This window comes from Tamandua tetradactyla, chromosome 6 (genome assembly GCF_023851605.1).
Source record: "Tamandua tetradactyla isolate mTamTet1 chromosome 6, mTamTet1.pri, whole genome shotgun sequence".
Taxonomy (NCBI): domain Eukaryota; kingdom Metazoa; phylum Chordata; class Mammalia; order Pilosa; family Myrmecophagidae; genus Tamandua; species Tamandua tetradactyla.
In genome coordinates, this window is record NC_135332.1 from 137,885,667 (window position 1) to 138,174,024 (window position 288,358).

At 36.6% G+C, this 288,358-nt stretch overlaps 1 protein-coding gene, 1 non-coding gene and 3 pseudogenes across 4 annotated transcripts; 4 read left to right on the top strand and 1 right to left on the bottom strand.

Annotated features, from left to right (window-relative positions):
• Positions 1-35,712: 35,712 nt before the first annotated feature.
• VIRMA (vir like m6A methyltransferase associated) lies at positions 35,713-191,110 on the bottom strand. 3 transcript variants are annotated; one of them, XM_077167222.1, is made up of 24 exons: positions 190,880-191,110; positions 162,318-162,433; positions 157,629-157,715; positions 155,597-155,645; positions 154,075-154,243; positions 151,300-151,422; positions 150,474-150,740; positions 138,905-140,045; positions 134,829-135,320; positions 133,668-133,822; positions 125,985-126,067; positions 119,787-119,880; positions 119,100-119,644; positions 118,336-118,571; positions 117,619-117,871; positions 116,683-116,900; positions 93,679-93,811; positions 65,968-66,120; positions 65,326-65,486; positions 64,558-64,654; positions 58,972-59,138; positions 38,205-38,536; positions 37,198-37,341; positions 35,713-36,050 (listed from the first exon to the last, which is right to left on the bottom strand). In XM_077167222.1, the coding sequence occupies exons 1-24, from the start codon at positions 190,940-190,942 to the stop codon at positions 35,896-35,898; spliced, it is 5,433 nt and encodes a 1,810-aa protein (XP_077023337.1). In that variant the 5' UTR covers positions 190,943-191,110; the 3' UTR covers positions 35,713-35,895. The 3 variants fall into 3 exon arrangements, with proteins under 3 accessions (XP_077023337.1, XP_077023336.1, XP_077023338.1); XM_077167221.1 differs by having other exon boundaries at positions 150,468-150,740; positions 190,880-191,109; XM_077167223.1 differs by lacking the exon at positions 65,968-66,120 and having other exon boundaries at positions 150,468-150,740; positions 190,880-191,109.
• Positions 38,887-40,112, top strand: LOC143685730 (tripartite motif-containing protein 43 pseudogene; annotated as a pseudogene).
• Positions 191,111-204,610: 13,500 nt separating the features above from the next.
• On the top strand, positions 204,611-206,397 carry LOC143685731 (translationally-controlled tumor protein-like; annotated as a pseudogene).
• Positions 206,398-206,411: 14 nt separating this feature from the next.
• On the top strand, positions 206,412-213,224 carry LOC143688851 (double homeobox protein A-like; annotated as a pseudogene).
• Positions 213,225-248,227: 35,003 nt separating this feature from the next.
• Positions 248,228-248,361, top strand: LOC143689282 (small nucleolar RNA SNORA1). Its single transcript, XR_013178726.1, has one exon. It is a non-coding gene; the product is annotated as a small nucleolar RNA SNORA1 (small nucleolar RNA).
• The last annotated feature ends 39,997 nt before the right edge of the window (positions 248,362-288,358 follow it).

Genomic DNA, 288,358 nt, shown 5'->3' on the forward strand with positions numbered 1-288,358 from the left:
GTACAATTTGCTATACTATTAATGAAAATTTTGTACTTGGGTACATTAAAATTCATTGTTTTACATTGCACTTTGAACGTATTTTTTAGTCATGTATGATTTTTTAATGTCATACATTGGTCATTTTGGAAAATGTTGATTCACTGAGTTATGCAGATCTTCTAAATTTTTTAAACAAATATGCCTATATTATATTTATTTATTTATGTACAAATAATTGATGAGGCTTTATTTTGTTAAAAAAATATGAGCAATACAGAAACCCATATTATTACTTCCCTTTATAGAATAAACAATAAATGAGTATTATGAAGACTCCCTATTCTAGTTTGCTAGCTGCCAGAATGCAATATACCAGAAATGGAATGGCTTTTAAAAAGAGGAATTTAATGAGTTGTTAGTTTACAGTTCTAAGGCCGAGAAAATGTCCCAATTATAACAAGTCTATAAAAATGTCCAATCTAAGGCATCCAGGGAAAGATATCTTGATTCAAGAAGGTCGATGGAGTTCAGGGTTTCTTTCTCAAGTGGAAGGGCACATGGCAAACACAGTCAGGGTTTCTCTCTCATCTGGAAGGGCACATGGCGAACACAGTATCACCTGCTAGCTTCTTCTCCTGGCTTCCTGTTTCATGAAGCTCCCCAGGAGGCATTTTCCTTCTTCATCTCCAAAGGTAGCTGGCTAGTGGGTTTTCTGCTTTTCATGGCTATGTCATTCTTCTCTGACTCTCTCTACATCTCTTTCATTCTCCAAAATGTTTCCTCTTTTATAAGGCTCCAGAAACTTATCAAGAAGCCACCCAAATGGGTGGAGACATGTCATCACCTAATCCAGTTTAACAACCACTCTTGACTAAATCACATCATCCAGGAAGATGATCTGATTACAGTTTCAAACATACAGTATTGAATAGGGATTATTCTACCTTTATGAAATGGGATTTTGATTAAAACCTGGCTTTTCTAGGCGGCATACATCCCTTCAAACCAGCACATTCCACCCTCTTTCCCCTAAAAGAGACATGTTTTCCCCATGTACAGAATACATTAATTTCATAACAATATCAGAAATCGTTAAGCCACTTCAGTAGCAATACAAATGAGATACAAAGTCAGAAACAGTACAAATGCCTATCAAAGTTAGTTACAGGCATGGCTGTTCTAAGGCAAAGTTCTCTGGCTCTGGACCTTTGAAAACTTATAACAAGTTATTTGCTGCCAACATACAAAGGAGGACCAGTCATGGGATACATATATGCATTTCCATAGGGAGGAAAGAACAAAGGAGTCAGCGGACCCATACAATTTCGAAAACCCACAGAGTAAAGTCCATTAGATTTCAAAGTCTGAGAATCATTTATCCTCTGGGCTTCTGAAAGCAGCAGTCCCACCTTTTCCAAGGGCCTAAGCAGAGGCCTGCCTCTCTTTGAATGCAACCTTGGGGAACATTGGGGAGACCACCTTTTTCTAGGCTCTACCCTCTCCAAGCACTGGGGCTGCACCCAGACTCTCTGCCATCTCCAGGGCACATGCTCAACCCTTCCATGTGGTGGCAGCCAGGCTTTCCCCAAACCCCAAGGAATGTGCTTCATCCCCTCCAAGGCCTGAGGTGGCATGACTCTTCTACTGCAACCAGGTGGAAGGCCCATTCTCTGCCTTTGGGGCAAACTCACCCTCTCCACGGGCTTGGGTGGGTCTGTTGTCTTGGTCCAAGTTTTCTTGATTTCAGACCGTAGTCTCCATGGTTTTGCCTCTGAAGTTATTTTTCCTCCAATGTGTCCCTTTTCTGAGCCCCCCAGTCCAGACAAGCAGCAGCTCTGTTTATACAGGTCCCACAGCATTCTCAGTGGCTTTCTATGCAGTAGCCTTGGATCATGCCCATCAGATATGAGGAGTTTTCACAAATCCTTCCTGGATAACTCCATGTCCAATCCTGGCTTTCTCTGAGATGACTAACTGGTTCCACATCTGGTCAAATCCTCACATGGAGCACTATTCTCTGGGATCTCCATTTCTGGAGGCCCAGAATTTCCCAGGACATCAATTTCTGGTTTCTTTGTACTCAAGAGTTCAGATTTCAGCTTATCTCTCTCCTGTCACATTTCACTATAAGCTGTGAGGAGAAACCAGGCTGCATTTTCCACATTTAATTTGGAGATCTCTTCTGCTAAATATCCAAGTTTATGGCTTTTAAAATCTGCCTTCCAGCCAAAGCCACTTGTCAAATTTTGCCAGATTATCTGCCATTTAATGTATTTCCAGTTATATGCAGGATACTTGAGTATTGTTACATGAAAGAAAAAATGTGTGTTTTATTGTTTTTTATTTAGAAATTAGGTATGGTTTAAAGTGGTATGTATAGCTGCCAAGTTGACAAGGGGTGGACTGTCATAGTCAGGTTCATGTGTCAACTTGGCCAATTGGTGGTACCTGTTTGTCTGGTTGGGCAAGTGGTGGCCTGTCTGTTGTGATGAGGACATTTCATAGAATAAAATCATGATCATGTCAGTTGCATCCACAGCTGATTCCATTTGTAATCAGCCAAAAAAAAAAAAAAAAGATTTTTTTCTGCAATGAGTGATGCTTAATCTAATCACTGGAAGCCTTTTAACTCCAAAGGGGGCTGAATTTTAGCTGCTTCCCCCGTTTTTTATTTTTTGTTTGTTTGTTTGTTTGTTTTAACATGGGCAGGCAACGGGAATCGAACCCGGGTCCTCGGGCATGGCAGGCAAGCATTCTTACCTGCTGAGGCACCGTGGCCCACCCTGGAAGCCTTTTAAGGAGGATTCAGAAGAGAGTTTGTCTTCCTGCTTCAGCTGGTGAGCCTGTCCTATGGAGTTCATCCAGACCCTCCATCGGAATCATTGGCTTCACAGCCTGCCCTGCGGATTTTGGACTCTGCATTTCCATGATCATGTGAGACACTTTTATAAATTTTATATTTGCGAGTGTTCCCTGTTGATTCTGTTTCTCTAGAGAACCCTAACTAACACATCCCCTTTCTTCTCCTACCACCTAGCCCACCCCAATGTGGACCCTTTCCTTCAAAAAGCATAAATACATTTATTATTTTTTTATTTCAAAATTAAATTCAGTATTACAAAAGTAAAGGGCAACTGGATTTAGAATCTTCAGATTTGAGATATGTTAGGACCTTAGAGACCTTCTAGTTTTACCCTCTCATTTTACCTATAAGAAAACCGAGGCCCAATAAAGATTAGTAATTGCCTTGCCCCAGGTCAATCAACCAGTTAGAAACAAAGCTAAAATTTCAGGCTTCTTATTTGTGTCTTTTTTTTTTTTTTTTAATGAAGATACCGATCTATTTTAAAAACAAGAACTAAAGGCAAGTCAGGTTTCAGTTGCAGAGAACTGACTACTTCGATCTAGGCATTAAAATGCTTATAAAAATCATTAGGAGATCTAGAGAAACCTGTAGGTTGTGCTGTCAGAAACACCTCTCAGATCCACATAGTAGATCCAAGTTTCCAAGTAGCTGCTCCTCTTCCATTATCTGGAAGCCACTGGAAAATGCAACCAGGTACAGAACTATGGCCATTCTCCCCGCTCAGGAAACCACCACTACTGCTGTCATCTCGCCATGATCTTCCCCAGCAAAATAGATTCCCCATGAATAGTCAGAGGACACCCAGGATACTGCTGCAGAGTAACCAAATGCCCACCTGACCATGTTGCCAGTGGAAACACTCAAAGCACAGAATCCACTTCACTTCCCCTTTCACATTAGCTACAAAAGAGCCAGAGACAGTTATCCTTAACTTTACAGTTCCTGTAGAACAGAAGAGTACTGGGATAAGAGGTTGGAATGGAGGATGGATCCCAATTTATCAAATTTCCTCAGCAATTTAGTAAACAGATCAAATGATAAGAAACACGCTTGTGATCTATGTTATGACCATGTAAAGTAGACTAGCAGAGAATCAAAAAATGAAAACAAAAATGGAGAGAATTGTACAAAATAAAAGAGACAAATAGACAAAGAAAGAAGCTATATGTAGAAGCATAATGTCCTGGGGTGGCAGTAGTTCCTTGTAATGTTTTAGGATATATCATTTGAGATCTTCTAAATTTTAACACATTCATTTATAGCACCACCAATCTTATCAGAAGTTTTTAAGTTTAGCAAGGTTGTCAAACTCACAGATATTTCCCCAAATTTCTCATTTGCTTGAAAGCTTGAATTTTGTCACTGAGAACAAATATTGTCAGTTTTTCTGGAAGTATTGAACTCACCTTTTGTTTGGGGTAGAATGCCTGAAAATACCAGTGTCTAACTAACCAGAGTTTGTCAGTCTTTCTTTCAAGTAAAAATCATGTTCCATGAAAATAAGGGCCTAATTCAACCAGCAAGTCTGATGTACAAATGCTTATTCATGAAAACTTCATGGCATTTCAAAGTGCAACGGAAGTGCTTTTTGTGTATTTCACGTTCCATCAAACAGAACTACATGGAGTCTATGGACCACACTTTGAGAATAATTGACTAAAAGTTTCCTTTCTGGGAAAACCAACTGTTCAAGTTAAATGATACATATCCTGACAGCAAGACCTCAGTGAAATGGCCAGATCTCTATCTAGTCATCCCCAAGAGTGTATTTCCAGATCTTCCATCCATCATGTTAATGTTTATTCTTTTTTTATTATTATTTTAATTTATTTTATTTATTAAACATACCAACATACAAACACAAACATTCCTACCATATGATCATTCCATTTTACATATATAATCAGTAATTCACAATATCATCACATAGTTGTATATTCATCATCATGATCATTTCTTAGAACATTTGCATCAATTCAAAAAAAGAAATAAAAAGACAACAGAAAAGTATTCACACATACCATAACCCCTACCTGTCCCTTTCATTGATCACTAGCATTTCAATCTACTAAATCCATTTTAACATTTGTTTCCCTTATTATTGATTTATTTTTAATCCATATGTTTTACTCATCTGTCCATAAGGTAGATAAAAGAAGCATCAGACACAAGGTTCTCACAATCACATAGTCACATTGCGAAAGTTATATCATTATACAATCATCTTCAAGAAACATGGTTACTGGAACACAGCTCTACGTTTTCAGGCAGTTCCCTTCAGCCTCTCCATTACACCTTAACTAAAAAGGTGATATCTATTTAATGTGTAAGAATAACCTCCAGGATAACCTCATGACTCTGTTTAGAATTTCTTAGCCATTGACACTTTATTTTGTCTCATTTCTCTCTTTCTCCTTTCAGTTGAGAAGGCTTTCTCAATCCCTTGGTGCTGAGTCCCAGCTCGTTCTAGGATTTCTGTCCCACATTGCCAGGAAGGTCCACACCCCTGGGAGTCATGTCCATAGAGAGGGGGAGGGCAGTGAGTTTGCTTGTCGTGTTGGCTGAGAGAGAGAGGCCACATCTGAGCAACAAAAGAGGTTCTCTTGGGGGTGACTCTTAGGCCTAATTTTAAGTAGGCTTAGCCTATCCTTTGTGGGGTTAAGTTTCATATGAACAAACCCCAAGATTGAGGGCTCAGCCTATTACTTTGTTTGTCCCCACTGCTTGTGAGAATATCAAGAATTCTCCACTTGGGGAAGTTGAATTTTCCTCCTTTCTCACCATTCCCCCAAGGGAACTCTGCAAATACTTTTTTATTCACTATTCAAATCACTCTGGGATTTTTCAGGGTATCTCTCTGGACAAACCAACACAATTTCATGCCTTATCCAAGGTTCCATGTACTTATGGTGTTCAATTAGACTGTCCACATAAGTTATATTAGGAACTACACTAGTCAAAATACAAATTTTGTACCAAAAATAACCCCCACACTTTTTGCCTTAGTCTCATACATAAGTTAAAATTTTAAAATGTTAATTACCATCTATTTTCAACACCCTGCAGTACAGACATTTCTTTTAATATTTATTCTTTAAGGAAAACTTCTATGTGAAGACCAAGACAAACCAAATGATAAAGACTTGGAGGAAATAGAAACAAAACAAAGCAAAAGAAAGTTTTAAAATATTTCATAGAGGTGAGAGATTGCATTCTTGAAACTAGAATAGCTTAATGGCAAAGGGGAGCATTCAGAGAGCAAGAAAAAATGCAAACAAAAATATAATAGCTAAAATTAAAGGTTCAATGGAAGAGTTACAATATAAAAAAATAGTAAATACCTTTTAGGTGTGTAAAGTGTCTCATATGATGGAAAGTATCTAAAGGATAAATCTCTCAATAAGTAGAACCAAAAGACAAAGTAATAGTAAAGAATATATAAGAAATTATGGGGCCTACTATGTGACTAGTAAAAATTCCTTCAAAAGAAAGAAAACTGAAAGGAGTTACATAAAAATGTTCTCCAAAACCAAAGAATTCCACTTCCCAAACTAGAAGGGCCTACCTATAGATAGCACAATAAATGTCAAAAGGCCAAAGGCATTTGTTATGGATTAAATCGTGTCCCCAAAAAGATACATTGAAGTCTTAATCCCCAGTACCTCAGAATGTAAACCTATTTGGAAACAGAGTCATGACAGATGGAATTAGACAAATTAAAATGAGGTCACCTGGAGTAGGGTGGACCATTAATCCAATATAACTGGTGTCCTTATAAGAAGGAGTGAGGAGATGCAGATAGACACACAGAGAGAAAACAATCATGTGACAATGAAGGCAGAAATTGATTTATGTCACAAACCCGGGATTATCAAGGATTGCTGCTACTGCCAAAAGCCAGAAGAGAGGCATGGAACAAATTCTTCCCTAAGATTTCAGAGGGGGCATAGCCCTGCTGACACCTTGATTTCAGACCGCTTACATTCAGAAATGTGAGACCATAAATTTCTCATATTTTAAACCCTCAAGTTTGTGGTACTCTTTCATGGCAGCCCTAGTAAACTAAGACAGCATTCTCTCATGAAATTTCAGAATATCAGAAATGAACAGACAATTCTAAAGTCTTCCAGAGAGGATATGAAAAAGAGTGAGACCTGATGGAAATGAATTTCTCAACACCAGCTGATATTATTTTAATATTTATATAAATTTAAAATGTTAAACATATATTATAATGGTGACTTAAAACTACCATATAGAAAATGTGTAGTTCTAAGTCTTATATGAATTTAGGAATTTTTAACTTCTCATATTTGAGAACACTGATCTTTTGTTGCCTTTTTCAACAATTAGCTGATTTTGTGGGGGAAATCAAGCCTTAGAACACCTGAGCCATTAATTTTTTGAGTTCTTACAGAAGATAATGTTAATGTTACTGTCAACTTAGACATTTGAAAGTATTTATATGAGAATTTTTTGGTATTAGACCATTGAAGTTTGAGAATTGATATTTAGAATGGATATCATAATAAATGAAAGAAATAAAATTTGAAATGTAACTGGGAAATTCAATTAAACAAACATTTCAAAGCACTTTATATGGCGTATATCATACTTGATTCTGAACTAGACACTGTTCTTGTCCTCTAGGCAAGAAGAGAGGAGAATGAGGGAGATAGAGAAACATACACATAAGCATTTGAGATACAATATAAAATGAAACATACCATACAAGTAGTAAGAACAAATGTCTGTGAAAGATCAGAAGAAAGAACAACTAATTTTGTTCTATGTATTGTGGTGGTGGAATAATAAAAAGAAATAACGTATTGTAAACGTGAATTTTTCAAGATAGCTGTTATACAGAATTGTTCACTAATATTACCTGGTTGTTAATAATGCTAAATTATAAACAAGATTTTTTTTAGTGTTCCTACAAAGAAGTAATCAAACAAAATGCCAGAGCTAACCATATTGTTACTATGGTATTAATAGCAGCATTAAGTTTTCAGTTAAAAAATTATACATCGAAACTTTCTTCAGTAGAAGCAAATTATGATATTTTTAATTCGTTCTAAGCTTGCACTCCTCTGAACAAAATGTATTTTATAAGTCCTGGTTATCTAATCTCAAATTATTTAGTTTTTCAATTTAATCCAAGAATACTTTAAATTTAAACTATACATAAAAATTTTACTACAGATTGAAATTATATAAGGAATGTCTATTTAGATCATTTTTCAAAGAGATTTCATTATTGATTTATGTTTAGTTACTAATGGAGAAATGAAAATATTTTTTTATAAGGGCTTTTCTTTTATAAGGTACTATGAATCCCAAGGACAATGTTATGATGAAACTCTGATATCTCTTTTAAAAATGCATTATATGGGGGAAAAAATACACTAGATAGTCTTTTCACACACAAAAAAGGACTTCAGTAATTTTCTTATAAAACTCAAAGCTCGGTACAATGGTGGCTCAGTGGCAGAATTCTTGCCTGCCATGCTGGAGACCTGGGTTCAATTCCCAGAGCCGAGCCTGCCCATGAAAAAAAAAATTAAAACTATTATAAATAAAATAGTTTCCTATTTTTAATTGCTTTGTTTATCCTGGTAGATAGAAGTCTAGTGAAAATGGGTTGTGAAGGCAAATGTTTTGTTACTGTGTTAATGAAGGCCTGTTATGCTGCACCTGTCAGTTGTTTTAGACGGTCCCACACCTTTAGAAGGAATCTTCTAAAACACCTGACGCTCTCCCTTGAACATGCTTTCTGTGCCTTCAGCTATCCAGAAGATAGACAAACACTTGCTATGTCCATGCTCCGACGTCTTTTCCAGTATATTACATTTCATATTATAGAGCTATGTTTTGAAAAACTTTCCATTTGTGATATGTCTGTGTTTTTAGTTTGCTAATGCCACCAGAATTCAATATACCAGAAATGGATTGGCTTTTGCAAAGGGGATTTGTAGGTTACAAATTTACAGTTCTAAGGCTGTGAAAATGTCAAAAATAAGCCATTAACAAGATGATGCCTGGACTCTGAAGAAACATCATCTGGAACACTTCTGTCAATTGGGTAGGCACATGGCTGGTGTCTGCTTGTTCTTGCTTCTGGTGTGTTCTTTCAGTTTCTGATTCCAGTGGCTTTCTCTGTGTGTCCTGTGGCTCTTCTCTTAGCGTCTCCAGGGCATTTCTCTCTCTATGATTCTGTGGGTCCTCTCTTAGTTTCTCCAGAGCAAAAACGCTGGATTTCATCTCTTAGCTTCTCTCAGCTCTCCTCAGATTCTGGATCTTTCAGGTTCCATGGGTCCTTGCTTAACATCTCCCAGGGCATTTCTGTCTCCAAGCATCTGTGCTTACTCCAAAATGTCTCCCTCTTAAAGAACTCCAGTAAGTAGATTTAGACCCACCTTAAATGTATGGGGTCACATCTCTGAAGAAATGACCTAATCAAAAGGTCCCACCCACAATAGGTCTTGCCCCACAAGATTGAATTAAAAGAGCATGGCCTTTCTGGGATACATAACAGTTTAAAATCAGCACAGTTACTATATAAGTAATTACTTATTTATTTGTCTGCATTCCTCATTGGACTTGAACTCCAAAAAAGCAACAATTGTTTCTTCCTTGTTTTCCATAGTATTCCCATTGCTGAGCCCTGATCAAAGAGTAGATTCTCAATAAAAGGTGTTGAACAAATAATGGAAACCAATTATTGAGAGTTATGTTCCTATTTCAGAGATGGGAATGAAAGGCTTTTTAAAAATTTAAATTTTGAGTTATTTTACTACATTTTCTTGCTCTAACAGGTCTTGCTTGCCAAGCAACCTTTTCATAAATGCCTTCCTGTGTGTTTTTTTTACCACGTTTTACTTTACCAGTCTGCTATGACAAAAGCCATATAATTCAAACACTAGAATTTTATTGGCTTACAGTTTTGAGACAAGAAGTCCAAAATCAAGAAATAAGCAAGGCTTGCTTTTACATGGAGTCTGCAGCATTTTGCTGCTGGCTGTTGGTAAATCTTTGTGATTCCTTAGCTTGTATCTATGCCTCCTGTCCCGTGGTGATGTCCTATCTTTTCAATTTACTCTGACTTTTGGTTCCAGCTCCTTCCTGTGGCTTTCTCCAACTTCTAGCTTCCTGTGCCTTCCTTTTTTTTTCTTATTAATTAAAGAAAAAAAGAAATTAACACAACATTTAGAAATCATTCCATTCTACATATGCAATCAGTAATTCTTAACATCATCACATAGATGCATGATCATCATTTCTTAGTACATTTGAATTGATTTAGGAAAAGAACTAGAAACACAACAGAAAAAGATATAGAATGTTAATATATAGAAAAAAATAATAATAATAGTAAAAAAAAAGAAAAAAAAAGACAAACAAACAAACAGACAGACAAAAAAAAAACCTATAGCTCAGATGCAGCTTCATTCAGTGTTTTAACATGATTACTTTACAATTAGGTATTATTGTGCTGTCCATTTTTGAGTTTTTGTATCTAGTCCTGTTGCACAGTCTGTATCCCTTCAGCTCCAATTACCCATTATCTTACCCTGTTTCTAAATCCTGCTGGACTCTGTTACCAATGACATATTCCAAGTTTATTCTCGAATGTCCGTTCACATCAGTGGGACCATACAGTATTTGTCCTTAAGTTTTTGGCTAGACTCACTCAGCATAATGTTCTGTAGGTCCATCCATGTTATTACATGCTTCATAAGTTTATTCTGTCTTAAAGCTGCATAATATTCCATCGTATGTATATACCATAGTTTGTTTAGCCACTCGTCTGTTGATGGATATTTTGGCTGTTTCCATCTCTTTGCAATTGTAAATAACGCTGCTATAAACATTGGTGTGCAAATGTCCATTTGTGTCTTTGCCCTTAAGTCCTTTGAGTAGATACCTAGCAATGGTATTGCTGGGTCGTATGGCAATTCTATATTCAGCTTTTTGAGGAACCGCCAAACTGCTTTCCACAGTGGTTGCACCATTTGGCATTCCCACCAACAGTGGATAACTGTGCCTCTTTCTCCGCATCCTCTCCAGCACTTGTCATTTTCTGTTTTGTTGATAATGGCCATTCTGGTGGGTGTGAGATGATATCTCATTGTGGTTTTGATTTGCATTTTCTAATGGCCAGGGACATTGAGCATCTCTTCATGTGCCTTTTGGCCATTTGTTTTTCCTCTTCTGAGAGGTGTCTATTCAAGTCTTTTTCCCATTTTGTAATTGGGTTGACTGTCTTTTTGTTGTTGAGTTGGACAATCTCTTTATAAATTCTGGATACTAGACCTTTATCTGATATGTCGTTTCCAAATATTGTCTCCCATTGTGTAGGCTGTCTTTCTACTTTCTTGATGAAGTTCTTTGATGCTCAAAAGTGTTTAATTTTGAGGAGTTCCCATTTATTTATTTCCTTCTTCAGTGCTCTTGTTTTAGGTTTAAGGTCCATAAAACTGCCTCCAATTGTAAGTTTCATAAGACATCTCCATACATTTTCCTCTAACTGTTTTATGGTCTTAGACCTAATGTTTAGATCTTTGATCCATTTTGAGTTAACTTTTGTATAGGGTGTGAGATACGGGTCTTCTTTCATTCTTTTGCATATGGATATCCAGTTCTCTAGGCACCATTTATTGAAGAGACTGTTCTGTCCCAGGTGAGTTGGCTTGACTGCCTTATCGAAGATCAAATGTCCATAGATGAGAGGGTCTATATCTGAGCACTCTATTCGATTCCATTGGTCGATATATCTATCTTTATGCCAATACCATGCTGTTTTGACCACTGTGGCTTCATAATATGCCTTAAAGTCAGGCAGCGCGAGACCTCCAGCTTCGTTTTTTTTCCTCAAGATACTTTTAGCAATTCGGGGCACCGTGCCCTTCCCGATAAATTTGCTTATTGGTTTTTCTATTTCTGAAAAATAAGTTGTTGGGATTTTGATTGGTATTGCATTGAATCTGTAAATCAATTTAGGTAGGATTGACATCTTAACTATATTTAGTCTTCCAATCCATGAACACGGTATGCCCTTCCATCTATTTAGGTCTTCTGTGATTTCTTTTAACAGTTTTTTTGTAGTTTTCTTTATATAGTTTTTTTGTCTCTTTAGTTAAATTTATTCCTAGGTATTTTATTCTTTTAGTGGCAATTGTAAATAGGATTCGTTTCTTGATTTCCCCCTCAGCTTGTTCATTGCTCATGTATAGAAATGCTACAGATTTTTGAATGTTGATCTTGTAACCTGCTACTTTGTTGTACTCATTTATTAGCTCTGGTAGTTTTGTTGTGGATTTTTCCGGGTTTTCGACGTATAGTATCATATTGTCTGCAAACAGTGATAGTTTTACTTCTTCCTTTCCAATTTTGATGCCTTGTATTTCTTTTTCTTTTCTAATTGCTCTGGCTAGAACCTCCAACACGATGTTGAATAATAGTGGTGATAGTGGACATCCTTGTCTTGTTCCTGATTAGGGGGAAAGTTTTCAATTTTTCCCCATTGAGGATGATATTAGCTGTGGGTTTTTCATATATTCCCTCTATCATTTTAAGGAAGTTCCCTTGTATTCCTATCTTTTGAAATGTTTTCAACAGGAAAGGATGTTGAATCTTGTCAAATGCCTTCTCTGCATCAATTGAGATGATCATGTGATTTTTCTGCTTTGATTTATTGATATGGTGTATTACATTAATTGATTTTCTTATGTTGAACCATCCTTGCATACCTGGGATGAATCCTACTTGGTCGTGATGTATAATTCTTTTAATGTGTTGTTGGATACGATTTGCTAGAATTTTATTGAGGATTTTTGCATCTATATTCATTAGAGAGATTGGTCTGTAATTTTCTTTTTTTGTAATATCTTTGCCTGGTTTTGGTATGAGGGTGATGTTGGCTTCATAGAATGAATTAGGCAGCTTTCCCTCCACTTCGATTTTTTTGAAGAGTTTGAGGAGAGTTGGTACTAATTCTTTCTGGAATGTTTGGTAGAATTCACATGTGAAGCCGTCTGGTCCTGGACTTTTCTTTTTAGGAAGCTTTTGAATGACTGATTCAATTTCTTTACTTGTGGTTGATTTGTTGAGGTCATCTATTTCTTCTTGAGTCAAAGTTGGTTGTTCATGTCTTTCCAGGAACCCGTCCATTTCATCTAAATTGTTGTATTTATTAGTGTAAAGTTGTTCATAGTATCCTGTTATTACCTCCTTTATTTCTGTGGGGTCAGTGGTTATGTCTCCTCTTCCATTTCTGATCTTATTTATTTGCATCCTCTCTCTTCTTCTTTTTGTCAATCTTGCTAGGGGCCCATCAATCTTATTGATTTTCTCATAGAACCAACTTCTGGTCTTATTGATTTTCTCTATTGTTTTCAATTTCATTTATTTCTGCTCTAATCTTTGTTATTTCTTTCCTTTTGCTTGCTTTGGGGTTAGTTTGCTGTTCTTTCTCCAATTCTTCCAAGTGGACAGTTAATTCCTGAATTTTTGCCTTTTCTTCTTTTCTGATATAGGCATTTAGGGCAATAAATTTCCCTCTTAGCACTGCCTTTGCTGCGTCCCATAAGTTTTGATATGTTGTGTTTTCGTTTTCATTCGCCTCGAGGTATTTACTAATTTATTCTTGCAATTTCTTCTTTGACCCACTTGTTGTTTAAGAGTGTGTTGTTGAGCCTCCACGTATTTGTGAATTTTCTGGCACTCCACCTATTATTGATTTCCAACTTCATTCCTTTATGATCCGAGAAAGTGTTGTGTATGATTTCAATCTTTTTAAATTTGTTAAGACTTGCTTTGTGACCCAGCATATGGTCTGTCTTTGAGAATGATCTATGAGCACTTGAGAAAAAGGTGTATCCTGCTGTTGTGGGATGTAATGTCCTATAAATGTCTGTTAAGTCTAGCTCGTTTATAGTAATATTCAGATTCTCTATTTCTTTATTTAACCTCTGTCTAGATGTTCTGTCCATTGATGAGAGTGGTGAATTGAAGTCTCCAACTATTATGGTATATGTGTCTGTTTCCCTTTTCAGTGTTTGCAGTGTATTCCTCACGTATTTTGGGGCATTCTGGTTCGGTGCGTAAATATTTATGATTGTTATGTCTTCTTGTTTAATTGTTCCTTTTATTAGTAGATAGTGTCCTTCTTTGTCTCTTTTAACTGTTTTACATTTGAAGTCTAATTTGTTGGATATTAGTATAGCCACTCCTGCTCTTTTCTGGTTGTTATTTGCATGAAATATCTTTTCCCAACCTTTCACTTTCAACCTATGTTTATCTTTGGGTCTAAGATGTGTTTCCTGTAGACAGCATATAGAAGGATCCTGTTTTTTAATCCATTCTGCCAGTCTATGTCTTTTGATTGGGGAATTCAGTCCATTAACATTTAGTGTTATTACTGTTTGGATAATATTTTCCTCTACCATTTTGCCTTTTGTGTTATGTACATCATATCTGATTTTCCTTATTTCTATACTTTTCTCCATACCTCTCTCTTCTGTCTTTTCGTATCTGACTCTAGTGCTCCCTTTAGTATTTCTTGCAGAGCTTGTCTCTTGGTCACAAATTCTCTCAGTGACTTTTTGTCTGAGAATATTTTAATTTCTCCCTCATTTTTCAAGGACAATTTTGCTGGATATAGAAGTCTTGGTGGGCAATTTTTCTCTTTTAGTAATTTAAATATATCATCCCACTGTCTTCTAACTCCATGGTTTCTGCTGAGAAATCTACACATAGTCTTATTGGGTTTCCCTTGTATGTGGATTGTTTTTCTCTTGCTGCTTTCAAGATCCTCTCTTTCTTTTTGACCTCTGACATTCTAACTAGTAAGTGTCTTGGAGAACGCCTATTTGGGTCTATTCTCTTTGGGGTGTGCTGCACTTCTTGGATCTGTAATTTTAGGTCTTTCATAAGAGTTGGGAAATTTTCAGTGATAATTTCTTCCATTAGTTTTTCTCCTCCTTTTCCCTTCTCTTCTCCTTCTGGGACACCCACAACACATATATTTGTGCGCTTCATATTGTCCTTGAGTTCCCTGATCCCCTGTTCAAATTTTTCCGTTCTTTTCCCTATAGTTTCTGTTTCTTTTTGGACTTCAGATGTTCCCTCCTCCAAATCACTAATTCTTTTTTCTGTCCTTTTAAATCTATCATTGTAGGTATCCATTGTCTTTTCCATGTTTTCTACTGTGTCCTTCACTTCCATAAGTTCTATGATTTGTTTTTTCAGTTTTTCTATTTCTTCTTTTTGTACCGCCCATGTCTTCTTCATGTCCTCCCTCAGTTTATCGATTTCGTTTTTGAAGAGGTTTTCCATTTCTGTTCGTATATTCAGCATTAGTTGTCTCAGCTCCTGTATCTCATTTGAACTATTGGTTTGTTCCTTTGACTGGGCCATATTTTCAATTTTCTGTGTGTGATCTGTTATCTTCTGCTGGCGTCTGGGCATTTAATCAGATTTCCCTGGGTGTTGGACCCAACAGGTTGAAAGATTTTTCTGTGAAATCTCTGAGTTCTATTTTTATCATCCTGCCCAGTAGGTGGCGCTTGTGGCACTCGTCTGTCTGCGGGTCCCACCAGTAAAAGGTGCTGTGGGTCCTTTAACTTTGGAAAACTCTCGCCGTGGGGGAGGTTCGCCAGCTGAAGCGGCTTGGAAGAGTGCCAATCCAAATCTCCCAGCTGGGCCCGGGGATCCGAACGTGGGGAGGGTTGCCAGCTGCCGCAGCCCGGGAGAGCGCCCGGCCGAATCTCCTAGCTGGCCCGGGGCGCCAAGCGTGGTGGGAGGGCACCAGCCGCCGTGGCCTGGGGGAGTGCACCGTTCCCCGCCGGACCGGGAAGCCACGTGTTTGGAAGGGATCCCAGTCACTGTTCTCTGAGGCCTGGGGATCTCCGATCCGATTCTCCCAGCTGGTCCGGGGGGCCACATGTAGGGGGGGCGCCAGCCGCCGCGGCTTGAGGGGACCACCTGTCCAGTTCTCCCGGCCTGCCCAGGAAGGAGTTAGGGAGGGACTCCGGCCAACCTGCCACCCCGGCCTGGGGAAGCTGCGCCCCTCGGTGATCTCACCAGAGCAGGTTCTCCCAGCCAGTCAGCCATTCCAGAATGGGGTACGCTGTCTTCTTGATCTCTGTCGTGGCTCCAGGAGCTGTTCTGTATCGTTTCTACTCCCCTAGTAGCTGTTCTGGAGGAGGAACTAAGACCCGTGCTTCTTACTAAGCTGTCATCTTCTCCAGAAGTCCTGTGCCTTCCTTTTTTATGACCTCCAGAAATATGAATTAAGATCCACCCACATTCAGTTTGGCCACACCTAAACTAAAAGTAGCAGTTTCAAGAGATGCTATTTATAATGGGTTCACACCACAAGAATGTGAATTAAGATTAAGAATATGTCTATATTGGGGAGCTCAATCTACCACACGCAGGTAGATAATGGCTTTATTAGGGCAATGCATTTGGTCCATTTGAGCTATGTTCTCCATTTAAAAATATTAAATTGGCATTTTGAATTATCTAGTTTAGTTATTTATGAGATTTTTATAGTGTGAGTGAGCAACCCTAAGGCTTCTAAACTTTGCTGCACTGACAAGATTGTGTTTCTATTTATAGAAGGCTCCAGACTGGGAATGTGTTATATTTGCCAAGATTATGCCGTATATTGAAGGATTTTGGTGACCAGCATATGTCTCACTTTTTGCCACCTAAAGTTTGCCAAAGGCTTTTTGCAACTCCTTCAATATTTATCTAAAAAGGTAATACCAGCTTTGCATTTCGTTGTCCAATTAAGAATTGCAATTGTAAAAATATAGAGTTTCTGACCTGGATTTTCTTTATCCATCTGAAATGTATAGCCAATGGTGTCATAGAGTAAATTAAAACTCCACATGTATACTTTTTATGTTTTATTCCACATGCAAAATTTGGAACCAAATTAGAGTCTTCTGTGTGTGGTCATGCTGCAGGTACATGCAAAATGATCTAATTGACTTCAGCTTCACTGGAGAAATGGGCAGTATGATGATTCTCTGGAACCAGTGGAATAAAATGCAAGAAAGTGAATATGACCACATTTCCTGCACAAATGTTGATAAATAAATTTAATATTCTATGTCTTATCAGAAAACAACTCATTATTTAAATCCACATTTCTTAAGTTATTTGCCCATAAGCAGGGTCCCATTAATTTTTTAAACAGGTATTTCTTTTTTTTACTGAAGTAAGTTATATATTCACATACAATTAAATCATCCACATTGTACAATCACTGGTTCACAGTGTCATCATATAATGTGCATCTGTAATCACAATTGATTTTTAAATATTTTCATTACTCCAAAAAAATAAAAATAAGAATAAAAGTAAAAAAGAATACCCAAAACATCCCATAGCCCCCATGTTCACTTATTTTTTGTCTTTTTTTATTATTCATGTGTCCATCCATTGGGTAAAGGGAATGTCAGTCACAAGGTTATCACAGTCACATGGTCACGCCTTCAAAACTCTAGAGTTATTTAGTCATCTTCAAGAATCAAGGCTATTGGATTACAGTTCAACAGTTTCAAGTATTTCCCTCTAGTTACTATAATAACCCCAAAACTAAAAAGGAATATCTGTATACTACATAAGAATAATCTCCAGAGTGACTCTATTTGAAATCTCTGAGCCACTGAAACTTCGTTTCATTTATCTTCCCCCTTTTGGTCAAGAAGGCTTTCTCAATATCACAATGCCAGGGCCAGGCTCATCCCCATGGGTCATGTCCTACATAGCCAGGGAGATTTACACCCCTGGGACTCATGTACCATGTAGGAGAAGGGCAGTGAATTCTCCTGTGGAGTTGGCTTAGGGAGAGATTGGCCGCATCTGAGCAACAAAAGAGGTTCTGTGGGGGTGACTCTTAGGTATAAGAGCTGTAAGTCAATAATAAGAAGCAAACAATCCAAATAAAAATAGGCAAAAAGACGTAAACAGATATTTCACTCTTTAGTAAAGAAATATGGATGGTAAATAAGCACATGAAAGTAAGTTCAATATTATTAGTCATTAGGGAAATGCATATTAAAACAACAATGAGATACAAGTACACACTGATAAAAATGGCTAAAAATATCTGCCAATACCAAGTTATCACAAAGGTGTGGAATAACTGTAACTCATACATTATTGACTGGAATGCAAAATGGCAAGAATCACTTTGAATAATGATTTAGCAATTTCTTATAAAGATAAAATACACTAAAATATGACCCAGGAGTTCACTCTTAAGCATTTATCAAAGAGAAATGAAGATATATGTCCACACAAAAACATATACACAAATACTTATCATTACTTTATTCATAATACAATTTTGATGCTTTCATAATTCATAATAAATATTCCAAATTCTGAAATTTGGAAACAACCCAAATGTTCCATACCAGGAATGGAATATTATTTATAGAAACAAATTACTGATAACTACAACATAGGTGAACCAAAAACATTATGTGAAGAAGGAAGCCAGACTTAGAAGTTACATATTGTATATTCATATTTATATTAACATTCTGGGAAGGGTAAAATTATAGGGACAGGAAAGAGTTCAGTGGTTGCCTCAGGTGGGGTGAAGTAATTAAATACAACTGGCCAGAAGACAACTTCTGGGGGTCATGGAAATATCTATATCTCAATTATGGTATTTTCTTCAGTATAAATATATGTAAAAAAAAATACCCATAGAACTGAACATTTAAAAAGGGCGAATTTTACTGAATACAAATTATAGCTTAGTAAACCGGAGTTAAAAGGAAAAAACAAAGCAATAATGTGAAGGATGCAAACTAGAGGAAGATCTGGAATCCTGGGAAAATTTCTTAAAAGATGGAAGAAACTTGATGTTGATATACATCAGAGCCAGTGTAGGTAGGAAAACTGAAAGTACAGGGATAAAAAAGGGAAAGATATTTGAAAGGGTGGTTCTAAAGATGTTTTACTTAGAAAGAGCTTATTCAGAAGTCAAATTTCTAAACTAAAATTGCATACATTTAAATGATCTTAGCATTAAAAAAAAATTCCAGAACATTTTCTGAAAAGAATAATCATGAAAGAAATACTAGAATTTTGAATTCAATTTGTGGTGTCTCTATTAGCTATTGTCTCCATCCCATTCCATATCCATCTTCCATTTCAATCACTGGAGAAGCAATATTATAAAATGTTAAAGAGAAAAAATTAAATAGTCCACTCATAGGCTATCATCCTAACAAAATTGTATTCATTTTTTTTTTTTTGGTATTCCCTTCCTATTTTTAATACCTGCAACCCTTACACTGCCTTTTAAAAGATATTAGTAAAAGAGATTAAGTAATTCACAATTCAACCATTAAGTAGCTCATTTTCTTTTTTTAGGCTTTATAAAAAAATTTAGACAACAATTTGATAGGTTGTAGTTTTGGAGTGGAGAAAGCCATTCCATATGCCTTAGATTAGACTTTACTTGGGGATTAGTTTGAACTTTTCCAGAAAACAATCTGCAAAGGATAGTGAGAAATCCATGACATCTTATATGATTAAGTACAAGACCTGTTGTGTAGGCTTATTCCACGAAACGAGAGTGACTATGCACTTTAAAACAGTATAATATGTCATCTGGCAGAAATATGTAATACCACTATAAAGTATTCTTATTTAAAAAATGAATACTAAATCTGATCAATCTTCTAGCTCTAACTACCAATTTATAGGAAATACAGAGAATGAGAAACTTCTTAAATGACACCATGGGGACTACAATCAGCAAAACATGGACTCTGAGTAACTCAGGACAAAAAAACCTGATCTCTTCTACAAACCTGATCTCTTATAATACAAAAAGAGAAATGGAAATGAAACATAGTTACCATATGGTACAGCCATTCCACTGCCAGGCATACAACCAAGAAAGGATGTATGAACCCTAGAAAAGCCATGTTTTAATTCTAATCACATTTTGTGAAAGCAGCTATTTCTTCTAATCCGTATTCAGTACTGTAGGTTTGAGACTATAATTAGATCATCTCCCTGAAGACATGATTTAATCAAGAGTGGTTTTTAAACTGGATTAGGTGACGACATGTCTCCACCCATTTAGGTGGGTCTTGATTAGTTTCTGGAGTCCTTTAAAGAAGGAAACATTTTGGAGAATGAAGGAGAGTCAGAGAGAGCAGAGAATGCTGCAGTTGCATGAAGTAGAGAGTCCACCAGCCAGCACTTTGGAGATGAAGAAGGAAAACGCCTCCCGGGGAGCTTCATGAAACTGGAAGCCAGGAGAGAAAGCTAGCAGATGACGCTGTGCTTGCCATGTGCCTTTCCAACCAAGAGAGAAACCATGACTGTGTCACCATGTGCCTTCACACTTGAAAGAGAAACCCTGAACTTCATCGGCCTTCTTGAACCAAGGTATATTTTTCCCTGGATGCCTTTGATTGGACATTTCTATAGACTTGTTTGATTGGGACATTTTCTTGGCCTTACAACTGTAGACTAGCAACTTATTGAATTCCCCTTTTTGAAAGCCATTTTGTTTCTGGGATATTGCATTCCAGCAGCTAACACACTAGAACAATACCCAAAAGAATTAAAAGCTGAAATTCAAACAAATATTTGCACACCCATGTTCATAATAGTTTTATTCACAATAGCCAAAAAAATAGAAGCAACCCAAGTGTTCCTCAAAACAAAATATGATATGTACATACAATGGAATATTATCAGTTGTAAAAGAGGAATGAAATTCTGTTACAAACAAGCAACAACATGGATGACCTTGAAGATACCACATTGAATGGAATAAGCCAGACACAAAAGGACAAATAGTGTATGATCTGGAATAATTTATATTAAATAATTAGAATGAGCAAATTTATAGATTCAAAAACTAGAATACAAGTTTCCAGGGGCCTGACTGGGGGTAAGGAATAGGGAATTAATGCTTAATTAGTACAGAATTTTGTTTGGGAAAATGGAAAAGTTTTGGTAATGGATGGTTGTGATGGCAGCACAACACTGTGAATGTAATTAATACCACTGAATTTATATTTGAATGTGATTAAAAGGAGAAATTTCAAGTTCTATACATGTTAATAGAACAAATTTAAAAAACAAACCAACCATAGGACTATACAACACCAACAATAAACCCTAATAAAACTACGGGGTACAGTTAAGAGTACAAATTTATTAATATTTCAATTATAACAAAGTCACCACACTAATGCAAAAACTTAATAAGAGGGAAAACTTTTCTGAGACAGATAGTATATGGAAACTGTATTTTCTGCATGACTTTTCTGTAAACCTACAGTTTCTCTAATAAAATAAATAAATGTTAAAAAGGAATGAAGTACCAACACACGCTTCAGCATGGATTTACCTTGAAAGCGTTATGCTGAGTAAATGCTGAGTAAATGAAGTTAGACACAAAAGATCATATATTGTATGATTCCAATTATATGAAATATCTGGAATAGGGAAAACCATAGAGACAGAAAATAGGTTAATGTTGCCAGGGGTTGCGGGGGGAGAATGGAATAAGGAGTGGCTACCCATAAATATGAGGTTTTTTAGGGGGCAAAAAAAAAAAAGATGTTCTGGGATTAAATAGTGGTGATGGCTGCACAATTCGGTGATTAGCTAAAACCATTTAATTGTACACTTTAGATGAGTGAATTGTATACTACATGAACTATGTAATTCTTATATAATGAATTAGATTTCAGTATACAAGTGGGGGTATGAACAAACTAAAATTTTAAAACAGATTTTCACATCAATTCCCAGGATTACAGAAAGCATCAACAATGCATTGAAAACTAGTTACCACTTTATCTATCAGCAGCAAGTAACTAAAATGACAAACTACAAATTCCATTTTATCTGTTTTCTTCAGATATAATCCAAGAATCAGACTATATGCTTTTGTAGGAAAACAAAATTACTCATTAGTGTCCTCTGCATTACCAGGGACCTCATATTCAATTAATATTTGTTGCAATAACAGAGAAGAACTTTTTAGCTATTTTGAAATGTTTTACTTAAAGAAAAGTTTAAAAAACGTACATCAAGTTTATATATACCCTTCATCCAGTTGTCTTTAATATTAACAACTGACATAACCATAGTACAATGATCAGAGCCAGGAAATTAACATTGGTACAATACGGTTGACTAAATTGTAGGCTTTATTCAAAATTCACCAGTTTTTCACCTAATGCCCTTTTTCTGTTTCAGGACCCAGTCCAGAATCCCACAATGCATTTAGTTATTATGTCTCTTTTGTTTCTTCCAATCTGTTACAGTTCCTCAGTTCTCCTTTGCTTTCATAACCTTGACACTTTTGATATATACCGGTTTATCATTTCATAGAATATCTGTCAATTTATGTTTCTCAGATTATTTCTCATGATTAGATTAAGCTAATGCTTTTCAGCAAGAATACCACAGAAGTGATGCCATCTCCATCTCAGTATATCGTATCAAGGGGGACATGAGGTTGTAATGTCTTATAATGGGTAATGTTAACCTTGATCATTTAGTCAAAGTGGTTCTTCTGGGTTTCTCCTTTGTAAAGCTATATATTTCTTCTGTAATTAATCAGTATCGTGGGGGGGATAATTTTAGGTGATGCTAATATCCTGTTTATCCTCAAACTTCTACCCATCCACTGATGGATTTTAACATCCACCAGTGGATCTTGACTACAAGTATTATTGTGATTTTTACCTGATGGTGATTTTGCATTTCCCTCATTACTTCTACATTTATTAAATGAAATTTTCTGTAAGAAACAGCTGTCCAATCCCCTCATTTATTTACTCAATTATTTCTTTATATGAGGATGGATTTGGGGGATATTTATTATATTCTTGAGTTATAATCCCAAACTATCATTATTTATTTTGTTGTTCAAATTGTTCCTGCTTTGGCCATTGGGAGCTCCTTCCAGTTGGCTCTTGTGTCCTTTTTTTTGTTTACCCACCCCATTAAAAAAATCCTTTCCTTATTTTTTGGCTCCACAAGATGGTCTTATATTTTTCCTACCCAGCCCTGGAATAAACCTCTTTTCCAAAGTCTTATTGAACAATATTTAGAAACCAAGATCTGGGTAGTAGGTATGCTCATTGTTACTGGATATCGTTTTTTTTTTTTTTTTTTTTTTTTTTACATGGGCAGGCACCGGGAATCGAACCCGGGTCCTCTGGCATGGCAGGCAAGCGTCTTTGCCTGCTGAGCCACATGGCCCGCCCTGGATATCATTGTATTTAATTTTTAAAAGGGTCGTATTTACAAATGCTCACACCTATGTGATTCGATTAAGTTTGTGGGCATGTTTTTCTGGGGTACATAGCTCCAAACCCACACGCAGAGTATTTGTACAGTTCTTTTTCGTCTTTAGCCTTATATATAGTATCTAGTCAAAATAATGTTTTACTGTTAGCTACTTTTTTCTTCCCTATCCCCTTCAGTGTGATTATCTTATTCATTTGTAAAATCATTAGGTTCATCTGTTACTGTTTATACTCCATTTTAGATTTTCCATCACAACTTTGTTAATTTTAAGTATTTATTTCTGTATGTGAAATATTACTAGGGTTCCAATCATCAAAGTTATACTAAAAGTACATTCCAAGAAGTGTAGTGCTCTCCTTGTCTCTATTAACCAAGTCCCATCACCTCCTTTCTTTCCATCACTTTGCCACTCATCTGATAGAGTAACCAATGTCTTTAACTCTGAATTTATCTTTCCTGTATTTCTTTTGCACAAATGAACAGATACATGCATGTTATATATCTCTAGAGGTTTTTATATTAGTGTTTCCATATGATGTAGTATACATACTATGTTACTAGGTTTCTCTAGAGAAACAGAACCAACAGGAAAGATCTGTAAGTATGAGATTTATAAAGGTATCTCACACAACGATAGGAATGAAAAAAGTCCAAATACATAGGGCAAGCTATGAAGCTTGTGGCTCCAATGAAAGATGTGAATAAACTCCACAGGAGAGGCTCGCTAGCTGAAGAAGCAGTGAAAGACTCTCTTCTCCCTTAGAAGCCTTCAATTGATTGGATTATCTCATTGTGGGAGATGTGCCTTAGTTGATCACAGATGTAATCAGCCACAGATGCAATCAAATGACTGATGACTTAATACACTAGTCCTCCGGTTCATCAACCAGTCATGAAATATCCTTGCAGCAACAATTAGGCCAGTGCTTGCCTGACCAGGCAACTGGGCATCATCACCTGGCCAAGTTGACTCCAGAATCTAACCATCACACACACCAGTAAAAAATAAAAAATAAAAAGCACCTATACTGGTCTGCAATAATTTTTAAATAGTGCTTCAGAACAGAACATACTTCCTGAATACGAGAACCTCCACATATATATATGTTTATGAGGTTATATGATCTGCATTGCAGTATTTGTTTTGTATGTGAATTTAATGGATTCTAACATAAATTTCTTAAATTATGCTATATTTAAGAATGCAGTGACTTCAGCAATTGTTAAAATATATCTTTTGAAAGTTCCTGGCATAAATTAACAAGCTGATATTTGATTCAATATCTTTTTTTTTTTTTAACATGGGCAGGCACTGGGAATTGAACCTGGGTCTCTGGTGTGGCAGGCAAGAACTCTGCCAGTAAACCACTGTGGCCCGCCCTGATTCAATATCTTTTAATGTAGTAAAAACAAGGAAAAGATACATAGGACATGGATCTTTTATGCAGAAATATTTCTATGATAAATAGTGATAAATAGTAAAATATTCCAATTTGAATATTTTCATCATGTAGCCTGACTTTTCCTAAGTCATTAACTATGAAATTCCATGAAGAATTTGAAAGTACTAGATTTTAATAGACTCATATCATACTTTGATATACTAAACTGCTATAATGGATTGGACTTTATTTTAGGAAAAATAATGTTTCAAATAAAGATGTTATTAGCTATATAATTGCATAAGTTCCTGTGCTCATGTTTTAAAAGTGATGGCTAATTTTCTACAATAAAAATAAAAGGCGGGCCATGGTGGCTCAGCAGGTAAGAATGCTTGCCTGCCAAGCCCAAGGACCTGGGTTCGTTTCCCGGTGCCTGCCCATGTGAAAAAAAAAAAATAAAAGGCAAACAGCAAAATTATGACTGATGAGTATAATCTGAAAGAAATGCAGGTCCATTTAGAACATAACAAATAATTTTTACTTTCTCTGAAATAGTAAATACTGCACTTCAGAGGAATTATTTACATTTACTGGAAAGTGTATGTGAATAGGGAGAAGTCAACTTCACATTTTTTGTTCTTACTAGTAAATATTATCACCATGAATAACTTATTTACTTATTTGATTGTTTCATGATATAAAATGAAGATGGGCTGGAAAGATATATCTCATTTTAATCAAAAAGTAAAATGCAACTATTTCTCAATACTAATTACTTAATTTATTGTGCATGTTCCTAAGTAACTTATAACATTTTTGCATTGTAGTACAGTCTACCAGCAATGTAAAGTCTACCAGCAATGTAAAATATGTTCATTTAATCACAACTTTTGATAACCTACTATGTGCCAGTCACTGTAGGTGCTGGTGACATAGTGGATAAAACAGATAAAGATCCCTGTCTTTATGGACTTTGCATTCCAATGGGGAGATAGTCAATAAAGAAGATAAATAAATAAAATATATGGCATGCTAGATAATAAAATGTGGTAAAGAGAATAAAGCAGGAATGGAAGGTGCTAAAATTTTAGATAGGGTAGCCTGGTGTTGGGGATTGAATCATGCACTCCACAAAGACATGTTGAATACTTGGAATGAACCTATTTGTAAATAGGACCTTTAAAGATGCCATTAATTAAGGTATGAATAAATGAGGTGGTCCTTAATCCAATATGGCTGACATTCTTATAAGCAAAGGAAATTGACATGTGTATTAGTTTGCTAATGATGCCTAAAAGCAATATACTTGAACTGGAAGGGCTTTTAAAATGGGGAATTTAGTAAATTACAAGTTTGCAGTTCTAAGGCCATAAATATGTCCTAACTAAGGCATCCAGAGAAAGATACCTTGGCTCAAGAAAGGCTGATCTGGGAAGACATGTGCCTGGCATCTGCTTGTCCTTGTTCCCAGTTCATTGCTTCCAGCTTCTGATGCCAGTGGTTTCCTAAGTATCAGTGGGCCTTCACTTAATTCCTCAGGTACACAACTCTGGTTTCTGGCTTGCTTGGCATCTCATGGGAAGGTACATGGCAACATATGCTGGGCTCTGCTTGTCTAGGCATCTGTTCTCTCTGTCGGCACTCCAAGCATCTCCAAACATCCATGTCTCTGTCAACTCTGAAACAACTGTTCTCCAAGCATATGCATGTGCTGAGATTTCTCAAAAATGTTCCCCCTTTTAAAGTACTCCAGTAAACTAATCAAGATCCATCTTGAATTGGTAGGGTCACATCTTCATCAAATCAAAAGTTCACACCCACAATTGGGAGCGCCACATTGGTATGGAGATAATTTAATCAAATTTCCCACCCTGCAATATTGAATGAGGATTAAAAGAAATGACTTCCTGGAGAAGATTGGATTAGGTTTAAAACATGGCTTTTTGGGGTACATGATACTGGCACAACATGGAAGAAGAAGCCAGAGAAGAGAAAGATTACATGTGACAGAAGCAGGGATGTATCTACAAGCCATAGAACCCCAAGAATTGCCAGCAAGCCAACCCTATAATGCTACAGTCTATGGGAGAAAGCATGACCTACCAACGCTTTGATTTTGGACTCAGTCTACAAAACTGTGTGTGCTGGTTTGAAAGGATGTATGTACCCTAGAAAAGCCATGTTTTAATCCTAATTCCATTTTGTAAAGGCAGCCGTTTCTTCAAATCCCTATTCAGTACTGTAGGTTTGAGACTATAATTAGATCACCCCCCCTGGAAATGTGATTTAATCAAGATTTGTTGTTAAACTGGATTAGGTGGATATGTCTCCACCCATTTGGGGGGGTCTTGATTAGTTTACTGGAATCCTATAAAAGGGGAAAAATTTTTGGAGAGAGATTCCGAGAACAGAATGACATAGCCACGAGAAGCAGAGAGCCCACCAGCCAGTGACCTTTGGAGATGAAGAAGGAAAACGTCTCCCAGGGAGCTTCATGAAACGGGAAGCCAGGAGAGAAAGCCAGCAGATGATGCTGTGTTCACTATGTTCCCTTCCAGCTGGGAGAGAAGTCCTGATTATGTTCGCCCTGTGCCTTTCCACTTAAGAGAGAAACCCTGACCATGTTCGTCATGTACCTTCTCGCTTGAGAGAGAAACCCTGAACTTCATCGGCCTTCTCGAACAAAGTATCTTTCTCTGGATGCCTTTGATTGGACATTTCTATAGACTTGTTTTAATTGGGACATTTTCTCGGCCTTAGAACTGTAAACTAGTAACTTATTAAATTCCCCTTTTAAAAAGCCATTCCATTTCTGGTATATTCCATTCCAGCAGCTAGCAAACTAGAACACTGAGATAATCATAAATTCCTTTTTTTAAAGCCAATCCATCCTGTGGTATTTGTCATAGTAGTCCTGCTAAACTAAGATACCAGGGAAGATCTCCCTGAACAAAGGCCCTATGGCAATAATGTACTTAACACATTGTAGGAACTATGAAGAGGTGGTGGCTGAAGCATAGTGAGTTAGGAATGCAGTAGACGGTGTCAAAAAGATAATAGGGATGGGAGAAATCATGTAGAAACTTGTAGGCCACAAAGCCACAAAATTTCTGGCTTTGCCTGGGGTAGGAGGACATTGACGGGTTTTGAACAGAGTTATGAGGCTAGTACATAAATCAGTGATGAGACAATGGTGACCTGCACTAGGATGGCTGCAGCAGAGATAGTAAGCAAAACTTGAATACTGGATATGTTTTAGAAATAAAAGCCACATCAGAGATAGGATGTTAGAAAACAGAAGAGCAGGTAAAGATGATGTTTTAGTTTGCAATATACCAGAAATGGGTTGGCTTTTATAAATGGGGTTTATTAAGTTACAAGTTTACAGTTCTAAGGTCATAAAACTATCGAAACTGAGGCATCTAGAGAATGATACCTTGACTGAAGAAAGGCTAATGTCTGTCACATGGGAAGGCACGTAGTTGGCATCAGCCGGTTCTTGTTCCGGGTTCCATTGCTTCCAGCTTCTGATTTAGTGCCTTCCTCTCTTAAGCGACAGTGGGTCCACCCCTAGCTGCTTGGGGCAAAACTCTGGTTTCACAGGTTAGCTTAGCATTTGCCAGGGCCGGAGATTTCTTCTCTTTAGGTTCTGGCTATTTTTGTGAGTTCTTGCTTAGCACCCAGGCTATTTGTCTCAATCTCCAAATGTCTGCACCTATGTCACTTCTGAGCTTTCTCCAAAATGCTTCCCATTTTAAAGGAGTCAAGTAAACTAATCAAGACCCCACATTGAATGGGTGGAGTCACATTTCCATCTAATCAAAAGGTCACACCCACAATCGTGTTTGTCACATCTCCATGGAAACAATCTAATCAAAATCGTCTACCCTAGGATAGGCCATGGTGGCTCAGCAGGCAGAGTTCTCGCCTGCCATGCCGGAGACCTGGGTTCAATTCCCGGTGTCTGCCCATGCAAAAAAAAAAAAAATTCCACCCTATAATATTGGATCAAGATTACAGAACATGGCTGCCCCCACAAGACTGGATCAGGATTGAAAGAACATGGCTTTTCTGGGGTGCACAACAGTTTCAAAGTAGAACAGATGACTCTAAGGTTTGATAGATAAACTGCAAACACAGAGTTGCCATTTACAGAGGGGAAAAAAAGACAGCCAGAGGTGCAGTTTTGATGTGGGGATATTAAGAACTTAGGTTGCATTATGTCAAGTTTGAGTTGTAACAAATTTAGTAGAGTTGTTGATAACCAAATCTGGAAGTCACAGGAGAGATTTCAGTTGGAAATTGAAAGAAATCGGTATATAGATGCTATCTAAAGCCATGAGATGATGAGATCACCAAGTAAGCAAATGTAGTTAGAAAAAAAGTTTGGAAGCAAATATATCGGTAAGCTTAAATTCTTTAATCACTAAATAAATACCTAAGTTTATCACCACTATTTATAAGGGCTGTATTACATTACATTACATTACATTATATTATATAAGGGCTGTATTACATTACATTACATTACATTACATTATATTATATTATATTATATTATATTATATTTGGAGGTAAACATTTATGACTCTAAATTTTAAATAACTTACCAACAGCAGTACTTTTGGAGGGGGAGGGAAAGAGGAAGAGTTCAGATACTTCCTTTTACTTAGCATGATTATCTTTCTCTTTACAGCTGTCTGTTCATTGTTTTTCAGTTCATTTTTCTCTGAGCCACTATACTTAATCAATTTTGGATTGCCAATTTTTTACTTTAAGTCTAGAAAAAATATCTGTACGCATTTCTCTTCTAGTTCATACTCTCTTCTCTACCACATCCATTCTTAGTTCTATGTTATATCTCAGCATATATGAGAAAATAGAGGTTCATTGAAGATTTAATTTGTTCATATCACAAAGTAAGTTAATGAATGACAAAGTCAGGATTAGCACCTAGTATTTCTCATTTCTGATCTTCCTACCTTTTTATCCAAATGACTTTTGGAGATAAAGTTATTCAATAGCTTTTTTTTCTTTCCAAAATAGCTTTTAAAGTTTCAACATGCCCAAGGAGAGTTTTGGATATTTGTTTTACATGATTTTGGCTTACAGGCAACTTCTTTTAGATTTTTTATTTAAACTTAAAGAGAACAATGGTTTCAGAGGTACCTAAGTTGTTCAAGAAGGGCCAAATGAAATTTTTGTCAGAGTAAGTAGCAATTGTACCATTCTAGGATTACCAGAACATCTAAAGGCATCATTCCTAGAGTAGACAACTCAAAGCACCTGCAGACTTAGGGGGTCCGTTAGCTTTAGCTCAAAGCATCACCAGAAATTATACTTCAAGGACACTAAGGCAGCATGAAACAATGCTCATAGTTAAGAACTTCTTAGATATGAAAGTAACAGACATAAGAACATAGAGCACAACAATCAGAAATGTGATTTCCAAAGCAGTTTATAGTTGAAAGTATGGAAGCATTAAAAACGTAACTAGATCCTGCAAATACAGTCTAGAGCCACAAACCCAAAGGCAAGTTTTATAAACAGTTGGGGAGGTACTTTGGTACACAGAGCTCTCAGTGAATAATCTCTTTCTGTTCCCTACAAACTTGAAAAAGTAACCATTGCTTATACTTTCTCACTTCTCAAACATGCCAAAAAAAACCACTATGAATTCTGCTTACCTTCTCTCCAAATTTCCACTTCATTAAAATTGCCATCACAAAGATTATAAAATTCTCCAAAAATGCCAGATCTAAGCAGCACTTCATCTTCACTCTTTACAGTGTCCTTAAAGCATGTGGCAATTTTTGCCACTTCCAAGCCTCAAGTCTCTTCAGTTCTGCCCTTGTGAAATACTCATCACTTTTTCTTCATTCTGCTCCCAAGGACCTGCCTGTCTCCTCCCACTAGAAAGTTCTTTTACAGCAGTACAGTAACTGCTTTATTCGATTTTATTTCATCATGGACTGAAATAATTCTAGAAGTATTATGGTATTTTAAAATATCTTTTCTATTTGACCTTTCCATTTCCATTATCACTGTTATGAGGGCCATTACTTTTTATTTAGGCCACTAGATCCAAACATGGCTGATTATAAGAATTTGCTAAGCACTATGTTTTTTCTTTTTTTTTTTCACACGCGCAAGCTGCAGGAATCAAACTCAGGTCTCCAGCATGGCAGGCAAGAATTCTGCCACTGAGCCACCACTGCACCGCATCGCTAAGCTTTTTTAAAACAGATTTGTAGGGCCCCCAAAATGTGCATTTTTTTTGTGTTCTTTATTAATGAACTGGTAACAATAACTTATGTAACGTGATTTATAAAGCCTCATCCATCATTAAAATACCTTCTGATGTTGTATTCAAAATTTTGTTTCTTTCTTCATTCCTATTTCCAAAGAACTTGCATCTCTCCTTGTCATATTTAACTCCACCTTTCTCTTAAATACCTTAAGACACCTTCATTTATTGCTTCTCTCTGAATTTTTTTTCCCCTTTATTCTCTCTACTTCCCCTCTCTCTGTGCACAGGCATCAATTTACCATTATTCTTAGAAAAGGGAAAGAGTGCATCTTCTTTGGTATCCAAGTAGAACATTGCAAAACCTTATTCTTCCCCCAAGAAGTTTCCTCCTGTTTTATTGACACTTAACATGAGTGTACAATCATTGATATGTCTGGTTATGCCCAACAAATGTTAATTGGGCACTTACTATGTACCAACCATTGTATTTGGTGCCTGGAGTGATTCTGATTCCTTAATGGAATAAATACTCAATAAATACATGATAATAGAAAGAATGGTAAAATGAAATAAACTGTTTGACTCCTTTTCGTATGAATAAAAATTTTCAATAAATCTCCAGGCATATTTGATAAACAAACCTTCTAAGCTGTATCTTGGAGGCTGAATAGGTATTTTAAAGGGTGGAGAAGGGAAAGAAGACATTCTGAGAAACTAACAGAGTATGACCAAGGTCATGGGAAGGCTTGTTCTGGGAATCTTGAGTGCTTTGGACTGGCTAGACCTGAGTGACCAGAAATGGGACCTAGGAAACTGATTGAGGAAAGCTCATGGAGATGCCAAGGAGTCTGGACTTTACCCTTTTTGCAATGATAGATTCTTCAAAGTTGTTAAGTGTGGTTTGGGGTAACATGATAATATCTATGATTCAGAGCAGTAAACCTGAAAATAATTTGGACAATGGAAGGAAGAGGGGAAAATCTACAGACAAGGAGACTCAACATGGAGAAACCAAGTACCTAAATGTGGATAATGGCAGTAAGAATTAAGAAAAGGGGATAAATTTAAGACATTCGGAGGTAAAATATCAAGAAATGGAAAAGAGGGGGATTACAGAGAGGTCTTTTGATATCCTGTAGGATAAAGACTGAGATGGTATAATTTAGCAATGCCTAGCGTGGACAATGATAGTGATTTAATGTACAAATATAAGAATGTTTTTGCATGAGGGAGAACAAATGTTATGTCAGCATTGCAAGGTGTTAAAAAAGGGATGGTATACAGGAAAAAATACAATCAATGCATACTAGAGTCTATAGTTAATAACATTATGGTATGCTTCCATTGAATTAACAAAGGCAATATTCCAAAACTAAATGTCAAGCGGGGAATATTGGGAGGTGTTATGGGATTCTTTGTGAAACGAAAGGAAATGTCCTCATACAGATTGTGGTGGTGAAGGCACGGTTATGTGACTATACCAGAAACCATTGATTTTTTACTTAGGTTGGATTGTGTGATGTGTAAATAAGTGTTTAAAATGAACACAGAGATATGAGTGCTGGAGAAAATGTGGAGAGAGAAAATGTACCTATTCATTGTTCATATGGAAACAAAGTGGTGCAGCCCCTCTGGAAGGCAGTGTGGTGACTCCACAGGAGGATAGGGGTGGGGATGCCCTATAATCCTGCAACCCTGTTGCTAGGTGGATACTTGGAGGAACTGAGAGCAGGGACACAAATGGACATTTGCACACTAGCTTTTATGGCATCAGTGTTTATGATCTGCAATGGATGGAGGCAGCCTAAGGGTACATCAACTGAGGAATGGTAGAGGGAACTGTAGTGCATACATACAATGGATTACTGAGCACCTTCAAGAAGGGAATTGTGAGGCAGGCCCCACTAGGTGAATGAACCTTAAGGACAGTATGTTGAATGAAATGGCAGAAACAAAAACACAAATATTATCATGCCTCACTCATATGGACAAACTAATATACAAAGTCAGAGAACTGAAATCAAGAGCATAGGTTAACAGGTTAGGCCTATTGTAAAGGTTACTAGATTGTTAATTGTTACAACAGTCACATCTATTCCAGAGTTTTAACTGTTATTTTCTCAATTCTGACATGCTGAATTTTGTGTACAACCTGTTCTTTCCCTGGAACTTCGCTTATTTGTGTGACACCTGAGACTCAGTGTTAGAGCCCTGAAGCTATGAAAGTCAGGATTACCTCAGACAGCAACTTAAAAAAGTTGAAAATGTGATCAGACTTCAAGTAGAGATATGAATGAAATTGATCTGGATAAGACTAATGTAAAACGGAATACAGGGTGATGAATGATACCGCCCATATTCAAAAACTTCAACTTCTGTGTGAGACCAATGGAAGGGATGTTTATTTAGTGCAAAATTTATATTTTGGGTAACACATTATCTAATTTAACTTGTATGGTCAATTTACTTGCATGGAATTTTGAATAGGGAATGAGATCTTGTCGATTTGTACAGGTCAGTGTGATGCTCTGATACATCCCAGAGAATAAAATGGGCAGAGAATAAAATATTATTTGCAAAGTCACCTAGAGGGGCTGGAGAGAAGGAGGAAATATTAAACTTCCCCACCTGGGGTATTCCTGATATTCTCAGAAGCACTTGTGAGAATACTTGTGATAAGCTCACAAGCACCAAGCCCTTGATCTTGGGCTCTGCTCCTATGAAACGTGTGTCTGCAAAGGAGAAGCTAAGCCAACTATTATGCCTAAGAGTCAACCCCCGGAGAACTTCTTTTTGTCCACATCCTCTCTCTTTAAGTCAACTTGCAGGTGAACTCACTGCCCTGCCCTCTATGTGAGACATGACTCCCAGAGGTGTAAATCTCTCTTGCAATGTGGGACACAACTTCTTGGGATGAGCTGGGACCAGGCATCATCGGATTGAGAAAGCCTTCTTGACCAAAAGGGTGAAGAGAAAAATGAGACAAAATAAAGGTTCAGTGCCTGAGAGATTTCAGATTTGAGAGTTTTTCTGCAAGTTATTCTTATGCATTATATAAATATACTGTTTTAGTTTATGGTGTATTGGTGTGGCTAGAGGGAAGTACCTAAAACTGTATTCCAGCAACCTTGATTCTTGAAGACAATTGTGTAACTATATAACTTTTACAATGTGACCATGTGATTGTTAAAACCTTGTGGCTGGGGTGTATTGGTGGTTTAGTGGTAGAATGCTCACCTCCCATGCAGGAGAACTGGGTTGATTCCCGGACCATGCACCCAAAAAGAAAAAAACCCTATGACTGACAATCCCTTTATCCAGGCTATGGACAGATGAGTAAAAAATAAGGACAAAAAAAAATAAATGGGTTGGGGGGAGGGTTAAGGGGTAAAGTAAAATGAGTAGATTGCAATACTAGTAATCAATAAGAGGGAAAGATAAAGGGTATGGGATGTATGGGTTTTTCCTTTTTCTCTTTCATTTTCTGGAGTGATACAAATGTTCTAAAAATGATCATGGTGATGAATGTACACCTATGTGATGATATTGTGAGCCACTGGTTATATGCTTTGGATGGACTGCACGGTACATGAAGATATCTCAATAAAAATATATATTTTTAAAATATGCGATTTGTTATAGGAGCTACAGAAAATGGGACAGAGTAACAGAAGGGTACCTGAACATAATCTATGTAGGCTATTGAAGTTAGTATTAAAGCAAACAAGATTACTATGGATTTAGGATGTTAAAATTTAGCCCATGCTACCAACAAAGTAAGTATCAGAGAAACTGCAAACTTATAGGAACAGAAAATATAGTACAGTTTACCAGGGGTGAAGGGAAGAGGTAACGGGGAGTTAATGCAAAATGAGTGTCAAGTTTATCTTTAGGGTGAAAGGAAAGTTCTAATAATGGTTGGTGGTGAGGATACTGCCACACTGTGAATGTGATTAATTTCACTGCTTGGGAGGGGTTAAGATGGTAGGATTTAAGATGGTAATAAGTTGTATATGTGTTTACACACACACACACACACACACACACACATACACAAAGTGAGCAAGAAACTAAAGAGATAATGACAATTAAATGCAATACATGATACCAGATAGGTTCTAAGAATGGAGGTGAAAGGCTCAAAAGGACATTAATGGGACATAAGAAAATTTGGAAAGGAGAATGTAAGCTTTATATCAATATCAAATTTCTTGAACTGATAAATGTACTAAAGGTGATTAGATATGTGGCATATCCTTGTTATTAGGAAATATACATGGAAGTATTATGTGTTCATATAATATATGTAACCTGCTCTAAACAATTCAGAAGATAGACAGATAGATAGATGATAGAATGATACGGCAAAGATGCAAAATGTTAAAATTAGTGGATCTGGGTGTCCAGGCCACTGAGAATATGTTGGAGTTTTCTGTATGGGGTTTGCATAGTATTACAACTGTCATAAGTTTGAAATTATTTTGAAATAAAAAGTTAAAAAAAAAAAAAAGGAATCAAGGTGGCACAGAAAATGAGACTGGTTGACTCTGATTCCAAGGTTTGAGAAGCTGTCTATAATTACTTGTGGCTGTTTAAGAATGAAATGAAATAAAATAAAATAAATTATTCTTTCAATTTATTATCCAAATGATTACTAAGCTGTTAAACTTATTAACTTCTTTAGACCTAACTGCTTAATAAACAGAAGTTTTAGGCATATCATTTGACCTAGGTGTGCTGTAGAAAAATTAGTGAGACCCTAAAAAGTGCCATGAGCCAAAAAAGTTCTGTGGTACAGGCAAGAAATGTACTGAATTAAAAGTTATTTAGTTTTTCACTTTCTATCTAAGAAACTTCCTAAATAAGGATCTTATATAGGAAGGGGAAAAAATATATACAGACATACATAAAAAAGTTTTGGATTTTTATTGAAATCTCTTATTAGGTATCAAACAAAATCTGCTTTCTTCAGATAAAAATATTCTCTCAGATGTCTCCAGATAACTGCTAAGTCTAAATTGGTCCTTTTATGTCTTATTTTTACTGTCCTCATGAAATGTTCATATACATTTAAGATGTTCCCAAAATAACTTTTATCGTGTAAAGGACCGTACATGACGACCTCTACCACTGCCTCCACTAACAAACTTTCCTCTTGAGCCTCCACTGCCACTATTCGCACTTGCCCAGGAAGGTCCGAGTCCCCCACGACCTCTGGAAGCACGGTCACGAGGACTAGGGCGATAGCCTATAAAAAGAAAAACACAGGTTTTAGTTTCAACCTTCTTTCCCACTACATAATACTAAATAATAACAATGAGCTCTTCACTCTCTTAAAATCATACGTAAACTCTGTGAATGTGCTGACAGACCCTGAATTGTAGATCTTAAATAGGTAAGTTGTATGCTATGTGAGAATTATATCTCAACAAAACTTGTTTAAAAACAAATAAAAACAAAAAATCATGTGTATTGGAACCTGTTCTAGTCTGCCAAAGCTGCCAGAATGCAACACACCAGAGATGGACTGGCTTTTAATAAAAGGGGGTTTATTTAGTTAAAAACATATAGTTCTTCAGAGGAAAGGCAGCTAACTTTCATCTGAGGTTCTCTCTTACATGGGAAGGCACAGGGTGATCTATGCTGGCCTTCTCTCCAGGCTTCTGGGTTCCAACAGCTTTCCCTGGGGTGATTCCTTTCTGAATCTCCAAAGGCCTGGCTGAGCTGTGAGCGCTGAGATGAGGTGTACTGAGCTGCTTGGGCTGTGCTGCATTGACAGCTGTCATTTAACCATCCGGCCAATTAAATCAAACATCATTCAATGCAGTAGACACTCCCCCTAGCCAACCACAGATGTAATCAGATGAGCTTCACATGCCATTGGCTCATGTCTGTCACAGCAACAGAACTAGGCACCTTCACCTGGCCAAGTTGATACCTGAACCTAACTACCACAGGACCCAAAAGTTACCTCTAACCAGCAGAATTCTGGACTTCATGTAGCACTATTTTAGAAAAATAAGGTTGCGTGGTTTTATACACTAGTCAATACTGTAAACAAAAAAATAATATGCTGTCTAAAAATACCTCTGTTTTTATAATATCTGGATCAAAAAGGTACCTTATGGATTGGCTTTGATTATTATAATATGAAAATAGAGCACATTACCATAAAACTCTTTAGATTATACATATAGGTCAATATTTATAGTTTGGTTATTTTTACAGAATATGTACACTGGGCATTCATTCATAGATATAAAATTCAGTTTAGAGTTATAAGTCTACATTCTAAAATATTGTCTCCCAGAATGAGAGTATACAACATTCAACAATTTGAAAAGGAGGAATTTGTCTTCTTTCTCTCAACAAGATCAAGAAGGGAGGATGCATACCTGTGGAACTAAGTGGTCGTAATGGTGGAAGAGGGCCCCTGTTAAAATTGCTCTGGCCTCCACGACTTTCATTGTAGGTTCCTCGAGGAGTATTCTGAGCACTCCAACTGGAGCCTCTTGTTCCCTCCCGACGACTGTAGTTTCCTAAACACAAACAACACAATCAAAATCTACTTTTTTCACAATTTCACTTGGATTAAGGAAGAGCTGACAGGCTTTTCTTAATCCCCAAAAGTAATGCAAGAGAAACTATAAAATACTAAATGGAATATACTACAGAGTTGCAGCATCACTTAACTATGATTAAAAGACGAGGCCTGTAGACAGATTGCCAGAGTTCAAATATTGGTTCTGCTGCTTATATTTATGTCCTGGCAAGCTGACTCTTAGTTTTCTCTTAGGTAAGGTGGGAACATGTGGGGGAAACTGCTTTTAATAGTTCCTGACAAACCTAGGTAAGTGTTGTCATTAATATAAATTCCTACTCTCTTTCACTGCCACCCTCCTAAAATGGCAGGTATTAAAATAAATCATCAATCTGCTAGCGAAGTATAATTTTTATAAGTTACACCATTCTACATCTTTAAACAATTTAAAGCAGATTAAAAATAACATTAAAAAGCAAATAGATAAAGAATCAATGGTGAGCTACACAAAACAATCTTAAGAAAACTGTTGATAAGTATAATTACTATGAAAATAATGTGTGGCTATAATACAGAAAGGATAAACACAATTCTCAATATAAAAAAGAAAATTACCGACCAAGACTTTCTTTTAGATTCATCGATCATAGTACAAATAATAAAGGTTAACTAAAAACAAAATTTTTCTATATAACAGAGTGCTCAGCAAATAGTACTGTTGGTCTACAATTACCTTAAAGTACTTTTCTGTTACTACTTTATTATCTGAATCATTGTCTTCCAAGGAACAGAAACTATACAGGAGAATGCTCAATTACAGTCAATATTCTGGCCCATCAGAAAACATAAATAAGTAGTTACCTTTTGAAGCAGGTGGTGTGAAAAACCTGTTCTGACTGTGAAAAGCACCACGTCCTCCTCGATTGCCTGAAAACCCACCACGAGAAGAAATCTTCTGTGATACTTTGAGTGGCCGTTTTGGTGGGGGTATTCCATCTTGAGGAACGACTTCTTTACTTTCAGCAGCAACAAAGTCATCCACATGCATAGATGGTGGTCTACTTGTATTCTGTTTTCTCTGACGAAATATATCATGGGGCCGTATACCTTGTCCAAATCCTCCCCTTCCCCTTCCTCTTGGTGGTGGCACAACATGGGCTCGTTTGGCAGGTTCAATGTATTCAGATTTTCCACTTTGAGGACAAAAACAGAGGCAATGTGATCAAGATGGCAACATATCCCCAAGAAAAGTCTCTCCTCAAAAACAACTAATAAAAGGACAAATCCCACTTTCTTAAATCTCTGGAGGATGACAGACTGCAGGAGGGCTCCACAAATGCTGATTGAACAAAAAGGAAAAAAAGCACCAAAAAAGAAGGTAGGAGATCTTCTCCAGAACACACAGAGTGCATTTGAAACTCAGCAGCTGTGGAAACTTCTGAAAGTTACTCCTACAACCTTTTGAAGAACCAATCCCTCAACTGACTTCCATAGTAGTACTTCTACAACAAGAACAGGTGAAATCGACATATCCCTTTGGAAAATGGACTGAGACATCCCACAAGCCTTCCAGCAAGAACTAACCTGCCTCATCTGCCTGAACTACCTTGTAGACTTAGTCATTATAGGCTGTGGGCTTTTGTAGGCCCTGTCTCTGTTTCCTGGGAAGCAGCAGAAACTCCTGCCAAGTGTCCCACATGTAGGGAAGAAACCTCTCAGCAGACAGATTTCAAAACCAATCTTCTTCTGAAGAACATGGTGTCCTATGTTAGACAAACAAGTCTCTGCCAATTTCTGAGCTCAGAGGAACATCTGTGTGGGACACACAAGGAGACCCAGAAGATCTTCTGTGAAGAGGACAAGAACCTGCTGTGTTGACCTTGCCCTAAGTCTCAGGAACATGAGACTCACAAACACTCTTCTATAGAAGGAGTGGCAGAGGACTACTGGGAGAAGCTCCTAAAGCAAATGAGCATATTAGGGGAAAAGAGCCAAGAAAATCAGAGAAATTTAAATGAAAGTGGTATAATCAGTATGTGGAATGATTATGTAAGTCTAAGGAGAATGATTTTCAAAGCTGCATATAGGAAGTTGCATCCAGCTCTCCCCGAGGAAGAAAAACAATCAGACTGAAAAAAGGAAGGCAAAAAGATTTTACAGAAACTCAAGAAAAATGAAACCACAATGGCTCAAAAGAGGAATAAGTAAGAGTAATGTATGAAGAGCTGATGGAAATGTGCCATAAACCAGATGTGGATTTGGGAGACATATTGACAAGAAGTGAGTCAGTGCAGTTGCACATGCCCCAGCCTGTGAACCGAGAGCTCATCACTGGACTGACAGACAATTTCAACTGTGGAAATTTCCTTCAATAATGAAATATGCAACACAATAACATGCTATTTGATGATCTGAGAAAATTGACAGCGACAGATGGTCATAAAGATGTAACTTTCAATTCTCAAAGATCTAACAATTTTGCTTCATGGGGGACCCAGACTTTCAGGTCTGGTATACATTACTGGGAGCTGGATGTGGATGATTCTTGCAATTGGGCTCCAGGAGTCTGTAAGGATTACCAGATAAGGAAGAATGGCACTTGAACTGAATCTGAGGAAATATTTTTTCTTTTATGTGTTAAGAAGGATAATCATTAACAGTTTCTTCACCACTGCCCCAATATTTAGTCAGTATATTCAGAAACCTCTGGGCCGTGTTGGAGTGTTCCTTGATTTTAACACTGGAAGTGCAAGTTGTTTTTTTTTTTAACCACCAAAATGTTTTTATTTTTGTCACTGGCAACATGCACACACTGCAACTGCATCATTATTTTGACTTCCTTAAATATTACACAAGCATACATTAAAAATATGTTTAAATTTCAGAAATGTAATACAAACATAATCCCTTTTCAATATATTTTTTACTGCTTTGTTTTATACATAAATAACCTAATCTACAAAATCATAAATAAAACTGTCAATTCTTAAGGCCTAAAAGTCCATACAAATTTTGCTCAAATTAAGAGTCTGACAAAAATGTTTTCTTTATATGATTTAATAAGTAACATGCAGTGTTTATTATCAATCAAATGACATATTATTGTCACAGGTTATTGTCTTTAAACCAGTTATTTTAAAGACCTTCTAATGCGCTTGATGAGGCTGTCATGTGCTTAAAAAGTTAAAATAGTCAAAAGACTAGATTTTTTTGAAAACAACAGAGAAAGTTATTATTTAAATATTACTAAGCTTTACTGAAACCACTCCAGCATGTTTGAACAAAAAAAAAAAGTTACTAAAGAGTGAATCATTTGACTGTCAATTTAAAAAAGTCTAAAATTTAAGAAATAAAATCAGATTAAATTCATATTAATCTTGTGAAAAATTTCCTATTGAGATTGTTACAGGAAGAGAATCAACACTATCCTAACTTTTATTCAAGATTTACTAGCTAAGCACTCAAATTACTTTTATGTAATGAATCAAAAAGGAATTTTGCATGGTTGGCTATGTTTCACATCATAAATTATTTTTTTAGGCCTTAATATACAGAGAGACTAAAACTCAGAAAGTAAAACATTCTCATTAGATTTAAATGAGTCAAACTACAAATAATTCTAAGCTAAATATTGTCATTATTTTTAAAATCTAAGTTTCTAAAAATTTTATTTTTAAGTATAAAAATGATCAGGTTCACATTAACTACTGCCAGCCAAATTGTTTATAAAACTAAATATTCTTCATTAAAGAGCTCATAAGAAATGCTTTCCATGCTCTTATTTTAAAAAAACAAATTCTAATATTCATAATGAACCTAAATAAAAATTCACAAATGGAGGCTGAAATTCAGTCAACTTTCAGCCCAATACAAATTAAATTCAAAGTTATTATGCACAAACTCAAAATTAAAGTTTATAATCAAAATGCCAAATCATAACTACTATATCGCTAGTGGTGGGTTCCACTAGACTTTGAATCAAGCACAGTAGATGTGCACATTCGACAGACATACTGCTCAGAAAATTAAAGCTATCAGAGCTATAAATAAGGAATATATAAATATGAACACAGCAATGCCAAAGCATTAGGGCCTTAAAAAATAAAAAAGATGTGAAATAAACATATTTGATAGTTCTCTCTTAAGTCACTTTCCATTGATTTATAAAGATATGGTTTATAATTCTTTTAAAAAGGAAAATGTTTCTACACTGCTGCATGCAGTAATTTAATTCTACATTCTTGACTGTAATGCAATCTTCAAATCCTCTTGCAGAGCTTGTCATATCTCATCAGAATTTCTTTAGAAGTATTGTCATATTTTGAAAATATTGTCATATTTTCAGCAGCCTGTAGTGCTTCAGTGGCCTTATGAAGTTCCTTAATAACCGATGATAAAGCTTCTGGGTTAATGTGTTGTTCATAAAGCCATAGGCAAATAGAATTTCCATCTCTAAGCCAGTATTCAAAATTCTTGAAATCTCAAGCAGAATGCCCATGGTGTCTCGAAGTTTTTTGAATGTTGCCCAAACATCCTCACACGGAGCTACCCCACTTGCTCCTTCAATTACCCTCTCAAGGTTTTCTTCTTCACTAACTACACATAATCAGGGTTAAGACAGGAACCTGATTGTATGTCTGGGAGCTCCTTAAATGATGGAGTCCTTCTCTATTGAAGTATATCAATAAAACTTTGTATTTAAGCTTGTTATACTTTAATGCAGTAAAATTTTATTGTTATTAAATGAAAAAAAAAAAAAAAGTAGGAGATCTGAGATTGGGACCTGCCAGCCTGGATCCCTTCCCCTGTACATGGTCCCATGCAGTTTAAGAGTCACACAATGGCAATACCACCCAGGCACTTCCTGCCATGGACGAGTACTACAGAATCACTCACAGCAGTGAGTCAGAACTCCAAATACATTCAGGTACAATATCCCAACGTTTGCAGAGAGCCAGGTGGAACTGAAGCAGCTAATGACCACTGTGTATACAAAAGGGACCCGGCAAACAAAAGAGGACTGAAGTGGAATTGTTGACAAGAGGTGCACAAACCCAACCCAGTCTTTAATTGGAAGCACCTACACATACATGAAAAATAGGCATTAAAAGTTGACCTCATCTGGCTTCCTGAGGTAGGATACCCTAACACGAAAACAAAAGAGACCTGCAGCAGAACTGCTGCAGGTGAAACAACTGCACATAAAAGGGCATTCTTAAAAGTTGCACCACATGTCCAGAGCCAAGAAAATCTCAATAGTTAAACACTATAAAGGTTCAGTGTAAGCTGAACCAAACATCAAAGAAGAATCTTAATGCACAGGCATTCTACAATAAAACCCTAGGAAAGAGGGAGAAATTGACTTTCAGGGTTAAAACTTCAAAATAACCAGATGCCCAGATATTAGTAAAAAATTACAAGCCATACTAAGAAACAGGAAGATATGGTTCCATCAAGGGAACAAATTAAAATTTTAAAGGAGACATAGACTTTGGAACAACTAATCAAAAAAGTGCAAACAAATTTTCTAAGTAAATTCAAGGTGATGAATGGAAACATGGTGTCATGGTCAGGTTCAGTGTCAACTTGGCCAAGTGGAGGTACCTGTTTGTCTGGTTGGGCCTGTCTGTTGCTATGAGGACATTTCATAGAATTAAATCATGAGCACGTCGGCTGCATCCACAGCTGATTCCATTTGTAATCAGCCAAGGGGGCAATGAGTGAGGCTTAATCTAATCACTGGAAGCCTTTTTTTTTTTTTTTTTTTTTTAAGAAAGGGAAACATTTTCTTATTTTATTATATTTTGTTTGTTTGTTTGTTTTTTACATGGGCTGGGGCCGGGAATCGAACCGAGGTCCTCCGGCATGGCAGGCAAGCACTCTTGCCCGCTGAGCCACCGCGGCCCGCCCCACTGGAAGCCTTTTAAGGAGGATTCAGAAGAGACAGGCTCTCTTCCTGCTTCAGCCAGCGAGCCTCTCCTGTGGACTTCATCCAGACCCTCCATCGGAACTGTCAGCTTCACAGCCTGCCCTACAGATTTTGGACTCTACATTCCCACGGTTACATGAGACATTTTTATGAATTGTATATTTACAAATATTTCCTATTGATTCTGTTTTCTAGAGAACCCTAACTAACACACGTTGATAGAAAGAAAATAAATTTGGATATAGAACTAAAGGATATTAAGAAAACAGTATGTGAGCAAAACAAAGAATTAGAAAGTTTTGAAAGCAACATAACAGAAATTATGAGGATGAAAAGCACAGTAATGGAGACTAAAGATACACGAGAAGCACATAACAGCAGATTTAAACAGTATAAAGAAAGATTCAGCAAACCGGAATACAGGACAATCAGAATTAAACAATCAGATAACAAGTAGAAAAAAGAATAGAAAAAAATTGAACAATGTCTCAAGAGCTTGAGCGACAGCATGAAGTGTACAAACATAGCCATTATGGGAGTCTCAAAAGGAGAAAAATGAAAAGAGGTAGAAAGAATATTTGAGGGAATATAGTTGAAAACATCCCAAACCTTACAAAAGACATGAACATACATGTCCAAGAAAGTACAAAATACTCCAAATAGGATAAATCCAAATAGACTATTCCAAAACACATGCTAATTGGAATGTCAAATGCCAAAGAAAAGAATTTTGAAAGCAGCAAGAGAAAAGCTATACAAGGGATCCTCCATAGGACTAAGGGCCAATTTCTCATCAGAAACGATGGTGGCAAGAAAGTAGTGGTATGATATATTTAATGTACTGAAACAGAAAAACTGCCAGCTGAAAATTCTTTATTCAGCAAAACTGTTCTTGAAAACTGAGGAAGTGTTTAAAACATTCACAGATAAACAGAAACTGAGAGTTAGTCACCAAAAGATCTACTCCATAAGAATTGCTAAAGGGAGTTCTTCAGATTGACAGAAAAGAGGAAAAAGTGGCTTGAAGCAGTATAAAGAAGTGAAGGTCTTCTGTAAAGGTAACTAAATGGATAATTGTAAAACCTAATAGTACTGTATCTTCAACATATAATTCTACTCTTTAATTACTATGAATTAGAATACAATCAAATAAAAAACATTCATTTTTCCTGATACTGGATACACAAAATATAAAGAGGTAAGGTTGAACAAAAACAACATAAAGAGGGGAAATGAAGGGATACAAGTGCAGAGAATGTGTATGCTACTGAAGTAAAGCTGGTATCTAGTCAAATGAGTAGGTTATAGACTCAGGTTGTATAATACAAACCTCAGGGAAACCAAAAATATATTTAAAACACATAAGAAACAAAAATGAGAAAGGAATCAATCAGATATATCACAAAAGATCAGCTATACACAAAAGAGGCTGTATTAAAGGAAAAGACTATATATATATATATAAAACAAAGGACAAAATGGCTTAAGTCCTGCCTTTACAGTAATAACACTCTGTTAATTGATTAAACTCCCTAGTCAAAGGACACACTTGAAGAAGCGATAAAAAAGCACAATCCAACTACATGCTGTTCATAAGAGACTACCTTAGACCCAAAGACACAAATAAGTTGAAAATGGAAGGATGAAAAAAGATAATCCATGTAAACAATAATAGTAAAGATCTGGGATAGCTATATTAATATTGTACAAAACAGACTTACAAAAGCTGTTACTTATTATACGGTGTATTTAATATATATAATAAAAAGGTCAATCCACCAAGAAGAAATAATAATTATAAATATTTAAGCACCTAATAACCGCTGTGCCCCAAAATACATAACGCAGGACTTTCTGGAAGATGGCGGCTTAGTAAGACGCGCGGATCTTAGTTTCTTCTCCAGGACACCTACTAGGGGAGTAGAAACGATACAGAAAGTGCCCAAAGCCACAACAGAGATAAAAAAGACAGCGTACCCCATCCTGGAACGGCTGGCTGGCTGAGAGAAGCAGCTCGGGTGAGATCGCCGAGGCGCGCGGGCCTTACCGGGCGGGGTGGCAAGCGGCCGGAGTTACTCCCTTCCCCCTTCCCGGGCCGGCTGGGAGAATTGGAGAGGTGGTCCCCTGAAACCAAGGCGACTGGCGCCCACACCACGCGCAGCCCCCCGGACCAACTGAGAGAATTGGATCGGAAACCCCCAGGCCGCGGAGAACGGTGACCCTGTGACTCCCGGGGAACGTGCACTCTCTCGGGCAGGCCGCTGCCGCTGGCGCCCTCCCGCCACGCTTGTTGCCCAGGGCCGACTAGGAAATTCGGACGGGCTCTTTCCCTGGCTGCGGCGACCAGCAACCCTCCCTGCGTTCGGACACCCTCCCTGCGTTCGGACCCAGGGCCGGCTCAAGCCGCTTCGGCTAGCGAACCCCCAGGACGGCGAGAGTTTTCCAAAGTTTACGGTCCCACAGCACCTTTTACTGGTGGGACCTGCAGACAAACGTGTGCCACGAGCGCCACCTACTGGGCAGGATAAGAAAAACAGAACCCAGAGATTTCACAGAAAAATATTACAACCTTGCTGGGTCCAACACCAAGAGAAATCTGAATAAATGCCCAGACGCCAGCAGCAGAAGATAACTGTCCACGCTCAAAAGATTGAGAATATGGCTCAGTCAAAGGAACAAACCAATAGCTCAAATGAGACACAAGAGCTGAGACAACTAATGCTGAATATACGAACAGAAATGGAAAACCTCTTCAAAAATGAAATCGATAAATTGAGGGAGGACATGAAGAGGACATGGGCTGAACATAAAGAAGAAATAGAAAAACTGAAAAAACAAATCGCAGAACTTATGGAAGTGAAGGATAAAGTAGCAAACATAGAAAAAATAATGGATAGCTACAATGATAGATTTAAAGAGACAGAAGATAGAATTAGTGATTTGGAGGATGGAACATCTGAATTCCAAAAAGAAACAGAAACTATAGGGAAAAGAATGGAAAAATTTGAACAGGGTATCAGGGAGCTCAAGGACAATATGAACCGCACAAATATACGTGTTGTGGGTGTCCCAGAAGGAGAAGAGAAGGGAAAAGGAGGAGAAAAACTAATGGAAGAAATTATCACTGAAAATTTCCCAACTCTTATGAAAGACCTAAAATTACAGATCCAAGAAGTGCAGCGCACCCCAAAGAGATTAGACCCAAATAGGCGTTCTCCAAGACACTTACTAGTCAGAATGTCAGAGGTCAAAGAGAAAGAGAAGATCTTGAAAGCAGCAAGAGAAAAACAATCCATTACATACAAGGGAAACGCAATAAGACTTTGTGTACATTTCTCAGCAGAAACCATGGAAGCTAGAAGACAGTGGGATGATATATTTAAAATACTAAAAGAGAAAAACTGCCAACCAAGACTCCTATATCCAGCAAAATTATCCTTCAAAAATGAGGGAGAAATTAAAACATTCTCAGACAAAAAGTCACTGAAAGAATTTGTGACCAAGAGACCAGCTCTGCAAGAAATACTAAAGGGAGCACTAGAGTCAGATACAAAAAGACAGAAGAGAGAGATATGGAAAAGAGTGTAGAAAGAAGGAAAATCAGATATGATATATATAATACAAAAGGCAAAATGTTAGAGGAAAATATTATCCAAACAGTAATACCAATCAAAATCCCAACAACTTATTTTTCAGAAATAGAAAAACCAATAAGCAAATTTATCTGGAAGGGCAGGGTGCCCCGAATTGCTAAAAACATCTTGAGGAAAAAAAACGAAGCTGGAGGTCTCGCGCTGCCTGACTTTAAGGCATATTATGAAGCCACAGTGGTCAAAACAGCATGGTATTGACATAAAGATAGATATATCGACCAATGGAATCGAATAGAGTGCTCAGATATAGACCCTCTCATCTATGGACATTTGATCTTTGATAAGGCAGTCAAGCCAACTCACCTGGGACAGAGCAGTCTCTTCAATAAATGGTGCCTAGAGAACTGGATATCCATATGCAAAAGAATGAAAGAAGACCCATCTCTCACACCCTATACAAAAGTTAACTCAAATGGATCAAAGATCTAAACATTAGGTCTAAGACCATAAAACAGTTAGAGGAAAATGTTGGGAGATATCTTATGGATCTTACAACTGGAGGCGGTTTTATGGACCTTAAACCTAAAGCAAGAGCACTGAAGAAGGAAATAAATAAGTGGGAACTCCTCAAAATTAAACACTTTTGTGCATCAAAGAACTTCATCAAGAAAGTAGAAAGACAGCCTTCACAATGGGAGACAATATTTGGAAATGATATATCAGATAAAGGTCTAGTATCCAGAATTTATAAAGAGATTGTTCATCTCAACAACAAAAAGACAGCCAACCCAATTACAAAATGGGAAAAAGACTTGAACAGACACCTCTCAGAAGAGGAAATACGGATGGCCAAGAGGCACATGAAGAGATGCTCAATGTCCCTGGCCATTAGAGAAATGCAAATCAAAACCACAATGAGATATCATCTCACACCCACCAGAATGGCCATTATCAACAAAACAGAAAATGACAAGTGCTGGAGAGGATGCGGAGAAAGAGGCACACTTATCCACTGTTGGTGGGAATGTCAAAGGGTGCAACCACTGTGGAAGGCAGTTTGGCGGTTCCTCAAAAAGCTGAATATAGAATTGCCATACGACCCAGCAATACCATTGCTAGGTATCTACTCAAAGGACTTAAGGGCAAAGACACAAACGGACATTTGCACACCAATGTTTATAGCAGCGTTATTCACAATTGCAAAGAGATGGAAACAGCCAAAATCTCCATCAACAGAAGAGTGGCTAAACAAACTGTGGTATATACATACGATGGAATATTATGCAGCTTTAAGACAAGATAAACTTATGAACCATGTAATAACATGGATGGACCTAGAGAATATTATGCTGAGTGAATCCAGCCAAAAACTAAAGGACAAATACTGTATGGTCCCACTGATGTGAACGGACATTCGAGAATAAACTTGAAATATGTCATTGGTAACAGAGTTCAGCAGGAGTTAGAAACAGGGTAAGACAATGGGTAATTGAAGCTGAAGGGATACAGACTGTGCAACAGGACTAGATACAAAAACTCAAAAATGGACAGCACAATAATACCTAATTGTAAAGTAATCATGTTAAAACACTGAATGAAGCTGCATCTGAGCTATAGGTTTTTGTTTTGTTTTGTTTTGTTTTGTTTTGATTTTACTATTATTACTTTTATTTTTTTCTCTATATTAACATTCTATATCTTTTTCGGTTATGTTGCTAGTTCTTCTAAACCAATGCAAATGTACTAAGAAATGATGATCATGCATCTATGTGATGATGTTAAGAATTAATGATTGCATGTGTAGAATGGTATGATCTCTAAATGTTGGGTTAATTTCTTTTTTTCCGTTAATTAAAAAAAAAAAAAAAAAGAGAAAGGATAATTGGAGATGAAGGGATACAGACCGTACAACGGGACTCGATATAAAAACTCAGAAATGGACAGCACAATACTACCCAATTGTAATGCAATTATGTTAAAACACTGAATGAAGCTGCATGTGAGGTATAGGTTTTTTGTTTTTGTTTTTTTTGTTTTTTTTTCTTTCTATTATTGTTTTAATTCTTATTCTGTTGTCTTTTTATTTCTTTTTCTAAATCGATGCAAATGTACTAAGAAATGATGAATATGCAACTATGTGATGTTATTAAGAATTACTGATTGTACATGTAGATTGGAATGATTTCTAATTGTTTTGTTAATTCTTTTTTTAATTAATAAAAAAAAAAATACATAACGCAAACAGTGACAAAACTGAAGGAAGAAATAGACACCTTCACAATAATAGTTGGAGACTTTCATTAGTAGACACAACATCTAGGCAGAAGACCAATAAGGAAATAGAGAATTTGAACGATGTAGTAAATGGACTAGACCTAACAGACATATACAGAATACTCCACCCCAAACAGCAGGATACACATTTTTCTCAGCTGAGAATGCACAACAATTCTTGTGCACATCAATCATTCTCTAGGATAGACCAAATATTGAGTCACTAAACAAATCTCAATAAATTTTAAAAGACTGAAATCATGCAAAAACACCTTCTCGAAAACCCAGAAAAATCCACAACAAAATTACTAGAGCTAATAAATGAGTACAGCAAAGTAGCAGGCTACAAGATCAACATTCAAAAATCTGTAGCTTTTCTATACACTAGTAATGAACAAGCTGAGGTAGAAATCAAGAAACGAATCCCATTTACAATCGCAACTAAAAGAATAAAATACCTAGGAATAAATTTAACCAAAGAGACAAAAAACCTATATAAAGAAAACTACAAAAAACTGTTAAAAGAAATCACAGAAGACCTAAATAGATGGAAGGGCGTACCGTGTTCATGGATTGGAAGACTAAATATAGTTAAGATGTCAATCCTACCTAAATTGATTTACAGATTCAATGCAATACCAATCAAAATCCCAACAACATATTTTTCAGAAATAGAAAAACCAATAAGCAAATTTATCTGGAAGGGCAGGGTACCCCGAATTGCTAAAAACATCTTGAGGAAAAAAAACGAAGCTGGAGGTCTCGCACTGCCTGACTTTAAGGCATATTATGAAGCCACAGTGGTCAAAACAGCATGGTATTGGCATAAAGATAGATATATCGACCAATGGAATCGAATAGAGTGCTCAGATATAGACCCTCTCATCTATGGACATTTGATCTTTGATAAGGCAGTCAAGCCAACTCACCTGGGACAGAACAGTCTCTTCAATAAATGGTGCCTAGAGAACTGGATATCCATATGCAAAAGAATGAAAGAAGACCCATCTCTCACACCCTATACAAAAGTTAACTCAAAATGGATCAAAGATCTAAACATTAGGTCTAAGACCATAAAACAGTTAGAGGAAAATGTTGGGAGATATCTTATGGATCTTACAACTGGAGGTGGTTTTATGGACCTTAAACCTAAAGCAAGAACACTGAAGAAGGAAATAAATAAGTGGGAGCTTCTCAAAATTAAACACTTTTGTGCATCAGAGAACTTCATCAAGAAAGTAGAAAGACAGCCTACACAATGGGAGACAATATTTGGAAATGACATATCAGATAAGGGTCTAGTATCCAGAATTTATAAAGAGATTATTCAACTCAACAACAAAAAGACAGACAACCCAATTACAAAATGGGAAAAAGACTTAAACAGACACCTACCAGAAGAAGAAATACGGATGGCCAAGAGGCACATGAAGAGATGCTCAATGTCCCTGGCCATTAGAGAAATGCAAATCAAAACCACAATGAGATATCATCTCACACCCACCAGAATGGCCATTATCAACAAAACAGAAAACGACAAGTGCTGGAGAGGATGCGGAGAAAGAGGCACACTTATTCACTGTTGGTGGGAATGTCAAAGGGTGCAACCACTGTGGAAGGCAGTTTGGCGGTTCCTCAAAAAGCTGAATATAGAATTGCCATACGACCCAGCAATACCATTGCTAGGTATCTACTCAAAGGACTTAAGGGCAAAGACACAAACGGACATTTGCACACCAATGTTTATAGCAGCGTTATTTACAATTGCAAAGAGATGGAAACAGCCAAAATCTCCATCAACAGAAGAGTGGCTAAACAAACTGTGGTATATACATACGATGGAATATTATGCAGCTTTAAGACAAGATAAACTTGTGAACCATGTAATAACATGGATGGACCTAGAGAATATTATGCTGAGTGAATCCAGCCAAAAACTAAAGGACAAATACTGTATGGTCCCACTGTTGTGAACGGACATTCGAGAATAAACTTGAAATATGTCATTGGTAACAGAGTTCAGCAGGAGTTAGAAACAGGGTAAGACAATGGGTAATTGAAGCTGAAGGGATACAGATTGTGCAACAGGACTAGATACAAAAACTCAAAAATGGACAGCACAATAATACCTAATTGTAAAGTAATCATGTTAAAATACTGAATGAAGCTGCATCTGAGCTATAGGGTTTTTTTTTGTTTTTGTTTGCTTGTTGGTTTGTTTGTTGTTGTTGTTTTTTACTATTACTACTACTTTTATTTCTTTTCTTTATATTAACATTTTATATCTTTTTCTGTTGTGTTGCTAGTTCCTCTAAACTGATGCAAATGTACTAAGAAACAATGATCATGCATCTATGTGATGATGTTAAGAATTACTGAGTACATATGTAGAATGGTATGATTTCTAAATGTTGTGTTAATTTCTTTTTTTTCTTTCCGTTAATAAAAAAAAAAAAAAAAAAAAAAACACCTTCTCTCACCACAATGGAATGAAGTTGTAAATCAATAAAAGGCAGAGAATTTGGAAAATTCACATATATGGAAGTTAAATAACACACTCTTAAATAATTGATGGGTCAAAGGAGAAACCACAAAGGAAATCAGTATATATCTTCAGCTGAATGAAAATGAGACCACACCATATCAGTACTTATTGGATGCAGAGAAGGCAATGCTCAGAGGGAAATTCATAGCCCTAAATGCTTACAATTAAAAAAGAAGAAAGAGCACAAATAAAAAAATCTAACTGTATAGTTAGAGGAATCAAAACAGCAAACTAAACCCAAAGCAAACAGAATAAAAGAAATAATCAAGATTAGAGGAGAAATAAATGAAATAGAGAATAAAAAAAACAACAGAGAGAATTAGCAAAATCTAAAGTTGGTTCTCTGAAATGACTAATAAAACTGACAAACCTTAGGCAGACTGCCAAAGAAAAAAGATAGAGAGGACACAAATAATAAATATCAGAAAAAAAGGGGGCACATTACTACTGACCTACCAAAAATAAAAAGGATCATAAGAGGATGTAATGAGAAATTACATGCCAACAAATTATACGATCTAGATGAAATGGACAAATTCCTAGAAACATATGAACAACCTACACTGACGTGAGAAGAAACAGAAATTCTGAATAGACCAATTACAAGAGACTGATTGAATCAATCATCAAAATCCTCCCAACAGATATGCCTTCCAAGGATGAATCCAGACCTGGCACTGTGGAATCAACAATTCCATCTTGACCAAAAGGGGGAAAAGAAGTGTAATTAATAAAGTATCAGTGGCAGAGAAAGTTCAAATAGAGTCGAGAGGCTACTCTGGAGGTTGCTCTTATACAAACTTCAAGTAGACCTTGCTACCTATCATAACCCGCCAAACCCCAACCAGGACCATTCCTGCCAGCCCTAAAGAACACCTAGGGCAATATTTAAGATTCCACAAGGGTTCTAGACACTAAGAGTAACTTTCCAGAAACATATAACCTTCAGATAGGTCCCTGGTCCAGATAAGTCCTGAAACCTAGCCCAGCCTCTCCAGAACATCAGATAGTTCCATTTCCCTGCTCCATATTAGTGACAGACCCTTCCAATATCAAAAATTTAGAATTGCCATAGCCCAAACAACCCCAAAGAGAAGTAGGAAAAGATCAAAGTTGGTGGTATTAAACATAGAAGATAGGACTTAAGAAATGAATATGAGTGCTGAATCATTAAATTGATAGCTCTTTTAGTCTCCAGTATTTTGGAGTAGCTAGAAGTAAAAACCTGAAATTGTGAAATTGTAACCCATGTCAAAGTCTGAAATATGTTCTACAACTAATTGTGGTGCTGTGTTTGGAAATTTATAGCTTTTTTGTATCTATGTCATTGTTCACAAAAAAAGAAGGAAAAAAAAAGTCGACTGTGATGATAAAAAAGTATTTAAGCCCTCTAGCCCCCTATATTCTGGAGCAGCTAGAAGGAAAAATAGAGAGGATCGTACAGTAGCCCACGACAAACTGAAATCTGTCCTGTAATTACTTGTTGAAGAGTGCTTTGAAAACTACTGCTTTTTCATTTCTTTGCTTTGTATATATGGTATACTATACAAAAAAAAAAAAAGTTAAACAAAAAACCTCCCAACAAAGAAAAGCCTAGGTACAGATGGCTTTAGAGACAAGTGAATTCTACCAAACATTTCAATATCAATTAACACAGATCTGAATTTCTTCAAAAAATTGAAGAGGAGGAAACACTCCCTATGAAGCCAACATCACCCTAAAACCAAAATGAAATAAAGATACCATAAGAAAAGAAAACGACAAACCAACCCATTTTTGGTACTGTGCATCCAGTCAGCTTTAGCAAACCAGAACACTACCCAAAGCAATTTACAGATTTAACACAATCCCAATCAAAATTCCAACAGTCCTCTTCATAGAAATGGTAAAATTAATCATAACTCATATGGAAGGGTAAGGAACCCCAAATAACCAAAATCATCCTGAAAAAGAAGAGTGAAGTTAGAGGACTCACATTTCCTGATTTCAAAGCTTACTACAAAGCTACAGTAATCAAAACAGTGTGGTAATGACACAGGAACAAAGACCACTGGAATAGTATTGAGAGCACAGAAATAAGCCAATAAACTACAGTCAAACGAGTTTTGACAAGGAAGACAAGTTCACTACACTGGGAAACAACAATCTCTTCAACAAATGGTGCTGGGAAAGGAAAACTGAATATCCTTATGGAAAAGAATGAAAGTAGATCCCTATCTCAAACCATATATAAAAATTAACTAAACATGGAATAAAAACCACAATATAAGAACTAAAACTATAAAACTTTCAGAAGAAGACACAGGGAAATATCTTTAGGACCTTGTACTTGGCAACACATTCCTGGACTTCACATACAAAGTTCAAGCAACAGAAGAAAAAAATAACAGATCTATAAATCTTCGGAGGATGTTTATAGCTATGATACCAACTAAAATCAAAGTTCCAGATAAAACTAAATTTAAAACTAGATCTTCAAATCACCTTATAAGTAAGAAAAGATTAAATGAAGATTTTCAGACGATGACACATATTCAATTACAGGGCCTCCAGTCAGCAGAAAGCTTTTTTTACACTTTAAAACAAATAAAAATTACTTTTAAATAAAAAAAAAAAAGGAAAGAAAAGAAAATTACACAACACTATACTTTATAAATATAGATACAAAATCCTCAACAAAATACTGGTAAATAAGAATCCAATAGTACATTAAAAAATTATACACCATGATCAAGTGGGAGTTATCCTAGGAATGCAAGGGTGGTTCAACATAAGAAAATCAATTATGTAATACACCTCCTTAACAGAACAAAGGGAAAAAAAGCACATGATCATCTCAATCGACTCAGAAAAGGCAGATGACAAAATCCAGCATGCTTTCTTGATAGAAACACTTAGGGAAGTAAGAAAGAAGGAAGCTTCAAGTTGATAAAGGGAATATATGAAAAACCTACTGTTGCATCACACTCAATGGTGAAAGACTGAAAGTTTTTCCTATAAGATCTTGAACAAGTCAAGGATGCTTACCGTCACACTGTCACTCAACATGGTACTGGAAGTTCTAACCAGAGCAATCAGCCAATTAAAACAAATAAAAGTCATTCAAATTGGAAAGGAAGAAGCAAAACTCTCCCTATCTGCAGACAACATAATCCTATATATAGAAGTCCCAAGAAATACACAACAAAGATCCTAGAGCTGATAAACAAATTCAGCAAAGTTGCAGAATAACAAGATTGACATGCAAAAATCAGTACTATTTTTATATACTAGTAATGAACAATATGAGGAGGAAATTAAGAAAAAAAAATCCCATTTACAATAGCAACCAAAATATCAAATACCCAGGTACAAATTTAACCAAGGATGTAAAGAACATATACACAGAAAACTATAAAACACTGCTAAAAGAAATCAAAGACCTCCTCAGTAAATGGAATGCAATTCCATCCTTAAAGTTGGAAGACTAAATATTATCAAGATATCAATTCTACCCAAAATGATATGCAGATTCAATGAATCTAAATCAAAACCCCAACAGCCTTTTTTGCAGAAATGGAAGAGCCAATCATCAAATTTGCTGGAAGGTAAAGGATCCTGAATGGCCAAAACCACCTTGAAAAAGAACAAAATTGGTAGACTGACACTTCCTGATGTTAAAAACTTATTACAAAGCTATGGTGATCAAAACAACATGGTACTGGTACAAGACTAGTGCAACTGATTGAGAATTAAGAAATAGACCCTCACATCTATGCCCAATTGATTTTTTCCTTTTTTTGGTCAATTAATTTTTGACAAGGGTGCCAAGTCTATTCAATAGAGAAAAAAAATGATATCTTCAAGAAGTGGTGGTGGGTGAACTGGATGTCCATATGTAAAGAAATGAGGGGCGGTTCCTATCTCGTACCATATACAAAAATTAACACAAAATGGATTAAAAACTCAAATATATGAACCAGGACTATAAACGTCTGTGCTGGTTTGAAAGGATTTATGTACCCTAGAAAAGCCAAGTTTTAATCCTAATCAACCTTGTGGGAGCAACTGTTTCTTTTAATTCCTATTCAGTAATGTAGGTTGGAAACTTGATTAGGTTATCTCCATGGAGATGCAACTCACCCAATTAGAGGGAGATGTGACTCCACCCACTCCAAGAGGGTCTTGATTAGTTTACTTCACAAGAGGAAGCATTTTGGAGAAAGCTTCAGAACGATGGGAGAGCAACAGAGCAGAGTCAGGAGAATGACGAGAGCCAGAACCCATGTAATCAGATACCTTTGGAGATGAAGAAGTAAACCCCCCAGGAGAGCTTCATGAAATAAGAAGACTAGAGGGAAAGCTAGCAGACATCGCCATGTTTGTCATGTGCCTTTCCAGTTGAGAAAGAAATCCTGAACTTCATTGGTCTTCCTGAAACTGGATGTCTTAGATCAGACATTTCTATACACTTGCTTTAATTTGAACATTTCCATAGCCTAAGAACATGTAAACAAGCAACTTATTAAATTCCCCTTTTCAAAAGTTGTTCCATTTCTGGTATTTTGCATTTCGGCAGCTAGCAAACTAGAACTATGCCCTAGAAAAAAATGTACAGAAACATCTTCAGGACCTTCTGTTAGGCAATGGTTTCTCAGCCTTTATATCAAAAACATAAGCATCTACCTAGCTGTGCATATGTGGAGTTTAGAGGTATATCTTTTGCTTTTTGTTCCCTTTGTGCCTTGTTTAGTGAGTGAGGGTGAAGAATGGAGCTGGTTCCTGGTTCCAGTACATGTTTAATTTCAAAGCTGAAAACTCGGCAGCATAGCCCTTGGTCCTGCACTCCCCATGGTCAATCTAAATGCAAAAATTGGCCTGGTTACCATCTCATCAGTTCAAATCTATTTTTTTTCCATTTCATTCATTTTTCTGATGAAGGGAGCCTGTAAAACTTCCTACTCTGCAATTTTGCATCTTCAGTACTAAATTGTGTCTGAATATAAAGATAACTTCTTGATTCAAGACTTTTCTAACATTAGATTTCCAAATTAACCATAGTAAGCACGGAATTAATTATCATCCAAATACAGTGCATTTATTTAATATAGGATAGAATTATTTATTTTAATAACACCAGTGTTATGCATTCTTATAAAAGGTACATGAAAATAACTTGTTTTCATGTATACATTGTACATCATATATGCTATGATTGTCTGCATTTTATATCAGTACATATTGTACACTGCAGCATATACTGTATATGTTTTTTTACTGTATACTGTTTATAATTTAGGTTTCCATTTCAAATTATTCACTATTGTTGTATTCACTTATTGCATTAAAGTAAACATATTTCATAAAATAAATTACTTTTGCTGATTTTTCCTGAAAAAAAAAAAAATGTAATGGAGAGGCTGGAGGGAACTGCCTGAAAATTTACAGCTGTGTTCCAGTAGCCATGTTTCTTGAGGATGATTGAATAATGATACAGCTGTCACAATATGACTGTGTGATTGTGAAAACCTTGTGTCTGATGCTCCTTTTATCTACCTTGTCAACAAAGGAGTAGAACATATGGAATAAAAATAAATAATAGGGGGAACAAATGCTAAAATAAATTTAGTTTGAAATGTTAGTGATCAATGAAAGCGAGGGGTCAGGGATATGGTAGGAATAATCTTTTTTTTTTCTTTCCTGTATTCGTTTTATTTCTTTTTCTATTGTCTTTTTATTTCTTTTTCTGAATTAATGCAAATGTTCTAAGAAATGATGAATATGCAACTAAGTGATGATATTGTGAATTACTGATTATATAAGTTGATGTTTTATTTGGTTTCTTAATTTTTTAATTAATAAATTAAAAAAAACATAAGCATCAAAGAAATAAATGGCACCACATCAAAATTAAAAATGTTTGTGCACCAATGAACTTCATTAGGAAAGTAAAAAAAAGAACAACAACCTACAGAATAGGAGCAAATATTTGGAAACCACGATATCTGATAAGGGCTTTATTTTCAGAATCTATAAGGAAATCCTACAACTTAAGAATAAAAAACAAATCCAATTAAAAAATGGTCAAAAAGCTTGACTATATATTTCTCCAAAGAATACATACAAAAAGCACAGGACAAGATGCTCAATTTCATTAGCTATCAGGGAGATGCAAATCAAAACCATAATGAGATGCCACTTTACATCCACTAGAATGTCTACTATTAAAAAAAACAAAATTACAAGTTTGGAGAGGATGTGGAGAAACAGGAGCACACATTCACTGTTGGAAGAAATGTAAAATGGTGCAGCCACTGAAGAAAACAGTTTGGTGATTCTTAAGTATAGAATCACCATATGACCCAAAAATCTCATTTCCAGGTTTTGAATGTTCCATACATTCAAAACAGCTGAATGCAATGACTTGGACAGATATTTGCACACAGATGTGCACTGTAGCAGTAGTCACAACTGCCAAAAGATGGAAGCAGTCCCAAGTGTCCATCAGTGGATGAATGGATAAGCAAAATTTAGTATATACATACAATGGAATATTATGTGAAAAGGAACAGGTTCTGATGAATGTGACAACATGGATAACCCTTGCAGACCTCATGTTCAGTGAAATAAGCCAGACACAAAAGAACAAATATTGTATGATCTCATCAATATGTAACAATTAGAATAAGCAAATTAATTGAGTCAGAAACTAGAATACTGGTTGCCAGGGTTTGAGGAGGGTTAAGGAAAGGGATTAATTGCAGTGAGGGAAAAGTTGTGGTGATGGATGATAGTGACAGCTGTACAATATTGTGAATATAATTAAAGGGGGAAATTCTAGGTTGTACGTATGTTACTAAAAAAAAATTTTTTTTTTAAACAAAACACCCCATGAAAAAATTTATTTCCAGTGACAATATGACACTCAGCTCTTGCAATATTAAAAACTGCATCCCAATTTTTTTCTTATTCCAATAACTCTGCAAATATCTATAGAACTTTCTGGAAAAATATAATAACCTGGTTAAGAACGATACTCATCTTTTACTGATATAACTAAAAACTTAAAATAATCCAGTTCACTTCTAATTGAAACCTTCCAAATTCTCATTTAAAATATAAAAAGACAAAAATTTACAAAACAGATCCTCGCTATATTATCATTAAAAAAAATCCAAACAATATTCGAGTATCAATTTATGTAAACTTTCTTTTGTGTTTATTTAATGGCCACGTGTGTATTAAAATACATTAAAATAAGTGAGCTTGCATGATCACACTTAAGATCCTCAGTAGACTAAAACTTACCTTGAAGTTATAAAGGTCTCATGCTTGTGCTTCCCAAGTTTAAATCCTTTGGTAGTTTTGGTTCTTCCTGGAGATGATGGTTCTGACAAAAACGAGCGCTCTAATTCTGCATGCAAGTCAAAGTCACTGCAGCACTTTTCAGAAAGCTCAATTAAATCAACCTTTACCTATAGTCATAAAAAATAAACCAAATGAAAAATACATTTTAATCTAACTACTAATATAACATTTGACTATATAAATTCTTATGAACTATATTGACTTATAATATTATAGAATAAATAAATTATAGGTGTGTTTCCCCTCAGCTTTTCAAAAAACATCATCACTGCTAGTTTAAAAACAAACAAACACGCATTAAAAGCTCAGTTAATTTTTTTTAAGGGGTGGCAATTTTTCTCAAAGAAGGGCTATTAGTCTTGCAGACCCCTGCTGCATAACAGGGTATGCACGACTTATCTATATAAATTAAACTATATTAAAACTGTAATCTCTCCAGACATTTTTCAAAAAAATCTGAAAATAACATACTCTGCAAGACTGTCTTATTAACTTTCTGTTATAAAAGGGTTCTTTACTACAGATTCCAAACATTACATTGCATTTAATGAGGTTCCAATGTAAAGGAAATAAAAATTGAATACTCAGATTTAATTCAAATTTACCAAACATAAGAGAGCTAAACTTTCTCTAACTATATAAGGTCACTGTTAGGTCGGGGGAATGGGGAAGGGCACTGCAACTGGAGCTGTGGAGGCTGTGTCACCCCTCCCAACCTGACTTCCGGAACTAATGAATTGCCCCTTCTGGACATCACCTGACCTCCATCCTTAAAAGCTGCCCATGCCGAAGCCCACGTGCGCACTCACCTCCCTCCATCTTGGGTTTGTAAGTTCTGCCCGGGGGTGCAGAAATCACCCCCCACCCCCCACTTTAAATTTCCTGATCTACCTTTCTTCTTTCTCACCCTTTCGCCTCCTAAACCTTTCATCTGGTGCCGGAAACCCAGGAGAGAAGCACACGTGCCGCCTGCCTGGCCAGAGGCGCCCTGGCTTCCTCTCTCCTCCTTTCTCCACATAGCCAGCGACAAGGGATCCTTCGGCCCAACGCTGCATCCACCACAAATTGGGTAAGTCCCTTCCCTACTAGCCCTGCTGCGGGGTCTCACCGTTCCGAGAGAGCCTGTCCATAAATTACTCTCCAAAACCGTGAATTCACGTCAGGTTCTCTTCCGAGGGCTGAGGTGAACAGGGACGCCTGCAAGCCTCATAACCTTTTACTGGGACTTGAAAAGCTGTGGGGATGCCCCGCTTCGCATTTCCCTCCCAAATTCAGTTCCAGGACCTGAAAGGGCCTCAAACTAGGGTGAGACGTCCCCTGGGGAGACGAGCCCCCGCTCATAAGACTCCGAGGACTCTCTCAGAGAGTTGGGACACCAACACCCCCTGGGCCAGTCCTTTCTCCTTTGAGACCCGTCAGTATGGGCAATAGGTCCTCTCTCATGGGCCTGAGGATGGGACTTTGGATTTTAATATCCTTATGAACCTCTGCAACTTTTGCCAGAGGAACGACAAATGGGCCGAAATTCCTTATGTCCAAGCTTTTTTCCTTCTGCACTCCTGCCCCTCCCTTTGTATCCTCCTCTCCCTCCAGTGGCGCTCCAGTCGCCATCTTGTCTTTACCTCCCCACTTCTACTTCTGCGACACCTCAGTTGCCGTCTTTTCCTTCTCTTCCTCCTTCTGTTCCAGTGACGTCCCAGCTGCCATCTTGCCCTCCTCTCTCCCATTCCATGCAGGCAGCACTCCTGCCGCCATCTTGCCTTTCTCTTCCTCCTTCTCCACTGGTGGTGCTCCAGCCGCCATCTTACCCCCCACTCCCCCCCCCACCCCGTTCCAGTAGCATTCCAGCCGCCGTCTTATCCTCCCCTTCCATCTCCATCCAGTCCCCCACTGTTATCAACAGCCTTGCCCTCCTCACCTATAAGCTCTCATACCCACTCAAAGAACTCTTTACTGTCCACTACGGGGAGTTGTGGGACCTGAGGGGTTAGTTCGAATACACACCCCTTTCTCCCTAGCTGACCTCTCTAATATTGAGAAACGGCTAGGTTCATTCTCCAATGATCCAACTACCTATACTAAAGAATTCCAGTGTCTAGCTAATGCTTATCACCTCACCTGGCATGACATTCATGTAATCTGCTCTTTTTCCTTCACTACAGATGAAATGGACCGCATTTTCAGTGCAGTCAGGGCTCACGCTAACCAGGTGCATATAACCGACCACACCATGCTGGTAGGGGCCGAGGCAGTGCCAGAACAAGAGCCAGAATGGGAATATCAGGTTGACACTCCAGCGGGAAGAAACGGGAGGACTTAGACAGGACAAAATGCTTACATGCCTCATAGTAGGCATGCAGAAAGTTTCACATAAAGTAGTAAACTTCCATAAGCTAAGGGAAATTACCCAGGGTCCTGATGAAAACCTGGCCGCTTTTCTACACCGGCTCACAGAAGCCCTCTCCCAATATACCCACCTAGACCCCAACTCGGAGGCTGGTAAAACTGTTTTAGCCACACACTTTATATCCCAATCGGCTCCAGATATTAGGAGTAAACTTAAAATATTGAGGACGGTCCTCAGGCCCTTATCCGTGACCTGGTAAACACAGCCTTTAAAATTTTTAATACTCATGATGAACTGGAGAGGGCAGAAAAGGAATCCTGGGACCGCCGAAAGGCGAATTTTACAAACCCAATCCCTGATTGCGGCTCTGCAGTCCACTTCAATGGAGAAGAAGCTGGCTACGACTAATTCACCACCAGTAAAGTGCTTCAAATGTGGCCTCGACGGACACTGGTCCCACCAGTGTCCCAATCCTCGACCACCCAAGGGACCACGCTCTCTCTGTGGTACAAAGGGACATTGGAAAAGTGACTGCCCCTCAGCGCCTGGCTGTGGAGGGGCCGTCCTTCCAATCCCTAAGCCACCGCTGGCAGTCCTGGGCCTGGCCACTGATGATTGACAATGCCCAGCCTCAGTGACCCCAATCACCCTCGTCAAGCCCAGGGTAACAATCAATGTAGTGGGTAAGTCCACCTCCTTTTTAGTGGACACAGAGGCTACCTTTTCTGTCCTCCCCTCTAACTCAGGTCAACTCCTTCCTTCCCAGGTCACAGTTACAGGCATAGACGGCTGTCCTTCATGCCCCTTAACTACTGGATTGCTTACATGTTTAATAGAAGGGTACCCCATTCCCCATTATACATTCTTTCTTAGTAATGCCTTCTTGCCCCAACCCACTAATGGGGCTAGATCTTCTTGCCAAATTAGGAGCCTCACTACACTGGATAAAAAACCCTCAAACAAAACTTCACAGCAAGTGCCAAACTATCGTCACTATCCGCAACACCACCCTTGCCCCTAAAGGACAATATTTCTGGTGTAATGAACTCTTACCAAGTGCCTTAACTCCACTGCCCCAGGACCATGCTTCCTGGTAACTACTGTTCCTCAATTAACCCTCTATGGGGAGTCCAAACTAACTTGGCTACTGCCCTCTCCTCGCTCAAAAAGGGTTGCCTTTCTTCCTATCCTAGTAGGCATCAGCCTAACCGCTTCAGTCGCAGCCTCAGCCACAGCAGGAGGGGCGCTGGGACATAGTATTTTAACCTCTCAAAACTTCGAGACTCAACTACAGGTAGCCCTGGAATTGACATCAGAATCCCTTTCCTCTCTACAATGCCAACTCACCTCACTAGCCCAGGTAACTCTTCAAAATCAACGGGCCTCAGACCTGCTGACAGCCGAAAAAGAAGGAACGTGTATATTCCTCCAAGAGGAATGCTGCTATTACGTCAACAAGTCAGGTCTGGTGGAACAAAATATCCAAATCTTAAACTAAAGGAGGAACTCTACCACAGAAAGCAAGGAACCAACTCTGCCTTAAACTGGTTTTCTTCTCCTCTGGTGACATGGCTCCTTCCGCTACTAGTACCAGTTATCCTAATCTGTCTCTTTTTCCTCCTAGCTCCCTGCCTCCTCAACTTCCTTCAGGGACGCATGAAGGAACTATCCCGGGTAGCAGTCAACCAGATGCTCCTGCATCATTATCATCACCTGCCCTCCTCACCAGATTCCTACAGCCAGCCTCCCCACTCCCCTGGCCATGACGGTTCCAGCCTATAACCCCATGCCACCCCATTACAGCAGGAGTAGCCAGAAAGATCTCGGCGCCCTATTATCACAAAAAGGCTGGAATGTTAGGTCGGGGGAACAGAGAAGGGCACTGTAACTGGAGCTGTGGAGGCTGTCACCCCTCCCAACCTGACTTCAGGAACTAATGAACTGCCCCCTCCGGACATCACCTGAACTCCATCCTTAAAAGCTGCCTGTGCCAAAGCCCACATGCGCACTCACCTCCCTCCCTCTTGGGTTTGGTGAGTTCTGCCCAGGGGGGCGCAGAAATACCACCCCCCCAATTTAAATTTCCTGGTGTACCTTTCTTCTTTCTCACCCTTTCGCCTCCTAAAACTTTCAGTCACAATCTTTGTCTCAAAAGAATTGTGATTCAATTTAAAGTTATGAAACAAAGAACAACCAACACAAATATTCTAGACTTGGTTACCCAATATGGTACCCATTACCCCTGTGGGCCTATTTAAATTTACATCAATTAAAATTGAAAACTAATAAATTCACTTCCATAGTTATATTAGCTGCATTTCAAGGTCTCAGCATGAGGGTAGAAACTATTGCATTGGACAGGGAGGATTATTAACATTTTCATCACTGCAGAAAGTTCTAGAAAAATCATTGAATAATTTACACTAAAAATTATTTAATGCAATTTTAATCAAATATGTGATTTTTTAAAAAGGAAAAGCAGCCCTAATATATCTCATCACATAAATGATTCACATAAAAGTGAATCATTCTCCAGTTTTATTTCATGTGATAAACACTAGTAATTTTTTAGACCAGAAAAAACCCAAAGATGCTTTCTTTGATCAAGAAAAGCACCAATACATGGCATAACAAGTGGTTAAAATCATCCTCCCTACTACATCTCCAAGAAGCATACAAGACTGCATTAAAGTCTAAATCCTTAACTATATACTCTCAACTATTCAGCATTACATTTAAGAAGAGCAATTCCGATCCATACTATTTAATTATTTAAACATATTGTTTACAAATTCCCAAACTGAAAGCAGATACCCAAATGAAATTCCTTTTACCAAAATGCAGGAGTGAAATTTTATTTTGTGGCATACTTTTCTCTATTCTATATTGTACCAATAAGAAAATACAAAGGGCTTTAGAGTACTTAAGCAAAATTGTAATTGCCCCCCAAAAAGTCTCATTCTCAAATATACAGGTAGAAAGTAGCAAAACAATAGGTATTAAAAAAAACTGAGAATCCTAGATACCATTATGTAGGCAACTCCATAAAAATAATGCAGTACAAAGGAACTTTCAACAACCATATTATGTTCAACCTAATTTAGTGCTATTAATCTCTAAAGAAACTATAGTCAACAATAACATTTTTCCTAAATATATAATAATTAAATTATGTGTACCAAATCCAGATCTGTATCAATCTCTTCAGCCTGGAATGGAGTGAACCACATAGATTTCAACTGGTCATCCATGACATCAGCTAGCACATATGCAGTTCTAAAATAGGAAGAGTGTTCAGTGATAAACATTAATTCCCAAATCAAATATTAAGTTTATCTAAGTAAAATCTATTGAAGGTACAATTAAAGATGTTACTCTCTGAACTGTTTGGTAGAGAAAAAAAAAAAGAAAATAGCACTTAACAAGATTCCTTTGAAAAGGTAGCCAAGAATTTAAGTATTCATTAATGTGGAAACAAATAATGCTGACAAATTTTGAACTTTTAGTAATATTAAAAAAAAAAGAAAGAAAAAGTGTCCTGGTTTTATTTTTAAAAAGGCAAGTGTACTGCACTGTACTAGCTGTCACAGAAAGTGCCCATATTTAACTTTTCTAAATTTATAGAGTAATTCCAACCTATTAAATAAACACTATAACCACAGTGCTCCAGAGATCTAGAGATACATATCATATCCTTTAGAACAGGGATTGGGAAACAATTGCTTTTTTATGTATAGTCCATGAACTAAGAATGGTTTGTGTATTTTAAGAGTTATTTGAAAACAAACAAAAAATCCAAAGAATAATATGGAACAGAGGTCATATGTGCTCATAAAGTCTAGAATTTTTACTCTCTAGTCCTTTACAGAAAAGAAGTCTGCTGAACCTCTTCTAGATCCTACTACATAAAACATATCAAAACAACTGCAAAACACTGCTTGCTTTACCTATTATTAAACAGATTCTGGAGAGATTCTGGAGCTGAAAGTACTGGTTCTACATCCTGGTCACTGAGAGGTAAAGGATCACCTGATGATTCCAGCATCTGTTTAAGTCCAACTACACTGTCCAACAAAGAATCCAGATTGTCATCATCTTTTGAATGTTCCTAGATAAAAAACAAAAGCAGAATGAGAAGGTGATGGTAAAACCTGAACATTTATGCCCATAATCTACTGACTCTTTAATAGAAAAGGCTATATTATTTCATTATTAAGAAATTTAGAATACCATTTAGAAATTTTTCAACTTAACATTAAGCAAATTAAAATAAAACAAATATCAAAAATCTTATTGTTCTATTTCTAAACAATGGCAGCAGGGGCACTGTGCATCCAAAGAATAGACAAATAAAAAAGTACTGCCTTCATTTACTCTTTAAGATTCATAACCATATGGAGAAATTAACCCCAAATTATTAAATGCAAAACATTATTTGAAAGGGTATAAATATCCAACTGAGGATTCACTACTTGAAAAGGGACTACAAAAAATGTGTACTAGTAAAAATGAGGAGAAAATATGTCTCAGGAATGCACTCTTTTTCATTTGTTTCTGTTTTTTTTTCTTAAATTTCTTTTTTTTTTTACCAAAACAAGCTTCTCTAGTTCAAGGAACAAATTTTCTGGACTTTCTTCTTTGCTTTGTAGAAGCTGTTTTAACTCTGCAGCATTAATACTCATCGTCCGTGATGGATTAGCTCCCTCTACTTCCATGAGACCACTATCATCTCCACAACATCCCTGTAAATGTCATACACAAGTTAAATTTGAGAGCAGAGAAATTTGCAAATAAGCTTCCAAACTTATTCAGATATTTAAGCCATTTGCTGCAATTTTCCCCTCAATGTTTTGGTTTTACATCAGTACAAATGGCTAGGTTTAAGAATCCTTAAGAAGGATTTGACTCCTCAAAACTGAATAAGTCTTCACTGAATGACTGACAAAATAGGCAGACACATGTATTTAACTTATTTGCACCAAGATTTCACAACAAGCTATCCAATGGAAAAATAAAATGGAACCTGCAGGACATGTAAACAATGACCGATGATCAAAATACCTGCTATAATAAAGAACTGATGGAAGCTAAAATTATCTTTCTGGAGATATAGCAAACAACTAAAGAAAACAATAACTCATATTTAAGACTACATTGTATCACACAGTAAGTTAATGTTTTTTGTTTTAAAAAGTATGCTACATACTAAAATAAATTCTGGAATAAAAATAGTTCAATACTAGAAAATCCATCCAAAAACAAATCTTGATATATGACAATAAAACCATATTCTGACATATGGAAGAATATTTATGGTAGAAAGTCATAAATCTACCTAATAGTAGTTTCAAATCTTTAGAAAATACTCCTGTTTTAAATGGCTCAAAATGAATATGGTCTCACTTGAAACTGTACCCACCGAAGCAAATGCAAGGTTTAGTATTTTAAATGAGGATTATAACAATTAGAAAAATTGTTTGACACACAGCTTTTGTTTTATAACTGGTTTAAAGGTCAATATAAGCTGAAGGAAAATAATTCTTAAGAGATATTCCCTCAAACTAATAAACAGAGTTCCTGAAGTACATTTGTTCCTTGCAGAAAACACTGGACTGAGAATCTAACCTACATTGTGTTAAGGAAAGGGGCATACAGTTTTAATGAGAAATTCAATAAATGTTCAATAAATGTCTACAAAGTTTCTTTTCTTTTTTTTTTTTTCCCCTCCTACAAAGGCTTTATTTGCTCTGGAAGAGTGGGTAAATTAGTGGACAGTCTAGCCTGTGCTTTATCAAAAAAAGTTAAAAATAGTCAGATGGGATGGGAACTGACAGTGAAGAGTTCTCTTTAAAGGAACTGTACCCTGAACGTAAATATCACTTATAAATTAACATTAAATATGTTTTATAGAAATAAGTATACTGACCAAGTTACAAACTATCAAGACATCTGGCTTCTTTCTCCCTTCTAGTTATTTAACCTATTACCCAAAATTATAGCACCTTCTTTAAGAGATCAGAAGTTCTGAAAGTAGAGTTGAATCAGAAATATTAAAATTATTATTTTAATCATCAGAAAAAACAGAGCAAAATCATAAAGTTAAATGCAGAGAGGGAGCTGGCAGGTGTTGATAAAATCTGCTATAAAACAGATGAAAATTTTCATCTGTTCATACTATCTTTCTTTTACATTATTATCCAAAACACAAACAGGTAGGTCAGAAGCAAAATTTTGAAGAAAATAAAATGCTTTTAAAATTCTAAGCCACTGCTGTTTATTAAAAGCAGTCTCAGAAAATCTAGGATCAAATCTAGCAGTCTGAAAATTTTTGCATGTGTACCTAACTTGTGAAAAGAAACAGAGAATTTTTAAGAAGATCTTATTGAACTATAATGTACAAAGTTCTTTAGGTCTCTGATTTAAATTAGTTCAGATTCAGAGAGTGGGGTCATAAATAGTAAACAGATGTATAAATGATCTACGAAACAGAAACTCAATTAACAAACTGTGAACAGTACAGAAGGAAAAGTAATCCCAAAGGCTTCACAATGTATACTAGAAGGTAAGACAAAGTCAAAAGCAGGTAGTGCCATAGGAAAAAAGAATCTGAAACTTGTCCTATGCATGCTTTAGGTTATGGGTATCTATATTTATTGCTTGATTTACAAATTGTTTAAAAGTTTGTCAATTAGTTATGCTTCAATAAAGGCTACTGGAAAATAAGTCTTAGCTATGTGGTTTACTAAACTTTTTGAGATTTAAGGAAAATTTTTTCAGTTTTTCATATTGCTTCTATGTGATTTTTTTCATAATGCTTTATATTTCATATGCCTCTTCTTTGATAAAAGTGTATATTAATCTGAATACATTATCATTTGACAATTAAAAAAATGACTTTACAAACTGGGATGAATCAAAACCAGGTACTGATTGAACAGATTACAGTTCGACTGAAAAGAAAAGAGCCCAATAAGTAAAGAGAAGCACAATTAAGAAAAGGAGAAGTAAAAGCAGATCAGATTCATGGAGCAGTTTAGTACAAAATGTTTTCTAAGGGAGGAAGTGTTGCATGGTAGCTTTTTGGCTAGAAAGTAACTGGTACTGAGTGTCATGCTAAGAAGTTTGGAATTTATCCAAAGATACTAAAAGTTATTGTAGGGTAGAAGGACATGATCTGATGACTGCTGTGGAAGGTATGAACTCAAGTAGAACGATTCAGAATGTATCAAAAACATAAATGTTTGGAAGGAAACTGAAAGGAAGGCTGCTATAATATTCCCAAAGAATATCTACCAAAGACTTAAGAATTATATTGGAAGCAACCAGAAAGAAATTCAAGAGTAAAAAAACACAATAGCTGAAATGTAAAATTCACTAAAGAGGCTCAACAGATCTGAGCTGACAGAACCGGTAAACTTGAAGAAAGGTCAAATGAGACTTTAGAGAATAGAAAGTAAAAAGAATGAAGAAACATGAAAGGAGGTTCAGAGCTCTGTGGGACCACATCAAGAGTACCATACACATTATGAGAGTACCAGAAGGAGATGAAAGTAAAAAAGGGCAGAATATCTGAAAAAAACAATAGCTGAAACTTGCCACATTTCATGAAAACATTACTTGATACATCCTAGAGTCTCAGCAAATTCCAAGTAGGGTAAACTCAAGAGGTTCACAGTTAGACATTTCATAGTCAAACTGTCAAATGATAAAGAAAAGGAGAAAATTTTGAAAATATTAATAACAGTGATTTAACATGTACAAATAACCCTCAAAAAAGATTTAAAATTAACTTCTAATATTTATTCACCGTTGGTGGGAATTTATAATGGTGCAGTAGCTGTGGAAGACAGTTTAGCAATTCCTCAGAAAACTAAATTTTGAGTTGTCTTATGAACCACCAATACCAATACGTGGTGCATATCCAGAAGAGCTGAGGGCAGTGACATGAACAGACATTTGCACACCAATATGATATTAGCACTATTCACAACTGCCAAGAGATGGAAACAATCCAGTGGCACATCAACAGACAAATGGATAAACAAAATGTGGTATAGACATACAATGGACTATTATGCAGCATTAAGACAACATGATGTCCCAAAACATACGACAATGTGGATGAACTTTGAGGACATAATGCTAAGTGAAATAAATCAGGCACAAAAGGACAGATATTGTATGATTTCGTTATTATGACTCTGGTAAAGGTAATCTCAGAGGTTACATTGTAGAATATAGCACACCTAGAGATACACAGAAGCTAGACATGAGGAAAGGCTGCCCAAAGAGGTTGAATCTAAATGCAAGGGAATTGATAGAAGTGATGAAAACTAATTAGTAAGTTTATAAGTAACACTGCCATATTGAAGGTGAATAAGACTGAAAGGGGACGTATAATATGACTAAATTTATGATTATAAATAAGTTTTCACATGAATTATTTCAAAGGTTCTATAGAGGACAAGGAGAGAATCCTAATCCCATTTTGTAAAGGCAGCCGTTTCTTTTAATCCCTATTCAGCACTGTAAATTTGAATCTGTAATTAGATCACCCCCCAGGAGATGTGACTCAATCAAGACCCATTCGGGTGGGTCTTGATTAGTTTACTGGACTCCTATAAAAAAGAACGACAAGTGAGAAAGCCAAGAGATTTCTGAGAGACCAGAGAATGACACAGCCACGAGAAGCAGAGAGTCTACAAGCCAGCGACCTTTGGAGTTGAAGAAGGAAAATGCCTCCAGGGGAGCTTCATGAAACAGGAGGCCAGGAGAAGAAGCTAGCAGATGGTACTGTGTTCGCCATGTGCCCTTCCAGATGAGAGAGGAATCCTGACCATGTTCACCATGTGTCTTTCCAGCTGAGAGAGAAGCGCTGACTGTATTTGCCATGTGCCTGCTCACTTGAGAGAGAAACCCCGAACTTCATCAGCTTCTTGAACCAAGATATCTTTCCCCGGATGTCTTAGATTGGACATTTCTATAGACTTGTTTTAATTGGGACATTTTCTTGGCCTTAGAATTATAAACTAGCAATTTATTAAACTCCCCTTTTTAAAAGCCATTCTGTTCCTGTTATACTGCATTCTAGCAGCTAGCAAACTTGAACAGTTTGCTAAACCCCAATCAACATAACACCCGTTGTTTCTTAAGAGCACCTGGGGCTCGAACTGACACTCTATAAAGGTTTCATGTACTAGGTTTGCCTTCCTGGAACATAAAATTCCCAGAGGTTTTCTAGGTTAGACAAATCCTGAAACCCAGAGGGACCAGCCTCTCCAGGATTATCAATTGATTGCATCCCCCTGTCCTTCAGTGTGGCCACTCCTTCTCAGCATGAAAGAGCCAGAATGGGCATTGCCCAAAGATCCCTATAGAGTGAGGGAAGGAGTAAAGAAGAGAGAAGAGGTATAATACAGAAATAGGAATTAAGAAATAAGTATGGCTGCTGAATCACTATATTAATATTCCTTCTAACCTCCAGTGTTTTGGACCAAGTAAAAGTAAAAATCTAAAATGATAGAATAGTAGCCCATGACAAACTCTAGGATCTGTTCTGTAGCTGCTTGCTGAAGTATGCTTTGAAAAAGTATTGATTTTTTTCCTTCTTTCCTTTGTATGTATGTTATATATAACATACATACAAACATTTATATATAATTAAAAAGTTAAAAAAAACAACAAAATACTGAATTTAAAATATAAACAAAAGTAGGCATATATATATATTCCAAGAATTTAGCAAAAGTTATTTGGCTCTCAATGAACTTAGTGTTCACCTTAATTAGTATTTCTATGGGACTGATTTTTCCACTTTTCATTATCTATGAATGACGATATTTACATTAGCAAGCTCATGCAAGATTAAAATTAAAAAATGTCAAAAAGTTGGTAGCCTCTATATAAATAAAGCCTGCTGTAAAAAAAAAAAAAAGAAAAGAAATGATGGAGGCCAGAGGCAGTAGGAAAAAGTATCAACCACAACCAAGAATTCTATATCTACCAACATCATCCCTGAAAAACAAAGGAAAAGGTAAGAGATTCACAGACAGACAAAAGCAGACATCTCTAGAACTATATGGGTACTTATGTGGCACCTAAGACTCAGAGTTGGAGTTCTGCAGCTAAGAAAGTCAGCATTGCTCCATAAAGCAATTGTTTAAGAAGCTGGAAAAGAAAACAGACTTCAATTAGAGATAAGAACAAATGAAGTTGTGGAGTATGCAACTAGGCAAATGAACCTTGAGGACAGTATGCTGAATGAAATAAGCCAGAAGCAAAAAGACAAATATTATAATACCTCGCTAACACAGAGTAACTACAATGTGCAAATTTGGAGAACTGAATGCAAAAGCATAGCTTATCAGGTGAAGGCCTATTGTAAAGGTCCTAGATTGTGAGCTCATACATCAGCCACATCTATTCTGGAGTTGTAGCTGTTATTTCTAAATTCTGAGATGCTGAGCTTTTTGGGTATAATCTGGTCTTGCCCTGGAACTTCAGGTATTTGTGTAACATCTGAGATCCAGAGCTACAGTTCTCCAGCTATGAAAGTCAGCATTACACCATACAGCCACTGTTAAAAACACTGAACAAATGAGTAGACTTCAAGTGGAGATATGAATGAAGCTGATCTGGGTAGGACTAACGTAAACCAGATTAAAGGGTAAAGGATGATACTGCCTGTATTTTAAAACTTCAACATTTGTGTGGGACCAAAGGAAGAAATGTTTATTTGGTGCAAAATTTATATTTTCAGTAGCACACTATTTATCTTGTATGGTCAGGCTAATCAAACACCATAACTTCCCCTGTATAGGGAGTGAGATTTTGTTGATTTGTAACAGGTTGAAGTTATGCCCTGATACATCCCAGAGTAATATTTGTCTTTTTGCTTCTGGCTTATTTCATTCAGCGACAAGTATTTGCCAAGTTGCTTTGAGGGACTGGGGTAAAAGGAGGAAATATTAAACTTCTCCACCTGGGGAAGGCCTGATGTTCTTGCAAGCATTGAGGACGGTCAATTTGGTGGGCCAGGCACTCAGTCTTGGGGCTTGCCCTTATGAAATTTATTCCTGCAAAGGAGAAGATAAGCCTACTTATGATTATGCTGAATCACTTCCAGAAAACCTCTTCTGTTGCTCAGATGTATTGAAAGGCATGCAACACTGAATGAAACTGAGGGACATCATGATGCAAAATAAGCAAGAAACAAAAGAGCAAATATTGTATGGTCTCGTTTAGAAAATACTTATAAGAAAATTCGGTCCAAGATTGTAAGCTCTTAGAGCTGTCACATTCAGACTGGAGCAGTTACTGTTAATTCTAGATTTTGAGAGACTGTGTCATATAGGTATAACCCGGTATTTCCCTGGAACTTTGGGTGCCAGGGAAATGTGACACCTAAGACTCAGAGTAGGAGTTCTGAAAGTCAGCATTGTCACATACAACTGTCAAAGAAATTGAAAAAGAGATCAGGCTTCAATTATAGATAAGAATGAAGCCAATCAGGCTGGGAGCAGTTAAATCAGAATACAGGGTAAGGAACACATTGTCTGTATTGTAAAACTTCACTTACACCATGAGACCAAAGAAAGAGAGGTTTGTTTTGTCCAGAACCTAAATATTATGTAGCAAATAATCTAACGCAACCTGTCTGAAGAGATCATGTAAACAATCCAAACACAGGGAACTCAGAAAAGGAATGAGGGCTTGTAATTCTGGACAGCTTAATGTAATGCCAGGACACATCCCAGAGAATGTTGAGCAGATAATTAAAAAGTACTGGACTGGGGGCAAGATGGTGGCATAGTGAGGTGTGGAATTTAGCTCATTCTCCAGAGCAGCTAGTAAATTGCCAGGAACTGTATGGAACAACTGCTGGAGGTATCAGTGACTGGATACAGAGCATACACCAGTCTAGAACAGATGGAACAGCTGGGATCCCACACAGAACTGTAAGTCTCCCAAGTCACAGAGGCCAGTACCCCTTCCCCATGCGCATGGCAGGCTGGTTCCCCAAGGGGAAAGGAAAAAGACTATACTAGGAGCAAGGACTTCGCAATCAAGCTCTACTTGTGGAATTAAGAACTTCTGACTACTGAAAACGGGACCCAAGCACAGATATACCTGGGATAAGCACTAAAGGAACCAAGACTTTTCACCCCTGCAGAAAGGGGGCAGGGCTGACAAAAAAACAAACAAACAAACAAAAAACCACAGAGACTTTTTGAGTTGGACAGCATAAAATACTGGAAAGGGCTGGACCTCAAGAAAAGTGGGCACAGACAGCCTGGGTATACATAGAGCCATATACAAATTAAGCTCAACTGGCAAAACTGGGGAGCAGGAGTCCTGCTCTGAAAAGGCTTTTTGCTTTTTTTTTTTTTTTTTTTTTTTTTTTTTTTTACTGCTCAATAGCTCATTAGATAGAACTGAGAACACTCTCAGGCTGTGGCACTGCCCAAAGCAAGGCAGAACTAAGGAATGACTGACAGACACAGAAGCTAGTTAGGTGAAAGGGATTAATTTGCTAAAGGGTATATTTCCCGATGAAAAAGGAGGAGGTGGAGCCTCACTCAAGTGGGGGAGTATTCCCCCAAAAGAATAGATCCAAACAGACATACTACAAAACACTGACTAAGCAGACAGGCAAATGTCAAAGACGAAAAGGGAATTTTGAAAGCAGAGAAGAGCAATCCATTACATACAAGGGAAGTTCAGTAAGAAGATGTGGATTTCTCAGTAGAAACCATGGAGGCAAGAAGGCAGTGATATGATATAATTAAGATTCTGAAAGAGAGAAACTGCCAACCAAGTATTCTATAACCAGCAAAAATGCCCTTCAAAAATGAGGGGGAGATTAAATATTTTTAGACAGTCACCGAGAGACTTTGTGACTAAGAGACCGACTATAAAAGAAATACTAAAGGTAGCACTACAGGCAGATGGGAAAAGACAGAAGAATGTAGAAATGAAAACTATCAGTAAAGTTTACTCTAAAAAAGATTAGATATGACATATAAAATCCAAAAGACAAAACGGTAGAAAAAAGTAATGCCTTTATTGTAATAATGTTAAATGTTAATGGATTAAACTCTTGAATCAAAAGACATAGATTGGGAGAATGGATTTAAAAAACAAGACCCATCTATATGCTGCTTACAGGAGACTCATTTTAGACCCAAGGACAAACAATAGGTTGAAAGTAAAAGGGTGGGAAGAGATATTCCAGGCAAGCAACAGCCAAAAAAAGGTAGGGGTAGCTATACTAACATCTGACAAATTAGACTTCAAATGCAAAACAACTAAGAGAGAAAAAGGATACTGTATTAGTAAAAGGAATAATTCAACAAAAACACATAACAATAATAAATATTTATACACTAAACCAGAGTTCCCCAAAATATATGAGACAAAAAACCACTGAAGGGAGAAGTAGACACCTCTACAATAATGGCTGGAGACTTATAAATGGATAGAACATCTAGACAGAGGATCAATAAAGAAACAGAGGTTTTTTTCTTTTATTTTTTTTTTTTTGCATGGGCAGGCACCGGAAATCAAACCCGGGTCTCCAGCATGGCAGGCGAGAACTCTGCCTGCTGAGCCACCGTGGCCTGCCCAAAACAGAGGTTTTGAATAATATAATAAATGAACTATACTTAACAGACATTTACTGAACATTACATCCCATAACAGCAGGATATGTATTTTTCTCAAGTGCTCATGGATCATTCTTAAGGATAGACCATATGCTAGGTTACAAAGCAAGACTCAATAAATTTTAAAAGATTGAAATTATACACAGTCCTTTCTCAGATCATAATGGAATAAAGTTGGAAATCAATAACAGGCAGAGGGCAGAAGGTTAAACAGAGCAGGAGGTTAAACAGCACACTTTTTTTTTTTTAAACATAACAACATACAAAAATGAACATTCTTACCGTATGATCATTCCATTCTTGGGATACAATCAATAACTCACAGTATCATCACATAGTTGTATATTCATCACCATGATCATTTCTTAGAACATTTGCATCAATTCAGAAAAAGAAATAAAAAGAAAAAAAAACTCATATATACCATACCCCTTACCCCTCCTTCTCATTGATTGCTAGTATTTCCATCTACCCAATATATTTTGGCCTTTGTTTCCCCTATCTTTTTTCTATACCCCTTACCCCTTCCTCACATTGATTGCTATAATTTCCATCTACCCAATATATTTTAGCCTTTGTTTCCCCTTTTTTTTCTATACTCCTTACCACTCCCTTTCACTGATCACTAGCATTTCAATCTACTACGTTTATTTGAACATTTGTTCCCCCTATTATTTATTTATTTTTAAACTCTATGTTTTACTCATCTGTCCATATCGTAGATAAAAGGAGCATCATACACAAGTAAACAGCACACTCTCAAACAATTAGTGGGTCAAGGAAGAAATTACAAGACAAATCAGTACTATCTTGAGGCAAATGAAAATGAAAGCAAAACATATCAAAATTTATGGGATGCAGTAAAGGCAATGCTGAGGGGGACATTTATTGCCTTAAATTCCTATATTAAAAAAGAAGAGCAAAAATCAAGGAATTAACTGTTCACCTGGAAGAATTAGAGAAAGAACAGCAAACTAACCCCAAAGAAAAATAAATAAATAAATAAAATAATGAAGACAAGAGTAGAAATAAATGAATCTAGGAATATACAAACAATAAAAAAAAAATCAACAAAATCAGAAGTTGTTTTTTTAAGAAAATCAATGAAATCATGGACTCTTAGCTAGGCTGACAAAAAAAAAATCAGAAATGGAAGAGGAGACAAAACCACTGCCCCTCAGAAAATAAAGTAGGTAATGAGAAGATACCATGAGCAACCATATGCTAATAAACTAGACAACATAGATGAAATGGACAGAGAGCTAGAAAGGCAAGAACAACCAACAATGACCTAAGAAGAAACAGATGAAATTTAAAAAAAAATCATAAGTAAAGAGACTGAATCAGTCATCAAGAACCTTCCAAAAGGAAAAATCTAGGACCAGATAGCTTCACATGTGAATTCTGCCAAGCATTCAAGAAAGTAGTACTAATGCTACTTCAATTCTTCAAAAAAATTGAAGAGTTCAGAAAGCTACCTAACTCATTCTATGAAGCCAACATCATTCTAATACCAAAGTGAGACAAAAACATAAGAAAATAAAATTACAGATCAATCTCTTTAACGAATATGGATGCAAAAATTCTCAACAAAATAATTGCAAATCGTATCAAGATGCACATTAAAAGAATAATATACCATGACCAAGTGGGACTTATTCCAGGTATGCAAAGCTGGTTCAACACAAGAAAATCAATTAATGTAATACACCATATAAATAAGTCAAAGCAGAAAAGCACGTGATCATCTCAATTGATACAGAAAAGACACTTAACAAAATTTAACATCCTTTCTTGATAAAAACACTCCACAGAATAGAAATAGACGGGAACTGCCTCAAAATGATAAGGAATCATATGAAAAACACAAAGCTAAAAATCACCCTGAAGGAGGAAAGACTAAAAGCTTTCCCTCTAAGATCAGGAACAGGACAAGGATGCCCATTCCATTGTCATTTAACACTGTGCTGCCAAGTACTAACCAGAGCAATTAGACAAGAAAAAGAAATAAAAGTATACAAATTGGAAAAGAAGAACTAGAACCCTCACTGTTTGCAGATGATATGATACTATATGTCGAAAATCTAGAAAAATCCACAGCAAAGTGGCAAGATACAAGATCAACGTCCCCAAATCAGTAGTGTTTCTATTCACTAGTGATGAACAATCTGAGGAGGAAATCATGAAAAAAATTCCATTTATAATAGGAACCAAGAGAATCAAATATTAAGGAATAAATTTAAATAAGGACACAAAAGACCTATACACAGAAAACTGCAAGAAATTGGCAAAAGAAATAATGGAAGAAATAATTAAATGGAAGGGCGTGTTCATAGATTGGAAGATTAAATACAGTTAAGATGTCAATTCTACCCCAAATGATTTATACATTCAATGCAGTACCAATTAAAATTCCAACAACTGAGTGTGTAGAAATAGAAAAACCAATAACCAAATTTATTTGGAAGGGCTGGGGGCCCGAAATAGCTAAAAACATCTTGACAAAGAAAAATGAAGTGGGAGGTCTCATGCTACCTAACTTTAAGCATATTATGAAGCTACAGTAGTCAAAACAGCATGGTATTGGCATAAAGATAGATATAATGACCAATGGAATAGAACTGAGTGTGCAGAAATAGACCTTCTTATCTATGGACAATTGATCTTTGATAATGTGGTGAAGCCAATGCAAATGGAACAGAATAGCCTCTTCAATAAATGGTGTTTGGAGAACTGGATATCCATTTGCTAAAGAAGGAAAAAGGACTTGTATCTCACACTCTATACAAAAGTTAACTCAAAATGGATTAAAAACCTAAACATAAATGCTAAGATCATGAAACTTTTAGAAGAGAATGGAGGGAAACATAAGTATTGTTATAGAAGGTGGTTTTCCTAGATGTTACAGTCAAAGCATGCGCAATGAAAAAATAAATAGGTAAATGGGAACTTTTCAAAATTAAACACTTTTGTGCATCAAAGAACTTTGTCAGGAAAGTACAGAGGTAGCCTATGAAACAGGAGACAATATTTGGAAACCACGTATCAGATAGGGGTTTAGTATTAAGAGTATATAAAAGATTCTACAACTCAATGACAAAAAAGACAAACAACCCAATTTAAAAATGGGCAAAAGACACGAGCAGACACTTCTCAGAAGAGGAAATACAATTGGCTAAAGGCACATGAAAAGATGCTCAGCTTCACTGGCAATTAGGAAAATGCAAATCAGAACCACAATGAGATATTATCTGACAAGCACTAGAATGGCCATTATAAAAAAAAAATTAAAAAAAAAAAAAAACACAAGAAGTAGTGCTGGAGAGGATGTAGAGAAAAAGGTATACCTATCCACTGTTGGTGGGAACGCAAAATGGTACAACCACTCCGGAAGGTAGTTTGGCATTTCCTCAGGTAACTAAGTGTGGAACTGCCACATGGGATCCAGCAATCCCATTACTAGGTATATATTCAGAGGAGCATATACCTAGGCAAGGATACAAACGGACATCTGCACACCAATGTTTATTTACAATCGCCAAGAGACAGAAATAGCCCAAATGACCATCAATGGATGAGTGGCTAAACAAGCTGAGGTATGTACATATGATAGAATATTACACAGCTGGAAGACAGAATAAGGTCATAAAGCATGTAACAACATGAATGAACCCTGAGGACATTATGGTGAGTGAAATTAGCCAGAAATAAAAGAACAAATACTTATGGTCTTAATAACATGAACTAACATTAAGGATTGAACTTTGGGTGTTAAAGTTAAGAACACAGGTTATCAGAAGATAGAAATAGGGTAGAGATTGGGCACTGGTGCTGAAGGAATACGAACTATGCAACAGGACTAATTACAAAAATTCAGAAATGGATAGCACAATAGTAACTGATAATAGCACAATAATATGAGTATACTGAATGAAGCTGAATGTGAGTATGGTTGAGGGAGGAGGTCTAGGGGCACGTATGAAACAAGAAGGAAGGATAGAGGATAGACTGAGATGGACAGTGTAACTTAGGAATTTCTAGAGTGAACAATGATGGTGATTAAGTGTACAAATAAAAAAATGTTTCTGCATGAGGGAAAACAAATGAATGTCAACATTGCAAGGTGTTGCAAATGGGATGGTTGCTGGTATGAAAAGATTATGTACCCTAGAAAAAGCCATGTTTTTATCCTGATTCATCTTGCGGAGGTAGCCATTTCTTCTAATTTATATTCAGCATTGTAGGTTGGAAACTTGATTAGAGTATCTCCATGGAGATGTGACACTCCCAGCTGTAGTTATTAATTTCTGATTAGAGGGAGATGTGACTCCACCCATTCCAGGTGGGTCTTGATTAGTTTACTGGAATCGTTTAAAAGAGGAAACATTTGGAAAAAGCTTCAGTGCCACAATAACCACAAGAGCCCATGCAGCCAGAGACCTTTGGAGATGAAGAAGGAATATGCCCCTGGGGGACCTTCATGAAACAAGAAGCCTGGAGAGAAAGCTAGCAGATGTCATCATGTTCGCCATGTGCATTTTCAGTTGACAGAGAAACTCTGAACATTATTGGCCTTCTTGAACCAAGGTATCATTCCCTGGATACCTCAGATTGGACATTTATAGAGACTTGCTTTAATTTGGACATTTTCATAGCCTTAGTACATGTAAACTTGCAACTTAATAAATTTCCAACTTTAAAAGCCATTCCGTTCTGTTATGTCACATTCCGGCAGCTTATAAACTGGAACACATTCCAAGTGCACTTTAGAGCAATCTGCGCCCTCTTTGTGGGTCCTGGCCCTGCTGGGTAACCCTCTTACCAGAATTTTACCCCACAAGCAAAAGCAGCATGAGACAACAGAAGGAATGCATAAAACTACAGAGGTGGACAGCCTGGGACAAATACCTGCTGGCTTTAAACCTGCTAGAGGGAGAAGTAGAGGGGACAACCAAGCTCCTATAAACAGAGGAACTTCAAAACAACTAGCAAGCAAAAGCCCAGGACAAGATAGAGGCTTGAAAAGAGAGAGAAAACCCTGTACACTGCATCCACTATGGGAAAACTTTCTGATAGTGTAAGTAAATCTCCATCTTATCACCAACTGGTAACAATACCAAGAAACAGACATCCCAGAGTTAAAATTTTTAAATATTAAAATATACAGTGTGCAAGAAGAGTACAAGACAAAGAAACAGGAAATGGCTCATCCAAAGGAAGAGGATAATGATGCATAAAACACCAATGAAGAGAATGTGGACACACCAAACAAAGCCTTTAAAGTTAAAAATTCTCAAGAAGATGAAGAAAAGTACAGAGAAAGAGTTTAAGGATATCAGGAAAACAGTGAATACACAATTTGAGAAACTTAATGTGCTGGTTTGAAATGATGTATGTACCCTAGAAAAGCCATGTTTTAATTCTAACCTCATTTTGTAAAGACAACCATCTCTTCTAATCCCTATTCAGCGCTGCATGCTTGAAACTGTAATTAGATCATCTCCCTGGAGATATGATTTAATCAAGAGTGGTTGTTAAGCTGAATTAGGTGGGTCTTGATTAGTGTCCGAAGTCCTATAAAAGAGGAAACATTTTGGAGAATGAGAACGATTTTGAGAGAGCAGAGAATGCTGCAGCACCACAACAAAAATAGAGAGTCCACCAGCCAGCGACCTTTGGAAACGAAGAAGGAAAACACCTCCCGTGGAGCTTCATGAAACTGGAAGCCAGGAGAGAAAGCTAGCACATGATGGTGTGTTCGCCACTGTGCCCTTTCAGTTGGGAGAGAAGCCCTGACTATGTTCGCTATGTGCCTTCTCACTTGAGAGAGAAACCTTGAACTTCATCAGCCTTATTGAACCAAGGTATCTTTCTCTGGATGCCTTTGACTGGACATTTCTATAGACTTGTTTTAATGGGGACATTGTCTTGGCCTTAGAACTGTAAACTAGCAACTTATTAATTTCCCCTTTTAAAAAGCCATTCTGTTCCTGTATATTGCATTCCAGCAGCTAGCAAACTAGAACACTTAGTAAAGTGATAGAAATTTTAAAAAGAAACCAAACAGAACTACTGAAATGAAAAATGCCCACGAGAGTTTCACGAGCAGACTGGAGATGCAAGAAGAAAGAATCAGTGAACTTGAAGACAACACACTTGAGATGTCATGCTGAGAAGCAGGGGGAAAAAAAAAAAAGCCTAAGACAGCTATGGGACACCATCAAGTGCACCAATATATGTATTATGGGAGTTTCAGAAGAAGAGAGAAAAGAGCAGGAGGAATAGTCAAAGATAAACAACAGAGAACTTCCCAAACTTAGCAAAAATGTGAATTGCACATCCAAGAAGCCCAAGAGAAAACCAAACAGGATAAATATGAAGAAAAATATACCCCATCATATACTAATTACACTATCAAATGCAAAGGACAAGGATAGAGTTCTGAAAGCTGCAAGAGAAAAGCAATGTGTTACCTTCAAGTGAGTCCTACTTAGATTGAGTGCCTATTATTCATCAGTAACCACAAAGGCAAAAAGGCAATGGGCTGAAAAACTTAAATATCCTAGAGGAAAACACCTACCAGTCAAAAATTTTATATCCAGTGAGACTCTCTTTCAAAATTGAGGCAGAGATTAAAATATTCTCAGATAAACAAAAGCTGAGGGATAGGCCTACCCTACAAACAATGTGAAAGGGAATTATTTAGAATGAAAGACAAGGACACCAAACAGTGGTTCAAAATAGCAAAAAGAAATAAAAATCTGTGGTAAGAGTAGCCATTTTGGTAATTATAAATGCCAATATTATTGCATTGTATTGTTTGGTAGTTCATTTCACTTCTTACTTCCTATGTTGCCGAAATGCAAATGCATAAAAAGTAAAGATGAATCTAGCTGTTTTGGAATACAACGTACAAACATTAAAGGGGCAACAAGTTAAAAAAAAATTGGTTGGGGGCAGAGTGGTATAGGAAAAATGTATGCATGTGCTTCTGAAGTTAAGTTGGTATCAAATCAAATATGACTATATATTATTAACCCCATTTTTTAACCCCATAGTAACAACAAGGAAAACAAATGAAAAATCTCCCCAGATAAAAATCAGCTGCATTTCTATATATCAGCAATGAAAAATCTGAAAAGGAAATTAAGATAATAATTCACATTAGCATCAAAAAGAATAAAATAGGGCCACGGTGGCTCAGCAGGCAAGAACACTTGCCTGCCGTGCCCAAGGACCCGGGTTTGATTCCCGGTGCTTGCCCATGAAAAAAAAAAAAAGAATAAAATACTGGCCCTTATTAAAATGATAGATTGAGAAGCTTCAGGGATCTGTAACCTCCTCAGGAGCTTGGAACAACCACCAAGACCTGGTAGAAACATCTTTTTCAAAACATTAGAAAACAGTTAAAGGACAGCAGTACCAGGGTACATAACTAACCAAGAAAAAGGCTTCTTAAAAGCAATAGGATTTTGTGGTGTCCAGACTAGTCCATCCCTTAACCTTCGCCAGCTCAGCACAGAGACAGCCAAAGCTTCCTGTGCAGATTCTGCTCCTGGTTCCAGAGGCAGCAGAGTAATCCTCACGCACATACTGGAGCATGTACACCTAGCCCAATCTGTCTGGTGGTGGCCTGAGGGATTCACCATCCCAGAACTTGCTGGAGAACAGTTAAGTGGATCCTTGAGGCAATATTTGCTACCTGTAGGACATAGAGAACAGTGTCCAGACTGTGAGAAACTTGTTTACTAGGGAAGAGGGGACATTCAGAACCATGTAAATGGGAGGAATTCCTTAGGCCAAATATATACATGTGCAAGACAAGACACATGCACAGAAAGGCCCAAGCAGGCCCCTGCACTTTGACATGGAACTGTTCTCTAAATCCACTGTATGGGTAACCTCTGAAGGACACCCCTTACAGGTCAATCTACAAAAACTGGGGAAGGTGTTTTCTTGATTTCCTTCTTTTATTTTTAATTCTGTTCACCCTTAGCATTCAAGAAAGCCCTGTCATTAACACTAGCTAGTTACAAACTTAAGGAACAGATGTCTCAGAGTCTAATAATACATTACCATATCAAAATGCTAAGGTTTCAACAAAAGATTACAAACTATACAAAAAAAAACATAAGTAACAGCACAGGCAAAGGAGAAAATTAAAGCAATAGAAACCATAAATGATAGGGACCAGAAATGGGACATACCAGATAAGACTTTAAAATAAAATGGTACTATTCTCAAAGAACCAAGATGAAAACATTGACAAAGAACTTAAGTACATCAGGAGAATGAGAGATGAATGCTAAGAGAGTATCAACAGAAAGACAATTATGAAAAGGAACCAAACTGAGTTGAAGTCCATCCACTGTTTTAGAAATTAAAAATTCCCTAGAGGGGTTCAACAGCAGATTGAAGGTGACAGAAGAGTGAAGGTGACAGAAGAGTCAGTGAACGCAAATATAAGATTCTTGAAATCAACCAGTCTCAGGAGAAAAAGGAGGAAAGAATGAAAAGTGAACAGAACCTGAAGAATCTGTAGGTCACCACCAAGCATACTAATACATGCATTGTGGGAATTCCATAAGAAGAAAGAGAGAAAGAAACAGAGAGTATATTCCAAGAAATAATGGCTAAAAACTTTATAAATTATACATAATCCATACACATTCAAGACACTCATCAAACTCTAAACAGGATGAACCCAAATAGCACTGTGCCATATGATAATCAAACTGTGAAATACCAAAGATAAAGAGAGAATTCTGAAAGGCCCAAGAGAGAAGCAATGTGTCACATACAAGAGAGCCTCAATAAGACTAATTGCCAATTTCTCATGGGAAACTACAGAGGAAATAAAGCAGTGGGATGACATATTTAAAGTGCTGAAACCAAAAAACTGCCAACCAATAATTCTATACCAAACAAAATTATCTTTCAAAAATGAGGGAACGATTAAGACATTCCTAGATAAATAAAAGCTGAGGGACTTCCTACTAGCCTCACAAGAAATGCTAAAGAGTTCTGCTGGTTGAAAGCAAAGGACACTAGAAGCTAGATCAAAGCTACATGAAGAAATAAGGCTCACTGTTAAGAGTAAAATACAAGTTATGGTGCAATTTTTCATAGCAGAGAAGGTAGGGTTAAACAAACCAGTATGATTGCTGTATCATTATATAGATATTTCTGTTTAGTTTCCAGAATCTTAGAGCAGCTAAAAGTAAAAACCTGAAATTGTGGAACTGTAACCTATACCAAACTCTGAAATCTGTTCAACAACTAACTGAAGCGATGTGGTTTGAAATTTATTGTTTTCTATATATGTTATTTTTTTGCAGAAAAGGAAAAAAAACTCGATTATGATGATAAAAGAATATTTAATCCTTCAAGCCTCCAATGTTCTGAGGAGCGAGAAAGAAAAATCTGAGATGATGGTATGTTAGCCCATGACAAACTCTGGGATCTGCCCTGTAACTACTTGTTGAAGAGTGTTTTGAAAACTACTGCTTTTTTCTTTCTTTGCTTTATATATATGTTATATTATACAAAAAGAGTGAAAAAAAACAAGGGTAAATATAAATGCCAGCCCTACTGTCTTTTTGGTTCTTAATTCCACTTTTTATTTCCTACAGGTTCTAAATGTCAAATACAAAAAATGAAATGATAAATCAACAGTTTCCTAATTATAATGTGTCTATGTGTCTGTGTGTGTGTGTGTGTGTGTGTATGTAATTTGACAAGAACTACGTGAAGGTGAAGGCAGAGGAATATAGGAACATATATATATGTTAACATATGCTATATGAAGTAGTGAGGTTTAGGTGTCAATTTGGTCAGGTGATGGTGTCCAGTTGTTCTGTTGCTGTGGACTTAATCATCAGCATGTAAAATTCACCTATATCAGCGGTCAGCTATGGGAGTTGCCTTCCACAATGAGTGATGTTTACTTTAATTAGCTGGAGGCTTAAGAGAGAGGCCAGCAGAGAATTTAGCAGTTCAGACAAAGTTTGGAGATGCAGAAAGGAATAGCCTGGGGAAAGCCATTTGAACCCAGAAGAAAGGAGGGAAGGACAGCAGATGTTACTGTGTACCTTCCGATGTGACAGACAAAGCTAGAGAAAAGTCAGCTGCCTTTATTCCGAAAAACTCTAAATTTTTCCATTTCTGATGTATTGCATCTAGCAGCATTAGTAAACGAAAACACTACTGAAGTTAAGTTGGTATTAAAACAATTGAGATTCTTATAAATTTAGGATGTTAAATTTAAGCCCCATGGCAACTAAAAAGCAAATATTGGAAAATACTGTGAGCTCAGTGTGTATAGGTTGTGGTGGGGGTGTGAGTAGGGGAAAGGGAGTTAATGCATAATTGGTATAGGGTTTTGGTTTGGGGAAATGACAAAGTTTTAGTAATGGAAGGTGCTAAGGGTAGCCAACAGTAATATTAGTAATCCTACCGAATGGAACGCTTGGGAGTGGTTGAGATGAAAATGTTCATGCTGTATATATGTTCCCACAATTCAAACACATAGAAAACAGAATAAGGAACTAAAAACAATGACAATTAAATACGACACTTGATCCTGGACAGGCTCTATCAAAGGAGAAAAGGCAGAAAAGGACATTTTTGACATGTAAGAAAAAAATTGCCATATAGACTAAAAGCTTTATATCATTGTTAATTTTGCTGAACTTGGTAATCACATTTAAGGTGGGTACATATGTGAATATCCTTGTTCTTGGGAAATATACATGGCAGTTTATAGTGTTCAAGCAGCATGAGGTATACAATCTACACTCAAATGTTCAGAAAATGGATTGACAGACACGGAAAGATAGAAAGATGGACAGATAGATAAATGGATAGAGAGGTAAAATGATATGGCAAAAGTAGCAAATATTAAAATTGGTAGATCTGGGTATCTGGAAGAGTAGGAGTATGTTGGAATTGTCTGTAGGGATTTGTCTGGTTTATTTTTGTAACTGTCCCATAAGTTTGAAAATAATTAATAGTTTACAAACAAATAAACAAGGAGAGGACAGCCAAGATGGCAGCTTAGCGAGCAGTGTGGATTTAGTTTGTCCTCCAGAACAGCAAGTAAATAGCTAGGAACATTACAGAATAACTGCTGGGGCCACGTCAGTGACTGGACACACAGTGTACACCAGTCTGGACCAGCTGGAAAGGCTGCAAGCCCACCCAGAATGGTGAACTCCCCAAGCCGTGGCAGCTGGCACCCCTACCCCACAGGCTGCTTCCCAGAGGGGAAAGGAAAGATATTTACTTGCAGCAGAGGCTGAGTACAAGCAAGCACAAAGGGTGGAATTAATTTTAAAATTCTGACTACTAAAAATAGGTCACAGATCAGCTGAATCTCAAGTAAAAGCAGAGGTCTCTGCTTTTTGCCCCAGGACAGAGGGGGCAGGGCTGAGAGAAAAACAAACAAAAAACAAAACAGGTTTTTTTGGATCTGAAAAGGTCTGGGCCCTGCAGGAAAGGAGGGGGCACATAGGGCCTGGAGATACACAGAACAACATACCAACTTAAGCTCCTGATTGGCAAACCCAAGGAACTGGTCCTGCTCTGAAAGGATTTTTCTTTTTCTCTTCTGTGGCTGTGTTTCTATGGATTAATTACTCTTTGGATACAGCTGCAAGGCTTATTGGGCTGCACTGCCCCAGGCATAGGCAGAAACAGGCTTGTTTGAGAGCTTCTGTGGAGCCTGTGCCTTACCCAGGAGAGAGGTAGGGCCCAGCTCAGGTGGAATCCCTGCCTCAAGGAATTCAACCCCAGGGTCTGGAAAAGCAAAGCAATTAAAGTCAACCTACAACCTCCCCTCCGTCTCCACCACGCCCCAAGAAGAGAGAGTATGCTGAAGTTAAAGGTACTGCATCACCTTATGGTGGTGGAGCCTGCAGCAGAAAAGCGCCACATACTGGGCAGGATAGGAAAATGCAGAGTCCAGAGACTTCACAATAATCTACTGGGTCTCACCTTCAGGGAAAACAGACATAGATGACTCTTACCTCCTGAGAGGTGAGCAGTTAGGTCTGGGAAAATCTGACTGGGGTCTATAATACCTAAGTAGATGCTCCTAAGGGGTGGGAGAAAGGCACCATACAAGCAGGGAAAGAAAGAAAAAAACAAGAACTGAAAAATTCTGATCTACTAAACAAAACCTAAGCTAGAGGACTAAAATAAGCTGAACTGAATGTCACAGAACAGACAGACAACAAAGTCACCCAGCAAGAAAATCCTAGAGAAAAAAAAAGTGAAAACAATCTCCAGAATAAACTAATTAAGGTACTTGAATGACTAGACACCAGCAAAAAAATGACGAATCATACTAGGAAAATTGAAGAAACGGTGCAGTCAAAGGAACAAACCAACAATTCAAATGAGATACAGGAGATGAAACAATTAATTCAGAATGTTCGAACAGATGTGGAAAACCTAATCAAATATCAAATCAATGAACTGAGGGAGGATATAAAGAAGGCAAGCAATAAACAAAAAGAAGAAATCAAAAGTCTGAAAAAACAAATCACAGAACTTATGGGAATGAAAGGCACAGGAAAAGAGATGAAAATGACAACAGAAATCTACAATGTCAGATTTCAAGGGGCAGAAGGTAGTGAACTGGAGGACAGGAGAGCTGAAATCCGAGAAGCAAAAGAAAATATAGGGAAAAGAATGGAAAAACATGAGCAGGTACTTAGGGAATTCAATGACAACATGAAGTGCACGAATATACATGTTGTGGGTGTCCCAGAAGGAGAAGAGAAGGGACAAGGAGGAGAAAAACTAATGGAGGAAATCATCACTGAAAATTACCCAACTCTTACGAAAGACTTAAAATTACAGAAGTGCAGTGTACCCCAAACACATGTACTCCAAGACACTTACTACTCAGAATGTACTCCAAGACACTTACTGATCAGAATGTCAGATGTCAAAGAGAAACAGAGAATCCTGAAAACAGCAAAAGAAAAACAATCCATCACATACAAGGGAAGCCCAATAAGACTATACGTAGATTTCTCAGCAGAAACTATGGAAGTGAGAAGACAGTGGGATGATATACATAAGATATTAAAACAGAAAAACTGCCAACCAAGAATTCTACATGCAGCAAAACTGTCCTTCAAAAATGAGGGGGGAAATTAAAACATTTGCAGAAAAAAATTCACTGAGAGAATTTGTGACCAAGAGACCAACTCTGCAAGAAATACTAAAGGGAGCACTGGAGACAGAAAAGAAAAGATAGGAGAGAGAGGTATGGAGAAGAGTATAGAAATGAAGACTGCCAGTAAAGGTAAAAAGAAAAAAATTGGATGGGACATATAAAATCCAAAAGGCAAAATGGTAGAAGAAAGTACTGCCCATACAGTAGTAACAATAAATGTTAATGGATTAAACACCCCAATCAAAAGACACAGACTGGTAGAATGGATTAAAAAACAGGACCCATCTATATGCTGAATACAGGAAACAAATCTTACACCCATGGAAAAACATAGACTGAAAGTGAAAGGTTGGGAAAAGTTATTCCATGCACATAACAATCAGAAAAGAGCAGGAATAGCTATACTAATATCCAAAAAATTGGACTTCAAATGTAAAATTTAAAACAGACAAAGAAGGACACTATGTATTAATAAAAGGAACAATTCAACAAGAAGACATAACAATCATAAATATTTATGCACTGAGCCAGAATGCTGAAAAACACATGAGGCAAACACTGAAAAGAGAAATAGAAACATCTACCATAATAGTTGAAGACTTCAATTCTCCACTCTCATCAATGGACAGAACATCTAGACAGAGGATCAATAAAGAAAGAGAGAATTTGAATAATACAATAAACAAGCTAGACTTAACAGACATATATAGAACATAACACCCTACAACAGCAGGATACACCTTTTTCTCAAGTGCTCATGGATCATTCTCAAGGATAGACCATATGCTGGGCCACAAAGCAACTCTCAATAAATTTAAACAGATTGAAATCATACAAAACACTTTTTCTCAGATCATAAAGGAATGAAGCTGGAAATCAATAATAGGCAGAGTGCCAGAAAATTCACAAATAAATGGAGGCTCAACAACACACTCTTAAACAACCAGTGGTAAAGGAAAAAATTACAAGAGAAATCAGTAAATATCTCGAGGAAAATGAAAATGAAAACACATCATATCAAAATTTATGGGCTGCAGCAAAGGGGGTGCTAAGAGGGAAATTTATTGCCCTAAATGCCTATATCAAAAAAGAAGAAAGGGCAAAAATCGAGGATTACCTGTCCACTTAGAAGAATTAGAGAAAGAACAGCAAATTAACCCCACAGCAAGCAAAAGGAAAGAAATAATGAAGATTAGAACAGAAATAAATGAAATTGAGAACATGAAAACAATCAAGAAAATCAATAAAACCAAAAGTTGGTTCTATGAGAAAATCAGTAAGAGACCCTTAGTGAGGTTGACAAAAAGAGAGAGGATGCAAATAAATAAAATCAGAAATGAAAGAGGAGACATAGCTACTGACACCACAGAAATAAAGGAAGTAATGAGAGGATACTATGAACGATTTTATGTTAATTAATTAGACAATGTAGATGAAATGGACAACTTCCTAGAAAGGCATGAATAACCAACATTGACTCAACAAGAAATAGACAACCTCAACAAACCAATCACAAGTAATGAAACTGAAATCACTCACATTAAGAACCCAAAAAGAAAAGTCCAGGACTAGATGGCTTCACATGTGAATTCTACCAAACATTCAAGAAAGAATTAATACCAATCCTGCTCAAACTCTTCAATAAAATTGAAGAGGAGGGAGAGCTACCTAACTCGTTCTACAAAGCCAACATCACCCTCAGACCAAAGCCATACAAAGATATTACAAAAAAAGAGAACTACAGATCAATCTCTCTTACGAATTTAGATGCAAAAATCCTCAACAAAATTCTAGCAAATCGAATCCAGCAGCACATTAAAAAAATTACACACCATGACCAAATAGGATTCATCCCAGGTATGCAAGGATGGTTCAACATAAGAAAATCAATCAATGTAAAATACCATATCAACAAATCAAAGCAGAAAAACCACATGGTCATTTCAATTGATGCAGAAAATGCATTTGACAAAATTCAACATCCTTTCTTTTTGAAAACACACAAAGGATAGGAATAGAAGGGAACTTCTTCAACATAATACAGGGACTATATGAAAAACCCACAGCTAATATCATCCTCAACAGGAAAAAAACTAAAAACTTTCCTCCTAAATTCAGGAACAAGACAAGGATGTCCACTATCACCATTGTTATTCAACATTGTGTTGGAAGTTCTAGCCAGAGCAATTAGACAAGAAAAAGAAATACAAGGCATCAAAATTGGAAAGGAAGAAGTAAAACTCTCACTGTTTGCAGATGATATGATACTAATATGTCAAAAACCCTGAAAAATCCACAGCAAAACTACTAGAGCTAATAAATGAGTACAGTAAAGCGGCAGGTTACAAGATTAACACTCAAAAATCTGTAGTGTTTCTATACACTAGTAATGAATAATCTGAGGGGGAAATCAAGAAAAAAATTCCACTTACACTTGCAACCAAAAGAATAAAATATTTAGGAATAAACTTAACTAAGGATACAAAAGATCTATACAAAGAAAAGTACAAGAAATTGTCAAAAGATATCACAGAAGATCTAAATAAATGGAAGGGCATACTGTGTCATGGACTGCAAGACTAAATATAATTAAGATGTCAATTCTATATAAATTCATTTACAGATTCAATGCAACACCAATTAAAATCCCAAAAACTTACTTTTAAGAAACAGAAAAACCAATAACCAAACTTACTTGCAGGGGCAGAGTGCCCCGGATAGCCAAAAATATGTGGGAAAGAAAAATGAAGTTGGAGGCCCCACGCTACCTGAATTTAAGGCATATTGTGAAATTACAGTGGTCAAAACAGCATGGTACTGGCATAAAGACAGATATACTGACCAATGGAATAGAACAGTGTTCAGATATACGCCATCTCATCTATGGACAATTGATCTTTGATAACTCAGTCAAGCCAACTCACATGGGACAAAACAGTCTGTTCAATAAATGGTGCCTAAAGTACTGGATATCCACATTCAAAAGAATGAAAGAAGAGCCATTATCTCACACCCTATACAAAAATTAACTCAAAATGGATTAAAGACCCAATATTAGATCTAAGATCATAAAACTGTTAGAAGAAAATGTAGGGAAATTTGTTATCAATCTTATAATAGGAGTTAGTTTCCTAGACATTACACCCAAAGCACAAACATTGAAGAAATAAGTAAATAAATGGGAACTCCTCAAAATTAAACACTTTTGTGCATCAAAGATCTTCATCAAGAAAGTAAAAAGACAGCCTACACAATGGGAGGCAATATTTGGAAATGGTATATCAGATAAAGGTCTAGTATCCAGAATATATAAAGAGATTGTTCAACTCAACAACAATAAGACAGACAACTTTACAAAATGGGCAAAAGACATGAACAGACACTTCTCAGAAGACCAAATACAAATGGCCAAAAGTCGTGTGAAAAGATGCTGAACTTCCCTGCCTATTAGGAAATGCAAATCAAAACCACAATGAGATATCATCTTACACCGACCAGAATGGCCATTATCAATGGAACAGAAAATGACAAGTGCTGGAGAGGATATGGAGAAAGAGGCACACTTAACCACTGTTGGTGGGAATGTCAAATGGTACAACCACTGTGGAAGACAGTGTGGTGGTTCCTTAGGAATCTAAGTACAGAACTGTCATATGATCCAGCAATACCATTGCTAGGAATCTACTCAGGATATAAGGGCCAGAACACAAACGGACATTTGCACACCAATGTTTATAGCAGCATAATTTACAACTGCCTAGAGATGGAAACAGCCAAAATGTCCACTAAAAAACAAGTGGTTTAGCAAGCTGTAGTATATACATACGATGGAATATTATGCAGCTGTAAGACAGAATAAAGTCATGAAGCATGTATCAACATGGATGGACCTTAATGACATTACGCTGAATGAGATGAGCCAGAAACAAAAGGACAAATACTGTATGGTCTCAGTGATATGAACTGACATTAGCAAATGAACTTGGAGAATTTCAGTTGGTAACAGAGACCATCATGAGACAGAAATAGGGTAGATATTGGGTACTCAGAGCTGAAGGGATACAGAATCTGGAACAGGACTGATGGTAAAAATTCAGAAATGGATAGCACAATACTACCTAACTATAATACAATAATGTTAGAACACTGAATGAAGCTGAATGTGAGAATAATAGAGGGAGGCGGCCTGGGAGCACAAATGAAATCAGAAGGAAGAATAGATAAGAAAGATTGAGATGGTATAATCTAGGAATGCCTAGAATGTATAACAATAGTGACTAAATGTACAAATTTAAAAATGTTTCTGCATGAGGAAGAACAAAGGAATGTCAATAATGTAGGGTGTTGAAAACAGACGGTAAATAATATTTTAAAGCTTTAACCTATGTGTGAGACAAGCAAAAAATATTTATTTGGCACAAAATGTATATTTTGACTAGTGTATTTCCTAATATAACTTATGTGGACAGCTTAGTTGAACACCATAGTACCTGGAACCTTGGGTAGGGCATGAGGTTTCGTAGCTTTGTGCAGAGTGATGCCCAGTTATTCCCAGAGCGATTTGAACAGTGAACAGGGAAGTATTTGCAGAGTCCCCTATAGGGAATGGTGAGAAAGGGGGAGAATTCAACTTCCCCAAGTGGAGATTTCTTGATATTCTCACAGGCAGTGGGGAAAGCCAAAGTAATAGGCCAAGCCTCCAATCTTGGGATTTCTTCATATGAAATTTAATCCTGCAAAGGATAAGCTAAGCCTACTTAAAATTAGGTCTCACGTCACCCCCAAGAGAACTTCTTCTGTTGCTCAGATGTGCTACAAGCACTATTTTAAAGGCATGCCTATTAATGGCCTGTGGCATTGTGTCAAGAATATACCATGATTTTGGGAAACTCTAATGAGATAAATTCTTAAATAAATTTTAAGAATAAGGTTTTGGAGTTTGAGAAATACTCTGTGGTTGATAGCTATGATGGAACGAAAATACTCCAGCACAATAAAGTCAACAATCACCTCCAAACCACACCATCCAAAGACAATCAGTAAATGCTCAATTAAGTGATAATAATTAAAACCATAATTAAGAGACATAAAAAAACATCTATTCTGAGCAGGGTAACTCAATGCCAAGAATTATTTGAAGAATGACAACACTATAGGCAATATCTTTCTCCATTAACTTGCAAACTCAGAGGGTATTCACAAATTAATGATGTCTAATAAATTAAACATCTCTCAAGCATCTATCTTTTTAATAAACCAAAAAGCTGTATTCTTCCATTAGTGTTAGGATAAGGACACAGAAAAAAAAACAAAACAGATCATTATTCTACATTCTATGATATTACTGAACAAAAAGGGATTTTTTCACTTGTGATAAAAGTTTTAAATTTAAGAAATACTACATGTGTGTGTAAATAAATATATATATTTATTTACCCATACACACTTACCATTGTGTCAGAGTTTAGAATTTGTCTCATAAACTCCAGAAATGAAGAAGCAAGTTCTCCTGTGTCCTTACTAAATGTGCTGACCACTCGTTTCAGTAAACAATGCAGAGCACTATTGTTTTTCTTTAAAGAACTGTAAATGAAGAAAATAGAGAAAAGATACCATCTTAAAATATCACAGTATAAAGCTAGTATGAGAAATGAACTTAGTACAGATGGAGTAAAATTTAGCCTACCACCCAAAAAGGAAGTTAAAAAGTACTTTCGTGAGCCTATGTATATAAACCCACTACTAAGAAATATTAATTACTTCTTTTAAAGCCAAGCTTCATGCTCTTAAAAAATTTAACTCCAAATAAAATTATAAAATTTAGCATAAGAAACCTGTACATTCCCTACATTGAAACTTTTTATAATCTAAGACTTCTATAACATGAATAGGTTACGGTTGTTTCAGATGCCTGCCTAAAAAGCCTAATCTGTATAAATACAAAGAATAGTTACATTTATTTGATATTGTAATTTGACAGAAAGATATCAAGGATAAAGAGCAAGGCTCAAATGAACAGTAAAATTTGGGGTTTTGCCCATCATATGGTCTCTGTCACAATTTCTCCACTCTGTCGTACCAGTAAATCAGCCATAAACCGAAGGAAAACGGATGTACCATTGTTCGAATAAAATTTAATTTACAGAAACTGCTGGCAGGCTGGATTGGGCCTGTGAACATTTGCAGGCCCCTGACAGAGACTATAGTAGAACAAACAATCATGATATATATCTAGAACTATGACATTAATTAGACCTGCTAAGAGTATTCTGGCATTTATAATTGTTAGTTGACCAAAAGGCCAACTCAAATCTCAAATCTCAAGGGCAAACTACTCAGATATTCTAGTTATGTCCTTTAAGCTGTAACACAAAAATTAACCAAAAAAAAAATGGGAATAGGCATGATATATCACACCAAACATGCTATGTTTATATTGTGAAAATGTGGTTAGATTCTGAGATGCCATCATAGAAGACTTTGGTAAAGCAATACAAAAGAGGAAAACTATGAGATCCCTGCTCTTGAGATATTTATATCATAAACAAATGGACAAGAGACAACAAAAAGGAGCAAAATTAAATATAAAGATAATATGGTTAACGGGTAAAGCATGAATTCAAAATCTGACTATACCAATTTATTAGTCTCTAAATATAACCTTGTTTCTTGACTTATCAAAAATTGGGGTCCACTACATACCTACTGGAAAGTCTAAAACAAACAAAACTAAAAAACTGGCAATATAAACTGCTGGTCAGAATAGGAGCAAATAGAATTCTAATACATTGTTGGTAGGAATGCAAAATTGTATAGCCATTTTGGAAAACAGTATGACAGTCTCTTGTGAGGTTAAACATACACCTAACATATGATCCAGAAAACCCACTCCTAGGTATCTACCTAGGTTCAAACAAAAACTTGTATGCAGATGTTTACAGCAGGTTTATTCATACTTGCCAAAAATTAGAAAACCATAGTGCTGAATTACTACTCACCAAAAAAAAAGGAACAAACTGTTGATTAATGCAACAATGTGGACGAATTGTAATGCACTTCAGTAAGTGAAAGAAATCAGATATAAAAAAACTAAATATTGTACGATTTATTTTATACGAATGTGAAAAAACCACAACATGGAGAAAAAAGGATCACTGGTTCCTAGGGATCAGGGGGATGACCTGTCTATAAAAAGATACTACAAATAATAATAATAAAACATAAAAAGATAATATAAGAAATCTAGGAGGTGATGGAACAATTCTTTATGAAACTATGGTGAGAAACACATAACTTTATGCACTTGTCAAAAAACACAGAACTATGCAGCTCAAAACATGAATTTTACTGGATATAATTTTTTCATAAATACTGGGAAGGATAAAGTACAGACTCTGAAAAATGAATTTAACTGTTTTACAAATGAATTACATAATCACATTGAAGGAAAAAGGGAAGAAAAGCATTGACTAAGTAACTGCAAAAGTGTTTGACTCAATCTAGTAACAGTAAAGGCAGAAACAATTGTACACAATGTGCTTTAGTTGGTAAATTTAATTCTGACAGTGGTGTGGGTTAAGAAGTAGAGACTTAGACTTCCGGGTAAAGATGGCGGCTTAACAATGTGCGCGTTTTAGTTCGCCCTCCAGAACAACCACTAAATAACCAGAAACAGTACAGAACAGCTCCTATGTCCATGTCAGTGCCCACATGACACAGTACATAGTACACAGCATACCCCAGTCTGGACCAGATGGACCGGCTGAGAGCACCCGCCAGAACCAGGAGTTCCCAAAGCAGCGGCGGCCAACACCCCTCCCCCACAGGCCGCTTCCCAGAGGGGAAAGGAAAGGACTTTACCAGCAGCAGGGACTGGGCACAATCAAACACCAATTGTGAAACTAAATAACAAATTCTGACTACTAAAAATAGGCCCCCAGCTTAGGTGAACCTGACAGAAGCAGAGATTGCTCATTTTTGCCCCGGCGCCAAGGGGGCAGGACTGAAAGAAAAAGGGTAAAAAAAAAAAAGAAGGAAACAGAGGTTTTTGTAGCTGTGTATCTACAAAGGCTTGACTGCCTCTGGATACGATGGCAGGACTTTTCAGGCTACAACTGCCCCAGGCATAGGCAGAAGAGAGCTCTTTTGGGGGCTTATCTGGAGCTCGTGCCTTCCCCAGGGAAGGGGTGAAGCCCCACCCACGTGGAATCCCTCCATCAAGGAATTCAGACACCAGGGCTTGGTAGTTTCAAGCCATTAAAACCAGCCTACAACCTCTGCTTTGTCTCCACCATGCCCCCAGCAGGGAGAGTTTGCCAAAGTTAAAGGTACAGCATCATCTTATGCTGGTGGGACCTGCAGTCAGAAAAGCACCACACACAGGGCAGGATAAGAAAAACAGAGTCCAAAGACATCACAGGAAAGTCTTTCAACCTGCTGGGTCTCGCCCTCAGGGAAAACCGACGCAGGTGACTCTTTCCTCCTGACAGGAGGCCAGGTTGGTCTGGGAAAATCTGGCTAGGGTCTATAATATCTAAGTAGATTCTCCTAAGTGTGGGGGGTGGGGAAAGGTAAAACACAAACAGGGCAAGAAACAACAAAACAAGAACTGAAAAATTCTCCTCTGTTAAACAAATCTTAAGCTAAAGGTCCAGATAAAGCTGAACGGAATGTCAAAGAACAGACAGACAACAAATTCATCCAGCAAGAAAACCCTAGATAAAAGAAGTGAAAGCAATCTCCAGAATAAACTAATTAAGGAAATTAAATGCCTAGATGCCAGCGAAAACTAACAAATCACACTAGGAAAATTGAAGATATGGCCCAGTCAAAGGAACAAACCAACAATTCAAATGACATACAGGAGCTGAAACAATTAATTCAGACTGGACGAACAGACATGGAAAACCTCATCAAAAACCAAATCAATGAATTGAGGGAGGATATAAAGAAGGCAAGGAAAGAACAAAAAGAAGAAACTGAAAGTCTGAAAAAACAAATCACAGAACTTATGGGAATGAAAGACACATTAGAAGAGATGAAAAAAAACAATGGAACCTACAATGGTAGATTTCGAGAGACAGAACGTAGGATATCTAAACTGGAGGACGGAACATCTGAAATCCGAAAAGAAACAGAAACGATAGGAAAAAAAATGGAAAAATATGAGCAGGGACTCAGGGAATTGAAAGACAATATGAAGCGCACGATACATGTTGTGGGTGTCCCAGAAGGAGAAGAGAAGGGAAAAGGAGGAGAAAAACTAATGGAGGAAGTTATCACTGAAAATTTCCCAACTCTTATGAAAGACTTAAAATTACAGATCCAAGAAGTACAGCGTACCCCAAACAGAATAGATCCAAATAGACATACTCCAAGACATTTAATAATCAGAATGTCAGAGGTCAAAGAGAAAGAGAGGATCTTGAAAGCAGCAAGAGAAAAGCAATCAATCACATACAAGGGAAGCCCAATAAGACTATGCGCAGATCTTTCAGCAGAAACCATGGAGGCGAGAAGACAGTGGGATAAGATATTTAAATTATTAAAAAAGAAAAACTGCCAACCAAGAATTCTATATTCAGCAAAACTGTTCTTCAAAAATGAGGGCGAAATTAAAACATTTTGAGACAAAAAATCACTGAGAGAATTTGTGACCAAGAGACCAGCTCTGCAAGAAATACTAAAGGGAACACGAGAGACAGATACGAAGACAGAAGAGAGAGGTGTGGAGAAGAGTGTAGAAAGGAAGACTATGAGTAAAGGAAAAAAGAAGGAAAACTAGATATGACATATAAAATGCAGGAGGCAGCCCCATAACTCGTAGAGTACTTGGGCCACGTGTAATGCACCAAGAATTGAACCGAGGCCTCCAGCATGGCAGGTGTCTTCCGGAGAAGATGGCGGTTTAGTAAGACGCACGGATCTTAGTTCCTACTCGAGAACAGCTACTAGGGGAGCAAAAACGATACAGAACAGCTCCCGGAGCCACGACAGATATCAAAAAGACAGGGTACCCCATCCTGGAATGGCTGACTGGCTGAGAGAACCCGCTCCGGTGAGATCGCCGAGGGGCACGGGCTTCCCCGGGCGGGGCGGAAAGTGGCCGGAGTCCCTCCCTTCCTCCTTCCCGGGCCAGCTGGCAGAATTGGGCAGGCGGTCCCCGCAAGCCACGGCAGCTGGCGCCCCCACCACGCACGGCCCCCCAGACCAACTGAGAGAATTGGATCGGAAATCCCCAGGCCACGGAGAACGGTGACCTGGGGGGTGCCATCCAAACACGTGACTCCCTGGACCGGCTGGGAACGGTGCACTGTCCCGGGCCGCAGCGGCTGGCGCCCTCCCGCCATGCTTGGCGCCCTGGGCCGACTAGGAAATTTGGACGGGCGCTCTCAAAGGCTGCGGCGGCCGGCAACCCTCCCCGCGTGCGGACCCCTGGGCCGGATGGCACTCTTCAAAGCCGCTTCAGCTGGTGAAGCTTCCCCACGGTGAGAGTTTTCCAAAGTTAAAGGACCCACAGCACCTTTTACTGGTGGGACGTGGAGACAAACATGTGCCACGAGTGCCATCTACTGGGCAGGATAAGAAAAACAGAACCCAGAGAAATCTGACTAAATGCCCAGACGCCAGCAGAAGATAACGGATCACGCTCAAAAAATTGAAAATATGGCCCAGTCAAAGGAACAAACCAATAGTTCAAATGAGATACAGGAGCTGAGACAACTAATGCTGAATATACGAACAGAAATGGAAAACCTCTTCAAAAACGAAATCGATAAATTGAGGGAGGACATGAAGAAGACATGGGCTGAACAAAAAGAAGAAATAGAAAAACTGAAAAAACAAATCACAGAACTTATTGAAGTGAAGGATAAAGTACAAAAGATGGAAAAAACAATGGATACCCACAATGATAGATTTAAAGAGACAGAAGATAGAATTAGTGATTTGGAGGATGGAACATCTGAATTCCAAAAAGAAACAGAAACTATCAGGAAAAGAATGGAAAAATTTGAACAGGGTATCAGGGAACTCAAGGACAATGTGATTCGCACAAATATACGTCTTGTGAGTGTCCCAAAAGGAGAAGAGAAGGGAAAAGTAGGAGAAAAACTAATGTAAGAAATTATCACTGAAAATTTCCCAACTCTTATGAAAGACCTAAAATTACAGATCCAAGAAGTGCAGCGCACCCCAAAGAGATTAGACCCAAATAGGCGTTCTCCAAGACACTTACTAGTTAGAATATCAGAGGTCAAAGAGAAAGAGAGGATCTTGAAAGCAGCAAGAGAAAAAGAATCCATCACATACAAGGGAAGCCCAATAAGACTATGTGTAGATTTCTCAGCAGAAACCATGGAAGCTAGAAGAAAGTGGGATGATATATTTAAATTACTAAAAGAGAAAAACTGAAACCAAGACTCCTATATCCAGCAAAATTGTCCTTCAAAAATGAGGGAGAAATTAAAACATTCTCAGACAAAAAGTCACTGAGAGAATTTGTGACCAAGAGACCAGCTCTGCAAGAAATACTAAAGGGAGCACTAGAGTCAGATATGAAAAGACAGAAGAGAGAGGTATGGAGAAGAGTGTAGAAAGAAGGAAAGTCAGATATGATACATATAATACAAAAGGCAAAATGTTAGAGGAAAATATTATCCAAACAGTAATAACATTAAATGTTAATGGACTGAATTTCTCAATCAAAAGACAAAGACTGGCAGAATGGATTAAAAAACAGGATCCTTCCATACGCTGTCTACAGGAAACACATCTTAGACTCAAAGATAAACATAGGTTGAAAGTGAAAGGTTGGGAAAAGATATTTCATGCAAATAACAACCAGAAAAGAGCAGGAGTGGCTATATTAATATCCAACAAATTAGACTTCAAATGTGAAACAGTTAAAAGAGACAAAGAAGGACACTATATACTAATAAAAGGAAGAATTAAACAAGAAGACACAACAATCATAAATATTTACGCACCGAACCAGAATGCCCCAAAATACGTGAGGCATACACTGCAAACACTGAAAAGGGAAATAGACACATACACCATAATAGTTGGAGACTTCAATTCACCACTCTCATCAATGGACAGAACATCTAGACAGAGGATCAATAAAGAAATAGAGAATCTGAATATTACTATGAATGAGCTAGACTTAACAAACATTTATAGGACATTACATCCCACAACAGCAGGATACACCTTTTTCTCAAGTGCTCATGGATCATTCTCAAAGATAGACCATATGCTGGGTCACAAAGCAAGTCTTAACAAATTTAAAAAGATTGAAATCATACACAACACTTTCTCGGATCATAAAGGAATGAAGTTGGAAATCAATAATGGGTGGAGTGCCAGAAACTTCACAAATACGTGGAGGCTGAACAACACACTCTTAAAAAACGAGTGGGTCAAAGAAGAAACTGCAAGAGAAATTAGTAAATGCCTCGAGGCGAATGAAAACGAAAACACAACATATCAAAACTTATGGGAGACAGCAAAGGCAGTGCTAAGAGGGAAATTTATTGCCCTAAATACCGATATCAGAAAAGAAGAAAAGGCAAAAATGCAGGAATTAACTGTCCACTTGGAAGAACTGGAGAAAGAACAGCAAACTAACCCCAAAGCAAGCAAAAGGAAAGAAATAACAAAGATTAGAGCAGAAATAAATGAAATTGAAAACATGAAAACAATAGAGAAAATCAATAAGACCAGAAGTTGGTTCTATGAGAAAATCAATAAGATTGATGGGCCCTTAGCAAGATTGACAAAAAGAAGAAGAGAGAGGATGCAAATGAATAAGATCAGAAATGGAAGAGGAGACATAACTACTGACCTCACAGAAATAAAGGAGGTAATAACAGGATACTATGAACAACTTTACGCTAATAAATACAACAATTTAGATGAAATGGACGGGTTCCTGGAAAGACATGAACAACCAACTTTGACTCAAGAAGAAATAGATGACCTCAACAAACCAATCACAAGTAAAGAAATTGAATCAGTCATTCAAAAGCTTCCTAAAAAGAAAAGTCCCGGACCAGACGGCTTCACATGTGAATTCTATCAAACATTCCAGAAAGAATTAGTACCAACTCTCTTCAAACTCTTCACAAAAATCGAAGTGGAGGGAAAACTACCTAATTTATTCTATGAAGCCAACATCATCCTCATACCAAAACCAGGCAAAGATATTACAAGAAAAGAAAACTACAGGCCAATCTCTCTAATGAATATAGATGCAAAAATCCTCAATAAAATTCTAGCAAATCGTATCCAACAACACATTGAAAGAATTATACAGGGGCGGGCCGCGGTGGCTCAGCGGGCAAGAGTGCTTGCCTGCCGTGCCGGAGGACCCCGGTTCGATTCCCGGCCCCAGCCCATGTAAAAAACAAACAAACAAACAAAATATAATAAAACAAGAAAATGTTTAAAAATGTTTCCCTTTCTTCCTCACTTCCTTCCTTCCATCCTTCCTTCTTTCTCTGTCTTTCCTTCCCTTCCTCCCTCTCTTTTTAAAAAAAAAAAAAAAAAAAGAATTATACATCATGACCAAGTAGGATTCATCCCAGGTATGCAAGGATGGTTCAACATAAGAAAATCAATTAATGTAATACACCATATCAACAAATCAAAGCAGAAAAATCACATGATTATCTCAATTGATGCAGAGAAGGCATTTGACAAGATTCAACATCCTTTCCTGATGAAAACACTTCAAAAGATAGGAATACAAGGGAACTTCCTTAAAATGATAGAGGTAATATATGAAAAACCCACAGCTAATATCATCCTCAATGGGGAAAAATTGAAAACTTTCCCCCTAAGATCAGGAACAAGACAAGGATGTCCACTATCACCACTATTATTCAACATCGTGTTGGAGGTTCTAGCCAGAGCAATTAGACAAGAAAAAGAAATACAAGGCATCAAAATTGGAAAGGAAGAAGTAAAACTATCACTGTTTGCAGACGATATGATACTATACGTCGAAAACCCGGAAAAATCCAGAACAAAACTACTAGAGCTAATAAATGAGTACAGCAAAGTAGCAGGTTACAAGATCAACATTCAAAAATCTGTAGCATTTCTATACACTAGTAATAAACAAGCTGAGGGGGAAATCAAGAAACGAATCCCATTTACAATTGCCACTAAAAGAATAAAATACCTAGAAATAAATGTAACTAAAGAGACAAAAAACCTATATAAAGAAAACTACAAAAAACTGTTAAAAGAAATCACAGAAGACCTAAATAGATGGAAGGGCATACCATGTTCACGGATTGGAAGACTAAATATAGTTAAGATGTCAATCCTACCTAAATTGATTTACAGATTCAATGCAATACCAATCAAAATCCCAACAACGTATTTTTCAGAAATAGAAAAAACAATAAGCAAATTTATCTGGAAGGGCAGGGTGCCCCGAATTGCTAAAAACATCTTGAGGAAAAAAAACGAAGCTGGAGGTCTCGCGCTGCCTGACTTTAAGGCATATTATGAAGCCACAGTGGTCAAAACAGCATGGTATTGGCATAAAGATAGATATATTGACCAATGGAATCGAATAGAGTGCTCAGATATAGACCCTTTCATCTATGGACATTTGATCTTCGATAAGGTAGTCAAGCCAACTCACCTGGGACAGAACAGTCTCTTCAATAAATGGTGCCTAGAGAACTGGATATCCATATGCAAAAGAATGAAAGAAGACCCATATCTCACACCTTGTACAAAAGTTAACTCAAAATGCATCAAAGATCTAAACACTAGGTCTAAGACCATAAAACAGTTAGAGGAAAATGTAGGGAGATATCTTATGAAATTTACAATTAGAGGCGGTTTTATGGACCTTAAACCTAAAGCAAGAGCACTGAAGAAGGAAATAAATAAATGGGAGTTCCTCAAAATTAAACACTTTTGTGCATCACAGAACTTCATCAAGAAAGTAGAAAGACAGCCTACACAATGGGAGACAATATTTGGAAATGACATATCAGATAAAGGTCTAGTATCCAGAATTTATAAAGAGATTGTTCAGCTCAACAACAACAAAAAGACAGCCAACGCAATTACAAAATGGGAAAAAGACTTGAACAGACACCTATCAGAAGAGGAAATACAAATGCCCAAAAGGCACATGAAGAGATGCTCAATGTCCCTGGCCATTAGAGAAATGCAAATCAAAACCACAATGAGATATCATCTCACACCCACCAGAATGGCCATTATCAACAAAACAGAAAATGACAAGTGCTGGAGAGGATGCGGAGAAAGAGGTACACTTATCCACTGTTGGTGGGAATCTCAAATGGTGCAACCACTGTGGAAGGCAGTTTGGCGGTTCGTCAAAAAGCTGAATATAGAATTGCCATATGACTATCTACTCAAAGGACTTAAGGGCAAAGACACAAACGGACATTTGCACACCAATGTTTACAGCAGCGTTATTTATAATTGCAAAGAGATGGAAACAGCCAAAATGTCCATCAATAGACGTGTGGCTAAATAAACTGTGGTATATACATACGATGGAATATTATGCAGCTTTAAGACAGGATAAACTTATGAAGCATGTAATAACATGGATGGACCTAGAGAATATTATGCTGAGTGAGTCTAGCCAAAAACTAAAGGACAAATACTGTATGGTCCCACTGATGTGAACGGATATTCGAGAATAAACTTGGAATATGTCATTGGTAACAGAGTCCAGCAGGAGTTAGAAACAGGGTAAGATAATGGGTAATTGGAGCTGAAGGGATACAGACTGTGCAACAGGACTAGATACAAAAACTCAAAAATGGACAGCACAATAATACCTAATTGTAAAGTAATCATGTTAAAACACTGACTGAAGCTGCAGCTGAGGTATAGGTTTTTTTTTTTTTTTTTTTACTATTATTACTACTTTTATTTTTTTTCTCTATATTAACATTCTATATCTTTTTCTGTAGTGTTGCTCGTTCTTCTAAACCGATGCAAATGTACTAAGAAACGATGATCATGCATCTATGTGATGATGTTAAGAATTACTGATTGCATATGTAGAATGGTATGATTTCTAAATGTTGCATTAATTTCTTTTTTTCCGTTAATTAATAAAAAAAAATGCAGGAAGCAAAATAGTAGAAGAAAGTACTACCCACGCAGTAATAACACTAAATGTTAATGGATTAAACTCCCAATCAAAAGACATAGTCTGGTAGAATGGATTAAAAAACAGGACCCATCTATACGCTGTCTCTACTCAAAGGTCACGAGGCCAAGGACACAAATGGACATTTACATACCAATGTTTATAGCAGCATTATTAATAATTACCAAGAGATGGAAACAGCCAAAATGTCCATCAACAGACAGTTGACTAAATAAACTGTGACATTTAAATAAGATGGAATATTATGCAGCTGTAAGACAAAATAAAATCATGAAGTATGTAACATGAATGGACCTTAAGGACATTATGCTGCGTGTGATTAGCCAGAAACAAAAGGACAAATACTGTATGGTCTCACTGATATGAACTGACATTAGTGAATAAACTTGGAATATTTTCTTGGTAACAGAGGCCATCAGGAGATAGAAATAGGGTAAGATAGTGGGTAATTGGAGCTGAAGGGGTACAGATTGTGCAACAGGACTGAATATAAAAACTCAGAAATGGACAGCACAATATTACCTAACTGTAATACAATTATGTTAAAACACTGAATGAAGCTGCATATGAGAATGATAGAGGGAGGAGGGCTGGGGCATAAATGAAATCACAAAGAAAGATAGACGATAAAGATTGAGATGGTACAATCTAGGAATGCCTAGAGTGTATAATGATAGTGACTAAATGTACAAATTTAAAAATGTTTTTGCATGAGGAAGAACAAAAGAATGTTATTACTGCAGTGTGCTGAAAACAGATGGTAATTAATAATTTAAAATTTCAACTAATGTGTGAGACTAAAGCAAAAAATGTTTATTTGGTACAAATCTATACTTTGACTAGTGCATCTCCTAATATAACTTATGTAGATAGTTGATTGAACACCTTAAGTACATGGAACTTTGTATAGGACATGAGAGTTTGTTGGTTTGTCCAGGTGATGCCCTGATGAATCCCAGAGTGATTTGATCAGTGAGCGGAAAAGTATTTGCAAAGTCCCCTTTGGGGAATGGTGAGAACAGGGGAAAACTCAACTTCCCCAAGTTGAATTCTTGATATTCTCACAAGCAGTGTGGACAACCAAAGCTATAGACTGAGCCCCCAGTCTTGGGGTTTGTTCATATGAAACTTAACCCCACAGGGGATAGGTCAAGCCTACTTAAAATTAAGCCTAAGAGTCACCCCCAAGAGAACCTCTTTTGTTGCTCAGATGTGGCCTCTCTCTCCAGCCAACACAGCAAGCAGACTCACCACCCTCCCCCCGTCTACGTGGGACATGACTACCAGGGGTGTGGATCTTCCTGGCAGCGTGGGACAGAAATCCCAGAATGAGCTGAGATTCAGCATCAAGGGATTGAGAAAAACTCTAGAATGAGCTGAGACCCAGCATCAAGGGATTGAGAAAACCTTCTCCACCAAAAGGGGGAAGAGTGAAATGAGACAAAGTGTCAATGGCTGAGAGATTCAAAACAGAGTCAAGAGGTTATCCTGGAGGTTATTCTTATGCATTAAGTAGATATCACCTTGTTGTTCAAGATGTAGTGGAGAGGCTGGAGGGAACTGCCTGAAAATGTAGAGCTGTGTTCCAGTAGCCATGTTTCTTGATGATGATTGAACAATGATATAGCTTTCACAATTAGACTCTGTGAATGTGAAAACCTTGTGTCTGATGCTCCTTTTATCTACCATATCAACAGAAGAGTAGAACATATGGAATAAAAATAAATAATAGGGGGAACAAATGTTAAAATAAATTTAGTTTGAAAGGCTAGTGGTAAATGAAAGCGAGGGGTAAGGGGTATGGTATATATAATCTTTTTTTTCTCTCTTCATTTTATTTCTTTTTCTGTTGTCTTTTTATTTTTTTCTGAATTGCTGCAAATGTTCTAAGAAATTATGAATATGCAACTATGTGATGTATTGAGAATTACTGAATATATATGTAGAACAGAATTATATGTTGATGTTTTTGTTCTTAATTTTTTTAAATTAATAAATAAATTTAAATAAATAAATAAATAAATTTAAATAAATAAATAAACAAATAAAGTGTCAGTGGCTGAGAGATTTCAAAGATAATCAAGAGGTTATCCTGGAGGTTATTCTCACACATTATATAGACATCCCTTCATAAATTAAAGAGTATTAGACTAGAGGGAAGTGCCTGAAACTGCAGAACTGTGTTCCAGTAGCCATGTTTCTTGAAGATGACTGTATAATGATACTGTTTGCAATGTGACTGTGAAATCTGATGCTCTTTTATCTATGGTATGGACAGATGAATAAAACATATGGATTAAAAATAAATAAATAATAGTGGGACCAAATGTTAAAATTAAAAAATATATATATTGGATAGATGGAAATACTAGTGGTCAATGAGAGGGAGGTGTGAGAGGTACGGTATATACGAGTTTCTTACGTTTTTCTTTTTATTTCTTTATCTGAAGTTTTAATGTTCTAAAAAATATCATGGTGATGAATATACATCTATGTGATGATATTGTGAGCCAATGATTGTACACCATGTATCGAATGTTTGTGTGTAAGAACGCATGTGCTTGCACATTGTTATATCAATAAAAATTAAAAAAAAAATAAACAAGAAAGAGCAAAAATTGCGGATTTAAAGCACACCTGGAGAAACCTGAAAGGAACAACAAACTAACCCCAAAGCAAATTGAAGAAGAGAAATAACAGATTAAAGCAGAAATAAATGAATGGGAGAAGAAAAGAATAATAGAAAGAATGAATAAAACCAAAAGTTGGTTCTTTGACAAGATCAGTAAAATTGATGGGCCACTAACAAGGGTGACAAAGAAAAAAAGAGAGAGGATACAAATAAACAAAATAAGAAATGAGATGGGATCCACTATCATAGACCCCGAAGAAATAAAATCATAAGAGGATACTATGAATTACTATATGCCAACAAACTAGACAACTTAGATGAAGTGGACAAATTCCTGGATACACACAAACAAGCTATACTGATTCAGGAAGAAACAGAAGATCTCAACAAACCAATCACAAGTAAGGAGAGTCAATCAGGCATCAAAAATCTTCCTATGATGAAAGCCCAGGGCCAGATGGCTTCACAGGGGAATTTTTATCAAACATTCCAAAAAGAACTAACACCAATCCTGCTCAAACTTTTCCAAAAAATTGAGGAAAAAGGAACTCTACCTAACTCATTTTATGAAGCTAATATCATTTTAATACCAAAACCCGGTAAAGATGTTATAAGGAAAGAAATCTACAATCTCCCCAATGAACAGAGATGTAAAAATTCTCAGTTAAAATATTAGCAAATCGAATCCAACAATATATTAAAAGAATTATACACCATGAACAAGTGTGGTCTATTCCAGGAATGCAAGAATAGCTCAACACAAGAAAAACAATTAATGTAATACAGTACATTAACAGATCGAAAGGGAAAAACCACATGAACATCCCAATTGATGTTGACAAAGCATTCGACAAAATTCAGCATCCTTTTCTAATAAAAGTACTTCAAAAGACAGGAATCAAAGGTAAGTACCTCAATATGATAAAGGGAGTATATGAAAAACTGACAGCAAGCATCATACTCAATGGAGAGAGACTGAAAGCTTTTCCTCTAAGATCAGAAAGAAGACAAGGATAACAACTGTCACCACTATTATTCAACATTGTGTTAGAAGTTCTAGCTAAAGCAATCGGCAGGACAGAGAAATAAAAGACATCCAAACTGGAATGGAAGAAGTAAAACTCTCATTCTTTGCAGATGATATGATACTATACTTGGAAGATCCTGAGATATCTACAGCAAAGTTACTTGAGCTAATAAACTCAGCAAAGTGGCGGGATATAAAATTAATGTGCAAAAATCAGTAACATTTCTATACACAAGCAATGACCTAGCTGAAGTCAGTTAAGGAAAAAATTCCATTCAAAATAGCAACTAAAAGAATCAAGTACTTAGGAATGAAGAACTTACTAGTTAGTACTTAACTAGGGACATAAAGGACTTGTACACAGAAAACTACATAACACTGCTAAAAGAAATCAAAGGAGAACTAAATAGGTGGAAAGACATTCCCTGCTAATGGACAGGAAGGCCAAATATAGTTAAGATGTTAATTCTCCCCAAATTGATCTACAGATTCAACATAATACCAATCAAAATTTCAACAACCTACTTTGAAGATCTGGAAAAGCTAACTAGCAAATCCATCCGGAAGGGAAAGAGACCTCGAATAGCTAAAAGCATCCTAAAAAAGAAGAACAAAGTGGGAGGTCTAATACTCCATGACTTTAAAACCTTTTATAAAGCCACCGGCACAAAGACAGAAGCACAGACCAATGGAATAAAATCAAGAGTGCAGAAATTGACCACCAAATCTATGGTCAACTAATTTTTGACAAAGCCCCCAAATCCTCTGAACTGGGACAAAATAGTATTTTCAATAATTGGACATGGAAGAACTGGATATCAATAGCCAAAAGAATGAAAGAGGACTCCTGTCTTACACTCTACACAAAAATTAACTAAAAGTGGATCAAACACTTAATTATACGAACCAGCACCATTAAGCTTCTAGAGGAAAATGTAGGGAAACATCTTCAAGACCTAGTAATAGAAGGTTGGCTTCCGAAACTACACCCAAAGCACAAGCAACGAGAGAAAACAGATAAATAGGAATCCCTCAAAATCAAATACTTCTGGACCGCAAAAGACTTTGTTAAAAAGGTGAAGAGGTAGCAAACTGAATGGAAAAAAAATATTTGGAAATCACACATCAGACAAAGGTTTGAGTTCCTGTACATACAAAGAAATCATACAACTCAATTATAAAAGAACAAACAACCCTATTATAATATGGGCTAAAGATATGAATGGACATTTTTCTGAAAGCAAATACATATGGCTCAAAAGCACATGAAGTGATTCTTATTTTCATTGGCTTTAAGGGAAATGCACATCAAGACTACAATGAGATACCACCTCACACCTATAAGAATGGCTACTATTAAACAAACAGGAATCTATAAATGTTGGAGAGGATGTGGAGAAACTGGGACACTGTGCGCTCAGCCACTGTGGAGGACTGTTTGGCGGTTTCTTAGGAAACTAAATATTGAATTGCCCTGTGACCCAGCAATAGCACTACTCCAGATATACCCAGAAGAGCTGAAAGCAATGACACAAGCAGACATTTGCACACTGATGTTCATAGCAGCATTATTCACAATCGCCAAAAGATGGAAACAAACCAAATGCCCCTCAATAGAAGACTGGATCAACAATATGTGGTACATATATACAATGGAATATTATGCAGCAGTAAGACAAAATAACATCCTGAAGCACATGACAAGATGGATGAGCCCTGAGGACATAATGCTGAGTGAAATTAGCCAGACCCAAAAGGACAGATACCATATGATTTCACTTTTTGACCAGCATAAAGGTATAATCAGAGGCTTATCATACAGAATGTGGGGGACTTAGAGATACACAGAAGCTAGAGATGCGTGAACTGTTAGCTAATGAGGTTGAACTCCAATGTAAGGGAACAGATCGGAGTAAAGGTGGTTCTCAAGTGGGTCTAGAAGGAATATTACCATATTGAAGATGGCAACAAGACTGAAAGGGGATGTATAGACCTACATGTCTCACTGATTAATACGAGAAATATGAAATAGTTCTTGCAAGAATTACTTCAAATATATGATTCTTGTACAAAGACATTGCATGGTATGAACTATATTCAAAAGGAAACCCATCAGCACTACCACAGCAACAGCAGAAGTAATTAACGGGGGGAGGGACAAGAGTTAAGAGGACGTTTAGATTTTCTGTTTGGCGAGGGTGTATTTATTGGTTTTCTGTCTCTTGAGAACAATGAAATCTTCTAAAATTGAGAATGTTGATGGACTGTGGACTTCAGGCCTTCTACATGATGCCCGATGAAAGCAGGTGGCTAAAGGATGCACTGAGGGAGAAACAGATTGGCAAAAAATGGTGTATACTTATAAATGAAGGTTGTGCTGCTACAAAAAGGAACAAAGTAGTAAGGCATGCAATGATGCGAATGAACAGGTGGGACATTTGGTGAGACAAAAAAAGCCAGGAACAAAAGAACAACAATGGTATGGCAGCCTTTAGAAAATGCTTATAAGAAAACAGGGGCCTAGACTGCAAGCTTTTAGAGCAGACACATTAAGTCTGGAGTCGTGATCATTATTTCCGGATTGTGAGAGGCTGTTTTATACATATAACCTGATATTTAGAGACAAGAATGAAGCTGAACAGGTTGGGGTTAAAGTAATTCAGAACATAGGCATAACTAAGACAGTGTTTTAGAACCACGCATACACACTGAGACCAATGGAAGAAAGATTTATTTTGGTCTGGAACTAAAATTTTCTGCAGTGTATAATTTAATTCAACCTATTTGTATAGCTCATTTGAACAACTGAAACACAGGCAGTTCAGAATGAGAAAGAGGTCCTTTAATCCTGTACAGATTATTGTAATGCGTGGATATATCCTTGAGTATATTAAGTAATCAAAAAGTATTGGCAAAGTCCCCTGAAGGAGGGGAGAAAGACTATGGAACTATTAAACCTTACCATCAGGGAATCCCCTGATACTGTGTCAAACTTTAGGGACACCCAAATCAATAGGCCATGCCCACAATTATGAGGCTTGCTCTTGTGAAGCTTATGTAGGTAGCACAGAAGCTTAGCCTACCTATAGGCATGCCTAAGAGTTACTTCTGGAGGAACTCTTTTGTTGCTCAGATGTGGCCTCACTCTCTCTAAGCCCAACTCTGCTTAGTGAAATGGTTCACTTCTGCAAGTGAAACCATTGCCCTCCCCATTACATGGGACATGACATCCTCGGGTGAAAGTTTCCCTGGTGACGTGGGAGAGGATTCCCAAGGATGAAGCCAGGCCTGGCACGATGGGATCAATAATTTCATCCTGACCAAAAAGGGGAAAAGAAGTATACTTAATAAAGTATCAGTGGCAGAGAGAGTTCAAATAGAGTCGAAAGGCTACTCTGGAGGTTGCTCTTATGCAAGCTTCAGGTAGTCCTTGTACCTATCATAACCTGCCAACCCCCAACCAGGACCATCCCAGTCAATCCTAAAGAACACCTAGGGCAATATATAAGATTTCACAAGGGTTCCATGCACTAGAGCAACTTTCCAGAAACCTACAACCTACCTCCAGATGGGTCCCTGATCCAGATAAGTCCTGAAACCTAGCCCAGCCTCTCCAGAACATTAGATAGTTCCATCTCCCTACCCCATATTAGTGACAGACCCTTCCAATATGAAAAATTTAGCATTCATAGCCCATAGCCTAAAGAGAGGGATGGAAAGATCAAAGGTGATGGTGCAGTTACACAGAGAAGACAGGATTTAACGAATGAGTATGATTACTGAATCATTAAATTGATATCTCTTTTAGTCTCCGGTATTTTAGAGCAGCTAGATGTACAAACCTAAACCTGTGAAATTGTAACCCATGCCAAACTCTGAAATCTGTTCTACAACTAACTGTGGTGCTGTGCTTTGAAATTTATAGCTTTTTTGTATATATGTTATTGCTCACAAAAAAAAGAAGGAAAAAAAAGTCAATTATGATGATAAAATATTTGAGCCCTCTAGCCTCCTATATTCTGGAGCAGCTAGAAGGAAAAATATGATAGGATCGTATGGTAGCCCACAACAAACTCTGGGATCTGTCTTGTAACTACTTGTTGAAGAGTGCTTTGAAAACTACTGGTTTTTTATTTCTTTGCTTTGTATACACGTTATACTATACATTTAAAAAAGTTAAAAATATAAAAAAGGGATCTTTATGGTGGTGGCCATATTCTATATCATGACTGTATCAATTCCAGTATCCTGGTTATGACACTGTACAAGAGTTTTTTTTTTAATTAATTAACGAAAAAAAAAGAAATTAACCCAACGTTTAGAAATCATACCATTCTACATATGCTATCAGTAATTCTTAACATCATCACATAGATGCATGATCATCGTTTCTTAGTACATTTGCATCGGTTTAGAAGAACTAGCGACACACCAGACAAAGATATAGAATGTTACTATAGAGAAAAGAAATAAAAGTAATAATAGTAAAAAACAAAACAAAACAAAAACAAAAACAAAAACAAACAAACAAACAAAACCTATAGCTCAGATGCAGCTTCATTCAGTGTTTTAACATGATTACTTTACAATTAGGTATTATTGTGCTGTCCATTTTTTTTTTTTTACATGGGCTGTCCATTTTTGAGTGTACAAGAGTTTTGCAAAATGTTACCAACAAGAAACTGAGTAAAAGGTACCTAGGATTTCTCTTTATTCTTTCTTACAGATGCTTCTGACTCTATAATTATCTCAAAATAAAATATTTAATTAAAAATGAAAAAATAATTAATTAGAAACTAATTATTTGAGTACTAAGGTTAAACAAGTAAACATATCGCTAATGAGAACCGGGTTTTTCATTGCTAGAAAATAAAATTACAAAAAAGAAAGGGGAAAAGGCTAGAATTAATTTTGTAATATTGTATTTGAGTCAAGGGGATCAATATAGACTCATTTAAATATATAGAGATGCAAATAAGTAGATACAGAAATAAATGTAAGTGTGTGTGTGTGTATATGCACAAGTCATAACCTATATGTATATTTCCTAGCTCTATCTAATAAGAGAGACCAAAACTAGTGGCACACTAACAACAATGAACACACCAACCACACAGATCTATTTCTAAATATCATTCTCCAATAAAAGGAACAAGACTCCCTGAACAACAATTTGATTTCAAGATGGGACAGAGAAAACATAAGCTAAGCCTGGAGCACCTTGTGGCACCCAAAATAAGGAAGTGTTTTAAAAGAAAAAAAGAAGAGGCACAGAAGCCACCCTGAAAGACCTCCAGTGGCCAAGGTGGAACAAACTGAGGAAGAAAATAAATAACAATAGTACTGGATTATCACCCAAAGTAAAAAAAATTAATGTCAACAAGCCCATTCTGATATAAATATTTAAATAAATAAATTCGAGAAAATGGAAAATTTTTCCTTGTAGAATTATACTTAAAATATAAAAGGAGAGAGGGAAATAAGAAATCACTATTAGAAAACAATAGTAATAACTGCTATATACAAGATCCACTGATGGGTACTGAAATTAGTATGTAAAAGTTTTAAGCAGAAATAAGATATCTGCATAGTCTCAAAGTATCTCTTCCAAAATATTTAGTAATTAGAAAATGAAAAATAATAAGTTCGCAGTGCAGAATTCTGGGACACAGCTAGAATTACTTAGTAAAGTAATCGAAGTATTTACTGATATGATACACTGAGAAGGAATGCCACTTCTTTGGTTTCCTTCCTAGCAAAGCATAATGATCTAATCATGAGAAAACATCAGATGTTCATCAGCCACAGTCTGGGGACGTACAACATATGAAGATACCATTTGTAACAAGTATACCAAAAAGTAGGGGGTAGGAGTTTACAGGAATGTACTTTACATATACTATTAAAGTTAGCATCAAATCAAAAGTGATTGTTAGAGACAGGATGTTAAATTAAGCCCTTGGTAACTGCAAAGAAAATATCAGTATAACAAGAACATGCAAAGTCATAGTCAGAAACTAAAATACAAGTTACCAGGGACTGGGCGGGGGTGGGGAACGGGGAATTAATGCTTAACACGGTTTCTGTTTGGGGTGATAGAAAAGTTTTGTTAATGGATGGTGGTGATGGTGGTACAACATTGTTATTAAACCACTGAATTGTATATATGAAATTGGTTAAAATAGGAAATTTTAGGTTGCATATAAAAAACAACAAAATACACTACAGAACTGTATAATACACAGTCAATCCTAATTTAAACTATGGACATAATTAATAGCAGAATTATAATATTATTGCTCTAAGAAGGAAGAGATATTTTTCATTGAATCTCCAGCTCATAGAACACTGCCTTGTCCAGAAAAGACATTCAATAAGTATTTGTGAACTAAATGAATCTATTGCTCTTTCTCATTTATTCAGAGTGCCTACAATGTACCAGGCTTCTAGGTAACAGTAGAGTGCAGTCAAGAAGACACAGTCCCTGTCCTCATGAAGAACTTATTCCGGTGAGAGAGAAAACCAAATAAGCAATATATGCATATAATACAATATCAAACAGTGAAAAATATAAAGTGGGTAAGGAGTGGGGGGACACACATGCCAGGATATTTCAGACAGAGTGATCAGGATATATGCTTATATAGATACCTCAGTGAAGCAAGGAAATAAGCCATGGAAAGATCTGGGAGAAAATACATTTTAGGTCAAAAAAAGAAAAACGCTGGAGGTAGAAACAAGCTTGACATGAGTATAAAAAAGTAAGGATAAACAAGCTATGAAATAAGTCAAAGAAATAAGCAAGGGGCAGATTGTACAGAGCCTTATAGACAATCAAAGAGTGTTTGGATCTTATTGAGGTGCAACAGGAAGCCATTAGAAGAACTTAAGCAAGAGAATGACATATCTATTTTAAGTTTTAAAAGATCACTCTGGCTGCTGAGGGAATGGATATTAGGGGAGCCATTGCTGAAGCAAGGAGACTAGTTAGAAGCCTATTACGATGGGCCAGGCAAGAAATGATAGTGCCCTAGACATGAGAAGTAGCTGTGGAGATGGAGAAAAGTGATTAAGATTCAGGATATATTTTGGAGGTATAATCTACAGGATTTATTGAATTGGATGTAGGGGGTGATGAAATAAGACGATTTGAGAATCTTGGGTTTTGAGCCAGTATATATGGGTGGAAGGCATAACATTTACTGAGATAAGTAAGAAGAAATATGTTTAAGCAAGAATAGCAAGAGCTCTGCTTTAGATCTGTTCACTTTGAGATGACCATTAAACACACAAGAAGAGATATCAAGGAAAAATGAGAATAGGTTAAAATCACTTAGGAACAACTATGTTACGATATTGTGAGCCACTGATTGCACACTATGTATGGAATATATGTATGTGAAGATTTGTCAGTAAAAATATTTAAAAAAAAGAATTTAAAGGAATTATTAAAAAAAACAATCACTTAGGAAAATATTACAGATTAAAAAAAAAAGGACCGGGCAGTGCAATGGTGGCTCAGTGGCAGAATTCTCACCTGCCATGCCGGAGACCTGGGTTTGATTCCTAGAGCCTGCCCATGTCAAAAAAAACAAAAAGAGGATCATAAACATGGGTCTGTCTGAGCCAACAAAACACATACAATGCTATGAGAGAGGTATGAAAAGAGTATTTGTGGGAGCAACTAGCCAAGCCAGCTCAGCTACAAGTACAAGTAGAGATATCAAGGAAAGCTTTTTGGCTTTCTGGAAGTGGTAGTATATAAGTGAGTTTTAAAGGATATGGAGTAAATACCCAGGATAATCAAGAAGTAAAATTTAAAGACTTTGGTGAAAGATTGGGAAGAAGGGAAGGGATACTTGAAAGTCCAGCAGGTACCACCAACTGAAAGAGGAAATACAAGAGAGGGACAGGGTTGTCAAGACACAGAGATGGAGAAGACAGGAGACAGTAACAAACACCGAAATGGAACATAATCAACTTTCAACCAATGTTGAAAGAATCAATGAGAAAGAGGCTCAACTATATGTTTCCTCCTTTCTCATAATTCCATGTATTTCTACAAATTCCCAAGGAAATCTATATACTAGTCGGCTACGTTCTCTCTTCCTTTTCCTAGTGAAGGAAAAGACCAGGGCATGGACAGAGAGACTAGGGCATAAAGTACACTTGAGAAACTGAGCAGACAGGTTTCTATAATTTCAAATTACTTCTGTTTCCTCAGTCATTCCTCTAGAGAATAAAATACAAAGAATCAATACATTTAGTTTTAGGGTCTATAAAATCACATAATATCACCATTAAGAGACTATAAGTGCATATATCGATGCAATAAATATCTTAGGTTGTGAACTACCTTGGGACAATAAGGTTTCCTTCATAAATACTGCACTATGCCCACATTAATTTGTCTATCTATTCAATTAACATTTTCAATCCAAAAAATTCTACTACTATGACATTTCACCACTAATGAATCTTCTCCATAAATGTAAATTTTCTCCACATGAAATCATATCTTCAATAGTCTACAATAAATTAATTAATTAATTTGTGGCAAGGGGGCAGACTGAAAAATTAAACCTTAGAGTATATTAAATTAGATGAAAAATTACCTTTTCAAATGAAATAATCCATAATCATGCTCTGCAAGAAACATCATTGTTCTGACACATGTTAGTAAACAGTTGTAATTGCTCTCAGGGTTAGCTAGTGTAGCCAATAGACAGTCACAGATTGAGGCCATCAACTCTTTGTTTGGTAGAGAATTGGAGAGTTGTTCCAGTTCAGAAACAGAACCTTCAGAAGAGCCTGGCAAAATAAGTGCAATGTCCTGTTGGTAAGAGAGGATGGAAAAATGTTTACATGATTACCATCATCAGTTAGCATTTTTATTTCAGAAATACACAACAATTACACTTGTAATTATCTCCTTAAAGTTTCCTTTTTACCTTCCCACACCAAATATAGACTCAAACACATCAAAAACAAAAAGGATTTGGTTTGCCCTTTTATAAAATATAATGTAATGAAACATACCTAAAGGAATAAATATTTTACTTTATAATATTTTTACTCTCACAGTAAAAATATTTTTGAAAAAATACTTTGAAAAAATATTACTTCTGTATATACTTCTGAAACACTAACTATAGTTTCTACTTTCAAATGGTTAACTACAAAAAGTGAAGTATTTTTGTACTATAATATTTTTAATCACAATATTATCCAATCATTGGTATCTTTCTAAAAAATTTAAGAAACCATTCAGAAAACTAAATTTTAATCAAAGTATCTAGATTGGAGTCTAGAATATGACAAAAGACCACAGATGAGGTTCACGTATCAGCGAACCTAGGATCCGAGTGTTATTCAGTGCAGTTGTGCAACCATGATGATGTGGATTATATAAAGAGTAGTGTCTATATATAAAGGAGTACCAAAAGAATGCTCTTGAGGTTTAAGGACTTAAAATACCTTCATTTAAAAATTATTTTCTATTAGGTCCTCTTTTTGCATAAACACAGACTTTATAAAATAACCATAAATACCTGATCACAGAGTGATTGCAAAATGGACGTGATATATTCAACACACTGTTGGCGAACAACACTGTCTCCAGGAGACCGCACCAAAGCCAACAAGTCCTGGAATATCTCTGCATATCTTTCATCACCTTTAATAGTTCCATTAATTAGATGCAAAATGGCTAATTTACAAGCTTTGTGCGAAGCCAGAGCATCAAGAAGAGCAAGCAACCTGGTGGTTTGGCTAGTATACTGTTTTTCTTTATCTTCTGAAGTGCTGAAATAAAATCAAAATATTTGTAAACAAAGTTCTTGATTTTAATGCATTATTGAACTAATACTTATTTCTCAGCATATAATCCTAAAAAAATTTTGTATAAAAGTTTCAGAAATTCAGGTTTTCGGTAATATAGTTTCTTAAATCAGAGTATTTCTTTACAGTTCACCTTTTCAAAGACCCAAAATCATGAACTTCAAAGTATTTTACACACGAAATAACGACATAACGTAGATTAAAAATCATCTACATACATATTATATATGTAATATGTTTATACATGTGAGTGTACATGTGCATGAATATTTATATATATATATATATGTGTGTGTGTGTGTGTGTTTGTGTATATATAGAGAGATATATGGCATTCTAAACCCTGGTTTCCAAGTTCTAAGAGAAAAAAATATATCCCGTGACAAGAATAACTTGGGTGGAATTTTTTTAATGTAAAATGATAATACCTTTGTAAGTCTTCTACAATCAAATCCAACACAGTTCTCATAATCAGAAGTGCAGTTGGTGAGGCAAGGTCACACAATTGAACACAAATACGCCGTAACATATGTTGAATGGGCTGGCAGGTTGTGCCAGAGAAAGAGCGAACTATTTCTTGGAGCAATTTTGCTTGAACATGAAGATGCATGCTCCACAATTTTCGGGTGTTGAGTGCCACTGATATATCATGTGGCTCAATAACCTGTTAAAAAAGTATAACGTGTATATACGTAGATTTTTATATTTATTTATAGTCACAAAAATTGTTCAAGAAGAACTGTTATAGAACATCTTTACTGCATGCTTAAAATATTTCGTTTTCTATTATACAATTAAACAATAAACCTAATAAAATCTTTTTGTTGTCTGGTTAACAGTCAGTAGTGCAGAGTCCAATGATAAAGCAATCTAGTTAATAAATTCTAACACCTGATAAGAGGTAGGGGTGGGGAGGAGGTGGAGTGGGGATTCAAAATAACAGAAAAAAGAAAGTACAAGTATACATAACAGCATAGTAAAACTCACTTCAACAAAAATTTGTTTTTAAAATGTTGCCCCTATATTTTCTCAATGACCAACTTGTTTCAATTTTTATCTCACCCTCTTCCAGTTATTTCTCACATCATTCTGGGCGGAGGGGAGATGAGGTTTTCTTTTTTAAAAAAATCACTGAATTTTAAAAAGTTTTTCTGCAGTCAATTATAAGATGCATGTTATATGGAAGTGATACCTGAGTTGTTTGCATGGGCAATGGAAGAGGCAGCAGCTCTGAAAGGAGTATGAGTCCAGAAAAAAATCCTTCAGGAACTTTCAAGATTGAAGAAAGAACTTCTTTTAACATTAAAGACCAAGTATTATTGGCCAGAGTCTCTTCTGAGATTGTGAGTTTCTCATTAACTCCTTGTGTAAAAGTCAGTAAGATATCAATGATATCATTCTGAATTTTCTGTTCATCGCTATCCAAACGACCTGAGAGGGGGATAGAGCAGAGGAGCATGTGTAAAGTAACAAGAGCTGAAGGAACACGCATGTCTTTAAACTCAAAGGATCCACCTCTCAGGAGTTCTGTTAACATGGTTTTAAGAAGAGTGAGTGTGCAGCGAGCCATTGAAATAGTAGTAACTCTGTGAAGAGTGGTCCCCATGTTGACATGGAGTCTCCAAGGCTGAGTTAGAATACTGTTCAATTTTTGCAGAACCCGAATAAAGGTGTCCATTCCTTCAGCAGAAAAAAGCTGAATAACAGCAAGATTCCATTTCAGGTCTTTCTGCTGACCTTTATGTAGCAAAAAGGAAGAAAAAAAAAGATAAAATATTATATGCTAAAGAATCAGATACAATATTTGTATATATAATATACATGCTATTTATACTAGGTTTAAAGAACAGTTGTTTTTTAAATATAGCACCCATATTACCTTCAACAGGTGGTGGTGGGCATGCCACATTACAGAGAACACGTAATGCAGTGGTAAGGCCAACACCTTCTGGGGTCATCAAGTTATCAATATTCTATAAAAATAAACAGAAAGTTTAACTTCTTGGTATCTACATATCAAGAGAAAATTCAAGACAAGGCATTAGTTAAAAATATGAGCTTCAAATTAAATATAATATTTTAAATTTATAAAATAAATTAAAAACATTAGTAAGGCCCTAGCTAAAGAAGCTTAAAAAGGTTATTTGATCTTTGGCACATGTTGTAACATGCTTTTGTATTATGTAAATAGTAAGTGTAAAGTACAAATATATTTTTAAAATATTGACTAAAACAAAGGTAACAGAACAGAAACGTATAAGACTCTCTGTATTAAGAGTTTAAAATAGCTCCTTTCTGTATACTCTTTTCATACATGCTCTCTCCCAAATATGAAACAAAGCTTCAATTTTAGTAAAGCGTGTGAGTCTAAACCACTTTCAAAACTGACGAATCAACCGTGAGTGTTTTAGAATTACAGTATCCTTTTCTAAAAATGCAGATACCAATGAAGTCCAGTTATGTTGCCTGACTGAGGCATGGTTAGAGGGAAACAGAAAATACAGTAGCCTAGGTCCTTAGTACCTGTCCAGGGTGTGTTTCCTAGCAACAAAGTTATGTTTACTTTGCTTACTTTTTAGAGCTTTCACTGAGTAACAAAAATATGGTAAAGAACATAAAAGGTTAGAAGACACAACTGAACAAGGTTACAATTTCAGCTTCTAAATCTCAGAGGAAAAACTTAAAAATAAGAAAATTCCTCTCTTACATGCTTCCCACCTCAGATTATCTTTTTTTTTTTTTACATATTCACCATCACGATCATTTCTTAGAACATTTGTGTCTATTTCCCTTTTCAGTGTTTGCAGTGTATTCCTCATGTATTTTGGGGCATTCTGGTTCGGTGCATAAATATTTATGATTGTTATGTCTTCTTGTTTAATTGTTCCTTTTATTAGTATATAGTGTCCATCTTTATCTCTTTTAACTGTTTTACATTTGAAGTCTAACTTGTTGGATATTAGTATAGCCACTCCTGCTATTTTCTGGTTGTTATTTGCATGAAATATCTTTTCCCAACCTTTCACTTTCAACTTATGTTTATCTTTGGGTCTAAGATGTGTTTCCTGTAGACAGCATATAGAAGGATCCTGTTTTTTAATCCATTCTGCCAATCTATGTCTTTTGATTGGGGAATTCAGTCCATTAACATTTAGTGTTATTACTGTTTGGATAATATTTTCCTCTGCCATTTTGCCTTTTGTATTATATATATCATATCTGATTTTCCTTCTTTCTACACTCTTCTCCATACCTCTCTCTTTTGTCTTTTTGTATCTGACTCTAGTGCTCCCTTTAGTATTTCTTGCAGAGCTGGTCTCTTGGTCACAAATTCTCTCAGTGACTTTTTGTCTGAGAATGTTTTAATTTCTCCCTCATTTTTGAAGGACAATTTTGCTGGATATAGGAGTCTTGGTTGGCAGTTTTTCTCTTTTAGTAATTTAAATATATCATCCCACTGTCTTCTAGCCTCCATGGTTTCTGCTGAGAAATCTACACATAGTCTTATTGGGTTTCCCTTGTATGTGATGGATTGTTTTTCTCTTGCTGCTTTCAAGATCCTCTCTTTCTCTTTGACCTCTGACATTCTAACTAGTAAATGTCTTGGAGAACGCCTATTTGGGTCTAATCTCTTTGGGGTGCGCTGCACTTCTTGGATCTGTAATTTTAGGTCTTTCATAAGAGTTGGGAAATTTTCAGTGAAAATTTCTTCCATTAGTTTTTCTCCTCCTTTTCCCTTCTCTTCTCCTTCTGGGACACCCACAACACGTATATTTGTGCGGTTCATATTGTCCTTGAGTTCCCTGATACCCTGTTCAAATTTTTCCATTCTTTTCCCGATAGTTTCTGTTTGTTTTTGGAATTCAGATGTTCCATCCTCCAAATCACTGATTCTATCTTCTGTCTCTTTGAATCTATCATTGTAGGTATCCATTGTTTTTTCTATCTTTTCTACTTTGTCCTTCACTTCCATAAGTGCTGTGATTTGTTTTTTCAGTTTTTCTATTTCTTCTTTATGTTCAGCCCATGTCTTCTTCATGTCCTCCCTCAATTTATCGATTTCGTTTTTGAAGAGGTTTTCCATTTCTGTTCGTATATTTAGCATTAGTTGTCTCAGCTCCTGTATCTCATTTGAACTATTGGTTTGTTCCTTTGACTGGGCCATATTTTCAATTATGTGAGCGTGATCCGTTATCTTCTGTTGGCGTCTGCGCATTTAGACAGATTTCCCTGGGTATCGGATCCAAAAGTTTGGAAGATTTTCCTGTGAAATCTCTGGGTTCTGTTTTTCTTATCCTGCCCAGTAGGTGGCGCTCGTGGCACACGTTTGTCTGCGGGTCCCACCAGTAAAAGGTGCTGTGGGACCTTAAACTTTGGAAAACTCTCGCCGTCCGGGGGGTTCGCTAGCCGAAGCGGCTTGAGCCGGCCCGGGGTCCGAACGCAGGGAGGGTTGCTGGTCGCCGCAGCCCGGGAAAGAGCCCGTTCGAATTTCCTAGTCGGCCCTGGGCGACAAGCGTGGCAGGAGGGCGCCAGCGGCAGCGGCCCGCCCGAGAGAGTGCACGTTCCCCGGGAGTCACGGGATTGGAAGGGGCCTCCCCCACCCGTCACCGTTCTCCGCGGCCTGGGGGTTTCTGATCCAATTCTCTCAGTTGGTCCGGGGGGCCACGCGTGGTGTGGGCGCCAGCCGCCTTGGTTTCAGGGGACCGCCTCTCCAATTCTCCCAGCCGGCCTGGGAAGGGGGAAGGGAGTAACTCCGGCCGCTTGCCGCCCGGCCTGGTGAAGCCCGCGCGCCTCGGCGATCTCACCCGAGCTGCTTCTCTCAGCCAGCCAGCTGTTCCAGGATGGGGTACGCTGTCTTTTTTATCTCTGTTGTGGCTTTGGCCGCTTTCTGTATCGTTTCTACTCCCCTAGTCGCTGTCCTGGAGAAGAAACTAAGATCCGCGCGTCTTACTAAGCCGCCATCTTCCAGGAAGTCCATTTCTTAGAACATTTGCATTAATTCAGAAAAAGAAATAAAAAGACAACAGAAAACAAATTCATACATACCATACTCCTAACCCCTCCCTTTCACTGATCACTAGCATTTCAATCTAAATTTATTTTAACATTTGTTCCCCGTATTTATTCAGTATTATTCCATGTTTTACTTGTATGTTGATAAGGTAGATAAAGGGAGATCAGACACAAGGTTTTCACAATCACACATCACATTGTGAAAGCCGTATCATACAATCATCTTCAATGGACATGGCTACTGGAACACAGCTCTACATTTTCAGGTAGTTCCCTCCAGCCTCTCCATTACATCTTGAATAACAAGGTGGTATCTATGTAGTACGTAAGAAAAACCTCCAGGATAACCTCTCAACTCTATTTGGAATCTCTCAGCTATTGACACTTTATTCTGTCTCTTTTTCACTCTTCCCCCTTTTGGTCGAGAAGGTTTTCTCAATCTCTTGAAGCTGAGTTCTAGCTCATTCTAGAATTTCTGTCACACGGTGCCAAAAAGGTCCACACCCCTGGGAGTCATGTCCCACGCAGACAGGGGGAAAGTGGTGAGTTTATTTGTTGTGTTGGCTGGAAAGGTCACATCTGAGCAACAAAAGAGGTTCTCTTGGGGTGACTATTAGGCCTAATTTTAAGTAGGCTTGACATTCTTTGTTGGGTTAAGTTTCATATGAACAAACCCCAAGACTGGGGGCTCAGCTTATTGTTTTGGTTGTCCCCACTGCTTGTGAGAATATCAAGAATTCAACTTGGGGAAGTCGAATTTTCCCCCCTTCTCATCTTGCAAATAGTTTTTTATTCACTGTTCAAATAACTCTGGGATTTATGGGGCATGGAGTATCTTTTACTCCAATTTGTTCTTTGCTGCCTTTCATTAATTCTACTACAAATCACATATGGCAGCAAGGAGTCAAAGTGAAGTTTTGGTCTCAGATCAACTACTTTTAGTACATACGGGAATGAGAGCCACTTATACTAATTATAATTAGTGGTATAAGGATTTACATAAAGATCAAAACTCTCAATTACAGCATCTAATTCAAATTTCTAAACTAAATTTCTTACTGGTAAATACACTTACTCAATACATCTAATGTTTATTGGACATCTTGTATACGCAGCTGACCACACACAAGTACTCAGAATACACAACCAACTAAATTTACAGAACGCTACTTGTATTTCTGCTAAATAACAAATTACATAAAACGAAAAGTTCTAGACATCATTTGAGGCACAGTTCAAGGAACACAGGACAACTGGATGGCAAAATAGGAAGTAAAGGTACTTTTAGGAGAGATGGATAAAGAGAGAAGATGAGGTCAGACAAATCAGTGAAGAAAAACCCGAAGAAATGAAATCCAAAAAATATTCTGTTGCTGACTCAGAATAGCAATTACACAACAGATATAAATCTTTATTATTTAAAAAAAATTTTTTTTTGGTATGCTGTATGGAGGGGTCACATTTCATTATTTCTCCATGTGAATATCCCATTATTGCAGCACCATTTGTTGAAATTTTGTTTGTATAAATTATTTTAATAACACACAATGCAAACCCAAAACTAAGAGGGATTTATACCACTTACATACACACCCACAGAACATTTACTAAATGAAGCCCACATGGGTTACTAACTTAAAACAGCTTAGGTATTAAGAGTACCTATAGCCATTCTTCTTAGGTTATACACTGGAACACCTAAGTAGCAAAAAAATAGAAATTTCCAAACTAATTAACAATGCAATAATGCTTAACCCTTTATGAAGTATTTCAAGTGTAGCATGGAGCATTTCAAATGAAAAACGAACAGAGGGTGCACAAGTAGATCAGTGGTAGAATTCTAGCCTGCCATGCACATGAAAAAAAAGTTATGAACAAATTCCCTAGGATATACATATCACATATCTCCCTCTATATGTGTATATCTATAGATATAGAAATACATATATGTAGAGAGACACATAAAACTGTTGGAGAAGCCATAAAATATCACTAACATGGCTGCCGTGGCTGATGCAAGGCAACACAAAATAGCTGACCTGAAATCTGCCCTCCGCCCTAGCAACAACGGTGACCAGTCCCAGAAATCTGCCCTCCGCCCTAGCAACAACGGTGACCAATCCCAGAAATCTGCCCTCTGCCCTAGCAACAACGGTGACCAATCCCAGCTACCCCACATAAAACAAACAGAAAATAGAACTAGCCCCATCACAATTACTGGAACTGGCTGTAGCACCTGAACTCAATTTTGAGGGAAATTCTTTTTCACTAACTAATGTTTAACTTGGAAAATTTTAGCTATGTTATATTACCATAGGATTTAACTTTCAAAACACTTTTATAAAATGTCATCAACTATGGTAGGTAATATTAATCCCATTTGAGGGGAAATATAGGACAGAATCTGATAGTACAGAAGCAATATGGTTCACAGTTATGTATATATGTGTTCCTATACAAATACAGATCATACATCCATCCATTTATATCCATATACCAATCTATACCCACAAAATCTAGTAAATCAATCAAATACAATTTCTGCAAAATCTAGGTGATGGTTAGGTTCATGTGTCAACTTGACCAGATATTGGTGCCCAGTTGTCTGGTCAAATAAGCAATGGCCTAACCAGCTACTCTGAGGACGTTTTGTGGACTTATTATCTATGGCTCATTACATCTACAATCAACTAAGGGGAGTGCTTTCCACAATGAGACATTTAATCCAATCAGCTGAAGGCTTCAGAAGAAGCGATGACTTCAGCAGTCAGATGAGAGAATTTTCATCTCTATTTCAGCCAGTCAGCCTCTCCTGGGGAATTCACTGAAAACCTTTATTGGAGTTGCCAGTTTGCAGCCTGCCCTACGGAATTTTGAATTGTACCTCTCCACAGTTGTGTGAGACACTTTTATAAAATCTCAAATTTGCAGAAATATCCTGTTAGTTCTGTTTCCCTAGAGAACCCTGACTAATATAATCTATATAAATGATTTAATGCACTATTACTATATAGTATCATACAATCTCATAAAATCAATACATTAATTAAGTTTGATTACTTACCTGTTTCACATATTCAATTAGGTTTGGGATGCAGTTAATTTCAAATCTAAGATTTTTCAGAGGTTCAAGCCACTTGCCAAGTTCTTAGAAAACAAAACAAAAAAAACAGTAATTGGAAACTTAATATTTAAAAATAAAAGCATTTGTAGTGCAGCAAGTAAAGATATTTTTTCCCAAATAAAACATTATCAGGTTTGTATTGATTTCAATAGTCTAAATTTTACACAGGGACAAATGTACCTAATTCTTTTCACAAGCATTAAAATGAAACAGAAATGTAGTCTTACAATACTGGTTCAGAAATAAGAAGTGATGACTTCATTATCTGATTTCTGAAAACGTAAATGTTTAAAAGCTTAAACAGTTTCATCTAATTAAAGAAGGTAACAATTTTTTGGTAATAATTTTTGGTAACAATCTTCCAAATTATTAAAAGAAAATTTATAAAACTGAACTGCTTATAAACTAATATAACAGACTATTTATTCAACTACCCCTAGCCCTGTCTCACACCTCCAAAAGAGCATGCACAAAATGTAACAATTACTAGCAGAATCAAGTCCAGTGAAGGAAATCTGCTGAGTATCTTTTCCCCTTAATATGAACTTTAAATTCTGTTGATTTCCTAATATGCTTTCATAAAATTGATATTATTATCATTCCCAAATAATTATATCAAACATTATATATAAACATAAATGAGAAAATACATCATTTACTAAAATTGAATTCAAAACTTTCCTAGAAGCTATGTGATAACACATATACTTTATCAGTAAACAAATTTTCAGAAAACCATTCTAATATGTTTAGTAATATACAAGTTCCAGAACACTTTATAAGAGTGAATAAAGGAAACAGAAGATAGTAGGCATACCTCTCTCCTTGGTTATATAAGCAACCATATGAATTACAGCTGTACATGAGTATTTTTTCCTATGCCTTTTCAAATGAATTTTAAATGCTTTTTCATTTAAATAGAGCATACAGCCCAAATGAAAATAAAACAAATACCTGTGTACTCATCATCCAGAATAAGTAGAACAGCATTAATAGTACCTCTGAAGAATTGTGTGCCCTTCTTTTATAAAGGCATACCTCCAGAAAAATCTATTTTCAGTATGGAAAGTCACTAAACTTTTACTGTCGGTTAACTCACATAAAATATAGGATTACAAAGAAAAGACAATGAATCAAGAAGATAGAATGATTATGAACATATACGCATCTAACGACAAAGTGACAAAATAAAGGAAACATGAACAGATTTGAAGAGAGAAGCAGATGGTTTGACATTAATAGCAAGAGAGTTTAATATAGTACTATCAACAATGGATAGAACAACTAGACAGCAGATGAATAAAGAAACAGAGGATCTGAATAATACTATAAATGAACTAGACTTTTTAGACATACATAGAATACTCCATCCAACATCAGCAGAGAACACATTCTTTTCAAGTGCACACAGATTATCCTCTAGGATAGACTATATGTTAGGTCACAAAACAAATGTCAATAAACTTAAAAAGAATGAAATCATGCAAACTAACCTCTCTAACCACAATGGAATGAAGCTAGAAACGAATGACAAAGGGAAAACTGGAAAATTCACAAATACATGGAAATTAAACCACAGACACTTCAACAATCAATGAAATCACAAGTGAAATAAGAAAATATCTTCAGACGAAACAAAAACATGACATACCAAAACTTAAGGAATGCAGCAAAGGCAGTGCTGAGAGGGAAATTTTTAACGCTAGATGCTAATATTTAAAAAAGTCAAGAAAGATCTCAAATAATTAATCTAACCTCACAAATGGAGGAAATAAAAAAGAAGAGTAAAGCAAATCACAAGTGAGCAAAAGGAAGGGAGTAATAAGACCAGAGATAAATGAAAATTAAGAAAAATAACAGTGACTCAAGAACACCAAAAGCTGGTTCTTTGAAAAGATCAATAAAATTGACAAACCTTTAGCTAGACTGACAAAGAAAAGAATAAAAAAAGGATGCAAATAACATCAGAAACTAAAGGGTGGACATTATTACCAAACCTACAAAAATAAGAAGGATTTTAAGAGGGTATTATGAACAATTGTATGTCAACAAATTAGACAGCCTAGAAGAATGTGCAAATTCCTAGAAACAGACAAACTACCAACACTAACTCAGGAAGAAATAGAAGACCTCCACAGACCAATAACAAATTAAAAGACTAACAAACATCCTGCAACAAAGAAAAGTTTAAAACCAGATGGCTTCGCTGGTGAATTTACCAAAAATTCAAAGAAGAATTAAAACCAATCTTTCTCAAACTTTTCAAAAAATATTAAAGAGGAGGGAATAATTCCTAACTCATCCTAAGAAGTCAGCATTAACCAGAGCCAGATAAAGATAACAGGACAGAAAATTATAGACTAATATTCCTTAAGAATATAGATGGAGAAATCCTTAACAAAATACTACTAAACCTCAAAGAAAACAGAAGCACATATAAAAGGATTATATACCTTGATCAAGTGGGATTTATCCTAAGTTTGTAAGAGTGACTCAACACAAGCAAATCAATGTAATACAGCACCTTAATAAAAGGAAAGTAAAAAAGCACACAATCATCTCAACTGATGTATAAAAGGCATTTGGTAAATTCAGCACCCTTCTTTATAAAAACAGTCAGAAAAAAATAGCAATAAAAAGAACTTCAGGGGGTGCAAGGCAGTTTAGTGGCAAAATTCTCACCTGCCATATGGGAGAGCTGGGTTTGATTCCCAGCCCGTGCACTTCCACTTCCCTGCCCAAAATTTCAATAAATGGTGCTGCAACAATGGGAAAGTCACATGGAAAAAGAATGAAATGTGACCTCCACCATATAGCATATAAAAAATATAAATAAATAATTAAAACTTCCTCAAGAAGATAAAGGGCACATATGAAAATTCAAAACCTTATTATCATACTCAATGATGTTTCTAAAAACTGATGAAATCTTGAGGTCAGGAACAAGACAAGGATGCACACTATCACCATGGCTACTCAACAATGTATTGGAAGTGCTAGCTGGAACAAGTACGCAAGAAAAACAAATAAAAACCATCCAAACTAGAAAGGAAGAAGTAAAACTATCCCTATTTGTGGATGACATCATCTAATATACAGAAATTCCAAGAGAATCTACAAGAAAGCTGAGGCTACAAATGAATTCAGCAAAGTGGTGGGGTACAAGATCAATACACAAAAATCAGTAGTGTTTCTATAAGCTAGAAATGAACAACCCAAAAAGAATTTCAAGAAAACAATTTCATAAGAAATAAATAATAGGGGGAACAAAGGTTGAAATAAATTGAGTACGTTGAAATACTAATGGTCAATGAGAGGGAAAGGTAAGGGGTATGGCATGTATGAGTTCTTTCTTTTGCTGGAGAGATGCAAATGTTAAAAAAAATTATCATGGTGATGAATACACAACTATGTGATGATATTGTGAGCCACTGATTGTAACTATGTCAAGAATGTTTGCATGGTTGTTGTTCACAATAAAAATATTAAAAAAAAAAAAGAAAAGAATAGAAAATTCCATTTTAAATAACAACTAAAAGAATAAAATATCTAGAAATAAATCTAACCAAGGACCTGTAAAGCACTTGTATGCAAAAAAATTAGATGATTATTTAAAGAACATTAAGACCTAAAAAAACAGAAAGATAGTCTGTACTCATGGATCATAAGACTTAACTATCATTAAGATGTCAAAACCACCTAAAGCGACTTATAGATTTAAAGCAATCCCAATCAAGATTCCAACAGCCTTCTTCACAGATATGGAAACGCTAATCATCAAATTCTTGGGCAAGAAACCAGAATATCTGAATACTCCATTAGACTCCAAATGTTCTAAGAAATGTTCTAAGAAATGATCGTGATGAATATACAACTACGTGATAAAAAAAAAAGGAATGTTCATATTGGTGTTGACTGGTTTTTTTAATAAAAATTAAAAAAAAGAAACCAGAATAGCCAAAAAACATCTTGAAAAAGAAGAGCAAAGTTGGAGGACCTTGCCTCCCTATTTCAAAACTTGTTACAAAGCTACAGTAATCAAAACATGTGGTACTAGCACAAAGACATACAGAGAAAACGTGAGTGCAGAAATAAACACACACATATATGGCCATTCAATTTCAGACAAGGGAGCCAACTTTACTCAAAAGGGAAAGAGGAGACTTGTATTAGGCAATGGATTTACACCAAAAGTACAAGCAGCCAAAAATAACAATAATAATAAACTGGACTTTATTAATTTAAAAACTTTGTGCATAAAGGAAATTATCAAGAAAAAGAAAAACAGGAGACTGAACAAATAATAGGGGGTAAAAAGGTTAAAATAAATTAGATAGATGGAAATACTAGTGGTCAGAGAGAGGGAAAAGTAAGTTGTATGGTATGTATGAGTTTTTTCTTTTTATTTCTTTTTATGGAGTGATGCAAATGTTCTGAAAAAGGATCATGTGATGAGTGCACAACTATGTGAATATACTGTGCACCATTGATTATACCAATAAAAATATCAAAAAAAAAAACCACAAAAAAACTCAAGGTGGACACGTAAGGTGCATCTAAATTACCTGTTTGCAAAGACAGCACCTAGAAACAGACAGGCAGCCTCTCCCAGATGTGATGCAAATGTTTGAAATAATAAAACTAAACTACAAATCAGAAAAAAAGAACATATTTGGAAACCATGTATCTGCAGAGGGTTTAATACCTAAAGAACATGTACAACTCAACAAAAAGACCAAAAAAAAAGGGAGGAAGTAACCTAAGTGTCCATCAACAGATGAATGAACAAAATGTGGTATATACATACAATGGAATATTATTCAGATATAAAAAGGAAATATGTTTTGATACATGTTGCAACACAGAAGAACCCTGAAGACACCATTGAGTGAAATAAGCCAGACACAAAAGAACTAATATAGTGATATCACTTATATGAAATAATTAGAATAGACAAATTCATGGTGAGAAACTAAAATACAGGTTACCAGAGACAGGGAGTGGAGGTGCAGAATGGAGAGTTAACCCTTAATTGATACATAGTTGCTGTTTAAGGTGATAATAGTTGCTGTTTAAGGTGTTGGTAATGGATGGTGGTGATAGTAGCACATCATCATGAATGTAATTAATACCACTGAATTGTATACTTCAAAGGGCAAATGAGAAATTGTAGATTATATATATATATATCACCAAAAAAAATTTTTTATTAAACCCTATAACTGTACAACATGAAGAATGAATCCTAATATAACTAACTATGGACTATAGTCAATAGTATAACTATAATAACACATTATTTCATCAAATGTAACAAAAAAATACTAATGCAAAGTATTAGTAATAGGGAAAACTGTGGTGTGAGGTGGCAGTACAAGGGAGCTCATATTTTCTGCATGATTTTTTGTAAACCTACAACAGCTCCAATAAAAAATGAGGAAAAAACAAAGAAAGAAAAAAACAATTAAAAATTGGGTAAAGGACTTGAATAGACATTCCTCCACAGAAAATATACAAATGGCCCAAAGGACATGAAAAAAAGCTTAACATCATTAACCAATAGGGAAATGCAAATTGAAATAACAATGAGAAAGCTCCTCACCACTTACTAGAATGGCTATTATTTAAAAATGCAAAATAACAAGTGCTGGCAAGAATGTGGAGAATTAGGAGCCCTAATGGTTGGAATGTGAAATGGTGCAGTTGTTAGAGAAAACAGCTTGGTGGTTCCCAAAAAAATTAAACATAGAACTACCCTTTGACCCAGCAATTCCACTTCTAGGTATATACCCAAAAGAAATGAAAATCCAAATGACTCAAAGAGATACTTATATGCCCATGTTCATAACAGTATTATTTACAATAGTCAAAAGACAGACACAACCCAAGTGTCCATCAACAGATAAATGGATAAACAATATGTGGTATACACATACCATGGAATATAATTCAGCCATAAAATCCAATGAAATCTTGATACATGCTACTAGATAGATGAAGCTTGAAGATAACATGTTGAGTGAAATAAATCAGATACAAAGGAACAGATAGTATATGATTCCACTTAAGTGAAATAGCCACAATAGACAAATTCACAGAGAAAGAAAGTAGAGTAGAGGTTACAGGGGTACGGGTAGGGAATGGGGAGTTAACACTTAATTAGTATACAATTTCTGTCTGGGGTGATGCAAAAGTTCTAGTAATGGATAGTAGGGAGGGTATATACAGCAACACTGACTGTGATTAATCCCACTTTATGGCATGTTTGGGAGTGGCTGAAATGGAAAAGTTTATGTTTTATATATGGTTCTACAATTTAACAACAAAAAAAGATCAACTAAGGAGATAATTACAACTAAATGTAATAAATAATCCTGGATCATGGGCCTTGCAATAAAGGAAGAAAAAGACCCAAATGGACATTACTGGTACATATAAAAATTCTGGAAAATAGCCTATAACTTTTATATCAGGTTAAAATTTTTGAATTTGAGAACTACATGTAAGGTGGTTACATAAATTGGACATCCTTGTTCCTAGGAAATGTACACTGAAGTACTAAAAGTAATCAAGGAGCTGTGATGATAAAAAAGTATATTTATTCCTTTCTAGTCTCCTATATTCTGGAGCAGCTAGAAGGAAAAATCTGAGATGATGGTATGGTAGTCTATGACAAACTCTGGGATCTGTCCTATTACTACTTATTGAAGAGTGCTTTGAAAACTATTGCATTTTTCTTTCCTTGTTTTGTATGTATGTTACATTATACAATTTAAAAAGTTAAAAAAAAATAAAAGTAATCCAGGAGGATGATATATGAAATCTACTTCTAAACTCTCTACTTAGAAAAGAAAGATGGATGGATGGATGGATGGTTAGAATGATAACGCAAATGTGGAAAAATGTTAAAAGTTGTTGGATCTGGATATCTGGGTGGGAGGTATGTTGAAGTTCTGTGTATGGGTTTTGAATTATTTTTGCAACTGTCCTGTTAAGTTCAAAATTATGTCAAAATAAAAGTAAAAAAAAAAAAAGAAAAGAAGAGGACACGTGCTATTTTAAAGTATTTTGCAGTATTTACTCAATGTTATCAAATCTTCTACTTAACAAAGTCAAAAAGCCAAGAAGCAAAATAAACAAAAAATTATGATTAGATACTTGAACTTTTCAAGATTGTCCATACACGATTTATAATAACTTCATGCAAGATATATTTATATACTTAAAAAAAGGCACAAATGCATTAATTAACCACAAATGAATTTGTAAAATGTATACAGAACATAGTGTTGGATTTAGAAATATATATATATAGCAAAACACACACAAACTCATAAAACCATACCCAACTTCTCGGTTTTTCTTCAAATCACCTCTTCCATTTTTATTAGAAATTTCAACCAACCACCAATTTCTGACTTCCAGAAGAAGGTACTTTCAACAATTTCCTAAAAATCTTTTAAGAATGCGACATACACTTACCTTCATAAAAAGTAATTTAGGAAATAAAAGAGCATTACTAGGTACATTATCAAAACATGAAATGTACTAAATACTGATATTCAAGAAAGACTTTTTTCCTTCACATACCACAAAAGCTTCAAATAATTTCAGGTATCATACCTTGCAACTTAGCATTATTTTCATCTGCTTTACAAAGCTTCAACAGAGATGCGGCATGTTGTTCCAGCATTTGGACATCACTGGAAGACTGAACCACCACCAAAATAAGTATGCATGCATAATTATAAGCTACTGACTTCTTAGATTTGGAATCGCTGAAATGAAACAAAGTTTTTAAATTTAGGTACAATAACAACTTTAAACATTTTTTTCCTCTTGATTTTAAAGAGATGAAGGAATTTACAATAAAATACGTCTGAACTTACTGAAGACAAGAAATCAGATTTTAGAGTTCCTTTCCAATTCATTTGAAAACTTAAAAATGCAAATAAAGAAAAATACACATATTACAACAGAAACTGAAATACTATTAAAAATTAGTAGTTTGAAAATTTAAAAATGCAAATAAAGAAAAACACACACATTACAATAGAAAGTGAAATACTATTAAAAATATAAGAACAATGAAATATTAATGAGTATACTTTACTAGCTATAAAAGATTAAGTAATATATTTCACTACAGATTTAAAAATATATACAGTAAGGCAATAGAAACCACTGTTATTTGCCTTTCATTAATTCTGAAGAGAGACTTATCACTCAAGGAGTCCTATCATATCTGTGAAGGCAGTTACCTGGATGCGACTATGTGTGACACGAGCCAGGACGGGAACATGTCTCTTTTCCCATACCCTAAAACCTTCTACCCTATTGGCAAGCTCTTCAAAACCATTATCTTTCTCAATCCTCCCCCACCCCCTACTCCCCTCACTCCTGCTCACAGCAATTCTGAAACCAAAGCACCATGAATAATCTAAAAAGATAAGGCAGAAGACTGCAAGACATCCCCCTCACTTCTCCTAAGGTATATATTTCTGTGCGCAGAATAGAATTGTCACTGAACAAATTAGCAGGTGCACCCTCTGTCAATACCAGGAAGAACAAGAAGCAGCAGCTAAAAGATCCAAGTCACTGCTTTACAACCACACCTTATATTTTAGAGATTATTTGCATTCTAATTCCTAATTAACAAGTTATTTATTATGTAAACAAAATAAGGATAGTTTTTACTTTCAAACAACACCTTCTTTTAAGAAACCAGCCCATTACTGATCTAATTTTCCAGTATCACAAAAAAGTTAAGGAATAGAAAATTACCCTAAGGCTTCTTTGGAATAATACTCCATGAGAGTAATAAGACTTTGGAGATTTTTCTCAAGACTGAAAACATGGCCAACAGCTGATCTTCCCACAGGATTAAAAGTAATCAAGTAAAGATTATGAAGGGTTCCCAAGAGATCTGAATGGTCAGTTTCTTCACTAGCTGTACAACGCTGAAAATGGGTAAACAGTTCTGTGATACACTGTAATGTTTGTGTTGAGTCCTGTAGCCACAAGGCAAATGCATCATCAATAACACCGTCAGACTGGAGACCTTCCTCTTCATCTTGATCATAAAGGTGACACAGAGCTCTGATCAACAAATTTGTAGCTTCATACTCTGACATAAAAAAAAGAAGACCCTTTTGGGATTGTGCAACAAACTTTAAAACATCCTTTGTGGCTTGCAGTACACCGGGATGGGCACTTGTTACTGGAATTGACAGAAGCAAGGTAACCAACTCCAAGAAGTGATGACTATGGAGATACCTGTAGAAAAGTTAATTGATATACATCAAATCAGGCCAAAGCATTTTTATTCAATATTCACTAGAGGATAAAAGTTTTAATAGTCATAGTTCTTATCCTTAGTAATATAACGCTTTAACTGAAAACATAATGTGAGTAGCAAGTTTTCTTTCTATTGGGCTAAATAAAAGTGGAAGTTTTATCAGGCTTCCTCCTAGACAGCACTGAACAGATGTCCAATAAATAAATGTCAATAAATTTTCTCTTTCCAGAGTCAACCTTGACTTTAATACTGCTTGTTTCCTAGTTACTTCGAACTCAATCTATCCAAAATGTAATTATTTTCCTTCCAAAATCCATTCTTCCTCTTATTTTACCAGTTTCTATCCATAAAACCACAATTTCAATTTTACACTAGCTAGAAACATCAAAACACCTTTAACTCCCCCACTCTTTCTTACCTACTAGATCCAGGTATTAAGTTATACTCCTTCACAAATTCTGTTGATATTAGTACAATATTTGGTTTTCCATTCCATGTACACACCACTACATTAGGCCAACTATATAACATCCAGTTCCTAGAATCTTCAGACTAACTTAATTTCAATTTCTTCTACACTGTAATACATCTTGCAACATTTAAGCTTAGAACACAACTTTGATCATAACAGATATGCTATTCCAAAATATATTTAAAAGTAAAATCCGAATTCCTTAGCCCAACGTTCACAGTCACCTTTTCCTCTAATGTGATATTCAAAAGTATCTACTCCAGCTATGGAGGAAAAAATAACACTTATTAAACACTTAATTACTTGATTCCCTCCAGTGATCATTTGAAAGCATGTATTTTTTCCTTACCTCCCTACTCCCAGTCATCCTACTTTATTAAGAAAAATGAGATGAAAAGAAAGAAGTACTTCATTTTCTTTTTTTACTGTCTTCCATTCTACAAACGTGTCTACATTTGCACCTTCATCAGGTTTTCTTCCCCCTGCTCAAAGCCAAACTCGACATTGTACTCATGACCTCATCTTCTTCCAGACCTTGCTCCAGCACTTATCTTATTCCTCTATTTAGTCTCCCTTGACTTCTTAAACAGTCATTCTTCCCAACCCACATGCATGCTCAGGCCTCTCGCAATCTTAAAAAATAAAAACCCTTCATTCTTGACACAAGCATCTCTTAGTTGCTGCTTCATCTTTACTTTTTCTTTTAGGCAAGTTTCTTAAAACAGTGACCTACAGTTTTCACATCTTCATTTTCCAGTGACTCGTCATTCATACATCTACCCCCACTACTACAGTAAACTGCTCTTCCCAAAGTCCCTACGCAATCCAAAATCCAACAGATATCTTCTTAACTGCATCTGATATAACAAACCACTGACTGAGTCCCAAAAATATTTTCTTCCTTGGATTAAATGGTATTATCTCTCCTGGTTCTCCTTGTGCCTTTCTATTCCTTGTAAGTAACCTGCCTAAACTTCTCCTATTCTGCCCACCACTTACACCTCACTGCTCCCACGATTCCATTACTAAACCAATGATCATCTACTATAATATAATCTGTGCAGGTTGCCACTATCCGACTTCATATGCTCACTTGGAGTCTTTCTACCTTTCTTTGTCAGGGTTTTTTGGAAACCCATTAAAAGCTGGTCACACCACAAGCAGGAACAACTCAGAAGTATGGAGTTAAAGCCCCTGATGGACAATCTTCAGCCAAAGAGGGGAGGAATTGGTGGACAAACTTCAGTTTGAGGTCTTTCAGTGGGACATTTTACCCAGTATTTCAGAAGGTCTCCAGTGGGATGAAACCCAATTATGTAAAGCAATAATAAATTTAATAACACTTTTTTTATTGGCTTTCTTTCCTCCCTACTTTACTCTGCTCACCCATTTCTGCTTTCTAAGATAGCTTCTCAACTAAAAGACCTATACCCAAGACTTTGACTCAAGTTATGGTTCTGGGGGACTCGAACTAAGACATGGTCTGATAGCCTCAGCTAAAAATATTTATGGATAGGTGTAGATTTAAGTGTAGATGAGGATTCTTTTCTATTGTACTAGGTCCCAAATCATTGCAAAAAGTGATCACAGAAATACAGAAAAATGTGATTTTTTTTCATTTTTAAATTAGTTACAAAATTTATACTGAAAATGCCAAAAGAAAGTTTCAAAAAACAAAACAAAAAACTGACTATGTGTACTAGTGCTAATAATGATAACAGAAAACTGGAAAAACAGATGACAGAAACAAGTGAATTTTAACCTCAAAAATTTCTTTAAACAGAACAGTAAAATTAAGTTAGGAAAATAAGTTTCAACTATAATATATCAGAGTAATAAGGTACAAAGGGGTTCACATAGAAAAGCTCTCCTCTTTCCCATGCCATCTCCTTATACCATCTTCCCAGAAGTAACTCAGCAGTTTCTCATCTATTCTTGCTCAGAGACATGCTCATACAAGCATTGCTGATTACTAGTATTTTTAACTTAGGTTCCTATTACTGCTTTAAGTACTAACACAATATATCTCACTCCCAGTGCCATGCTTCTCAGTTTTATTGCCAAATATCAACTTTTAAATAACAAAGATCTTTATGTAGGCATGTATTAATTACAGACAGACAAAAGAAAATCAGGGGCCACGGTGGTTCAGCAGGCAGAGTTCTCGCCTGCATGTCAGAGACCCGGGTTCATTTCCCGGTGCCTGCCCAGGGGAAAAAAAATAGCAAATCAGTTAAATAAAATTGCCTCCAATGATATGTGAAATATATTTTCTAAAAAAACAAATCTTATAAAGAATACCTACAATTCAACAACAAAAAGACAAACAACCCAATTTAAAAAGGCACAAAGACCTGAACAGACATTTCCCCAAGGAAGATATACGCATGTCCAAAAAAAAGCACATGAAATGATGCTCAAAATCATCAGCAATCACGGAAATGCAAATCAAAGCCACAATGAGATACTACTTCATAACCATGAGGATGGCTATTATTAAAAAAAATGAAAAGTAACAAATGTTGGTGATAATGTAGAGAACTGGAACTCTTGTGTTGCTAGTGGGAATGTAAAATGATGCAGTCACTGTAGAAAGCAGTTTGGCAACTTGTCAAACAGATCCTATACATCAATGTTCATAGCAGCATTACTCACAATACCCAAAAAGGGGATATTGTGTCCATCAAGAGACAAATGGATTAAAAAAAAGTGGTATATATACAATAGATTACTTTTTCAGCCATAAAAAGGAATGAAGTTCTGATACATACTACAAAATGGATGAACTACAGGATAAATATTGCATGATTTCACTTATATGAAATATCTACAATAAGCAACTTCAAGAAGACAGGAGGTTAGACGTTATTAGGGGTTAGGGATAGGATAAATGGTGGAGTTATTGCTTAAAGGTAGAGTTTCTCTTTTGGATGATGAAAAAAATTTAGAATGGAAGGTGGTTATGGTAGCTCAATACTGTAAAAATAATGCCTCTCAATTGTACACATAAAATTTTATGACATATCATACATAAAAATATATTATATAACCACAATAGAATAAATAAATTTTTAAAAACCCACGTCTTACCTGAAGAGAACAGGGTATGGATCATCCCTTTCTGGAGGTCCAGTAATTCGTGCCATTGTTGGGAAAGACTTAACAGGAGGCTGGACCATTGTATGAGGTGCAGTTTCCATTAAATGAAAAACTTCTTCTAGGAGATTAATAAGTTTTTCTATTTCCCCTTCACTTATATTTGAGGATTCCAAAAGTTCCATATCCATGGAAGTCTCTACCTCATTTTCATATTCTGGATTTGCTCTCTCTAGTCCGGCATCTGTGTCATGATCAGGTTCACTATGATTAGGAACAGATGAAGTCTTCTCTGCTAAATGGTCACCAAGTCTTTTAATCTCTGATAAGATTTCATAGAAATGGCATTTCTGAAGAATGGCTGAACCAGCAGTGACAACTCTTACAGTCTGATCTAACAATATGAGCTCCAGAAGTTTCTGATAGCCACTTTTTTCATTTTGCCTACCTCTTAAAAAAGCTTCCATTCCTTCCGTCATACTGATGACACTGTCCAAAGCTTTAAAAGCATTTAACTTAAGAGAAGATGACACATGATCAGCAAACAGGAGCTCAAATAATCCATTGATCACCCCTGCTTGTAGCAGTCCCATGACTCCTTGTGCCCCACATTCTGCTAGAGAGGACACTAATTTGGTCCCAGCTTTGAGCTGTCGGACATTTAAGGCAATGGGTTGGCGAAGGGCTACTTGTAAATTTAAAGCTTGCATGGTCCAGTCTGCCAATTGGCCAAGGGAGTCTTGTTTCGTGTTTTTCAACTGTAAATAACTTAATCCCTTTATTATTAAACTTGGAATTTCTTCTAAAGCTGTTACCCATTTTGCACCTCTATCTTCCAGATACAAATCTAACAGTTCAGTTAACTTCACTGAAGCTTCTACTGCCCCTGAATTTTCTTTATCTGGACCTTGATCCTTCATTCTACTGATTTCAATTTCAAAAGTAGTCTTATACGGACAGCTGAAGTATAAAAGTGGTACAAGTTCCCTGTCATATGGATCATATGTCATAGGAGGAACCGACGCTAAATCTTCAGCTGTGTATTCAACATCAAAGTTTGGATACTTAAATGTTTCACGTTCCAAGTCAGCAATTCCATCTTCATCACTGGAAATTTGTTCATATCCATCATCCCCTGAAAATTAGTTTGAATGATGTTTAAGTATTACATAACTGTTGTTTAATATATAAATTCTGGTTGATTAAAAAAAAACAGTTTATTTACTAGTACAGCAAACATTCAGAATTATGATTTTCTAATAAAATTAACTTTTGTCCCAACAACTTATCAACAATTACCAACATTTTAGGATTTCTAATAGGATAGGGACAAATTTCTTAAACATATACTTTTACTATATCTGTTCAGCTTTAAAACTAACTCTACTGCATTTATCTTTTCCTCACAGAAATAACACTAAAAATGTCTCAATGTAACCAAAATATCTTTCCCAAGAGAGAAGTAATAAAATTTGTTATCACAAGCTTACTTTTAAGATGAGTAAACAAAAACTGAGGGGCAAAAATTATCAAACTTAAATAATAATTAATAGCATTTTTACAGCACCAAATTAGACATTTCCAGCAAAAGCACTGTAAATATTTTCTGTAAGATTAATTTCATATTCCTGAAATTTTACTTTTCTGAATTTACCTGTCAGTTTCCTACATCTGTGTCACATTTTTATGGAACATTTGTTCATTTGAAATACTCAAGTTCCCAAAATAAAGCCTTTTTATCATGATATGTGCAGCTTTTTCCTCTAGATTAAATAAAATAGAAGAACAGAAAATTTCTGTTTTTATGCTCTAATGCTGCTATCATCTGACTGCAGTAAAATGGTGATGAACAATAATGTCCTAGACAAAGAGATGTTTCCAAAGCCTTCCTCCAGGATTAGCCCTCTTCTGACAATCTTTGGGGTAAAAACAATTTAGCCTTAACAATAGTACACTTACATTTGAAAAGATAAGGGCCTCTAAGGGCCTGACTTTTAGATAAGTCAAAAGTCTTCTATAAAAACAATCAGAGAGAACCTTCTCCACCGAAGGGGGAAGAGTGAAATGAGACTAAGTATCAATGGCTGAGAGATTCCAAACAGAGTTGAGAGGTTATCCTGGAGTTTATTCTTATGCATCAAGTAGATATCACCTTGTTGTACAAGATGTAGTGGAGAGGCTGGAGGGAACTGCCTGAAAATGTGGAGCTGTGTTCCAGTAGCCATGTTTCTTGATGATGATTGAACAATGATATAGCTTTCACAATGAGACTCTGTGAAATGTGAAAACCTTGTGTCTGATGCTCCTTTTAGCTACTATATCAACAGAAGAGTAGAACATATGGAATAAAAATAAATAATAGGGGGAACAAATGTTAAAATAAATTTAGTTTGAAAGGCTAGTGGTAAATGAAAGCGAGGGGTAAGGGGTATGGTATGTATAATCTTTTTTTCTCTATTATCGTTTTATTTCTTTTTCTAAATAGATGCAAATGTTCTAAGAAATGATGAATATGCAACTATGTGATGATATTAAGAATTACTGATTGTATATGTAGAATGGAATGATATCTTAATGTTTTGTTCGTTAATTTTTTTAATTAATAAAAAAGTTTAAAAAAAAAATAAAGCATGGCTATTTTTGCATAAAAAAAACAAAACAATCAAATCAACCAGATTCATTCTCTCCCTTTCCCTACAAAAATGTCCTCTAATAAAAACAGTCTGCCTGAAAACGAGGAACAGGATTCCCAGGATGAGCCGGAACCAGGCTTCAAAGGACTGAGAAAGACAGAATTCTAGACCGAAAGGGGGAAGAGAGAAATGAGACAAAATAAAGTTTCAGTGGTTGAGAGATTTCAAACAGTGTCAGAAGTTATTCTGGAGGTTGTTCTTATGCATTATACAGATATTCCTTTTCAGTTTACATGGTGTAACAGAGTGGTTGGAGAGAAGTACCTGAAACTGTTGGACTGTGTACCAGTAGCCTTGATTTTTGAAGACAACTGTATAAAGACATAACATTTTCAATGTGACTGTGTGATTGTGAAAATCTTGTGTCTGATGCTCCTTTGATCCTAGGTATGGACAGACGATAAAAAAACTATGGATAAAAAAATAAATAAACAATAGCAGGGATAATGCATAAAATAAATTGGGTAGATGAAAATACTATATGAGGAAGGGGTAAGGGATATGGTATGTTTGAATTTTTCTTTTTATTTCTTTTTCTAGAGTGATGCAAATATTTTTAAAAATGATTATGGTGGGACTTCCTGGAAGATGGCGGCTTAGTAAGACGCGCGGATCTTAGTTTCTTCTCCAGGACAGCGACTAGGGGAGTAGAAACGATACAGAAAGCGCCCAAAGCCACAACAGAGATAAAAAAGACAGCGTACCCCATCCTGGAATGGCTGGCTGGCTGAGAGAAGAGCTCGGGTGAGATGGCCGAGGCGCGCGGGCTTCACCAGGCGGGGCGGCAAGCGGCCGGAGTTACTCCCTTCCCCCTTCCCAGGCCGGCTGGGAAAATTGGAGAGGCGGTCCCCTGAAACCAAGGCGGCTGGCGCCCACACCACGCGCGGCCCCCCGGACCAACTGAGAGAATTGGATCGGAAACCCCCAGGCCGCGGAGAACGGTGACGGGTGGGGGAGGACCCTTCCAATCCCATGACTCCCGGGGAACGTGCACTCTCTCGGGCGGGCCGCTGCCGCTGGCGCCCTCCCGCCACGCTTGTCGCCCAGGGCCGACTAGGAAATTCGGACGGGCTCTTTCCCGGGCTGCGGCGACCAGCAACCCTCCCTGCGTTCGGACCCCGGGCCGGCTCAAGCCGCTTCGGCTAGCGAACACCTGGACGGCGAGAGTTTTCCAAAGTTTAAGGTCCCACAGCACCTTTTACTGGTGGGACCCGCAGACAAACGTGTGCCACGAGCGCCACCTACTGGGCAGGATAAGAAAAACAGAACCCAGAGATTTCACAGGAAAATCTTCCAAACTTTTGGATCCAATACCCAGGGAAATCTGTCTAAATGCGCAGACGCCAACAGAAGATAACGGATCACGCTCAAATAATTGAAAATATGGCCCAGTCAAAGGAACAAACCAGTAGTTCAAATGAGATACAGGAGCTGAGACAACTAATGCTAAATATACGAACAGAAATGGAAAACCTCTTCAAAAACGAAATCGATAAATTGAGGGAGGACATGAAGAAGACATGGGCTGAACATAAAGAAGAAATAGAAAAACTGAAAAAACAAATCACAGAACTTATGGAAGTGAAGGACAAAGTAGAAAAGACAGAAAAAACAATGGATACCTACAATGATAGATTCAAAGAGGCAGAAGATAGAATTAGTGATTTGGAGGATGGAACATCTGAATTCCAAAAACAAACAGAAACTATCGGGAAAAGAATGGAAAAATTTGAACAGGGTATCAGGGAACTCAAGGACAATATGAACCGCACAAATATACGTGTTGTGGGTGTCCCAGAAGGAGAAGAGAAGGGAAAAGGAGGAGAAAAACTAATGGAAGAAATTTTCACTGAAAATTTCCCAACTCTTATGAAAGACCTAAAATTACAGATCCAAGAAGTGCAGCGTACCCCAAAGAGATTAGCCCCAAATAGGCGTTCTCCAAGACACTTACTAGTTAGAATGTCAGAGGTCAAAGAGAAAGAGAGGATCTTGAAAGCAGCAAGAGAAAAACAATCCATCACATACAAGGGAAACCCAATACGACTATGTGTAGATTTCTCAGCAGAAACCATGGAGGCTAGAAGACAGTGGGATGATATATTTAAATTACTAAAAGAGAAAAACTGCCAACCAAGACTCCTATATCCAGCAAAATTATCCTTCAAAAATGAGGGAGAAATTAAAACATTCTCAGACAAAAAGTCACTGAGAGAATTTGTGACCAAGAGACCAGCTCTGCAAGAAATACTAAAGGGAGCACTAGAGTCAGAACCGAGAAGACAGAAGAGAGAGGTATGGAGAAGAGTGTAGAAAGAAGGAAATTCAGATATGATATATATAATACAAAAGGCAAAATGGCAGAGGAAAATATTATCCAAACAGTAATAACACTAAATGTTAATGGACTGAATTCCCCAATCAAAAGACATAGATTGGCAGAATGGATTAAAAAACAGGATCCTTCTATATGCTGTCTACAGGAAACACATCTTAGACCCAAAGATAAACATAGGTTGAAAGTGAAAGGTTGGGAAAAGATATTTCATGCAAATAACAACCAGAAAATAGCAGGAGTGGCTATACTAATATCCAACAAGTTAGACTTCAAATGTAAAACAGTTAAAAGAGATAAAGAAGGACACTATATACTAATAAAAGGAACAATTAAACAAGAAGACATAACAATCATAAATATTTATGCACCGAACCAGAATGCCCCAAAATACGTGAGGAATACACTGCAAACACTGAAAAGGGAAATAGACACAAATACCATAATAGTTGGAGACTTCAATTCACCATTCTCATCAATGGACAGAACATCTAGACAGAGGATCAATAAAGAAATAGAGAATCTGAATATTACTATAAAGGAGCTAGACTTAACAGACATTTATAGGACATTACATCCCACAACAGCAGGATACACCTTTTTCTCAAGTGCTCATGGATCATTCTCAAAGATAGACCATATGCTGGGTCACAAAGCAAGTCTTAACAAATTTAAAAAGATTGAAATCATACACAACACTTTCTCGGATCATAAAGGAATGAAGTTGGAAATCAATAATAGGCGGAATGCCAGAAAATTCACAAATACCTGGAGGCTCAACAACACACTCTTAAACAACGAGTGGGTCAAAGAGGAAATTGCAAGAGAAATTAGTAAATACCTCAAGGCAAATGAAAATGAAAACACAACATATCAAAACTTATGGGATGCAGCAAAGGCAGTGCTAAGAGGGAAATTTATTGCACTAAATGCCTATATCAGAAAAGAAGAAAAGGCAAAAATGCAGGAATTAACTGTCCACTTGGAAGAACTGGAGAAAGAACAGCAAACTAATCCCAAAGCAAGCAAAAGGAAAGAAATAACAAAGATCAGAGCAGAAATAAATGAAACTGAAAATATGAAAACAGTAGAGAAAATCAATAAGACCAGAAGTTGGTTCTATGAGAAAATCAATAAGATTGATGGGCCCCTATCAAGATTGACAAAAAGAAGAAGAGAGAGGATGCAAATAAATAAGATCAGAAATGGAAGAGGAGACATAACTACTGACCTCACAGAAATAAAGGAGGTAATAACAGGATACTATGAACAACTTTACGCTAATAAATACAACAATTTAGATGAAATGGACGGGTTCCTGGAAAGACATGAACAACCAACTTTGACTCAAGAAGACATAGATGACCTCAACAAACCAAACACAAGTAAAGAAATTGAATTAGTCATTCAAAAGCTTCCTAAAAAGAAAAGTCCAGGACCAGATGGCTTCACATGTGAATTCTACCAAACGTTCCAGAAAGAATTAGTACCAATTCTCCTCAAACTCTTCAAAAAAATCGAACTGGAGGGAAAACTGCCTAATTCATTCTATGAAGCCAACATCACCCTCATACCAAAACCAGGCAAAGATATTACAAAAAAAGAAAACTACAGACCTATCTCTCTAATGAATACAGATGCAAAAATCCTCAATAAAATTCTAGCAAATCGTATCCAACAACACATTAAAAGAATTATACATCATGACCAAGTAGGATTCATCCCAGGTATGCAAGGATGGTTCAACATAAGAAAATCAATTAATGTAATACACCATATCAACAAATCAAAGCAGAAAAATCACATGATTATCTCAATTGATGCAGAGAAGGCATTCGACAAGATTCAACATCCTTTCCTGTTGAAAACACTTCAAAAGATAGGAATACAAGGGAACTTCCTTAAAATGATAGAGGGAATATATGAAAAACCCACAGCTAATATCATCCTCAATGGGGAAAAATTGAAAACTTTCCCCCTAAGATCAGGAACAAGACAAGGATGTCCACTATCACCACTATTATTCAACATCGTGTTGGAGGTTCTAGCCAGAGCAATTAGACAAGAAAAAGAAATACAAGGCATCAAAATTGGAAAGGAAGAAGTAAAACTATCACTGTTTGCAGACGATATGATACTATACATCGAAAACCCGGAAAAATCCACACCAAAACTACTAGAGCTAATAAATGAGTACAGCAAAGTAGCAGGTTACAAGATCAACATTCAAAAATCTGTAGCATTTCTATACACTAGTAATGAACAAGCTGAGGGGGAAATCAAGAAACGAATCCTATTTACAATTGCAACTAAAAGAATAAAATACCTAGGAATAAATTTAACTAAAGAGACAAAAAACCTATATAAAGAAAACTACAAAAAACTGCTAAAAGAAATCACAGAAGACCTAAATAGATGGAAGGGCATACTGTGTTCATGGATTGGAAGACTAAATATAGTTAAGATGTCAATCCTACCTAAATTGATTTACAGGTTCAATGCAATGCCAATCAAAATCCCAACAACTTATTTTTCAGAAATAGAAAAACCAATAAGCAAATTTATCTGGAAGGGCAGGGTGCCCCGAATTGCTAAAAGCATCTTGAGGAAAAAAAACGAAGCTGGAGGTCTCGCGCTGCCTGACTTTAAGGCATATTATGAAGCCACAGTGGTCAAAACAGCATGGTATTGGCATAAAGATAGATATATCGACCAATGGAATCGAATAGAGTGCTCAGATATAGACCCTCTCATCTATGGACATTTGATCTTTGATAAGGCAGTCAAGCCAACTCACCTGGGACAGAACAGTCTCTTCAATAAATGGTGCCTAGAGAACTGGATATCCATATGCAAAAGAATGAAAGAAGACCCATCTCTCACACCCTATACAAAAGTTAACTCAAATGGATCAAAGATCTAAACATTAGGTCTAAGACCATAAAACAGTTAGAGGAAAATGTTGGGAGATATCTTATGGATCTTACAACTGGAGGCGGTTTTATGGACCTTAAACCTAAAGCAAGAGCACTGAAGAAGGAAATAAATAAATGGGAACTCCTCAAAATTAAACACTTTTGTGCATCAAAGAACTTCATCAAGAAAGTAGAAAGACAGCCTTCACAATGGGAGACAATATTTGGAAATGATATATCAGATAAAGGTCTAGTATCCAGAATTTATAAAGAGATTGTTCAACTCAACAACAAAAAGACAGCCAACCCAATTACAAAATGGGAAGAAGACTTGAACAGACACCTATCAGAAGAGGAAATACAAATGGCCAAAAGGCACATGAAGAGATGCTCAACGTCCCTGGCCATTAGAGAAATGCAAATCAAAACCACAATGAGATATCATCTCACACCCACCAGAATCGCCATTATCAACAAAACAGAAAATGACAAGTGCTGGAGAGGATGCGGAGAAAGAGGCACACTTATCCACTGTTGCTGGGAATGTCAAATGGTGCAACCACTGTGGAAGGCAGTTTGGCGGTTCCTGAAAAAGCTGAATATAGAATTGCCATACGACCCAGCAATACCATTGCTGGGAATCTACTCAAAGGACTTAAGGGCAAAGACACAAACGGACATTTGCACACCAATGTTTATAGCAGCGTTATTTACAATTGCAAAGAGATGGAAACAGCCGAAATCTCCATCAACAGAAGAGTGGCTAAACAAACTGTGGTATATATATATACGATGGAATACTATGCAGCTTTAAGACAGGATAAACTTATGAAGCATGTATTAACATGGATGGACCTAGAGAACATTATGCTGAGTGAGTCTAGCCAAAAACTAAAGGACAAATACTGTATGGTCCCACTGATGTGAACAGACATTCGAGAATAAATTTGGAATATGTCCTTGATAACAGAGTCCAGCAGGAGGTAGAAACAGGGTAAGATAATGGCCAATTGGAGTTGAAGGGATACAGACGGTGTAACAGGACTAGATACAAAAACTCAAAAATGGACAGCACAATAATACCTAATTGTAAAGTAATCATGTTAAAACACTGAATGATGCTGCCTCTGAGCTATAGGTTTTTGTTTTGTTTTGTTTTGATTTTACTATTATTACTTTTATTTTTTTCTCTATATTAACATTCTATATCTTTTTTGGTTATGTTGCTAGTTCTTCTAAACCAATGCATATGTACTAAGAAATGATGATCATGCATCTATGTGATGATGTTAAGAATTAATGATTGCATATGTAGAATGGTATGCTCTCTAAATGTTCGGTTAATTTCTTTTTTCCGTTAATTAAAAAAAAAAAAAAAAAGAGAAGGGATAATTGGAGCTGAAGGGATACAGACTGTACAACGGGACTGGATATAAAAACTCAGAAATGGACAGCACAATACTACCCAATTGTAATGCAATTATGTTAAAACATTGAATGAAGCTGCATGTGAGGTATAGGTTTTTTGTTTTTTGTTTTTTTTTGTTTTTTTTTCTTTCTATATTGTTTTAATTCTTATTCTGTTGTCTTTTTATTTCTTTTTCTAAATCGATGCAAATGTACTAAGAAATGATGAATATGCAACTATGTGATGTTATTAAGAATTACTGATTGTACATGTAGATTGGAATGATTTCTAATTGTTTTGTTAATTCTTTTTTTAATTAATAAAAAAAAATGATTATGGTGATACTCAACTATGTGATGATACTGTAAGCCACTGATTATACACCATGTATGGAATGTATATGTGTGAAGATTTTTTAATAAAAATATTAAAATATTTAAAAAAATGACCCTCACTCTCACTATTGTAGCAAAAGCCAAAACAGATTACCTGTCATTTTATCTGAATGCATTAACATTACATGCCACTACTTTCACAAATTAAGAGTCAATTAGATTGAGCATCTCACTTTTTTCTTTCAAGAGGAAAAATAAAGCCTACCAAAGGACTGCCTCATATCGTCACACAACCATATGTAAAACCATATTTAAAAATAATGTAGCATTCTGGCTTATCATAACCTGCCAAACCCCAACCAAACCATTCTAGCCAATCCTAAAGAGCACCTAAGGCAATATATAAGATTCTCTAAAAGTTCCATGCATGAGGGTAACTTTCCAGAAACCTACAACCTCCAGATAGATCCCTGGACCAGAAAAGTCCTGAAACCTAGAGGACCAGCCTCTCCAGAAAATCAGCTAGTTCCGTCTCCCTAGCCCATATTACTGACAGCCCCGTCCAACATGAAGTTGGAAATGGCATGGCCCAAATACCCTTTAAGAGTGGGAGAAAGATCAAAGATGAGGGTAGAGTTATACACAGAAGGTAAGGTTAAACAAATGAGTATGATTGCTGAATCATTATACTGATATTTCTTTTAGTCTCCAGTATCTTAGAACAGCTAGAAGGAAAAACCTAAAATTGTGGAATTGTACCCATACCAAACACTGAAATCTGTTCTACAACTAATTATTGTGCTGTGCTTTGAAATTTATTGCTTTTTTGTACATGTGTCACTTTTCACAAAAAAGAAAAGAAGGAAGTCAATTGTGATGATAAAAAAATACATATTCCTTCTAGCCTCCATGTTCTGGAACAACCAGAAGGAAAAATCTGAGATGAAATGGTAGCCCAGGATGAACTCTGAGATTTGTCCTGTAACTACTTCTTGAAGAGCGCTTTGAAAAGTACGGCTTTTCTCTTTCTTTGCTTTGTATATATGTTATATCATACAATAAAAAAAGTTAAAAAAAAAATTTTTTTTAAAAAGGGGACCAATTTGGAAAAAGAACTGCCAATAGAACCGAAAGAGCCAACAGAACGGACAGAGCCATTGAAGAAGCCTGGAAAAAAGCTAGCAGATGTCACCATGTGCCTTTCCAGCTGAAAGAGAAATCCTAAACATCATCAGCCTTCTTGAACCAAGGTATCTTTCCTGGATGCCTTAATTTGGACATTCTCACAGCTTAGAACTGTAAATTTGCAACTTAATAAATTCTCCGTTTTAAAAGCCAAAAAATAAATAAAATAAAAATAATGTAGCATTTGCTAAAATAGTTAGGCAGCAGATATCTTTAGGGTTTCCATCCAGGTTACACCAATACTCCTTACTCTGAAAACAGCCCTGAAATCCCTAAACACCATGTATTTTCTGTATGATCTTGCTTCCCTGGTCAAAACTGATGGTATCAAAGGACAACTCATAGCAAGTCAAACAGAATCCCTCTCCCAGGAAATTGGAAAAGGACTGAGATCCAGTCAGGCAATTTAGGTTGCTTGATTAAACACAGGAGGTTAAAACTGTGGGATGAATAGAGAAACAACAGTTAGCTGACAGAGAGCTAATAAAATAGATACACAAAGCAAAGAGATAAGAGAAGGAAAGTTTCCAGTTTTCATCATGTCTTGAGGCCCAGTTATATTCTGATTCTTCAGTTTGTTTCTTAAAATGCATTTATCTTTGGTATAAATTTTCTTTCATTGCTCAAAGCTATATCAAGTTATTATCTAGTACTTAAAACCAAAAGTCCTAGCAAATATAACCCACCTTCACCTTCTTCATCCTCTTCACCTTCTTCCTCTTCATCTTCCTCTTCCTCCTCAGGAATACTGTCTACTGTCTGACGATCATCCTCATCCTCATCCTCTTCTTCCTCTACATCCACATCATCTTCATCATCTTCTCCTTCTTCTTGCTGTTCCTCTTCTACTTCTCCTTCATCAGAATATTGACCTTCCTGGGGAACAGAATTCCGATCAGGAGAAATGGGCTCAAAGTAATCCTCTCTGTGAGGAGCATCCTCTTCCTTGTCACCAGACACTGAAAAATTGAGATTTAAGGCACACATTACTTTAATGGTTTAAATAAAATGATACAGCAGCAGAACTGGATACTACAACTATTTAATGACATTTTGAATGACTTAGCTCATAACTATTGTTTAAAAAAACTGTGAGATTTCCTTTCAGAAAAAAATAAGAGTATACACTATGCTACTTTGTACTAATAAGATACACTATTTTATGTTTCAGTACCAATAACTAATGCTTTTCCTTTTAGAATTAAATAACTATAGAGATACTTGCCTCTTCCAAAACATGCTGCTTTTAGTTACTCGTACTCTTCTATACATACCACTATGGCAGACTTAACATTTTATTTTCCAAAGCAATGCTGACAAAGCTGCAAATGAATATACTGCTGTTGTTTTTTAAATAAGGTCATTTGTCAACAGAAAAACATAAGGGAAATATGGCACAGAATGAAAAAAAGAAGCATTCATTAAGACTTGATTACCACATGCAATTTTTTCCTATAACCAAAGAAGGTACTATTACTACAAATTAAGTGAGAAAACTAGTGCTAATTTTATTTATACCTGTCACAGGCATGGGATCATCTTCATCATCATCAGGTGGAGGCGGACCTGGAGGAGTTCTTGGTCCCCTTGGTTGTGGTCTTGGAGGACTTCCATTAAACTGATCTTCTTTCTCCCCATCAGCTAGAGTTTTATTACAGACAGAAAGAGGACTTTCAAATTACTAAAATACAGTGAGATGAAACCATGACAAAAAAGCTCTTCATCATATGAGTTTTTTATCTTCTGAATTTATTGATAATAAAGATAAGCAACCTTTTCTTTCAATTAATTTTGTTAATTAATCTATATGTGTGTGCCAGTCTAAAAGGATTTATGTACCCTAGAAAAGCTATGTTTTAATCCTAATCCCATTTTGTAAAGGTAGCTGTTTCTTCTAATCCCTATTCAGTACTACATGTTTGAAACTTTAATTAGATTACCTCCCTGAAGATGTTACTCAATCAAGATGGCTGTTAAACTGGACTAGGTGGGTCCTGATTACTTTATTGGAATCCTACAATAGAGGGAACATTTTGAAGAAAGTGGGAGAAACTGAGAGAGAAGAGAACGCCACAGCTCCACAAAGCAGAGAGTCTACCAGCCAGCGACTTTTGGAGATGAAGAAGGAAAACGCCTCCCAGGGAGGTGGAGAGGAAGCTAGCAGATGATGCCGTGTTCACACGTGCCCTTCCAGCAGAGAGAGAAATCCTGACTGTGTTTGTGATGTGCCTTTCCAGATGAGAGAGAAACTATGACCATGTTCACCATGTGCCTTTCCACTTGGGAGAGAAACCCTGAACTTCATCGGCCTTCTTGAACCAAGGTATCTTTCCCTGGATGCCATAGTTTGGAGATTTCTATAGAATTGTTTTAACTGGGACATTTTCTTGGCCTTAGAACTGTAAACTAGCAATTTATTAAATTCCCCCTTTTAAAAAGCCATTCCATTCCTGGTATATGGCATTCCAGCAGCTAGCAAACTAGACCGTGTAAAGTTAGAATTTCTGAAATCCTGCATATCAAAATACAAACACATACACTTTTGGGCATTATATCAGAGAAATGAAGGCTTATTTTCATGCAGGAAGATTTACATGAATGTTCATAGCAGATTTATTCATAATAGCCCAAAATTGGGAACTACCTAAATGTCTTTTAGTGGATGAAAGGTTAAATAAGCTGTGATACCTCCATACTACAGAATACTACACAGCAATAAAAAGGGACAAGCTATTTATACATGCAATTCCTTGCATGAATCTCAAGGAAACTGTGACCAATGAAAAAAACCAATCTCAAAGAGATACATACCAGCATGGTTCTGCTTATGTAACATCATAACACAATGTTGCAGGAGGTTAGGGAAGGGAAGGATGTATATACAAAGAAGCAACATGAGGGAGTCTTGTGGTGACAATACAGTCTTGACTGCAATGGTGGTTATATGAAGTCGCATGTGACATATTGTATGGAACTACACATACACACATAACCAAGTGTAACTGATTAAATCTAAACAGCTCTACAGATTGTACCAATGCCAATTTTCTGGTTTTCATACTATACTATAGTTGTGAATGATATTAACACTCGGCATTGGGAGAGGCTGAGGAAAGGATGGACAAGTCTTTCCTGTACATTTCTTTACCACCTCCTGTGAATCTATAATTATTTCACAATAAAAAGTTAAAAAAAGTGGTTCAGTGGTAGAATGCTTGCCTTCCATGTGCGAGACCTGGGTTTGATTCCCAGACCATACACCATCACACCCTCCCCCACAAAAAAGAGTGAAAAAAATATATAAACGCAAATAAAATGTATGAGCTTTCAATGCCAATTATAAACAAATCAGTAAACTGAACAAAATTTTAAAGTAACCTCTATTTCTGCCAGGCATTTATATTTGTGTTGAATGAAAATACAAGTAAAACATATCCCTTCTTGCAAGGAGCTCAATCTGGTAAAAAAAAAAAGACAAGCCCATAAAAATAAAGGAATACAAGAGAAAGAAAAGTAAAAGACTAACTGTGCTTAGCAGGTAAAATGTAAGAAAAGAGAAGAAAATACAGTGTACAACTAACTATCCTCAAAGACATCACCCTATTTTATCAGGATTAAGAAAAGTGCAGATCATTTTGTCCATGCTCATAAAATGCTAACTGTTAAGCAAAATATTTTTCTCTAGTGACTTCAATTATAATTTCAATATGTGTTTCTGAATCTCTTTCCTTACTGTGATTAATACTAGAATGAGAAGAGACCCTACGAACAATGTACAGATCTGCCTGTCTCACAGGTAAGTCACTGAAGTTTACTGAAGTTTCTATTTTTGTCTCCAATTAATGAGCAAAAAGTTCTCAAAAATGGGAGAAATTTGCATTATTTAAGATTTATATATCTGAACAGATCTGAAATGCACTGCTGATAAAAAGTTCCATTAACATGAAAAATACAGGAATAAATACCAAACTTACGCCCATTCTTCAATTCTTTTAGAGATCATTCTATTAGTAAACCATGAAGTAACATTGGAATGTATTTTATCTTTAATGTTTTTTAAATGGGAGGGAGGACCTCAGACCAATTTAAAAAGCACTCTAAGAAAGCAGAGGAAGAAAATAAAATGGTAACCATTTCAACATAAAAACAAACTCTAATGGAAAAGAATAAGAGACTGAGAGATAACTTGTCAAGTCTTAAACGAGGTTCAAAAGAGAGAAAAGATTTTTGAATTAGCTTTTCTACTATCACACGAACAAGTTTCACTGGTAAAGGCAAATTTAAAATTCTCACCATGTTTTGGATTCCTTTTCAGACTCGGCTGTGGCTGGGGAGGAGGTGGAGGTGGCGGTGGCGGTGGTGGAGAATCTCTGTCATGACTTATCACTCTATCAACTGACCCATATATTGCCAAAGTCAGACAGTTGTACCAACCTCTTAGCACCAAACCATCAGTATTCACCTGATTTTGAGGAGGAAAAAACTTTCAAATAACTGTTTTGGTTAAAATTAAATCAAATTAGTCTAGGATTCAACTAAAGTCATTAAAAATATGTTGAAAATGCACAGGTCAATATTGATAGAAATTTACTAAGAGGCACAGCAGAGCTAGTATAACTCTGGGTCTCCCAGTCCTATACTTTATCAACCCTTTACAAAAATCATTAACTAAATTTCAAACCGAGAGAGAGATGCAAATTAAATTAACTGGTGCATAACAGCCAACTAAGAAATTAAACCCCAAAAGATACAGAGTTATGGTAGTCTATAAAAGCACAAATCTTGCCCAGTTCTAAAAATTACAAAATCCATAAAAATGTATAGCATTCTTCATTTATGCCTAACTCACACATGCATGTATATTTTATGTACCTACGGTGTAAGGGTAATCAGGGATATTAAATTGTTTTTGCAAATAAACTTCCTCCTAAAAAGCTCAAAGACTTTACCAATGCCATTAGACCTCAGTACATTTTTATGAAATAAAAACAACTTTATTCTTTTCAAAACATATCTAAATTATTTGCTAAACTGTCAAAATAACTATGAAAGGTAGAACAAATCCTTTCATTCCCTTTTAACAAATAAAATCAATGTCAGTACAAAAAGCTAGACTGGAAACCAAAGCTGCTGACTTTTGAGTTCTTTCCACTCTATCATGTTAGGTAAAGATAAAGTCGTAAGTGTTACTAGGGTCCCTTCTAGTAGCACGATCAGGAAGAAATTATTATCCTCTCTGCTAGACCGCAAAGGGAAAATAAGGACCAGAAGAAATGCTCAAAGACTAAACCCAGGGGAAGACAGAGCCCACTGGAAAGAAGATAAGCAGATAAGGAAGATAATTTTTAGTCTAAACAACATATAAAGGATTAAATATCCTGCTCCCCTTGAAAACAAAAGTCAGGCTGACTAATCTCATACTAGATCACACAGTAGATAATTACTACTTTTACATTTCACATCTTTACAATTAGATGCTTCTAAAATGGTATATGATACGCCAAGATAAAAAGGCATACTTTAGATACAAAAGGAAGAAATATGAAATATCTTTTTTTTACAGCTTAATTAAGTTACAGTGATATCTCATAACAATTTATCTGCCTGTTATCTTCTGTACTTGTCAACCTAATTGAAAGGTGGGGAAAAAAAACATATGCTGGCCTCTTCTAGATCCAAATATAAGAAATTATAATCTCCTATAACACTAAAACTAAAAAAACTGTCTTTTGTCCTCACTGGTTTATTTAGCTCACATTAAATGGAAGTAAAAACAAATAGTAGTGACAAGTTGAAAACTGACTTCTATAATTACCTTTGAGTTGGGTCTAAAGATGATGGAAGTATTCTCATCATATTCCAGGCTGCCAAAAGAGTAGGAATAAATAGAGAGACTCAAACACTCACAAAATAGTTCATAACAGTCTGTCTGGATTCAAATATTTTAAAATAGTCAAATGCTAGAATGTTTGTTGTTTTAATAAACTACAAAGTTTGAGTTTAATTTACTCCCCCCAAAAATGTTACCATGTAAAATAAACCCCACCGAAGCTCTGATTTAATTGGTTTAGGGTAAGTCTACACATCAGTTTTTTTTTTCTTTTTTTTAAAGCACCCCAGGTCACCACCATTAGCCATTAGGGAAATGCAAATTAAAACTACAATAAGATGCCATCTCAATTTACAAGAAAGCTATTATTTTTTTAAAAACTGAAATAAACAAGTGCTGACAAGAATACTGAGAAACAGGAAACCTTATTGTCAGGAATGTAATATGGTGCAGTGCAGCTGCTGCAGAAAACAGTTTGGTGGTTCTTCAAAAAATTAAACATAGAACTACCATAAGACCCAGCAATGCCACTTCTAGGTATATACCCAAAAGAACTGAAAACCAAATGACTCAGACAGATTATTATATGTCATTGTTCTTAACAGTATTATTCACAATAGCCAAAAGATAGACGCAACCCAAGTGTCCATCAACAGATAAATGGATAAAGAAAATGTGGTACACACACACCATGGAATATAATTCAACCATAAAAACCAAGGAAGAGCTAATACATGCTACGAAATGGATGAAGCTTGAAAAATATCATGTTGAGTGAAATACAACACAAAGGGACAGACAGTATATTACTTTACTTATAAAAAATAGCCAGAAGAGATAAATTAAGAGACAAAATGCAGAGTAGAGATTACCAGGGTTTTGTATTTTTTTGCAACTGTCCTGTAAGTTTGAAATTATTTAAAAAAAGAAAAACGCACTCCTATTAATTCTAATGTACATCCAGGGTAGAGAACCACGGTATAGTAATCTTCACAAAATGTACACTAAGATTAAAATTAAAGAAAGATGCCTATTCTTATCAAGTAGATCTTAAAACAAGAAAAAGTTCTAAAATACTAAAAATTAGCTGTTTCAGGTTATCTAGTCACTTCCATCATTTAAAAAAGCTAAATGGTTAGTATAATTTAATAATAAATGAAAGAAGGATCAAAAAAAAATTGAGTGAAGTTTAAGAAACTGTTAATTCCTGATGGAAATGGAAATTTTTTCATTTTTAAGCTGTCTTTAAAATATTTTAGTTATAAATAAGATCTAAAAAACCCATTTAATTGTCAGTTTGTTTGCAGACATCACACACCATATAGTTCTAGTAATATCTAGGATTATTAAATTCAAAAGGGGTGTCTTTTAATTCTCACGTTACAAAACATGTAGGAACGGGATTTTAAATTCTGTAGTATTGTGATGTAAAAGATACAGACAAAATATTCCATGTCAATGTTTTCACAGAGATTTTTAAAGCAGAACCAAAAAATTTAACAAATGAGTATGACTGTTGAATCATTATATTGATATTTCTTTTAGCCGCCAATGTTTTGGAGCAACTAGAAGGAAAAATTGAAAATTGTTGAACAGTAACCTATACCAAACTCTGAACTCTGTTCTACAAATACTTGTTACAATGTACTTTGATATTTATTGTTTTCTGATGTATGTTATATTTGATAATAAAAACTGTTAAAAAATTAGAATCAAAAAGTAATCTTTCCAAATTAAAGTTTAAGAGAAAGTCATATGGTATGTAAAATAAATTCATAGATGAGCCAGTAAAAAGCAAATGAGACATGGATATATTTCAAAGATTAAAAAATTTTATTTTTTAAATAAGCTCATCAACTCTTTAGGACTTTGACATTTCTTTAACAATGCTAACTGATAAATAAAATCCAATTCTTAGGTCTGCCATCAGATATATCCTTTTGTTTCACTTAAAGAATTAAAAGGTTTTGATTACTAACTCGCAAGTTTTTAGTGAAATTACCTAGTAAGTACATACCTTCCCAACCTATCGAAAACAGGGGCACTTGGTTTGCTTACATTATTGAAGAACAAGTCTAACTGAAATGTGTGCGGAGATGTCTCCCTATAAATGAAACAAAATGAAATGTTAACCACTGCAACGATCAGTTCCTTAATTAAAACAAAATAAGTACAAGTTTAAGAGCAATTCTATAATTAGGAAATAACATTCCTAAGATTAACTAACAAAAGTATACAGTTTATAATATGCTCTGTAATTCTATTTATTTACAATTCTTAAGCAGCTGCCTATTCACTTGAGTTTTATTGAAAATTGTAATCATCACCCATTTTAGCCCTGCTTTTTGGACCTTTCTAAAATACCTCAATATAGAAATTTTTTTTTTTTTTGCATGGCCAGGCACCAGGAAACAAACCCTAAACATTTCAATTTTTTAATTCATTTTAAAGTAAATATTAAGTATTATGATATCAAATTTTATAATCCTTTTATCATTATTTCCTTTCATCAGCAAAAAGAATTAGGAGTTAACTATACTTCAATTTTATACTGTAATTACAATTTGATTTCAACTTACTCCACATTAGAACAAGAATATAATTATAATACATCAGCAATTTAACATTAGATCCCTAAGTTCTGATTTAATGCCTAAACTGTCATTTGGATAGCAGCATATTACATAAATGGTTTGAATTCTTTTTTTTGGTAGAATAGTCAAGACTAAAGCCTATGACACCCAAGTCAATAGGCCAAGCCCTTGATCTTAAAGGCTTGCTCTTGTGAAGTTTATTTATGTAATGGAGAAGCTAGGACCACCTATAGATAGGCCTAAGAGTTACTTCCAACTTTTTTGTTGCTCAGATGTGGCCTTTCCTCTCTCTAAGTCCAGCTCTGCAAGGAAATTCACCACCCTCCTCGCTACCTGGGACATGACACTCAGGGGTGAAAGTCTCCTTGGCACCATGGGATTGACGATGGCTTCCTGACCAAAAGGGTCAGGAAAAGAATTGTAATAAATAAGGTATCAGTGGCTGAGAGACTTCAAATAGTGTAGAGAGGCTACTCTTATTCAAATAGATAGTGCTATTTATCATGGTTTGCCAAACCCCAATCAAAACCATTCCTGCCAAGCCTAAAGAAGACCCAGGGCTTTATATGAAATTCTACAAAGGTTATATGCACTATGATTACTTTCCAGAAAACTATAACTTTCAGATGGGTTCCTAGGCCAGATAAGTTCTGAAACTCACAGGGGCCAGCCTCTCTAGAACATCAACCAGTTTCATCCCCCTATCCCATACTATCAACATATCTTTCCAACATGAAATAGTTAGAATGGGCATAGCCCAAATACCCCTAAAGATTGGGGAAAAGCTCAAAGGAGAATGTGGAGATAACAGAGAAATAGAATTTAACAAATAAGTATGACTTGAATCATTTTATTGGTATTTCTTTTAATCTCCAGTGTCTTGGAGCAGCTAGAAAGAAAGACCTAAAATCGTGGAACTGTAACCTATACCAAACTCTGAAATCTGTTCTATAAGCTTTGAAATGTACTGCTTTTTTGTATATATGTTATTTTTCACAAGAAAAAAAGGACTAAAGCCTGTTAATTTGCATTTGACTGAAATCTTGCTACACTAGAGGTAAAAAATACTATATAATAAGTACTCCTTGGCTGAAATTCCTTAGGCTCAACAAAAACCTTGATTTTAAGCTCCACAAGCTTATTTATTTACATAAAAGTCACATGTTAAAAAGTGTAATGCCCAGAGTATAACCAAAAAGATTCCCTAATACAATGCTGGTAGAAGTAGAAACAGTTGCTCATTCTCAAAAGGCACTGTGGCAATAAAATGTCAAGAGATAAAATGTTCACACTTTTTGATCTAGAAGTACTTTCTCTAAGAAGCGTTTCTACAGAAACTCTCAGAGATGCAAACATTTTTCTCAGGAGGATGTTCATCATACTATTTCCTTTAATTTGAAAAATTAAAAATCATCTTGGTCCCCATATAGGGAACTAGTCAAATAAACTGCAGTACATTCATAAGACCACACAATCATCAGAAGTCAGAAGTCATATTTTCAAGTAATATTTAAAGATGTGAAAATGCTCCTGACATGTTAAGTAAAATACAGAAATATGCAAAACCATATACAGTGAGTAGGTTCAGAACAGCATTTTACATTTACCTTACCCAAATTCAACCATGTATGCTAACAACTTTAGTTTCTTCCTTCTACTCTTCCTGTTCAAACCAGACCCTGGCCTCCAATATCTCAAGGAAAAGAAAAAGGGTTGAAATGTAAATTCTTTACTTTTGATCTCCCAAAGACTCAGATTCTTGTCACTGAAAAATTATTCAAAGAATCAAAAATATTTGACTGTACTAGATTTTTATCTTACTTTTATCTTGTTGACTTTAAAACCTAAGTTCATATTAAATATATTTGCAAAATATTACCAAAATAAATATACAAACACACACTACACTGTAAAACACACTGCATTAAAAGCTGTTAGGATTCTCTCAGGGTGGAGGGATTACAGGGATTTTCATTTTTCCTATACATTTCTGAATTTTATAATAAGAATAACACTGTTGTAAAGTCATGTGGTACACACCATCATTTGATCTCTAACATTATTTTCAATATTGAGATTCCAGGCTTCCTGGCATTCTGTACTAGTGTTTTAATTTTTTATTTTATTGTTCTGTAACATAGCCACATATAAAGCTGTTTCTGACACTTTCATATTTGGAGTTATTCAAACATAAACAGCTAGTCATTCCAGCTCAGAAAAAGGAAGAAAGATTAAGAAGGTGGGAGAATGTAATGAATATTTCTACCCATTGGAACTAATGGCAGAAATTCATTTAGCCTGCAGTGGGTAGCCAGCCTTCTAGATGGCCCCCCAATGATCCCTGCTTCCTGGTATTTACACCTTTGTGTAGTCTCCTTCAACATTGTTCCAGAGTTGGTCTGTGTAACCAGTAGAATAGGGTAAAGTGATAGAATGCCAGTTCTGATGTTAAGTTATAAAACTAACTGTGGCTTCTGCCTTGGACATGCCTTTTCACTCCTGGACCACTTACAGTGGGGAAAGCCATGTCATCGATGTGAGCAGTCACCCAGAGAAGATCTACAGGCAAGTAAATGAAGCTTCCTGTCAACAGCCACCTGAGAGAGCTTTCTGTTGAGTCCTTCAGTTCCAATAAAATCTTCTGAGACTGCAGTCTTGCCTATAGTTTGACTACAGCTTCATGAAAGAACCAGAGGCAGCTAAGCTGCTCCTAGATTTCTGACCCTCAGAGACTATGTGAGATAATAAATGTTTACTACTCCAAACTGCTAAATTTGCTGTGATTTGTTATATAGCAATGGATACCTAATAGAACTTCCTTGACCAAAAGACAGAGAATTCGAGAAACTGCTGGATACACTATTATTACCCTATATTTTCGATTCTCCACACATCTCCCTACATTGGAAATGTAGGAAGATATGTATAGGAAAACAAGAGTTTTTATTTTCTTAAACATGGGGGGAAAAACTATGAAGTTGATTATAATAATCCCTAATTATAAACATTATTCTAATTTATTTTCTTTTTGTTTTTCAAAGACATCTTGGTAAATATTTTATATCTATTTCTACAACTAAGCAACAATTTTTCACAATTTTGAAGAAATGAACCCTTAACTTTGAATCTATACCATAACATACAAGTCAAGTGCCCAGCTTAACTACTTTATGTAACAGAAATTGAGTCATCCACAGCACACATATAAAGAACTGTGGTGTTGGGCGGGCCACGGTGGCTCAGCAGGCAAGAATGCTTGCCTGCCATGTCAGAGGACCCAGGTTCGAGTCCCGGTGCCTGCCCATGTGAAAAAAAAAAAAAAAAAAGAACTGTGGTATTGATATGTAAGACTAACAATTACACAACAAGCTAAAAATTCATGTAATATATAATATATTCAGTTTACATGACCAAAATCTGGCTTATATTTCCAACCCATGTAATTAATATTAGAAAAAGTGGATGATGGTTACCCATACTAAAACAAAGATTAAATTCTTCTGTTTTATGTCGATTGATAAATTTATCAAAACTCCATGTCAGAGACTGTCTTATATTTTGTTTACTTCCCACAGAGCCTAAGAAAAAGAAAATATCAAATAATTACTTGCTAGTTTTAACTAATGGCTAAAGTGAAACTATAAATTTTTTAAAAGACATGTATCAGGCTAAGAAGATGAAACTTAAATCATGAAAAATGATATTATATAATTTAAAAAGTATTTCTAAATATTAAGGCTTATTCTCATTTATTTTCAGAGGAAAAGTCAGGCTAAAAATATTTTGTCTACTAAATAGCACCACTCTAGAATATTTTGGAAAGTGTAAGCCTATTTCCACCAACCTAAGAAAAAAAAAAAGGATGAAGAAAGAAAAAAATCATACCTAGTACTTAGGTCAAATAATTACTCTTTCCAAGTTTACGGCTCATGATGATATATTTACTAAAAATGCTGCTAAGAAAATGCAGAATTGCTCACAATGCTGCATAACCATACTGGATACAGTTTTATTTTCTTACTTGCAAAATACACCTTAAATTATTTCATTTAAGAATATGTTTTTAGAACAAATTTTTGTCAAAAAACACCTTTAGAAGAAAGTTAACTTACCCATACGCTCTACTGTCAGGCAGGCTGCTATGGGCTCTTACTCCTGGGGGTATGACTCGGACTTCATTGATATAAACCACACATGGAAAACGAACCACATCTATATGAGAACTTTGCTTTAAAAAAAGGGGGGTGGGGGTGGGGAGGAGAGGAGATACTTTAAGCAAAACACTTTGTTTCTCTTTTTTGCAATTTACTCATATTCATTATTTTATCATTCAGAATGCCACAAATAATCTTAAAATAAACTGTCATTAAAAGTGCTATTATTCACCACATTGTATAAATGATTTTCTTTAAAATAACTGATAATAAAACTATACCAATGAATATGTCATTGGTAACAGAGACCATCAGGAGTTAGAAACAGGGTAAGATAATGGGTAATTGGGTAATTGGAGCTGAAGGGATACAGACTGTACAACAGGACTAGATACAAAAACTCAAAAATGGACAGTACAATACTACCTAATTGTAATGTAATTATGTTAAAACACTGAATGAAGCTGCATCTCAGCTATAGTTTTTTGTTTGTTTGTTTATATATATTTTTTGTATTTTTTATTTTTATTTTTTCTCTATATTATCATTTTATTTCTTTTTCTGTTGTCTTGCTATTTCTTTTTCTAAATCGATGAAAATGTACTAAGAAATGATGATCATACATCTATGTGATGATATTAAGAATTACTGATTGCATATGTAGAATGGAATGATTTCTAAATGTTAATTTTTTTTAATTAATAAAAAAATAAATTTAAAAAAAGGCAAACATTTTACAGAGGAATAATACACTAAGACATGTTCAGTCAAAATAATAGGCTAATGTAGACAAGTTGATCAGATTTTTACTAGTAGACAACTAGTTAAAGTTAGTGAGGAAAGGTATACAGGGGATAGTAAAGAAGGTGGAATGAGAAACAGTAAAATTCAGAACGTTTAGTACTGTCTAAGACACCTAGGGAAACCCCTGAGAATGGGATATAAACTGGGAAGAGGAAAGTCCAGAAAAACAAACTATTTACTCTGAAATTTAACCTTGGGCAGCAAAAAGTGTAGAAAATCATAAAGATATGAACTCCTTGAAGGCTTAATTTGCTCTTCTTTATCTCTGACCCCACCTTCAAGATCTATCCTGAAAGCTGTTTTAAGACTATCCTAACAAAGAAAGATTAATTTGTGGCATCTCACACATGAGCAAATAAAGAATGCATTAAGTAGCATCGATTGCTTGCACATTCTTTTACATTTCTGTGCAGATAAAAATCATCTCTTAAGTTGCAAAAGCAATCTTCCAAAATAAAAGTATAGCCACTGCTCCCTCTCCTGCATTACCACAGTACTATTCAAACCTCTATAATAGTTCTGTCTGGTCACCTATTTGCCTTCCTGCTAGTTTATAAACATCTAGCAGGAAGAACAAACCCTTTCTCATATTTGTGTGCATTTCCCTAACACCTATCCCAGTACAGGCATGCCAGAAGAAAAGGATGGGGACAAGGAGGTTTAAAACTAGGGTCAATATTCTATGAGTGATAATTCTACTTGACCAGAAAGAAAGCTAAAAGGACCACACCCACAGTGTTTCTTCCTATCCAAAAAAAAAAAAAACAACTATACCTAGTTAAGTCTCTCTCCATTTGTATGAGTGACTATATAATACTTTCTGTAGTGTATTTATCTTTTGCTGATATTTTGAAGTTTTGCTTAGGCCAACACAGGCCCACAATTTCTTATCTGAAACCTATGATATCAGATGTCTTTCAGAATTTCTAGATTTAGAAAAGGAATATGATACAAATATCACATATTATTTAAAATCCTCAGTGGTTTCTGGGGCAGCATCCTTTAATCAAAACATTCATATTTCCAAAGTCATATGGATGATATTCACACTAAATAATGATTTTAACTAGTATCATGTCAGTTCAGATTAAGTTGTGTGACCAAAGGAATTCAGGACAGATTTTTCTGCGATTTTCAAATTTCTGAATTATTGATAAGAAATTGTGGATCTCTAATAAAATTAGCTTAATTCACTAAACTTACATACCAACTAATAGTAAGGAGTTGAGTGAAGCCATTTAGGTATGGAATAACTGAGGAAACTTCCCTGAGACTCTTTTTATTTAATCCTCAAACTAAGAGCTTATCTTAATAAAATAAATAGATAGCATAAATTGTACTTAGTATATATCTATCACTATATATATCATTTGATACATGATTTTAAAAGTAGCTCCTGTGAACAATAATTTTAAAAAGAATTTTTCACATTTTTGGTTGATTTTTTTTTTTTTGCATAGGCAGGCACCAGGAAACAAACCTGGGTCTCCAGAATGGTAGGCTAGAATCCTGCCACTGAGCCACTGTCACACTGCCCCATTTTTGGTTGATTTTACATCAACATTTCCTATCAGGTCAGTCAATCGTCATTATATACCATTCAAGAGTAGAATGATTCACATATTATTTCTATCTAAAGAAACTAAGTCTCTCTTGAAACTGCAAAGAACATTATAATTAACATAGCAAAAGTAAAACATGTTTGAGTTGCTCTTTTTTTAAAATGTGAAAAAATGACTTCTCAAGTTTACACTTTAAACTCAGAGATTACAGTTAAATATATAGGTATAGAAATCTTAAAATCATATATTCACTGCTCAAATAAAGTTTAAACAACAACATAAAAGAAACAGGATGAATGTAAAATATGTCTGAATGCTAATTATCCTCCGATATCCATTTCCCTTTTCTTCTAAAGAAGTTTTAGCTGGGCACATGTGAGCTAAAGACTGTATTTCTGGAGTCAAGATGGCGGCTTAGCAATGTGCGCATTTTAGTTCGTCCTCCAGAACAACTACTAAATAACCAGAAACAGTACAGAACAGCTCCTGCAGCCACGTCAGTGACCGGACACACAGCATACCCCAGTCTGGACCAGCTGGACCGGATGCAAGCCTCCCCAAAACCATGAGTTCCCCAAGCTGCGGTGGCCAGCGCCCAGCACCCCTTCCACACAGGCGGCTTCCCAGAGGGAAAGGAAAGAGACTCTAAACCTGGTCAAGCAGAGTTTGCTCATTGGATTCACGGAAAAAGAGGAAAGGGGGAGGAAACAGAGGTTTTAGTGGCTGTGTTTCTACAGAGACTTGGCAGCCACTGGATTCAGTGGCGGGACTTCGCAGGCTGCAACTGCCCCAAGCACAGGCAGAAACAGACTGCTTTCAGGGCTGTCTTCCACCTGTGCCTTCCCCAGGGGAGGGGTGAAGCCCAACTCAGATGGAATCCCTCTCTCAAGGAATTCAGACCCCAGGGCTTGGCAATTTGAAGCCATTAAAACCAGCCTACAACCTTTCCTCCGTGTCCACCACGCGCCCAGCAGGGAGAGTCTTCCAAAGTTAACAGTGCTGCAATATCTTTTGCTTGTGCGACCCATATGTAGACATGCCACATACTTGGGCAGGATAAGAAATTCAGAGCCCAGAGACTTCACAGGAAAGTCTTTTAACCTTCTGGGTCTCAACCTCAGGGAAAACTGATGCAGGTGACTCCTTCCCCCTGAGAGGAGGCCAGTTTAGTCCGAGAAACCCCAGCTGGAGTCTATAATACCTACATAGACCCTCCTAAGGGTGGGGAGGGAAAAGGCACCATACAAGGAGGGCAAGAAACAAGAAAACAAGAACTGAAAAATTATCCTCTGTTAAACAAAACCTAAGCTAGAGATCCGGAAAAAGCTGAAATGATGGTCAAAGAACAGATAGACAACAAATTCATCTAGCAAGAATCCCTAGGTAAGAGAAGTGAAAACAATCTCCAGAATAAACTAATTAAGGTAATTAAATGTCTAGATGCCGCAAAAAATGACAAATCAAACCAGGAAAATTGAAGATATGGCTCAGTCAAAGGAACAAACCAATAGTTCAAATGAGATACAAGAGCTGAAACAACTAATTCAGAATGTACGAACAGACACGGAAAACCTCATCAAAAACCAAATCAATGAACTGAGGGAGGATATGAAGAAGGCAAGGAAAGAACAAAAAGAAAAAATGGAAAGACTGAAAAAACAAATCACGGAACTTATGGGGATGAAGTTACAGTAGAAGAGATGAAAAAAACAATGGAAACCTACAATGGTAGATTTCAAGAATAAAGGTTAGGAATAGTGAACTGGAGGACAGAACACCTGAAATCCGACAAGATACACAAACTATAGGGAAAAAAAATGGAAAAATATGAGCAGGGACTCAGGGAACTGAATGATAATGTGAAGCACACAAATACATGTGTTGTGGGTGTCCCAGAAGGAGAAGAGAAGGGAAAAGGAGGAGAAAAACTAATGGAAGAAATTATCACTGAAAATTTCCCAACTCTTATGAAAGACCTAAAATTACAGATCCAAGAAGTACAGCACACCCCAAAGAGAATAGATCCAAATAGACGTTCTCCAAGACACTTACTAGTCAGAATGTCAGAGATCAAAGAGAAAGAGAGGATCTTGAAAGCAGCAAGAGAAAAACAATCCATCACATACAAAGAAAACCCAATAAGACTATGTGTAGATTTCTCAGCAGAAACCATGGAGGCGAGAAGACAGTGGGATGATATATTTAAACTACAAAAGAGAAAAACTGCCAACCAAGAATTCTATACCCAGCAAAACTGTTCTTCAAAAAATGAGGGAGAAATTAAAATATTTTCAGACAAAAAATCACTGAGAGAATTTGTGACTAAGAGACCAGCTCTGCAAGAAATACTAAAGGGAGCACTAGAGTCAGATACAAAAAGACAGAAGAGAGGTGTGCAGAAGAGTGTAGAAAGAAGGAAAATTAGATATGACATATAAAATACAAAAGGCAAAATGGTAGAGGAAAGTACTACCCAAACAGTAATAACACTAAATGTTAATGGATTGAATTCCCCAATCAAAAGAAATAGACTGGCAGAATGGGTTAAAAAACAGGATCCTTCTATATGCTGTCTACAGGAAACACATCTTAGACACAAATATAAACACAGGTTGAAAGTGAAAGGTTGAGAAGAGATATTTCATGCAAATAACAACCAGAAAAGAGCAGGAGTAGCTATACGAATATCCAACAAATTATACTTCAAATGTAAAACAGTTAAAAGAGACAAAGAAGGATACTATGTACTAATAAAAGAAACAATTCAACCTGAAGACATAACAATCATAAATATTTATGCACCAAACCAGAATGCCCCAAAATACATCAGGCAAACACTGCAAACACTGAAAAGGGAAATAGATACATCTACCATAATAGTTGGAGATTTCAATTTCCACTCTCATCAATGGACAGAATATCTAAACAGAGTATCAATAAAGAAACAGAGAATTTGAATATGATAATAAATGAGCTAGACTTAACAGACATTTATAGGACATTACACCCCACAACAGCAGGATACAACTTTTCTCAAGTGCTCATGGATCATTCTCAAAGATAGACCATATGCTGGGTCACAAAGCAAGTCTCAACAAATTTAAAAAGACAGAAATCATACAAAACACTTTCTCAGATCATAAGGGAATGAAGTTGGAAATCAATAATAGGCAGAGCGCCAGAAAATTCACAGATATGTGGAGGCTCAACAACACACTCTTAAACAACCAGTGGTAAAGGAAGAAATTACAAGAGAAATCAGTAAATATCTCGAGGAAAATGAAAATGAAAACACACTATATCAAAACTTATGGGATGCAGCAAAGGCAGTGTTAAAAGGGAAATTTATTGTGCTAAATGCCTATATCAAAAAAGAAGAAAGAGCAAAAATCAAGGAATTAACTGTCCACTTGGAAGAACTGGAGAAAGAACAGCAAACTAACCCCAAAGCAAGCAAAAGGAAAGAAATAACAAAGATTAGAGCAGAAATAAATGAAATTGAGAAAATGAAAACAATTGAGAAAATGAATAAAACCAGAAGTTGGTTCTATGAGAAAATCAATAAGATTGATGGGCCCTTAGCTATATTGACAAAAAGAAGAGAGAGGATGCAAATAAATAAGATCAGAAATGGAAGAGGAGACATAACCACTGACCCCACAGAAATAAAGGAGGTAATAACAGGATACTATGAACAACTTTATGCCAATAAATACAACAATGTAGATGAAACGGACAACTTCCTAGAAAGGCATGAACAACCAACTTTGACTCGAGAAGAAATAGATGACCTCAACAAACCAATCACAAGTAAAGAAATTGAATCAGTCATTAAAAAACTTCCCAAAAAGAAAAGTCCAGGACCAGACGGCTTCACATGTGAATTCTACCACACATTCCAGAAAGAATTAGTACCAACTCTCCTCAAACTCTTCGAAAAAATTGAAGAGGAGGAAAAGCTACCTAATTCATTCTATGAAGCCAACATCACCCTCATACCAAAACCAGGCAAAGATATTACAAAAAAAGAAAACTATACACCAATCTCTCTAATGAATATAGATGCAAAAATCCTCAACAAAATTCTAGCAAATCGAATCCAGCAACACATTAAAAGAATTATACATCATGACCAAGTAGGATACATCCCAGGTATGCAAGGATGGTTCAACATAAGAAAACCAATTAATGTAATACACCATATCAACAAATCAAAGCAGAAAAATCACATGATCATCTCAATTGATGCAGAGAAGGCATTTGACAAGATTCAACATCCTTTCCTGTTGAAAACACTTCAAAGGATAGGAATACAAGGGAATTTCCTTAAAATGATAAAGGCAATATATGAAAAACCCACAGCTAATATCGTCCTCAATAGGGAAAAACTGAAAACTTTCCCCCTAAGATCAGGAACAAGACAAGGATGTCCACTATCACCACTGTTCTTCAACATTGTGTTGGAAGTTCTAGCCAGAGCAATTAGACAAGAAAAAGAAATACAAGGCATCAGAATTGGAAAGGAAGAAGTAAAACTATCACTGTCTGCAGATGATATGATACTATATATCGAAAACCCTGAAGAATCCACAGGAACACTACTAGAGCTAATAAACGAGTACAGCAAAGTGGCAGGTTACAAGATGAACACTCAAAAATCTGTAGTGTTTCTATACACTAGTAATGAACAATCTGAGGGGGAAATCAAGAAATGAATGTCAAATGGTGCAACCACTGTGAAAGGCAGTTTGGCGGTTCCTCAAAAAGCTGAATATAGAATTGCTATATGACCCAGCAATACCATTGCTAGGTATCTACTCAGAGGACATAAGGGCAAAGACACAAACGGACATTTGCACACCAATGTTTATAGCAGCATTATTTACAATTGCAAGGAGATGGAAACAGCCAAAATGTCCATCAACAGATGAGTGGTTAAACAAACTGTGGTATATACATCCGATGGAATATTATGCAGCTTTAAGACAGAATAAACTTGTGAAGTATGTAACAACATGGATGGACCTTGAGAACATTATGCTGAGTGAGATTAGCCAAAAACTAAAGGACAAATACTGTATGGTCTCATTGACATGAATTGACATTAGTGAATAAACTTGGAATATTTTGTTCGTAACAGAGACCATCAGGAGATAGAAATAGGGTAAGATAGTGGGTAATTGGAGCTGAAGGGATACAGACTGTGCAACAGGACTGGATACAAAAACTCAGAAATGGACAGCACAATACTACCTAACTGTACTATAATTATGTTAAAACACTGAATGAAGCTACATGTGAGAATGATAGAGGGAGGAGGGTCAGGGACATAAATGAAATCAGAAAGAAAGATAGATGTTAAAGATTGAGATGGTATAATCTAGGAATGCCTAGAGTGTATAATAATAGTGAAATGTACAAGGTACAATTTTAAAAATGTTTTTGCATGACGAAGAACAAAGGAATGTCCTTATTGCAGGGTACTGAAAATAGATGGTAATTAATATTTTAAAATGTCACCTTATGTGTGAGACTAAAGCAAAAAATGTTTGTTACAAAATTTATATTTTGACTAGTGCATTTCCTAATATAACTTATGTAGATAGTTTGGTTGAACGCCATAAGTACTTAGAATCTCAGGTAGGACATGAGATTTTGCTGGTTTGTCCAGAGTGATGCCCTGATGAATCCCAGAGTGATTCGATCAGTGAGTGGAAAAGTATCTGCAAAGCCCCCTTCAGGGAGTGGTGAGAATGGGGAGAAATTCAACTTCCCCAAGTTGAATTCCTGATATTCTCACAAGCAGTGTGGACAACCAAAGCTATAGGCAGAGCCCCCAGTCTTGGGGTTTGTTCATATGAAACTTAACCCCGCAAAGGATAGGTCAAGTCTACTTAAAACTTAGGCCTAAGAGTCACCCCCAAGAGAGCCTCTTTTGTTGCTCAGATCTGGCCCCTCTCTCCAGCCAACACAACGAGCAGTCTCACCCCCCTACCCCTCTCTACATGGGATATGATTCCCAGGGGTGTGGACCTTCCTGGCAATGTGGTACAGAGATCTTGGAATGAGCGGAGACTCAGCATCAAGGGATTGAGAAAAACCCTAGAATGAGCTGAGACTTAGCATCAAGGGTTTGAGAAAACCTTCTACACCAAAAAGGGGAAGAGGGAAATGAGACAAAGTGTCAATGGCTGAGAGATTCCAAACAGAGTCGAGAGGTTATCCTGGAGGTTACTCTTATGCATCAAGTAGATATCATCTTGTTATTATGATATGAAATATCATAATAACAAAAGGCTGGAGGGAACTGCCTGAAAATGTAGAGCTGTGTTCCAGTAGCCATATTTCTTGAGGATGATTGAATAATGATACAGCTGTCACAATGTGACTGTGTGATTGTGAAAACCTTGTGTCTGATGCTCCTTTTATCTACCTTGTCAACAAAGGAGTAAAACATATGGAATAAAAATAAATAATAGGGGGAACAAATGTTAAAATAAATTTAGTTTAAATGCTAGTGATCAGTGACAGCGAGGGGTAAGGGGTATGGTATGTATAACTTTTTTTTCTCTGTTATCGTTTTATTTCTTTTTCTGTTATCTTTTTGTTTCTTTTTCTAAATCGATGCAAATGTTCTAAGAAATGATGAATAGGCAACTAAGTTATGATATTGTGAATTACTGATTATGTATGTTGTTTTATTTTGTTTATTTTTTTAATTAGTAAATAAATTAAAAATAAAATAAAATAAAGACTGTATTTCCCAGACTTCCTGAAAGCCACTGTGACTATGTTATTACAAAACTCTGACTAATGGCCTGTGAATGGAAATGATGTAGGCAATTCTGGGTTATCCCCTTAAAGGCAGATTCAGACTAAAGACTTCTTTCAATATTTCTTGCAACAGCTGCCCTTCTACAAGATAGATATCATGGTGAGCTGCTTGGACAAAGCAGATGATACCCTAAGGATGAGAGAGGAACAGAACAGAAATGTAGGTTACTGACATCATGGAGCTACCATATTAGCTCTAGATTACTGTGCCATTATGAAAGGACCCTATCCCAGGCACATCGGAGCTGATCTACACCCCATGCATGGGTACCTGCCCTTGTTTTAGCTAAGAAATATTGACAAACCAACTATCAAAGCAATGCCCTAATACAAACCCAGGCAACAATGGAGGGCAGTTTTGTGGTCCCACAGTAGGCTAAGTATAGGCTTGCCATACAATTCTATGAATCCATTATTAGGTATATACTTGGAAAAATGGAGAGCAGAAACACAAAAGGACATTTAGACACTAGTGTTTACGGCAGTGTTTATACATGACTTCCAAAGGACAGAGGTGGCCTAAGGGTACATCCTTGATGGATGGAAGGGCAAACTGTGGTGTATACTGACAAGGGAATACTGAGTGGCTACAAGAACAAAATTGTGAGGCACACAAATAGGTGAATGAACTTTTAGGACAATATGCTGAGTGAAATAAGCCAGAAACAAAAAGACAAATATTGTAATGACTCACTAATATGAACTATAATGCGCAAACTCTGAGAACTGAATTCGAGGTGGGGAGGTAGGGTCTTATTGTAAAGGTTACTAGACTGTAAACTCTCGCAGCAGTCACATCTATTCCTGAGTTGAAACGGTTATTTCTAAAATTCTGATATGCTAAGCTCTTTGTATATAATCTGGTTGTCGAAGCTTCCAGTATCTGTGTGACACATGAAACTCAAAGCTAGAGTTCTCTAAGTGATGATATTGTGAATTACTGATTATGGATGTTGCTTTATTTTGTTTCTTTATATTTTTAATTAATAAATTAAAAAAAAAAAAAGCTCGAGTTCTGCACCTACAAAAGTCAGCATCACCCATACAGCAACTGTTAATAAAGCTAAAAACGAGATCAGACTTCAACTAGAGATATAAATGAAGCTGATCTAGTTAGGACTAACGTAAATGAGACTCAAGGGTAAAGGGTGATACTGACTGTTTTAAAACTCCAACTTCTGGATGAGACCAAAGGAAGGGATGTTTATTTGGTGCAAAATTTATATTTTCTGTAGCACACCATCTAATTTAACTTGTATGGTCAGTTTATTTGTACACCATAATTACATGGAACCTTGAATAAGAAGTGAAATCTGTTGCTTTGTACAGTTTAGTGTGATGCTCCAATATACATCAGAGTAATTTGGGCAGAAGGTAAGAAAGGATTTGCATATGGTCTCTCTCTCTAAGCCAACTCCACAGGTGAACCCACTACCCTCCCTCCTACTGGGGCATGACTCCCAGGGGTGTAAATCTCCCTGGCAACGTGGGACATAACTTCCAGGAATGAGCTTAGTCCTGGCAACATGGGTATGAGAAAACCTTCTTGACCAAAAGGGGGAAAAGAAATGAAACAAAATAAAGCTTCAGTGACTGAGAGATTTCAAATAGAGTTGAGATGTCATTCTGGAGACTAATCTTGTGCAATATATAGATATCCCTTTTCAGTTTTTGATGTATTATAGTAGTAGGGGAATACCTGAAACTGCTGAACTGTAATCCAATACCCTTGATTCTTTTTTTTTTAGCCTTGATTCTTGATGACTGAATAACTATAGCGCATTTCATGTCTGTGTGATTGTGAAAACTTTGTGATTGACACTCCCTTATCCAGTGTAAGGATAGATAAATAAGAAAAAAAAAGACATAATGAATAAATAAACAATAGGGGTGGATGAGACGTTTTGGGTATTCCTTTTACTGTTATTTTTATAATTATTTTCTTTTAAAAATTGTAGAGCTTTTATTTGGAACAATGGAAATGCACTGATAATGGATGGTGATGATGGAAGCACAACATGGTGAACATAATCAACAGTACTGAAATATATATCTGAATGTGGTTAAACGGGAATGATGAGAGCCAAGAGAGCCAACAGAACCTACACAGCCAGAGACCTTTAGAGATCAGAAGAAAAACACCCCCAGGGAAGCCTTACGAAATGAAGAGAAAAAGCTAGCAGATGTCACCATGTTCCCTCCCAGCTGAGAGAGAAACCCCAAACTTCACTGGCCCTTTCTTTGGAGTTAAGTGACCCAGATGGAGGTGGCTGAAGAAGAACTGCCACCACGAATTAGTCATCTCAAAGATAACTATGCTGTGGCTGGTTAGTTAAGAGAGGCCATCTAAAAGTATCTTTTCTGACCAGTTGGCCCCTTAAACACAGAATGAAAAGCCTAGATGTTCACCTCCACTGGGTGGAGCTTTGCCTCCATGTCCAGAGAAAGTGTGGTTTGCTGAGATGGCCCTGTCACAGGGAAGGGCTACCTGTTTACCCAGCAGTGTGGACTCAGCCTCCCAGTGATGAACATTTTCAAAGTGCTGAGAGTGAAAATGTGTGGCACCCAGTAAGTTTAAGTTAGCCCTGGAAAAAAGAACTATAAATGCATGCAAGAAAATCTTCTGTCTATATTTCTGATGATTTGAACACAGACTGCAGCAAGAAAAGTTACTGCCAAGTAGGCTTCACGTAAAACGATGTAACTTCTTTAAAAAGGAAAACACAATGGAATGAAAGGGTAGTACAGTGGTAGAATTCTTGACTGCCATGTGGGAGACCCAGATCCCATTCCTGCCCAAGCGCTTCCTAAAACAAAGAAGGAAAGAAACAAAAACGAAACAAACGAACATAAATTCAACAAATGGTGTTGCAATAATGCGATACTCACATGGAAAAAGAATGAAATGTGACCCCCACTATACCCAAAAAAAAACCAACAACAACAACAAAAAACATGTACTAGGGTTCCTAGAACGTTTCTATTACTGACTGAGAAATCTTACCTATAATTATATACAAACATGAGAGGATATTTTTCTCCCAATGATTAAAGAATACTACATCCATTACACCTTGTTAGTCTGTTTCACAGACTTATTGATGCCAATATATTTCACTTGCCTTTCATAAGGATTGGAAAACACTCCTCTTTCCATAATTGCCAAGCAAATCTGTGATAAAATTGTTATTCAACTTCTGGTGTCCTGATTCCCAAGACAATGTAGCCACCTAATCATTTGAGTCCTCCAGGATATTTCTTTAAAAAAATACTGGTCACTCTAAATAGCAACACAATTTTTATTATCATTTTCCTTAAATCTTTTGGTGGCAAATAATTTTACAATGTAAAACTGATGTATTACATTTCAACAATATCAGACATGTAGTTACTGTGGCAATTAATGTTAGATAATCATTATTAAACTCCCTAAGGATGCCAGTTTGATTCCTGTATCATAAATGCAGGAATGTTTAATTACTATCTTTAATTTCTACAAAGGGGTTCTTTTGTCATCCATGTGGCAGAAATGGAATAAGGTGGCTGGAATGAGAGGCACATGTTAACAACAACAACAAAAAGCAGACTGAGTGTCGGGGATACTGAGACGCACAGAGACATACTGAAATAATTAAGTGAACAGTAGATATGAAAGGGCAAACATCTTTCCCTGGAATCCTCTAAGAGTCAACCAATACATAGTTTACCTTCTGTGTGCAAACGATATATGGAATTACTAATTTCCATGGGCCACACGCACATACATAAGGAAGGGAAGGACTTCTCTACTGTTTGTGTAATCCATATAAATAAAATTTATATGGATTACACATTTATGCAAAGAGTGGCCACACTTTTCTGGGAAAAGAAGTAGCTGAACTATACTGATGTTCTAGCAATAGTATCTTATGTCATAGTGACAGTTTCTATTTTGAAAACCTGGTTAAAAATAAGGAAGAGTAAAATCAGAAATATATAATATATATAAATATATAAAAGGTGAAGTAAGTTAACTAAAATTGCCATAAAAAGGTTTTACAGACCTTACACCCAAAGCAAGAGCACTGAAGAAAGAAAGAAATGGGAACTCCTCAAAATTAAACACTTTAGCACATTAAAGAACTTCTTCAACAAAGTAGAAAGACAGCCTACACAATGGAAGACAATCTTTGGAAACGACATATCAGATAAAGGTCTAGTATCCAGAATTTATAAAGAGATTGTTCAACTCAACAACAAAAAGACAGCCAATCCAATTACAAAATGGGAAAAAGACTTGAACAGACACTTCTCAGAAGAGGAAATACAAATGGTCAAAAGGCACATGAAGAGATGCTCAACTTCCCTTGCCATTAGAGAAATGCAAATCAAAACCACAATGAGATCTCATCTCATACCCACCAGAAAGCCATTATCAATAAATCAGAAAATGACAAGTGCTGAAAAGGATGTGGAGAAAGAGGCACACTTATCCACTGCTGGTGGGAATGTCAAATGGTGCAACTGCTGTGGAAGATAGTTTGGCAGTTCCTCAAAAAGCTGAATATGGAATTGCCATATAATACCATTGCTAGGTATCTATCCAAAAGATATAAGGGCAAGAACACAAATGGACATTTGCACACCAATGTTTATAGCAGCATCATTTACAATTGGGAAGAGATGGAAACAGCCAAAATGTCCATCAACAGACGAGTGGCTAAACAAACTGTAGTATATACATACAATGGAATATTATACAGCTGTAAGATAGAATAAAGTTATGAAGTATGTAACAACATGGATGGACCTTGAGGACATTATGCTGAGTGAGATTAGCCAAAAACAAAAGGACAAATACTTTATGGTCTCACTGATATGAACTGACATTAGTGAATAAACTTGGAATATTTTGTTGGTAACAGAGACCATCAGGAGATAGAAATAGGGTAAGATAGTGGGTAATTGGAGCTGAAGGGATACAGATTGTGCAACAGGACTGAATATAAAAACTCAGAAATGGACAGCACAATACTACCTAACTGTAATACAATTATGTTAAAACACTGAATGAAGCTGCATATGAGAATGATAGAGGGAGAAGGGCTGGCGGCATAAATGAAATCAGAAAGAAAGATAGATGATAAAGACTGAGATGGTATAATCTAGGAATGGCTAAAGGGTATAATAATAGTGACTAAATGTACAAATTTTAAAAATGTTTTTGAATGAGGAAGAACAAAGGAATGTCATTACTGCAGGGTGCTGAAAATAGATGGTAATTAATATTTTAAAATGTCACCTTATGTGTGAGACTAAAGCAAAAAATGTTTATTTGGTAAAAAATTTACATTTTGACTAGTGCATTTCCTAATATAACTTCTGTAGATAGCTTGATTGCACACCATAAGTACTTGGAATCTTGGGTAGGACATGAGATTTTGTTGGTTTGTCCAGAGTGATGCCCCGATGAATCCCAGATTGATTCGATCAATGAGTGGAAAAGTATTTGCAAAGTCCCCTTTGGAGAATGGTGAAAATGGGGAGAAATTCAACCTCCCCAAGTTGAATGGTGAAAATGGGGAGAAATTCAACCTCCCCAAGTTGAATTCTTGATATTCTCACAAGTAGTGTGGACAACCAAAGCTATAGGCTGAGCACTCAGTCTTGGGGTTTGTTCATATGAAACTTAACCCCACAAACGATAGGTCAAGCCTACTTAAAATTTAAGTCTAAGAATCACCCCCAAGAGAGGGGTTGCTCAGATGTGGCCTCTTTTGTGGCCTCTCTCTCCAGCCAACACAACAAGCAAACTCACCACCCTCCCTCTGTCTACGTGGGACATAACTCCCAGGGGTGTGGACCTTCCTGGCAACGTGGGACAGAAACCCTAGAATGAACTGAGACCTGGCATCAAGGGACTGAGAAAGGCTTCTCGACCAAAAGGGGGAAGAGTGAAATGAGACAAAGTGTCAATGGCTGAGAGATCCCAAATAGAGTCGAGAGGTTATCCTGGAGGTTATTCTTACACATTAAGTAGATATCACCTTGTCATCCAAGATGTAATGGAGAGGCTGGAGGGAACTGCCTGAAAATGTAGAGCTGTGTTTCAGTAGCCATGTTTCTTGATGATGACTGTATAATGATATAGCTTTCACAGTGTTATTGTGTGATTGTGAAAACCTTGTGTCTGATGCTCCTTTTATCTACCTTGTCAACAAACAGGTAGAACATATGGGATAAAAATAAATAATGGGGGAACAAATGTTAAAATAAATTTAGTTTGAAATGCTAGTGATAAATGAAAGCGAGGGGTAAGGGGTATGGTATGTATTATCTTTTTTTTTCTGTTTTCATTTTATTTCTTTTTCTGAATTGATGCAAATGTTCTAAGAAATGATGAATATGCAACTATGTGATGATATTGTGAATTACTGATGATATATGTAGAACAGAATGATATGTTAATGTTTTTGTTTGTTGTTAATTTTTTTTAATTAATAAATTTTTTTTAAATTGCCATAAAAACATAATAGCCCCCGGTGCCTGCCCATGTAAAAATAAAAAAAAAACATAATAGGGGCGGGCCGCGGTGGCTCAGCGGGCAAAGTGCTTGCCTGCCATGCCGGAGGACCTCGGTTCGATTCCCGGCCCCAGCCCATGTAAAAAACAAACAAACAAACAAAATACAATAAAACAAGAAAATGTTTAAAGATGTTTCCCTTTCTTCCTTCCTTCCTTCCTTCTCTCTGTCTTTCCTTCCCTTCCTCCCTCTTTCTTAAAAAAAAAAAAAAAAAAAAAACATAATAGTCCTGTGTATCCAATCTGGCTCTCAAGCAGGAAGGTTAAATATATGCCTCTCAAACCATACAACAAGAAATGCTATGGTCAAGAATCTGTGAATTAACTATATTGTGGTGCTTGCTTGGTTAAGAAAAAGTATTAAGAGAACTGAGCATGGAAAATATATTCAATAGTACATGAAGACCAAGTAAAGCATTAAACACTTAATTTTTAATCATTCATTCTAGAAAAGTGAGGCTGTCCTTTACATTAGGCATGGTGCTGGGCATAAAGTAGTAAGCAAAGATGAAAAACTGACACCCTACCCTTAAGTGACAAGTTAATAGGCTCCATAACAATGTAAATATAACTTGATGAATAAAAAGAGAAAATCCAAAAGTAGGATCTTAAGAGCCAAAGAGGACTATGGGTGCTTGAGAGGGTGGTTATAACACTGAATGGGACAGAAAAGGTAGAAAGAGGAACTGTATCTCCTGAGACTGATGTATCTGGGTTCAGACAGCTGATATTCTAGCACTGGTGAGACACCCTGTGGTAGATGATAACAGGCAGTTAGATAAAAAGAAAACCAGATCTCTGGAAAAAGGTCAAAGACAGAGAAAATGTCATGAATTATTTAATGAAGGCAAAGATAAAGTAAACCTGTTTTTTTGTTTAAAGGGTAGGAAATGAATGAGGAAGGAACATATTGGGATGTGCTATACCCTCCCCATTTTCAATTGAATTCAGTTCTGTTCTTTTCACAGCAGTAAGAAAATTACCACTTTCCTAACTTTTTACGGATGCATATGAGAGAGAAAAAAGGTATATGGCCTTGGAACCTGGTATGTATCTTCTGGGTTGTTGTGTTTTGTTTTGTTTTTTTTGGGGGGGGGGATGCATGTTTCAGAAATTGAGTCCAGGTCTCCCGCATGGAAGGCGAGCATTCTACCAATGAATCACCTGTGCACCCTGTCCTCTGGGTTTTATTATCCATTGTTCTTCCCCTGGACTTAGGTAAATGGCTTTGGAAAGCCTTAATTCACCAGAACATGTAACCTCCATTCTCTGTAGGAGTGGAATACACAGCTCCGAAGTCTTATAACATTTATCTTTAAGCATATTATTAATGTATTCATTTTCTTTACTTACAAATATAAATGAGTAACAATCATGAAACTTAAGAATTATTTCGTGATGGGTCAAGCAATTTAAGGATTGACTTCACTTGAGGAATCTATGATGCCCATCCCTCAAATCAAGACCTCAGAACCTCTGCATCAAAAGACCACTCAATTGGGAAAGAATAATCTCTTCACTAAATGGTGCTGGGAAACTGGATCTCTATTTCCAAATAAAGGAAAATATATTTTTTTAAATACAATTATTTTTTAAATTAAAAATTTTTAAAAATTAAAAAATAACAATAAGTAAATAAATAAGGAGTGATAAGGGGCATGGGATTTTTGCTGTGTTCTTTTTATTTTTATTCTTATTTTTACTATTTTGGAGAAATGAAAATGTTCAAAACTTGATTATGATGCTGAATGCACAACTACATTATGATACTGTGAACCACTAATTGTATATTTTGGATGATTATATGGTATGTAAATATATCTCAATAAAATTGCACTAAAAAGGGGGAATGATACATTACTTATATAGTAACAGGATAAAAAATTTTAAGCTCCATGAAACTGCACTACACAAATCATAAACCCTAGGTTAAACCATGGACTATAGTTAACAGCACAATTATAAAATGTGTTTTAACCAATTGTAACACATGTACCAAACCAATGCAAGGTGTTAATTATAGGGTTGTACTTGGGAATCCTGTATGTTATGCATGATTTTTCTATAAACCCACAATTTCTCTAATAAAATTTTTTTAAAAAGTATTTTCAAATTCCCTTTGAGGGACTGAAGAAAAATGAGAAAATCTACAACTGCCCCATCTGGGGAAGACCTGATATTGTTGCAAGCATTGGAGACTACCAATTTAATCGACCAAGCCCTCAATCTTGGGGCTTGACCTTATGAAACGTATTCCTCCAAAGGAGCCTATGTATAATTATGCCTAAGAGTCTCCCCCAGAGAACCTCCTCTGTTGCTCACATGTGGCCTCTCTCTCTAAGCCAACTCTGCAAATAATCTCGCTACCTTCCCAACATGATTCCTAGGGATGGAAAGCTCCCTGCCAACATGGGACATTACTCCCAGGGATAAGCCTGGACCTGGTATCCTGGTATTGAGAAAGACTTCTTGACCAAAAGGGGGAAGAAAAATGAAACAAAATAAAGTTTCAGTGGCAGAGAGATTTCAAATAGAGGTCATTCTGGAGGTTATTCTTATGTATTATACAGATATTCCTTTTAGTGTTTGGTGTTTTAAGAGTAACTAGAGGGAAATACCTGAAACTGATGAACTGTAATCCAGTAGCCTTGATTGTTGAAGATGACTGAGTAACTATATAGCCTTTATGGTGCGACTGTGTGATTGTTAGAAACTTGTGACTGACACTCCCTTAGCCAACATATGGACAGATGAGTAAGAAAATAAAGACAAAAAATAAATAAGTAATGGGGGGGATAGGGGGTATGGGATGTTTTGGGTGTTTTTACTATTATTTTTTATCTTATTTGTACTGTATTTGGAGTAATAAAAACATTCAAAAATCAGTGGTGATCCTGATGATAGACTGGTTTAAGAAGTGATAAACTGTGTGCCAAAATTCATTATCAAATCATTTTAGCAACTAAAGATTATTTTTAGATGTATACTCCGATATTTGTTTTGGTTTCTCACAGCATATTCCTAATTTATGCCCATTTAAATCATGAACTATGAATTTAAGTAAACTCTTTTCAGTAACTTCTTTAAAAAAAAAATCAATGGTGATGATGAACACAGAATCACATGATGATACTGTGAACCACTGATAGTATACTTTGGATGATTATATGGTATGTAAATATATCTCAATAAACTGCATTTTTTTAAAAAGGAACGAAGTTGTGAGACATGCAACTAGGTAAATGAGCCATGAAGACATTAGGTTGAATGAAAAAAGCCAAAAACGAAAAGACAAATATTAAGTCTTCACTAATCTGGACTACTATAATGTGCAAACTCTGAGAGTTGAACGTGAGAGCATAGGTTATCAGGGGATAGAACCTGGGCAGAGACTGGGCAATGGATGATTAAGGAGTACAGAACGTTCAATAAGGATTATTCTAAAGGTTCCTACATTGCAAACTCTTACAGCAATCACATCTGTTCCTGAGAGTTTTAACTGTTATTTCTAAATTCTGCGATGTTGACTCTTTGTGTATAATCTGGTCATCCCCTGGAAGTTCTAGTATCTGTGTGACACCTGAGTCTCAGAGCTAGAGTTCTGCAGCTCTTAAAGTCAGCATTATCCCGTACAGAAACTGGGAAAGAAGCTGAAAAAGAGTTCAGACTTCAATTAGAGACATGAATGAAGCTGATCTGGGTAGGACTAAGGTAAATTAGAATACAGGGTAAAAGATGATACTAACTGTATTTTAAATTTTTAACTTCTGTGTGAGACTGAAGATAGAGACATTTATTTGGTACAAAATTTATATTTTCTGCAGCAACATTACCTCAATTAACTTGTATGGTCAGTTTATTTGAACACCATAATTACGTGGAACTTTGAACAGGGAATGAGATCTTATTATTTTTACAAGTTAATGTAATACACTGAGACATCCCAGAATAATTTGGGCAGAAAATAAAAAAGTATTTGCAAAGTCCCCTTGGGGGGAATGTAGAAATATTAAACTTCCCTACTTGGGGAATCCCTGATATTCTCATAAGCATTCAGGACTTCAATTTAATAAAACAAGTCCTCAATCTTAGGACTTGGCCTTACTCCTGGAAAAGGAGAAGCTAAGCCTACCTATAATTATGCCTAAGAGTCTCTCTCTCTCTCTCTCTCTCTCTCTCTCTCTCTCTCTCTCTCACACACACACACACACACACACACACACACACCAAGAACCTCTTCTGTTGCTCAGATGTGGCTTTTCTCTCTAGGCCAACTCCACACATGAGCTTACTGCCCTACCTCACTATGTGGGACATGACTCCCAAAGATCATTTCCCTGACAACATGCAATATGACTTCTGGGCATCATCTTGGCCCTGGCATCATGGAATTGAGAAAGACTGCTTGACCAAAGGGATGAAAAGAATCAAAATAAAGTTTCAGTAGGTGAAAGATTTCAAACAGAGTTGGGAGGTTATTCTTAAGAATTATATTGGTATTCCTTTTTAGTTACTAGTGTATTAGAATAGCTAGAGGGAAATACTTGAAACTGTTGAATTGTAATCTAGTAGCACTGATTCTTCAAGTTCACTATATAACCATATAGTTTTATGGTGCGAATGTGTGATTGTGAAAATCTTGTGACTGACACTCCCCTTAGCCAGTGAACGGGCAGATGAATAAGAAAATAAAGACTAAAATAAATAATAGGGGATAATAGGGCTATGGGATGTTTGGGGTGTTCTTTTTTATTTTTATTTTTGGAGTAATGAAAATGTTCTAAAATTGACTGCGATAATGAATGCACAACTGTATGATGATACTGTGAGCCACTGATTGTATACTTCGGATTATCATATAGTATGTGATATGTCTCAAGAAAATTGATTTAAAAAAACAATAATGCATATTAAGAAGACACTAGAAGGGCATAAAGAAGAACTTGAAATACATAGTTTAACAACAGGCATTACGGAAATAAAAGATACTGTAGGTAAAAAAAAGAATTTCAAAATATACTGGAAAAAAGGGGGAAAGAAGTGTAATTAATAAAGTATCAGTGGCAGAGAGAGTTCAAATAGAGTCGAGAGGCTACTCTGGAGGTTGCCCTTATGCAAGCTTCAGGTAGTCCTTGCTACCTATCATAATCCTGCCAACACCCAATCAGGACCATTCCAGCCAATCCTGAAGAACACCTAGGGCAATATATATAAGATTCCACAACGGTTCCATGCACTAGAATAACTTTCCAGAAACCTACTACCTCCAGATGGGTCCCTGGTCCAGGTAAGTCCTGTAACCTAGCCCAGCTTCTCCAGAACATCAGATAGTTTCATCTACCTACCCCATATTAGTGACAGACCTTTCTAATATCAAAAATTTAGAATTGCCATAGCCCAAACAACCCCAAAGAGAGGTATGGAAAGATCAAAGGTGATGGCAGAATTACATATAGAAGATAGAACTTAACAAATGAATATGAATGCTGAATCATTAAATTGATATCTCTTTTTAGTCTCCTGTATTTTAGAGCAGCTAGAAGTAAAAACTTAAAATTATGAAACTGTAACCCATGTCAAAGTCTGAAATATGTTCTACAACTAATTGTGGTGTTGTACTTTGAAAATTATAGCGTTTTTGTATATATGTTATTATTCACAAGAAAAGAAGGAAAAAATAAGTCAATTGTGATAAAACAGTATTTAAGCCATCTAGCCTCCTATATTCTGGAGCAGCCAGAAGGAAAAATATGATAGGATCGCATGGTAACCCATGACAAACTCTGGGATCTATCCTGTAACCACTTTTTGAAGAGTGCTTTGAAAACTACTGCTTTTTTATTTCTTTGCTTTGCTTTGTATATATGTTATACTATACAACAAAAAAAGTTTATTTTATATAAATATATATATACTGGAAACAGACAACAGCAGGTTTAAAGAGGCAGAAGAATAAATCTGCCAGCTAGAAAACAGAGCAACTGATTCAAACAGAGGAAAAATTTAAGCAAGGTCTCAGGGAAATAACTGACAACACAAAATGCACAAACATATGCATCATGAGTGTCCAGAAAGAGAGGCAAAGGGACATGACCAGGAAGAATATTCGAAGAAATAATGGCTAAAAATTTCCCAACCCTTATAAAAGATATAAATATGCAAATCCAAGAAGCCCAATGTATTCCAAACAGAATAAATCCAAACATAGTCCAAGACACATACTAATCAGACTGTATAATGTCAAAGAGAAGGAAAAAATTTTGAACGCAGCAAGAGAAAAGCAAATCACCACACACAAGGGAAGCTAAATAATACTAAGCACTGATCAGACCGCATGGAAGCAAGAAAGCAGTGTTACGACATATTTAAGATACTGAAGGAAAGTTGGAGGAAAAACATGGGAATGTATAACACAGTGATTCTTGTAATGGATAATGACTGTGATTAACTGCACAAATATTAAAAAGTTCTTTCATGAACTAGAACAAATGTATGACACTATTACAAGGAGTTAATAATTGAGGGGTATACGGCAAAAATGTATCTACTGCAAACTATGGACTATAGTTAACGGTAGTATTTTAATATTCTTTCATCAACAGTAACAAATGTACCATACCAATACTATGGGTCAATAATGGGGGTGGGAAAAAGGGTATGGGAGGATTGGGGTTTCTTTTTTTTTCATTTCTTTTGTGAGGTATGAAAATGTTCTAAAATCGATCATGGGGTTGTGTGCACAACTATGTGATGATACTGTGAACCACTGATTGTATATTTCAGATGGTTTCTATGGTGTGCGAATATATCTCAATAAAACTGCAGAAAACTTTTCTTTTTTATTTTTATTTCTTTTTCTGGAGTAACATCACACACAATGACGAAGGACTAAATACTTTTCCCCTAAGATCAGGAACAAGACAGAGATGCGCACGTTCTTCATTTCTATTCAACAAAGTAGTTGAAGTTCTAGGCAGTAAAGCAAGAAAATAAATAAAGGTAGACAGTTTACAAAAGAAGTTAAACTATCTTTATTCACAGACGACATATACAGAAAACCATAAAAGGTTCTGCAAAAAATATTAGCACCAATAAATGAATTCATCAAAATTGCAAGATACACGATCAACATACAAAAATCAGTTGTACAAACATATAATAGCAATGAACAATCTGAAAAGGAAATTAAGAAAACAATTCCATGTACAATAATATCAAAAAGAATAAAATACTTGGAATAAATTTAATTAAGAAGGCACAAGACCTGTATATTGAAAACTATTGCTGAAAGAAATTAAAGAACATCTGATTAAGTGGAAAGATATCCTTATTCATGGGATTAGGAGACTTAATACTGTTATGATGACAATGCTATACAAATCAGTCTCAGAGTCAGTGCAATCCCTATCAAAATCCCAGTGTTGCTTTTGGAGAAACAGGGGGGGAAAAGTCTATCCTAAAATTTATACGTAATTTCAAGGGACTCAGATTATGAAAAACAATCTCAAAAAAAGAAGAACAAACTTGGAAGACTCATGCTTGCTTCCCAATTTCAAAATTCTCTACAAAGCTACAGTAATCAAAACAGTATGGTACTGGAATAAGGACAGATATGTAGACCAATAGAATAGAACTGAGAGCCCAGATATAATCTTACAGAAGTGACCTTATATCTATGGTCAAATGATTTTTGACAAGGATGCCAAGTACATTCAATGGAGAAAGAACAGTCTCTTCAACAAATAGTGCTAGGAAAACAGGTTATCTACATGCAAAAGAATGATCTTTACATTATACCATATTAATTAAAAATGTATCAAAGATCTAAATCTAAAAGGTAAATTATAAAACCCTTAGAAGAAAACATAGGGGCAAATCTTCAGGACCTTGGACTTGGTAATGGTTTTGTAAATATAATATCAAAAGCACAGGCAACAAAAGAAAAAATAGATAAACTGGATTTCATTAAAATTAAAAAGTTATGTAGCCCAAAGGATACTATTAAGAGAGAAAAAAAGACTACCCACAGAATGAGAGAAAATATCTGATAAGGGTTTAAAATCTAGAATATATAAAGAAGTCCTACAATGAATTACAAACAGATGCAAATACCCAATTTAAAAATGGGCAAAGGACTTGAGTAGATATTTCTCTAAAGAAGATAAACAAATGGCTAGTAAGCATATTAAATGGTATTCACAATCACTTGTCATTAGAGAAATCCAAATTGAAACCACAAGATACCTCTTCTCACACCACTAGGTGTGGCTTAATAATAATTATTATTTTTGAAACGGAAAATAACAAGTGTTGGCAAGGACGTGGAGAAACTGGAACCCTCATTTATCATTGTTAGGAGTATAAAATAGAGTAGCTGCTGTGGAAAACAGTTTGGCAGTTCCTCAAAAAGTTAAACATGCAATTACTATATGACCTGCAATTCAACTCCTAGGTATATACCCAGAAAAACTGAAAGCAGAGATGTGAAGACTTGCACACCAACGTTCCAAGTAGCATTATTCACAACTACCAAAATGGAAGCAACCCAAGCGTCCATCCACACATGAATAGATAAACAAAATGTGGCATATACATACAATGGGTTATTACTCAGCTATAGAAAGGAACAAAGTTCTGATATATGCAACAATATGGATGAACTGGAAACATCACGCTAAGTGAAATAAGTCAGACACAAAAGGGCAAATATTGTATGATTCCACTTACATGAAATATCTAGAATAGACAAATTCACAGACATAGGAAGTAGATTAAAGGTTGCCAGCAGGTATAGGGGAGATGGGGAGTTATTGCTTAATGGCATACAGTTTTTATTGGAGCAATGAAAAAATGTGGAAATAGCTAGTGGTAATATAGCTCAATATTGTGAATGTAATTAATGTCCCTGAAATGTGCACTTAAAAATAGTTAAAATGGCAAACTTTTATGTAATATATTGCTACGCCATAGACTCACACAGGATGCTATGAAAATTCAAAGGAAGGGCATCTTTACCTAACCTGGATTGTAACACAAACATTTATGGGGTGGGAAGAAGGAAGGAGTCCCAAAAGAAAGAGTCTGAGATAAGGAAAACAAGAATCTATGGAAGAGAGGAAGAAAGAAGAGCATTCCAGGCAAAGGGAGAAGAATACATAAGAAACACAAACAAGTAAGAACTTGGAAAGTTCAAGAAATTGCAAACATAATTCACCATGGCTACAGAGAAAAATAGGACAGGGTTGGGGAAAGGCACTAGGGCAGAGTAGCTAAACACAAATAAAAAAGTTACAAAAAATAAACTTTTTCTTCAATGGCTAGAAGACAACTTCAAATCTATATCTTCATTCAGGACCTATCTCCTGAGTTATAGACCAGTACACCCCAATTGCCTACTAGGCATCTCCATTTGGTTGTCCCTTGGGCACCATGAACTCAACAAGCTCACAAGTGAACTGTTCTACATCAGTGATGGCACTACCACTCCCACAATGGCCAAGACAGAGAACCAGAAGAACTATCCTTGGCTTCTCATTCTATCTCACCTAAATCATCCTCCATTCAGACACCAAGTCCTACTGATCAAACCTGTATATTTCCCTCCATTCCTGCTATAACCCCTATAGTTCTAGACTCTTTATTCTCTAATCTGGATTATAGCAAAGGATTCTGACTGGTTTTCTGCTTCTTTCTTGCCCTTCCAACCAGTTCTGCTTTTTGCAATGTGGTCTTAAAACATCGATGTATAACTCTTCTATTTCTTACTGCCCTTAGGCCAAACTTCTTAAGAGTTTTAAAACCCACTCTGATTTGACTCCTCTTATTACTCCAAATTTCCATCTCCCAAATACCCCTGCATTCTGATCTTCACACCCTCCCTCATACTGTTCTTACTGCTTGGAACTCTCCCAGATCCCTCTGCCCCCACTCCCTTTAGATTTAAACTCTCTTGAAAACTGAACTAGATCCCTCAAATCTAGATAGGTGTCTCTTCCAGAGTGTACCCAAAGCTCTTTATCAAATTGAAATGAAATTGCCTCTTACCTGTCCCTTCAGAGTTTTAAGAATGCAAGAACCAAGTCTCTGTTTACTGTTACATTCACAGGGCCTAGCATGTTCACATAATGAAGGAAGGAAAGAAGGAATTTCAATAGGTGCTTAATAAAAGGTGACCAAATTCTATTTTCAAGGAGTTAAAAATATTACAATGAAGTACAGGAGTAGTAAGCCTAGAAAGACTGCTTAATAAGGGGAAAATTTACTATTAGCGAAACAAAGTAATGTGAAGAATAAACTGGTCAGACTTCAGGACTCTGACTTGAGCCACATTTACCTATGGAAGAAGTCATTATACATTTAAAGGTCATAGAGTAGCTGACTCCCCCTCTTTCCTTTTTTATCTCTGCAACTATTTTATTTTCTCTCCCTTAGCTATCTCATCTATTCTTACCACTTTTATATCACTTCTATTCAGGTGAGTTCCAAATTGTTTTCTTAAAGAAACTCTAAAATGAAGTAGAACTTTCTAGCATCAACCACTACCCTAAGAATATATTTTAATCCAGCAATTCTACTCTAGAAAGCAATATTTAAAAAATGAAGATCTATTGAATACTTTAGCTTCAAGAATATCTCATCACTGTTTGTAAGATATCAGATATCTAAATGTATGAGAATTTAGTAACTAAATAATAGTGTTACTTAAAGAAATACAATGCAGCTAATAAAAACAGACAGAATCCTAGGAAGGGAAACAGATGATAGGAGGAAGAAAGACATACTTTTTACTGTATACCCTTTTGGAATCTTTTGCATTTGTACCTTATACATGTATTATCTAGTTAAAAAATAACTTCTTTAAACAAAGCTTACGTTAAAAAATGTTTTATAGGTGTATTTCTTGATTTATAAAGATGCATAACACATTGTTAGGTGAAACAAAGAAGCTACAAAACAATATATAAAGTATCAGTATATTAACATGGAAGTATATTTTTAAGCATATACATATCCATTAGAATTTGGAAAGCATTAATATAAAGAAAGTTGTTCACTGGAGTTGGGACTATGTTATTTGGTATGCTACCTTAACACATCTTACTCAGTGCCTCTACCCACACCTATCTTACTGTTGGGTACACCCCTCTCCCATCCCTTCCCCACATATAAATCCCTCCCTACTGCTCCTTCAATATTCAGTTCAAATGTGATTTCTACTAGGCCTTCCCCAATCATCCCTGGAAGATACTGACTCTCTGCCCTATGCTCTCATGGTCCTCAATGTTTTTCCAAGAATAAATGAAAGAATAATAAGCTCAAGTATATGGTAAAGGACTGAACACCAATTTTTCCTACACTAGAATATTATAAATTAATTCTTTTTTCTTTCATTTTTAACTGTCCTCTATTTCTGTACACATAACAAGTTCGTTCTTATCCAACTACTGTCTCCACTGTCAATTTTCTAAAGTCTATGCAGGACTAGTCAGAGAAATATAAATACTGTTTTAACAAACAGACCTAACTGACCCACATGAAATTGGAGGTTACAAATTAATTCATTATCAGTAAGATATGCTAATCCAAGGCACTAGAACTTTTGACATTTACAGACTCATAAACCATTCCTTTAAAAAATTAGATTTAGGTTGCCAACTTTTTATATTGCCAAATAAGGTATTATACCTACTGCCTATTAGCATCGTTATTTCATAAAGGAAAGAACATTTTAAAAGACACTTTTCATTCAAACATTTATTCAGCATCTACATTTTGTTAGATACTGTTCTAGGTACTACAGACAGCTGAGAACAAGAAAGACAATCCTCATGGAGCTTGATATGCTCACACATTCTTCTATAGATAAAAACAGAAGGAAAAAAATAATCTCTGAATAAAGAAGAGTTCTCTAAATTGAGTAAGTTTAGATTAAGGAGGAAAAATTTTAGGTGTTTTTATGTTTATTGTTTCGCCGTGATCTTCTTATTATTTGTGGCCGGCTCTAGGGAATCTTTAGATAACTAGCTATACTCAATTTACATATTGCAAAACCAGGATACACGTGAGGGATGCTCCAGCTGTTTGATACAAAGCCACTGCTCAACAACACCCTACCCCGGCCCCTCAAAACAACAATACATCTATGTTTTCTGAAGATAGTTTGACTTCAGTTCTCCCAGTTCTCCCCTCTTCGTAGGTATTGTTCACACAAAGGACATTCTGTATAAGCTTTGTACTAACGTGAGAAAGAGGTAAGTATTAAAGTTTCAGGACAAACTGGAGAACACCGCGATCCTCAACCGATGAATGTCACAACTGAGCAACATAACTCCCCTTAGAAAGGGAACCTATGAGAAGGGATTTAGAAACGTCTTAACTCAGGAACCGCGAAGCGAGCGTGAGCTGCTCGGACCTCTACATTACTGTCAAACACAAGCTCCCCCAAACAACATCTGAGGTAAAACAGAGAACTGTGAGTCTTCCCAAGGCCCAAAGGTGACAAGGAAAAAAAGGGGGGGGGGGGGCAATACAAGCAGAACAGCCAACTAGACCAAAGACTAAGAAGTCTAATATGAGCAGGGGTTGCCACGGCCCTCCATCGAACGCTGTGCCCACACCCAAACAAGGGGAAGGGAGGTACGTGTCTGTGAGGAATTAAATCGGCACTCAAGGGAAAGAAAAGTTGAAACACGCCTAATGGCCTTTTGTATGGGTCCACAAGTCGAGAGGCACGGTCGGAATCAAATCGTGAAACCTTACCTCAGCGCTCGGGTGCTTAAAAGTATCTAAAAATAGCAGCTCCATCGCTGAGTCCACCGCCATGTTTGCCGAGGGAGGGGGACAGGCGGAAGACTTCCGGGGCAGCGCTCCAACCTCGGCGACAGCGATTCAAGAGAGCAAGAAAGGATAGCACTTCCGTCGCCCAACGCGCTTGCGCGGCAAGACTCTGCCTATCCAAACACATCCGGCTGTCTTGTGGCGCGGCCAGTACGGGTTCCAGCGCGGCAGAACGCACCCTTGAGTATATAGAGGGGCGGGGGAAACACAAAAGACTACGGGGTCCCCAGTGGCCCAAATCCTGCTAGTCTATCGGGCTGCGAATGCACGGTGGTTTCCGGGTAGGGTGCCCAACGGCTTTGGAGAGGGTGAAGGAGGCTGCTAACTGAATATTCCGCCCTGCATACCCTCTAGGAAGCAGGCTTTCCAGGGCTCAGAGGAGGAGGTGCAGTGAGCGAGGTTGAAAGGTAAAAAGAAGAGGAGGAAATTGTCATTTCAGAAAACGAAGAAATATTTTGTTTTCTCATCTGTAAAATGTGAATAATAATGCCTAACCCACATTTCCCATCTGTAAAATGTGAATAATAATGCCTAACCTATCTTGTTTTGAGAATAGATAAATTCAAGAAATTATATAATGTGAAGTACCATGAACAATAAAAAGGACGCACAGTGAAAAGTAAGTCGCCCTGCCGTCAAGCGTCTGAAACAACTGGAAACTATACCGCTGATCTGGTAGTATAAATTGGTACAAGGATTGGGGGAGCAATTTGGAAACATCTAGTAAAATTAAATATGTGCCAGCCCCACTCGTAGGAAACTTCTTTCGCCTGTGCCCAAAGAAATACCTACAGAAACAAGAATATTCATAGCACTTGATAGTTGAAAAAAAAAGCTGGAAACTTAATTTCCATTAACAGAAATGATAAGTAAATTGTGGTATATTTATACAATATAATAGTATATAACAAAAAGAATGAACTGATCTACATCTACAAATGTGGATAATCTCAACAGCAAGATGAAATAGCACAGGTTGAAGAATAGTGTAAAATGAGTTTTCTATATAGTTCAAAAATGTGCAAAATAATATAGATTTTGTGAACATATATAAAATTACAAAGAAATCCATGGGAATGATACTAAAAATTCAAAATAGTGGTACTTTGGACGAAGTTGTAAAAGGGGAGCCGAGCAAAGAGGGCATCAAATACTTTGGTAATGTTTATTATTTAGGTTGGTGGTGGTTTCATAGGTATCCTTTATATTATTTGGATATAATATAAAGGATACCTATGTATCCTTTATATACATATATATAAAGGATACCTTTATATATACCTTTTTTAGGTATCTTTTAAAAGGTATATATACCTTTAAAAGGATAAGGTATATATACCTTTGTATATATACCTTATATACAAAGGTTGTACCTTTTGGTATGTTTGAAGTATTTTAAAAATAAATTAGTTTTTAAAGTAAGTCTCCCTTCCACCCCCTTCTACAGTCATCCAGTTTTCCTTGTCAAAAGCAACTTCTATTACCTAAAAGTTTCACTCTTTTAGTAGTGAAACTAAAAGCTGTTTGTCCAGTTCTTGTACTCATCTTGAATCTTCCATTCACTTGAATCTTCCAGTTTTGCTTTTGGCTTTACTAATTCCTTCCTCCTGCTTTTTTTAGGCTTAATTTCCTAATTTCTAAAGTTGGTGTTTAAGTTACTTATATTTGAACTTTCATAATTGTTACTACGTATATTTATATCTAGCAACTTTTCCCTAAGCTCTGTTTTAACTGTATTTCATAGTTTTCAGTTGTTCTTTAATTTTTCATCATGTGATTTTATTTTTTTTTTTCTGATAGTCTGTAATCTTAGCTTTGATTTTCTTTTCAACCTAAGAGTAGTTTGAGAGTAGTTTTGAGATACCTTTTTAAGTGTACTAGTGGCAGGGACTTTTAGTTCTGTAATTAAATTCTAGTTTAACACTACATCATTAGAGCCTGACTGAGGTTTTTCTGTTTTTTTGGAATTGTTGAGGTTTTTTTCTTTGCCTACTAAATAGCCAATTTGTGAAAATGTTCCATGAGCATTTGAAAAGCATAAAGGTATAGTCTTTGTTTTTTGGTTTAATGTTCCATATATATCCATTCTAATTATTCATTGTTATGTAGGCCGATTATATTCTTTTTTTGTTGTTGTTCCCCTTGATCTGTCAAGGAGTAAAAGAGATTGATAAAGACTCCTGTTAATAATGTATTTTGTCTGTTTTTCTTCATATATCCTAAGATTTTTGCTTTATAAGTTTTGATGCTATGTTATTATATACTAAGATATTCATATGTCTTAGAACTTCAAAGAGATTTCATCCCCTTATTAAAATACACTTTGTTCTCATTTGGTGTCATTGACTTTACATTGATCTTGTCCCATATTGATATCATGATGCCTGCTTTCTTTCTGTTTGCGTGGATATATCTTTGCCTAAGCTTCTTCAACTTTTCTCAGATATTTATCCCAACAAATGTAATCAAATCGCTCCTGCTTAAGCATGGCTTCAGTCTCCCTATTCTCTCTCTCCCATCTTACCCAACCTAAAGCTTCCAATTGTTCTTGGATAAAAACTCAAATCCTGCATGGTCATACATTGTCTCCCTCTCCAGCCTCATCTCAAACCACCATCCTATTTGGCCTCACAGCTAAACCAAACTAGCCCTCTTGTTGTTCTATAATTTGCCTCAAATTCTCTCATCCAGTCCTTTCCAACCTTTATAAGAGAAGCTCTATCAAGTTAAATCATTTGTTAACGATCAGTTTTGTAAAAATCAAGATTTTAAATATTCATACGTTGATGAAGAGTGTGTGGATTGGTATAGATTTATTGTAGGTAATTTGGCAATATCAGTAAAGATTTAAAATGCACATACAGTCATCCCATTAGTTAATACAACTTATTTTCCTAAATATATTCAGACTCATGCACAAAGGAGCATGTACAAAGATAAAGGAGCATGTACAAAGATAATTATTATAACTTTACATTTTTTATTGTGACATAGATATACAGACAAGACAGAAAATGCAATAATTTTCAAGGTTCACTTCAACAAGTAGCTATAGAACAGATTTCAATTTGTTTTTATCAGAAAATGATATTAAATTTGTAGAATCCTTTTTTAGCATTGATTGTGATAATCGTGATTTTTTCCCTTTCAGTTTGTTAATGTGCTGTATTACTTGATGATTTTCTTGAATTGAACCACACTTGCATTCCTGGTATAAACCCTACTTGGTCATGGTGTATGATTCTCTTAATGTGTTGTTGGATTTGATTTACTAGTATTTAGTTGAGAATTTTTGCATCTGTAATCATTAAAGAGATTGGCCTGTAGTTTTCCTTTTTTGTAGTGTATTTACCCAGTTTTGCTATTAGAGTGATGTTAGTTAGCATCATAAAATGTGTTAGGTAGTGTTCCTTTTTCCTCAGTTTTTTTGGGATAGCTTGAACAGAGTTGGTGTTAGTTTTTTGTTTTTTTTTTTTTTTTTGAATGTTAAATTTCCCTGGGAAGTATTCTGGCCCTGGGCTTTTCTTTGTAAGAAGATTTTTGATGACTGACTGAATCTCTTTATTATGATTGGTCTGTTGAGATCTTCTATTTCTTCTTGAGTCAGTGTAGCTTGTTCATGTGTTTTTAGGAGTTTGTCCATTTCATCTAAGTTGTGTAGTTTGTTAGTGTGTAGTTGTTCGTAGTATCCTCTTATGATTTTTTTATTTCTTCAGAATCTGTGATAACAACTCCCCTCTCATTTCTGATTTTGTTTAATTTGATCTTCACACTTTTTTTCTTTGTCAGCCTAGCTAGGGTCCATCGATTTTTTTTTTAAGACTTTAAACCCCATTAGAACTCTTTATTATTTTTTTTAATTTATTTATTAATTTAAAAAATTAACATAGATAATCAGTAATTCACAATATTATCACTTGGTTGCATATTCATCATTTCTTAGAACATTTGCATCCATTCAGAAAAAGAAATAAAAAGACAATAGAAAAAGAATTAAAACAAAAACAGAAAGAAAGAAAAAAGATTTTTTATCCGTATGGATACCATACGGTCCATCGATTTTATTGCTTTTCTCAAAGAACCAACTTTTGGTGTTTTTGATGCTTTCTATTATTATTTTGTTCTCCAATTCACTTACTTCTGCTCTAATCTTTGTTATTTCTCTTCTCTGTTTGCTCTAGGGTTAGTTTGCTATCCTTCTCTAGTTCCTTCAGGTGAGCAGTGAAGTCCACGATTTTTACTCTTTTTTGTTTTTTAATATAGACATTTAGGGCAATAAATTTCCCTCTTGGCGCTAAATTATGGGATTATGCTGCATCCCATAATTTCTGATATGTCATATTCTCATTTTCATTTGCTTCAGATAGTTACCCATTTCTCTAGCGAATTCTTCTTTGTTTACAAATGCGTTATTTAATCTCCATATATTTGTGGAAGTTCTTGTTCTTTGGTTGTTATTGATTTCCATCTTTATTCCATTGTGATCAGAGAAACCGCTTTGAATAGTTTCAATCTTTTTAAATTTATAAAGACCTGTTTTGTGCCCTAGCACATGATCTATCCTGGAGAAGTTTCCATGAGCACTAGAGAAGAATGTATGTTGGGGTTGTAACAGTCTATATATGTCTATGAGGTCTAATTCATTTATTAAACTACTTAGGTTCTTTATTTCTTTGTTTATCCTCAACCTCTTTATTCTGTCTAAAGAAGAGAGTGATATATTGAAGTCTTTCACTATTATTGTTGAAACATCTATCACTCCGTCAGTTTTGCCAGTGTTTGCCTCATGTATTTTGGAGTTCCTTGATTGGAAAGAAAAACATTTATGATTGTTATTTCTCCATGGTGGATTGTCCCTTTTATTAATAGGTGGTGTTCTTTTTTTTGTCATTTATTACACCTTTTCATTTAAAGTCTCTTTTTTTATGAGATTAGTAGAGTTACTGCTGCTTTATTTTGGTTACAGCTTACATTGAACATCTTTCTCCATCCTTTCACTTTTAATCTATTTGTATCCTTGGGTCTAAGATGAGTCTATTATGAAATGAGAAACCAGGAGAGAAAGCTAGCAGATGTTGCCATGTGCCTTTCTAGCTGACATATTGTGCTGGACCTATCAGCCTTTCTTGAATCAAGGTATCTTTCCCTGGATGCCCTAGTTTGGGCATTTTTACAGCCTTAGAACTGTAAACTTGCAACTTAATAAATTCCCCTTTTTGAAAGCCATTCTGTTTCTGGTATATTGCATTCTAGCAACTTATAAACTAAAACTTCAGTCACTGTACCCTTCAGGCCCACCATCTCTTGGACATCATAGATAATGTCCAAAATAAACAAACCATGTTGTGCAGTGTTCTCACTTGATTGTACAGTCAGCAGCACTCTTAACTTTAGACAGTTTTCATTGGACCATAGAGACAGAGAACCAATAAACATAGCCTGGCCAAACATTAAATCAAAACTTCTCCTTGTCTCTTGTCCACCCCACCCCCCAATTATTTACTCCTGTAAGTGCTATGGTACTGTTGATGTCTTCCTGTTAACCTGTTGGCCACAGCATGCAATTTCAGTTTTCCCCCTATATCCCTCTATTATTGACTCAGTACGATATAAAACCTTTGAAGTAGTTCATGTGAGAACTTATTTATAATTGTAGAGTTAATCGGGGTGAATATATGACACTATACATCCCCTTTAGGTCATATTCACCTTCAATATAGCAATATTATTTATAACCCTGCTAATTAGCTACCATCGCTTCTATCTGTTCCGTTGCATTTCATTTCAGCCTCATTGGGCAAGCGTTCCCATTTCTAGCTTCTATGTACCTCTAAGTTTTCTGTATTTGACAGTGTAAACTCTGAGATTACCTTTACCAGAGTCATAATAGCAAAATCATAAGTATCTTACCTTTTGTGTCTGATTTATTTCTCTCAACATTATGTCCTGAAGGCTCATCTATCTTGTCATATGCTTTGGGACTTCGTTTTGTCTTACTGCTGTGTAACATTTCATCATTTGTATATACTACATTTTGTTTATCCACTTGTCTGTTGATGGGCACTTGGGTTGTTTCCATCTTTTGCAGTTGTAAATACTTTTGCTATGAACATTGGTGTGCAAACATCTGTTCCTGTCATTGCTTTCAACTCTCCTGGGTATATAACGAGTATTGGTTTTGCAGATCATAGGGCAACTCAATATTTAGTTTTCTGAGGAATCACCAAACTGTTTTCCACAGCAGCTGCACAATTATACATTCCCACCAATAGTGAATAAGTGTTCCAATTTTTCCACATCCTCTCAAACATCTGTAGTTTTCTGTTGTTTTAATAGCAGCCATTATAAGTGTGAGGTGATATTGTCATTTTGATTTGCATTTCTCTTATAGCTAATGAAGATGAGCATCTCTTCATGTGCTTTTTAACTATCTGTATTTGCTCTTCAGAAAAATTTCTATTCATATTCTTTGCTCATTTCATAACTGGATTTTTTGTTCTTTTTGTTGATTTCTATAATTTCTTTATGTACACAGAATATCAAGTCTTTATCCAATATGTGGTTTCCAAATATTTTCTCACATTAAGATGGCTGTCTCTTCACATTTTTGACAAAGTCCTTTGAAGCACATAAGCTTTTGAGTTTGAGGAGTTCAGATTATTTTACCTTTCATTGCTTGTGCTTTGGGTGTAAAGTTTAAGCTATCTCCTATTACTAGGTATTGAAGATGTTTCCCTATATTTTTTTCTAAGAATTTTGTGGTACTGGCTCTTATATTTAGGTCTGTAATCATTTTTTTTTCTTTAAATAGCTTTCTTTTATATTTATTTATTTTTTTTTTATTAATTAACGGAAAAGAAAAAAAAGAAATTAACCCAACATTTAGAAATCATACCATTCTACATATGCAATCAGTAATTCTTAACATCATCACATAGATGCATGATCATCGTTTCTTAGTACATTTGCATCGGTTTAGAAGAACTAGCAACACAACAGAAAAAGATATAGAATGTTAATATAGAGAAAAAAAATAAAAGTAATAATAATAGTAAAAAAAAAAAACAACCAGACAGACAAAAACAAACAAAAAATAAAACAACAACAACAACAACAACAAAAACCTATAGCTCAGATGCAGCTTCATTCAGTGTTTTAACATGATTACTTTACAATTAGGTATTATTGTGTTGTCCATTTTAGAGTTTTTGTATCTAGTCCTGCTGCACAGTCTGTATCCCTTCAGCTCCAATTACCCATTATCTTACCCTGTTTCTAACTCCTGCTGGACTCTGTTACCATGACATATTCCAAGTTTATTCTCGAATGTCGGTTCACATCTGTGGCACCATACAGTATTTGTCCTTCAGTTTTTGGCTAGACTCACTCAGCATAATGTTCTCTAGGTCCATCCATGTTATTACATGCTTCATAAGTTTATCCTGTCTTAAAGCTGTATAATATTCCATCGTATGTATATACCACAGTTTGTTTAGCCACTCGTCTGTTGATGGACATTTTGGCTGTTTCCATCTCTTTGCAATTGTAAATAACGCTGCTATAAACATTGGTGTGCAAATGTCCGTTTGTGTCTTTGCCCTTAAGTCCTTTGAGTAGATTCCCAGCAATGGTATTGCTGGGTCGTATGGCAATTCTATATTCAGCTTTTTGAGGAACCGCCAAACTGCCTTTCACAGTGGTTGCACCATTTGACATTCCCACCAACAGTGGATAAGTGTGCCTCTTTCTCCGCATCCTCTCCAGCACTTGTCATTTTCTGTTTTGTTGATAATGGCGATTCTGGTGGGTGTGAGATGATATCTCATTGTGGTTTTGATTTGCATTTCTCTAATGGCCAGGGACATTGAGCATCTCTTCATGTGCCTTTTGGCCATTTGTATTTCCTCTTCTGATATGTGTCTGTTCAAGTCTTCTTCCCATTTTGTAATTGGGTTGGCTGTCTTTTTGTTGTTGAGTTGAACAATCTCTTTATAAATTCTGGATACTAGACCTTTATCTGATATGTCATTTCCAAATATTGTCTCCTATTGTGTAGGCTGTCTTTCTACTTTCTTGATGAAGTTCTTTGATGCACAAAAGTGTTTAATTTTGAGGAGCTCCCATTTATTTATTTCCTTCTTCAGTGCTCTTGCTTTAGGTTTAAGGTCCATAAAACCGCCTCCAATTGTAAGTTTCATAAGATATCTCCCAACATTTTCCTCTAACTGTTTTCTGGTCTTAGACCTAATGTTTAGATCTTTAATCCATTTTGAGTTAACTTTTGTATAGGGTGTGAGATATGGGTCCTCTTTCATTCTTTTGCATATGGATATCCAGTTCTCTAGGCACCATTTATTGAAGAGACTGTTCTGTCCCAGGTGAATTGGCTTGACTGCCTTATCAAAGATCAAATGTCCATAGATGAGAGGGTCTATATCTGAGCACTCTATTCGATTCCATTGGTCAATATATCTATCTTTATGCCAATACCATGCTGTTTTGACCACTGTGGCTTCATAATATGCCTTAAAGTCAGGCAGCGCGAGACCTCCAGCTTCGTTTTTTTTCCTCAAGATGTTTTTAGCAATTCGGGGCACCCTGCCCTTCCAGATAGATTTGCTTATTTGGTTTTTCTATTTCTGAAAAATAAGTTGTTGTGATTTTGATTGGTATTGCATTGAATCTGTAAATCAATTTAGGTAGGATTGACCTCTTAACTATATTTAGTCTTCCAATATGAACACGGTATGCCCTTCCATCTATTTAGGTCTTCTGTGATTTCTTTTAACAGTTTTTTGTAGTTTTCTTTATATAGGTTTTTTGTCTCTTTAGTTAAATTTATTCCTAGGTATTTTATTCTTTTAGTTGCAGTTGTAAATGGGATTCGTTTCTTGGTTTCCCCCTCAGCTTGTTCATTACTAGTGTATAGAAATGCTACAGATTTTTGAATGTTGATCTTGTAACCTGCTACTTTGCTGTACTCATTTATTAGCTCTAGTAGTTTTGTTGTGGATTTTTCTGGGTTTTCAACGTACAGTATCATATCGTCTGCAAACAGTGATAGTTTTACTTCTTCCTTTCCAATTTTGATGCCTTATATTTCTTTTTCTTGTCCTATTGCTCTGGCTAGAAGCTCCAACACAATGTTGAATAATAGTGGTGATAGTGGACATCCTTGTCTTGTTCCTGATCTTAGGGGGAAAGTTTTCAATTTTTCCCCATTGAGGATGATATTAGCTGTGGGTTTTTCATATATTCCCTCTATCATTTTAAGGAAGTTCCCTTGTATTCCTATCTTTTGAAGTGTTTTCAACAGGAAAGGATGTTGAATCTTGTCAAATGCCCTCTCTGCATCAATTGAGATGATCATGTGATTTTTCTGCTTTGATTTGTTGATATGGTGTATTACATTAATTGATTTTCTTATGTTGAACCATCCTTGCATACCTGGGATGAATCCTACTTGGTCATGATGTGTAATTCTTTTAATGTGTTGTTGGATACGATTTGCTAGAATTTTATTGAGGATTTTTATATCTATATTCATTAGAGAGATTGGTGTATAGTTTTCTTTTTTTGTAATATCTTTGCCTGGTTTTGGTATGAGGGTGATGTTGGCTTCATAGAATGAATTAGGTAGTTTTCCCTCCACTTCGATTATGTTGAAGAGTTTGAGGAGAGTTGGTACTAATTCTTTATGGAATGTTTGGTAGAATTCACATGTGAAGCCATCTGGTCCTGGACTTTTCTTTTTAGGAAGCTTTTGGATGACTAATTCAGTTTCTTTACTTGTGATTGGTTTGTTGAGGTCATCTGTTTCTTCTTGAGTCAAAGTTGGTTGCTCATGTCTTACCAGGAACCCGTCCATTTCATCTAAATTGTTGTATTTATTAGCGTAAAGTTGTTCATAGTATCCTGTTATTACCTCCTTCATTTCTGTGAGGTCAGTAGTTATGTCTCCTCTTCCATTTCTGATCTTATTTATTTGCATCCTCTCTCTTCTTCTTTTTGTCAATCTTGATAAGGGTGCATCGATCTTATTGATTTTCTCATAGAACCAACTTCTGGTCTTATTGATTTTCTCTATTGTTTTCATGTTTTCAATTTCATTTATTTCTGTTCTGATCTTTGTTATTTCTTTCCTTTTGCTTGCTTTGGGATTAGTTTGCTGTTCTTTCTCCAGTTCTTCCAAGTGGACAGTTAATTCCTGCATTTTTGCCTTTTCTTCTTTTCTGATATAGGCATTTAAGGCAATAAATTTCCCTCTTAGCACTGCCTTTGCTGCGTCCCATAAGTTTTGATATGTTGTGTTTTCGTTTTCATTCGCCTCGAGGTATTTACTGATTTCTCTTGCAATTTCTTCTTTGACCCACTCGTTGTTTAAGAGTGTGTTGTTGAGCCTCCACGTATTTGTGAATTTTCTGGCATTCTGCCTATTATTGATTTCCAACTTCATTCCTTTATGATCCGAGAAACTGTTGTGTATGATTTCAATCTTTTTAAATTTGTTAAGACTTGCTTTGTGACCCAGCATATGCTCTATCTTTGAGAACGATCCATGAGCACTTGAGAAAAAGGTGTATCCTGCTGTTGTGGGATTTAATGTCCTATAAATGTCTGTTAAGTCTAGCTCATTTATAGTAATATTCAGATTCTCTATTTCTTTATTGATCCTCTGTCTAGATGTTCTGTCCATTGATGAGAGTGGGGAATTGAAGTCTCCAACTATTATGGTATGTGTGTCTATTTCCCTTTTCAGTGTTTGCAGTGTATTCCTTACGTATTTTGGGGCATTCTGGTTCGGTGCGTAAATATTTATGATTGTTATGTCTTCTTGTTTAATTGTTCCTTTTATTAGTAGATAGTGTCCTTCTTTGTCTCTTTTAACTGTTTTACATTTGAAGTCTAATTTGTTGCATATTAGTATAGCCACTCCTGCTCTTTTCTGGTTGTTATTTGCATGAAATATCTTTTCCCAACCTTTCACTTTCAACCTATGTTTATCTTTGGGTCTAAGATGTGTTTCCTGTAGACAGCATATAGAAGGATCCTGTTTTTTAATCCATTCTGCCAATCTATGTCTTTTGATTGGGGAATTCAGTCCATTGACATTTAGTGTTATTACTGTTTGGATAATATTTTCCTCTACCATTTTGCCTTTTGTATTATATATGTCATATCTGACTTTCCTTCTTTCTACACTCTTCTCCATACCTTTCTCTTCTGTCTTTTTGTATCTGACTCTAGTGCTCCCTTTAGTATTTCTTGCAGAGCTTGTCTCTTGGTCACAAATTCTCTCAGTGACTTTTTGTCTGAGAATGTTTTAATTTCTCCCTCATTTTTGAAGGACAATTTTGCTGGATATAGGAGTCTTGGTTGGCAGTTTTTCTCTTTTAGTAAATTAAATATATCATCTCACTGTCTTCTAGCCTCCATGGTTTCTGCTGAGAAATCTACACATATTCTTATTGGGTTTCCCTTGTATGTGACAGATTGTTTTTCTCTTGCTGCTTTCAAGATCCTCTCTTTCTCTTTGACCTCTGACATTCTAACTAGTAAGTGTCTTGGAGAACGCCTATTTGTGTCTAATCTCTTTGGGGTGCGCTGCAGTTCTTGGATCTGTAATTTTAGGTCTTTCATAAGAGTTGGGAATTTTTCAGTGATAATTTCTTCCATTAGTTTTTCTCCTCCTTTTCCCTTCTCTTCTCCTTCTGGGACACCCACAACACGTATATTTGTGCGGTTCATATTGTCCTTGAGTTCCCTGATCCCCTGTTCAAATTTTTCCATTCTTTTCCGGATAGTTTCTATTTCTTTTTGGAATTCAGATGTTCCATCCTCCAAATCACTAATTCTATCTTCTGTCTCTTTAAATCTACCATTGTAGGTATCCATTGTTTTTTCCATCTTTTCTACTTTATCACTTCCATAAGTTCTGTGATTTGTTTTTTCAGTTTTTCTATTTCTTCTTTTTGTTCAGCCCATGTCTTCTTCATGTCCTCCCTCAATTTATCGATTTCGTTTTTGAAGAGGTTTTCCATTTCTGTTCGTATATTCAGCATTAGTTGTTTCATATCCTGTATCTCATTTGAACTATTGGTTTGTTCCTTTGACTGGGCCATATTTTCAATTTTTTGAGCGTGATCTGTTATCTTCTGCTGGTGTCTGGGCATTTAGTCAGATTTCCCTGGGTACTGGACCCAACAATTTGGAAGATTTTTCTGTGAAATCTCTGGGATCTGTTTTTCTTATCCTGTCCAGTAGGTGGTGCTCGTGGCACACGTTTGTCTGCGGGTCCCACCAGTAAAAGGTGCTGTGTGTCCTTTAACTTTGGAAAACTCTCCCCGTTGGGGAGGTTCGCCAGCCGAAGCGGCTTGGAAGAGTGCCAGCCAGCCCAGGGTACGAACCCGAGGAGGGTCGCCGGCCGCCGCAGCCCAGGAGAGCGCCCGCCGAAATTTCCTAGTCGGCTCGGGGCGCCAAGCGTGGTGGGAGGGTGCCAGCCGCCCCGGCCCGCCCGGGAGAGTGCACCGTTCCCGGGGAGTCACGTGTTTGGAAGGGACCCCCCCCGTCACCGTTCTCCGCGGCCTGGGGATTTCTGATCCAATTCTCTCAGTTGGTCCGGGGGGCCGTGCGTTGTGTGGGCGCCGGCTGCCGTGGCTTGAGGGGACCACCTGTCCACATCTCCCAGCCGGCCCGGGAAGGGGGAAGGGAGGAACTCCGGCCGCTTGCCGCCCCACCCGGTGAAGCCCGCGCCCCTCGGCGATCTCACCGGAGCGGGTTCTCTCAGCCAGTCAGCCATTCCAGGATGGGGTAGGCTGTCTTTTTTATCTCTGTCGTGGCTCTGGGAGCTGTTCTGTATCGTTTCTACTCCCCTAGTAGCTGTTCTGGAGGAGGAACTAAGATCCGCACGTCTTACTAACCCGCCATCTTCTCCGGAAGTCCGGTCTGTAATCATTTTGAGTTAATTTCTGTACAAGGTGTAGGGTAGGGGTCCTCTTTCATTCTTTTACCTAATGATATCCTGTTCTCCATATCTGTTTATTGAAAAGATTCTTCTGTGGATTTGGGGGCCTTATCAAAGGTCAATTATCCAAAGATTTGGTGATCTATCTCCACATTCTCAGTTCAATTCTATTTGTCAATACTTCTATCATTGTGCCAGTCCCATGTTGTTTTAACCACTGTGGCTTTACAGTAAGCTTTAAAATCAGGAAGTGTTAGTTCTCTGACTTGTCTCTTCTTTTTTAGATATTTTTAGCTATTCAAGGTCTCTTACCCTTCCAAGTAAATTTGATAACTAGATTTTCCAAGTTTTGTAAGTAGGTTGTTGGGCTTTTGATTGGTATTACATTGAATCTGTAGATCAATTTGGGTAGAATTGGCATCTTAACAACATTCAGCCTTCCTAATCATGAGCACAGAATGTCGTTCCATCTATTTAGGTCTTTTTAAAATTTGTTTAGCAATATTTTATAGTTTTCTGTGTACATGGCCTTGACATCTCTGTCAAGCTTATTCATAGACACTTGATTCTTTTGGTTGCTATTTTGAATGAATTTTTTTCTTTAATTGCCTCCTCAGATAGGTTATTACTTGTGTATAGAAACATTACTGATTTTTGTACATTAATTTTGTATCCTGCCACTTTGCTAAATGCGTTTACTAGCTCAGGTAGCTTTGCTGGAGATTTCTCAAGGTTTTCCAAGTACAGGATCATGTTATCTGCAAATAATGAAAATTTTACTTCTTCCTTTCCAAGTTGGATACCTTTTGTTTCTTCCTTCTATCTAATCGCTCCAGCTAGGACTTCTATTACAATGTTGAATAATAGTGGTGACAGTGGTCATCCTTGTCTCATTCCCAGTCTTAGGGGGATTGCTTTCAATCTCTCACTATTAAGTATCATAATGGCTATAGAATTTCCATAAATGCCCTTTATGATATTGAGGAAGTTTCCTTCGATTCTTACCTTTTGAAGTGTTTTTATTAGGAAAGAATGCTGAATTTTGATTAATGCTTTTTCAGAATCAATTGATATGATCCTGTGTTTTACCCTTCGATTTGTTAATGCACAGTAGTTGATTGATTTTCTTCTGTTGAACCACCCTTGCATTCCTGGTACAAACCCCTCTTGATCATGATGTGTAATTTTTTTAATGTGTCATTGGATTTGATTTGCTAGCATTTTTGTTGTGAATATTTGCATCTATGTTCATTAAGGACATTGGTGTGTAGTTTTCTTTCATGTAGTGTCTTTATCTGGTTTTTGGTATTAAAGTGATGTTGGCATCATAAAATGAGTTAGATAGTATTCCTTTTTCCTTATTTTTTTGGAAGAGATTGAGCAGGATTGGTGATAGTTCTTTTAGGAATGTTTGATAAAATTCCCTTATGAAGCCATGTGGTCTGGGTTTTTCTTTGTAGGAATATTTTTGATGACTAATTGAATCTCTTTACTTGTAATTAGTTTGTTGAGATCTTCTGTTTCTTCTTGAGTCAGTATAGTTAGTTTGTGTGTTTCAGGAATTTGTCCATGTCATCTGCATTGGTGTATAGTTATCCATGGTATTCTCTTATGATTTTTAAAAAATTCTTCAGGATCTGTGATAACAACCCCACCTCTCTTTTCTGGTTTTATTTGCATCTTCTCTCTTTTTTTCTTTGTAAGCACAGCTAAGGGTCCATCAGTTTTCTTGATTTTTCTCAAAGAACCAACTTTTGGTTTCAAAGAAAGAATAGCTAACTAACCCTAAAGCTAATAGATAAAGAGAAATAAGAAAGATTAAAGCAGAAATAAATGAAGTAGGCACTTTTAGTGAGTTCCAGATTCCTGTCATACCAGTGCTGCCGCTGCCATCGTCTCCCTCCAGCTGCCATCATAATCATCTACTGGGACCTCATCAGCCATGATGAGATATTCTCTGTGATTTACAAGATTTGGGAGGACGTGGATAGGCTGTGCCTAGAGGTGGAGGGAAAGATGGTCAGTAGGACAAAAGGGTGGCATTGATGATGTGCTCATTGGTGGAAATGCCTCTGCTGAAGGCTTGGAGGGTGAAGGTACCGAAAGCACAGTCATCACTGGTGTTGATATCGTTATGAACCATCACTTGCAGGAAACCAGCTTCACAAAAGAAGCCTACAAGAAGTACATCAAAGATTACATGAATCATTTAAAGATAAACTTGAAGAACAGAGACCAGAAAGTGTAAAACCTTTTATGACAGGGGCTGCAGAACAAACCAAGCACATCCTTGCTAATTTCAAGAACTACCAGTTCTATATTGGTGAAAGCATGAATCCAGATGGTATGGTTGCTGTCCTGGACTACTGTGAGGATAGTGTGACCCAATATATGATTTTCTTAAAGGATGGTTTAGGAATGGAGAAATGTTAACAAATTTGGCAATTCCTTGGATCTATCACTTGTCATCATAACTGGATGCTCCTTTTCATCCACACAATACCAGGACTTAGACAGATGGACTGATACTATCTTAAACTCATTTATTTTGACCTTGATTTATTTGAAGTGGAGGCATTGTTTTTAAGAAAAACATGTCATGTAGGTTGACTAAAAATAAAAATGCATTTAAACTCAAAAAAAAAAAAAGAAGACTCCTACTCACATGTTTGAGACACCAAGGATCTCTTTCAACATGGCCCAGAAAGACTCTGCAAATGAGACCATCTCTTCATGTCAAAGGGGCTGTTGCACCAAATTCACACCAGATCAGCTGAAAATCCTCATGGACACTTTCAACCAAAAACCTTACCCAGGTTATGCTACCAAACAAAAACTTGCTTTAGAAATTAACACTGAAGAGTCTAGAATCCAGATTTGGTTTCAGAATCGAAGAGCTAGACCCTCATTCCAGAGGACAGAACCTGAGCAGATCTTAGAATCAAGCCAAGCCCACAGACCAGATGCCCCTGCAGAGACTCAAGTTAGAGAAGCTAGGCAGTGCCGGACCACCCAATTATGCAGTCTCATCAAGGCATTCAAGAAAAACCCTTACCCTGGGATTGATTCCAGAGAAAGACTTGCTGAGGAAATTGGGGTTTCAGAGGCGAGAGTCCAAATTTGGTTTCAAAACTGAAGATCTTGATTCTATGGCCAAAGAAAAAGAGAACCTGGTGAGATCCAAGGAAAAATAAGAGACAAGGCACAAAGTCTCTGAGAAGACAGAATTCAAGCCACAGAAGCTATGCAAAACGTCACCAACCTCACTAGCAACTGTTTTATTTCTCTGGAGGCAGAATGAGGGGGCATAGAAACAAGTTCAGTGTACCAGATATCATCATCCTGAGACCCAAATCTATCTCACTCTTCCTGGGAATGCACTCTTCCTCTGAGATTGCAAGTTGAGCATTCTGGAAATGGTAAGCAAGACTTCAGAAGGCAGAAACAGGTCCAAGAGGCATGTCGCAGTGCTACTCACCCAGCTTGGATCTAGAGTTCAGCAGAGTTTGAGGACAGTGAAAATAAAACTAGCACATTTTTAATCATCACAGTTGAACCAAGAATTGGTTCAGACAAAAATCATCAGTGGATATAAAACTCTCGAAATGAATGTTTTTTGAAGAACAAGATATATATTGTCTCAAAGAATCTACCCATGGATTCTTTATTAATTACAAAAGGAAATTTGTATCGGAGAAACCTGACAAACCAAGTACTCGAAATTTGCTTTATCAGCAATAACACGGACTGAGGTGAGGTGCCTCCTGATATGAAGCATCTAAGAAAGGCAAAACATCCTTTCTGTGGTATTACTGCCAAAAGTGCACATGCTTGATTTAATCATGAGGAAACACCAGATAAGCAAAACTAAGTGACATCCTATACAGTTATAGACCTGTACTTTTTGACAATGGATTGAATAATTGCAATAAAGATGGAGAGATAGTATGCCAACTCAGGAAGCCTCCTGAAGAGCTAACTTCTATAGGTAGAATGTGCTGCCATTTATGTGGGGAATGGACACAAATTCAGAGACTTGGTTATGCTTACAATTTCTCTCCAAAGATGTTCAAGAAACTGTAACATTGGTTATCTCTCTCTCTCTTTGTTTATATATGTAATTTTATTGAGATATATTCACACGCTATACAGTCCATCCAAAGTACACAACCATTGGTTCGCATAGTTGTGCATTCATCACCCGATAATTTTTAGAACTGTTTTTTCACTTTAATCTTTTTTTTATACTTTTGTAGTACCAAATGTACAACTGAAAATTCCTCATTTTTACCACCTTCAAGTGCACAATTCAGTAGCATTAATTCTATTCACAGTATTGTGCTACCATCACAAGCATCCATACCTCAACTTTTTCATCTCAAGCAGAAACTCTATTAAGCAATAACTCCTTTTGCCACACCTACTACCCTCTCCCCACCACCATGGCTGCTGATAACCTGTAATCTATATGTCTATGAAGTTTGCTTATGTGTATTTCATATAAATGAGATCATACAGTCATACAATGTGTATCTTTTTGTGTCTGGCTTATTTCACTCAACATGAAATCTCCAAGATTCATCCATGTTGCAGCATAAATCAGAACTCCATTCCTTTTTATGGTTGAATAATCCATGGCATGTATCAACATTTTGTTTATCCAGTCTTATATTAATGGACACTTTGGTTGCTTCTACCTTTTGTCTATAGTGAATAAATTTGTACAAATATCTGTTTAAAGAAAGAAAACAGAATTAAAAAAACAATCTAACTCATCAGTAACATAATACTGTGCTTCCAGCTTCTGGCTTTAGTAGCTCCATCTCTCAGCTTCGGTGTTGTATCCTTGTCTTTCAGCTTCTCTGAGACTTTTTCTGTGAGCTTCTCTCATTTTCTGTGTGTCCTTTATCTTATGAAGGACTCCAGTAAGAGGATTAAGACCCACCTTGAATGAGGTGGTCACATCTCAGTTGAAATAACCTCATCAAAAGGTCCCACCCACAACAGGTCTACACCCACATGAATGGATTAAAATAAGATGATTCTTTCCGAGGTACATATAACCTCAAAACTAACACACAGATATTTGTACACCAGTGTTGATAGTAGCAATGTTCATAATATCCAAAAATGGAAACAACCCAAGTGTCCCATTAACAGATGAATGGTTAAACAAAATATTTCTATTGTATATACAATAGAAAATTGCTCAGCCATGAAAGAAGAATGGAATTTCTGATACATACTACAAGGTAGATGAAACTTGATGACATAGTATTGAGTGAAAAAAGCCAGACACAGACTACCAGGGACTAAGAGGGTGGGGGATATTGGGGAATTATTGATGAATGTGTACAGAGTTTCTGTTAGGGGTAATAAAAAACTTTTGGTAATGGGCGGAGGGGATGGTTGCACAATATAGTGAATGTAAGTAATATCACTGAATTGTACACATCAAAGTGGTTAAAACGAGATTTTGTGTTGTATATATGTTAACCACAATAATTTTTAATGGCAGGCCATAAACTGGGATTAAATTTTTGTAAAGCTTATATTTAACAAAGAGTCTGTGTTCAGAATATATAAAGAAGTCTATGACATAATAACATCAATAAGTCAATACAACATGGGCAGAACATTTAGGGAGATTATACATTACAAGACATGATACTGACCAATAAAGTTATGAGAAGATGCTCATCATTTGTCATTAGGGTAATGCAAATTAAAGCCATAATAAGATACTACTACACACCCACCAAATAACTAAAAATTTAAAAATTGACCACAAAAATTGATGAAGATGTCATATAACTGGAAGTCACAGATCTCTGCTGGTGGGAATGTAAAGTAATATAAGCATGTTTAAATAGTTCAGCAATTTCTCAAGAAGTTAAATATATCCCAGCCATTCCTGTTAGGAATTCACTGAAGTATTGAAGGCATATGTCCACGCAGAGAAATGTACACAAATGTTCACAATTTCATTTCTACAGCAGCAGCATTAATTATAATAGCAAAAACAAGAAACAACACAAATATCCGTCTCCAGGTGAGTAGATAAACAAATTGTAGTATATCCATACAAGAGATTACTACTCAAAAATAAAATAAACTACTGATATCTCCAACAGCATGGATGAATCACAAAATAATTATGCTGAGTGAAAGAAGATAGACAAAAAAGAGTACATAATTGTGCTGGTTTGAAACTTGTGTTTTTGAGATGTCTTTTTTTTTTTTTTTAATTCTAATCCAATCTTGTGGAGACAGCCATGTTCTTTTAATCCTGATCCAGTATTGTAGGGTGGGACTTCTTGATTAGGTTGTTCCCATGGAGATGTGACACACCCACTTGTGAGTATGACATTTTGATTAGATGGAGATGTGACCCTACCTGTTCAAGGTGGGTCTTAATTAGGCTACTAGAGTCTTTAAGAGCACTGACAGAGGGAGAAAGCTCATACTAAGATATTTGGAGATGTTTGGAGACAGACAAGTTCACTGAGAAGGCCACTAAAACCAGGAACTGAAAGCAACAAAACCTGGGAGTAAAGGGCCAGCAGATAGCATCACGTTCCTTCCCATTTGACAAAGAAACCCTGGACAGGAATCGGCCTTTCTTGAATGAAGGTAACCTCTTGTTGGTGCCTTAATTTGGACATTTTCATGGCCTTAGAATTGTAACTTGTAACTTAATAAATCCCGTTATACTTTGGTAGCTGCCAGAATACAAATTACCAGAAACAGAATGGCTTTTATAAAGGGGAATTTATCAAGTTGCAAGTACACAGTTCAAAGGCTGTGGAAATGTCCAGATTAAGGCACGAACAAGAGGCTACCTTCAGTCAGGGAAGGACAGTGAACTTCAGGGTTTCTCCCTCAACTGGAAAGTTACATGGTGAGCAACGCAGTGTTTGCTTGCTTTCTCTCCAGGCTTCTTTCATGAAGCTCCTCCCAGGGGCATTTTCTTTCCTTATCTCCAAATGAAGAAGCTGGCTGGCACACTGTCTTTGTGGCTCTAAAAGGGGGCTATGTCTCCAAAATGTTTCCTTTGTTAAAGGAGTCCAGTCAAGTTCCACTTGAAATGGATGGACTCACATCTCCCTCTATTCAAAAGTTCATACTGACAGTTGGGTGAGTCACATCTCCGTGGAGATAACCTAATCAAGTTTCCAACCTACATTATTGAACAGGGATTAAGAGAAATGGTTGCTCCCACACGAGTGAATTACGATTAATACGCAGCTTTCCCATACATAAATCCTTTCAAACTAGTACATTCCACTCTCTGGACCCTGAAAAAACACGTTTTTCCCATATACAAAATACATTCATTCTATCACAATAACAAAGCTTTAAACCATTTCAGTAAAAATACAAGTGTAGTACAAAGTCAAAAAACAGTACAAAATCTCATCAAAGTCAGTGATAGGCATGTCTGTCCTAAGGGAAAATTCTCTTCTGAATCTTGACCTGTAAAACTCAGAACCAGTTATTTGCTGCCAACATAAAAAGGTGGGACAGTCATAGGATAAATTCCCCCATTTTCATAAGGAGAAACTGGAAGGAACACAGGGGTCACTGGACCTAAGCAGTTTCAAAAACCTGTAGGGCAAAGTCCATTAGATTTCAAAGTTTGAGAGTCATTTATCTTCGGACTTTGGAAAGTGGCAGTCTCACCCTTTCCAAGAGCGTACGCAGTGACCCGCCTCTCTCCAAACGCAACCTTGAGGGACCTTGGGGAGCCCACTTTTTTCTCAGCTCCACCCTTTCTGAGCATCGGGGCTGTACCCAGGCTATCTGCCATCTCCAGGGCACACACTCAACCCCTCCATGTGGCAGTGAGGCTCTCCCCAATCCCCAAGGAGTGTGCTCCACCCTCTCCAAAGCCAGAGGCAGCAACTTCTTCCACTGCAACAGAGGTGGAAGGCCCATCCTCTGCCTTTGGACGGGCCTCTCCATGCACATGTGTGGATCGCACGTTTTCCAAGTACATGGGTGGGTCTGCTCTCCTGGCTCAATATTTCTTGACTTGTGACTTTAGCTGCCATAGTTCTACCTCTGAAGTAATTTTACCTTCACATTGTCCCTTTTCTGAGCCGCTCAGGCGACACTGCAGCAGTTCCTTTTATACACATCTCAAAGCGCTCTTGTTGGCTTTCTATGTAGCAAGCAAGGATTGTGTGTATCAGAGAGCAGAAGTTTCCACAATCTTTCCTGGATAACCCCATCTCCAATACTGGCTTTCTCTGAAATGGGTGACTGGTTACACATTTGTCGAAATCCTTTGTGGGGTACCATTTGCTGGGGTTTCCCTGGAAGCCCAGAATTTTCCAGAATATTAATTTCTGGTTTCTCTGTACCCAAGAGTTCAGTTCTCAGCTTATCTCTTTCCTGTCATATTTCACCATAAGCTGCAAAGAGAAACCAGGCTGCACTTTCCACATTTAATTTGGAAATCTCTTCTGAATATCCAAGTTCATGGCTTTTAAAATCTGCCTTCCAGCCAAAGCCATTAGTCAATTTTGCGACGTTGTCTGGCATTTTAAAACAAGGATCACTTTCCTTCCAGTTTACAATAACGCATGCCTCATTTCTGTCCAGTGCCTTACCAGAGGTACCTTAAGAGTTCACATGTCTACCAACAGTTTCTTCAAAGCATTTTAGGCCTTCTCGGTCAAGCTCCTCCCAGCTCTTCTAGAATCTTCCCCTTATCCATTTAAAAAGCCATTTCAACAGTGGGCAAAACGAAGCGTACAAATGGTGTCCCAGAAGGAGAAGAGAGGAGTAAAGGGCTAGGAAGAGTAGTTAAAGATATAATGGGGGAAACTTCCCAACCCTTACAAAGGACATAAATTTACAGGTTAAAGAAGCCCAATGAACTCCGAACAGAATAAATCCAGATAGGCCTTCCCCAAGACACATACTAATCAGTGTGTCAAATGTTGAAGAGAAGCAGAAAATTCTGATAGCAGCGAGAGAAAAGAAATCTACTACATTCAAAGGAAACCAGATAAGATGGAGTTCAGACTACTCAGCTAGCACCATGGAGGCCAGAAGGCAATCATATGATATATTTAAGATCCTGAAAGAGAAAGACTTCCAGCCAAGAATTCTATACCCAACCAAATTGTCCTTCAAAACTAAGGGAGAGATTAAAGTTTTCACAGACAAACAAATCCTGAAAGAATTTGTCAACAAGAGACCAGTCCTACAAGAAATACTAAAAGGAGTTCTGCCAGCCGGGGGAAAAAAAAAAGACAGAAGAAGAAGGTCTGGAGGAGGGCACAGAATTGAAGAGTACCAGTAAGTAAGTGTAATTTAAAGGATAAAAAGAGAAAGAGGGAAAAGGATATATAGATCTGACAAAATAAAAAAGATAAAATGGTGGATTCATGAAATGCCTTTTCAGTAATAACAGAATGTTAACGGACTAAATTTACCAATTAAAAGATACAGATTGGCAGACTGGATTAAGAAATATAGTCCATAGTGCACTTCCTAATATAACATATGTGGACAGCTTAATTGAGCACCATAACATGGAATCTTGAGTAAGGCATGAGATTTTGTATTTTTGTCCAGAGTGATGCTTCGATAAATCCCAGAAGGATTTGATCAGTGAATAAAAAAGATGTTGCAAAGTCCCCTCAGGGAAATGATGAGAAAGGGGGAAAATTCAACTTCCCCAAGTGGAGAATTCTTGATTTTCTCACAAGCAGTGGGGACAACCAAAGTAACAGGCTGAGCCCCCAATCTTGGGGTTTGTTCATATAAAACTTGTGGTAGTTAGATTCAGTTGTCAGCTTGGCCAGGTGAAGGCACCTCGTTCTGTTGCTGTGGACATGAGCCAATGATACATGAACCTCATCTGTTGCTCATTACATCTGCAGTCAGCTAGGAGCCGTGCCTGCTGCAGTGAATGACATTTGACTTAATTGGCTGGTGCTTAAATGAGAGAGCATAACGTAGCACAGCCCAAGCAGCTCAGCATACCTCATCTCAGCACTCGCAGTTCAGCCCTGGCCTTTGGCAATGCAGAAAGGAATCATCCTGGGGAAAGTTGTTGGAACCCAGAGGCCTGGAGAGAAGGCCAACAGAGATTACCCTGAGCCTTCCCATGTAAGAAAGAACCTCAGAAGAAAGTTAGCTGCCTTTCCTCTGAAGAACTAACAAAATAAATCCCCTTTTATTTAAAGCCAATCCGTCTCTGGTGCATTGCATTCTGGCAGCTAGCAAACTAGAACAAAACTTAACCCAGCAAAGGATAAGTAGGTCAAGCCTACTTAAAATTAGGCCTAAGAGAGTATAATAATAGTGAAATGTGCAGTACAAATTTTAAAAATGTTTTTGCATGAGGAAGAACAAAGGAATGTCATTATTGCAGGGTGCTGAAAATAGATGGTAATTAATATTTTAAAATGTCACCTTATGTGTGAGACTAAAGCAAAAAATGTTTATTTGTTACAAAATTTATATTTTGACTAGTGCATTTCCTAATATAACTTAGATAGACAGTTTGAACTCCATAAGTACTTGGAATCTCAGGTAGGACATGAGATTTTGTTGGTTTGTCCAGAGTGATGCCCCGATGAATCCCAGAGTGATTCGATCAGTGAGTGGAAAAGTAGTTGCAAAGCCCTCTTCGGGGAATGGTGAGAACGGGGAGAAATTCAACTTCCCCAAGTTGAATTCTTGATATTCTCACAAGCAGTGTGGACAACCAAAGCTATAGGCTGAGCCCCCAGTCTTGGGGTTTGTTCATATGAAACTTAACCTCACAAAGGATAGGTCAAGTCTACTTAAAATTTAGGCCTAAGAGTCACCCCCAAGAGAGCCTCTTTTGTTGCTCAGATGTGGCCTCCCTCTCTCTCTCTCTCAGCCAACACAACGAGCAGTCTCACCACCCTCCCCCTCTCTGCATGGGACATGACTCCCAGGGGTGTGGACCTTCCTGGCAATGTGGAACAGAGATCCTGGAATGGGCTGAGACTCAGCATCAAGGGATTGAGAAAAACCCTAGAATGAGCTGAGAATTAACATCAAGGAATTGAGAGAACTTTCTCGACCAAAAGGGGAAAGAGTGAAATGAGACAAAGTGTCAATGGCTGAGAGATTCCAAACAGAGTCAAGAGGTTATCCTGGAGGTTATTCTTACGCATTAAGTAGATATCACCTTGTTGTTCAAGATGTAGTGGAGAGGCTGGAGGGAACTGCCTGAAAATGTAGTGCTGTGTTCCAGTAGCCATGTTTCTTGATGATGATTGAACAATGATATAGCTTTCACAGTGTGACTGTGTGATTGTGAAAAGCTTGTGTCTGATGCTCCTTTTATCTACCATATCAACAGAAGAGTAGAACATATGGAATAAAAATAAATAATAGGGGGAACAAATGTTAAAATGAATTTAGTTTGAAATGCTAGTAATAAATGAAAGCGAGGGGTAAGGAGTATGGTATGTATAATCTTTTTTTTCTCTTGTTGTCATTTTATTTCTTTTTCTGTTGTCTTTTTATTTCTTTTTCTAAATTGATGCAAATGTACTAAGAAATGATGAATATGCAACTATGTGATGATGTTAAGAATTACTGATTGTATATGTAGAATGGAATGATATCTAAATGTTTTGTTTGTTAATTTTTTAATTAATAAAAAAAGTTTAAAAAAATAAAAATAAATTTAAAAAAAGCTAAGCAAAAAGTGAAAAATATTTTAAGACTCAAAAATAAAATAAAATAAATTTAGTTTGAAATGCTAATGATAAATGAAAGCAAGGGGTAAGGGGTATGTTATATATAATCTTTTTTTTCTCTTATCATTTTATTTCTTTTTCTGTTGTCTTTTTATTTCTTTTTCTAAATTGATGCAAATGTTCCAAGAAATGATGAATATGCAACTATGTGATGATATTAAGAATTACTGATTATATATGTAGAATGGAATGATATTTTAATGTTTTGTTTGTTTGTTGTTAATTTTTTTTAATTAATAAATTTTAAAAAGTCAAAAAAAAAATTAGGCCTGAGAGTCACCCCCAATAGAACCTCTTTTGTTGCTCAGATGTGGCCTCTCTCTCTCCAGCCAACATGACAAGCAAACTCACTGCCCTTCCCCTGTCCACATGGGACATGACTGCAAGGGGTGTGGACCTTCCTGGCAACATAGGACAGAAATCCTAGAATGAGCTGAGACTCAGCATGAAGGGATTGAGAAAACCTTCTCCACCAAAAGGGGGAAGAGTGAAATGAAACAAAATAAAGTGTCAATGGCTAAGAGATTCCAAATAGAGTCAAGAGGTTATCCTGGAGGTTATTCTACGCACTAAACAGATATCACCTTGTTAGTCAAGATGTAATGGAGAGGCTGGAGGGAACTGCCCTAAAATGTAGAGCTGTGTTCCAGTAGCCACGTTTCTTGAAGATGATTGTATAATGATATAGCTTTCACAATGTGACTGTGTGATTGTGAAAACCTTGTGTCTGATGCTCCTTTTATCTACCTTGCCAACAGACGCATAGAACATATGGAATAAAAATAAATAATAGGGGAAGAAATGTTAAACTTAGATTGAAATGCTAGTGATCAATGAAAAGGAGGGGTAAGGGGTATGGTATGTATATATTTTTTTCTGTTTTTGTTTTATTTCTTTTTCTGTTGTCTTTTCATTTCTTTTTCTGAATTGATGCAAATGTTCTAAGAAATGATCATGATGATGAATATGCAACTATGTGATGGTACTGTGAATTCCTGAATATATGTAGAATGGAATGATTATATGTTAAGAATGTTTGTATTTCCTTCTTGTCATATTTTTTTAAAAATTCAAAAATTAATAAAAAAAATTTTTAAACTAATGCTAACAGTAAAAAAAAAAAAAAAAGAAGTAATGGAGAGGCTGGAGGGAGCTGCCTGAAAATGTAAAGCTGTGTTCTGGTAGCCGTGTTTCTCAAAGATGATTGTATAACGATATAGCTTTCACAATGTGGCTGTGTGATTGTGAAAACATTGTGCTGATGCTCCTTTACCTTATCAACAGACGAGTAAAACATATGGAATAAAAATAAATAATAGGGGGAATAAATGTTAAAATAAACTTAGATTGAAATGCTAGTGATCAATGAAAGGGAGGGTAAGGGTTATGGTATGTGTGAATTTTTTTCTGTTTTCCTTTTATTTCTTTTTCTGAATTGATGAAAATGTTCTAAAATGATCATGGTGATGATCATACAACTATGTGATGATATTGTGAATTACTGATTATATGTGTATAGCGGAATGATATGTTAAGAATGTTTGTATTTCTTTGTTGTCATATTAAAAAAATTTTTAATTTAATAAAAAAATAAAAAAGATCCTATAAAGGTTCTATGCACTAGGGCAGCTTTCCAGAAACCTACAACCTCCAGATGGGCCCCTGGATCAGATAAATCCTATAACCTTGAGGAGCCAGTCTTGCCAGAACATCAGCTAATTCCATCTCCTGACCCTATGTTAGTGACAACCCCTTCCAACATGAAAAAGTTACACTGACCATAGCCCAAATACCCCTAAAGAGTGGGATAGAAAGATCAAAGGTGATGGTGGAGTTGTACAGAGAAGGTAGGGTTTAACAAATGAGTATGATTGCTGAGTTATTACATTGATATTTCTTTTAGTCTCCAGTATCTTAGAGCACATAGAAGTAAAAACCTAAAATTCTGGAATTGTAACCCATGCCAAACGCTGAAATATGCTCTACAACTAATTGTGCTGTGCTTTGAAATTTATTGCTTTTTTGTATATATGTTATTTTTCACAAAAAAGTAATGATAAAAAATATATATATTCCTTCTAGCCTCCAATGTTCTGAAGGAGCTAGAAGGAAAAATCTGAGATGATGGTATGGTAGCTCATGACGCACTCTGAGATCTGTGCTGTAACTACTTGCTTGTTAAAGAGTGCTTTGAAAGCTAAAAAAATAAAAATAAAAAAAAAGAATGAAGCCAACCAGGTTGGGGTTAAATTAATTCAGAATTAGGAGTAAGGAAGACAGTGTCTTTATTTTAGAACCACACATACTCTTTGAAACCAATGGAAGGTTTATTTGGTCTGTAACAGAAATTTTCTGTAGTGCATAATCTAACTCAACCTATCTGTACAGCTCATTTGAACAATTGAAATACAAGGAGCACAGAATAAGAAAGAGGTCCTTTAATCCTGTATAGATTATTGTATTGCCTGGAACCATCCCAGAGTATATCAAGCAGATAATCAACACATATTAGCAAAGTCCCCTGAAGGAATGAAGAAAGACTATGGAACTATTAAACCTTACCATCAGGGAATCCCCTGGCACTGTCTCAAACTTTAGGGATACCCAAATCAATACTCTCAAACCTTAGGGATACCCAAATCAATACGCCATGCCCTCAATCATGAGGCTTACTCAGGTGAAGCTTATGTAGGTAACAGAGCTGCTTAGAGTACCTATAGCATGCCTAAGAGTTACTTCTGGAGGACCTCTTTTTGCTCAGATATGGCCTCACTCTCTAAGCCCAACTCTGCAAGTGAAATCATTGCCCTCCCCCTATGTGGGACATGATATCCAGGGGTGACAGTCAGTCTCCCAGGTAATGTGGGAGAGGACTCGGATGAATCCAGATCTGTCACTGTGGGATCAACAATTACATCCTGAACAAAAGCGAGAAAAGAAGTGTAATTAATAAAGTTTCAGTGGCAGAGAGAGTTCAAGTAGAGTCGAGAGACTACTCTGGAGGTTGCTCTTACGCAAGCTTCAGTTAGACCTTGCTACCTGTCATAACCTACCAACCCCCAACCAGGACCATTTCAGCCAGTCCTAATGAACACCTAGGGCAATATATAAGATTTCACAAAGGTTCCAGGCACTAGGGTAACGTTCTAGAAACCTACAACCTCCAGATGGACCCATGGTCCAGGTAAATCCTGAAACCTAGCCCAGCCTCTCCAAAACATCAGATCGCTCCATCTCCCTACCCCATATTAATGACAGGCCCTTCCAAAACGAAAATTTTAGAATTGCCTTAACCCAAACACCCCTAAAGAGAGATATGGAAAGATCAAAGGTGATGGTGGAGTTATACAGAGAAGATAGGATTTAACAAATGAATATAAATGCTGAATTATTAAATTGATATCTCTTTTAGTCTCCAGTATTTTAGAGCAGCTAGAAGTAAAAACCCAAAATTGTGGAATTGTAACCCATGTCAGTCTGCAATATATTCTACAACTAATTGTGGTGCTGTGCTTTGAAATTTATAGCTTTGTTGTATATATGTTATTGTTCACAAAAAAAGCAAAAAAAAGTCGATTGTGATGATAAAAAAGTATTTAATGCTGGTGATCGGTGAGGGAGAGGGGTGGGGGGTATGGTATGTATGAATTTTTTTCTGTTTCTGAATAGATGCAAATGTTCCAAGAAATGATCATGATGATGAATATGCAACTATGTGATGATATTGTGAATTACTGATTATATATGTAGAATGGAATAAAAAATTATGAATGTTTGCATTTGGTGTTTTTTGGTATTTTTTAAAAAAGTATTTAAGCACTCTAGCCTCCTATTTCTGGAGCAGCTAAAGGAAAAATATGAGAGGATTGTACGGTAGCCCATGAGAAACACATGTATACTATAACCACTTTTTGAAGAGTGCTTTGAAAACAATTGCTTTTTTATTTCTTTGCTTTGTATATATTTTACACTATACAATAAAAAAAAAGTTTTAAAAAAAAGCAGAAATTTCCTAGTGACTAGTAAAATTACAAAACTGGGTGAAAGTAAATCTTACAAAAACACATATTAAGCATAATGTGCCCTCATTTATTTCTTTTGAGTTCCTAGTAAAATCAGAACATGGTTTCCTTTTAGTTAAATTATTACTTTTTTTCTGATATGGATTTGTATTCATTAGAATAAATAAACTATTTTAGCCAGAAATTTTTACAGAACCCTGAGTCTCTATACAAACTACCAGGACATTGAGAAGGATATTAAGAGTGAAAGCTTTATCTTACCAGTGTATAAAATCCAAAAATGATAAATTTACCCCTGCCTTGAGTGCCACTGTATTCTCAATTAGGAAATAGTGAAAACAGCAAAGTCTAAAGGAAAAAAAATGAGCAAAGTGATAAGCGGAGTGGCATATTGACATAGCTTGAAAAGGTTAGGTTTCAAATCAGAAAAAAACTATAAAATCAGAATTGTAGAAATGGTTCTACAAATTTTTATCACAGAAAATTGTGATGATTGTACATCTGCCTTTATATTTCACTAGCCTGTGATCTCCCTATGAAAAGAAGCCATCATTTATTTTTGTATTCCCAGGGGTAGTACCATTAGTACAGTTAGGCAGTCCGCTGGTATTTACATTTGTTAAATAAACAATGAACTTTAAGTGTATTCACACACACACACACAACAAATAAAAATGGACATAGATCCACGCCTCTCAGAGGTTAAGAAAAGCCCAGACCCTGGATTTGAGGACGCTATTGGTATACTAAGGATTGAAGAAATGCCAAAACATAAGAATTGTAATTTTGTTTTCTCATATTACTCTACTCAGATTCCACTAGCCAGGACTTGTCACATGACCCCAGCTAGCTGCAGGACAGGCTAGGAAACATAGTCTTAGCTTTGTGTTCAGGAAAAGAGGGAAGTGTGCTTTGGGGAATATATAACAGTCACTGTAAGTATATTTGTTCGTTCATTCATTCATTCATTTAGTCACCATTTACAGAGTGTGTCTCTGCTATGTGCCAGGCTCTGTGCTAGGTACTAGGGGTAACAGGAGGCAGCCGTGGATGTGGAGACATGTAGAAGCACTATAGCAGGTGAAATAGACAGTCTGGGGTCAGAAACGCGAGGGTTTATTCCAAAGATTTTTTTTTTTATTATTTCAAAGATTTTATATCTGCCTACCTGTCTGACCAACAGGTTAATAAATTTCCATTCTAAAGATATTATTCAAATTTGGGAAGCATTTCATGCATGAACTAAAATTTGCACTTGCCAAAGCAAAAATATTAAAACTTACATTGTTTGCTTTAAAGCTAGAAAAAGAAACAAGAAAATACAAAGTTGTATCGGTGGCACAATTTATTATTGCCCAAATTTTACCTTTTGCAGAATTTTGTTGGATTTTATTAAAATTCATTTATTTAAAGGCCAGAAAGTATGTGCTCTTCCTCCATGCAACCTCTGCATGTCTCTCTGTTTTAAGTTTTAAAAACAAACAAAAAATTTCAACTTGTCACACAGAATGACAGAAAGAAAGTAATTCAAATTCTATTTGTTCATTTATACAATAACAATGCTATCATTTATTTCAAATATACTATTTAAACACAAGCATGTGTATTAACTCAAGGATTGGAGACAAGAATATGTAGTAACTCAAGGATTATAAACATACAGTGTATCTGAAGCTAGCTCACACAATTCTGAACCTTTGCAAATGAAATGAATGTGTGTAGCTAAGTCCATGTGTGATAGGGGCTAACTGTATAACTGGGAGATCTCCAAATTAATTTCCATGTCGAATATCAGGTTTATTAAAAAACAACCGATAAAAATGTGTTAATTTTTTAATGAAATTTTATTGAGATATAGTCACACACCATATAATCCATTCAAATTATACAGTCAGTGATTTACAGTATCATCACATAGCTGTGCATTCATCACCAGGGTCATTTTTAGAACATTTGCATTGCTCCAGAAAAAGAAATAAAAAGAAAACCCAAAAATTCTATACCCCTTATCTGCCCCCTATTGTTGACCACTAATATTGCCCTCTACTCAATTTTAAGACTTTACAATAAAGATAGGTTAACTAACACAGTGCAGTATTGTCAGAGATAAATATATAGATCGGTGGAACAGAACAAACTATCCAGAAGTAGATCCATACACACACGGGCAACTGATTTTTTTTTATATATATAGTAACGAATCATTACCAAAGATTAAGGCTACTTGATTATGGTTCAACAACGTCAGGTATTTCCTTCTGGCTATTCTAAAACAGACAATAAAAAGAAGTATCTATGTAGGGAGTCAGTAGTCACAGTCATTTGTTAAATCCTAACTTCTCAGTTACATCTTCCCTGTCTCATTATATATATATATATATACTTTAATATTTTTATTGACAAACCTTCACACACATACAATCCATACATGGTACACAATCAATGGCTCACAATATCATCACCTAGTAGTGTATTCATCACCATGATCATTTTTAGAACCTTTCTGTAGGGACTCTTCATCAGAAGAAAATGAGACAATTTCCCTTTCTGTGGTTATGCCTGGTATACATTATAACCACTTTTTTTTTATTCAATCTACTAAATTTATTTTTTCATTTATTAAACATACCAACAGACAAACACAAACATTCTTACCACATGATTATTCCATTCTACATATATAATCAGTAACTCACAATATCATCACATTGTTGTATATTCATCATCATGATCATTTCTCAGAACATTTGCCTCAATTCAGAAAAAGAAATAAAAAGAAAATAGAAAAAAATTCATACATACCATACCCCTTAACCCTCCCTTTCATTGATCACTAGCATTTCAATCTACTAAATTTATTTTAACATTTGTTCCCCCTATTTATTTATTTTTAATCCATATATTTTACTCATCTGTCAATAAGGCAGATAAAAGGAGCATCAGACACAAGGTTTTCACAATCACACAGGCACATTGTGAAAGCTGTATCATTATACAATCGTCTTCAAGAAACATGGCTACTGGAATACAGCTCTACATTTTCAAGCAGTTCCCTCCAGCCTCTCTGTTGTGCCTTAACTAAAAAGGTGATATCTATTTAATGCGTAAGAGTAACCTCCAGGATAACCTCTTGACTCTATTTGAAATCTCTCAGCCACTGACACTTTATTCTGTCTCATTTCCCTCTTCCCCCTTTCAGTCAAGAAGGTTTTCTCAATCCCTTGGTGCTGAGTCCCAGCTCTTTTTCTAGGATTTCTGTCCCACGTTGCCAGGAAGGTCCACAACCCTGGGAATCATGTCCCATGTAGAGAGGGGAAGGGCAGTGAGTTTGCTTGTCATGTTGGCTGAGAGAGAGAGGCCACATCTGAGCCACAAAAGAGGTTCTCTGGGGGTGACTCTTAGGCCTAGTTTTAAGCAGGCTTAGCCTATCCTTTGTGGGTTAAGTTTCATATGAACAAACCCCAAGATTGAGGGCTCTGCCTATTGCTTTGGTTGTCCCCACTGCTTGTGAGAATATCAACAATTCTCCACTTGGGGAAGATGAGTTTTCCCCATTTCTCACCATTCCCCCAAGGGTGCTTTGCAAATACTTTTAAATTCACTGTTCACAACCTTTGGGGATTTATTGAGGCATCACTCTGGACAAACATAAAAAATCTCATGCCTTACTCAAGGTTCCATGTACTTACGGTGTTCAATTAAGCTGTCCATATAAGGTGTGTTAGGAAATGCACTAGTCAAAATATAAATTTTGTACCAAATAAACATTTTTTGTTTTAGTCTCCCACATAAGTTAACGTTTTAAAATATTAATTACCGTCTATTTTCAACACCCTGCAGTATTGACATTCCTCCATTCTTCCTCATGCAAAAACATTTTTAATATGTACATTTAGTCACTATCGTTATATACTCTAGGCATTCGTAGATTGTACCATCTCAGTCTTCATCATCTCTCTTTTCTTCTGATTTCATTTGCACCCCCAGGCCTACTCCCTCTATCATTCTCACATTCAGCTTCATTCAGTGTACCAACATTATTGTATTACAGTTAGGTAGTATTGTGCTATCCATTCCTGAATTTTTACAACCAGTCCCATTGCACAATCTGTATCCCTTCAGCTCCAATTACCCAATATCTACCCTATTTCTATCTCCTGATATTCTCTGTTACCAACTGAAGTTTTCCAAGTTCATTCACTAATGTCAGTTCATATCAGTGAGACCATACAGTAAAATGTGTTAATTCCAAGCTTATATATGCACTGTTAAAATTCTCACAATCACTAAAGCAATTCTGTAGCACTTAGACCAAAAAAGATTTTTGAAAAGAGGCATAGATTATTGCTTACATCGTTTAGAATTGCTGGCACATAGTGATAATAAAAATCAGACCGAAGTTTAGTCTGATCTAAAAGAAATTTATTTTGTTTAAAAATATTCTAGAAACAATGCATCTCCTTATTGCAAACAGAAATATTAATAATAAAATTTTAATTTGTTTGGTCTGTTGAAAAATTAAATCTGCTACCCTACTGATAAAGTTCTTAGGAAGACTTAAGAGGAACATTGGGAAATAAAATAGAGCATACACACAGCTAAAGAATGTGGTCTGGACTAAATGTACAAATTAAAAAATGTTTTTGCATGAGGAAGAACGAAGGAATGTCAATATTGCAGGGTGTTGAAAATAGATGGTAATTAACATTTTAAAACCTTAACTTATGTGTGAGACTAAAGCAAAAAATATTTGTTTGGTACAAAATTTATATTTTGACTAGTGCATTACCTAATATAACTTATGTGGACAGCTTAATTGAACACCATAAGAACATGGAACTTTGAGTAGGGCATGAGATATTTTATGTTTGTCCAGAGTGATGCCTCAATAAATTCCAGAAGGATTTGAACAGTGAATAAAAAGTATTTGCAAAGTTCCCTTGGGGGAATGGTGAGAAAGGGGGAAATTCAACTTCCCCAAGTGGAGAATTGTTGATATTCTCACAAGCAGTGGGGACAACCAAAGCAATAGGCTGAGCCCCCAATCTTGGGGTTTGTTCATATGAAACTTAACCCTGCAAAGAATAGGCTAAGCCTACTTAAGATTAGGCCTAAGAGTCACCCCCAAGAAAACCTCTTTTGTTGCTCAGATGTGGCCTCTCTCTCTCTCTCTCTCTCAGCCAACATGACAAACAAACTCTCTGCCTCCCCCTCTCTACATGGGGCATGACTCCCAGGGGTGTGGACCTTCCTGGCAACGTGGGACAGAAATCCTAGAATGAGCTGGGACTCAGCACCAAGGGATTGAGAAATCCTTCTAGTTAAGAAGGATTAACTAGAAAGGCAGAAGAGGGAAATGAGACAAAATAAAGTGTCAATGGCTGAGAGTTTCCAAATAGAGTTGAGATGTTATCCTGGAGGTTATTCTTACGTATTAAATAGATATCACCTTTTTAGTTAAGGTGTAATGGAGAGGCCAGAGGGAACTGCCTGAAAATGTAGAGCTGTATTCCAGTAGCCATGTTTCTTGAAAATGATTGTATAATGATATAGCTTTTGCAATGTGACTGTGTGATTGTGAAAACCTTGTGTCTGATGCTCCTTTTATCTGATGAGTAAAACAGTTGGATTAAAAATAAATAATCAGACATCAGACCAAGTAGGATTCATCCCAGGTATGCAAGGATTGTTCAACATAAGAAAATCAATTAATGTAGTACACCATATCAACAAATCAAAGCAGAAAAATCACATGATCATCTCAATTGATGCAGAGAAGGCATTTGACAAGATTCAACATCCTTTCCTGTTGAAAACACTTCAAAGGATAGGAATACAAGGGAACTTCCTTAAAATGATAGAGGGAATATATGAAAAACCCACAGCTAATATCATCCTCAATGGGGAAAAACTGAAAACTTTCCCCCTAAGATCAGGAACAAGACAAGGATGTCCATTATCACCACTATTATTCAACATCGTGTTGGAGGTTCTAGCCAGAGCAATTAGACAAGAAAAAGAAATACAAAGCATTAAAACTGGAAAGGAAGAAGTAAAAATATCACTGTTTGCAGATGATATGATACTATACATCAAAAACCCGGAAAAATCCACAACAAAACTACTAGAGCTAATAAATGAGTACAGCAAAGTAGCAGGTTACAAGATCAACATTCAAAAATCTGTAGCGTTCTTATACACTAGCAATGAACAAGCTGAGGGGGAAATCAAGAAACGAATTCCATTTACAATTGCAACTAAAAGAATAAAGTACTTAGGAATAAATTTAACTAAAGAGACAAAAGACCTATACAAAGAAAACTACAAAAAAAACTGTTAAAAGAAATCACAGAAGACCTAAATAGATGGAAGGGCATACCGTGTTCATGGATTGGAAGACTAAATATAGTTAAGATGTCAATCTTACCTAAACTGATTTACAGATTCAATGCAATACCAATCAAAATCCCAACAACTTATTTTTCAGAAATAGAAAAATCAATAAGCTAATTTATCTGGAAGGGCAGGGTGCCCCGAATTGCTAAAAGTATCTTGAGGAAAAAAAACGAAGCTGGAGGTCTCGCGCTGCCTGACTTTAAGGCATATTATGAAGCCACAGTGGTCAAAACAGCATGGTATTGGCATAAAGATAGATATATTGAGCATGGAATCGAATAGAGTGCTCAGATATAGACCCTCTCATCTATGGACATTTGATCTTTGATAAGGCAGTCAAGCCAATTCACCTGGGACAGAACAGTCTCTTCAATAAATGGTGCCTAGAGAACTGGATATCCATATGCAAAAGAATGAAAGAGGACCCGTATCTCACACCCTATACAAAAGTTAACTCAAAATGGATCAAAGATCTAAACATTAGGTCTAAGACCATAAAACAGTTAGAGGAAAATGTAGGGAGATATCTTATGAAACTTACAATTGGAGGCGGTTTTATGGACCTTAAACCTAAAGCAAGAGCACTGAAGAAGGAAATAAATAAATGGGAGCTCCTCAAAATTAAACACTTTTGTGCATCAAAGAACTTCATCAAGAAAGTAGAAAGACAGCCTACACAATGGGAGACAATATTTGGAAATGACATATCAGATAAAGGTCTAGTATCCAGAATTTATAAAGAGATTGTTCAACTCAACAACAAAAAGACAGCCAACCCAGTTACAAAATGGGAAAAAAACTTGAACAGACACCCTTCAGAAGAGGAAATACAAATGGCCAAAAGACACATGAAGAGATGCTCAATGTCCGGCAATTAGAGAAATGCAAATCAAAACCACAATGAGATATCATCTCACACCCACCAGAATGGCCATTATCAACAAAACAAAAAATGACAAGTGCTGGAGAGGATGCGAAGAAAGAGGCACACTTATCCACTGTTGGTGGGAATGTCAAATGGTGCAACCACTGTGGAAGGCAGTTTGGCGGTTCCTCAAAAAGCTGAATATAGAATTGCCATACAACCCAGCAATACCATTGCTAGGAATCTACTCAAAGGACTTAAGGGCAAAAACGGACATTTACACACCAATGTTTATAGCAGCATTATTTACAATTGCAAAGAGATGGAAACAGCCAAAATGTCCATCAACAGACGAGTGGCTAAACAAACTGTGGTATATACATACGATGGAATATTATGCAGCTTTAAGACAGAATAAACTTATGAAGCATGTAATAACATGGATGGACCTAGAGAACATTATGCTGAGTGAGTCTAGCCAAAAACTAAAGGACAAATACTGTATGGTCCCACTGATGTGAACCGATATTCGAGAATAAACTTGGAATATGTCATTGGTAACAGAGACCATCAGGAGTTAGAAACAGGGTAAGATAATGGGTAATTGGAGCTGAGGGGATACAGACTGTGCAACAGGACTAGATACAAAAACTCAAAAATGGACAGCACAATACTACCTAATTGCAATGTAATTATGTTAAAACACTGAATGAAGCTGCATCTGAGCTATAGGTTTTTTGTTGTTGTTTGTTTGTTTGTTATACATTTTTTGTATTTTTATTTTTATTTTTTCTCTATATTATCATTTTCTTTCTTTTTCTGTTGTCTTGCTATTTCTTTTTCTAAATTGATGCAAATGTACTAAGAAATGATGATCATACATCTATGTGATGATATTAAGACTTACTGATTGCATATGTAGAATGGAATGATTTCTAAATGTTGTTAGTTAATTTTTTTAATTAATAAAAAAATTATAAATAAATAAATAAATAATCAGAGGAACAAAAAAATTTTTAATAAGTAAATAATGGAATAAATGTTAAAATAAATTTAGTAGATTGAAATGTTAGTGATCAATGAAAGGGAGGGGTAAGGGGTATGGCATGTATGAATTTTTTTCTGTTTTCTTTTTATTTCTTTTTCTGAATTAATGCAAGTGTTCTAAGAAATGATTATAATTGAATATACAGCTATGTGATCATATTGTGAGTTACCGATTATATGTGTAGAATGGAATGATCATATTGTAAGAATGTTTGTGTTTGTATGTTGGTATGTTTAATAAATAACATAAAGAAAGAAAGAAAGAAGGAACGAATGTGTTCTACAGAATCTCTGGAATGCATAGCCTTTCTAGTCTTTGCTCTGTCCCTTGTGGTGACGTTGGCTGTCTTAACCTTGCCAGGCTATATGACAATGAGTTGATTTCCAAACAAAAGGAATTTATTGGCTCGCAGTTATCAGTATAGGAGAAGTTTAAAAAGCATCAGTAAGACAATGCATTCCCACTAAACTCTAAGCATTCTGGTACTGGCTGCTGATAATCTTTGGGGTTCCTTGGCTTTCATTGCTGCTTTCAGTCATGTGGCACTGTCCTCTCCTTTCTAGCTTCTTTGACTTCTCAATTCTCTTTATAAAGCCTCCAGTAATTGGATTAAGTCCCACCTTTATTCAGTTGGGCCATGTCTTAACTAATAATAACATCATCAAAAGATCCTATTTATAAGGGGTCACATCTACTGAGATGTGGATTAAGATTAAGAACATGTTTGTTGAGGTACATAAATCAACCTATATGTTGGCCTTTACCCCTGTGGGTACTGATAGAAGAGGTGACACAATCAAAGAGGATGGTAAGTCTATGGCAAGCAGAGAAAGGACTTTTGGGGTCCTTTGGGTACCTGGACCAGGATGGCTGTGTTATCCTGGTGAGACGACTCCAGAAGTGAGAGGGACACATGACTATGACACTGAGGTTTGAAACTAACTTTTCTGTCACCCCAATTTCTGTCCAGATCTCTGGTGGTGGATTTTGTTTGTGTGTATGTCCCAGATTTGTCATTTTACTATGTTTTCTCAGTATATTATTCCCTTGTTCTCTTGTTACTTTCAATCTAGCCTCCTGGATATCTGGGTAGCAAAAAGGGAACATTCCATACTTCATGTGCGAAAGTAGAAACAAAACAAGTCTGTTTGCAGACCATGTTCTTCCCCTTCGTCCCCAGATAAGGCTCATGGCTGGGAGCTCGCTGTTTGCAGCAGACCTCCTCAAGGCCACTTTGAAGCCAGTAACTCCCGATAAATTCCGCAGGTTTTCTATTAGCCCTTGGCTTCTACAGCTATAGCTGCTCCAGAATATAGGAGGCTAGAGGACTTAAATTATTTTTTATCATCACAATCGACTTTTTTGTGTGCGTGAGAAAATAACATATATACAAAAAAGCTATAAATTTCAAAGCACAGCACCACAATTAGTTGTAGAACATATTGCAGACTTTGACATGGGTTACAATTCCACAATTTCAGGTTTTTACTTCTAGCTACTCTGAAAGAAATATCAATTTAATGATTCAGCATTCATATTAATTTGTTAAATCTTATCTTCTCTGTATGACTCCACCATCACCTTTGATCTTACCATCCCTCTCTTTAGGGGCATTTGGGCTATGGCCATTCTAAATTTTTCATATTGGAAGGATCTGTCACTAATATGGGGTAGGGAGATGGAATGATCTGATGTTCTGGGGAGCTGGGCTAGTTTTTAGGACTTATCTGGACCAGGGAACCATCTGGAGGTTGTAGGTTTCTGGAAAGTTACTCAAGTGCATGAAACCTTTGTGGAATCTTATATATTGCCCTAGGTGTTCTTTAGGACTGGCTGGAATGGTCCTGGTTGGGGGGTTGGCAGGTTATGATAGGTAGCAAGGTCTAACTGAAGCTTACATAAGAGCAACTTCCCAGAGTAGCCTCTCGACTCTATTTGAACTCTCTCTGCCAGTGATACTTTATTAGTCACACTTTTTCCCCCCTTTTTGATCAGGATGGAATTGTTGATTCCACAGTGCCAGATCTGGATTCATCCCTGGGAGTCCTCTCCCAATGCAGCTAGGGAGACTTTCACCCCTGGATGTCATGTCCCACATAGAGGGAGGGCAATAATTTCACTTGCAGAGTTGGGCTTAGAGAGAGTGAGGCCACATCTGGGCAACAAAAGAGGTCTTCCAGAAGCAACTCCTAGGCATACCTATAGGTAGTCTAAGCTTCTCTGTTACCTACATAAGCTTCACAAGAGTAAGCCTCATGATCGAGGGCATGGCCTATTGATTTGGGTGTCCCTAAAGTTTGATACAGTATCAAGAGATTCCCTGATAGTAAGGTTTAACAGTTCACAGTTTTTATCCCATCCCTCAGGGAACTTTGCCAATACTTTTTGATTATCTGCTTAATATACTCTAGGATGTATCCAGGTATCACAATAATCTATACAAGATTAAAGGATCTTTTTCTTATTTTGTGCTCCCTGTGTTTCAATTGTTCAAATGAGTTATACTAGGTTGAGTTAGATTATGCACTACAGATAATTTCTGTTCCAGACCAAATAAATCTTACTTTCATTGGTCTTAAAGAGTATGTGTGGTTCTCAAATAAAGACACTGTCTTCCTTACCCCTATGTTCTGAATTACTTTAACCCCAACCTATTCGGCTTCATTCTTATCTCTAAATATCAGGTTATATACATAATAACAGCCTCTCAAAATCCAGACATAATAATCACCACTCCGGACTTAATGTGTCTGCTCTAAAAGCTTACAATCTGGGCCCCTGTTTTCTTATAAGCATTTTCTAAAGGTGACCATACCACTCTTGTTCTTTTGTTTCTGGCTTATTTTGTCGCACCAAATATCCCACATGTTCATTCACATCGCTGCATGCCTCATGACAGCATTCCTTTTTGTAGCAACACAACATTCATAAGTATACACCATCATTTGCCAATCTACTCCCTCAGTGCATCCTTCAGTCATCTGCATTCATTGGGCATCATGTGTAGGGCCCAAAGTCCACAGTCCAACAACATTCTCAATTTTAGATAATTTCATTGTTGCCAAGAGAAAGAAAACCAATAAACACACCCTCATGAAAAAGGAAATCTAAACCTCCTCTTATCTCTTGTCCCTCCTCCCATTATTTACCTCTGCTGTTGCTGTGATAGTGATGATGGTTTCCTTTTTCTTCTTCTTCTTCTTTTTTTTTTTTCTTATATAGGCAGGCAGTGGGAATCGAACCCAGCATGGCAGGCAAGAACTCTGCCACTCAGCCACTGTGGCCCGCCCTGATGGTTTCCTTTTGAACATAGCTCATATAATGTAATAGCAGTTTTCCCCCTGTACCCTGGACTTAAACATTCTTTGTACAAGAATCATATCTTTGAAGTAATTCTTGCAAGAACTAATTTATATTTCTAGTGTTAATCAGTGGGATGCGTAGGTCTATACATCCCCTTATATATTGAATATTACCTTCAATATGGTAATTTTACTTCTAGACCCACTAGAGAACCACCTTCACTCCTATCTATTCCCTTACATTGGAGTTCAACCTCATTAGCTAACAGTTCACCCATCTCTAGCTTCTGTGTATCTCTATGTCCCCCACATAGTGTATGCTAAGTCTCTGAGTATACCTTTATGCTGGTCATAAAAGTGGAATCATATAGTATTTATCCTTTTGGGTCTGGCTAATTTCACTCAGCATTATGTCCTCAAGGCTCATCTATCTTGTCATGTGCTTCAGGGAGTCATTTTGTCTTACTGCTGCATAATATTCTATCGTATGTATATATCACATTTTGTTGATCCACTGTCTGTGGATGGGCATTTGGTTTGTTTCCATCTTTTCATGATTGTGAATAATGCTACTATGAACATCGGTGTGCAAATGTCTGTTTGTGTCCTTGCTTTCAGCTCTTCTGGGTATATATGAAGTAGTGCTATTGTTGGTCATAGGGCAACTCAGTATTTAGTTTCCTAAGGAACCATCAGACAGTCTTCCATAGTGGCTGCAACATTATATATTCCCACCAAAATTTATAGTTTCCTGTTTGTTTAATAGCAGCCATTCTGATAGGTGTGAGGTGGTATCTCATTGTAGTCTTAATCTGCATTTCCCTTATAGCGAATGAAAATGAGCATCTTTTCATGTGCTTTTTTTTTTGCCATATTTATTTTATATTAAACAGCTGAACTGGGTTCATTATGAAATAAACTATAAAAATTCCAAGTAATTATTTTTAAAGGAAATCCTTTGCTTATGTGGTTTTACATGTCAATTACTCTGGACAGTTTCTGGACTCTGTGTAGTAGCAGATCACCTTTCTTAGTAGTTTCTTTTTTTTTTTTAGTTTATTGTTTATTATCAAACCAAAACATACAAACATGAACATTCTTAACACACAAACATTCTGTGCAGGATGTAGAATCAATGGCTCAGTATACTATCACATAGTAGTATATTCATCACCATGATTATTTTTTAGAACATTTGCATCATTCCAGAAAAAAATAAAAAGAAAACACTCATACATACCATATCACTTACCCCTCCCTCTCATTGACCACTAGTATTTCCATCTACTCAACAGATTTTAAACTTTGTTCTCCCTAATTTTTTTCTATACTCAATACCACTCCCTTTGATTGTTCACTAGTATTTCAATCTACTCAATTTATTTTGACATTTGTTCCCCCTATTATTTATTTATTGTTAATCCATATTTTTCATGCATCTGTCAATATCATAGATAAAAGGAGTATCAGATACAAGGTTTTCACAATCACATAGTCACATTGTGAAAGCTGTATCATTATACATTCATCTTCAAGAAATATGGCTACTGGAACACAGCTCTGCAGTTTCAGGCACTTCTCTCTAGCCTCTCTGATACATCTTCAACTAAAAAAGGGGTATATATAAAATGCATAAAAATAACCTCCAGGATAACTTTTCGCCTCTGTTTGAAATCTCTCAGCCACTGATGCTATATTTTGTCTCATGTCTCATGTCTCTCTTCCCCCTTTTTTTGAGAAGGTTTCCTCAATCCCTTGATGCTGAGTCCCAGCTCATTCTAGGATATCTGTCCCACATTGCCAGAGAGGTTTACACCTCTGGGAGTCACGTCCCCCATAGAGAGAGGAAAGGCAGTGAGTTTGCTTGCTGTGTTGTCTGAAAGAGATGGGCCACATCTGAGCAACAAAAGAGGTTCTCTGGGGGTGACTCTTAGGCCTAATTTTAAGTAGGCTTAGTCTAACCTTTACAGGGATAAATTTCATAGGAACAAACCCCAAGATTGATGGCTCTACCTATTGCTTAGGTTGTCCCAACTGCTTGTGAGAATATCAGGAGTTCTCCAAGTGGGGAAGTTGAATTTTCGCCCTTCCTTGCTGTTCTAGTTTGCTAGCTGCTGGAATGCAATATACCAGAAACGGAATGGCTTTTAACAAGGGGAATTTAATGAGTTGCTAGTTTATAGTTCTAAGGCCGAGAATTAAAACAAGTCTATAGAAAAGTCCAATCAAAGGCATCCAGGGAAAGATACCTTGGTTCAAGAAGGCCGATGAAGTTCAGGGTTTCTCTCTCATCTGGAAAGGCACATGGCGAACGCAGTCAGGGCTTCTCTCTCGGCTGGAAGGGCACATGGCAGACATGGCGTCATCTGCTAGCTTACTCTCCTGGCTTCTGGTTTCATAAAGCTCCCCGGGAGGCATTTCCCTTCTTCATCTCCAAAGGTCGCTGGCTGGTGGACTCTCTGCTTCGTGGTGCTGCAGCATTCTCTGCTCTCTCCGAGTCTCTCCGAGTCTCCAAAATATTTCCTCTTTTATATGTTGGCAGCAAATAACTTGTTATGAGTTTTCAAAGGTCCAGAGTAAATGGAGAGAATTTTGCCTTAGGATAGACCATGCCTGTAACTGATTTGATGAGATTTTATACTGTCTCTAATTTGATACTTTGTTTGTATTGCTATTGAAAGGTTTAAGGTTTCTGATATTGTTATGAAATTAATGTATTTTGTATATGGGATAAACATGTCTTTTTTAGGGGCCAGAGGGTGGAATGTGCTGGTTTGAAAGGAAGTATGCCCCCTAAGAAAAGCCATGCTTTAATATAAATCCCATTTCATAAAGGTAGAATCATCCCTATTCAATACTGTATATTTGAAACTGTAATGAGATCATCTCCCTGGTTGATGTGATTTAGTTAAGAATGGTTGTTAAACTGGATTAGGGGATGACATGTCTCCACCCATTTGAGTGGGTCTTGATTGGTTTATTGGAGTCCTATAAAGAGGAAATATTTTGGAGAATGAGAGATTCAGAGAGAGTGACACTACGAAGCAGAGAGTCCTTCAGCCAGCGATCTTTGGAGATGAAGAAGGAAGATGCCTCCCGGGGAGCTTCATGAAACAGGAAGCCAGGAGAGAAATCTAGCAGATGACGCTGTGTTCGCCATGTGCCCTTCCAGCTGAGAGAGAAGCCCTGACTGTGTTCGCCACGTGCCTTCTCACTTGAGAGAGAAACCCTGAACTTCATCGGCCTTCTTGAACCAAGGTATCTTTCCCTAGATGCCTTTGATTGGACATTTCTTTAGACTTGTTTTAATCGGGACATTTTCTAGGCCTTAGAACTGTAAACTTGCAACTTATTAAATTCCCCTTGTTAAAAGCCATTCCGTTTCTGGTATACTGCATTCCAGCAGCTAGCAAACTAGAACACTTGCCATTCTACCAAGGGGACTTTGCATATACTTTTTTATTCACTTCAAATAACTCTGGGATTTATCTGGGCATAACTCTGGACAAATCTACAAAATTTCATGCCCTACTCAAGGTTCCATGTACTTATGGTGTTCAATTAAACTGTCCATATAAGTTATATTAGGAAATGAACCAGTCAAAATATAAATTTTGTACCAAATAAACATTTTCTGCTTTAGTCTCACATGTAAGTTAAAGTTTTAAAATATTAATTACCATCTATTCTCAAAATCCTGCAATATTGAAATTCCTTTGTTCTTCTCATGCAAAAACATTTTTTAATTTGTATATTTAATCACTATCATTGTATACTCTAGGCATTCCTAGATTATATCATCTTTCTAGTCTATCTTTCCTTCTGGTTTCATTTGTGGCCCAAGCCCTCCTCCCTCTATCATTCTCACATTCAGCTTCATTCAGTGTATTAACATTATTGTATTATGTTAGGTAGTATTGTGCTGTCCATTTCTGAATTTTTATAATCAGTCCTGTTGCATAATCTGTGTCGCTTCAGCTCCAATTACCCAATCTACCCCCTGATGGCCTCTGTTCTTAGCTGAAATTCTCCAAGTTCATTCATTAATGTTAGTTCTTATCAGTGAACTAACTTTAGTATTAGGGAACTTCATTTTTCCGAAGAGCCATCTGTATTTGCTCTTCTGAAAAATGCTTATTCATATCTTTAGCCCATTTTATAATTGAATTGTTTGTTCTTTTGTTGTTGAGTTGTATTTCTTTGTATATACAGGAAATCAAACCTTTGTCCAATATGTGATTTCCAAATATTTTCTCCCATTCAGTTGGCTGCCTCTTCACCTTTTTGACAAAGTCTTTTGAGGTGCAGAAGGATTTTATTTTTTTTATCCTTTTTTTTTTATTCTTTGCATATGCTTTTTTTTTATTCAACGTAACAACATATAAACACAAACATTCTTACCATCTGATCATTCCATTCTTGATATATAATCAATAACCCACAATATCATCACATTGTTGTATATTCATCATCATGATCATTTCTTAGAACATTTGCATCAATTCAGAAAAAGAAATAAGAAAAAAAAAGAAATAAGAAAAAAATAATAATACATACTATACCCCTTACCCCTCCCTTTCATTGATACTAACATTTCAATCTACTAAATTTATTTTAACATTTGTTCCCCCTATATTTATTTATTTTTAATCCATATGTTTTACTTATCTGTTGATAAGGTAGATAAAAGGATCATCAGGCACAAGGTTTTCACAATCACACAGTCACATTGTGAAAGCTATATCATTATACAATCATCTTCAAGAAACATGGCTACTGGAACACAACTCTACATTTTCAGGCAATTCCCTTTGGCTTCTCCGTTACACCTTAACTAAAAAGGTGATATCTATATAATGCATAAGAATAACCTCCAGGATAACCTCTAGACTCTGGAATCTCTCAGCCATTGACACTTTATTTTGTCTCATTTCACTCTTCCCCCTTTTGGTTGAGAAGGTTTTCTCAATCCCTTGATGCTGAGTCTCAGCTCATTCTAGGATTTCTGTCCCATGTTGCCAGGAAGGTCCATACCCCTGGGAGTCATTTCCCATGTAGAGAAGGGGAAGGCAGTGAGTTTGCTTGCTGTGCTGGCTGAGAGAGAGAGGCCACATCTGAGCAACAAAAGAGGTTCTCTGGGGGTGACTCTTAGGCTTAATTTTAGGTAGGCTTAGCCTATCCTTTATGAGGTTAAGTTTCATATAAACAATCCCCCAGATTGAGGGCTCCACCTACGGCTTTAGTTGTCCCCACTGCTTGTGAGAATATCAAGAATTCTCCACTTGGGGAAGTTGAGTTTCCCCCTTTCTTGCCATTCCCCCAAGGGTGCTTTGCAAATACTTTTTTATTCACTGTTCAAATCATGCAGAAGCATTTGATTTTGAGGAGTTCCCATTTATCTATTTTTTTCTTTTGTTGCTTGTGCTTTGGGTGTAAAGTTTAGGAAGCTACCATCTATTATGAGGTCATGAAGATGTTTCCATATATTTTCTTCTAGAAGCTTTATGGTGATAGTTCTTATATCTAGGTATTTGACCCATTTTGAGTTAATTTTTGTGTAGGGTGTAAGATAGGCATCCTCTTTCACTGTTTTGGCTACTGATATCCAGTTCTTACATGCCCAATTACTGAAAAGACTATTTTGTCCCAGTTCAGAGGATTTGGGGCCTTTGTCAAAAATCAGTTGACCATAGCTTTGGTGGTCTATTTCTGTACTCTCAATTCAATTCCATTAGTCAATGCTTCTATCTTTGTGCCAGTACCATGCTGTTTGGACCACTGTGGCTTTATAGTAAGTTTTAAAGTCAGGGAATGTTAAACTTCCACTTTGTTCTTTTTCAGGATGCTTTTAGCTATTCGAGGTCTCTTTCCCTTCCAGATGAATTTGGTAATTAGCTTTCCCAAATCCTCAAAGTAGGTTTTTGGAATTTTGATTGGTACTGTGTTGAATCTGTAGATCAATTTGGGGAGAATTGACATCTTAAATTTATTTTAGCCTTCATATCCATGAGCAGGAAATGTCTTTCCACCTATTTAGCTCTCCTTTGATTTCTTTTAGCAATGTTAAGTAGTTTTCTGTGTACAAGTACTTTATGTCCCTAGTCAAGTTCATTCCTAAGTACTTGATTCTTTTAGTTGCTATTTTGAATGGAATTTTTTCCTTAACTGACTCCTCAACTAGGTCATTGCTTGTGTATAGAAATGCTAGTGATTTTTGCCATATTACTTCTATATCTCACCACCTTGCTGAATTTATTAGCTCAAGTAACTTTGCTGTAGATTTCTCAGGATCTTCCAAGTATAGTATTATATCATCTGCAAATAATGAGAGTTTTACTTCTTCCTTTCCAATTTGGAAGCATTCTATTTCTTTGCATTGCCTGATTCCTCTAACTAGAACTTGGAGCACAATTTTGAATAATAGTGATGACAGAAGCACAGTCAAGTTTTGACTTCACTTGCATTGATGTAGAGATATGATATCTTTCCTCGAACAAAACAATACAAATTCCAGCAAGTAGTATACATCTGCTTATTGGAAAATGCTATTTTTCTTCATTCCATTCTAATATTTCTAAAACACCAGAAACAATATGCTTTCACCTAACAGAGATAGTAGTAGAACTTCACACTTTTAACTCAAGTCTAAATCAACTCTCCTTTTCTGCCAAAATTCAATCATTAGGCACCTCAATCATGTCAATCTACAAAACATCATCCTGGTTGCTGACTTCATATTAACAGATTATGGAGGTCAGAAATAGGAAATATCCGAATAGGATATAAATAGTTGATTTATATGACATGTGAGTATAACATGAAAACAGGGCACTGTTCCTTAAGTTAAGTTATTGGCCATTCTTAGTCCAGTTGCAATGGTGTGCTATATTTAGCAACAGTATCCTACAGCTGGCTTGTACCAGCTCACAAAAGCTTATTGCTAATTTTTCAGTAATGTTGTGACCATACTGATTCTATTAATTTTCTGTGTCTGCTGTAACAAATTGCCACAAACTTCATGGTTTAAAACACGACAGATTTTTATGTTATAGCTCTAGAGTTCAGAAGTCTAAAATGAGTCAGCAGTCTGAGTTCTAACTGGAGGCTTTAGAGAAAAATCCACTTTCTTTTCTTTTCCGCTTCTAGCGGCCTCTTGAATTTCTTGACTCGTGACCCCATCCTCCATTTTCAAAACCAGCAGCTTAGCATCTTCAAATCTCTCTTTCTGACCTCTGCTTCCATCGTCATGTCCCTCTCTCTCCCACTCCTTCTCTAGTCATATCGCTTTCTGTGATCATTTGGAGGCTTTATGGATCCCAGAAAAGTATGTTCTTCAGTTAATCCATTCCAGTGGGTGTAGACTTATTGTGGGAGGAATATTTTGGCTAGTTTATTTCAATTGATATGTGACCCAGCCCACTTAAGGTGAGTCTTAATCCCCTTATTGGAGTCCTTTATGAGAGGATAAAGGACAGAAAAGGTTCAGGGAGCTCAAAGAAGCCTAAGAGAAGCTGAGAGAAGAAGTTACTGAAAGCAACAAAACCTGGGAGAGAAGAGCCCCCAGACGCCAGTCACGTGTCTTCCCATGTGACAGAGGTGTGCCAGATATTGGTAGCCTTTCTTCAGAAAGGGTATCATCCTATTGATGTCTTAATTTGGACATTTTCATGGATTTAGAATTATAAAAATTTGTAAGCTAGTAAATTCCCATTGTAAAAGCCAACCCATTTCTGTATATTGCATTCCAGCAGATTTACCAAACTGAAACACCTTCTCTTCCTCTTATAAGGACACTGGTAATTACTTTGGGCCCACATGGACTATTCAGAATAATCTCCTCATCCCAAAATCCTTGATGAAATCACATCTGCAAAGTCCCTTTGCCATATTAGACAACTTATTCAGAGATTTCAGGAATTAGGACATGGATCTTTGAAGGGCTGTTATTCTGTGTACTACTGTGATCAATCACTGAACTCTTAATGAGGCCTCAGAATCAGCCCAACACAAGCAATAGGTCAGAGTTGGCAAGGGAGATAAAGCCTATATTCCATCCTTAAGCTAGCCAATGCTAAGTTTATCCAATCATTCAACATATTTTTAAAGCACTTACAGTGAGCCATTTATTGTGCTGGACAAATGTTGGTGAATATGGACAGAGATCCTGCCTTAATGAAGTTCAGAGTCTAGTGGAAGAAAATAGACATAAAACAGGTAAACAAATAGTGGTGGACTGAAGCTGTATGCAACCCAGAAAGAGATATTCTTAAATTTAATCCATTCCTATGGGTATAAACCCATTGCATATAGGACCTTTCGATGAGGCTACTTCAGTTGTGTGACACACCTCAGGCAGGATGGGTCTAAATCCTCTTCCTAAAATGCTTTATAAATGGAATGAGTACAAATAGAGAAAGGGAAGTCACAGAATCAAGAAGCTAAAATCAACAAAATCCATAAGAGAAGGAAGAGATCAGCAGACACTACCATGTGCCTTGTCACGTGCAGAAAAGCCAAGGATCTCTGGCAATTGATCCTCAAGAAGAAAGCATCATCTTGATGATGCCTTGATTTGGACATTTTCATGGCCTCAAACTGTAAGCTAATAAATTTCCCTAGTTTAAGCCAATCCATTTCATGTATCTGCTTTAAGCAGCCTAGGAAAATAAAACACAAATCAACAGATACAATTAAAAAATGGAAAGCAGTACCAGGAAAGAAACAAATAGGATCTTGACAGAAAAAAACACCTTACCCTGTGTAAGATGTTAACACCTAAGCTGAGGTTTGAAGGATAGTGTTTTAGATTCCAACCCAACCAATGGGTTGGTGTAACAACAGGAATTTATTGGCTTACAATTTCAAAGGCTTCCATGTGGGGTCAGAATCTTCTGGTTGACCAGCAATTATTGGGGTTCCTGTCTTTTCTGGCACTTGGCAATGCACATGGTGATGCCTTTTCTTTTCTCCTCCATGTTCTGGCTGCTCCCTGTGGCTTCTCCACCTGTGTCTAATTTCTTTTGCTTTTTAGGGCTCTAGCCACAGTGGATTAAAACCAACCCTCATTCAGTTTGGGCCCACATTAATAAGATCTTCAAAATTCCTACTTACAAATGGGTTCACACCCACAAGATCAGAGGTTGGGACCTGAACATGCCTTTTGTGGTAGACATGATTCAATCCCCAGTAGGTAGAGAGCCACTTCTGTGGAGAGTGGGGAAGACTTTACGGGCAGAGGAACCATGTGTGGGAAAGTCTGGACTAAATGCATTTGTCAGTTGTAACATTGACAGAGTTGGATCAGAAAAGGAAAACTGCAGCAGGTACAGATTGCTCCATTGAGAAACAAGTAAAGATTCTTTGAGGAAAGAAGACTCATTTCTTTCTCACAGAGAACCTGTCATGGTGAAACTGTGTTCGCCTATGGTCAGTTTCTCCCTGTCCCAACTTGGCCACTGCCCAAGTCATACTCTTTGATAAGAACCATTTAGCAAAAGGTAGTTATGAAAATAACCTTTGCTCTGATTCCTCACCTGCCCAAACTGTTATACTTTGGCACTTGAGTTTTGTCAGGGCCTACTGACAGTTTACATAGAAGGGAAAAGTTGGACTTACATATTAGTTCAGAGGGATCTAACATTCTAAACAACTAGGTATTTATTTTGTTTTTAAGAAAGTAACTGGTATCTAGTCTTCCTAAGAATCTGTTACACACATTGACACTGCTTTTGAACTCATGGAGTTTACTACATAAAAGCATGAAATTAAACACAGATTTGAACAAAATAAAAAACGTAAATATTTTAACCAGTCTGTTGAGTATTTGAAAACACAATATTAGTAGTATTTATTTTTTTCCAGAGTTATTGTTTCTGTTTTGGTTCATATTTTTCTGCCTACTGATTAATAATAGCATGGTTCCCAAATGCCCCAATTGTTAACTACATTTTATTCACTGAACCTAAGATTTGTCTTTTATTTTGTCTTTTCTGTTTTTAAATTAAGGTGTTGGCATTATTCCTACATTCAGGATAGAATTCTTGAACTAAAAACAAAAGCCTTAGAGAAGCTGTATTCTCTGTTGGCATAAACAATTCCTGAAAAAGACGTCTATTTCAAGGTACTTAAACAATGCCAGAGGAGGGAAGGCAGAGTTGAAATTCTGCAAATAATTTCGGTCGCCATGTGGCCACAAGGGGGAGTTGAAACCGTGAGGCTCTATCTATTTTAATAGTTGACTTCTGCAGCTTTTTTTCCTTAGGTGCAATCTTTGTCTTTGACTTATCCCAAACTGAAGCAAGGATCTAAATAGAGTACAGCACCAAATTGCATAAGGCAGCACAGCCCAGTTTTCTGCAGATAGTATAATGCCTAGAATATTTTCCTGTTTATTTGGTGCTCCACCAAAGTGGTTAAGAGGTCAGTGCAAATACTGTCTGGTGGTAACACAATTTTGTTAAATGTAATTAACAAAGATGAATGTGAGTATGGCTGAAAGAGGAAGATTACGGTATTGTATGTCACCAGAAGGAAAGCTAGAGGATAAAAACGGGGACTGTATAATTTAGCAAAACCTAGAGTAGACAATGATGGTAGTTAATTGTACAAACATAAAGTTTTAACATGAACTAGAACAAATGTATGTCACTATTACAAGGTCTTAATAATGGGGTGGTATATGGGGAAAAATCAGTTAATGCAATCTAAGGTCTATATTAACAGTAACAATGTAAGATTCTTTCATTAATTGTAACAAAGCTACTTGTCAATAATAGAGTGATGTAAGAGAGGGGTACATTGTGTTTTTTTTTTTTTTGTCTTTCTCTTCAGAAGAATTGGGAATGTTCTCATATAGATCGTGATGGTAAATGCACAACCAATTGGTTATACCAGGAGCCACTGACATAGTACACTTAGGATGGATTATATGGTCTGTGAATAAAACTGTTTATAAAATAAATTTCAACAGAAGACTAAATATAAAATAAATTTTCTTAATTTTTAAAATTTCTTTAAAAGATAATTTGTTATTTAAAGCAAAATAATACAGTGTATTATAGGTTTGCAAAATGTATGGAAAAAATAACACAAAGGCCGTGAAGGTATAAATGAAAGTATATAATAATAAAGAATGTATTCTATTTAAAAAAACAAAACAAAACAATGAAAGGAGGCAGTGCAACCAAGTGAGTATTTTAAGCAAATTTTAGCCATTATTTGTCATGCAGAGAAACCCCAGTGGATCAAGTGGCAAAGAATCAAAGTGAACTCAGCTTTTCAAAAAGATGTGTGCTTTTTATACATTTCAAATAGATCACTCTTAAAAGGCTGAAAAAAGGATAGGGGTGGGAGTTGGATACTGAAATGATAACAGTACCTCATGCATGCTATAAGCACCTCTAAACCATAAAATAAGAAGTCCACCAGAGTCTGAATGCCACCCACCCATTTTTCAGATGAGGAATTGAGAGGATAATGTCATATATCTAGCCAATAATGTAGTACTTAGGCAGCAGGAATTATTCCAGCATTTATAAGTAAACATGTAGGGGTGATAATGCCTCTCAAATTTTCATTGCTGAATCTACTAAAAGGACTGTGCCCAAATTTATTAAAAAACCAATGGTCAAACTGATTTACTGATTCTCTGCTTGAATTTTAAATATGTCTTCTAGAGTCACTCATAATGCTCCAAGAAACCCAGTAAAATTGTTTGGTCATGGAGGTTACTCAATAAATTCAATTTATTGAGTTGATTGCCTGCCATTTTTTGTATTATGAGAAATTTGGTCCTCTCAGTCCAAAAGGGAATCCCCCCATGAAAAATAGTTGTATAAGTCCATGAAAAGATAGCTGTTTCAGCTTAGTGAGAGTCATTCTTTCAGAGTTAAGGATGGAACATAGTACCAGCCTTTGACTCTTTTCTCATGTTTCTTCAAGAGCTGGGTAGATTGAGCATATAGTGATAGTGACTAAATGTACAAATTTTAAAAATGTTTTTGCATGAGGAAGAACAAAAGAATGTCATTACTGCAGTGTGCTGAAAATAGATGGTACTTAGTATTTTAAAATTTCAACTAATGTGTGAGGCTAAAGCAAAAAGTGTTTATTTGGTACAAATCTATACTTTGACTAGTGCATCTCCTAATATAACTTATGTAGATAGTTGATTGAACACCTTAAGTACATGGAACTTTGTATAGGACATGAGAGTTTGTTGGTTTGTCCAGGTGATGCCCTGATGAATCCCATAGTGATTTGATCAGTGAGTGGAAAAGTATTTGCAAAGTCCCCTTTGGGGAATGGTGAGAACGGGGGAAAACTCAACTTCCCAAGTTGAATTATTGATATTCTCACAACCAGTGTGGACAACCAAAGCTATAGGCTGAGCCCCCAGTCTTGAAGTTTGTTCATATGAAACTTAACCCCACAGGGGATAGGTCAAGCCTACTTAAAATTAAGCCTAAGAGTCACCCCCAAGAGAACCTCTTTTGTTGCTCAGATGTGGCCTCTCTCTCCAGCCAACACAACAAGCAGACTCACCACCCTCCCCCTGTCTATGTGTGACATGACTACCAGGGGTGTGGATCTTCCTGGCAGCGTGGGACAGAAATCCCAGAATGAGCTGAGATTCAGCATCGAGGGATTGAGAAAAACTCTAGAATGAGCTGAGACCCAGCATCAAGGGATTGAGAAAACCTTCTCCACCAAAAGGGGGAAGAGTGAAATGAGACAAAGTGTCAATGGCTGAGAGATTCCAAACAGAGTCAAGAGGTTATCCTGGAGGTTATTCTTATGCATTTAGTAGATATCACCTTGTTAGCCAGGATGTAATGGAGAGGCTGGAGGGAACTGCCTGAAAATGTAGAGCTGTGTTCCAGTAGCCATGTTTCTTGATGATGATTGTACAATGATATAGCTTTCACAATGTGACTGTGTGATTGTGAAAACCTTGTGTCTGATGCTCCTTTTATCTACCTTGTCAACAGATGAGAGGAACATATGGAATAAAAATAAATAGGGGGAACAAATGTTAAAATAGACTTAGTTTGAAATGCTAGTGATCAATGAAAGGGATCAGTAAGGGGTATGCCTGTAAAATTTTTTTTTTCTGTTTGTTATATTTTTCTGTCGTCTTTTTATTTCTTTTTCTGAATTGATGCTAATGTTCTGGGAAATGATCATGATGATGAATATGCAACTATGTGATGATATTGTGAATTGCTGAGTGTATGTGTTGGGAATGTTTGTGTTTCTTGTAATTTTTTTAATTAATAAAAAATTTAAAATAAAAAATAAAAAAAGAGCTGGGTAGATTAATAACCCAGGGAGGATATGATATGGCTCAAAACTTTTTGTGGATTTCTTCCGTAGGCAGCTGAGCCAGAGGTTAACTGCAGAGGAATTGGAGCAAAGGAGCATTTCGAAATTTTGAAATGAACAACAGGAACAAGAGGAGAAAAAGGAGCTCAAGAGGAGGCTAACTCAAAAGCTCAGCCAAAGGCCCATAGTGGAAGAACTTCAGGAAAGGAGGGGCCTCGGGCGCTTCAGTGACCACGTGGAGGTGGCTGACACTCAGGACTAAGACCCAAGGGCAGACAAGCCCTGGACCCGCCTCATCACAGCCAACAAAAGCTGCCATTTGTAAGGAACTCAAGGAGTTTAAAAATACTGAAATGGAAGTTCACGAATTGAGTAAACATTTAACAAGGTTCACTGACCTTAACCATAGAAGCCCTCTTGAGTGCTATGCTGTCTTCAATACGTACTTTTATTAGAACCATAAGTGCTGGTATTTATTCACTTCCCCATTACAATGTAAATCTTCTGAGCTGACTTTTTTTTTAAAGAAAAAAAAAAGCAAGAAGAAAAATAAAAGGAACCATAATTGGAAAAAATATATATATGGTTGTTTCCTAAGCGAGATTATCCAAAGGCTGTTCCTTTCTTTCCATCCTTCTCATCCATCCTCATCCAGGTTTTCAGTTCCTCTCATGTAGTGTGTTTAATCCATTTCATTACTGGTCATAATCCATTCATTAATACATTTCATTCATTACCTTGAACGCTCTATTGGCCTGATTTTCCTAAAGCACAGCTCTTAACTTCATTCATTCATTCATTCATTCATTCAGGACTCATTACTGAAGGCTTGCCATATGTCTGCCACTGTTCTGATTTCTTGAAAGAGAAAGACACGAAAGAAACAAGGCTACTATGTGATAAACACATAGGAATAGCATTCTAAAAACTTTCTTAGAACTCAAAAACCTAGCATAAAATTCCTGAATCACATTTTTAACAAACATCAGTAGCAACAAGCACAAAATATATATTATATCCATGGCATTGAATATTCAAATCAAAATAATAATATATGATCTTTTCATACATCTGTGTAATAAAAATAACAATAATTTTGTCAGTGTATAGCTCTTTTGCCCTTCTCATTGTATTAGCTCAGTCTGTTTCAGAGTTCAGCTAATGGGAAAGATCAGGAGAAAAGAAGAAAAGGAGAAAGCAGGGAATTTTGATCTCTTAGCTTACCATACTAAGTAGTTAAATGGTAGCTCTGTCAGTTTAGGGCCTTGCACATTACATTTGCACAAATATTTCTCCCTGTATATCACTGTGCTTCTCAATTCTGTCTGCATATCAGAACCAAAGACTATTAAACAAATAAAAATATAGTCAGAATCAGAACACCCAGGTTAGAGAGCTGGACACTGAGCTTCTGAGCTTTGTGTCGTGTGCAATAGGGAGAGAATTCAAAATGGGTGATGTCGAGAAGGGCAAGAAGATTTTTGTTCAAATGTGTGCCCAGTGCCACACCCTGGAAAGAGAAAAGCACAAGACTGGGTCAAATCTGCCCGGTCTGTTTTTGGCAGAAGACATGTCAGGCCCCTGGACTGCCTTTCACAAATGCCAACAAGAACAAAAGCATCATGTGGGCAGAAGAGACACTGTTGGAGAATTTGGAGAATCTGAAGAAGCAGAAACAAAAATTATCTTTGCTGGCATTACGAAGAAGGCAGAAAGGGCAGACATGATCGCTTTTTTTGGCTACTGCTATTTTTTACAAAACAGATGTGTCTACTCTCATGACTTTTTTACATGTACCCTATTTAAATTGATCTCATACACCAGAATTCAGATCATGAATGGCTGATAGGATATATTTGTTGCACAGTCTTGAGTTAAATAAGATCGGCTTATAGTTAAATGAATATGATCAAGCCTTCTAATTTTTGATAGTAATTCTGCAAGTGCTATCACAATTTCCCCCTGTGAAGATATAACTGGACTGGAGGCAAGATTGAATTAATAATGTTCAACTTTTCACAAAGATGGTGGGTGCTAACTCACAAACTATAAGAGATTGGTTTTATATTTAGATTTACATAACTGGTTTATGAATATATTTAAATACTAGGGAAATCCCTCCACTGTCTCACAGAACACAGCAAGACTCACGTGAGTTTCAACTGGTGTTCATCAGCGTGTTTAAAGGCGGGTGCTGAAAATAAGGTAGCTATGTCCACTTAATTTTTTTGGTCTTAACTTTGTCAATCTAATGAAAATTCCTTGTATTTGCAGTGTTGTCTTTTAAATAACAAAAGGCATTTTGTTGTGGTTTATATATAAAACCTAAATAAAGAATGCTGAACACTTCTTACATTTTATAGATGATCTATGAGGTTGAATGTTTTTAAAAGTCAGTGTGACAAGATATAGTAGCGAGTAAAATTTTGCTTTTAAATTCTTTACTTCTTTACTCAGACTAAGTTGTAATTCAAGGTTGTCTTTAAACTGCTATTCAAAACCACATATAACTGTAGAGCCACTGAATTGTGTGTGGTTGGTTGTGGTACTTTTGCCAACTCATTATTGGATTTAGGTGGAACAGATAGACCATCAGCACAAGTTTGTACAGTATGTGATCGTAAGGCTTAAGATGATTAAAACACACATGAAAACAGAAAAATAACAAATCACACACACACGCGCGCGCACACAAGATATCTGACCCTACTATATGAAATATAGATTCAATAGAAAGGAGAGTTGGAGCTCAGCTATCTTAATTTTTTTTCTTTAGTGTTTTGAAGATTTTATTCGACTACAGACATCACACCAATCACTCAGGAATGTTAAGGGCCACTACAGAAAATGGAAGAGAAATCCCAATAGGTAATTTGGTCACAGAGAGTGCAAAGGTGAAATAATTGGTGTCTCTTTGAGTGATGGAATTATCAGTTTTTTCTTGATTAACTTTATTATTTTCTAAATATTGGATAATTAACTATTATTTTGCAATGATTTTTTAAAACTGATGTTCTCCCATATGAAGACTCTAGACAAGTTCCGTATTATGACCAATTTCAAGGTACAGTTCTGGACCTTATTAAAGTTCTGGTTCTCATTAAATAGATTTTTCTGGAACCTGTGCCATTTAGTGACAGTAATTCCCACTCAAGGCAGAGATTAGTGAAGAAATAATTCAATTCCTCTGGATCTTTAGAATCAGGTCAGGGACAGAGCTGGTTCTGAAAACCCAAAGATGGCTATGATTGGGAAAATTAGAGGAACCATGTCTTTGTTGGCTACAAAACCACATTTTATATGTCCTGTATACATTAAAAAGCACATTACCAATAAATAATTAAATTTGTTTGTGAAAATTTATCACACTAATTAATATATGATCTAGAGCAGTTGAAAAGCAAAGATTGCTCAATTTACTGTCCTAACCCAGGACACCTCCTAACCACTTTGCATAGTAAACTAGGCATAGAGCTAGACCAGCCTTATTTACAGACAAGTAAGGACAGAAAGAGTTCCAAGAAAGCAAGACAAAGGAGAGGGCAGGCCCAGAGCCACATGGAAATTAAGCAGAGTCAAAAAGATATGAGATGATGCCTCATTCCATCTGAGAATGGACACAATTGATCATGGTGTCCATAATTGCTAATCTGGCTAAATTGAGACACAGGTTATGTTTCCATTGTAGTAAATTTATTGCAGTGGTGACAGTGAGATCTATAAACTTTTTTGCTAAGATCATGAATAAAAATTGGATGTAACAAAACTTTCAATATTAGAAACACATTAAAGTGTCCTAGTAAATTTTAGATAATGTGCCAAACAAACAAACAAAAAGACATGAGAAAGAGATAAAAAGGAGAAAAAAAGAGAATGATTAGAGTTCAAGTGGGGACACAAGAAATAAAAAATTAAAAGATTTACCCAAATGGAAATATCATCTACTGTCACTCAGCTAGACAAAACTTGCCTCCAAAAAAGCCAGTTTGGCAGCTTGGAAACAGCAGAGGAAGAGGGTAATAGTAAAAGCTTCTGACTTCAGCATTAAAAAACATATCTGGACATGACCCTTTAAAATTTTTCATCTTTTTTGGTTACTTTGCTGATCTCCACCCTGCTTTAAGTAATTTCTGAAATTAACCCGGGCATTACATAATCACAAAATTATTCAGGCATATGCAATGAAACTCCTTTCACTCATTTTTGAAAATAGATGCCTGGGTGTGTGCAGGCAGGTAATTACCAAACTTCCATGTCTCATATGCCATTCTATTCTACAAAGCATTTTGTGGGTCAGCAACATACTTTAAATTTTAAAAGACTAGAAAAAAAGATTTTCATTTCCTATTTCTTTACTAGAGTTGTTAGATTTTAATAGATCTTCTATTTTAAGTCTCAAGAATTGATCTCTAAGCTTCAAATAAATATTTTTAAGATTGTCCTTTCTCTGTCACTAAAATTAACTCCTATTTCCAATGACTTATGTCCTTCATTTCACATCTAAGCTTGGTGGTCTGAAATTTTCTTATAGTCTTAAAATTTTAAAAACAACATGTGAAAATATTCTTCCTTTAAAAATATTTAAAGTTCTTAAAATGTTTTTCATAGGAAAAAAAAACAGTATTCTAAAGGAAACTCAATCCATTATGCTACTCTCTCAAACTAATTTATTTCTAGATAGAGCTGAATGTCTTTGGAGCTCTTCAGGGAAAATTTGGTGTGCTCAGGAATGCACTGTAGGCATTTGGCAAGACAAAACTACCTCCTGAGTCAGCAATGGGACAATGTTGTTTATATTTTAAATGACATAAGGCATGAGCAGGAATCTCAGGATGGAATTTTAAGGTGCTGAGTAGGTCTCATCATCTCTACTACAGTATAATATTTTAAGAAAGTTTTTACGTACAATCAGTCTTCTCTTTCTTAATCTATACTGAGGTCCCTTTTTAACACCTATCAACTATTTCTGTATACCAGAGAATCAATCCAATGAACACTACTTATCAAGTCTCTTCACCACACTGGCAGGCATTATAAGGGATAGAAATGAGGTAAAGCATAATTCTTGGCTTTTAGAGAGGTGAATTATTTTTGTTGTTGTTTGTTTAACATTTCACAAAATACCCTCCTTTTTAAAAGAGTTATGCGTCCTGTGTTTGTATATGTGTGTTTTGCCTTCTGTTATAATTAGCTATTTAAATATCTGTCTGTCCTAATAGAAACATGTAAATTCCTGAGGACAGGAATAAAAACCTGTCCAGGAAGCCGGTTTTATTCTTCTTTGAATTCTCCCTCAGTGCAATAAATATTTGTTGAAATATACATAGAGGTGCCAGAACTTACAAATGGCACGCGTTCCTATAGGAACTATTAGTTAGTTTTAGGAATTCTGCACAAGATTTTTGATAGAAACTTTTAAAAGTGGTGGTTCAATGGCCAAACTGACAGCTTTAGAAGCTGAATTTTGATACTGTATTGATCGTTCTGTCTTCTAGAATGTAAGCTCCATGAGAGCAGGAGACATATCCATTTTTGTGTATCAGTAAGGATGTTTTGATTCTAAGCAACGGGAATTGACTCTGAGGGAAACTGATGTGTAAAGGGATGTAATAAATGAAGCAGAATGATAGAGGAATACAGAACGAATGTACTATAAGAACACAGATGAGGAAAGGACATGGGAGGTTTCAAAGTGGTTATTTTATTTAAGCTGTGTGGTAGTTTGATTCAGCTGTCAACTTGACCAGGTGAAGGCACCTAGTTCTGTTGCTGCGGACATGAGCCAATGGTAAGTGAACCTCATCTGTTGCTGATTACATCTGCAGTCGGCTAGGAGGCGTGCCTGCCGCAATGAATGATGTTTGATTTAATTGACTGGTGCTTAAATGAGAGAGCACAATTTAGCACAGCCTAAGCAGCTCAGCATACCTCATCTCAGCACTCGCAGCTCAAGCCCAGGCCTTTGGAGATGTAGAAAGAAGTCACCCCGGGGAAAGTTGCTGGAACCCAGGGGCCTGGAGAGAAGGCCAGCAGAGACCATCCTGCGCCTTACCATGTAAGAAAGAACCTCAGTGGAAAGTTAGCTGCCTTTCCTCTGAAGAACTGATAAAATAAATCCCCTTTTATTAAAAGCTAATCTTGGGCAGGCTACGGTGGCTCAGCAGGCAAGAATGCTTGCCTGCCATGCCAGAGGACCCGCGTTCGATTCCTGGTGCCTGCCCACGTGTTAAAAAAAAAAAAAAAAAAAGCCAATCTGTCTGTGGTGTGTTGCGTTTTGGCAGCTAGCAAACTAGAACAAGCTGAGTCTTAGAGAACAAGCACATTTCCAGGCAGAGGTGTCAGGCCAAGCAAGACTGGAAAGTGAGAAGTTACTTGAGGCATTTAGTAAGTGGCAGCAGTTTTAGTATGGCAAGAAATGGATTTTTCAAGTATTCATGCATTGATTTGCATATTAAATATTTATTTATTACATATTAAATATATAATAATAGTATTACACTTATTTCATTGGTTTACATATTAAATATTTATTGAGTGCTAGCATACAGGATGTTTGTTGTCATTTTTTAGCTACCAGGTATTTATTTTCCCTTCCCAACATGGTCTTACCTCCTTTTAAGAAATTACCTCATCCAATTACATGGGACTTAATTAGGGGCTCTGCTCTCATAGTTAGATATGGAGATGGCTAGGACAACTAGATGGTGCTATACAGCTAAAGAGAAAGAAAATGGCTGTAGTTCATCAAGTCTGCTTCTGCTGCAAGATTGTTCTCTCCCCTTCTGCCTACTCTCTCTCAAGAACAGCTATAGTCCCTTCCTATTTCCAAATCTAGCTTTCTATCCCTCCTATTGATTACCATATATTCTTCTTATAAATTCCCTTTATTTTAGGTTAGCCAGAGTCAGGTTTCTGTTGCTAGCAACAAAAGATTCTAACTGTCTCCATGTTAGAGAATGAGAATATAAGAGTAAAAGGTTGTGGTTCTTGGTTTGAAGAAGCTTATTTTCTAGAGTGAGGGGAGGATGTATTGGAGTGCTAAGGATATGTAAATAGACATTATTGAGTTATGTAAAAGATACAAGGAGAGCATAAAAGGAGCAATTCTAACTGTCTGGGGAAATCAAGGCAGGTTTCAGAGAAACCACCATTTCTTACTCCACCACCTGAAGTAGAAATGGGAATTTAGAGATGAAGCGTGGAAGGGCATTCCATGAAAAGAGAACCATATAGGGGAAGGAAAAAACATGACTTACCTGGAGGAAACTGTAAGTATTTTTTTTAATGTGAAAAAGCCCATGTATAGGATGCAAATATGTTTGGATTTTATCCTATGAACAGTGACAAGTCATTTAAGAATGTTAGGCAACAGAATTTTATGTTTTGATTTACATTTAGAAATACAACTGCTAGCTAGTGAGGTAAGAATGTAAGAAGGTAAAAGCAGGTAAAAAAGTGGTAGGGAGGAATAGTGTGAGACATGGGGAGGAAGTGATGGAGAGGAGGGAGGCCTTAGACCATGTGCCTATTTGAAACTGTCGTGTGTGCGAGAAAGTCATCTTCTTTAATCCTCATTGAATATTATGGGTGGGATCTTTTTGATTAAGTTGTTTCCATGAAGGTGTGACCCACTCAATTGTGGGTGGGACATCCTGATTAGGTGGTTTCCATGAAGATGTCTCTCCACCCATTCAAGGTGGGTTGTTTAAGAGGGAAACATTTTGGAAAAAACTTCAGAGCCCACACAGCTAGAGGCTTTTGGAGATGCAGAAAGAAAACACCCCCGGGGAAGCTGTTTGAAGAAGCCAGGAGAGAAAGTTAGTAGATGTTGCCATGTGCCTTCCCAGTGGAAAGAAAAAACTTGAACCTCATTGGCTTTTTCTTAAATAAAGTTTTCTTTCCCTGGATGCCTTAGTTTGGACGTTTTTTATGACCTTAGAACTGTAAACTGGTAACATAATAAATTCCCCTTTTAAAAGCCATACCATTTCTAGTATATTGTATCAGCAGCTAGCAAACCAAAAAAAAAAAAAAAAAACAGAAGAAGTAAGAAGCTACAGAAAAAAAAAGAAAAACAAAAAAGCTATTTAATTGAGAGACTGCCACAGGCATAAACTAAAAAAGAAAAAAAAAATGAAGTGGGAAAGACTGATTCTAGAGAAGTTCAAAAGGTTATTAACAGATTTGGAATTGAGAGATTTGAAACCTCTAGGGTGTGGGGACTGAGGGAGAGGTAAGGTCTAAAATGAAGGACAAACCACTGAGTAATTAAAAGTAACAAAGATAAGGCACACGGGGAGGAGCAGGTTTTGGAAAAGATAAGATGGTACCTCCAAGAGGACATATCTACATGCCAGGTCTAGACCATAAGAGATACGGATGAAGGGGTTATAATGAGCCAGTAACTAAAGAAACGAAAAATAGACAAAATAGCCTGCGAGAGCATACAGAACGAAAAGGAAAGAAGAGGGCCCCATATAAGCTTGTTGTGCAAGTCTCCAAAGATGCCTCCCAATGAACACCTCCCTGTACTCATGCCATTGTATAATCCCCTTCCACAGACAGTTTGGGCTGGTAATATCTATATCATGATGTGGTGATGGTTAGACCACTATGTATATATTTGCCAAAAGTCACCAAGTTATACATTTAAACAAGGTAAATTATACTGCATGTAAATTATACTTCAATATTCCTGATTAAGGAATAAAGGCAAATTAAAAAGAGGAATAAATCAAATAGGAAATGATGTGATATTCTATTACCTCCAGTGTGCTTCCCCACCCCAGCCCACCCCAGCCTTCTTTTTTTTTTTTTATTTTTTCTTTTTTTTATTTCTACATGGGCAGGCACCGGGAATCAAACCCGGGTCTCCCGCATGGCAGATGAGAACTCTGCCACTGAGCCATTGTGGCCCGGCCCACCCAAGTGTTCTTGAGAACCAGGATACTTGGTGAGGAACAATGAAGATACAGATGTAATATATGAGTATAATATATAGTAAGTAAAAAATTTTGTAGCCCTGAATTTGAATCGATTATATCAATAAGAACTGATGACATAATTTATCAAAAAAAGGAAAGAGAAGAAGAGAAAGAAAGAAAAGAAAAAATGACCAAACCACCAGCAATGAGTAATTCAAATTACGGACTGAAATACCATTTCCCACTAAAAGAAGTCAAGGCTTCTTGGGGGAGGGGGGTGGGGGGAAACAGGGAACAATTCCAGAACTAAGGCAGGAATTGTGTGGATGAGCTGGAAAATCATGTTATTCCAAAGAAGAAGAAGAAAAAAGTCGGTCAAAGACAGAATTGTGGTAAAAGGATTTGGGAGTCAATTTGACAAGGTTACCACCGACCAGAATTGAGACAGCTTGATTATCAGTGAAGATAAATAAATGTTTAAATCCATTATGTTCATGATATTTCTGCTGGTTTGAAACTGTTATGTATCCCCCAAAGCCATGTTCTTCTAATCCAATCTTGTGGGGGCAAACACATTGCGGGTGGGATCTTTTCATCAGAATATTTCCATGGAGATGTGGCCACACCCATTCAAGGTGGATCTTAATTAGTTTACTGGAGTCCTTAAAGAGCTCATTGGAAATGAGAGAGAGCTTACACAGAGGGCAGAGAGAGAGAAAACCAAGACACAGAGGTTTGGAGATGCAGAAAGAAAATGCCCCAGGGGATGCCAGAAAGACCCATAAAATCTAAGAGAGCCTTGTGAGAACAGTAGGAAGGAGAGAAGGGCCAACAGACGTCACCTTGTGCCTCCCCGTGTGACAGAGAAACTCTGGACACAATTGGTCTCTTTTGAGTGAAGGTATCCTCTTGTTGATGTCTAAATTTGGACATTCTCACTGCCTTAGAATTGGAAATTTGTGAACTAATAAATTCCCTTTGTAAAAGGCGGTCCATTTCTCATATATTGCATTCTGGCAGCATTGGCAAACTGAAACAATATTAAAGAAGAATTCAGTTACCTTTGGAGGATGGTAGGGAATCAAATCTTTATTTTGAAAAGTGGTAAATAAAGAGAATGACTCAAGTATTTTCTTGCTTTTCACATGAAATATACCCCACTGGGTAACCAAATATCTGATGGGGGTAAGATTCTCTTTATAGAAGCATTTAAACAACAAATGAAGACAGAATGGTAGAATTGGAATATCATCATTTTGCAATTCTTGACGAATTGAGCCTCAATGGCTGCTAGCAACACAAAAAGAGAGTCAACATTATGTGCTTCTTTATGAAAAAGACACCATCGCTACAAAGAAGTCTCCCTCCCCCAAAAAAATCAAACCTGAATCTAATAAAGCCTCTAGATTCAAATATCAATTTACAAAGGGCAGAGAAAAATTATAAATAGACTACATTAGAAGGTTGCAATCAACAAAATCCTGATGGGGAAACTTTAGAGGACAAATGATCTAGTTTCTTCAACAAATTAATTGCAATGGGAAAGGAGAACCTACATATTGAGACTAAAAGACATAACTAAGAAAAAGGCAAAGCTAAACTACAGAGTTTCGGGATGCATAGTTGGACAGTAGAACTGCAAAGAAAAGAAAGAAGCAATGATGAACATAAAGTCCAGAGTCATTGTCCTTTATCTTTTCGTTACGGGGGTGTTTTTAGGAAGGGCCCATATGAATGGCTTTTGGAGTGGCTGGCAAGGTAGTTGTCTTCCTATATGGGTGGTAGTTACAAGTGTGCTTGCCTTAGAATAATTTGTTAATCTGTACGTTAGTTTTATGTTGTATTTTTGTATTTCTGGACAAATAAAAGATTCTAAAAGACATTTTATGGTTTAGAATGGTACAGTAAAGGTGTTTCGAGCACCTTCTCCTAAAGCAAGAAGAACAACAGAAACACAACCCAGATGCCCTGATTTTTCCATTGAGAGATCTCTAAAGGGCAGTAAAAATATCACTACAATATGTTTGGAATATGGTCCCAGTTAACTCCGGTTTCCACTTGACTCTCTAAAGAATTGGCAAGTATAAAGCATTTTTTGAGGAAATAAAAAATCCCACACCTTGCTAGAATTGATCAATCTCTAGTGGGTAATTTTGTGAACTATGTCATGCAAAATCATATGATGCAACTAAAACCTGAGTTTTTAACCCCAAGACATTTCAGCTAACAGTTGTCTGAAGTCTGGTGGTTACAACAGATGAAATTCTCAAACTGAAAAAAACATAGTATAGCGGTAGTTACTGAGCCTGAGTTATTTTATTAGCTAAACTTAAGTGTTTAAATATATCTCTCAAAATGTAAAATAACCTCTTTGGAAAACTAGAAATTTCTAAGAAACCTAAATATACCCTATGACCCAGGAATTCTACTTCTAAATAATTTTCTAAGAGAAATGAAAACATATGTCCATGAAATGGCTTCTACACAAAGTTTCATAGAAGCTTTATTCATAATAGCCTAAATCTAGAAGCAGTCCAGATGTCCATCAAGAATAGATATACAAATTGTGGTAAACCCAGTGGAATATTATTCAATAATAAAAAAAAAAGAGTTACTAAATGTGACAACATGGATAAATCTCAAAAACAAGTGAAAGAAGGCAATCCACAAAAAAGTACATATTGTATGATTCCATTTTATGAAGTTCAACAACAGGCAAATCTAATTTATAGGAATAGATGTCAGCATAGTTGTTATCTCTGATGAGTAAAAAAATTATGCTTCCCAGGACGTTTTCTGGTTTGGAAAATTGCATCTTATAACTCCCTTAGTTTGAGTAATTTTTAGTACTAAAGAATTAATTTATCTCCACTCTCACTAAATTAATGTTAAACATTTACAGATTATCTGTCAATTCGAAGGAGTGCTAAATCATGATTCAGTCCTGGAAGTAACTGCTGTCTCTGTTACGAACAAGAGACATAGAGAAAAAAAGGAAAATATACTATTGAGCAGGTGAGACAGAGTGTGACTTGAATACAGAGATACCTTGGCCTTCACCATGACATAGAGAAAGCCAGTTTTCCTGAGCCCCTGGAGTTGAGGGCTTCTCCACCGCTTGGGTTCTTCCAGAGTGGCAACTGACGACAGAGACCGCTGCTCTTTCCAGTCAGATGCGTGCTTCCAGTTTCAGCTAGTAGGGGGCAGAATTGTGACAGCAGTACTGGTGAGATGTTCCAGAAATGGAGAAGCTGGAAACAGAATCAGGCATCTGGCCAGTAAAAGAAGGAAGAAAAGGTACAGGGAACGTGTGGAGAGCTGAGGGTGTGGACACATGGGGAGCATAATGCAGGAAACTTCTAAAAACTGCTAAGAGTCAGGGTGTGAGCGTCCAGCCGACCGTATTCCTGGACCCTGGGGTTGCCTCTGGTGCCAGCTTCCAAGGTGTGGCTACTGCAAATAAGAATCTCCAAGTGTGGATACTTAAACATCTGTGAAGAGGGAGGGGATGTGGGGCCAACTAGAAGAGAATAGTGTTCCTCAGGAACTTCCCAGGAAAGTTGGAGGAGATCCAAAAGCAAGTACAGACAGAAAATGGGGGTGGCCTATAAAAATAAAAGTATGATTTTTCAGGGGAGTGGTAAAGAAATTCTCCAGTCAGTAAACTGGCGATTGAAATCTAACCAGCCTGCCTTTTCCTGATCTTAAAGTTTTGATTCTGGCTGTAATGCAATGCCCAAGAAAAATGGAATAATTAAAGTACCTATCAATTATTTATACTATGGAGTAAGTGAGTGATTTATAAAGTAAATATTAACTGAGCCTCTACTTTGTGGAGTTATGAGTTTGCATTCTAGTGGATGGCAGCAGTAAACAAATACGTAAAAAAAGTATTTCAAATAGTGAAAGGGCAATGAAGAAAATAAATCAGATAATGAGAAAGACAAAGACTGAGCAGATCTGGTGGGGAGGGGGCTTTAGATAAGATATTCAGGGAAAACCTCTCTAAGGGGTAATGTTTGAGCCTAGACCTCAGTGATAAGCAGTATGCAATACAAAAATGTGCAGGAAGAACCGTTCTGGCAGAGGAGACAGGACTGACGGTTCAGAACTCTAATGGTTAGACTTTGTAGACACCACAATAAAGGACTAGATTTTATTCTATTCGCAATGAAAAGTGGGCTTTAAAGGGTTTAGAGGGTTTTAAACAGAAGAGCTCATTTATGCTTAAAAAAAAAAATTGTGCTCAGGAGAATCAACTTTGAGGAGGCAAGAATGGAAGGAGAGAGACCAAATAGAAGGCAGTTACCAGAGTTTAGATGAGAGATGATGGACAAAAGGAGTAGCAGAGAGATGGTGAAAAGTGCAGGGATTTTGACTATGTTTTGTAGGAGGATATAAGAGGAAGGGGAAGCATGGAGGACTGATAGATGTTTCACTTGAACAACTGGATAGATGGCATCATTAAATGGAATGAGCAAGATTGCAGAACCAAACTGTTGGTTTTAGTTTGTTAAAGTTGTCAGAAATGCCTTCTAGCCGACTGCAGATGTAATCAGCAACAGATGAGGTTCACGTACCATTCGCTCATGTCCACAGCAACAGAACTAGGCACCTTCATCTAGCCAAGTTGACAACTGAATCTAACTACCACACCGGGAAATGAACCTGGGTCTCTGGCACAGCAGGCGAGAACTCTGCCACTGAGCCACCGTTGCCCACCCTATGACTACATTTTAATTAAAGCAAAAATTTTTAATATAAGAGAAGAATGACAAGAAAGTCATTAAAGCCCAAAAAGATTATTTGAGGCTTGGTTCAGTTCTTGCTGTAAGGTCACATAACTGGCATACGTGACTGTAACTTTAAGCTAGAGCCATCCTTACCTGAAACAGCCTCCCAATGCAAGAGTGCTTTGTTGGAGGCTAGAAAACCATAGTCTGGATCTACCATCAACTTGCCACTGACCTACAGTAGTTCGTATCCTCATCAGTAAAACTAAAGGGATGGTCTCAAAATTCCCTCTCTAAACTCCCTTTTAGTTTTGCCCAGGAGTGGTGGAATGCTGAAAAGATACTGGAGAATATAGTGGAGAAAGAGAAGTCAGAGGGTCACATCATTTGGGGCCTGTTTGGAGGCTGGGATGTTCACAGTAAGCATGAGTTGTGGTGTTTATAGGGTTCTGCTCCAGGAGGTAGTGCTTAAAACAGGTGCCACCATCAAGGGATTGAGAAAGCCTTCTTGACCAAAAGAGGGAAGAGCAAAATGAGACAAAATAAAGTTTCATGGCTGAGAGAGTTCAGGTAGAGTAGAGAGGCTACTCTGGAAATCACTCTTACACATGCTTCAGGTAGACATTTCTACCTATCATAACTTGCCAAACCCCAACCAAAAGCATTCCTGCCAATCCTAAAGAATACCTAAGGCATTGTATAGGTATTTTTTACATCTACAAAGGTTCCATACACTAGGGTAACTTTCCAGAAACCTACAACCTCCAGATGGGTCCCTGGACCAAATGGGTCCTGAAGTGTGGAGGGACCAGCCTTTCCAGAGTATCAACTCACTCCATCCCACTATCCCAAATTGTTGATAGTCACTTCCAGCATGAAAAGGTTAGAATGGGTATAGCCCAAATACCCCTAAAGGGTGGGAAAAGGATCAGAGGTGATGGTGGAGTTGTACAGAGAAGGTCAGTTTTGACAAATGAGTATAGGTGTTGAATTATTATACTGATATTTCTTTTTTTGTTGTTGTTCCCCCTATTATTTATTTTTATTCCATATGTTCTACTCTGTTGACAAGGTAGATTAAAGGAGTACCAGACACAAGGTTTTCACAATCACAGAGTCACATTGTGAAAGCTATATCATTATACAATCATCATCAAGAAACATGGCTACTGGAATACAGCTCTACATTTTCAGGCAGTTCCCTCCAGCCTTTCCATTACATCTTGAATAACAAGGTGATATCTACTTTCTGCGTAAGAATAACCTCTAGGATAACCTCTTGACTCTGTTTGGAATCTCTCAGCCATTGACACTTTGTCTCATTTCACTCTTCCCCCTTTTGGTCAAGAAGCCTTTCTCAATCCCTTGATGCCAGGTCTCAGCTCATTCTAGGGTTTTTCTCAATCCCTTGATGCTGAGTCTCAGCTCATTCTAGGATTTCTGTCCCACGTTGCCAGGAAGGTCCACACCTGGGGAGTCATGTCCCACATAGACAGGGGGAGGGTGGTGAGTTTGCTTTTTGTGTTGGCCGGAGAGAGAGGCCACATCTGAGCAACAAAAGAGGCTCTCTTGGGGGTGACTCTTAGGCCTAATTTTAAGTAGGCTTGACCTATCCTTTGTGGGGTTAAGTTTCATATGAACAAACCCCAAGACTGGGGGCTCAGCCTATAGCTTTGGTTGTCCACACTGCTTGTGATAATATCAAGAATTCAACTTGGGGAAGTTGAATTTCTCCCTGTTCTCACCATTCCCCAAAGGGGACTTTGCAAATACTTTTCCACTCACTGGACAAATCACTCTGAGATTCATTGGGGCATCACTCTGGACAAGCCAACAAAATCTCATGTCCTACTGAAGGTTGCATGTACTTATGTTGTTCAATCAAGCTATCTACAGAAGTTATATTAGAAAATGCACTAGTCAAAATATAAATTTTGTACCAAATAAACATTTTTCGCTTTAGTCTCCCACATAAGTTGAAAATTTTAAATATTAATTACCATCAATTTTCAGCACACTGCAGTAATGACATTCCTTTGTTCTTCCTCATGCAAAAACATTTTTAAAATTTGTACATTTAGTCACTATTGTTATACACTCCAGGCATTCCTAGATTATACCATCTCAATCTTTACCATCTATCTTTCTTCATGATTTCATTTATGTCCCAGCCCTCCTCCCTCTATCATTCTCACATTCAGCTTCATTCAGTGTTTTAACATAATTGTATTACAGTTAGGTAGTATTGTGCTGTCGTTTTCTGAGTTTTTATATTCAGTCCTGTTGCACAATCTGTATCCCTTCAGCTCCGATTACCCAATATCTTACCCTATTTCTATCTCCTGATGGTCTCTGTTACCAATGAAATATTCCAAGTTTATTCACTAATGTCAGTTCATATCAGTGAGACCATACAGTATTTGTCCTTTTGTTTCTGGCTAATCTCACTCAGCATAATGTCCTTAAGGTCCATTTATGTTGTTACATACTTCATAACTTTATTCTGTCTTAAAGCTGCATAATATTCCATTGTATGTATATACCACAGCTTGTTTAGCCACCCATCTGTTGATGGACATTTTGGCTGTTTCCATCTCTTCACAATTGTAAATAATGCTGCTATAAACATTGGTGTGCAAATACTGATATTTCTTTTAACCTCAAGTGTTGTAAAGCAGCTAGAAATGAAAACCTAAAGTTGTGGAGTAGTGACCTATGCCAAACTCTGAAATCTGCTCTACAACTAATTGTTGTGATGTACTTTGAAATTTGTTGCTTTCATGTGTGTATGTTATTTAAAGAGAAGGAGGAGTATGACAGAGAAGATGGGATTTAACAAATGGGTATGACTGCTGATTCATTATATTGATGTTTCTGTTGGTGTCTTGGAGCAGCTAGAGAGGATGAAGGATCATGGAACTGTAACCCATAGTAAATTTTGGAACCTGCTCTATTACTGCTTGTTGAAGTGTACTTGGAAATTTGTTGCTTTTTTGTATATATGCTACATTTCACATTTAAAAAACACTAAAAGAATAAATAAATTGAGTAGATGGAAATACTAGTGGTCAATGGGGGGGGGCAAGGGTATGGTATGTGTGAGCTTTTTCTTTTTTTTTTTGGAGTGATGCAAATGTTCTAAAAAATGATCATGGTGATGAATGCACAACTATGTGATGATATTGTGAGCCACTGATTGTAAACCATGTATGGAATGTTTGTATATTAAGATTTATCAATAAAAATATTTAAAAGCAAAACAAACAGGTACCATCAACCCCAGGGAGTACCCACCACTTTGACATTAATGGTGGGCAAGATCTATAGGTTATGGTTCCCCAAATGGTGAATTCTTGATATTCTCACAAGCAGTGGGGACAACCAAAACTATAGGCTGAGCCCCCAATCTTGGGTTTGTTCATATGAAACTTAACCCTGCAAAGGATAGGCTAAGCATACTTAAAATTAGGCCAAAGAGTCACACCCAAGAGAATCTCTTCTGTTGCTCAGATGTGGCCTCTCTCTCAGGCAACACACAAGCAAACTCACTGCCCTCCCCTGTCTATGTGGGACATGACTCCCAAGGGTGTGGACCTTCCTGGCAATGTGGGACAGAAATCCTAGAATGAGCTGGAACTCAGTATCAAGGGATTAAGAAAACCTTCTCAACAAAAGGGGGAAGAGCAAAATGAGACAAAATAAAGTATCAATGGCTGAGAGATTCCAGAGTTGAGAGGTTATCCTGGAGGTTATTCTTATGCATTAAATAGATATCACCTTTTTAGTTAATGAAGAGGCTGGAGGGAACCGAAAATGTAGAGCTGTGCTCCAGTAGCCATGTTTCTTGTAGATGATTGTATAATGATATAGCTTTCATAATGTTACTGGTCATTGTGAAAACCTTGTGTCTGATGCTCCTTTTATATACCTTATTGACAGATGAGTAAAACATATGGATTAAAAATAAATAATGGGGGAACAAATGTTAAAATAAATTTAGTAGATTGAAATGCTAGTGATCAATGAAAGGGAGGGGTAAGGGGTATGGTATGTATGATTTTTTTGTTTTGTTTTTATTTCTTTTTCTGAATTGAAACAAATGTTCTAAGAAACAATCATGATGATGAATATACAACTATGTGATGATATTGTGAGTTACTGATTGTGCTGGTTTGAAAGGATGTATGTCCCCTAGAAAAGCCATGTTTTAATCTAAATCCCATTTTATATAGGCAGAATAATCCCTATTCAATACTGTATGTTTGAAACTGTAATCAGATCCTCTCCCTGAATGATGTAATTTAGTCAAGAGTGGTTGTTAAACTGGATTAGGTGATGACATGTCTCCACCCATTTGGGTGGATCTTGATAAATTTCTGGAATCGTATAAAAGAGGAAACAGTTTGGAGAAATAAGGAGATTCAGAGACAGCAGAAAAGAACGACATAGCCATGAGAAGCAGAGAAGCCAGCGACCCTTGGAGATGAAGAAGGAAAATGCCTCCTAGGGAGCTTCATGAAACAGGAAGCCAGGAGAGAAAGTAGCAGATAACACCTTGCTCGCCATGTGCCCTTCCAGCTGAGAGAGAAACTGTGACTGTGTTCACCATGTGCCTTTCCAGATGAGAGAGAAACCCTGAATATCATTGGCCTTCTTGAACCAAGGTATCTTTTCCTGGATGCCTTTGATTGGACATTTCTATAGACTTGTTTTAATTGGACATGTTCTCAGAAACTAGCAACTTATCAAATTCCCATTTTTAAAAGCCATTCTGTTTCTGGTATATTGCATTCCAGCAGCTAGCAAACTAGAACACTGATTATGTATGTAGAATAGAATGATCATATAGTAAGAATGTTTGTGATTGTTTCTTATGTTTTAAAAAAATTTTTTAATTAATTAAAAAAAAGGAAAAAAAAAAAAAACAGATTTAGAGATCTTGAGCTACTTACCAAAAGCAACAAACAGAAAATTTTAAGTGGGTGCCGCTGGGAACTAGTCGAAGGTTGGAGAGGGGCGGGTCAAAAGACTGATATTTTTCATTGTAATCCCTTCAGTTACTGTTTAATTTTCAAGTACAAGTATGTATTGCTTTAATAAATATTAAAATAATTATATTAAAAAAAAGATCTATAGGTGATGGACCATAAAGAGGGGGTGGTTAATAAGAAGAAGAGGTGGGGTTGACCTGTGCAAAATGACTGTCAAACCAGAAAAGGGAGATGATTCATTTCATGCATTTAGGCAAAGGTTTGAGTAGGGGTGATTCAAACAGTGACTCAGAGAGGGAAGAATTGGCTCCAGTCAGAGACTGAGAAGAGAAAATGGAAATAGAGTTAACTAGTAGAAAACATCAAAGAATAGGGTATTATTTCCAACAGCAATAGCCAACCCCAACCCCCAACCCCCACATCCTAACAGTGTATACCAGTGAAATACGTGTTGAAACAGAAGCACCTTTGGAGAGGAGGCCTGGTAGGGGCAGCTCTGGGTTCAAATGAGAGAGGAATTTATCATTGGGGAGGGATATAATGAACATTAATCATACTCTTAGTATGTGCCACATGCTTTAATGGGTATTATTATTTTTAATGGGTATTATTTAACCTTCACTACTTCTCTACAAAATAAATAATATCACATCCATTTTATACCCAAGTAAATGGAGGTTCAGTGAGGTTAAGTCATAAAGTGAGCTCTTGGGCAGGATCGGCATTAAAGCAGGGTTTGTCTGTTCTATACCTGAGTTCTTCTACCAGGAGAGATACATGATTTTTCTTAGCACCTGTTATGCCGCTTCCTATTTTGAAGTTTCTAGTCTCACATTGCCACTGGCTATGCTTGCTCATACCCCAGTGATGGCTCTAGGTGAATACTGTATTATTTAGCAGCAAGCAGTGAGACACGAAGCAGATTATTAGTCAGAAAATCCTGAATTTGAATCCAGACCCTACTAACTTGGTGCCTGTGGGCAAAATGCAAAACTCTGCTTTGCCTCCAGATTGATTTATTTAAAGTGGGGAGAGTAATACCAAGGTCCTAGAGTTGTTGTGAGGATTGTATATAAATGTAAAGGAAAACGCTAAGAACTTGGCACATTGTAGGTGCGCAATAAATGCAATTCACTAAATTATATTAGTATGAGCTTAAGCAGTGGTTGTTAATCTTAGCTATACTTTGTAATAAGCCGGAGGGCTCTAAAAACACTGAAGTCAGGCACTATCTCTAGAAATTCTGCGAATGGGGATTTTTAAAGATTCACCAGGTGATTATGTGATTGTTAAGACTTTAGCATGCTTCAGAATAAATTAAAGGGCTTGTTTAATCACAGTTCACTGGATTCCATCCTTAAATTCAGCAGAAATGGAGTAGGACCTGAGAATCTGCATTTCTATTAAGTTCCCAAGGTGATGCTGATGCTCCTGGTCTTGGGTATAGGTTTTGAGAACCACTGGCCTAGAGGAGGCAGAGAGGGAAGTGAACAATGAAAGAGCATTTATTTTAAAAGCCCACACTCAGGAATCATGGTTAAGTCTTAAGATATTCGCAAACCATTGTTTCCAAGTGCAGAACCGGCGTGACTCCTATTGCAGCCTGGTTTTCTCATATGTTAATTTTAGGGTTATTGGGAAAATTAGTGATGTGGACAAAGGACCAAGAATCTGGCATGTGGCATTGAATGGGCATCCAAACTTAAGTGGGTGGGGAAGGTCCACCTTTGCCCCAAGATCCTATATATATATATATATTCCTTTTATAATTTTTTAAATGCAATTTTATTGAAACATTCACACACCGTACAATCCATCGAAAATATCCAATCAATGACTAGATCCTATATACTAGAACAGGTAGTCCAAACAGAAAAGGAAACTTCCTTTAAATTCTTTACACTTCCTTAGACAAAAATTCCTGCCCTGCCTTCTTTACCAAAAGGGGGAAGAGTGAAATGAGACGTGTCAATGGCTGAGAGATTCCAAACAGAGTCGAGAGGTTATCCTGGAGGTTATTCTTATGCATTAAGTAGATATCACCTTTTTGTTCAAGATGTAATGGACAGGCTGGAGGGAACTGCCTGAAAATGTAGAGCTGTGTTCCAGTAGCCATGTTTCTTGATGATGATTGAATAATGATATAGCTTTCACAATGTGATTCTGTGATTGTGAAAACCTTGTGTCTGGTGCTCCTTTTATCTACCATATCAACAGAAGAATAGAACACACGGAATAAAAATAAATACTAGGAGGAACAAATGTTAAAATAAATTTAGTTTGAAATGTTAGTGATCAATGAAAGGGAGGGGTAAGGGGTATGGCATGTATAAATTTTTTTTTCTGTTTTCGTGTAATTTCTTTTTCTGAATAGATGAAAATGTTCCAAGAAATGATCATGATGATGACTATGCAACTATGTGTTGATATTGTGAATTACTGATTATATATGCAGAATGGAACAATCAAAAGAGGGATGTTTGCGTGCTATGTGTTTTTTGGTATTTTTAAAAATAAAATAAGATAAAAATTAAAAAATAAAATTCCTGCCCTGGGCAAAGCTTTCCCCAATGTCCTCATTTCAGGGGAACATTGGGGAAAGCTTGGCCTGGACAGACAATGGCTTTCTTTCTTAAATTCTGCACAATAAAGCATCAAGGATTTACAAAATTATCACTCCCTGAAAAATTTGCAATTTAAAAGAGATTGATCTGGAGTAAGTTAATCACAAAGAATTGAACGGCTACAAGATGGAATGATCTGGAACTGATAAAAGTGCCTTTCCGTGTGAAGAAAGACTGCTCAGCGAGAAGCCACTAAGCTTTAACAGCAGGCAGGGTTTTTTCCTTTGGCTCAGTTTCCTTAGCGGATTTACCTTGCCTTGTGGGCCTGTTAACTTGAAAACATCAGCAGGAATTAGGGAGGGTATGACCCAGCTAAAACCCAGCTAGAGGAGTGTTTTAGCTGGGTCACTGAAGGGGGGATAGAGGATGGATTTAAGAGGGCTATTTTGGAACCAGTGAGATCACTTTGGAGGTCCTTGCAGTGGTGGAGATAAGGAATGCAGAGGGCCTGAATCAGGCAAGAGGCTGTAGAAGTGGAGAGGAAGTACTGGACACTTAAAGGAACAAGAATTGGCAGGGCTTCATGAGGGGTGACAGAGGGTAAGTTTATCACAGTACAGGATTCTAACTAGAATGGCCGAGAAAGGGAGTTTGAGAGGATGAGTTGGTTTATGGGGAGAGAAAATATGGGTTTAGTTTGGAGCATATGGAATTTCTCATGTTTTTGAACAGCTGAGTGGAAGTGCCAAGTAGCTAATTTACTGATCAAAAGCATGATAGGCACTGTGATAATTGCTTCACATACCTTATTTCAAATCTCAACTCTTTTGGAGAAGTACTCTTATTTTCAGAATATGTCAAAGAATGAATAAAAAAGCCAAAGTAAATGCCTAAGGCCACCTACCCAATTGTTCTAGTTTGCTAGCTGCCAAAAAGCAATATACCAGAAATGGAATGGCTTTTAAAAGGGGGAATTTAATAAGTTGCTAGTTTACAGTTCTAAGGCTGAGAAAATGTCCCAATTGAAGCAAGTCTATAGAAATGTCCAATCTACGGCATCCAGGAAAAGATACCTTGGTTCAAGAAGGCCAATGAAGTTCAGGGTTCCTCTCTCATCTGGAAAGTCATGTGGTGAACACAGCATTATCTGTTAGCTTTCTCTCCTGGCTTCCCTTCATGAAGCTCCCCAGGAGATGCTTTCCTTCTTTGTTTCCAAAGATCGCTGACTGGTGGACTCTCTGCTTCTCATGGCTACATCGTTTTGCTCTCTCAGAATCTCTTGCATTCTCCAAAATGTTTCTTCTTTTATAGGATTCCAGTAAGCTAATCAAGGTCCACCCGAATGGCTGGAGACACATCTCCACCTAATCCAGCTTAATAACCACTCTTGACTGAGTCACATCTCCAGGGAGATGATCTAATTACAGATTCAAATATACAGTACTGAGTAAAGATTAGAAGAAATGGCTGCCTTTACAAAATGGGATTAGGATTAAAATATGGCTTTTCCAAAATCCAAATTCTTTCATGGTCCCCTCAAAGCCCCAAATCTAGTCTCTGCCTACTTCCCCCACGTGTTCTCATACCACTCTCCAGCCACACTGACCATCTTGCAGTTCTTTGAGCATGCCAGTCTCGCCCCTGCCCCCTCCCTTATGTTCTTTGCACTTGCTGTTCTTTTTAGTATTTGTATTGCCCTGGATTTTCAGAAGGCAGGTCTTTTGTGATCTTGGTGGTATAGCATAAATGTAACCTTCCTAGAGAACCAACTATCCTAAATATTACCCCCACTTCCATCACAACGACCCCCATTTAATGAGCGGATCCACCCCTGAAATTACCTCTATTTAAAAAATCAATTCTGTATTTAAAATAATAATAACAATAGGGAATAAGGGGTATGAGATGTTTGGGTTTTCTTGTCGCTTTCTTTTTTTGGACTAATGAAAGTGTTGTAAAATTGTGGTGATGAGTGCATAACTTATGTGATGATGCAGTGAACCACTGATTGTACACTTTGGATGGATTTGTATATGTGAATATATCTCAATAAAACTGCTCAACAGTAAAAAGGGAAAAAACAAAAACAAAAACATGGCTTTTCTAGGGTACATACATCCTTTCAAACCAGCACACCAATCTTTGGGTGAAAGAATCAGTATTGATACAGTCTCTTCGCTAGTGGATATCACTATTGGTGGGAGAGGTCAGCACTGAAGACATTGGGCTTCATCAGCAAATAAAGTATAGTTGTGTGCTGGTTTGAAAGGAAGTATGCCCCCTAAGAAAAGCCATGTTTTGATATAAAGCCCATTTCTTAAAGGTAGAATAATCCTTATTCAATACTGTATATTTGAAACTGTAATGAGATCATCTCCCTGGTTGATGTGATTTAGTCAAGAGTGGTTGTTAAACTGTATTAAGGGATGACATGTCTCCACCCATTTGAGTGGGTCTTGATTAGTTTCTGAAGTCCTATAAAAGAGGAAACATTTTGGAGAATGAGAGACTCAGAGAGAGCAGAGAATGCTGCAGCACCATGAAGCAGAGTCCACCAGCCAGTGACCTTTGGAGATGAAGAAGGAAAATGCCTCCCAGGGAGCTTCATGAAAACAGAAGCCAGGAGAGAAAGCTAGCAGATGATGCCGTATTCGCCATGTGCCCTTCTAGCCAAGAGAGAAACCATGACTGTGTTTGTCATGTGCCTTTCCAGATGAGAGAGAAACCCTGAACTTCACCGGCCTTCTTGAACCAAGGTATCTTTCCCTGGATGCCTTTGATTGGACATTTCTATAGACTTGTTTTAATTGGGGCATTTTCTCGGCCTTAGAACTATAAACTAGCAACTCATTAAATTCCCCTTGGTAAAAGCCATTCTGTTTCTGGTATATTGCATTCTGGCAGCTAGCAAACTAGAACAAGTTGCAATTATGGCAGTGAACAGAGAAAGAAGGTGGAGTGAGATGGGCATTCAGAGTAGAAGACATGTGCAAAGGCCATTAAGAAGGCCCAGTCAGAGAAGTAGGAAGAGGATCAGATAGACTGTTACCTTAAAAAACAAGCAATCCTATGACCAGGCAATTCTGTTACTCAGAATGGACCCAGAAGATCTGAAAGCAGGGATACAAACAGGTCTCTGTACACTGATATTTATAGGGGCATTTATTCACAATTGCCAAAAGATGAAAGCAACTCAAGTGTCCATCAACAGATGAATGGATAAATAAAATGTGATATAAATATACGATGGAATATTATTCAGTGATAACAAGGAATGAAATCCTGAAGCACACCACAAAATGGATGAAGCTTTGAGAACGTTATGTTAAGTGAAATAAGTCAGACACAAAAGGACAAAGATTGTATGATCTCACTGAATGAACTAATTTTAATATGTAAACTCATAGACATAAAATCTAGAATATATGCTAACAGGATAAAGAATGAAGCTTTAGAATGAGGAGATGTTTGCTTAATATGTGCAGAATGTTTAACTAGGTTGAACTTAAACATTAGGAAATAGACAGAGGTGATGGTAGCACATTATTGTGAGAAAAATTAACAGTACTGAATTAACAGTACTGAATCTTGTGGAAAGAAGTTTAGAGCCATGTACGTCACCACAAGGAAAGTTGGAGTTTAAAATATGGGAATGTATTACACAGTGAAGTGGACAATGTATGTGATTAACCTCTCAACAAACATAAAATAATTCTTCCATAAACTAGAGCAGATGTATGACACTATTACAAGGAGTTAATGAGTGGTTTATGGGGAAAATGTATCTAATGCAAACTATGGACTATAGTTAACAGTTATATCTTAATATTCTTTCAACAGTAACAAATGTACTACACCAATACTCAGAGTTAGTAATGGAGGGTGTACTGATTTGAAAGGATGTATGTCCCCAAGAAAAGCCATGTTTTAATCTAAATTCCATTTCATAAAGGCAGAATAATCCCTGTTCAATACTATATGTTTGAAACTGTAATCAGATCATCTCCCTGGAAATGTGATTTCATCAAGAGTGGTTGTTAAACTGGATTAGGTGATGACATGTCTCCACCCATTTGGGTGGGTCTTGATTACTTTCTGGAGTCCTATAAAAGAGGAAACATTTTGGAGAAAGAAGGAGATTCAGACAGTGCACAGCAGAACAACATAGCCATGAGAAGCAGAGTCCACCAGCCAGCGACCTTTGGAGATGAAGAAGGAAAATGCCTCCCGGGGAGCTTCATGAAACAGGAAGCCAGGAGAAGAAGCTAGCAGATGATGCCATGCTCATCATGTGCCCTTCCAGATGAGAGAGGAACCCTGACTGTGTTCATCATGTGCTTTTCCAGATGAGAGAGAAACTCCAACTGTGTTCGCCAATGTGTCCTTCCACTTGAGAGAGAAACCATGAACTTCATCGGCCTTCTTGAACCAAGGTTTCTTTCCCTGGATGCCTTTGATTGGACATTTCTATAGACTTGTTGTAATTGGGACATTTTCTCAGCCTTAGAACTGTAAACTAGCAACTTATTAAATTCCCCTTTTTAAAAGCCATTCTGTTTCTGGTATATTGCATTCCAGCAGCTAACAAACTAAACAGGGGATATAAGCAGTATGTGAGGGTTGGGTTTTTTCTTTTCTTTTTCTTTTTTCTTTTCTGAAGTAATGAAAATGTTCTAAAATTGATCATGGGGTTGCATGCAAAACTATGTGATGATACTATAAGGCAGTGTTTATTTATTTTGGATGGTTTATATGGTATAAATATATCTCAATAAAACTGCATTAAAAAAAAAGGCAGAAGGAAGTGATGAATGATGTGAATTACCTTGTAGGAAGGGACAAAACCATGGCGGTGATTTAGCAACTTCTCTTTACTGACCTTTGCCAGGGTAAGTTTTAGCAGCATCATGGAGACTTAAAGTTAGACAATTGCTAGGTTGACGCAGGAACTGGTAATGTTGAAGGGGAAGATGGCATCTTTTAGGTAAGTGGCTTTGAAAAGTAGGGAAGAGCAAAAATCTTGCAAGAGGAGATTCCAAGAAAAGGTTTCCTTAACATTATGGGAATTAAGCCTGTGGTAAAATGAACTGTAGAGAGGAAAGGTTTGAAATACTATTTTAAATGTATATATATATACCTATGAACTTTTGTATTATGAACTCTTTAAAGCACACTGAAAAGTATAGCACGATGTAATGAATAATGAACATCAGTGCATTTTCTACCCACCTTTGTCATATCTCAATGTTTTCCCCCGCTTTATATACATACATTAATTTCATGTTTTAAAAAACACCTCAAACCTTAAGTTTTCAAGTTGTGCCTATTATTACCTGCCTTCTTAGGATCTATTGAGTTAATGATATGATTTATTTTTACTTTTTACATGCAATGGTCCTTTGCATTGTGTGATGACTATCCCTGGGACAAGCCTGCTTAGTCAGCGTGGGGAAGACTTGACTATTTCTGTTTAGCAAGATTTGGTTGCACCCACATTCAAAAACAGGATCAACTGGTAATTTTTTTCTTTCTGGCCATTATTCTTGTCAAGTTTTAAAAACTGAAACCACATTAGTCTCATAAAATAAATAATATCTTAAAAATATCCTCATCTTGTTTTTTCTTTTTTTTAGGTACATGGTTCATCTTTTTTTTTTTTTTTTTTAAGTGTATGGAATATGGGGTTTGTACAGTCTTTGAAAGTTTGGAAAAGTCTTCTTCGGATCCTTTGAGTAAAGTGACTGTTTGTTCCCCAAACAAATAACTTTGTTGATTTCTTACCAATTTAATCATTGTGCAAAAAAGAAATTAAAAATGTTTTAAGTAAAAGGGACAAAGCTAAATTACACTCACTGTGGAAAAACACTTCTAACAGTTTCATATACAACCACCCAGTTTTTTAAAAAAATCATTTTTAAGTAGAATTGTTCTGTACATATACACTGTTCTGCAGCCTGCTTTTTTCTTTTATCAATAGAGTTTGGCCATCACCTATTTACTATTTGTTTTGTCCTTGTTCTAAGAATGACATATATAAAAATAGCATCTCGAGGTGTAAACTATGTATCTTTGTCTCCCAATAAGATCAGACTATGGAATGTTACATCTACACTTAAAGAGTATGTTCCCCACATTCTAATATTATGATCTCTTCATTTGTAATCTTGTACATTATCCATGGTGTTTTTCAGTTCTGTAATTTCACTCTTTCAGCATTATGGATTGTTCTAGTTTGCTAGCTGCTGCAATGTAATATACCAGAAACGGAATGGCTTTTAAAAGGGGAATTTAATGAGTTGCTAGTTTACAGTTCTAAGGCTGAGAAAATGTCCCAGTTGAAGCAAGTCTATAGAAATGTCCAATGAAAGGCATCTGGGGAAGGATACCTTGGTTCAAGAAGGCTGATGAAGTTCACAGTTCCTCTCTCATCTGGAAGGGCACATGGTGAACATGGTGTCATCTGTTAGCTTTCTCTCCTGGCTTCCTATTTCATGAAGCTCCCCGGGAGGCATTTTCCTTCTTCATTTCCAAAGATTCACTGGCTGGTAGACTCTGATTCTCATGGTTATGTCATTCTGCTCTGCTGTCTCTGAATCGCTCTCATTCTCCAAAATGTTTCCTCTTTTATAGGACTTCAGAAACTAATCAAGACCCACCCAAATGGGTGGAGACGTCATCACCTAATCCAGTTTAACAACCACATTTGATTAAATCACATCCCCAGGGAGATGATAATTACAGTTTCAGACATACAGTACTGAATAGGGATTAGAAAAAATTACTGCCTTTACAAAATAGGATTAGGATTAAAACATGGCTTTTCTAGGGTACATACATCATTTCAAACCAGCACATGGATGTAGCACATTAATGTGCCACGTATACTCTACTATATGGTTCTTCTTTACTTCTGCCAGATTTTAAAAAGGCTCTGTGATTTGGCTCATCCAGGCAGTGGGAACGATGTGTACAAACGAAAGAGGAGCCACACCCCACACCAATGCGGTAACTGTGAATGGTGTGACATAGCTGAAGGATAGAGAAGAAGGAATAGAGAAGGATAGAGTCTGGAAGAAAAATGAGGTCAAGGCTGGAGGTCTCAGTAAGACTGAAGAACAGCTACATCATCGACTCACATTCCTAACTTAATTTTTGGCACCAGCACTCCCTTCCTATATGCAACATCAATCTAAGACTCTGGAATTCCAATATAGCAAAGCTTCCTGGTAATCTTTCACAATTAATGTTTTGACATTTGTGAAACAGTCCCAACTACTCTATGCATTTTGTTTATTAGGAATTCAGTTATCCTCCAAAATCCTTTGCAGATCTAGCCATGTCAACAATAATTTATGCCAATCTTCAAGGTGTTTTAGTTTCCTAAAGCTGCCAGAATGGAACACATCAGAGATGATGTTTGTTTGTTTGTTTGTTTGTTTTTCACAATTAAATAGTCACATTGCGAAAGCTATATCATTATACAATCATCTTCAAGAAACATCAGTATTGGAACAAGGGTCTCCATTTTCAGGCAGTTCGTTCCGGCCTCTCCATCACACTTTAACTAAAAAGGTGATATCTATATAATGCATAAGAATAACCTCCAGGATAACCTCTCAATTTGGTTTGGAATTTCTCAGTCATCGACACTTAATTTTGTCGCATTTCCTTCTTCCCCCTTTTGGTTCAAGAAGGTTTTCTCAATCCCTTGGTCCTGAGTCCCAGCTCATTCTAGGATTTCTGTCCCACGTTGCCAGGAAGGTCCACACCCCTGGGAGTCATGTCTCATGTAGAGAGGAGGAGGGCAGTGAGTTTGCTTGTCATGTTGGCTGAAAGAGAGAGAGGCCACATCTAAGCCACAAAAGAGGTTCTCTTGGGGGTGACTCTTAGGCCTAATTTTAGGTAGGCTTCACCCATCCTTTGTGGGATTAAGTTTCATATGAACAAATCCCAAGATTGGGGGCTCAGCCTATTACTTTGGTTGTCCCCCTTGCTTGTGAGAATACCAAGAATTCTCCACTTGGGGAAGCTGAATTTTCCCCCTTTCTCACCACTCCCACAAGGATGCTTTGCAAATACTTTTTTATTCACTGTTCAACTTCTGGGATTTATCAAGGCATCACTCTGGACAAATGTACAAAATCTCATGCTCTACTCAAGGTTTCATGTACTTATGATGTTCAGTTAAGCTGTCCACATAAGTTATATTAGGAAACACATCAGTCAAAATATAAATTTTGTACCAAATAAACATTTTTTGCTTTAGTCTCACACATAAGTTGAAGTTTTAAAATATTAATTACCATCTGTTTTCAACACCCTACATTATTGACATTCCTTTGTTCTTCCTCATGCAATATTTTAAAATTTGTACATTTAGTCACTATCATTATACACTCTAGGCATTCTTAGATTATATCATCTCAGTCTTTATCATATATCTTTCCTTCTGATTTCATTTGTGCTCCCAGGTCTCCTCCCTCTATCATTCTCACATTCAGCTTCATTCAGTGTTCTAACAGTATTGTATTACAGTTAGGTAGTATTGTGCTATCCACTTCTGAATTTTTACTATCAGTCCCATTGCACAATCTGTATCCCTTCAGTTCCAATTACCCAATATCTACCCTATTTCTATCTCCTGATGACCTCTGTTCTTAACTGAAATTATCCAAGTTCATTCATTAAGTTAGTTCATACCAGTGAGACCATACAGTATTTGTCCTTTTGTTTCTGGCTAATCTCACTCAGCATAATGTCCTTAAGGTCCATCCATGTTGTTACATACTTCATAACTTTATTCTGTCTTACAGCTGCATAATATTCCATTGTATGTATATACCACAGCTTGTTTAGCAACCTGTTGATGGACATTTGGGCTGTTTCCATCTCTTGGCAATCATAAATAATGCTGCTATAAACATTGGTGTGCAAATATCCGTTTGTGTCTTTGCCTTCATGTCCTCTGAGTAGATACCTAACAATGGTATTGCCGGGTCATATGGCAATTCCATTCTTAGCTTTCTGAGGAACCACCACACTGCCTTCCATAGCGATTGTACCATTTGACATTCCCACCAATAGTAGATAAGTGTGTCTGTTTCTCCACATCCTCTCCAGCACTTGTCATTTTCTGTTTTATTGATAATGGCCATTCTGGTGGGTGTGAGATGATATCTCATTGTCAGTTTTGATTTGCATTGCCCTAATAGCCAGGAAAGTTGAACATCTTTTCATGTGCCTGTTAGCCATTTGTATTTCCTCTTCTGACAAGTGTCTGTTCAAGTCTTTTGCCCATTTTGTAATTGGATTGACTGTCTTTTTATTGTTGAGTTGAACAATCTCTTCATAAATTCTGGATACTAGACCTTTATCTGATATATCATTTCCAAGTATTGTCTCCCATTGTGTAGGCTGTCTTTTTACTTTCTTGACAAAGTTCTTTGATGCACAAAAGTGTTTAATTTTGAGAAGTTCCCATTTCTTTCTTTCTTCAATGCTTGTGCTTTGGGTGTAAGGTCTAGGAAACCGCCTCATATTATAAGATTTATAAGATATTTCCCTACATTTTCTTCTAACCACTTTACAGTCTTAGATCTAATGTTTAGGTCTTTGATCCATTTTAAGTTAATTTTTGTATATGGTGTGAAATATGGATCTTCTTTCATTGTTTTCCATTTGGATATCCAGTCTCTAGGCACCATTTATTGAAGAGACTCTTCTGTCCCAGGTGAGTCGGCTTGACTGTCTTATCAAAGATCAACTGTCCACAGATGAGAGGATCTATATCCGAACACTCTATTCTATTCCCTTGGTCAGTATATCTGTCTTTATGCCAGTACCATGCTGTTTTGACCACTGTAGTTTTGTATTATGCCTTAGAGTCAGGTAGCGTGAGACCTCCAATTTCATTTTACTTTCTCAGCATACTCTTAGCTATTTGGGGCACCCTGCCCTTCCAGATAAATTTGGTTGTTGGTTTTTCTATTTATGAAAAATACGTTTTTGGGATTTTAATTGGTATTGCATTGAATCTGTTGTTACATACTTTTGTTGAATCAATTGTTACATACTTTATAACTTTATTCTGTCTTACAGTTGCATAATATTCCATTGTATGTATATACCACATCTTGTTGGGCCAGAATTTAGGTAGACTTGACATCTTAACTATATTTAGTCTTCTAATCCATGAACACGATATGCCCTTACATTTATTTAGGTCTTCTGTGATTTCCTTGAACAATTTCTTGTAGTTATCTTTGTATAGGTCTTTTGTCTCTTTAGTTAAAATTATTCCTAAATATTTTATTCTTTCAGTTGCAATTGCAAATGGAATTCTTTTCATTATTTCCCCCTCAGATTGTTCATTACTAGTGTATAGAAATACTACAGACTTTTGAGTGTTGATCTTGTAACCTGCCACTTTGCTGTACTCATTTACTAGCTCTAGTAGTTTTTCTGTGGATTTTGGGTTTTTTTTTTTTAACATATAGTATCATATCATCAGCAAAGAGTGAGAGTTTTACTTCTTCCTTTCTAATTTTGATGCCTTGTATTTCTTTTTCTTGTCTGATTGCTCTGGCTAGAACTTCCAACGTAAAGTTGAATAACAAGGGTGATATTGGACATCCTTGTCTTGTTCCTGATTTTAGGGGGAAAGTTTTCAGTTTTTCCCCACTGTGGATGATGCTAGCTGTGGGTTTTTCATATATTTTCTTTATTATGTTGAGGAAGTTCTGTTCTATTCCTACCCTTTGAAGTGTTTTCAACAGGAAAGGATGTTGAATTTTGTCAAATGCCTTTTCTGCATCGATCGAGATGATCATGTGGTTTTTCTGCTTTGATTTGTTGATATGGTGTGTTACATTAATTGATTTTCTTATGTTGAACCATCCTTGCATGTCTGGGATGAATCCTACTTGGTCATGGTGTGTAATTTTTTTAGGATGCTGCTGGTATTCGATTTGCAAGAATTTTGTTGAGGATATTTGAATCTATATTCGTAAGAGAGATTGGTCTATAGTTTTGCTTTTTTGTAATATCTTTTTCTGGCTTGGTATGAGGGTGATGTTAACTTCATAGAATGAGTTAGGTATCATTCCTTCCTCTTCAATTGTTTTGAAGAGTTTCAACAGGATTGGTACTAATTCTTTCTTGAATCTTTGGAGAATTCACACGTGAAGCCTTCTGGTCCTGGACTTTTCTTTTTGAGGAGCTTTTAATGACTAATTCAATTTCTTTACTTGTGATTGGTTTGTTGAGGTCATCTATTTCTTCTCAAGTCAATGTTGGTTGTTCATGCCTTTCTTGGAAGTTGTCCATTTCATCTAAAGTGTCGGGTTTATTAGTATAAAGTTGTTCATAGTATCCTCTCATTACTTCCTTTATTTCTGCAGGGTCAGTGGTTATGTCTCCTCTTCCATTTCTGATTTTATTTATTTGTATCCTTTCTCTTCTTTTTTTTCAACCTCACTAAAGGTCCATCAATCTTACTGATTTTCTCATAGAATTAACTTCAGGTTTTGTTGATTTTCTTCATGTTCTCAGTTTCATTTATTTCTGCTCGACTCTTCATTATTTCTTTCCTTTTGCTTCTTTGGGATTAGTTTGCTGTTCTTTCTCTAGTTCTTCCAGGTCAACAGTTAATTCATCGATTTTTGCTCTTTCTTCTTTTTTGATATAGGCATTTAGGGCAATAAATTTCCCTCTTAGCACTGCCTTTGCTGCATCCCATAAATTTTGAAATGTTGAGTTTTCATTTTCATTTGCCTCAAGATATTTATTGATTTCTCTTGTAATTTCTTCCTTGACCCACTGGTTGTTTAAGAGTGTGCTGCTGAGCCTCCACATATTTGTGAATTTTATGGCACTCTGCCTATTATTTATTTCTGACTTTATTCCTTTATGATCTGAGAAATGTTTTGTAATGATTTCAATCTTTTTAAATTTATTGAGACTTGCTTCGTGACCCAGCATATGGTCTATTCTTGAGAATGATTCATGAGCACTTGAGAAAAAGGTATAACCTGCTGTTGTGGGGTGTAATGTTCTATAAATGTCTAGTAAGTCTAGCTCATTTATTGTATTGTTCAAATTATCTGTTTCTTTATTGATCCTCTGTCTAGATGTTCTGTCCACTGATGAGAGTGGGGAATTGAAGTCTCCAACTATTAAGGTAGATGTGTCTATTTCTCTTTTCAGTGTTTGCCTCATGTATTTTGGAGCATTCTGTCTTGCTGTGTAAATATTTATGATTGTTATGTCTTCTTATTGAATTGTTCTTTTTATCAATACATAGTGCCCTTCTTTGTCTCTTTTAACTGTTTTACATTTGAAGTCTAATTTGTTGGATATTAGTATAGCTACTCCTGCTCTTTTCTGGTTGTTATTTGCATGAAATATCTTTTCCCAACCTTTCACTTTCAACCTATGTTTATCCTTGGGTCTAAGATGCATTTCCTGCAGTTAGCATATAGATGGGTCCTGGTTTTTAATCTGTTCTGCCAGTCTATGTCTTTTGATTGGGGAGTTTAATCCATTAACATTTTGTGTTATTATTGTATTGGCAGGACTTTCTTCTACCATTTCGTCTTTTGGATTTTGTATGTCCTATCTTATTTTTCTTGTTTTTACCTTTACTGATAGTCTTCATTTCTATACTCTTCTCTACACCTCTCTCTCCTTTCTTTTTGTATCTGTCTCTAGTGCTCCCTTTAGTATTTCTTGTGGAGCTGGTCTCTTGGTCACAAATTCTCTCAGTGATTTTTTTTTCCTGAAAATGTTTTAATTTTTCCCTCATTTTTGAAGGACAGTTTTGCTTGATATAGAATTCTTGGTTGGCAGTTTTTCTCTTTTAGTAATTTAAATATTTCGTCCCACTGTCTTCTCGCCTCCATGGTTTCTGCTGAGAAATCTATGCATAGCGTTATTGGGCTTTCCTTGTATATGGTGGATTGCTTTTCTCTTGCAGCTTTCAAGATTCTCTATTTCTTTTTGACATCTGACATTCTGATTAGTAAGTGTCTTGGAGTACATCTATTTGGATTTATTCTCTTTGGGGTATGCTGTACTTCTTGGATATGTAATTTTAAGTCTTTCATAAAAGAGTTGGGAAATTTTCAGTGATAATTTCCTCCATTAGTTTTTCTTCTCCTTTTCCCTTCTCTTCTCCTTCTGGGACACCCACAACACGTATATTCATGCTCTTTATGTTGTCATTCAATTCCCTGAGTCCCTGCTCATATTTTTCCATTCTTTTCCCTATATTCTCTTTTGCTTGTCAACTTTGAGATGTCCTGTCCTCCAGTTCACTAATTCTATCTTCTGCCTCTTGAAACCTGACATTGTAGGTTTCCATTGTTTTTCATCTCTTCTCCTGTGCCTTTCACTCCCATAAGTTCTGTGATTTGTTTTTTCAAACTGTCAGTTTCTTCTTTTTTGTTCATTCATTGCCTTCTTTATATTCTCCCTCAATTCACTGATTTGATTTTTGATGAGGTTTTCCATGTCTGTTCAAACATTCTGAATTAATTGTTTCAAATTCCTGTATTAGATATTTTATATAAGTGAAATCATACAATATTTGTCCTTTGTGACTGGCTTAGTTCACTTAACATAATGTTTTCAAGTGTCTTCCAGCTTATAACATCTATCAGAACTTCATTTCTTTTCATTGTTAAATAATATTGCACTGTATATATGTATTTATCACATTTTGTTTATTTTTTCATCTGTTGGTAGACATTTGGGTTGTTTCCACCTTTTGGCTATTGTGAACGATGCTACTGTGAACAATGTTGTAAAATTATCTGTTTGAGTTTCTGTTTTCAGTTCTTTTGAGTATATACCTAAGAGTAGAATTGCTGGGTCATATGATAATTTTATGTTTAACTTTTTGAGGAACTACCTGTCTTCCAGTGTCTGAATCATTTTACATTGTCACCAGCAATACGAGAGGTCCAATTTCTCCATAAACCTGTTTCTTTTTTCTTTTTATAACAATCATCCTAGTGCATTTGAAAGTGGATTTCATTGTGGTTTTGACTTGCATTTGACAAAAAGTATTTCACTTCTGTTTTGTTCTTATTGGACCAACATAATTTGTAGTTTTTGACTAATCTAAGGAAGAAGGAAAGGATAAGGGAGGGAGAGGTTGAATGAACATTTTGTCTGAAAATATATTTAGTTAGAAAAATTCTATCAATTACCAACAATATTTAACAACAATTAAATATAGAACAAATGGTAGGTTGAGCTACCCTTACCATCCTTACTTGGACTGCTTCCTTTCTTCCTTGTCCTAGTCAAATGGGAATTGCTGGCTCCTCAAGCTTGATGCTTGTCATTATCCATGCTGGTGCTCATCCATTGCCTTTGCTAGAATAGCATTTCCTTCCAACTCCCTGTCAAAATCTTAAATTTCTCTCAAAGATTAGATTGATGAGTTCATTACTTGATAAACAAGTATTTGTTGTGTTCATTGAGTACCTACAGTGCATTAAGAATGGAGTTCATATATTCTTGCAAGCAGTGGAGACAACAAAATCTGAGCCCTCAATCTTGGGGTTTGCCCCTATGAAATTCCTGCAAAGGATAGGTTAAGCCTACGTAAAATTAGGATTAAGAGTCATTTCCAGAGAACATCTTTTGTTGCTCAGATGTGGCCTCTCTCTAAGCCAACCTGGCAGGTGAACTCACTGCCCTTCCTGCTCTACATGGGACATGACTCCCAGGGGTGTAAGTTTTCCTGGCAAGTGGGACAGAAAACCTGGGATGAGCTGGGACACAGCATCAAGGGATTGAAAGACTTCTCGACCAAAAGGGGAAAGAGAGAAATGAGACAAAATAAAGTTTGAGTGCTGTGAGATTTCAAATGGAGTCAAGAGGTTATTATCATGGAGGTTATTCTTACACATTGTATAGATATCTCCTTTTTATTTTTTGGTGTACTAGAGTAGCTAGAGGGAAGTACCTGAAACCACTGAGTTGTGTTCTAGTAGCCTTGATTCTTGAAGACAATTGTATAATAATATAGCTTTTACAATGTGACTGTGTGATTGTGAAAACCTTATGTCTGATGCCTCTTTTATCCAGGGTATGGACAGATAAGTAAAATATATGGATAAAAAGTAAACAAATAATGGGGGGCAAAGGTTAAAATAAATTGGGTAGATGGAAATACTAGTGGTCAATAAGAGGGAGGGGTAAGGTGTATGGTATGTATGAGATTTTTCTTTTTATTTCTTTTTCTGGAGTGATGCAAATGTTCTAAAAAATTATCATGGTAATGAATGCACAACTATGTGATGATATTGTCAGCCATTGATTGTACGCAATATGTGGAATATTTGTGTGTTAAGATTTATCAATAAAAATATTTTTAAAAAAGAATGGAGTTCATAGATTAAAACTAGCAGGAGATAAATAAATATCAACATAATTTAAATTGTATTTGATAGATTCTTTTAGATAATAGCATTATTGACATATAATTCAACTTTATTGATGTAATTCACACAACATGAAATTCACTGTTTTATGCTGGCCCACCAGTCCTTGCACCAACTCCTCTGTGTTATGTCTGCAATGATGATGGCAAAAACCAAGGGGCACCCTAATCTACTCCAGGATGAGGGGAATGGTAGCCATCTTGTTGCTTTCACTAAACAGGGGAGGATGGGCCCGAATGACTTCATTCAGAAGATTGCCAATAACTCCTATGCATGCAACCACCAGAACTTCAATCGATTTTGAAAATCTCACAACCTCAGGAGCTGGAGCTTATGAATGCCAACCTTTCTCCTCCACCAAGTCCTCCTCAACAAATCAACTTTGGCCCATCATCCAATCATCATGTGAAACCATCCATCTGACTTTCACTTCTTGAAAGTGATCGGAAAAGGCAGTTTTGGAAAGGTTCTTCTAGCAAGACACAAGGATGGATTAAGTTATGGGCATCAATGTGACACTTGCAGGATGCTATAACATGGGACATTATTTTTTTCTTCCATATTTGGAAGATCAATTTTATGTGTAGACTGTTTTTGTGTAAGATATAATTAACTGAAATTTATTGAACTGGTCTTGCAAGAACGTTTATCCAGATGCTTAAAGAAAGCATTACTGCTACAAATATTTCTATTTTCAGAAAGGGTTTTTATGGACCAATGTTCCAGTTGTTGGTCAAAGGAGTTGGTGTTTTCATTGTTTAAAATGTCACCTATAAAATGGGCATTATTTATGTCTTTGGTTTTTTTTTCATTACTGATGACCATATGTATTGTATAAGGAAAAGTCTATACATTGGGATGTAATACAGGGATATTTGAACTTATAGGCTTATTTGTAATGTAAACCACCATTTTACTCTACTATAATTAACATGGTTATAAAACATACAATCCTTTCCTCCTCCCCACCATGCAACTTTATTTGTGTGCGATAAGCCAATTTTGGTTCGCAATAAAACCTAGAAAAAAATTCACTTTGAATATATTCAGTCCAGTGGCTTTCAGTGTATCTCAGAGTCATACAATCTATATCACATTCTAATTTCAGAACATTTTCATCAACCCTGAAAGAAACCCTATATTCATTATCAGAAATATCCCTTTTCCCCCATCCTCAACCCCTAGCAACTACTAATCTACTTTCTGTCTCCTTGGATTTACATATGCTGAACATTTTATTTAAATGGAATCATATATTATGCTGCCTTTTGTGACTGGCCTCTTTTACTTAGCATATTTCAAACTTCATCTGTGTTGAAGTGTGTATCTGTACTTCATCCCTTTTTATAGCTATAAAGGAGATATGCATATATTTTGTGGATATGGTATATTTTGTTTATCCAATCATCAGTTGATGACTGGGGTTATTTCCACTACTTGGCTATTATGAACAGTACTGCCATGAACATTTGTGTACAATTTTGGGGTGAACATTATTTTCAGTTCTCTTGGGTATATATTACTGGGAGTGGAATGCTGGGTCATATGGTAATTCTATGTCTAACGTTTCGAAAAACTGCCAGACTTTTTTAGGATAGCTGCACCATTTTACATCCCACCAGCAAATTGTGAAGCTTTCAATTTCTCCACAAACTCACCAATACTTGATATTGTTGGTCTTTTCAAATTTTAGCCAATTTAGTAGGGGTAAAATGGTATCTCCTTGTGATTTTGATTTGCATTTCCCTAATTGATAATGATGTTGAGCATCTTCTCATGTGCTTATTTGCCATTTGTATATATTTTATAAAGAAATATCTATATAAATCCTATGCCCATTTTTTCATTGAGTTATTTGTTATTTAATTATTGAATTGTAAGAGTTTTTTATATATTTTGGATATTAAGCCCATCTCAGATATATGATTTGCAAATATTTTCTCTCATGCTGTGATTTATCTATTCACTTTCATGATCATATCCTTTAATGCATGAAAGTTTTAAATTTTGATGAAGTCCAATTTATCTATTTTTTCTTTTGTTACTTGTGCTTTTGGGGTCATATTTATGAACCCATTGCCTGATCCAAGATCACAAAGATATACTCCAATATTTTTTTCCAAAGAGTTTTACAGTTATAGCTATTATACTTAAGTTTATGATCCTTTTAGAGTTAATTTTTGTATATGATAAAAGGTATCCAAATTTATTTTTTTACATATGAACATTCATTTATCCAACATTATTGGAAGACTATTCTTCCCCCATTGGGTGATCTTAGCACCCTTGCAGAAGAACAACTGATCACAAATGCATATGCTTATTTCTGGGCTTTCAATTCTATTCCATTGATCTGTATGCCTATCTATATGCCCAGTACCACATTGTCTTGATTACTGTAGCTTTGTAGTAAGTTTTAAAATTGGAACGTGTGAATCTTCAAACTTTCTCTCTTCTTTTTTCAAGATAGTTTGACTATTTGGGCCTCATGAAATTCCCTAATAATTGTAGGATTAGGATTTAATTTTTTTTTTTCATGGGCAGGCACTGGGAATTGAAGCTGGGTCTCTGGCATGGCAGGCAAGAACTCTGCCACTGAGCCACCGTGTCCTGCCCAGGATTTTAATTTTGGCCAAAACAGGTCACTAGGATTTTGATAAGAATTGCACTGAATCTGTAGAACAATTTGGGGAGTATTGCAAACTTAAAATTTAGTCTTCTGATCCATGAACACAAATCTTTTTCCATTTAATTCTTGCAGCAATGTTTTGTAGTTTTCAGTGTGCTAGTCTTATACTTCTTTTATCAAATTCATTACTGTATGGTTTGTAGTAGTATATATTCCCAGAAAAACATGTTCTTAAACTTAGTCCATTTCTGTGGCTATGAATCCATTGTAAGTAGCATTTTTTGATGAGGTTACTTCAGTTAAGGTGTGGCCAACCTCAAACAGTATGGGTCTTAATCCCATTACTGGAGTTTTTTATAAGCAGAATAAAATTGAGAGGGAGAAAGCCAGAGGGTGCAGCAAGAAACTGAATATCAACAGAACCTGGAAGAGAAAGGAAAGACCAAGAGATGTCTCATGTACTTACCATGTGACAAACTACAGACCAAGGATCACCAGCCACCAAGCCGCAGAATGCTACCATCTTCAGGAAGAAAGCAATGCCTTGGTGATGCCTTCTTTGGATTTTCACTAACCGCAAAATCATGAGTGAATAAATGTTTAACCCAACCCATTGCATGGTATTTGTTAGAGCAGTCAAGGAAACTAAAACAACTCCTAAGTATTTTATTCCTTTTGATACTATTTTAGATGGAATAGTTTTCTTAGTTTCATTTATGGGTTGTTCACTGCTAGTTTGTAGAAATAGGATGCTTGTATGTTGATCATATATTCTGCAACTTTCTTGTTTTTAAATTTCAAGTTTTTAGTGGATTCCTTAGGATTTTGTATATACAAGATATATCATCTGTAAAGAGATAATTTTACTTCTTCCTTTTCAATCTCCCTTTTACTTCTTTAACTTGCTTAATTGCCTTGGCTAGAAATTTCAGTACTATGTGGAATAGAAGTGATGAGAGCTGATGGCATCCTTACTTGTTCCTGACCCTATAGGAAAACTTAGTCTTTTACCATTCAGTATGATGTTAGTTGTGGACTAATCATAGATGTTTTGTTTTGTTTTGTTTTTAAAGACCATACTTTATTCAGACTTCTTATTTTGTTTTTTGTTTTTTCATGGGCAGGCACTGGGAATAGAACTCAGGTCTCTGGCATGGCAGGCAAGAATTCTGCCTTTGAGCCACTGTTACACTGCCCTGTCATAGATGTTTTAATTAGGTTGAAGAAGATTCCTTCTATTCTTAATTTAGTAAGTATTTTTATCATGAAAGGGTGTTGGATTTTGTCAGTTGCAGCTTTTGCATCTACTGAGAAAATCATGCGATTTTTGTCTCATATTCCATTGATTTGGTATATTACATTTATGGATTTTCATTTGTTAAACCAACCTTGCATTTCTGGTATAAATCCCACTGGCTTGTGGTTTATAGTCCTTTTTATATGTTGCTGGATTCAGATTACTTTATTTTGTTAAGGATTTTTTATCTATATTCAGGGGAGATTGATCTTTGTAGTTTTCTTTCCTATGATGTTTTTGTTTGGTTTGGTATCAGGATAATACTGGTTTCAGAGAAGGAATTGGGAAGTTTTCCTTCTTCTTTTGTTTTTTGGAAGAGTTTGTAAAGGATTGGTATAAAAATTTTCCTTTAAATGTTTAGAGAATTCATCAGAGAAACCATCTGGATCAAAAGGTTTTTAAAATACTGTATAGCGGGAAGTATGGACAGTTGTGTGAGAACAGAGGAACAAGTCACCAGAAGGGTAAAGGAAGGTTTCAAAAAAATAGCATATTTGAGACAGAAGAAGAGGAAACTGTAAGAGTTTCATTTATATGGCTGATGTGTTGGGGGTATGGAAAATGTGAACAGAAGGGTCAGACAGACAGACTGGAGATAGATGTGGAAGTGCACAGAATGCCTGATCCAGACTCTCACCTGACACAGTATGCTGTTAGCTCATGTGGCTGTTGTTGCTATTATTTTGAGTGCAGGTGATGTGAGAGGGTCATTTGAATGCTTTACACCAGAAGCATGGAGCCAGTGACCTAGCCATGGGAGGAATTTTTTTAGTTGACTACTGTCAGTAGGATTTGTGCTTCAGGGTAAAGAATGTAGTTGAAGGTTGGATGTCCAGTCAGGAAGATAAAGGGAAAGCTGAGGAAGTAGGTACAATAATTTGGAGGAAGGAACAAAATGATATAGAGAAAGGGATGGCCAAATTGGTGACTCGTGTTCAGAAGAGCAATTCTATACAAGCTCATCTGCCACAGGATCCTTCCTATACTTGCTCTAGGTCAGTGCCATGTTCTCAAAGGGTCCAAACGACATTACTCAGTCAAGTTCTTTGAGCTTTGACTCTTTTATCCACTTTCCCCTTTTATTAGATTTCAAGTTCCTCAACAGCGGAAACATGCCTGGTGTATCTGCGTCTTCTACTAGGACATAGGCCAAAATCAAAGAATGTATACATGAAAACAACCATTAACAGATGAATGGATAAACAAAATGTGGTATACCAATACAACGGAATATTATTCAGCTATAAAATAGAATGAAATTCTGTTATATACTACAACATGGATGAATCTTAAAAACATAAAGCTGCTGGAATGCTGAATATACTAGAAATAGAACAGCTTTTAAAAAGGGAGTGTAATAATTTGCAAGTTTACAGTCCTAAGGCCAGAAAATGTCGAAACTAAAGCATTGAGGAAAAGATACTTTGACTCAGGAAAGACCAAAGTCTGTCACATGGGAAGGCATATGGCTGGCATTTACTGGTTCTTGTTCCTGGTTCCATTGCTTCCAGCTTCTGATGCCACTGATTTCCTCTCTAAGCATCTCTAAGCATTACTTAGCTCCTCTGGGACACAACCCTGGAGTCTTGCTAGCTTAGTATATCATGGGAAGGCACATAGTGGCTTCAACTGGGCTCTGTGCATGTCTAGGCATCTGCTCTCTCTGTCCGCACTCTATGCATCTCCAAACATCCGTGTCTGCCAGCTCTGAAGCAACTGTTCTCCAAGCATCTGCATCTGAGGGTTCTCCAAAATGTTTCTCCTTTTAAAGGGCTCTAGTAAACTAATCAAGGCCCACATTGAATGGGTGGAGTCACATCTCCATCTAATCAAAAGACCACACCCACAATTGGGCATGTCACATCTCCATGGAAGTAATCTAACCAAAAGGTTACATCCACAACTGGGTGTGTCACATCTCTATGGAAACAATCCAATCAAAGTTTCCACCCTAACAATAGGTCTGACCCTACAAGATTGTATCAGAATTAAAACATGGCTTTTTGGGTACATAATAATTTCAAACCAGCACAATTATGTTGAGTGAAATAAGCTAAAAAATGAAACGGCAAATACCATATGATATAACTCATATGAAATATTTAGAATAGGTACATTCATAGAGACAGAAAGTAGATGAGAGGTTACCAGGGGCTGGAGGGTGGGGGTAGGGTGGGTGCAGATTACAATAAGGAGTTATCACTTAACTGCTACAGAGTTTCTGTTTGGCATGTTGCAAGTTTTTTGGTAATGGGTTTTGGGTTAAAATGGGATATTTTGTGATATATATATATATATATATACACACACACACACACACACACAATAAAAGTTATCTTTAAAATGCATGCATTAAAATTTCTCTAGACATTTTTATTTAATAATTGCTCATCCAAATTGCATCCCCCACCCCCTGCCCACATCCAAAGCTCTTCAAAATTTTCAATGTACCAGGGAGTAGCTCCAGAACCAGGCTCCAGAATATCAAGAAGAGGCATGTGAGCATCAGAGGTTGACACCCAACTCCTATTTCCACCGTCTAAGCCTCAATGAACAAAATCTTTCCACCAAGAATATCTGTTTTCCCTATTAAAACCTTAACAAGAGACCTAATTTTTAAGCAAAACTAGAAATGCAGATATCTCCAAGTCCCATCTAGAAAGCCTATGATCTTTTCAGTGGAGTACAGTGGGTAGTCATGGGCACAACAGGGAAAGAGCACTGGGTTTGGAGCCAGGAGACCTGAGTTCTGAATCCAGTTTTACCACTAATTAACTGTGTTACCTTGGTGGAGCAAGTCACTTAAGTTCTTTGGTCTCTTGAAAAATGAAGCAGCTGGAATAGAAAATCTACTAAGGCCTCTTGCAGATATGAAAATAGTTGGTTTTAGCATATTTAACATATTTTAGCTACTGTGGTAGGCTGAATTATATAACCCAGTTTAGACAGTTCTTAGTCTTAATCCAAGTTCCTGTGGGCATGAAGCCATTGTAAACAGGACCTCTCAAAGATGCTATTTTTAGTTAAGACATGGCCAAATGAAACAGTGTGGAGCTTAATTTGGATTACTGGAGGCTTTATAAAGAGAAGAAACAAGAAGCCAAGATCAGAGAAAGCTACAAGGAGATGCTGGAA

Bases quoted from the DNA above. Each gene is read 5' to 3' on its own strand.
- VIRMA (XM_077167221.1), bottom strand. From the start codon at position 190,942: ATGGCGGTGGACTCAGCGATGGAGCTGCTATTTTTAGATACTTTTAAG. The intron at 119,881-125,984 runs GTAAGTAATCAA...TTATTTTTATAG, and splicing joins TAATTGAATATGTGAAACAG to AATATTGATAACTTGATGAC. The intron at 119,645-119,786 runs GTAATATGGGTG...TGCTACATAAAG, and splicing joins CCCACCACCACCTGTTGAAG to GTCAGCAGAAAGACCTGAAA.